Source organism: Molothrus aeneus, chromosome Z, assembly GCF_037042795.1.
Source record: "Molothrus aeneus isolate 106 chromosome Z, BPBGC_Maene_1.0, whole genome shotgun sequence".
NCBI classification, from domain to species: domain Eukaryota; kingdom Metazoa; phylum Chordata; class Aves; order Passeriformes; family Icteridae; genus Molothrus; species Molothrus aeneus.
This window is the reverse complement of record NC_089680.1, coordinates 13,524,980-13,807,055: the sequence shown is the minus strand read 5'-3', so window position 1 is coordinate 13,807,055 and position 282,076 is coordinate 13,524,980. Positions and strand designations below refer to the sequence as shown.

The window sequence follows — 282,076 nt, the reverse complement described above, 5'->3', positions numbered from 1 at the left end:
CAAATCTGGCCTATTTGCTGCATCTTCCCACTTGTAGGGCTGCACCATCAACTGACATGAAGGGACTTTTTCTCTTTTGGCTGTCTGGATCTGGTTGTCTGTTTTTAGATTGACTTGTCTCAGAAATGCCACTTGGTGGTGTAGGCCTACAGATGATTGTCAGGACAGAGTTAAGGGGTAGAAAACTGCAGCATGCAGTTAGGGAGGCTGGTGGAAAAGAAGGACTAGGTGATAACATGCTAAGAGGGCTTTCTTTTCACTGGAAGAAAACTCTGTATTTACACACTTAGTTAGGGCTCAAATTTACAAAATTATGGAGTATGATTTTGAAGTATGGGAAGCACGTGGCCTTTTCCATAAAGACACACCCAAACATCCTAAAAGCCTTGATCTAGCCTGTCCTTGCTTCTAACACTGTGCAAAAACGGGGCTTTTAATCAGACAGTGAGGAACCCATAATTTTCACCCATTAAATCAGCACAGTCAACCCTGCCAGTTTGCCAAAGAACCCATCTGCAAGCAGCCTGGCCTGCACAGCCAGGTCATGCACCAAGGCAACGGGGTGTCCTCACCAAAGTCCTGCCAGGAGGTGGCAATGCCTGAACACAGTTGCAGTGAAGCACTTGTCTGGCCATTTCTGGCACCCTCTACTCTGCCCTGGCTGCTGTTGTGGCTGCATGTTACAGAGGACACACTCTCTTTGCTCCTTGCTGTGAAGCAATGCTGCGTGTGAGGACGAATCATCATTTATTTATATGGTGAATAGTCAGCTGTGGATGATTAACCAAGACTTCTGAGACTCAGTGTCCCCTTGTCTTTTAAATGATCACAGCAATGAGGGATTGCACGCAGACTACGCCCCACATGTGCCTAGAAGGGAGTGAGGGTGACATATGGATTGAATAACATAGGGAAGCATTAAGCAAGCAGTTGTAATTACCAGCCCTAAGTTTAGTGAGGACAGACTCAAGAAGACTTGAAGACTGTAAGGCATGCAGAAAAAGAGAAAAAAAATAGATTCCTGTTAAAAAAACAGTCAGAGAGATGTAAGGCAAATCCTGAGAACAGTCCTCCAGTCACTCAGAGTTCCCTGAAGCCAAGCTAGCACTGTGCATCTATGTCCAAGTAGGTATTTTATTATTTTCTGTCACGTATGTAATAATTGAGACAAAGACCCACTGGGTTCCTTGGCATGTAATTAACTCTGCATGGAGTATAATGACTGCTTCCCTGAGGCAATGGACGTGTGTGCATTTCTTGATAACCAGAGAAGAGAGAAAACAAGGCAGCTGGGGAAAGCATTACACTACTGTCCATTAAAATTCATTACTTCAAATGTAAATAGCCCCTGGATGACCAGTCCAGTGTAAGTGTGCGGAGATGATTAACTCCTCTTGTCTATCCACTGCTGCAAATGCCTTAAAATGTCACCAAGAAACTGTTAGGTCTGGCTTAACTGTATCAAAGTGCTTGTGGGGGAATGCCACTGCCCTGCACCTGCAGCTACACTGCCCATGCAGCACACTCCACGTGTCAGAGGTTCAGTCAGCTGAGTGCCAGGCTCCCTGTGCCTCTGCCATGTTAGAAATGCAACACATTTCTGCAGTGACAGAAAAAGAGAAAAAATTTTGCAAATAACCATTCAATGAAATTGTGCTGTTCTATTGTCACCTGCCAGTGGCTGCATTAACATCAACATCTGTTCTTCCTACTTCCTGCTTTAATAAAGAGAAATTGTGCCAGTTTCAGCAACAAGACTATAATTGCATGACTGAGCAGCAGAACATGTAGCAGAGAACTTTAATAGCTGTCTCTTGAACAGCTTGAAGACTTTCCTTTAAAAATATTACACACTTATGCCCATATGCAAATATTTCTTGTCATTATTTCATACTTGAGTTCAATAATGACTTGTTCCTCAGTTGTTACTGAACAACCATTGTGGCTGCATCTTCATGTCTTGTCCTAATTTATGTGCAGATTTCACCAGTGTTACCACAAGATTTCTCTCTGACTGGTGTATCAGGTCCCACCTCCAGTAATCTGGCAAGAATTAATGTTGGTTTTCAGTGATAGTTCTAGAAGATAACACGAAAATTTGTTATCCTGTTAGATAACAAAGAAATGGCTTCAGGGTGCATGAATACATCAAGAAATGCATGAGAGGTACAAGCTCACTGAGCTTGTCAAAGAGCAGCACTTCGGGGTGTTTTTCCCACTCTACTTTGGAGCATATATAAATTGACTGCTTGGCTAAGTTTGATGTTTCTTTTCCCAAAAGATACATATTTAGAGTCAATGTTTCCTTAATTTTCCCCAGTAATGTCGCATCTTTATACCCATAGTTGGGTATAAAAACCTAGATTATCAATATCATTTTGTTTCAGCAAGATTTCCTCTGGTGCCAGTAAATGCCCCAAACTGGGCTGTTTCTATGCATACAGCTACACACCTTGCACTCAGGACCCACCTCATTTTTTGCACACTTCTAATGCACTTGAGCACAAAACCTTCTTTTTTTTTCTTTTTCTTCTGTAAATACTTTGTTGAGTCTGTCATGGATACACATATCTTTGGGTATTTTAAAATTGTATATTCACTGGTTTTACTGCTTCCCCAGGGGCATGCAGCAATGAGGTACTATTTTTAAACTCCTCAGTCAGCCATGACTTCCTTTTTGTCTGTCCACTCTGTAGCTGCCATGGGGAATGAGCATGGCATTCCTCATCATTTTGTGGTTTCTACTTATAAGGAATAAGCAGAACAAGTAGTGGTTCTTGTTGGTGCTGGAGTACTACACAAGTCAGATTACAGGAAAAAGCAAAGACTGAATCATGTCTCAGAAATTCTCCCTCCAGTGTCACATTGTACCCGAGTTAATGCAAACCAGAACTCCTGCTATACAAGCACAAGTACAAAGCTCACAGTTTGTTCCCAAAACTCCCACAGCTTTTTCCATACCAGCTATATAAAAGAAAAAAACAAAAACCTAACCAAACACCAAAACCCAACAACATTTAATAATATGACACATTCCTGTGTTTGTTTGCAGAACTGTATGTGACCAATTTTATGAGTCATTTAATTACAAGGAAGCCAAGGCCTGGACAAAGAAATACACTCAAGGTTTGCTTGGGTTGAGGACAGTCTCTGTCTTTCCCCCAAAATGAAAAGGTCCCAGTGTGTTTGAAATACAGCTAGAAGGAATAAAGATATCAGATGTCACACCAAAACTGGACTTTGAGACAGCTGTGAGACTGGTGGTACCTACACCTTTTGCTTGAAAAGTCCCTTATTTGGTGGTGGTGCCAGGCCCACAAAGCCAGCATGTCCCATTGCTTGGCCCCCAGGCCTCAGTAGGAGCCTGCTGATTACTACACATTAACAAACATTTGTGGAAAAAACACACAAGTACTGCACCCTCTTCACCTAACGTAAACAACATACACTGAAAATGTCATACATACATACATGGGACATGGACTTGAAAGGGAAGGAGCCTTTAAAGGCCTTTAAATTTATTTATCCTAGTAAATGCAGCCAGTCTCTGCTCCTTATCCAAGGAGCTCACCTGCTGCCAGCATGTCCTGGCTAGATGTTATTGCATACCTTTTGGAGGTCACCAGGAAATCAGTAACTTCAACAGGTGGGAAGGGATGCAAAGGGAAGGGAAGGGCGACAGACACTATACTCATCTCTTGCAAAAAACCTATGAAGCACACTTTCACTCATAAGCTAAGAAATTTAAAGTAGCTGGAGATTGGGTCTGGAACATTCAGGTCACCAATAGGGCTCACCTTTCAGCCTAGCAAGCAGTAGTGCCATGTTTGTGGAGGCAATGTGATAGAGCACAATTTTACAAAGGTCTTTCATTTTTGTAAAAACAATGCCCGTGTAAGATTAAAATCTTTGGCTGATTTATTTTCCTTTAACTGTGCTTAGCAACATGCAACCGTGTATAAATATGCCTTACTTCAGAAATATTTTATTCTCACCACTAATTAGCAGGCAAGTACCTTCCAGTATTGCTCTTGGTTGGAGGAAGCCCACAGCAGCAGGACAAACTTGGTTCAGACCTACTCATTTCAAGAAAGAAAACTTGCAGATCCTGCTGCATGCTTACTGCTCCCCTGCTTCTGCATGGCCATTTGTATTCCCCATTAGGCTGACCATAACCATAATTCCCCTGCCACCCAGAGAAATGGCTTTGACCCAAAGTAAGTTGTGTAAAGGGCACTGCACAGCTGCCAGCCATAAGACACTTCTGTGGGAAAATGCTCCAGACAATGGTGAAATGGCAAAGAACACCTGGTACCACCTTCTGCCACTGCTGGGGAACAGGATCTGGGATCCTGTTCCACTGAGGTGGCAACAGTCCCGGCACAGCCCTGCAGCACAGCTGTTCTGCAGTACCACTTGCTGCTGATGAGCCAGGGGCAGAGTCTGAGGATGCCAGTGCAAACCTCAGGTGAAGGAGTGGTAGGGGTGCTGCTTCTTTCTTTTAGACAAGTGCTGATCAGCTGAATCAATTGTTTCCTCTTCCCATATTTCAGACAGCCACTTTTGTGGCTCTCCCAGTAGGAATGCCAGTCTACCTGTCTGAGTAAAGAAAGCAAGGGGAGAAATAAGGCTCTAGATGTCATCACAGGTATGATGATGTGCAGAGCAAGTTTTCATGTTGGTGGGGATCTTATGTTATATTCTGGGAAGGTGTCTCTTTTCTGTGTCAGAGCATGGGTTTTGAGCTGAGCTTTTCCCCCCTTTTAGTTTAGATTGAAAAACACACACCTAGCTTTAGGTGACAAAGTGAAGCTACAGGACACAGAAAGAAGTCTTGTACAGTAAGTAGCCAAGTGCCCATACATTTCAAGGTCTATTTTTATTATTATTATTTGACTTGCAACTCAAAACCACTTCAAATTGGTTCTATGATGCTTATTTGTTTCTGTTCCTCACACTCTGCATGTGACAATGAATAAACCAAAAGGTCACTTCCTTCAAAGCTCTCCAGGAAATGCTCTGCAGCCATAAACTCTGCAAGGCCACAGAGAAAACCAGCTCAAACCAATCAAGTTTCCAAAACTGCCAAGATTGAGAAGAGAATGGCCTCAACAGGTCATCCAATGTTTCTCTGACCAAAAGGACAAAACTTCCTTTCAGCCAAAGAGCTCTAGGGTGAAATGAGAGTGCAAGAAGCTCACCAGAGGTCACCAAAGTTTAACAAAAAAGGGAACTGTTATTTCTATCTTTGTGCACATATGCACACACATACACAGAGGCATCACTGGTCAGGGATACTTACCAGCCAACATGCCTTATTAATAAAAGGCAAATAGCAAGACCTGATTCTGAAATTCCCTGCCTTCCCTATACTCATATTTCTCTAGCAAATCTCTCTTTCTGTTGTCATCTGCAAATTTTATTACAAGCAATTTTTCCTATATTTTCAACTCCACGGTAAAATAATGAAAAGGTGCTGAGCCTAGCATGAAATTCATCAGATTCCCCTGACAAAGATGGAAAGGAAAAGCATCTCCTGTCATATGCCACTTTGCAATCACAAAACTCATTTAACCTAGAGGAAAGGGTTTTAAAGACCCTCAAATAATAGCACAGAACTGACAGATCACACAACAAAATTGTTTTAATACATTCCAGATGTATTGCTTCACTGAATTTAATACAAAGACTAATCTGAATCACTGCTCCTATGGTTGTCACTTTTCAATTCTCTCAGGGCTACATGCCAAATTTTTTTCTGCTTTCAACTGCATGGCTTTCAACAAAGTCAGGCCAAGGGAGTACACAATTTGGGTCCCAAGTAACTAGTTAAGTATTTGAAACTGTTTCCAGCCTTTTATGAGCTCAGTTCAAAATGACATTTAGGGAGGCTTGAAGCATCTTAGATAAGAAAGATGCTGAAGAAATAGAGGAGGATGATCAGCAGAGGAAGAAAAAAAAAGGAAAATCACTGCTACTGAAATAATAGAAATTACAAATATAAACCAATATTTACACATGTTATTCCCCTATTTCCTAAGTAAGCATGCACCATTAACAGGAATTTTCAAATTATGAAAGCATATGCAAAGTTGTTTAAATCCAAAACCTTCAGTTGTAGGGGAGTGATTTATTCTGTATAATTAAAATGTTTAGCTGCAAAACAGAGAACAGAATTGAATGTTCTGTTCAAATACTTACGTAAATCCACAGTAAAGCTGAAAGAGAGCTCTGATACCATCTCAATGGAAGCAGTTTTATTTGCTTAAGGAAAAGCTGGATTTTGAAAAGACTAAAAAGGACCAAAACCAAAAGAAAATAAAAAGAAGTTTGGGTTATGGTAATGGTGAAGCAATCCAAACAACCTCTGCAAAAATAGCAGAAATTCTGAAGAAAATATTGATGTCAGAAAATCTTTTGTAGGAAAGAATATTAACTTCTGCTATTATGAATAAATGAATTCTAAATTATTCTTTGTCTGATGGATTTTAAGAAGTATTACCATAATCACATGAACTTCCTTTCATATAAAGCTATGTATAACATAAGACTTCCCTTTCAGTGCCATGATCAGAGAAACTGTTTGAATGAAGACACTAAAGCAGTGAGATTCCAATTAGAGTATGAAACACTCTAAATCTGTCAAAGTGAGCTGCTTGGATTACTGATGGAAACCCAGAAAACCCCAAATGATGGAAGATAAAGGTGAACAGAAACTCAAATGTGGATCTGTACCCATTCCACAAGCCCCTCTCCCCCACCCTGTTTGATCCCAGAGCATGTCTTTTTGCAGCCAAATTGTCCTTTTCCCAGTCTACAGGTAGATGAAGAACAAAGTTTTATTCAAAATGAGAGTCAGGGAGAATATGTTACATAGCACAGGTTTGAAAGGCAGTGACTATCTGTCTTGCTGAACGAGTATAATCTGTCTGATATAGATGGATGTGGAAAGAAGAGAAAAGAGAGCAACGTTGATGCCTGGGCTTAAAAGAGAAGTTTTACATAATAGCTGAAAGAGGAAGATTCTTGCACTGAAAAATTTGGAGCTTCTTGTCAGAAATTAGCATAAAGCTAAAGAGACCTGACAAACAGCTGTTTTGTGTAAAGATGTTCTATGGGATTTCTTTTCATTATTTTCAGTTCTTTACTGCATCTTTTATGTATGTCAGGCATGCACACACATATACACAATCAGGAAACCTTTTATGGATATATAGATCAAATTGTTGTGCAAAGGAGTAAATTAAGACAAATTTGCCAAGCCTGCACTGAAGTGATGCTCTTCATGCCTCAGTGCATCCCAAGCAAACTCAACGGTTTTATCCTTTACTTAAAAACAAACATATGGAAAACTATGTTTCCACACTGTCCTGGGGTCTCTGGTGAACCACAGACCACTCAGTGAGCCCATAGAAAAAATGAAGAAATTATCCACTCTTACCCCTATTCTGAACCACTGACCTTAGTGAGAATATCCTTCTAGTAAAAACAAATATTTACAAAAACCAGATTTCTTCTCTGTCTGTGAAAATCACTTGTCTCCCTTTTCAGAGGCCAAGAACCGACGGTGTTGATGATTTCTTGTTTGACCTGTCCAGAAAATATGTGCTGTGGGGGGGCAGACATGAAAATGTCCTTCTCCTGGGAATTTTTCTAGGCTGGGTGAAGTTTTGTGGTGGTTGCAGTGGGAAAGGCCTGGTCCTGGCAGAGCAAGGCTCTGTGCTGATGAGGGCAGGAGCCAAGGTGTCCCCAGCAGTGACAGGATGGATGGCAGAGGACAGGCGACAAAGCCCACAGCACCTGTGCCAGGAACGATGTGGGAAATATGCCTGTCAGGGCAAGTTGTCCATGTGGCTGCTGGAGGCCCTCTTTGCCTTCCTTGGCTGACCAACAGGTGACACTGCAGCTGCTGCAGCCCCTTCAGCCACAGCAAGGCCAAAAAGGAGGAAGGCCTAGTATGGAGGGAAGGTAATGCTGCCCAAAGCAGTATTAGACTGCATTTCTTCCACACTTTCATCCAAGTATTATTTCCTTGATAGAAACATGTACTCTACTCTTTATATGTTTAGAGGGGGCTAAAAAAATGTGAAATAAGCAATTTTCACTATCCTCCCTTCTGAGTACTTTATATATATTTCATATTTTCTCAATGTTGTTGCTAGTCTGCCTAGTAGTCACACTGTGGGCCTGACAGCTCTTGGCAGCAATAAGCAAGATCACAAGATCATAAGCAGTACTTGGTACAGACAAATGGTAAGCATGACCTGTGTCATCAGTACCCTCCAGGCCTTCCTTGTACCGTTCCTTATAGTATCCAGATTGTATCCTAGTTTCACTTCAGTACACTCCTCAAGCTGTGTGTAAGAGGAAGAGGACTAAAAAAGGGACAAACATAAACATAATCATAAACACAAACATAAACATAAACAGAAGGGTAAGCCAGTTGTCTTAGTAAGTTTCAGCCACCACTCTCATGTCTTCTTAGGTACCTTTTGGATCAATGTGTTGACTGCAACAGACCTTAGGTGGATAGAAAAAGAAAATTTGCTCCCCAAGAGCAATTCCCACATGAGGGATCTGGCACAACCTCCTCGCCTGATTATTGATCTTAACATGTTTCCCTCCTTTGGTTTTCTCTGACAGTAAAACCAGTGTGAAATCTTCTGACAGATGCTCATAATCTTTACCTCTGTGAAGCTGTTTATTGGTTTAGATTGAGTAGTTTTACACGATTAGTAGTTCTCCACTTTATTTCAGGAATCGCTGTTAAGCCTAGACAATGTATTCTGGTCAGAGCACAGATCTTAGTTTTAGGGACACTACAGCTGTATTTTGAAGCTGTTGCTTGTTATTGGGATATTAGCAGAATAATTATCCTCTCTCAAATTAATTCAGAACCTACAGAATAGTCTATGGTATTACTTCAAAATGCTGTAGTAATAAGCAGGTATGTCACTTTGCTGTACCTCTCCCAAGACTTTAAAAAAATTCTTAGATAAATGCTTTTACAACACACTAGCTAACTTATTAGGATAATGATATTTTATAATAGCATTATTGAAAGTGATTACTAACATATGAAAAAGGTCCTTTTCATATAGATTGAAAAGGTTGCAGTCATATATAATTTCTGTATGATAAGTTGAGTCATATTCATTGCAGGGTAATAGGTACCAATTGCACTGAAGCTACACTAGGATTTAATTTTGCTCATGACGTCTTGTGTTCCTATTCTATATTAGCTACATTATATTATCTCCCTCCACAGGCACAATTGCATGTACGTCAAACTTGATTTGATGTAATTATCTAGGAATAAATTATCTTGTTTTGGCTTGTTTCAACAACTTGGGCCATTTCCACCCTGTTCCCACAAGATTTTTCTGCCTGCAGAACTCTCTTGGCAGTTCTTCAAGTCTGATCTAAAACTCAGTTTGAAAAGGTACAAATCCTTTATGTGTACCTACTGTACAAAAACAGTTGTTGCCTTTTTTTCCCTACAGCATGTCACAGCTTTTGCTGGTGGCTTATGAGAAACATTGATTTAAAGCATTTTTTAGGACTAATACACTTGCATGTGAAAAGCAAGAGTATCAGTGACACTTCCGGTTCTTATAAGAAACACACCTTTAGATATCCATTGCAGCTTAAGCTTCTATATCACTTCCATCCTTATAGAAAATTATCCATATTTGTAAACTATCATTTGTGTGTGGTTGTTCAGACATATTCTGGTCTACTGACAGAAAAAAAAAAGGTTAGGTTTCTATCACTAGTAGGGAAATTGGCAACCTACTTCAAAACACCCTGCAGTTAACAGAGGAAGAAGCTGTTTTCTTCACTGTCAGGCAATGGTTCAGACTTGAAACATCTCAGAGAAGGCAAAGAACAAAGACAGTGATCTGGGCACCCTCCCCTTTAAACTCCTCCACCAGGAAGCTCTGTGCTGGCTAGCATGCAGATACACACTTCTGTTGCCTTTCTGAGAATCTATTGCTCGCAAGAAAAGTCTCAGTTTTGACTGAACTAACACCTTCTGAGCATATCAGGAGCAGAAATTAATTTGGCAGATACATCAGACAAAGCTCTGTGCTTCGTCTCAGGCCAGAGGCCAGATGCTTCAAAGTGCATCTAAGTTGCTGAGAATGCAACTGGTAGTCCTCATTTCTCTGGTTATTGTCTAACAGGTGTTTGTGAAACCTGCATGGTTTAGCACCAAATCAGGCATCCAGCAAATAAAGAAAAGGTAAAGAATTGCAGGGGCTATCTACAGCACCCACTGAAATCCTCCTGCTTATTTTCACCAAGTGCTCTGGTAGCCAGCTCTGGTGAGTTGATCTGCCTTTTTGCTGCATTTGAACAAGGCAGATCAAATCCAAGGCCTTTAGGTACTGCTGAACTAAAACTGATCAATATTCCTGATCTCCTAGAAGTCAGGAACTCACCTAGGACCAGGACCTGGCGCCAGCCCTCTGTACCTGGAAGGAAGCTAGAAAGAACATCTATTTAGTATTAGATGCCCCTGCTCCATGGCACAAGACAAATCCCACTCCACCTTACGTCTCTCATTTTCACATCAGTGCTTGGTGCTGATGTGCAGTGTGGTTCCCTGTGCTCTCTGTGCTTCCATCCTATTGCAGCAGGCTGAGGAATGCTATCCCCTCACTCTGTCATCATTTTGTGAAATGGAGAAACTCACCACCACAAGATGCTTTATGTATCAGAATTATAAAGTTGCAGAAAGCAATTAGGGAAAGCCATAGATGGAAGGTCCTTAAAAGGTCTACTAAGAAAGAGAGGCAACAATCTCCAGCATGGCAAGTCTCAGAGCCTGGCTGGTCGTTAGGAAGTCTTATACTGGAGAATTCTCTAGGAGCATGTGTTTTTTCTGGTCTAAGCTTATGTCAGAGACAGGACATGTGAGTGGATGAGTTTTTCTTCTGAACTCATGTGATGTTGGTTCTGTAGTGTCAGTTCAGTTTTTCTGCTTTTCAGTGAGATATTGCAGGAAGAAAATAAGAAGGGCCAAAGGCCAAATAGCATTCTATCTGGCTGCAGATGTAAAAGGGAATGAAAATGGTTTCTATGAATACATCAACAACACAAGGAGAGCTAAGGAGAATCTCCATCCTTTAGTGGATGCAGGGCAAAAACATAGAGACTAATGATGTGGAAAAGACTGAGATACTTAATGCCTTCTTTGCCTCAGTCTTTAATAGAAAGGCCAGTGCTCCAAGTACCCAGCCCTCTGAACTGGAAGAAAGGGATGGGGAGCAGAATGAAGCTCTATAATACAAAGAACAGTGCTCAGCAATCTGCTACATGGTTTTCATATGCAAGACTGTGGGACCAGAAGGAATTCACCAAATAATAGTGGGTGAAGCTTTCACTGAGCCACTGCCAATCAGTCCTGGTCAACCAAGGAGATCCAAGGTCACTGGAGATTATAAAATGTGATGCCCATCTATAAGAAATGTAGGAAGGGGCACTCAAGGAGCAATAGGCTTGTCAGCATGATCTCAGTGCCAGGGAAGGTCATTAAACAGATAATTTTGAGTACCATCATGCAATAAGAACAGGACAACCAGGTGAGGAGACACAGTCAGGATGGACTTAGGAAACACAGATCCTCATTGACCAACATGACCTCCTTCTGTGACAGGGTGACCTACCTAGTGGATGATGGAAAGTCTGTGCATGTTGTCCACATGGACATTAGCTAAACATTTTACACCATTTCATACCATTTCCCAGATATTATCCTGGAGGAACTGGCTTCCTTTTACTTGGGCAGGTGCTCTCCTTGGTGAGTTAAGAACTGTCGGGATGGCCAGACCCAGGGACTGGTGAGTGGAGTTACATCCACCTGATGCATGGTCATTAGTGCTGTTCTCCAGGGCTCACAATCAGAGCCAGTCCTGGTCTGGGTGAGGGGATCCCCCTTAGTAAGTTCTCAGATGACACCAAGTTGGATGGGAATGTTGATCTGTTGGAGGCTAGAAAGCATCTGCAAAAGGATGAGGACAGGCCAGATCAATGGGCCAAGGCCAACAAGGTTCAACAAGGCCAAGTGCCAGGTTCCACACATGAGTCACAGCAACCCCAGGCAGTGCCACAGACTTCAGGCAGCATCTGGAAATCTTCCCAGTGGAAAAGGACCTGGGGTGCTGCTCAACAGTGTCTGAACATGAGCCAGCCGTGCCCAGGTGGCCAAGAAGGCCAATGGCATCCTGGTCTGTGGCAGCAATAGTGTGGCCAGCAGGACAGGGCAGAGATTTTTCTCCTGACCCTGGCACTGGTGAGGCTGCAGCTTGAATCCTGTGTTCAGTTCTGGGCCTCTCATTACAAGAAAGACATTGAGAAAGGAAACAGAGCCAGTGAAGGGTCTGGAGAGTAAGTCCTGTGAGGACCAGCTGAGGGAGCTGGGGTTGTTTAGCCTGGAGAAGAGGAGGTTCAGGGCTGACTTTATTGCTCTCTACAACTCCCTGAAAGGAGGATGTGGTGAGGTGTGTCAGTCTCTTCTCCCAGGTAATGAGACAGGGCAAGAGGAAATGGCCCCTATTTCCACTAGGGAAAGTTTAGATTCGATATTAGTAACAATGTCTTCAGCAGACAGGATCACTCCACATGTCAAGCAGTGGAACAGGCTGCTGGGGAAGTGGTTGAGTCACCTTCCCTGGAGATATTTAGAAGATGTAGTGCTTAGAAACATGGTCTAGTAGCACACTTGGCAATGTTAGGTTAATGGTTTTACTCAATAATCTTAAAGGTCTTTTCTGACCTAAATGATTCTACCACTCTATTAGTTTTTCCTGTCATTGCTCATACTCTCACTCTTGTCCTGTAGTGCTTCTTGTAGAAAATGGAAAAATCTGCTGTGATTAAAGATTCTTCTGAAAGGAATAAACAAACAAACAAACCCCTAGCCTCTTGTAGGCTGTGAAGATTATGAAAGCCATGGGCATGTGGCTGCAGCACATTTGAACTTCAGAAGGGGAAGTTCAGTCTGCCTGAAAATCAGGTGACAAAGGTCTTGTCACACGCAGAACAACAAGGGGGCTGTGATGCCATCACTTTGCTGATGAAGGTGCCCAGTTATTGCTTTTCTGGGTGTGGTGCTTGGCCCATTTTCACAGCTCAGTTTGACAGTACACATCCCATAAAGCCAAGAACAACAAAAACACCAGAGCCAGATTTCAGTCAGGTTTGAAACTCCCTGAACAAAACATATGGCCTCTTCTGCCTAAGAACATTTTGTTTTCAAAAGCAGCATTTTTGCATGATTTCACTGATTTGAATGAAATTGGGAGAATTTGTGGCATGATTTTTATGGTGAGATTAGCTGAAAAGTATGTGTATATGGTGGTCAGTAGTGGTCACCATCTTCAAATTCTGCAAAGCACAGCTCTGCCCCTGGCAAGGCCAGGAAAGGCCACAGGTGGGAAACACATCACACCAAAAAGAGAAGAATGACCAACAGCTATCTTGACACTAAACATACTCTTGAGTGTGCAGGCTCCAAATTATCTCATATTCTGCAGTGCAAAACACTCCTCTTCTGCAGGGCCAGATGCCCAGACAGTGTAAATCATCTTCCCAGTGCTGCCATCATTGATGTCTGCCAGCTGGCATCAGCTGTGGGTTTGACTACAGGTCCTTCCTTTCCTGAAGCCAAACAACATCCCTAAAAGTAGTCAGAAGCCTTAAACCTTGCTGTTTTCCTTCTCCTAGCCCTTCTGATGGCAAACCTAGATGTCAGCAGCCTGCTAGGAAATTGCATGTCAGTTTCTAAATGTGCAAGTGCAAAAAATGAAGGGAAAACTTCCACATACCTCTTTCCTTTCTCATTCCCACACAGAGGAACCTTGCCAACCCATAGAAGAAGAATCCTTGCTGGACAGAAGCCCCAACCCAAGTGGGATATTTCAAGCCACTCAGTGAAGGGGAACAGTCCCACTGCTGCCAGGCCAGAACCAATGCACAAACGTTTTACACAACTGTTTTTGTGGTGGGATCTAATGGCTTGGTATCTGAGACATCTACTGAGAATCAAACCCCCCTTGCACACAGCTCAGCCAGCCTCACACTGCTGGTTGCTGAAGCCACAGCTCTGGACTGCTTCTCAGGTTTTGTTAACAGCAGAACAAAGCAACAAACCAGCTTGCTTTAAACTGCTATCAGTCATGCTTAGTGTTACTGTGTCGGGTACACCTTGTGCAATTCCAAAAACCTGCAACATCCACCACATGTCTCTCTGTATTTCCCCAAATCCTATTTCTGAGAGAAGAGACAAAATAAGAGCATGGTTATGGCAGGACATCATGACTTGCAGCCTGTATTTATAAGGGAATCCTGATCTGTGCTAACAGAAAGACACCCTCCTCCCCTGCCCCCCATCCCCTCCTCCACACACACACACACACACACATTCACACTCACTTTCTCATATACTGTCATTTAAGTGCCAGTTTCGGTGCTCGTTCTTTCATGGGAACACAATACAAATACACAGCAATAGCCTCAATGTATTCTTTTTCTTCAGTTTAACCATTGCATTATTTTCACAAGTGATTCTTAAGATCAGTTCTGTGATGTGAAATCCATTACTTAGGTCCTCTGTCCTAAACCAAGGTACCCATGCTCTTAAAACAGTATCTTTCAGCATCAATGGGTGCTCTGAGCACAAAGGAAGCAGTAGATGGTTTTTCGGATTGCCCACTCTAGTTTTGATATGAGAAGGAAAACCTTGTCACAATCTAATTGCTCCACTTCTTGCAGAAATAGCACTTGTCACTTGTGCTCACAGTGAGATAAAATACACAGACAATTTGTATTCAGAAGTAACGCTGTTTGAGGCTTTGAGAAGATAGTGTGCAGGCAAGATCTGTAAGTCCTCCTGAGGCATTTTGCTTTATCTGTGGCACCTATTCTAAATGAAGTCAGGGTATTATCTCTATAAGAGCTGCAGCACCCAGCCTGGCCTATAGGCCTACTTAGCCAAAGACATAGTCCCATATATGTATGTATGTGTGCACTAAAGAGACAATAACATTAAAATTCTGCTCTGGAAATTTTGTAAAATTCTTCAAGAAAGGGCATCCCAATGTGTCTGCAAAATTATATTTTTAGAAAATGTGATTTAACTTTTCAACATCACAGGGGAACAGAGTGGTTCCTTTGGCTTCATGACTTAACTACTTGGCTTCAAGTGACATGATTGAAGGGCAGACTGCAATATATTGCTTATCTAACATGAAAAGAAGTAGTCTTCCATTTTTTCACTTGTTCATCTGCTGAGCAAAGATTTGCATAGTCTGCGAATCAACCAGGCTGAGGCATGAAGACCACCCAGATCACTCCATGGTTGGAACAGCCTCCCTATGATCCAACCCATATACTTTGTGGCTGAGGAGATGGCTCACTGGCCTCTGAGCAGCTTCTGAGGGCCCTCAGTGCAAATATACCACATCTTTCCTTGGCAGGACAAGTGGCATGAGATTGGTTTGTTCTTTGTTGAACTCTGAATCCTAATCCACATCCTTCATTCCAAACTATGGTTTACTGAAGTGCAGTTTAAGGTCATATGCTATTTTGGATATGTAACTACAAAAATGTAGCTGGAAAATCAAAGAAAATGAAAAACAGCTTGTGACACTCAAATATTCAACAACTACATGTGGGTCCTCCATAATACATATAAAATAGGAGAGGGTAGGCAGAAACCCCGAAAAAACATAAATCACAGGGAATATACAGGGACAGATGGCAAGACTCTGGAAGAGATTTCAAGAAGCCATCCACTCTTTTTCTTAAGACAAAAATCACTATCTCTGTCATTGCCTACAAATGCTTTTTCCTATTTTAGATGAGATAAGGCAACCATCAAACACCAATAGTGGGGATTCCACAGCCTCTCCAGGCAATCTGTCCCTGCACTTCACTATCTCTGCTTTAATGCTTTGCTTAAGTCTTTCAACACTTACTTTGATTCTGTTCCTTCATGTCATAACCAACAGGGACAAGAAAATGAGTAGAAATCAATTTAGAGAAATTACACTGTATTTTGAACAAGGGACAGCAAATGGTTTTCCTTTACAAGTTCATTGTAAGCAGTTCTGGTTTACAGCTATGGGTTTTTTCTTTTTTTTTTGGGCCAAATTAATTTCCACATGCTGGCAAAATGATCAGCTTCAGAAAACCCTTTAGTAACAGTAAATCCCAATAAAGACATGAAGATGAGTACTGAAATCTTTCCTGAACCTATTTAATAGTGTTCCTGTTAGAGGTCTGAATCAGTAAGACCTAGAGGCATGCTGGGGTCTTCAGTGGCAACACCTTGAAAGTTGATTTTATATTCTTATCTGTAAGGACATATACTGAAATTTTTAGATGTATTCTGGTTTGGCCAGATAGTTCTCAGGCAGTAGGAGTTTTACCACTGATACAATTTGAGAGCTTTTAAGAAGCAACTGGTAAGAAATAGAGTATAAATGCAGGCTGTGGCATCATTGTATTGCATTGCCAAAAAGAAACCAGCTCCTGTGCAGCGCACAGTAACTTTGCAAAAGTTATGGTTTTGACAGCAGTGTTCTATTCCCATGGGAGGACATTAGTCACTGTGGATGGGCACATTCAGTTTGTGCCACATTACCCATACAAAGACACATTTGTAGAAGCCAAAAGGCAAATCTGCTGCAGGGAATGAGTTGTCATAGCTTCACCAACTTCCACTGGGCAGCAATGAGTTCCATAAATTAAGAAACTTGTTCCCAAACATCTGCATGCTTGATTTCCTTCTCTGTTTACAGAAATACTCTCCACTAAATATGCAGGCTGGTGTTAGCTCTTTTTGGATGTGTTCCTGAGCATCTTATGGCTGTTCAGCTTGGCATGATTATAAACATTTCAGTACTGCTAGTAGGTACAGAACTGCCAGATCTTTAGCAACTGAACTAGAAAGAAAAAAAAAAACAACAAAAACAATGCCTTACAGTCATATTTGTTCTGCATTGAAAAGAATATATTTAAAGTGCAATTTCTACAGTTTGTATGGGATAGTTATAGCAAGTTAATAGTGTGATGTAAGTTTTGGCATGGGTTTGACAGTTTGAAGTGGGCAGAATATCTTCAGCTTTAATATATACATTACATATCCAATGAAGACTAACAATGCTTATACAAAGACTTCACATTTGTCTTTTATTGAGATCCTACTTAAAGATTTGAACTATGGCATAAAGGTAAGGCTGCAAGATAAGACTGCCAGTCTGTGTGCAAACCTGAACAGTTCAAATTTTGTAGATCAAAAATCTGCCTGTCACAAACACTCAGGTTGATGCTGCAAGGCTCAGAGCGGTTGGAGACTCTGCTTGCCAAAGCCTCCTGACAGAAATAATCTCACACCACCTAACTCCACTAACTGCATGAAAGTTGGATGGGGCAGGACACAATCTGCTACTAGTCCCTGATCTATAGAAACATGGAAGTACATGTACAACTTACCACTCATGATCAGATCATGTGCAATGTCAAGTCTGTTCTCTTACACAATCCAACCTGAGTTTGAGTTTTGCAAGAACTGACTTTTCATCATTTGATATTGTAAAGGCAACATATCTATCACCTGTACTGCACAATATTTTCCCTGGACTGATACAAAGAAAACCAGACACTAAACAAGCCCTTTTTCAGAAGCCTATGTGTCTTCCTTTCTCTTATCCATGACTTAATGCGAGTACTTTCCTAAGTACTTTCCTAAGTATGTGTCTAGGGGCACATACATATATATACATATCCAAAATCCCACAGCCCTGAGAGACTTTTCTAAGCAAACTGCTCCACTTTATTGCTCTTCAGCATATTGTCTCTGCACAGCTGGAGTAAAATGTGGCCTTGAGTCTCTTACCTCCCATTTCTGTGTATGATTCCTCATCAGTGTTGAAAGGTAGTGTCAACGCAGCTTTGATTCCTTTTCATTCGCTGCCTGACACATTTAGAATAGCAAAACCTCTAGATGCAAGATCAATTTGGCAAAAAGCCAATAATTGCCAACACAGACAAAAGAAAATACTTTAGACCAAAATAAACCTTCCCTGTTTTATTAACAGAGGTCCTATTTTTCTTTTTTCCTTTTTCTTTACAGAAAGAAAAACGTTTCTTTTTTCCTTCTTTTCACTACAGAACCACTGTTTGACCACTTAAGGCAGCCAGAGTGGTCAACCTCCCAGTTCCATGGAGAATCCCAGGCCTTGTGCCCATGCCCTGCTGCATGTTGCAGTGGCAAGGGACAGCATATGCCCAGGAGACCATGCTCCCCCAACCTGTGCTGCCAGAACCCAGACTGGGCTTGGCAGCTAAGGGAAGGAATGCCCCAAAAACCTCAGAGGGACTTCTCAACATTGGTGAACCCATAGGAAGCTCTGCCAGCCTCGCAGGCATTTATAGCAACAGGCAATAGAAAGCCAGATCTAACAGTGTATTTATTACATTAACATGCAAGGTTTAGTAAATGTGTTATAAGGAAGGAGATGTTGCAAAATAAAAAGCACATGTTTAGCTCAGTTTAGCTCAATAGGGCTTCTCTTTAAATTCAGATAGTAGTTCCCAAGCCAGACTAATCTTTGAGACCACCGCAGCTCTGAGCAATATTAAAGATATAGACTTTCTTTATATTGCTCTTTTCTTTGGTAGTTTCACCAATGTGCCTGTTCACACATCCCTAGGGATTTCCTGTAAGCTCCAGCTCCAACAGCTGATTCAACCAAGGAATCAGTTTGTATCTATCTGCCTAACTAACGACATCCTATAGATCACAGCTCAGATGCTGGTGGAAAAATGGCTTTGAAACACATCCTGACAAAGGACAGGTGTGGATGTGTGGCTGAAAGTCATAGAAACTTAGAGCTCATGTAAGTTTATGTGCATAACATCTCTGACAAAATAGTTATTTTGTAGTTATTTATAAACCCACAGACAGAATTAAGAAAGAAGTTTATTAATAGTGTGTGTAATAGAGCTCAGACAAAGGACAAATAGCTAAGGTTTGATGAATAGTATCATTGGAAAGCTGATTTCTAGATAATTTTCATAGTAAAAATAGAGAACAGTCAGTGAGTCTTTTTCCATGGCAACATTCTCTTTTACTACCTGAAATCATCAGGACTTCCTCCCAGGAAACCAGAACAAGGCAATTTCTGACCCATGGACATTCTGTGCTGCTCCCTCTGCCCATGTCTTAGTCACTCCTCTTACTCAAAAGGCAGCAAAACATGCAGTTGCCATGTAACCATAAACTTGAGTGGTCTTGTATCAAATTACCCATAATTTGCTTTCAGGCTTTTCTTTTCCAGGTGTAATCAGGACTCTCTTCTAAAGTAATCAAATTAATTAGATTCGCCAATAATGTGAGAAGTTTTCTAATTAACCTTCTCCACAGCACAAATAAAAACACCTTTCTCATTCTGTCCCCATAATCCCTGCCCAAGAGGACTTGAGAAGCATCCTGAGCAGGTACACCTGGGGAGAGACATTGAATGCCTTATTATAATTAATATTTTATGACACTTTATCTGGAGGTCTCTGACTAATGGCATTAACTGCCACGAGCTAAGTGCTATGGAGAGCTAGAGGAAAGCTACATTTGTCCCAGAGAATATTGTTTATTTCTGCTGAGCAGCAGGGGTTATCCCACAGGAATCCTTGCTTATAAGGTAGAGAAATAAGAAGAGCAGGCACATAATATCTTGTCATTTGTCAATTAACAAATCACACTTGGATGTTGTTCCTTAAGTCAGAAACAAATTACAAATGTGCAAGACAACTAGTAGTGCCCTAGGGCACCTGTCCATCTCTCCCAGTCTGTCATCCTCTCCCCCAAGTGACGCACCACCCTTTTTTGATCTCGCCTCTACTTTGGAAATCCTTGCATCACATCTCTTCAAGAAGGGCCCAGAATGGGAAGAGAAGTACAGGCATATCACTTCTGCTGTGAAGGTGCTTCCAGACATGAAGGAATTTCTAGGCCCTGTCTCTTAGCTTAAGTTTGGGAGAGGTTAAGGTTCTGGCAGATGCCCAAGTGTAGCTGGTACACAGTTGCTCCAGGTACTCCACAGCTGCTGCCAGCTTTATCCAATCATTGGCACACAGATATATAGATTCCAGTTAACATTTCCACACTTAGCAACACAGGAATAAAATTATTTTACTTCCATGCTCACTGATCTTCACTTTCAGCTGGGTGTGTCTGTGGTATAGACTCCTTTGTAGTCCATTGTGGAAGACCCTGTCTACCTCAGCCCTTCTACAGAAAACGCTGTAAGTCCAGTCAGATCCCAGGTACCAACTCTCCTTGAAGCTTTGTGTCAGCTTGCATGTAAGCAAAACTGACTTCATCACCATAACCCCACTAAGCTAAATTTGCCCAAGCTTGGAGCATCTCCAATCCCTAAGCAGGGGCAACACTTGGAGCCTTTGATCTAACAGCTGCCTAAGTTCCCATGTTAACATGACCATGAAGGCCAGGGAGTTTTCTCCAACACAGGTATTCTACAGAAGATTTCTATGCAGTGAGTCATTAGCACTGTAAGCTGTAACCATAACTAGGAAATAAACTCATCTGTTGAACTATTTCAAGAGCATGCTTCCCCCCTTGCCACCCCTTACCTGTAAGGCCAAAGTAAACTAGCTAGAAATACTGTTAATACTTCACAGTAAAGAGAGGTACAATTTTGCAAGGAAGTAATGGCAGCTTTCCCTGTGGCTGAATGAAAAAATAATGCTACTTGCCCGGGGAACAACCTTGAAAGAATCAGTGTCTTACACGCAAAGATGAAAAAATATTGTGTAAGATGCAGCTGTTCATCACAGCCTTGTAAAATTTAATGATGTCGTGTAGAGTGTGGCTGCTAATGTAAACTGTAAATAATTCATTGGAAGCAATTTATGTGAAGGGACCTTCCAAAAGTTTTGTGTGTTTTTTTCCCCTAGTCAGTGACACTGACTTAGACCAGAACAGCTGTGCACAGGCTCAGAGTTTACTGAGCTGAGGAATTTAGACCCAGAAAGAAGAACACTGAGCTACTGATTTTCAGGGGTTTTAAGGGTAGGGCTATTGGTGCATCACAATGCCCAACACCTCCTGGTGTCAGTAACTCTATTTGATTTTGGGTTTTTTTCCACTTCTCTTCTAGCAGGGAGAAAAGTGCCAGAAGTCCTGCCAATTAGCCAGCTGCTTCATGCACACACATGCAGCAGTGCCATCTCCTATTTATCCACCCGTTTGCCACAGCAGACAAAGCCAAACCACGGCCATGCTGGCAGCCCTGATAGCCCCAGGGCTGCACTGAGGTCACCACAGAGTGGCTTCAATTTAGAGTTCCTCCTTGCTGTTGATTACAAATAACTCTTTCTCTCACAAACCTACCAGGTGTGGCTATGCTTGCCCTCCATCACCAATGAAAGAAGCTGCATGCTGGTTTTAGTTCTCCTTCCTGCTGCCATGTTCATAACTGATGGCAATTAATGCCCCTCTGGAGCACGCTTTATTCATATTTCTGTAGCTGTAAATGCCCAGCATGCAGGCAGGGCAGCTCTCACCTCATCATTGCCTACAAACCTCTCAGAGTTTGCATTTTGGGTCTGAGGAGAAGTAGAAAGTGGGATTAGCTGTCTGTGCTACCACGGTTAGCCTAAACCTTCCTTGTGGTGACCATTAAAGCTTTGTTCCTAAAACTGGAGGTTTTAACAGGAAAAAGAGGCATATTTCAGACTGAGGTGGATATTTTAACTTCCTCTCTTCTCCGGAGAAATATGGCCTTAAGATCTACCTTCCCCTCTCCCCAGCTTTTTAACCAACAGAACAAGCACAGAGCAGAAGTCAGCATTATTTATCTCTGAGACCGTGGTTACTTTGTGGGGAGACACCTCATTTTTCCTCTGTGCCTCAGCCTCCTCATAATGGCTGTTCAGGTTTCTCAAAGGCTTTCCTGGGAAAGCACTCTCTGTGTGTTAAATATTATGGTAAAGGCTCTTTGCTCACAATCACTGGAGAGCAGTGCCTTGACCTTGGTCACTCTCCTTTAGCTTAAGTCCTAGGCCTGAGTCCTTTTGTTTCCCCAAGAGGCCTTATTTCATATGCAGTCTTTATTTCTTCATGACCAAAGACTCAAGCATACCAAGGTTAAAAATGACATTTTGAAAGCAAAAATAATGATTTTTCCCAGCCACGATTTAGCCCTGTAGGTAACTAAGTACCACACAGCCACTCACTGCACCCTAAACACCAATGGGGGAGTGGAGGTGGGCTTACATAAAAACACTTTCATAATTAAAATAATAACATAAACATAACACTAACTGTACTTAAAAGGGAGCTGACAGAAACAGAAAGAGAAATAAAACCCAAGAAATACAAGCGATGTACAACTCAGTTGCTTACCACCTGCTGACTGACACCCAGCCCATCTCCCAGAGGAGATCAGCAGCTCCCAGACAACTCCCCCAGTTTACACTGGGCATGCCATTCTATCAGTTCAGGACAGCTGTCCTTGACTTAGGATTAGCACTACCTAGCAACAACCAAAACATAGGTACCTTATCAACATTAGTATCGTAATGAATTCAAACCACAGCTAGTAAGAAGAAAATTAACTGTATCCCAGGTGAAACCAAAACATTCACGCATCATTTTAAGCCTCCTGCCTGTGAATAATGCATAGATTTATATTTTTTTCCTTTCAAAAGGATAGCAAATGGATATTCCATCCATTTTCAACCCGGTGAAACTTAATCATGAACACCTTAAAAGCCCCCTTATACCCCAGTCTAAGGCTCATCAGTCACACCTACTTTGACCATTTCGGCAGGTCTGTCCCAGATGCTCTCAAAAGGATGAACTGCACATCCCACCTGCCTCTGAACTGGCTTGTTTATAGGGTAAAGTCTCTGCAGTCCTCTCCTTCCTTCCACATTACATCCTCCTCCTTCTCTGATGCTCTTCTGTGCCCCAGTCTGGAAAGTGGCTGCTCAGATCCCCTGGGCTGTGGCCTCATCCAGGATCCCCATCTGCCCAGGCTACGCCAGCACCTCTGTAGTAACAGTGAGGGAGGCAGCTGTGGGGTAATGTCATTTACTTGACATCTAGGATCATTCAGGAACGGGGGAGAATTTTTTAAATTATGTATATTTATATCTACTGAAAGCAACATAAGAAGGATTCTGGCTGGAGGATTAGGTATGTAGAAGTAGGCTGAGAGCCAGCAGGAAGAAATAGAAGGAACCTACAGAGAGGCAGGACAGTAAAGACTTTTCTATTCACTGTAATGAGCATCCTCAATGCTTTTCCGTCTTATTTTTTGTGTATGTCTTAATTTCTAAAGCTAGAATTTTGGAAGGAACAGTAATAAACACTGTTAATGTTGGTGTACATTTAAATTTTCATATTTAATATATGCAAGAGATATGTAAAAACAAGGTGGAAGTGTATAAATGTAATCTCATTTGATAAGACTCAAATCATCAGATCATCCTCAAAATTTAAGTATTTTCACTTTATCAACACTGCTGAGCTATGTCACAGACTGAACATTTCCACCAGCAGAAAATGTAATTCTTTTCATTTGTTAGGAAGCATATCAAGAGAGCTTCAACTACAAATTCCTGGCATCTAAGGAGATATTCCCAAGTGTGCCCAGAAAAAAAACAGTAATAATTTCCATTAATATTACAGAGCTCTATTATAACACTTGAACCTACTGCATGTGGTACTGACATTACCAGCAGAAAATAACCCGTTCAAGCCCAGATATTGCACTCCTTACCCAGGCACCCTTTCTTTGCTTTTCAGTGGTTTTAAAGGCCTTAACTCAGGTTACATGAAGTGCTGATGAAGCTCAGTACAACAAACCAGACCACATTTTGCATAAAATGAAGTACTGAACCCAATGGTGAGCAGAGGAAGAAAAGAAAGAGCAGGAGAAGGAGGGACACTCACAGCCTTCAGACAATGGGTTTGCAAGGAGAAACAAATGCTCTCCATATGCCTGTTCAGAAAGCTGCCAGACTTCCTGCAACATGGGATTGATGGGAGGATGGCAAAAACCAGCCAAATACCAAGAAGGGGTCTAGAGGAGGGAGTCTGTCCTGGTGTATGGCTCATTAACCACCAGATACATCAGCTGTACTGGGGTTAGACAACATGCAGGAGAAGCAGTACCCAGCACTGCCCTTATTCTGTTCCCTTCACAGACCTGATACTCCTTGCACTAGTACGAGGTTATTTCTTTGCCAGCATGGCTATGTCATGAAATGCTGGTGCTCACCAGGGGAGGAAGCCTGGTGCAGAATAGCAAAACTATTCTGGGAGGCAGGGGAAGCAGCAGAAATCAAAGCACCAGCTGATGGGTACAGCACCTATGAAGAAAAAAGTCCATTACAAGTATAGGCAAGGGAATAATTACAAAAGCGAAACGATTTAACATGTATAACTTAACACTTAATTCATAGCATTAGTGACAATGTTTAGAAATGCCAGATTTCTAAATGTTTAGAAATGGGCTTGTAGTCACATAAAAAATCTTTCTCCATGAGCAGCCCAATTAATTATTAACAGTGGAATGGGGTCAGTAGTTGTGATTTTATTCCAATGGTCAGTGACTGACATTCATTGCTGTCTAGCCTGAATCTCAGTTGCAGATAGCCATGCACCAAACTTATAAAAAGCTGAACAACTCTAGCAGACCCAGGAATGAAGGGGAAAGAGGACATGCTTTTCACACAAATGCAGGGATCTCATTTCCACTCTCTTTTCAGAAGGTCACCCTGTGTGGCTCTGGGACGAAGGCCTGCAGGGCTCCCTTTCCAGGAGGCCATGCAGTGGAGAAGGAGAGGGATGTGAGGCCTGAGTTACTTGGCCATTAGCTGAACCCTTGCTGTCGCTGGCCACACAGAGCTCCAAGCAGGTGCCAGACAGCTCCCACAGAGGCTGAGCAGGGCCCAGGGCTGCCTCCAGCCACAGCCCTGCTCTGCCCTTTCCCTTGCACTGCCAGGAGCAAGATCAGCAACACGAGCGGCTTCCACAGGCAAAATGAGCAACTCCTAAGAGCACAGCAAACAAACCTGTCTACAGTTCATGTGGAGACATTCACACTCCCTACGCTGATTATCTATGCTGTTTAAAAAACACACACACATATTCACAAAATCCTTGTTTTTCCCAAGTACTGTATTCAAATTAAATATTCATCTCCCTTAAAAACCAATTAAATTTTACTCTCTAGCAATTTGCAAATCTAAACAGCAAATGTAGAAAAATAATTAGCATAGTAAGAAATAAGTTATTTCTCTGATAAGCTCATAAACTCTTTTAATTAAAGTCGCAATATTTTTAATTGCTAAAGGGAATATTTTGTTTATCATAGCAAACATTTCTAAGTTTTAATTTAAGTTCCAATCTAATATTTTGATAACCGAGAAATGGCCTCCAGGGGGCAACAGTATCCACCAAACAAAATAACAAAGTGCATTTCAACTTTATCGGAGGATTTCCATGCATCTATCTTCTTGGGATACAGGAAAGTTAAGTTAGCCTATGCAAACTCAGACTAGCCTCCTGTGAGAAGACGCTGAAGGAAACAATTGCCATTCATTCAAAACTCCATTTGTTAAAAAAAGATATTATTAATCAAACTACATGAGCATGCTTCCAGTAACTTTATGCATGCAACATAAAATTCCTAATAAATGTAAAAATGGGCATTATTTGGTTTTTAAGCTTTTAGACATGCCATTTTGAAGACATCTGAAATATCTTGGAATTGCTGCATTGTGTCACTTTCCCTGTGGACAGCAACCATTGAGACGCAAAGGATTTATGAAACTTCGGTGCTGACAGAGCTGGTGGCATGACAGAGGTCAGGGTGACACCGCCTCTTCTGCCCCAGCAGAGCCAGAGCGAGGGCACGGCCAAGCACACACGCAGGCATGCTCAGCCTCACACAAACACAAGTGCTGCAGGGGACCCTGTCCCGTTCCCTCCGGGCTAGCTGGGATGACCGTCCCTCCGTGAGAAACAGATCCATGCGCACACACAGCATGGATCCCTCCAGCAGCCCTGGGGACATGGAGCAGGGTCTCTCACACAGTCCCTGGGGCTCCCCCCCACTCCAGCAGCACACTGGCCTGCCCAGTCAGGCTGAGGAGTCACACATTAGCACAAAATTAACCATGTCATCTAACAAGGAGCACGTCCAAGTAGTACCTGTTGGATGGCAAGAAGCATGTGCTAGGCCACCAACATTCATCAACCAGAAGATGGATTCTAAAAAATGAAAAATGTCATTGAGATTCTGCCAGGGGTACCTTGGAAACTGCCACCCTTGGGGAATTGATCACAAGGTGTTGCTATCAGGCCACTACTTACTGGCAGCTTCCTGACAGTAACTTTGTAAAATGTTGTCATCCTTATTTCAAGTAACAGTCACATTAAAATCCAACTTTTCTATTACAGATGAAAAAGAAGTTCTTCATTATTCATTATTTACTGTGCTGTTATGTTTAAGCACTTAGTTAAGATCATGCTGCTCAGCTTTTTGGGAAAGGAATTATCCCAGAAAGCCTATAGTCTAAAACTGCAAGAACACACATAGGACTGAAGGTAAATGCAGGTGTCACCTTGTGAAGCAGTATGAGACATGAGGCTAGTAGCTGGGAAAAAAAGAAATGCAACTAAAGTAAGAAGAATATTGTGATATCTCCAGGTGCCATTTCTTAAAAAAAATAAGAAAAATATAATTAAACCAGAAGACTGACTATACAAGGAAGTCACAGTAATCGAAAGCCTCACATTCAGGGAGGGAGAACTCCCATCTTCCTTCTGCACAGTATCCAGAGAGATCTGGACTAGAGGTACATGATAGGAGGAGAAACAGGAGACTCACTTTAGTCCAGGAATGTGGCCAAATACTGTCACTTTTCTTTTGACTTTTCAAGATGCTTGAGCAATGATGAGATCCAAAGGTAACATTGCTTGGTCTACTTGTTGATCTGTCTTGTTCTGTTTGATTTTTCTCTTCAAGGTCTACATGGCAGAATACAATCTTAAATTAACTTTTCATGTTTAACTTGGCAGTTTTATTTTGGATCTGAGGTGCTCATGGAATATTTTCTCTCATTTTGATCATAAAGAAGGAACTCTATTTTGAAACACAATTTAAATTCCATTCATCATGTTGCTTTTGTAGTTTACCATGTCCAGGCTCGACAAAGTGTTGATCAATCACCCATTGAGAACACGACTCAGATAGGAGAAAGCACAATGAAAGCTGTGTTTCTCTGACTGCAGTTTTAATAAAAGGAAACTGCTCTTTGAAGGAAGCCAACTTTTTTCACCCTATAGCCAAAGGGATGTCCAATAAACCTTAGGAAAAAAAGTCAGAATAACTATCTTCCTCCATATGAACCAGTATTTCAGAGTCCATTCCAAATGCCTTTAGCAGAAATAATTCAAATGAAGTTGGATTAAGCATCAATTAGGATGGTGTTAATAAAGCATCCTCAACAAAATAAACACACTATTTGTCTTGGGAAAAAAATATTTTACAAAGACATAAAAAGGTATAATTGCATTAAGAGAAACTTTTGAGAATAGTCATAAAATCAATATATTCCTATGTTATTTAATCAAATAAAACCTAAGGTAACCATAGTTTTTTTCCAAGACCAAAAACATACTAGCCATTTCATTTTGGGAGGTATTCCACAGATTTTTGCTCTGGTAAATTGTACCAAGTAATCTGTATTTTGGCCATTCACTTGTTCACAGGAAACATTTCTTGTAGCAAGTTTTCATGAATACAAGATTTCACATTAAAAAAAAAAATATTACTTCTTTGGGTATCAGCTATTCATGAACTGTATAACTTCTGATCTTCTGTAGCCAGATATTAAAATACACTAACATAGTCCTTAATACATGCAATGAGAAAACCCACACTGTTGGAAGACTAAGAATCAAAGGAAAAGTGAGCCTGGTCAACCAGCTAAGCTCAGTAGGAACACCAAGAAGTGCTGATAGGTAACACAGAAAACCAAACACCTGAAGCTGTGTGCATTAAGGAGGAACTTATCTGGGAACAGCTACAGCTGTGAGGTCATTCTCCTAAAACTATTTAAAAGCTGGAAAGTGGAAGCTGAGAACATGTTTTGCTAGGGTGAGTGGCTGGGAGTGTGGGATGGCCTTGCAGGGCATGTCTGCACATATCACACATTAGTTGTCACAGCAACACGGACCTTCCTTGCGTCAAAATACACCATTGCTGTGGGTTTTCCACCTGATCCTTGCCAACTCAACATGTTCAATCAACTGTGCAACTTGTTTAAGTGATTTTCCATGGATGTTATTAAAGTAGAATGTTTACTATAAATTCCGGTCTTGTGCAAATCTTTTCCTCTGGAGAACCTCCTCATTCATGTTTATTAATTATACTGGTTCTCAAAGCTCTTATTTTCTTACTATTTCCCTATTTAGTAAACTAGAACTGTTGGATAATAGAATATCTCTCTGATAATTTCCTTTTGGAAATCATTAGTCCAATTTAGTGGGTGTGTCCTTGTGCTTTTTTTTCCCCTTTTTTTTGTAAGTTCTGGAAGCATCTGGATTTGTTCCTTAGCAACACTTTTTAGTTTGCCATTTGCTTTTATTCATCTCCCCAAAGAATGCTTTTAAAGTTGTAGTAAGGTTGGCCATTTCAGAGAAGAAGCTTTTATTTTTCCTCTTGAATGAATGATGAGATCATGCCCAGATATCACAGCCTGACAGGAACATTCTCCAGTATATTAAAACTGTCCATGAAACAATGAAATTCTTTTAAACTGAGATAATAGGTGAATTACTGGCAAGAATACTGATAATTTTGTCTATTGTGCTTGGGAAGGGCACAAGAGGAAAAGGACAACTAATTACTTCATATTCTGAGTAAAAAGTTAATTTTGACTAAACAAAAGCTTAGACATTTATCTGAGCCTCCAAAGGTACTCCTCACCATGTTAGTATACATCTAGCACCTAGCTTTGCCATCCAGCACACAGAGGGCAGTCTAGTTACCCAGCACACCACACAGTGGTGCTTAGATATCCCTGCATACCGGAAAATACCAAATCAGCAGCACAAATTTTACAGGTAGTGAGAGCAAATCCCTTGAGAGTTGCCCCCTTTGGACACAATAGGTCCACAAAATATACATCACCCATACAAATAGTGGAAGTCCTTCCAAATAATTCAAGGTCAATATATTGATGCCCGTCTCTGTACTTTGCGGTTCCACCCTTCATCACACAAAGAAGAGTTATACACTGTTTCAAAGGTGAGTTTTTTCACAGCATGCTCAGACAATGGTAAACCTGACCCTTTTAAGTTAATTTATAGTGAAATAATAAAATAGAACAGAACAAAGAGTGCTACATTGGAAAAATTGTGCCAGCAGAAGACTGTTCACCCATTAACTTCTGTGGAAAGGCCTTGAGACATACAATGGGCTGCTGATTAAACAGAGACTCTGTGCTGCTCACTGCCCAGAGTCCCCAAAATATACGGTGCTCTCTTTGCTCCCTGGCACCCCTCCAAGTTTAATGGGTGCCATGTACTACAGACCGATCAGTTTATCTATAAATAAATATACTCCAGGGAAAAAAAAGTTCAATTTCTGTACGCAGGCTTCAGCACATTTCATGACCTAAACTATTTCTGTCCAAATAAGTACATTACCAAAACCCTGCAATAAACAGTCTCTTTGGCTAGACCCTTGTCCTAGTGCACTCCCCCTCAGCTGTTTAACCAGAACAAAAGGCACTTCACATTTCTGAGGAGAGATACTAAGTTTGCTGCCCACCACAACTCTGTGTAGCTGCTTTGGACATGGTTTCTGGCTGCAGTGTGGAAATTCAGGCAATGAACTCCAGCACGACAAAGAGCAGCTATTCTTGTGTGCAATGTAAAATGGCTTTTTGGCATCAATCTTTTACCTCAACATACAGCATGGAAAAATGCAACTGGAGTTTCAGCACACTAGGGTATCTATTTCTTGAATCAAACCAAAATTCAGAAAGTTATAAGGCTGATACAAATCTTCCTCCTTTAGACCCACTCTTGTGTATGAAAGGCATATCTAAAGATCCTTCGGGAACTTTTAATCTACAGGGAATTCAGGATGAAACCACCTTGCAGGGTATTTGACAACACCTACCTTGTTTCTTCTGTTCAACCTCTGATGTTCTTACACACAAGTCTCAGCCTTGCCCCCATGTCAGCTATTAATATGGTCAGCATTGGGATCAATAGTAGCAGAAGAAGGGCCAAAATTGAATTGTTAATAGCCAGATCTGTAACATATTTTACCTGTCAGGGGGTCCTGTGGCACGTACCAGCCTTGCTACAGATAAGGGGTATCATGCCATCACCTGACACAGCACAGACACAGACAGTCCAGTGTCAACGCCGAGCACTCACTCAGAAGATAAAGAAATTGGAACAGAGAGACAGACAGGATGGATACACAGCATTATCTTTTTTTCTGCCCCTATCACAGATATTCACCTTCATCAGCTTTCCAGAGTTTGCTCTTGCACTTCAGTGAAATAATAATTGCAACTACTCTCACTCTAACAGAATTCAAATTCACTGCCTCTGAGATATCTCACTCAAAATTACAGAACTTAATGGTACAGTCTGGCTTTAGCTCCCACTAAAGGCTTGGGCTTTCATATTCTTCAGGAAGACACTTGGTGGCACTCATTCAACATCATTTTTACTTCTATACCACAGATTCTCTGGGTTAACCTAAAAATGTGGAAAAAATTCCCCTTAGTAAGTGTCTCCTATGAACTCTGGAACTAAGACCAACTTTTGCAGTCATTACTTACTTTTGAACTTAATCATTAATAATGTAAAGAAATACTTCATTTTTTGTTAAAAAAAACCTAAAGATCACTTTGTGATAGTAACTGATCACTAAATTTGAGCTGAGATGTTTTTGCCTACCAATTATTTTGCAGACTCTTCATGTTTCTGCTTTCATGGGTACTTAAAATTTACTCCCTGTGTAAAGTGCAAATTACTTGTCCCTTAACATAACTGTTCACTGCAACTTGCATACAGCTCTTTGAAAACAAACAAGAGAAACTAGGCATGACTGAACCATCTGATAACCAGGACAGTTACTCAAAGACAACTGCAAAGGAAGTAGAGTTTCACTGGCAGTACCCTGTAGTCCTTCTAATTTATACTTCTGAGTGACAGCCATTTGCAAATGGATATTCATACTGTGTTTTGAGAAAGACATAGGAGAACCAGCAGCACTCTTCATTTAGATTAACAAATACCAGTAATCCCTCTATAAAATCCAGCTTTTCCAGGAACTACCCCAGTAGTTCCTCATGAACAGTACCCTAAAATGCTGCCAAGGACCACAGCCTTATCAGAGACACCTGGCAGTTATTCTTATCAAGGCTGCTGAAAGATCTGACAGTAGGGGGGATTGATTTATTTATTACCCTTAAGAGGGAGACAGTATGACATTAGCTAACGATAATCCAACACCCTTAGATAGCCTAAAGATTGACTGAAGGTGCCTCCTTTGTGGGAGGGGGAAGATCATGCCCAGATGTCCCTGCAACTCTCCACTTACCACACTCAAAATAAAACTTCTGCGAAACAGACTACAAAAAAGGTCAGTGGCCACTCAGTGGAAATGTGTCAAAGCAATGGAGCACAGCTAAGCACATTCTCAAAACACAGATAATGCTCTCACCCACAATGTAAATGGCCTTCCTCTAGAACAGAAACAAGGTTCATTGCCCATCCCCACCATCCTTCAACAACAGCCAAAAGAGTGACCCACAGCTGTTACTCCACGGTCACAGTGACCACAGAGCTTGATTACTCCATGGACACTCATTGGTCTTGACCCTATGAAATTCACGCTGCTAGGAAACTCCTTTCCCAGCAGTTTTACTTTTGTTCCAAGTTTCACCAGCTGCATCACGGAAACCTCAGCTTTTTCGGACAAGGTGACCATGCTGCTATCTTCGTGTACTTGAATGCAATTTGTTTGTATACTCAGTGGAGTTTACATACTTGAGGAAACACTTTGCTGATAAGTCCCATAGTTGTCTAATAATCTTTACTAAAGCCCAGGAGATACTTTTCAATGCACACAAAAATTTTTGCATGTTAAAAGGTGTGCACCCAATGCAATTTTTTTATTTCACAACATTTTACTTCTGGCCTTTCTAGAAAGAGTATTATATTTACAAATGTGAAAGTATTATCTTCTTCCTTTCCAGACTTTTGTGCAGCTAAAGAGCTTTTCCTCTAATATTCTTCTAAAAAGAACAAAAGACAACCCACTGTTTTAGCAAAAACACAGGGAGGCAAAGTGCAATCCAAAAGTGAGTTACAATTAATCAGCTGAATATCATACTGAGCACTATATGACCACATTAAGCACATCAAATACAAAGCACTTACAATGTGCTCTTCACACCAAGCCAGTATTCAGCGTATGCTGTGTCAGACGTATTTTGTCACCATAATCATACAGCTTTTCCCACACCAGGTGCCAGAGCATGAGCCACAAAGGGCAGAGCCTCTCCAAAACGCTTTGATGTCCTGTCCCTTGCAGGAAGGTGGGGCTGCATTGTACAGAAATGCAAACAGCGCCATTTCTGTGAATTCTAGGTACTTCGTATTTCATTACAGTTTTATTTGTTTTGTTAAAGGTTCGTTAATGGGAGAAACAGTGGCGAATCACGGGGAGCCGAGTGGACTGGACACCAGTCCCGGGGAAGCTCAGGGCAAGAGGCGAGCGGGCAGAAGCGCTGGTTCAGCCCGGTCCGTGTCCGCACGCCGCCCGGTGGGTGGTGCTGCGGGCAAAGGCTGGTCGGGAGCCCAGCCCGAGGAGCCGAGCGCCGCCGCATCCCCGCGGGCCCGCTCCCGGCCCCAGGGCCGGCAGCGCCGGGAGCCGCGCCCGCTGCGCTCCCAAGGGTTAAACGCCGTGCGCGGGAGGGCTCGGGGCAGTGCGGGGAGAAAGGCAGAGAAAGTAGGTCAGCTGCGCCCAGCGGCAGAGCGGAACGGCACGGAACGGCACGGAACGGCACGGAACGGGACGGGTCGGGTCGGGTCGGGGGGGCAGGAGGGGCAGGGGGCTCTCCCTTGCCGGGGTCTGCCGGCGCTCCCGGCCATTAGCAGGTACTCATAGTATTTACAACGCGATAGCTCTGCCGCTCGGCACACATTTGTATTTTGGTAAATACACAGACACATTCAAGGAATTTCGGAGGGGGAGGGGGAAAGAGGGGGAGGGGAGGGATAGGACGGGAGGGGAAGGGCGCTGGAAATTAAAAGTGAAGCATAATTTGAAACTCTGCCTACACCACAGCTTTTATAATCAGCTTGTGACATGCTTGGCACTAAACACTGTTTATGTCCACAATTAATGCAGTTAATACTAGGTTAGTAACTGTGGCAGCCAGCCACGTGCATCACCTGGCACATGGGTGCCTGCTCCCAGCCCAGGAGGCAGGCTCTGCTCTTGGGAGCACACAGCCAGGCCAGTTCAAGCACATCTGGAGCCAGTTTAACCGGGGCCTCTCTCCAAAGCAGTACTCAGCATTGCCAGTGTATTCTTTCACACAAAATGCTATAAAAGGGGGAGAAGGAATTAGGACAAAAATGTGAGTGAGAGAAGATTAAAAAATGGGAGCGCAGGGCTCTTTCCAGTGGAAGCCACCCTGTCGCACTGGGCTTCATAGCCTGCCTGAGCAAGACCCAGCATCGCGGAGCCCCTAACATGGCCTCCAGAACCAGTCTGACCAGTTTCTGTTTCTCCTGTCTCTCCATGCAGTTGGACATCTCAGCGAGCAGTACAAACCTGTAGCTGCTGCTGGGCATCTGTTGTCTCCACCTGATAAGGGGCAGTGGCAAGGCTGTTCTTGATAAAAGGTGGTTCACATAAGGACTGTACACCTATCAGCATGCAATCCCGAAGCAAAGTTTTCCAAAAAAGTCTTTCTCAAGACAGAGTCACCATGTTGCAATGGGAAGATTTTATGAGCTGGTTGCAAAAACCCATTTGTACTTTTTGGGTGGGAGGTGAATTTTGAAACTGAATTTTTACAAAACTCAAAAGCTCTAGCAAGACTTCTGCATCATGTTCAGGGCTTCCTTGGGAAATCCAGTATCTTCAAACACTGCTTCTTTGGCAAGGCATACACCTACGACCTGCTCACTAATACACCAGGCACACCAGTAGCATGACCTGTTTTTCTTTTGTGGCCACTTACAACTCCAGTGAGAGCAGAATATACGTGCAAGTCGGTCACGCGTTAAGTAAGTCACTATCATCTGTCACGTGTTTGTTCACTTATCTGCTCCCCAAGGAGAGGAGTGTTTGTTTTGAGGTTTTACATGCCTCTAAACATTTATTCCAGTAATGTCAAGGTCAAAGAAAGGTGTTCTTCACTTGCAGTAGGAGCTGGTGTAATCTGAGATAAGGTCCCAGGGGAAAGGAAGCCTCCTTCACAGTCATGGCTTGGCCATCGAAAACACATGCATCCTGCACAGACACACATCAGCTTCCATCTGGAGGGCTACCTCATGTTAGAAGAACATCCCTGTCAACCCTCATGCTATAACCCAGTTCTCCATATAGTCTGAAATGGTCTGTCATATCAATTTCCTCTTTCCTTGGCATGGTAGCATTAGAAGCAAACTCTGTTCTGTTCAAAACAAGGCCACAAGTACTAGAGTCATAGCTTCTTCAGTAATATTTTAATCAAAATTATTAGTATTCTCTTATTTTTTGCTGAGCAAAGGGGAAAATTCAGCTTGTTTGTTGTTTTGATTTTGTTTGGGTTTTTTTAATTAAGCTACAAATTCACTAAAGGAAATTAATACTTCACAGGATACAAAAGAATACAAAAGACCACATGTGTTTGCTGTTACTGTTCTCCAGACTTTATTGCATTCTTAGTCACTGCTTTTTCACCTGCTGCAAGCTATAAGCAAGAGGGTAGCAAATACATGGCAACACATGCTTTAAAGTGTGCTATTCTTTCCTGTTTCAAGGTTTTAGAAGTAATTTTAATGCACACGCCTCCAAAATGCAGCAAGAAAACCAAAATAACTGTCTTCTTACCAAAAAAAAAACCCCACTAGAAATGATCTTCAGCTGAGACACTTTTCATTTAGCCATGCTTAAATATCACAGAATTAATACTGCATATAGACAACAAAAGGGTCACACATTTGTCAGGAATTAAAAAATTAACATCTAGCAATGCAAAAATGCAAGTGTTCGAAAAAAGATTGTGTCCAAACAATGCAAGGATTATGAGGAAAGAAACTTCTATGGCCATTGAAGGGAAATGGCGTCCTATGCAGTGTGAAATCATTTGGTACATACTAGAGAGATATCTCCTAAATAATGAAGAAGGGGGGATTAGTTGGAGTCCCTGTTCATTGCTGAGTAAAACTTTCCACTATTTTTTCATCAATGCAAACTTGTGTTTAGGTAGACAGGGTAGTGTATGACAAATATTCCCTCTCCCGCTGTAACAATTCAGGTGGGGAGACTTCCCCTGTTTAAAATGTCTTTTCTATTCATTTGCCTGCTGAGGATAATCAGAATGTTTAAGCATGGTGCATAGCCCCCACTCCTGGGGACAGGGAGGGGCTGACCAAAGCTAATGGAGCTAATATTATTTAGTGGATTTGTAAGTAGGATTCCTTGGACTCACTGCTATTCATGATATATTTAAAACTTCAAAGCTGGAAATGTACAAAGCTGAGAATCGACATGGAGCACGCCCAGTCTTATCATTGAAATCATTGTGTGTCAGTTATCATGTCCATACTAATGAAGTTAGCCAGACAGCTCTTCTACCTGCAGCTGGAGGGCACAGATTGCTGGTGTAGCTCTCTTGGATAAAGTCCTAGTGGGAAGAAATGTGTGGGAAGCCCTGGTTTCAATACAGTATTGAAGACTATGGAAGTCATTACAATCAACTGGCAGAGAGGTCATTTTAATTTATAGTGAAATCTAAGAGGAAGTGTGATGCATTTTCGTACTCACTGGGAGCGTTTTTCTCTGCCCAGGTGGCTGCAGCATGCTTTGTTTCTTAGCAGCATGTTCAGGAAGAATCAGAGAGTGGGAGAGTGAGCTGGAGAACACCTAGGCAATGGTCGGTGGAATTGGAATGTAAATATGGAAGGCAAACAATGCCACCCCTCACAGCCAGATATCAGACCTCAGAATGAGCACTGCCTGAGGTAGTTGATGCACAGTCAAACCACATTTTACCAGCTGAAAGAGGAAGAAAGGAGAATTTTACTCACTTTCTATTTCTTCATCCTGTTTCCTCAGATATGCAGGAGTTACAAGAGAAAGGGATCATTACAAGATAGTCTTTGACCCACAATATAGAATAATTGCCCTGTTAGTTACAGTTGCAACTGGATTCTGCTGTACACTGTGGGGGTAGAGCTGACTAAAATGTGTGCCTTCAGTGATTTGTTGACTAACCCAGTCTTTGTGGCCAACTCATGCACGTTCCACTGTAAATGCTTTTGATAATGCTGCTATAAAGGCTTGTGAATGTCAGTGTAGGAGGGCAAAATATTTTGAGCTGCTCAGCTTCACTTTATAAATATTTTTGGAAGCCACCAGTGTGAAATGCTCCATTCACATTCAGCACTGAAAAAAATAATGGCTTCTTCTAAAACAAAGACACATCTGTCAGTGCAGTAGAGTATATGAATTTACATAATCTGCAGCACAGAAAAAGTACTTTCTCAAACAAATTAAGTCAAAGCAGGCAGAGAAAGAACAGCATGAAGCTCTCTATGCAATGTCAACAATAATTAACAGAGTACTTTATAGTCTGCCAGTGCTTCCCGTGAATAAGGTACTCTCAGGCATTTGGTATGAACAGGCTGCCCTCCTGTTTCTCCGCTGCAATCCAAAGCTGCAAGTCTTCACTTTTACTGGCTAGCCTATCATTAACTTTTAAATGTTGTATGCCACCCAACATTTCCCCTTAGAAGGACAAAGGACAGAGGGCATGAAGTTTCTGTTGCAACTGCTGCAGGGATTCATGGGGTTTGCTTTGCCGCGTCATACTTGGAAATTCGGGGAATTTACTGCTTTCTCAGATGCATCAAAAGAAAATTAAAAAGAAAAAACCAAAAAATAAACAAACAAACCCAAACATGTGTTACCATGCACAGAACTTTTTAATCCCTTTATTCCTCAGTTTCCCTGTTGATACCTTGGGAGAAGGCAGCTTTCTTCTTTCCCTCACATACACATAAAATATTTGGAAGCTTTCTTCAACTCCTACTGATTCTCCAGGGACGTGGAGTGTAGACATTTTGAATCATGGACCCTCTTCTCTTAGTCTGCCCGTGCACAAAATGCAGAACTGATGTGAGGCTGCTTTTGTGCACAGAATAGTATTGTATTGATGCTGTACCTCTGATTTAATCACACTGCCTTTGCATGTACTTACAGATTAGACTTCCAGTATTGCCACAGAGTGGGACACTCCTGACATTTTTCTCTTTTTGCAAATGGTAAAACTGCAGCCTTGCCTAAAGCAGAGGGATTTCCACAAGTTTTTTTTTTCCTTATAGACTAATTTTGACTGATTTCTTCCACGTGTAAGAGTGCTCAGAAGGTTGTCAGGGAGACAACTGTTGACACAGCTTTACCCTGGTATTTGAAGGGCTTGGGCAGTTGAGTGCTTTTCAGCAGATTGTGCATTCGTGCAGATGCAAGCACACTGGCAGACTGCAGACCTGACTTATTCATTTGCTGGTCTGAGCTCACCAGCAAGCACTACCTCCAAACTACAGCTGTAAGAGGAGATCAGCATACCTCAGCTAGTGTTATTTGAACTGGGTTGAGCAACAGAAAAAACCTGGTGACCAAAAGTCAAGTACAGTCAGTGTGAGACACAGGACTTATTTGGAAGGTTGGTCGGCACTGTGTACATTGCTGCTAGTAGCTCAGCTGGTTGTTTAAACTCATCCAGACCAATATAAAGCACTGTAATAATGCTTCTCTGATCCCAGCATCTTTTGTAAAGTACAGCCCTGAGCCCAGAAATTCCCATCAGCCTGCAGTCTGTGTCATTGCCTCCAGCTCCTCTGTGGATCTCAGTGCTTTCTTCCTTTCCTTCCTGCAAGCTGTGACCAAAATGAAATCAAAACCAGCCATCACGTTCCCTAAATTGGTGTAAAGGTTGAAAACAAGTATAATAAACTTTGCACTGACTGTGGCTAATTAGCACACAGGCAATCATTTATGATTAAGCCATATAAAATGTTTGTTATTAGCGAAAGAGCTGAATGCTTCAGTACACAGCAAAGGTCCAGGGCACAGAGAAGTTAAGTAACTTGCTCAGTTTGATGCAGCAATTCAGTGACAGAGGTAGAAATAGGCCACTCAGTTTTCTCTCTCAAAACAGGTCTAATCTCTAGATCATACTTTGATCTCCCTTTAGCAGCAGAAAATAAAAAACCCCTCTGTTCACGGTATAAGTCTTTACAGAAATTACTTTCAAGTTACAGACTCACCATTATCACATCACTGCAAGATCAAACAAAGAGAGGGGCAGTAGGAGAGGAAAAGAAGGGTTACTTTGTGTCATTTACTTCTACAGTCTGCTCAACAAAGCCAAAGAGGAAAAACAATTTTTTTTTTCAGGCAGATGTCTTTTACAGCACATCAAACACTTCTCATGGGCGTATGTCAGAGACATTTTACTACAAAGGCTTTGTCCTTTGCATTCACAGCAGCCCGGATGTTTATCAGGATTTTCCATTCCCTAAATTCAAGATCACATTGGGATCTGTGTTAAGATGGCAGCGGTACATCAACAAAGTCCAAAGTGCAAAATTCTTAGCAAAAAGAAAGCATTAACATAAATTGTTCCTGTACTAAGGCTGTGGTGGGGGAGTTCCTGTCATCTCTAAAGGAATGTCTGGAGCAGGAAACAGCCTATTTTCAATGCACTGGCTTGGAGAAAGTCAGTATGAGGGAATGATTGTCTTTCCTAATGGATTTACATATAGTAAATGTCTAAGTGCTCCATGCAAAGCATGTGGCCACAATATCATGAAGACAACATCCCATTACTTACTATATAACATCTCATACACATCTTGTGCTCTCAGTGTGCCTGCAGCAGTCCTCTGATTTGTTTATTCATAAGGGCAGTCTGTAATTCTTGAAGTTATCTAGCACAACAGAAAGCATTACACACAGAGACAAACTGAATTTAATATTGCTACACACTCTTCCTCTCTTAGGCCAGGACTCAACAGCATCTTGCATTTCCTCTCTCCTCACCCCGTGCTTATAGCGTGCATAATCTCAGTCCACGGATTGCTACAGGATCCTTCCAAAAACTCTTGTATCCTTCCTTGGTGAGGTGTTCTTCTTTCTAGGAACAAAGCAAGTCGCTGAGTGTTGCTCTAAGGCAGTTCTCCCAGCCTCTCTGCCTGTAGAACAGCACAGTAGAGGATGGCACATGCTCCCCCAGCAAGCTGATCTGCTCCACTCCCTGGAAATTTCAATCACCAAGACACATCAGCAACAGTAGAAGCACCCATCCCCAAATCCAATAATTTTTTCACTTGGGATGACACTTTGCTTCTACAAGACATTCTGTTCCCTGGCACCACCATGGATTGAAATGCTTCACTTAAGAGGAAATTTCATTGTAAGCCAGAAGGACAGCATGCTCCTATACTTAGTGCAGAAAAAGAGGATAGGCAGAAATAGCAGAGATGTCTGAGGTCCCTTTTGCTTCTGTTTGAAATATAAACAATCTCACAATTCTTCTCTGTGTCAATTCTCTTGTAGGTTGAAGTAACTGTTTTCCCATTTTAGTGATCTTAGTTTCTCAAGAAGGTAAGACATCAGGTAATCCTATACTTTACTGTCTGCCTACCACCAGTGCTACTGTGTAGTCTCACACAGCATTTGTGCACTGCCCTTGCATTCACCAGCAAGAAATGAACAGATCCATCCATCAGGCTCCAGCAAATGTGTATCTGCAGAGAAGGGAGCTCATGTCTGTTACTGGTAGCAGCAGCTCCTTCCCCAGTGAGTCTGAACAGCCTCTCTCTCCAGGTTAAACCAAATGGCTTTGGTTGTCTCTCAGAGATGTGAGTGAATGGATGTGACGCCGCAAAACCCCCACCTCTCAGATCATATACTACTTATGTGAAAACAGTGGGTAAGCTTCTGGCAGCTCTTCCTGTTTAAAATGGACTGGGGAAAAGCAGCATGTAATTTTCTGGCACCAACACTGGAACACTAAAACTTATGAGTCCCCACAGCTATTCCCACCTGTTCTTACAGCAATATATATGGGATATATACCCACCCATGAGTCTATCTGTGATGTTTTTACAGCTCAAACTGTAAAAAAAACCCCAAAAACCACCCAACCCAACCCAGACCCCAGACTTTCCTGCATAGGAAAAAGGGTGTAAAACAGCAGGTGGAAATTTCACCTGTTTTCACATCTCACTAAAGTTGTGTCTAAACTCCTTCCATAGAAGGGAATAAAAGCAGGACAGATGTGTATTAACTCAAAGGTGATACTGACCAAAGATACTGTAACACCTGAATATGGAGCAAGATGAGGATGAGTCAGCAGAAGATGTTTGTCTTCTATGCAGAGTCCTAAAATTTGGCTGTCTGTTACAGGAAATTACACTAATACTGAATCACAGTTCTGTATGCATCATCATCATGTACAGATGTTTTCCATGGTGAGGAAGTTGCTGTTAGGTAAGTTTTAAAACTTTATGCAATAATTTTATTTCAAAATGTGTCCTAGAGCATCAAGTTTTTCTTGTGCATGAAAGTATCTGCAGTATTTATGACTTCTATTCTCTTCAGTAAAAACTCTGGCCAAGACACTCCAGGGATAGGTGCAACACCCCTTCCATATTCTACCTGGAAAAGACAAATAGTTTGCAACTATTCTCTAACAAAACACACAGGAAAGAAGATGAAAGGACTGAAAAGGATCAGTGGAATGCTCATAAAATGGAAACTTATCTCATGACAAATGCACTAGGATTGCCTAGGATTTTTCTTAGATATCTTTAATTTTTTCCACATGATTTTTTGTTAGTGGATGTATCTTCAGAAGGAATATATTAATTTAAAAATGCTTTCATTGTGATTAGAATAGGCAAGCTTTCTGTGCTCTAGAAACTTTTTTAAAAGTCTTGGGAAATAACTTTAAAAAGTCCCAAAGATTCTAGAGGTTGACAGGGAGTTAATTCAACTCCTCTGCAGCAAAACATGTTTAAAATTTATTTCTTTTAATAGCTATTATGTTGACACTGTAGTAAAGAGATATGCTGATAATAGAAAAATCATCCTATTTGCAAATAATAACAGTAATGAGGCATTACTGTACAAGGGGAAAAAGAAGAAAAGCATTTTATCCTGGATACTCTTTCCCCTCAGATAATACGGCCTTTGGCAAACTGTGATGCTACAGGTCTTTAAATAGTGAAGTTTCCAAACAAAAGATTGTGTAAAAAAGATTTGAAGATATATTTATAATTAATGATGGAGCTTGGAAGAAGTCCAACAATGAAAGCAATTCTTGTTTTCTAACCTGAAGCACAAGCTTTCTATAAACACACAGAGTGAAGATTACTCCCGTAAAGAAGCAAAAGTGATGAAGTAAAACAGGGTACACATACCATACTTTAAAATGTTTCAGACTTTCAGATATCCTCAACCAAGATGTAAGCTATCTATCACAGATGGATTTGGGATGTAACATCAGTGGAAGTCTGTGGAGACAACCTTGCTACTACATCAATACAGCCCCAAAAGGTCCTGCTTCCTTTCATAATTACTTCTGGGTGGAAACAGTTCTACTATCTTTTCAGTAGCCCATAAGTCCGCATTGCATAGAGTGAAGCAGATGAATTGCAGTTGTTCTTTAAGTGTTTAGTGCTTTGTTCTCCTGGTGTGTGCTGTTTTTATACATTCACTGCTAGTTCTCTGATTAAGGCTTTAGCCTAAATATAGGGGAAAAGGGAAGGGGTGGTTTGGTCTTTGCAAAAGCCAAACCAAAGCTGTTTCAGTTCCAGGTCCCATTTTTTCTGAGCCCTGAAAGTTAAAGCTTGGATGGCTTGGGTAAGTGCTTCTAATTCTAGCCTGCTCCTATTTAAAACAAGAGGGAGGATGTGTTTTTAAGAAGCTAAAACTAGTATGGCCTGGAATGAAGTCTCTGAAGACATTTAGGGAGGATTCAGATAAACAATTCCATTCCTCTCCCCACCCCTTATATCTCTCATTAATTTTTACACTATCCTTTCCTTGCTTTCTATCTCTCAGATATTGTTTGCTTCCCCTCAATTTCCAATGGAGCTTGAAATTAGATTTCTTTTGCCACCTTGCTAGTGAACAAAGATCTGAACTGCACATCCTAGTGAAAGTTAACTCCCAGACTGAGTCACTGAGTTATCTTCCACCTCTGTACGTGAACTGGCTGAAACCACACAAAAGAAATTACTGTGTAGTTCTGTGTCCAACTCACACCATCGTTATTTGATTGTTGAAAGGATAACTCTGAGTTTAGTTGGACAGAAATAGAACCACCCAATTGTAATGGATTTAGTCTCCATTTATGACAGCAGAAATTGGGCCACACTGTTACTCAAGATAGAAACAGCACTCATTGTCACAATTTATAACTTCATCAGGAGTTAACTTGGGAGCTGCAAGCTGGCAGCAATAATTCATACATTGCTGCAAACTGTATTTTCATAATTTCTGTTGATACTGGCAAAGTATTTGTTTTGGCTTTCTGCATGTTGCAGTCATTAGTATAATATAACATAGCCACTCAGATATATTTAGGGGAAGGTCATTTTTATACAAATTATTATGTACTGGGAAGTTAAATAAACAAGTAAGTTAAAGATATCAACAATCCCACTCCTTGATCCATGCCAAAGTGAATTTTAAACACTAGTTGGTTCAATTGGAGGAAAAGTCATGCAATGATTATGTCAGTTGGAAGGCAGAGAACATTGGACAGAGGACAAAGGACATCTCCTTTTATTTGAGACTCACCTGGAATGCTACTCCTTGAAATGGGCTGAATACATCTGTAAAGCTAGAAGTGCTCAAAGACAAGCTAGAACACACTTGGTCACTATACCATTAGCAAGATTACTCATCCTGCTCATAATAATGAAAATTCCTATTGAGACTTCACTGAGCAAAAAGTACAGTATCCTGACTTTTTATTAACAGCTCTTTGGAATGTGTTTCCAAGGCACAAAAGGACACTGACCTTGAAAGTACTATTTGGGTGGAAATAAAAGTCCACAGTTTTCATTTTGCAAGTTTGTAACCGTAAAAGTTACAAAACAAGTCACTTTTGAGAAGTACTCATCTTTTACGCTCATTAGATTGCAATCCAGCGATGACTGAACATGATATTTAAACAGTAGTGGTTTTGCCAATGAGTTGCATGATCAACACGAACTGCTAATGTTTTCTATTCTAAACCTTCTCAAAATGTCAAGTGTTCTTGTCAGCTGAGTGGAAGTGGCATAAAAGTAACTTTTGAAGTTGTTGTTGATGAGATACCCTTGGGAAATGCAGTATATATACTGAAATGATATTCACAATATTCTCTAATCTCCCCTGCTGCAAAAGAATTAGGCTCCAAACTCACATTTCCATTGATGGTAATGTAGCACAGTCTGGGTCTTCCTTCCAAAAAAGACACTGAGCATTCTTAAATAACACAGGTCTTGTGTCCTGAATTTTCTTAAGTGGCAAGAAAATAAAAACCTAAATTAAAAAAATTAATTTTGAAAACCTATACCTGATAACTACCTGTTACAACCCTTGTAATTCCAGCACTGTTAATTTTAGGAGTTTTTTACATAGCATACCACCAGGACAGCAGAAAAATTCACAGTTGTCTGAATCACACTGGCTATGGCAGATTCACAGATTTCTTCATTCCCAGTTTCTTCTGTGCCTTGGAACATCAGACAAAGGTAAGGAAACTGGTGCATTACCTAAGAAGACCTGGGCTCACTCCCTGTTATCACATGGTTAACCATGTTCACACATGGTTATCATGCAGAGCTATTTTGAATAACAAACTGAGGCAGAACTTTGATGTGCCTGTCCACAGGTCTCACAGCCTCAGTCAGGTGCCTCCAGAGCTCTTTTGGCTCTTGTCGGGCACACTTGCCCCTTCTTGTTTTCACCCCATTGCAGCAGGAAGAACAACAGGCTTCTAGGTTTTTGGCCCAAAGCAGTGGTGATGATGGTTTTTACACCATTTACAGCAAAAGCCATGAAATTACTTGCTTCTTAAGTTCCAGTTAAATCAAGATCATCACCAACACTGTATTTCCAGTGTCATGGGTTTCACATGTTGCAGTTCAGGTGTTTCTTGGAGTCCCCTTTTTGACTACCAAACAAAATTTTTTTACTCAATTATTTCCCAAACATTTAGTTAGACAGGTGGAACTTTATGGACTACTAGCACAGGGACTGCACACTTGTGATCGCTGCTTGGTACTTTATTCACACATCAGAGAGTCACAGAATGGGTCAGGTCAGAAAGGATCACAGTGCAACTTCCCTGCTCAAGAAGGGCCATCCTAGAACATGTGGCACAGGATTGTGTCCAGATAGTTCTTGAATATGTCTTTTCCTCAGAAGGTGAAATGCCCTAAAGTCTCTGTTCATTTCTGGAAAGACAGATTGGTATTTTATGCTGCTGTTCCATGCACAAATGTCTGATTGCAATAATAAATAGTATTTTGGATGGGGAAACTCAGTTTTCAGCACACCACAGCAACTACAGTGGTACAAAGCACAAGCGTTTATAAAGATGAGCTTTTGTAAATGGCACTTTATGGGTAAAGTGAAAATAAGCATAAAAATCTAAAAGCCGGGTAGAATTTGGTATGTATTTTTATTATTTGATTTTTGTATCTGCATTTTTTCACTTGACCTGTAGCAAGCATTAGTTAGGATATCAATTCCATTAAATAAACATTTCAGAATTTGAGTGCTTTCAAATTTCTGACTGCTCATTTGTGATCATTTAGTAACACTCAGTGATGATGTCTCTATAATAAGGTATTCATGTCTAAACTGGCTTTCACACTGCTGAAATGTAAAAGTTCAAGCATGCTGGTAGAACAAGTTGGCCTCCTAAGAACATTTTGGGATCATTTCACACGTTTGATCGCATCTGGTCTTGTAACTATGACACTCCTGGATCTAAAAGCCTGTTTTCACCCAGGTAATATACAGTACTGCAGCCTCATTTGCATTGTATTCACAAACTTAGCAAGTGGGTTGAAAAATGCACAGGGATATTCAGCAGATAGGGTAACCCACATCCAGAGATATCCAGAATGTGGGTTATGTACAGGTAGAAGAGGTGGAACAGTACAGCTGCCACATCCAGGTCAATGAGATGCATCTGGGTTCTCAGCCCATCCTTGCCTCAGCTGGCTTCCTCTGTAAACCAGGCAACCGGGCCAGTTGGGGAGGCTGCTTAGCAGCTCACCCTGCAAGGAGGGCACTTTCACTATTAACCCAAACAGCTCACATAGTCCTGACAGTTGTAAAGCCCAGCATTTTGCAATATTGACTCACTGCCATGAAGTATTAAATTAATCTTTAGAACATGAGGTGGGAGCTTTCTTAGTTACTAACAAGGACCACAAACTCCTCAATGAAGTACAGGGACATAAATGCAACAAAAAACATACTACCAGTACGAATTTTTAACCAAAACATCAGAAGCCAGGGGACTGATTAGAAGCAAGAGGCTACTGAATTTTGTATAGAGAAATATGACTTTAATGCTTGTGATTTTCAGGTGATTTATTTAATCTTCACACACATCCACAATGAAGGAAGGCAAAGCAATTCTGTCTGTGCTACATGGGGATGGCAAGGCAGCGAGAATACAGAATCTGCCCAAGGCCAGCATGAAGAGTCTGGAATGCCTGGCTGCCAGCCCCATACTCAAAATACACTCTAGTTCCTTTCTAGAGACAGCAGCTGTTTGTTCTCTGACACTTATACAGCATCTAAGATTATTTCCATTGACGTTAATAATCTCTGCAGTCCAGTGAGAACAAAATTGGGTCATAGGTGTTTAAACTGGCCCAATTTCACTGAAGACTCCTGGTGAACTCATGGTTACACACAACTCTGTAATTATCAGGTTCAGTCTGGGAAGCTGAGTGGCACATGCAGAAGGCTGGGGCAGTAACCAAAAACGGTGCACTCAGCTTTGTTCTGCCACAAGCATGGCCAGTCTTTTGGCCAGGGCAATTCCTGAAGCCTGAAATGAAGCTGAGGGTTGCATGCACTCTTTGTATCCTTCTATGCCATTGCTAGAGGTGTGTACTTTCTGCAAGGAAAATCCAAGCATTTCCCCAGCCTGTGGCCAATGCTGGCACCAGAGATGTGAACGCACAATACCTTGGGCAAAAAGGCTTCCTCTAGGATATATGAGTATCCATCTGCCTTTCAGCTGGGTGATGGGCTTGTCCATCCCATGACAAAGGGAGCATTGTGGGGTTCCAGGGAAAGTGGCTAACAAGGCTGTATAGACAGGAGAATTGTCCCTGCAAAGCAGGATCCAGATTTGAAGCCCATCCCCAGCTAGGATGTCCTTGTTATGCTCTGGTATCTTTGTGAGAGCTTGGGCAAAGCATGGGCATTTAAACTTTTTTCCACAACAAAGCTGAGGATATTATATTTTTGAAAATGCTATGTTCACCAAAATTCGATCATTTTAAAGCAGCAGAATTGCATTGAAGCTGGAGGACAATACCTTGTGACTCAAGAAAGACTTCAGTGCTTCTGACTTCCATCAAGTTTCTGCATAAGCAGGACACAGAAGCCAGGGGCCATGAGCCACTGACATTTGTATATCAGGAACAGTAGCATTTAAATGAACATGCTAATTTCCACTGAAGAAATTTGTCCTTATTACTTTTTTTTTTTTTTTGAGTGGTGGTAGGCAGAGTGAAAACGGATGTCAATCTGACTGCTTATTACAAACTTTCTCCTGCTTTTTATACCAGATTTGGCCCTTACTATATGTCCAGAGGGCAGAGTGAGACACTATAGGCATTTCACTGGGCAATCCTGAGTTGCTGCATAGCACTCTGGACATCCTTACTGTCACTGAAGAAATGCAGGTACTATGAAATGATAATTAAGCCCACCTAAGAATCCCAAACTGTGTCAAACAGCTAACACTGAGTCTTGTGTAATAACCTACAATTAGCATGTAATGCCCAAGGCATTTGCACATTGACAACATGGTTTAATCCAGTAATAAGTAGGCTAAAATGATTATTTTAGCTAATAATATTTTTAACAGAAGTGAAAGTACAGAAAAGAAGCTACAGAAATATATTGATTTCAGTTGTGCCTCCTTGACAAGTCTGTATAGATTTTTTTATTTATGGTCCATTTTTTCAAAAAGGACCCAAGGCAAATGTAGGAAATCCCTGGTTGTATGAAATGGATGGTTGTGCATCAAAATGAGGGATTTGCATGTTTAACTGCCCATATTTGTATCCTTCTATCAAGTTTGCATATGCAAAGGCAAAGATTGTTATATTTATCAGTGCATAAATGAAAGGAGAAGAGATAAATGACCTGGTTTGCAGAGGTGCTGAGCACATGCAGTTTCCATTTATTTCAACTGGAGTGTGAAAAACAGGCCCTAAGTGACTGGCTCAAGCTCACACAATGCATGATTGTCAGTGCCAGGAAGAAAACCCAGAAATCCTTCCAGTCTAATCCTCCCAGTCTAAATCCTCCCCAGTCTAAACTCTAGACACAGTCTCTCCAAGAAATAAAAGAAAAAAAAATAAAAAAAATCTGTCCAGTAGCCTGACACACTCTTATTCCTATCTTAATTTTCTAAGAGAATAAAAAAATGGGACATGAAAAACTCCTGCATAATCTTTAATGACTAGCAAATAATGCCAAGTAGGGCAAGTAAATATGTGTGAAGCATTGCTCACACACCCATCAACTTGCATGTGTGTCACAGATGGTTTTAGTGAAGAGCCAAAAAGAGAAGGAGAGAAAGGAAAAGGAAAACAAGTCCAGATAAAGAGTAAGCTAGAAAGAAAGACAAAGATATTCTCTGTTATTAAAAAAAAAGAGTTAAAAACGCTACAAAAACTAATGATTAAAAAAAATCACTATTCCCTTTCCTTGATAACGTGTAGGCTAATCTCTACATAAATAGAAATAACAGCCCTTTGAAATGGCAATGATTTGCTTGGAAAACATTCATTAAAAACGTCCTGCAATTATTGACTCTATCATTATTTCTTGGCAGCAGCTGAGTCTCACTGCATCTTGTGTTGTTTCTCCAATGAAAAGCGGAGCATTGTTTGGGAAAAAAACTACAAAAATGGAAACAAAAAAAAAATCAGACCAAAAAACCCCACAAGGACATTGTGTTTGAAATATGTGCTTGGTGACATGGAGCTGATTGCCCAAAGGAATCAGGATACATATATTTGTATTATTGTACACGTGAGTAGCTTGAATCATGTACTGCTCGCTCTCTTTGTTTGGATTATGCAGCTTGGCTGGGCAGCCATCCAAAAGATTCACATTAAATTCTAGCTATATTCAGCACAAAAGTCATCTAGCATCAGAGGATCAAAGTTACATCAACCAACAAGCACTAAGGAATTGATAAGCCACTAAAATTAGGTCATCTCCTAGCAGCTGCTTTTGATGGATGAAGTAGAATTTAGCCTCAGGTTTTCTATTTAAAGATCTGTTACAGCATCTTTTCCTGCAGCTACAATGAGAACACAACAAAGTATAATGCTTCTGATTAAATGTTTAATCATTACTCTTTACTCTTCTGATTGTTTCTGCCATGGCACAGATTTACAGCACATACTATTTGCAGCTTTCCTAGCCCTTTTTAAGCTGGCATTAAAACAGTCAGGATTTTTAATTCCTTAGTTGAAAAACCTAATAAATTATTTTTTAAAAATGTAGATAAAAATCTTTCAAAGCTGTTTACTTGCCACCCTTTAAGAGACAGACTGTCTTTTACTGGAACTGAAAATGGATATCTAAGCAATTATTCCACCACTGTGCCCTCTGGAAGAATCACATCACTAGGGACTGTATGAGTACAAAAGTACGTATCTGTGCATAAGTACGGGGCGGGGGGGGGGGTAAGGAAATTCTTATATTTTTACGAATTTTATTTGTGGTTACATTTGATAAATGATCTCATTAATCTAATTAACACATACTTTTAAAAGTACTAGCTAGTGCACTAGGCTATCTTTGGTCATTAGCGACTGGCATTTTAATTGCTAGAGTACAACATATGCCCTACCAAGACATGCTTGTGGTATCAGGGTAATACAAATAGTGCCATCATTATCATCATTAGCATCAAAACCATGAAACAGCTTTAGAAGAGAGTTCAAAAGAAAATAAACAAGAAAAACTGAATTAATTTCAAATGCATAGAACCTGCCCTTGACCTGTTCAGAAGGCTGGATGGCTGCAGCCTGTGTAAAACACTGTTGTGTCATCATTTCACAAATGAAGCTAATGCAGGACCTCATTGTCAGGGACTTCAATATCACATCTCTCATGTCTGTTAAAATCACTAGAATCTCATTTAAATAACCTTGAGAAACAGGAAGGGAAAAGAAACTACCTACATCCATCCAATGTAAAAAATAAAGTAAATAGTCATCTGCCTTTTCAAGTAAAAAAATGACAGGGGAGAAAGACTGAAAAATATAGTACATGACAATGCCACATAAGACACATAACTTTCTACAAATGACAGACACGTGCATGCTGCTCTAAAGTAGTCATCCTCTGTGTTCTTTTCTGCCAGCCTTGTAAGTGGGCTGTTGCTGGGTAAGAGTCGTAAGAGGTTGAAACACGCTGTCGTTTCCATTCCAAATTTGGTGTGCCTGGTCTTTATTGCTTGCGAAAGCAACATTATGCACTGTAATTCAAAGTCTAGATCTAGCTTTTTCCAGCTACATACCTCTTCTTCAACAGAAAGCCTAAACTGGGGTAGGGGGGAAGAAGGGGGGGGATGTGTAATAATATGTCTGGAGTAGACAACACATCTGAAACTTTTTCTTTTCAAGAAAGAATCTTTACAGGAAGAATGTAAATGAGTTTAATTTATCAGTTCTGCTTAGTACTCTATTCTGCTTGGATCTCAAGCTAATCAGCTTTGTCTTTCACTTGGGGCCCCAGAGAAAAAGCCAGCCAGGGAGCCAGCTTGTAGGTGCCTATCTGGCTCATGGAGTAGGACATCTGGTGAGATGGGGATGCTTTGATGCCATATAAATTTCTGACAACCTCAGCTGAAGGCTGTCTGTCATAACATCTGCTGTCTTACCGCACTATGACCATGCTATGCATTGAGCATATCTGATATTGCACTATGTAAATCTTGGGATTTCAGTTTTGACTGGCCTAAGGAGAAGTAGGACAAAAATGCCTCTTCTGTGCTCTAGCTGGCTTCCTTGGCATATTTTAGGATTAACATCCTTTCTGTTCATTTTTCTACTAACAGTTACCTCATCACCTAATAACTGTCTGCTTAAGGCAAAACTGCCCAAAGATGCCAGAAAGCAACAAGAGTTTGCTTGCTTTGTGATACTGCATCTCTGCATTGATCTAAAGAAATAAACACAATGTTTTCTATTGTTAAACAAAATACCCAACCCTTTTTCCACTGAATAAAACCACGTATTTTCACTAGGTCCACAAAGTTTGTTTAACTGAGAGTAGAAAAGAAGAATAACATTTTCAGGAGAAACTGTATTATCCTGTAACTTTTTCTGGCAGTGGATCTCATTTAAAGTTAAACCACTTACTGAATATTTCCTTCTTTCAAATTATTATTATTCTTGATAGTGACAAGCACACATAAATGACAGTGGGAGTTTAGTTTACATAGTATACCGAGTCTGATACTAATCTCAACGCAATGTAACATTACTTAATCCATGACCATATACTAAAACTTGATTGTTCCAAATGGACCTGAGACACTTCTGAAAAATCCAATGGGCCAATTTATCATTTAACAGTTCAAAAATTACTTTTTTTATTGTTGTTTCAAAAAATCTTTCTTTTGCCTGTTTCTTTTCCTAGGGTCACTTGCTTCAACAAATCATGTGATGATCAGAATTTTGGGATAATCTAAGAAGGAAGAATAGCAGCCCTTTTCTTTTGTTCTTTTACCAGCTTTATCCACTGTCAATATTCTTGAAAAGATAAATGGAGATAGAAATAAAACACCAGAAAAAAAAAGGCAGTACAGTAGTTTCTCATATTTAGGGCATTTGTCTGGTATACTACAATTCCTAGTTTTGATAAAATGCTATGTTTTTAAATATCAAATGTGTCATTGTGATTGTGAGAAACTGTACTTTGTTAAAATAATGTGAAGAACTGAAAATAGATCAAATCACATTATTATGAGCTGTAGTTCTTTTCAACAGGTATGAAAGCTCTAATAGTGGTAGGTCTTCTTGCTTTACCACACATGGTTGCTATGCATTATGTTCCAAAACACAAATGCACAAATGTTCCAAAACACAATGCACTCCTGGTAAGAGTCAGTAAGAAGAGGAAAATTGTGGTTACACATCTTATTAGATGAAAATACCTGCTTCTTTTAAGTCTCTTTGCCTCTGCCCATGTCAGAAGAGTTGTACCATCCTATCTGTATCTTCTTGGAAGGGCAATATGTCCTATTTCCACTTAAAGGTTGAGGGTTTGGCAAGGAACGTTCTGATCTTCTACGAGTGAACAAACATTGTGCAAGATCTCATTACAGAGTTCCCAAGTTACCAGCCTAAAATGCTTTACCAGGCAATCACTATTTCCTGGGTATGCTTATGTACCACAAGGAGCTTGATATTTATGCAGCTTGCAGTATGCTGCGCATATAAAAAACAGCTATGAGAGGGAAAAAGTGTTTATGGAAGAAGAGGTTGGTATACGCTGACATATTTTGATGGGTTACTAATATAAACAAGCCAAAGCAAAGATTAAGCTGACAGTATGAGGTTTGGTTTGTGATCATGTGTGCTGAGGAACCAGCTGTGCCAGCTGTCTTTCAGAAAGTGTTCATGTTGTTTTCCATACCCATGAACTGCACTGGAGAAGAAAACTGTGAAAAGAATAATTAGACTCACAAAATCAAGCCCTTGAACCTGTGTAAATTAAGCAACAGGATTAAGGTTTTTCTCTGCCTCTTAATTGACCCCCCCCCACCATGCTCTCCAAGCTCAATTCCCATGGCCAAGTTCAGTTATACACTTCATAACTATAGACAAGTAAATATAAAACATGGTCAGATATTCTGCTGGAACCTTGCCTTTTTTAGGTGAATGGGCAGTTACTCAATATTTATGTTTGTCCTACTCATTCAGCATGAGATCTCAGGTGTCATTTGCTGCATGCTTTTCAAACCCTACAAGCAAAAGAGAATTTTTCTTTTTTTTGGGCTTTTTTCTGGCTTCTACATCATAATATGTTCACATTGTTTCCTGTTTTGGTTTTCATTTTCCCTTTAAATAAGCCTGAATACATTTACTAAAAGTGTGGTGTTATTAGTAGCATTTTTAGATGCACAAAAAGATGAGTTTCAGTGAGAAAAAAGTTAAATTTGTCTATACTGTAAGCTAATTTGTGTGGCCAGTGGAGTTGCCAGCTCAAATTCTCAGTACTCAAAAGTACTGTATATTTGCCAGATATGATTCTCACTGCCATCAGTTTCTGCTGTGAGGGTTTCGTATTTCTGCATATCAGATCAACACTTCTAAACATGGATATTCCTAAATCAAGAACCTACTGTTCTTCCCCAGCCATGTAGGTCCTTCTCTTCACCTGCTACTTCTCACCTTTTCACTGATGCATTGCACCAAAGCTGCCATTTTCCCCTCCTAGCAGGTCAGTAAGATTTGGATTGCAGCAAGAATAGCATCTTTACTCTTGCGCCTAGTATTTAGCTCCAAATAACTGCTGACAGCAGCAATTTCAAGGGAAATTTGCAATGAAAAGTCTCCTCCCATTTGTGTATGTACATGCATGTGTGTGTAGCAGAGGTGACTGAAGTAGAAGATTATAATTTTCCCTTGTCTTTATCTAGCATCTTGTCTAAAAGCCTTTGATCACATCTCTTTCCCTACCCTGCAGCTTGTTGATGGAGGTATAGAACCCAGTTTGGGGTGCTCTGCCACTGCTACCACAGAGATTTGGGCTGGGGTTGCTTATCTTGGGCCAAGACCAGTAATTGTAAGTGCTTTAAAAGGTATAGTGAGAATAACAAGAAAAAAGAAGAATGTTCACTAAATAAAAAGGAAAAAAAATTATCACACTCAGGAATTTATTTAAATCCAGACCAGACTTCTAAGTGCAGTGGTGGAAGACCCATATCTGAGAGCTGTGAAATCAAGTGCATAAAACCCATTTTGTGTGTGTGTTTGTAGGGGATGATTTGAACACATTGTACCCAACCTTTTCCGGTAAGATTCCTAGAATTAAAGCATATTCTTGTGATGCTGCCAGCAGCCCGTGTAAGCTTTGCTTAGCTGAAGTGGTCAAGAAAGGTACATTCACAGCTACATCAAGGCCTTTCCAACTTACTTGCAATAACAGTAATGAGTATACAAAATATTTTACTTCCATTTTCCTTGCCATATATAGCAATTATTCTGTCATTCATCAAATGTACACAAATTTCTTTTCATATGTAAATAGACCATTTGCTTCACAGTTCTAGCCAAACAGTTGTGCAGTTCTTTGTTAAGAAGATAATATATTTAATGACGGAGTGCCTTGTTTCCATTGTATGGAACAGGTGTTGTTTAATGGCACAGGCATTGTAACATTATATTCATTTATTAATGTGAGTGTAACGAACACATTGTAGAGACATGAATGTACTGGTCTCATGGTTAGGGTTAGTGGTTTCTTATGATGTGGTAAGTGTAGGATAGTGACTTAGATTCAGACTGCAGAGAAGCAGGAGTTCATTATAGCAAATCCAAGTGATGTGGCTGGTTTTGGCCCTTGTTCACTTTTGAAAAGCAGAGAATACATGAAAGACTTCATTGAAAATGTGCATGTTATTCAGTGTGGTTAATTCTACATTGGCTTTGCTCCCACCTTCTTTCAAGACTGTGTATGTGAACATGGTTTCTGAAACAGCAAAACTAATCTGCAATGCATTTATGTTGCTTTTGGATACATGCACAATCCTTAGTATCCTATTTCATGAAGTAACCTGTCTTCAAATATGAGGGAAGAAGTCTGTAGGTGATCCACTAAAGTCATGAAACAATACTTGCCTGGATAGTGCAGCTACAGAAAGTCAGTCCTTTGCTCTGTTTCACACATGTTGCCACATTTTAAGAGTTTCTGCTCTGAGTGTTACTTACCGAGAATCACTGCTCAGCCAATTGGCAAGGTAGCTACAGCTGCACAAGCAAATCAGGTGAATGAGTGAAGTAACTAAAGTATCTTATTTTCTTATTGTGTGAAATTACTCATTTAGTATCAGTCAGAGGGCCAGAATTGACAAATTCGAGTAAATGCCAGCAGTGCCCATTTGCTTTATGGAACTCAAATGTCTACTTCAGTTTGTTTGGACACATCTTTTTTCTCTAGTGCCTCATGCTAACTTTGATGCCCTATATCACCATTATGCAGTGCATTAGAAGTATCTTTTTTTAACCTAACCTTTTGGAAACATTGCCTCTAAAAATCAAGGTATGTAGTGAAGTGATTCTGTTAAAGTTAATAAATGTGACTAAATCCTCACCTCTCTACTCTACCTTCTAATATATGACATACCTTAGTTTTTGTTTTACCTGGCAATTTAATAATCTTAATCATGTTATTTAGTATTTCATTTCCATCCATAATGCTAACGGGTCCTTTTAGAGCACTTTGTATACATCAGCCGCAACCACTTTCCTAGTAAAGCAAATGATAGCATCCCATTAATGATTTTCATTGCTACTTTCTGAACTCCATCAGTTCCCCAAGTTTTACTTCTAGTGAAGGATCAGCAAGAGAACAAGGTAGCTATGAAATAAAGTGCTAATGTTATTCAAGTATTTTCTTCACTCTTCTCTTGAATGTTCTTCACATTTTTGAAAGCAACTGAACAAATGACCCCATGAAATTGCCCAGCTTTTCTTTTTGCTAAAACCTAAAAGCCTTATTTTCTTCTCATTAACACAATTTTTGCAATATTCTATCTCCAGTTGCAGCTGAATTTCTTTACGTTTACAATTCAGTAAACAAGAGAAAAAACAGATTCATTATCTGCTTTCCAATTTTCTCCCATGAGGCTTGGGATAAAGGCATGGATTGTTCAATTCCAGCAAGAGAAGAAATCACTTCTGCTGTTCATGGTCAGTCACAAACTGGGGAGAGTGAAAAGTCCCCACACATGATGATCCCTAAGCCCTGGTAGCTCAGCCCAGATAACTGTAATTGAAATTGCTATGGGTATGTAGGACAGGCAAAACATTTGGGACCTTTATGTGAGCCACTTCACAGAATTGCTGCTGTATTTTAAATCAGTCGCAAACACTGTGCCTTTGCTCTCAAACCAGGCTCTGCCCCACATCCCACATCTCACCATATTTCATCCTCTTAACTCAGGCAACAGCATCAACTTTCTTGTCCCTCTCATCTCCCTCTCTCTCCTCTGAAGACTTGATTTCTTCTATGAAAGCTGGTTTTAATGAGCATACCTACTGCAGGTCACAGAGAGCAGGGGAGTCATCATCCAAGGGCACATTGGTTCATTTTGCACTGTAATAGTGACACATGGTACAGATACCCGTACATAATAGGGGTTCCTGCCTTGGCCATGGCCTATCTGGACATCGTAGCCACCCTGAAATAGAGCCTCTTCTCCAAGCAATTTGTCTTCCTAGCAAGCAGGACTAACAATGGATTTTGTTTGAGTGGAGGCATGGGCAATTTGCCGACTGGTACAAAACGTGACAGAAAACTGGGAGCAAATGCATCTTTTGGCTTCCTGACACAATACTGTATCTGACCAGCTATGTCAGGCTGTTCTACTTAAATAGTTTTAAACCAAATTATTAACCAGAATGAATTTTATAACAAGATGGGAAAAGTAGCCAGCAGTCAGCTGTGGCAGACTACACAGCCTTCTTAGAAGCCTGGCTGCCGCTCATCCCTCTGAGGACACAGACCACAGCGCAGGATTGATCACACAGGTTGCATTATCAGCTCTTTTTTTTATTAATACCTCAGTTTTGTCACCTGCCACCAGAGACCTCAGGACAGTCTTTTTAAGTATGCCTGTGATGTAAATCAGACTTCAAAAAATCATGCTCTCCAGGGTGAAACTGACAGCACAGGCAGGTTTACCTACCAAATCACTCTGTAACCTGGACTTCAAAAGGAGAGGCAGCAGGGACAGTTAAATCATACATGGCCCTGAGCGGACATTGCTCAGACACCTTTGCTACACAGACTTCAAGGCTACAATAAGACAGCTTTATACCTGAACTGGATCCAGAGTGAGCAAAGTAGTTCTCCTATCTCTCCCATGGTAAAGAGAGGGTAAAGCTTTCAACAGCATCCTCTAAACTAGCTGTCCTGTGACATACAAACATAACGCCTTACATGCCAGTTAGAGACACATGAGGTATCACACTCAATTTTTCACAGAGTACGCTTCGCTTCTACCCACATCAGGAGATCACACTGTTATCTGCAGCAAGCGTTTTTCTTAACTGATTGAAAAATAACATGATGTTGGCCAAGAGAAACACTATTTCTCTACACAGGAAAATGAAAAGAATATATTCTTAAATGGACAAAAAGAAATCTCTGATTGATAGAAAAAGGCAAACAGATTCTGTTCACAGCTCTGCATCTGTCAGTGATTTTGGCCAACCTACCCTGAATTGTCAGCAATGTAGCTAAGATCAAATTCTGACCAGTACCCACGTTGCATTTCATCTTGCTATAAAAAGAATTACTAGCATCAAAGTGATAGCAAATCACAACAGCATGAAAATAGCAAAGCAGGTAGATAGAGAAGACAGGTGATACAAGCTTTTCCAGAAATAATTGTCCCAGAACAATAGAAGTTCTCTGTGCAAAAGCTTTCTAGTGGGAAGATCAGTATCTTTACTATTATTTTGAAAACACTACTCTTCCTTAACAGAAAAAAACTTTTAATATTGCCCTGGAGCACTTAAGGGACATTAAAGGCCTAACAGTATTTTAAGAAGAAATCTTCTGTCTCCAAATGCTTTTTTTCCACCCTAAAAGGAATAATATTATTAAATATAATCAGTACAGACTGTCTTTTAGGAAACTTCTAATGCTTTTTTTTCAAAGGTATATGAAGACTAAAGAAGGCTCAAGCATGTGTGTAGTGAATCTAGAGCCTATATAGCTGAGGGGGATGCAGTAATCAGTATAATTCCCTCTTTCTACAAATTTGACTGTGCCTGAAGTGATGTGACATATATGGGCACAATGCAGCTGTTGTATGGTTTCGGGCAGAATGCAAGGGAGAGTCAAGTCATATGGGTGCTAATATGATGTCACTAAACATAGCTATCATTAAATTATTTTTAAAGTTTTAACACAGAAACATGATACTACTAGCCAACAGTTACTGGACAGGCCAGCTGAGGGGATCTACTAGAAGCATAATTCAGGACATAGACATTCAAGACATTGCATACAAATCTTAAAATAAGCAAAAAGTGGGGTAGAATTCCAGAATTATTTTTAAAAACTATTTCATAACAACATTCTTCATCATGCCAGCAACTCAGTGCTTCAGGATACTCCCTGGTAACTGCTGTGGTCTTGCTATCATGATCTCATCTTGAATTGTCATTACATAATGAGCTAAAAAAAAAGTATCTTGTTAGTAGTGCAGAAACCCCCTTATATTCTAAACAGAAAATGCACTCACAATTTATTGATTTTAGTCACTGTGTTTTCTTCCATCAACTTCCTAAAAATCAAGTCGCTATTGACCTCATGTGATTTAAATTTTCTTTGCCTGTTGACAGCTGCTGGGTGGCATAGAGGCTAGAATGGGTCAGAATGGAGTAAATGGCACAGCAAGAATTTCTACAGCAGCACCACATGTGGCACATTTAGCAAGGAAACTCAGAGCAGAGGTTGTACTGTGCCAGCATGTAGTATGAGTGTTAGTAGGTGACAGGACTCCAGAGCAGAAGGGTTTCCTCGCAACATCTATCATTACCTGGAGCTACTATGATGTTGTATGGTGAGAACACTACTTAAGAAATACAGCCTTTTTTTTTTCTTTTTTTAATGATAGTAATCATGTTTACCCATTCTCACACTACAGACTTCTAGTTAATGAGCTAATGTACTCCTCAAGCTATGCAACACTCCCTTAAGATTTTTCAGATTACAAACGGATTTTTTCGTAGGCACTATATTGCCACGTAGCCCCAAATTATCAACTGACCTGCATTAATTCAGAACTTCTGAAAAGTCATTATGCAACATAGCAACAGAGGTACAGGAGCAGAGGTTAGTCATTACCGTGCTCCTAATTGAAGTGACAGCGCTAAAAGTGCATTAGGGAAGAATTTCAAAAGGCTACACCTACAGTGTCTAAGTAAAGAACCTAAATGAAGTGTTAATTGAAAGTCAGAGAAGTAGAAAGTTATGAAAATAAGATAGGAAGAGTTACAGAAGAAAGAGAGACTCTGCTGATTGAAGAGAAATTATTTATAAGGCCAGCTGTAATTTTTGATAAAAAACCCTCCAGGAGGGTTATCAAATCAGACAATTTGATATTACCTTATCTATGTTGAATTGACCACCATGAGAGATAATTCCTAAAGATGCTAAATCCATACAGTGGGGAACTCACCAGGGAAGGCTGACCATGCCTGACATTTAGGATAAATGCCATGAGGCTGCACTGTTCTTTTCATTTGCCCTCTGTACTCCTCCATTACTGCCTGCTGGTGATATGCTCAGAAGGAAACCTGAGCTGCCCTCAACAGTAATGAAGTGCCATTGTGTTTTAACAGCATGCTTAACTTACATGTTTCAGTGTTATTTTTGGCAGCCATGTGATAAAACCCAAAAACTCTGTGTGTGTGCATGCGCAAGTACGTTAAATTCAATTCACATGAGCAGCAGGCATAATTCTGTCCCAGAAATGAATGCAGTATCAAGGCTCAAGTTTTCTAAAAGTGTTTTATCCTATCTGATGCTTATTTGGGCAAAGAGAAATCTGCTTGTCCTGCTGGGAGACACAGCAGCAATTTGCAGTAGTACATCTGCCTTCCCTCCCACCCCAGCCTTTAGCATTTTCCCAGTACTGCTTCACTCCCATATACAAATTACCCACAGTAGTGGAAGCAAATCTAGTCCTTGCCTCATGCCTCCTCGACCCCAGGACCCAGCATAGTCTACAATGAATCGCTGGGCTTTAACACAGAGCTTCAGTGGTGCAGCAGGACTGAAGCAGTGCTCTGTAGGTAAGGGTAATGCCATTTCTAATGCAAATAGAAGGCGTTTGCAAACCCATCTCTATTAATGCCGAGAAACCCAAGCTGTCGATAAGCTTTCATCCAGGCAGGGTAGCATCTGAAGAAAAAACATGGAGTGTCTCCCATGATTACTCCTCCCCATGGTCTCAGAGTGCCCTTCACATGATTGATAGGTCAGGAAAGAAGAGCAGTATGAAAAAGCATTAACTATCAGCTGCCATATCTAAGGCAGGTGAACAGAGCAGGATACTATGGACAAACCCAAATTAACTTCAAACAAAGCCAACTCAGGTAGCAAGCTGCTTTGGTCCATACCACCTGGACCTCTCTGCAGGCTACTTTGCAATCCTTCTTCAGCAGCATGGCCTCATTTCTGGCAAAACCAAAGCAACCAGTGGCATTTGGAAGATGTTTTCCTTGTCACAGCAATACATACAACAGCTTTTGTGGATGGCAAGAGATTGCTGGGCTTGAACAGGCAAGGCTCTCCTCTTGCAATAGTAACAGATGAAAATTTAAGGGCCCAAAGAGCAACATAAAAAGCAGGAATGGGGAGCAGTGATGAGGTCGAGAGCCTTGAGAAACGAGAATATTTGGCATGACTAGACATATGGTGGGTGAATATTTGTGTAAGCTGCTGGCCACATTGGCCTGGACCAGGGCAGTGATTGTCCTCTTGTACTCAGCACTGATGAGGCCACACCTTGATTCCTGTGTTCAGTTTTGGACCACTCACTACAAGAAGAACATTGAGATGCTGAAGATTGTCCAGAAGGACAACTGAGTTGGTGCAGGGTCTGGAGCACAAGTCCTGTGAGCTGAGAGAGCTCTGTTGTTTAGCCAGGAGAAAAGGAAACTCAGGGGAGATTTTATGCTGTCTACATCTGCCTAAAAGGAGGTTGTGGCAAGGTGGGGGTTGGCCTTTTTCATAGATTTTAAGTGGCAGGTTGAGAGGAAATAGCTTCAACTTGCACCTCAGTTTGGGGAGGGATTGGATATGGGAAAAAATGTCTACAGCAGAAGGGCTATCAAAGTTGGAACTGGCTGTCCAGAAGTGGTTAAATCACCACCATCCCTGCAGGTATTTAAAAGATGTGTAGATGTGGTGCATAGGGGTATGATCTACTGGTGGGCTTAGCAGTGTTAGGGTTATATTTGGGCTTGATGATCTTAAGGGTCTTTTCCAACCTAAATGATTAACAATTCTAAGCTACCTAAACATCTATATGCTGTACCTGGTTGCTGCTAAGTCATTTGGTGCCTTTGTGCAAGGTTGTGAAGAACGTGTCTCAGATTATTCCCTTTGAAAGCAGAATAATGTTTACTTAGCAGAGTAGACCTCAGAAACACCAAAAGACTGTCCTGCACTTTGAAGCTAACAGATAACACTCTACAACAGAGTCATACCCTTTTCTCCAGCTGCTGTTTTCCATATGAAAATGAAATGATTCTATGAACACTGAAATGAAACCTGGTTACTAATGAGGGTCAAACCTCTGTCCCTTCAGATCTCTTTTCCCAGTCACCTGTGCCCAAACCTGCCTTATCAGTCCTCACTGTGTTCCTTTATGCAAAGAACCGTGTGTACTGTTCCACGGAGCCCCATGTTGACTGCTGACAATTTCTTTATCTGCCTTCCCTTCTGCAGAGGTACTGCCTCTCTTCTTCTAGACAGAAAGCAGTTTCCACAAATCTAGTCAAAATATAATTACTGCAAACACTCTTCAAAATCAGCTGAAGGCTGAAAAAGCTCAGAAGCTGCTTGCGAGGGCTAATAGCAGACAGACAGACTGATTATAAAGAAAGATTGCAGCAGCACAATTTTCTTATGAAACCAAGCTACGGTAGAATTAGGAGATTCAACATGATGTTCCACAAGCACTGTAATTTGTTCACCTTATTCAATTTATTATACACTAACATTTTTCATTTCACAGAGCAACACAAAATATTACACAGGAAAAAGAAGAGCTGATCCCTCATTATAGTTGTTCTAGGGGTCATGAACCTATGGGTTTTGCAAGCAAATATAAAAAGATTAATTACTGCATTGAAGAATTTCACTTAGAGTTAAAACCTACAGAAAGGTGAATAAACAGAACTGGGATTTGGATTTATCATCAACTCGCCATAAGGCTAGGCTACACTATTTTAACTAACTAAAATATCAATGAATCACAGGCACCTACAGGAATACTGGTCACCCTTCTAAATTTCAGTAGAGACAGCACAGTCTTCCTCACAGTCATGTCTATATACCTAAATACAGTTCCCACAGCTGAGCTCCATTCTGTGGCTGTGTTGCAGCGGTATACGTGCTTTACATTTTAGTATTATGCACACTTCACTCTATAATGTGTGAGCTTTCTGTTTAATTTAAGTTCCTCATTCCATTTGTGGTTGCCATCAAAGTATTTAACCTTGTTTAAAATTCACAGAACTGAAGAGTTACCTCAACAATATTGAAGTCTATGCCTTCCTCATGACCTGCATCCAGCCATTTTAAATCAACAAACAATGTCTTTTCCCTGACCCTTTTGAGCTTTTGTTCAAAAGTTTGAAGGCTGCTTACTGACAAGTGATTTGTTTCCATTAGAACATGCCTCATTCCAGCCATCCGTGACCATTTTGTACTTAGAGCTTTATAACCAGCACGTCTCAACATTCCTAAAATCCCAGAGAGGATCTGAAAATAGAATAAGAAATGAGCATTTAAATTAAAAGCAACAGCACTTGCATGAAGCTGCCAGGTTTTTATGGTAGATAGTGTCTTTTTGCCCACCCCCACTCTCTCTACTCCCCCTTTTTCTCAGGGTTGTAAGCCATATTTTCCATAATATTTTGCAATGCCACCTAGGGTTACATTCACTCTATTTATAGGGGCCTGTTTTAAAGTGAAACAGGTGTCAGATTGAATGAGGCTGTTGTCAGCATACAAGTCCTCTTGGGGAGGGGATGGGAGGTTTACTACTTTCTGTACTTGGGGAATTTACAGTCTGATCGCTAATCTCTCTGCAGGGCTCAGTACGAGGAGGGGGAAAGGCAGAAGAACGGTGGAAGGAAAGGTTAGCTTTCTGCTGGAGGTATGCACTGCTGCCTCTCCCCCAGATCCATGCAACAAGATCTTTGCTTTTTTCATGTGCTGAAACTGATCTGAGTGTTTGTAAAAGGGGCCAGACAGACAGCCTGTCCTGGGGAATGAAATCCTTCCAACAGACATGAAACAGACAGAGCTCAGCTGAGAATGGGGCAACTGAAGACCCCTGTCCTACCCACCCTTTTCTGTTGATTAGGCACCAGTTCCAGAGAAAAAAGATCAGCAAAATGCTTCCAAGCCTCTCCATCTCATGCCACCTTTGCCATTATTATTTCCTGAACAGCAATCCATTAACATCACAATCAGGAACGCTGCAAGGACACAAGCTACGGAACACTGTGCTAATAGTGTGTAGCAGTAAATACCAGCATGAACAGTCCCTGGGACACTCTGAGCTCAGAGTCAGACCAAGAAGGCAATGAGTATGTGAATACCTGAAGGGGGTGGCATGGGAAGATGAGGTAACACTTAAAAAATAGTTTAGAGAAAAGAAGTCACAGCTCGTTGCTCACCTTCACTTTGTTTGCAGGATGACCATGCTTATTGCCAAGCTAGTGATTTGTAGGACTTAAATAGAGACCACTAAGACATCTGACACAGACCAGTAGCAGTTCATGAATTGTTGAAACTATTAATCACTACCTATATCAAAACTAAGGCTCCAGAACATGCCAGACATGCTACAGTGGCAAGGAAGAGTTGCTACTTATTCATCCAAACTGCAGAAGTCAACTTGACACATAGAGGGAGGACAAAGGTAATGTGATAAAAGTCATCTGACATGAGGAAGGAGAATGGAACAAGAGAAAGCATGACTGGCTTTTCTTGCTGAGAACTTTTAATGCAGCAATGAGTATCTTTTCAGCACAGTGTAGAAAGCAGGTCTTTAGGAAGTGTAGGAATGAGAATCTCACAAATGGCATCAATGTGTAGGGAGAACCTGACATATGTGCAGTATCAATGCCAGAGGCATCGTGTGCACCATGAAGACTGGAAGCAGAGTTGTGAGGGTGAAGATAGTGTGGAAAGGCAACAACAGAGACTATTTGATAAGCAAGATGACACTGGTGATAATGATTTAGAGGTATCTTGGATTTATCTGGCATCACCAGCGTACCAGTCTGGCCATATGATGTACATTTTTTTTAAAGTATTCACAGGTATTCATCAGTAATTGGAAGCTAACAGCTTCCATAACACCTGAAACTGAGAGGATCTTTAAATATTCCTCTCTTCCAGATTTTTCTTGAATGTGGGTATACTGATTTCCATTGCAAGAAAGTCATCTGTAGTTCTTGGAAAGTTGTAAGTCACATAAAACTGCCATATTTATCCAAGGAACAAGGCGTTAAGGCAAATGGATTTACACGTGCAAAAATCCCAGTTCAGCATGTGTTTGTGGATTTACTGTGATTCATCAGTCATTCATGTTAATTGGCTACACAAATAACAACTTACATTTTAAATTTAGTATTTGTACTTGGAGTTATCACTACTGTATAACTAACTCATCATAGTATTTGTGGTTTCTTTTGTGTACTTCTTTATGAATACATGGGGTTTAAATATAATGAAAATCACAAAAATATGAAAAAGTAATCACAAAAATATGAAAATCCCACTGCACAGAAATGCAGTGGGACTCTTGCAGAACTATTTAGTTTTGTTTATTAAGCAAGGGAAAAAACTCTGAAAATAACAAAGAAAAAATATGACGTAGCTTCATGGAAAATGGGATTGGGAGAAAACACACAAATATTTAAGTACAAAAGGTTACATTTTCAGAAGAGCTCACCAGCTTCCATTCCTGAAAATGAACACCAGACTCACTGGATGCTGAGCGCTGTCAAAAATCTAACCACTTCACTGAAGAGCCTAACTGGGAGCTGAACTGTCTTTGTAATCTGATCCCATTTGGGAGATCTGGCATACCAAATTCTTTGGAAAGAACTAGATCTTATCACTGCCATTCCTGAATTAATAGAACGCAGTTGATAAAGCACTATGTGCAATATAAAAAAATTCAATAACAAATTTGCATACAGCAAAAACAAACAAGCAAAAAAATCTCTGAAGAATTGAAGTGGTTTTAGCAGGTTGCTCTTACCTTTGATAGTCAACTTGAAAAAAGGCAGCTGGATAAATCCCCATGTCTCAGAGACCCTGAACACAACTTCACTGGACTTTGCCCTTCCCTAACCTCCAGGGCCTCTGTTTTTTCTTACGCACAAGAGCAGAGGGATAGTACTGGGGACTATAAAAACTGCCATGGCTCTCTTGCCTGCTGCACTATCTTCCAAAGGATGGTGCAACCATTACTTCCATTCCACCATCTCTTGTGCCCAACCCCTCCCTCACAGTAGGGTTCAGTGTGCAGCACGTCCATATGCATATATGTTTATGTATATATACAGATGAAAATACAAAAGTTGAGACTTTGCAGACAGGTTATCCAGAGGAGATTACAAAACCATTGCTTCCACTCCCTGAAAAGTGTTTGGATCTTGAATTCAGCTATATCAATGGAAATGCTTTCCAGACAAGGTCTGCTACCAGTCCCCTGCATCCCCTCAGCTTTTGTCAGACCTCATACCTCTAAGGAAATGCTCATATCTTGAGTTACAGGAAACAGAGATGACAATCACTGTAGTCTTTCTTGTCATTCTTAGTTCTTATCCCTAATATTCTTGGCAACTGATCACTTCAAAATTATCACTATCTCTATCAATCTCAGTAAATCTGCTACCTGCTAGCTGTAGTTCTTTGTTTTGCTCTACTCTCCTACAGATTCAGTTTGTTTTGCATTTTTTCTCAGACCACAGTTCTTTCAATTATTTCTGCAAAACATCCTTCCTGTCTACAGCATCACACGGTTCTGCATTATATTTTCATTGTGTGACAGGCCTGCATTCTTGAGGGTCACCAAATCTGCATTTGAAAATTCCTTGATGGCTAGAGCAGAAGCTTGTATACCAGTCCTTGTGCTGTAAAAGTAACAAAATAATAAAAGCGTCACTGTGCAGCAGGAACATCACATTCACCTTTCAAAGGGTTTGCCACGCTTATGGAGTTAATTTACATTAACATAAATATTCCATTAGTAGAAATGTTTATAACATACTTCTCTCTCAAGAGCATTCTGCAACAAGATTCTTCAACCACTTATGTTTAACTAATGTGTATCATATTTGAATAATATAAAAAGACAACTGAGCTAAGTGATTGAATGCCTGGAGAAAACCAGTGTTAATTTCCACTAAAAGCAAAGCATATTCCTTCATTTTGCTGCTTAATTACTGCAGTATTTGGCCCACGAATAAAAAAAATTGTTCAAGAAGTCTCCAATAATAGCCTGCTGAAGCTTATTTTTGCCCTCACACATATGTCTAAAAAGGATTTTCCATATGCATTATTTCAAGCCTATTACTGTGACCCAGAGCAAGGCTGGTAAAGTTGAATACCTGCTTTCCAATATGCTGTTGATTTAATCTGATAACCTTGTAGGAGCTTGGCATGGGGTGGCTTCTGCATCCCAGGCTACATTAGTGACAAAAATCCACCCAAAGAATATGGAAAACAATCCTCTTCTCCTCAATTCTGATAGGATATTCTTCATGGTTCTCTGGAATTTTTCCACAGAAGCTTTATAAGTAAACTTTAATAATGAACTGATCCCCATGCTATTGTGCTACTGTGACTTGTTAGCCATGTACTTAAAAACAGTAGCAATAACTTCTCAAGGTAGTTGGTTAAGATGAAGGACACACTGTTTCATATAAATTTCAACTCACTGATATCCAAAATAGATTAGGTTAGTTTTCCAGCTATATAAAAGGCAGTATTAAAAAAAATTTCATTAAGATGAAGAGAAGGCAAAGGCAAGTCAGTAATTAAAGAATGTATTAAAAAGCTTAACCAGCCTTCTAGTTTATGCAGAGAAAACATATCACTGACAAAGTTCAGGCAAGCTCAGAACAAACTCATGGCCATGAGCAAGATTGCTCCTTTGACTTCAGTAAGATGAAGGCAATTTACTTTATCTGGAATAAAGCAGTGTACGGATGGCTTACATCATTGCTCAGTGAAGCTGTAACACAGATTTCTACTCCAGGCACCTGGAAATTTATCATAAGAGTCACTTAAAGTGTAATTATTGCTACTTTATCATGGTTACAGAAAGTTAACTTGTTTTGTATGAACTTCTGTGAAATTTCTAAAACCCTGTTGCTAAAAATTTAGTTCTAGAGACTGGTTTTTAGAGCATGCAAGAGAAAAACTGAGAAAGATTAATTTGAGCCTTGTAAAGTTTTAATTCTTTCCTTTAATGCTCTGGCTGTTAATTATTTCTTTCTGTAAGTAATAAAATATTTGATTCTTCACTAAAGTATGCAAAAAAATCTGCAAAATGGTATTAGCAGGAAGTAAATGTTTAATTTCAACTCAAGCTTCAATGACTTTTAAGAAAGAGGATATATTTCCCTGAATAGATCATACGATCTTGTGTGCTCAGCCCACCCCAATTCTCTAGTCTCTTATCTTTGTGTTTAGAGTGCACACAAGTGCACTCTACAAAGAATTTACAGGACCACCCTTTAATGCAAGTGGACATTCACCTTCTGGCAAGACTTTTTAAATTCCTGGTACTGTATGTGGTACATTGAGATGGGTGGCTTAGATTATTGACTTCTATCGACAATGTATCTTGAGAAACAGCTGAATGGCAGTTCTCAGAGGGTTGTAATCAGTGGCACATTGTCTAGCTGAAGGCCTGCCATTAGTGGTGTCCTCCAAGGTTCCATACTGGGCCCAGTATTATTTAGTCATCAATGACTTGGATGAAGGGGCAGATGCCTCCTCAGCAAGTTCACTGATGACACAGAGCTGGGAGCAGTGGCTGATAATCCAGAGGGATGTGCAGCCCTTCAGAGGGACCTTGACAGGCTGGAGGGATGGGAGGAGAAGAAACTTCTGAAATTCAACGAAGGTAAATGCAGGGTCCTGCACCTGGGGAGGAACAACCCCAGGCACCAGCAGAGGCTGGGGGTGACCTGCTGGGAAGCAGCTCTGTGGAGAAGGACCTGGGGGTCCTGGTGGGCAACAAGCTGTCCATGAGCCAGCAGTGTGCCCTGGGGGCCAAGAAGGCCAATGGGACCCTGGGGTGCATTAGGATGATCTTTGCCAGCAGGTCAAGAGAGGTGACCCTGCCCTTCTGCTGTGCCCTGGTGAGGCACATCTGGAGTGCTGTGCCCAGTTCTGGGCTACTCAGTACAAGAGAGACATGGAGGTCCTGGAGGGGGTCCAGTACAGGGCCAGGAGGATAAATTATTGGACTAGGGAGCATCTCTCTTATGAGGAAAGACTGAGGGAGCTGGGCCTGTTCAGCCTTGAGAAGAGATGACTGAGATGGGAGCTGATCAATATCTACCAGTATCTGAAAGAAAAGTGCTGGAGGATGGATCCAGGCTCTTCTCAATGGTGCCCAGCAACAGAACAAGGGACAGAAACTGATGCATGAGAAGCTCCACCTGAACTTGGGGAAGAACTTCTTTACTGTGCAGTTGACCAATCACTGGTATAGTTTGCCCAGAGAGGGTGTGAAGTCTTCCTTACTGAAGATATTCAAGAACTGTCTGGACACAACCCTCATGCCATGTGCTCTAGAATGGCCGTGCTCGAGCAGGGAGGTTGGACCAGATGACCCACCGTGGTCCCTTCCAACCTGACCCATCCTGTGACTTTGTAACTGACTGAATGCAGCATGGGTAAAAAAATGCACAAGGATAACATCCATTAGGGACAAAGGACTGATGAGAAACAAAGGAATAAATGTTCAAAAAATAGATGTAATTTATTTTTAAGAGCCTCCCATTTCTCACATCTAACATTTGAGGTCAGTTTAATACAAAGGCACAGGCAATTTAGTTATTTGCCTGCTCATACAGGGGGTTATTTGAAGCAATCAAGCAGTGCTGAGAATAACTACAACGCCCATGTAGAGATTGTCCACAACCATGTGCAAAAGTGTATTTATGCAGTTACTTTCAATTATAGCTTTTGTGTGTGTGAGTAGGAATTTTTTCTAATTTGTAGAGGGTTCCACAAGTTCAGAGAGCCTTCTTATCTCCAGATGTCGTGCCAATTATTATCTGCTGATTGAAGCAGAGGTCTTATTTCAAGAGCTGTTGAAGGAAACAGGAGTTATATCTCTATGACTCCTACCCAGTATTTTTGTCTTTGGGCATGTTAATTAGATTAAAGACCAAACTAGTTTTGCTGTTCTTCTGAACATCAATCAAACAAGGAATCTAAGTGTATGGCTGATTTTACACATATAAGTATATTGATGAAATCTGCTCATATTCTTGAAGCTAGACAAGTACTACAATTCTTTAGATGAAACCAATTTCTTAATGATGGTGGACTGAGACTAGACCTTGGAAGAAAAACTTGAGGGTGTTTGGATGAAAAGCTCGATGTGATTCAGCACTCACAGCCCAGAACACCATCTGCATCCTGGGCAGCACCCAAAGCAGAGTGGCTAAAAAGACAAGGGAGGAGGTTCTGCCCCTCTGCTTTACTCCACCTGGAGCTCTGCACCCAGATCTGGGGTCCCCTACAGAAAAAAGACATTAATAGATCTAGACAAGAGCCACTAATTTGTTCAGAGGTCTGGAGCACCTCTCCTATCATAGAGAAGAAAACACTCTGGGAAGACCTTAGAACAGCCTTCAAGTACTTAAAGGGGGCCTACAGGAAGGCTGGAGAGGGACTTTTCACGAAGACATTTAGGAAAAGGACAATGGGGAATGATGGCCTAAGGGTGAAGGAGGGTTGGCTGAGATTAGATATTAGGAAGAAATTCTTTACTGTGAAAGTGGTGAGGTACTGGAACAGGTTACCCACACAAGTTGTGGGTTATCCATCCCTAGAAATATTCAAGATCAGGCTGGATTGGGCTCTGAGCAATCTAGTCTAGTGGAGAGGGTCCCTGCCCTTGGAAGGTGTAATTGGAACCAGATGATCTTATCATCCCTTCCAACTCTAACCATTCTATGATTCTAATTAAATTTTTATTCTCGTGTATAATGATCATTTAAGTACACTACCAAAGACATTTCCAAAGAGTAGCTGCATGTTTCATGGCACTTCTGCAGACCCCAGATACTTCTTATCTGCCAGCTAGGTAGTAGAAGAATACTTATTGTGCAACTGCCTTATTTTGCAGCTGCAAACATCTCTGTATTGGACAGCACACACAGTTTCTCTGTTTCAGTGATTACTGGAATCATTAAAATGTTGCCATTGAGAATGAACAATGCTACTTGCATCAAATGTTGGATAGCACTGAAATCAAATAAAAACTGTGATGAGTGTTAATGGAAATAAGAATTGGGTTATAAAAGGAAAGAAGTCCTCAATCTGATTTGGTAGAACAGGGCAATAGAGAAGAGTGGAGGGATTTCTGAGTGTGCATGGAAGTAATCAGCATGAAGCTGTTGTGGAGAACTTTCGATGCCAGCAGGGCATTCTAGGATGGACGGAGAGGATGCACATCAGATCAGGAAAAATGATGGTACAGCAGAGAGCTGGGGAGAAATGTGGCAAGACTCAGAAGAGCCAAGGGGCAAAAAGACCTATGCACCCACCTCTGCACCATGAACCACATTCTTCCTTTTGGGGAAAACAAACAGTGAGCTCCATGCCACAGTCACAGCATCATCCATCAGACATCAAAGAAAAATACAACTGAAACATATAACCACAAAATAAAATGAAACAGCAATTCTAGCACTTAAAGAGTACTGACACTTAATACCTGTAACTGCCTTCCAAACAATAGACTCTGTGCAGCCAGATGTTCACGGTACACTTGATCATAAAGAGCAGAGAAGCAATGTCAAAAAAAATGAAGCCTTCCAGCTCCTTTGTAAGCAAGCCTCATGAAGGATAGCTATGTGAAGGATTTAAGCCTCAAATTTATTCCAGCAATGCACAGATGTATGCTGCTCTGGAAGCTCCACTCTTCCCTAGGTGGTGGGAAGCAGAAGCTACAGTTGTTGAAAGGACTACAGACACTTGAAACTCACATATATATATTTGTATTTGTGTGTGTGTGTGTGTGTGTGTACACACACATGTATGTACATACATGTAAAACCACCATTATCATGTGCAGTTACTCTCAGCTCTGCTCACAAAAAAGGGAAGCATAGAGCTACCTGGCCTTCTCTTTACACATAAACTCTGCCACTGGAGAACCACAGCTTTAGGAAGAATCACCAAAGTGCCCTCCTGGAGAAAAGTATCTATGAGGAGATATCACCCAGAAGAAGCTACCTTCCTAACAGGCATATTTCTTTTTTTATATTATAGGAGAAATATATTCTTAGTATTCACAGTAGTACTTTCTTAAAGACAGGTTATATAAAGCGATACAACACACACACACACACAGAAGCACGCAAAAATAAAATATGAATGACTCACTGCACTTATGCAAACTAAGTTGCGTAAGCCTGTTTTTCTCAACTCTTAAAAAAACCCAAAACAGCACATACACAACCCTACAAAATGAACTGAAATGCTCAGTTATGAAAGCTAAAATTGTTGAATAAAAGCAGAACTCCCTCAGCTTCTCTGGGTCCTTCACACCCACATCTGGTATAGTGTTTATTAATGGATAAAAATAGAAAGTTGAAACTTAACAGACCTAACATTTATCACAGTATTTAGGAATCAAAACAGAAAACATCTGAGAAGTGGCATTCATTTCTCAGGCAAAAGAAACCTAAAGAGGGAAAGATCAACAGCTGCATGTTGAAAGGTATCCAGTTAACTCTCACTGAAATACTAATCTCTAGGTACTTAGCAAGGACAAACTAGAAAGAAAATAATCAACTATACTTCTTCATTTCAACAGGTAAGTAATTTTAATGTAACCTGAAAATAATTTAATCTTTTTTAAAAATGGTGCAGAATTTCCTCTAAACCATTACATTCGATCCATTGTTGGCAGATTACATCACAAGACCTGATTTCTTTAGACATGCACAAAATGCTTTTTTCTTGCAAAAGCGCAAGTTATTTTCTTATCTGCCAGAACCAGCAGATGATAGCATGAATGGTAGAGGTGGGACATGAGCACATGGGTCACTGTTCAGGGGTTCAACAATCATTATCTCTCTCATGAGCAAGGTATCCCTGATCAGCTCATAAAGCAATATTCACTTCACTTGCAGATTTGGAAAAGTTTGGCACACCAACTTTGAGAACTGCCAAATCATGCTTTTGAACAGATAGGCCACAACATTTAGATGAAATAAGCCCTGAACTAAGGAAGGTGTAGCATGAAATGAACCTTCTAATCTATTCGCAGAACTGTGATCCAAAATAATCTGAGAGCTTTTGCAAATAATCCTTTTAAATTGCAGTAGTAGCATTACTTTGGTGAATTATTCAAACCTACTGCTGATGAGAAGATGTCAGGCTAGAAAATTGTATGAGTCAGCTAACTTACTCACAGGATCCTGCTCTCTCTGTCTCCCAGACACAGTACACAGACACATAGCACAGAGGTGGAGCATGCCATTGATTAGCCATTGGATCATATGAGCACCTGACTGTCATAGAATCACAGAATGGCTTGGGTTGGAAGGGACCTTAAAGAACATCTTGTTCCATCTTTCTGATATGAGCAGGGTTGCCTCTTATTAGACCAGGTTGCTCAACCAGGCTGTGAACACTTCCAGGGATGGGGCATCCACAGCTTCCATCCCTGGACAACCACCATCACAGTAAAGACTTTTTTCCTAACATCTAATCTAAACCAACTCTCTTTCAGTTAGAAACCACTCCACCTTGTCCAGTCACTACCGTTCCTGAAGAAGGATCCTTCATTGGCTTTCTTCAGTAGGCCCCTTCAGATCCTGGAATGTTGCTATGATGTCTCCATGCAACCTTCTCTTGTCCAAGGGGAACAGCCCCAGCTTCCTCAGCCTGTCTTCATATGGAAGGTGCCATTATCAACTTTGTGGCCTCCACTAGACTTGCTCCAGCAGTTCCATGTCCTTCTTATCTTGGTGGCACCAGAACTGCATAGGTGGGGTCTCACGAGAGCAGAGGGGAAGAATCACCTCCCTTGACCAGCTGGACACATCTCTTCTGACACAGTGCAGAATGTAGTTGGCTTCATCAATCAATAACCACAAGTCCCTCTCCTCCAGGCTGCTCTCAATCACTTTGTCCAACCTGAAGCTGTGCCTGGTACTGCCACAACCCAGGCATAGGACCTTGCGCTTTGCTTTGTTAAACTTCATGATGTTCAGGCAGGTCCAGCTCTGAAGCATGTCCAGGTCCTTGTGGATGACATTCCTTCTCTCCCATGTGACTGCATCACACAGCTTGGTGTCAAACTGGAAAACTAGCTGAGGGAGCACTCAATGCCTCAAAGTGTGTGCGAGTGCTCAGAGGCTGAAGCGCTGCCCAGAGAAAGGGCAGGCAGCAGACCTGAGTGCAGCAGTGTCCGTGCTAGTGCTGAGAAGAGCTGTAGCGCCAGGACAGGCAGACCAGGAGGAGCCTGGACATGATGGGAAAGAATGCTGGTCAAGGACAGCAAAGAAGGGAACAGAGAAGGGAGACTGTAGGATGGCTCAGGAGGAACCTGAGGCAGTGCAGCAAGAATTTTTAAAGGTGAGGCTGCTTTACAGAGAATACTGAGCAGGCACTAGAATAGTACATATTATATGTAGGAAGAAAACTCTTAGCATATCTTGTGTTAGGGGTTGCAGCTCTATCTTAGAATTCCAGCATCTCCATTCCAGCTCTGTGACTGCAGAAAAAGCCCCTGATGGCATCTTAGCCTCACAATTGAAAAAGCTGCCTCTTTTGTTTCACATGATACATGGGACACAAGGCCTGGTTCTGTGCCCACTGCCTGTTACTGATTCAACATGACACTCACAGAAAACAGAACAGAGTATATTTAGAGGAAATAAAAGCTTAGACTTTACAGCCACAAGCCACAGCTCATTGGTTTTGTAAGATATCTTTAGAAAAATACAATTTTCTATGTTGTGGCAAATTAAGAGTTTCTACTCAAAGAAAATATTGAATTTTTGAACTACAGAGTTGGCAATAAAAAAAATATCTTGCTCTCTGTCACAAGAGCAATCAAAGCAACCCTGATTTTTCAGAGAGCTCATAGATGGCCAGACTTCAGTTTTAAAATGTTGCCTGTACATCGGCTTTGAAGTACAGGTTTCCAGCACACTAGTAACCCAAAAATCTGCCTGCACTACTGCCTCAGCCACTGAGACAGACAGCATTCAGGAACCAGTTCTGTCTGCTCTGTAAGACAGCCTAAGGCAGAATCAGGCAGTTCCTCTGCCTTCAAATTAATCTCATTTAGCACTAGGAAGGCAAAGAATAACTACATTCATGGACTCCACTGTTTCCAAGATGCTCCTGGTGCTAGAGCAAAATGTCCAACAAAACTAAAAACTAGCCTAGCTTTGGTTTCAGAAAAGAGTCCCAGGTATCACACAGTGTCAGCTGCTGCATGACTCTGCCTTCCACTTCAAGACACTTTGGGTCACTTCAGGGTCAGGTGGAGCCAAGGCCAGCACACCATGCTAGGAAGCAGCAACACCAAGACAGTGTCTTCCTAAAGATCTATCAGTAAAACCCTGATGAACCATATTTCAATAATAAAAACCACTGCAAAATGGTTTTATTATTGAAATAAGGTTCATCGGGGGGACCAGATGAAGGCCAGTTTGTACTGCTGACTGCTTTAACATGTTTTAAGCAAGTTGTTACAGGTACCAGAAACTTCTAGCACTGCAACACAGAGTTTTGCATGGGTCATTTATGATACACTGTGCCACAGAGACCAGGTCCAGAAATTATATAATCTTGTCAGCTACAACAAACAACCAAACAAAAAAATCCTTCTATTAATGGAACTTAGGTGCATAATCACAGATAAATCCAGCTTGACTGATATGAACAATTCTATGCTTGAGAAAGACTCAAGGAGGAGCTGAAAGAAACAAGGTGACACAAATCTAAGACCTACCCTCTAATCTTAACTCTACCCATTCTGTCCTGTCAGAAACCATATGAACTAACTTTCAGATCTTAAGATGCTTTTTAATTCTGGGGAATTAAACAAAGCAGAAGAAAATTCTAGTCCTACCAAGTGGGTGGTTAATTTTGTTTCCAGTTTGTCAAGTCACAAAAAGTCAAATCATGCATAAGTTTTTGCAAATCACAAATTTTTCAGTGTTAGCCTTTTCAGAGAAGGAAACATTTTGAATAACTAACACAAGCCAGAATATTGTGCATGTATAATTAATACTATTTCAGTATATTTGGATTTTCATTCAACTTTTGTCTTTCAATAGTGTCACAAATAATCAAACCAGTTTATTTCCTTCATTCTGTCTTTCAAACAACATGATAGAGGACAAAGACAAAATGCCCTATCAGACAGGGCAAAATTCAGTTTTATAAGAATCTATTTTACTGAAATCTGCTAAAAATATCCACTTGGGTTTCACAACTTCATCCTGTCCAATGACAAGGAGTTCTGAATTCCAGTGGAGATTGAGAAGATTACATGCCGGTACTCCATAGTGCTTACACTGATAAATTAACTTTATTTTTAGGAAGTACAGACTCTACTTTCAGAAAGTACCACCACCACTACCCCCAGGTTCTATTTTTGGAGACAGGCAAGAATCTATAAATTCAAGACAGATAATTATGCCACTGATTCAAGCCAAAGGTAGGGATTTTTCCCTGTGTTCTTTACCAGTTCTTCCCAACTTCCTGATCTTCCTTCCTTCTGAGCAGGAGGATAAAGGAGTATAATTTTATTCATTGTGAGACTACATGAGTGCAAAGAAGCAATGATGACTGAAAAAGGAAACTGACAACTCGGAAATTTTGTATTCTGTATTTACCGTGGACAAAAGGATGCTTTCTCTGAAAATGACAGTCCAGCTTCCAGAGTATGCACTGGGTTTTGCTGAGGCTGTAATTTGAGTAAAAATAAGCTGACATCACAATTACAAATGCTAAATGATTGGCCCAAGTCAGAAGGCAGACACCCTAACCCTGAGAAATGTCAGTCTAAGTGAAGCCCAATAGCTGGAACTTAGTAACTCACACACACAAGGTCTCTGCTGTTCCATTCCAGCCAAATTAGGTAAATCAGTTCCTGATTGAAAAGCATCACTGCTGGGCACCCTTCTCAAGCAGACAAGCCCAAAAGAATAATGATGAGAATTAAACTGTTCTTCTAGCCCCAGAGGCAGGGCTGTGCCACAATGGCAGAGCTGGCTCTTCAAAGCTAGAATGACTCTGGTATTGCCAGTCTTGGTGTTGATGGAAGATGTTGGGCTCAGCAATTACACTAAACATGTCACACATGATATCCAAATTCACTTCCTGCTCCTAATGAGATAGTTGAAAAGTCTGATACAGAGGCTGTTTTCTTTTCATAAAAAACATTTATAGTATGCTCCACACATGAGGGTATGATAAGCACACAGGTATATATCTGACTACATTAATTATATATTAGTGTCTATATATGAGACATTCTAAACATATGGAAGTGTAGTAGGTTTTGCACATATATTTCACAGAATTACACATCACTCCTTTCTGTAATCATCACCTCAGTACACACTCAGTTGATGCTCACCTAAAGAATGCTTGTACCTGTTCTTTTGAAATTTTTAGTGCTAAATTTAAGGTATACTTAATTTTTAATGTTAATGAAGCCATTGCAGATATTAAAGCCACTTATATCTGCTGAAACTATCAAGCACTATGTCCCACAGAGCATTTATACTGTTTAAACAGACCCTTTATCTAAGAGGAAGAGATACAAATGAGACCCATGTACCTAAGTACCCAAGTGCACTGCAGAGGATACTCTTCTTCAGAGTACTGCTAGCAGCTTAAGCAATGCCACACAGAACATTTCTTGTGGCATTGCAAGTTGTGCAGAGAGGCTGCAACTGAGGAACAATGACAACAGAGAACCCATCTATAGTTTAATAAATTTTTTTTGTGAAACAGTGTTTGCTTAGCATATGAGCACAGATGGGTCTATTTTTTGCTGTGCTACCCTAAACCAGTAATAGGAGCCTAGTAACATACAGCTACAAACTGGCACAAGAACTATTTTCACCCTTTTTATTATCTGGGCAGTAAACTTTAGCTGTGAGTTCATCGTAATTCCAATATAAAAGGACTTGGGTAACAAAGGAACAGTAACAGTTTGTGTGAATTCTGAGTTTACAGGTACTAAATAGACAGAGGCAGTGCCCCACAGACAACCGATATATTATGTGACATTTTTAATATACACACCTATTATATTCTCATTTTCAGGGATGAAAACTGATAATATAAACAGTTGTATGAAAAGGTGTCATCTATTTGAATATTGAAACAGTTTAAAAGTGCAGCCCTACAAGTCAGTTCAAATACTGTAAGGGAAGCCTACTCAGAGGAATGGTAATGAAGTGGGTATGTGCTGGCACATTATATGTGCTATGTAAGCAAGACCCCCTCTCAGCTGCTGCATCTCTAGCTCTCTTCAATCACTCACAAAGTAAGTCCAGCTGACTACCAGCTGCAGTTGCAATTGTAAGTTCTTTATAAAGACTTCTCGGTTAGTAGCTCTGGGTAACTTGACCAATCCTGGAGTTTCATCTTCTCTCGTATCTGCAGAGGTATGCTTGTGTTTAGGGAAAGCAAAGAGAGAAAGATGTGATAGACCAGGTTTGAATGACAAACAAGTAAGACATGGTACACCAAGTTACAACTTTGATCCACCTCTACCAAGTGAAAATATGTCCTCCATGGTCAGACAGATAGAAGTCTTCTGAGTGGACAGTCAGTCAAATATTGTCTTGCAGCTAGCTGAGATGTGAGCTCCTGGAAGGAGCTTTGGGAGGATGGGTATATTGGGACCCACAAGGTAACAATTGTTTTAAGATATACATCAGAGGTGTGGGAAATATTCAGACGATGCTAGGTGCCACAAAATCATGCAGAACTTTTAGCTGTGCATTTCTATAACAACATCTTCTGATGTGTTTCACAAGAAGCCTGTGTTATGTGGAAACAGGTAAATGAGCACAAGCACAAACTACTTCCCAGCACAGCCCTGCTAAAGCAGTACCTGCTACTTTTCTTTGAATTAGAAAGCCTTAAGATGGCACACAGGAATTAAGTCCTGACATCCTGGGGTGACGTATTACTTTTTTTTTGCGTATGCAATGCAACAGCAAGCTCAGAAACATCTTGTGTCTCCTGACTGCTAGTGTCAGTCGTTAAGCTCTAGGCTGAATCTACATACCATAAAGACCCCTCTCTCAACAGACAATTCAGCTGGAGGAGAAAGATGTCAGCAGAGCACACATTTGCTCCCAAGTTGCCTTATGACACTTGACCAAGAAGGGACTTCCTGACCTGTGAGGGGAATTCCTCTGACTAACAGTAAACTTTCCATTCCATCAAGCTAACTCCCCCGTTCCAGCTCAGCAGGTGAGAATTTAAGGCAGTGGAACCATGAAAAGGAGATTGCGGACAGTGTTCTCTTGGCTGCCATCCAGAGCCTGGTTTGCCCTCTGAGAACACTCCCTCATGCTGGTGTTCCATGAAAGGGATAGAAGGTCCCAAGAATGGCAGAGGATAAAGGGTGTCAAGGATAGAGGGATAGAAGATCCCAAGTATCACTCGTAGGGGTTACTTAGTTTGGTTTTTGGGGGTTTATTTTTTAGTTTCACTTGTATTAATGTAGAATTCTGAAGAGAAGAATAAAAAGCCCTAAAAGGCACTTAAAAAAAATTTATCAGATCAGATGCATGTTTCAACTTAAAAATCTTGAGAGTCCATTGCCACAGTGTGCTGTATCTCCCTCCACTACACCAACCATCACTATTGTCTTCTAGCAGAGTTCCTTGCACTTTGCATAGTCTTTTGTATCTCATATTTCATCCCATTAGGATCACAGAATCACAAAATATGCTGAGTTGGAAGGGACCCATCAGGGCCATCGAGTCCAACTCCTGGCGCTGTGTAGGACAACTCAAGAATATATCACACCATGTACCTGAAAGCATTGTCCAAAAACTTTCTGAACTCAGATAGCCTTGATATGCTGTGACCACTTCTCTGGGGAAACAGGAAATTGAGAAATAAGCCCTATTCTATAAAAGAATTAGGCCTAAGTGTGTATAAAACCCAGTATTTTGCAAATCCCATTTGTTCAAGCAAAGTCTGACTCTCAGAGACAACAAAAGAACTATGTATCCATGCTACAATCCTCAGAACTAAAAACCCCAAAATGCTTCATCGACCCTAGTCCATGAAAACACCTGAAGCCTTACAGGATTGTGTTGGATTATGCAATCCAGGATAATTTAAAACTGTCTCGATCAAGCTGATTAGACACCTCGTTCATGCTCAAGCCCTTATCTTAATACATAGAATCCAGATGTTCCTCCTGTCAACCCCTGAAGAGGTTGAGTCTGACACATGTCAGTGTACATCTACTCCACTCATTGGGTCAGGCTGATGTAAAAAAAATTATAGTCACCACTTTCTTCACTTTCTTTTTCAGCACAGCTGCAATTGATAAATGTTTTACCCTGGATGTGGGATAATCATAAGTCACTGCATCTTTTCCTGAAGTGCTATAGGTCTTCATTTCACAGGAAAGCATCCTGAGTGGTGCCTCAGCCTAGAGGGCCGAATTTTCAAAACCACTGAAGTTGCATTAGTGACTAGCAAATCACTGGTGTGGTTATGGGATATGCGTGAACACGTGGAAAAAGATGAGCCTAGATGGGTAGCACACCCACCTGAGGGTGATGAGTTCTCCATTTTGGTCACTAAATGAAGTATGGAAGCAATCATATGAGCAGGAACAAGAATGCAGGTCTTCTTCTCACCGGTCATGGAAAAAAAAAAAAACCCACCAAAATTCTATACACTGAAGAAAATCTCCAACAAGGAAAGGCAGAGGCAGAAGCCAAGTAATTGTACTATTGCCATATAACAAGAAATAAATATGGATTTGAACAGAGGAGACAGGTAACTGAATTCATTTGTATCAGAAGCCAGCAATCTACTTGCATTTCAGAGAACGCAAGTTTAACACCAGTGTCTGGATTCCGCTTGGAGACCCAAATATCTGCTCTTCACCAAAGTCTGACTATGACTATGATAAACTTTCACACAGCTGCTTTCCTTTCAAAAGAGCTGCTTTCCCCTCAACTAAAGTGGCCAACATCACCCCAATAATCTCATTATAATATATGGCTTCTGACATTCTTGTCTATTGAAACTCCTCTGACCTCAAGGCTGTATCCCATGGATCCTGCTTTAATCCACCCCTATGGTTTTCCATAATAAGGTTCATATAGCCCCACAACAAATACAAGCACACATACAGACAATGTTTTAAATAATTAGTAGTTTTCCCTTAAGGGTAAAAATGTTCTGTAATAGTATTTCTTTTTGTTATGAAATATTGTAAACGATCTTGGTGTGGTAATATTTTGTAATATGTCTGTGTTATGCAATTAAGGCTGTAGGATTTAGATGACTTACATGCACCTGGAGATACTGACAGATAGTGGAGACTTGGAGCTGTTGAAAAGCACTTACATATCCTTGTGCTTATATAGATACACAGATAAACACACAAAACAACATACCCATGATCAGTCTACATCCTTTTACAAAAAAAAATACTTGGTCTGTGTAGTTTAATTTCTGCTCATTTCCTGTTTTCTTCAAATTAAGACCCCTTTGTAAATCTTAAAACCCAATATTTGTGCCTCTTTTTTAGGGAGGTAGATCTCTTGCCTTCTCTTCTGCTAAGACATGTAAATCTTGTTGACTTCAGCTAGGCCAGGGCAACTCAATATCCAACTTTGATTTTGATTCTTTCTGTCAGCTTTCAAATCAGCTTGAAGAGAAAAATGTAGAAACTTGCCAAATGTTCATGTTTGCAAAGCAAATTGTACTGGCCAAGAACATAATGGTTTGTTTGTTTAGTGACTTCTTTCCTTCTAAGACCGGTTAAGGTGATCTGAATGACAATATTAGCATGAAAACCAGTTTCACACTTCATCTTCCTCCTTTCTTTAATTCCAGCAAAGACAGTGGCTGACTGCCTAACCAAAAGTTTATCTCAAAAATCATCACAGACCATGTGGTCGTGCCTAGGGAAGTTAACCCTTAAGCACCAGTCTGCTTCTTGCCTCAACACAAGCATCACAGTTAATCACATGCCTGTCGTGGCAGCATCAGGCATTTTTTCACACTTTCCATCCTCCCACGGATTCTCTCATCTCAGGATTGTGGAATAGCAAATCTCTGTAGGAAAGGTAGGCTTTTAATACTCACCAAAAAGTTGGTGTGAGAAAGGAATTAATTTGTTACTGCAGGGAAAGGCAATAGAAATATCAGTGTTTGGAGGATAAGGAAGATGATAAGAAGGTTCAGGAACAGTTTTAGTAGATAATATTGAGACAATGATAATTGTGGTCGAAAAGTGTCAAGACGATGCAGATTAGAAGGCAGAGAAAGGTCTTTTTAGAACAAAATTTTATTAGTTCACCACTCTAAAAAGAAGTCAGACTGTTTCCATGTGGTTTGTGTTTTCCTCCTCTAACTCACAATCTGTCCCAATCAGTCCTAGGGTTTTGCGCAGGGCCAGATCCAGGTCAGGCCACAGTGTGATTCCACAACATAAACAAACACACAGATGTGTGTGGCACCAATTACTGCACAGTTATAAATCTGAAACACAGAGCAACAAACTGACACCAGAGTTTTTATATATATGTACCTCACCAGATATGACCATTCCTTGAAATGGTCTGTAATCTAGAGCACTTCCATGACCCTAGCACCCATGACCTAGCACTTTGCTGATGTCATGCACATACAATCTACCTGTCCTTGTAGCAAGCAGCATCAGGTTCTTCTGGGTAGGATCTCATACTGCACTGTACTCTCAGTGCTGGGAAGTGTGAGATGGATCTGAAAGCTGAAGCCACAGGTCAGGGCAGAGTTCAGGGTCATCAGCACAGCACCTACACAGAAGTGTACCCTTCAGTGCATTACAACAGAGTGCTACGAGTGTATCAGAGGCTCTTCTCCCACCTTTCCTTTACATGACAGCCTGCATGCTCTAGAGCTTCTTCCCAGGAGTACTTCAGTCAATTTGGTTTCCAGGCCCATGGATTCCACCTTGCCGTGCCACAGATGCCAACATTACTGATAATATACCTACAGAGAGAGCTTTTCCAACTGAAACATTGCAGCTGAAGTTCCTTGAGGAAAGGCCTGTGACAGAGCATATGCTGAACTCTGACAAGATGTGCCACATTGCTTGCTATAAGCATGTAACTTATGTGTGAATGAGGACCAAACTATGGGGCCTCCTCAGGAGTCAATGGAAAGGAGTTGATACTGTCAGCAGGGATGATGCACGATTACATCTATCTGAGCACCTCCAGATAGGAAGTTTGAACATTCACAGCACTGAATTAGTAAGATAAAGTATTGATCTGGGGAATTATTGATATTGTCAATCTCCAAAAGATAATAAGAACGCTTAATACTTCACAGGATTTGGCTCTAAGGAGCTGTACCTCAGAAACAAATGCTGCCAGCCAAAATATTTTGCACTGAGATCACTAAAATGAAATACCTACCTTAGAGAGCTGGCTTTAGTTTTCTGCATCCATCTTTTCAGAATACATTCATGTGATCTAGAGAAAGCAGAAACTGCATTCTTGTACCTGTACCCTTATATTTCATCCTTATGCCAAGAGTTATGCCAAAATCATCTAATACTGAAAATACTTCTGAAAATACTGTACTGTCAGTCCCTTGTTATGTCAATCACCTGCACTGGGAATCCAAAAGTCTTATTCATTTCCCATTCAGTAACTTTGTCAAACCACACTTTTAATACAAGAAATGTATCAAATTATAAGGTAAACATAAGAGCCCTATTTGACTCAGATGCATTACCAGTGGCTTTTTTTTCCTGCATGAATAACTGTCACTCTCATTTTCAATTTGGTAATTACAGAAAATGGGCTGATTGTTAATGTCTGTTCCAGCAGAGCTGAAGATGTTGATTTCAGACTGATTCAGACTTTAAAGTCTAATTCATGCAGTTGATCCACAAAATTAAGCGGAGTATAGGTTTCATCAATTTCGTAGAGTGTCTTTTATAACAACAGATGGTAATTTTTTGATATGTAAAGCATTAAATGTACCCTGTTACAAAACCACTTTAAATTATTTCTTTTTAAAAAACCACCAACCAACTAAACCAAAATCCACCAGGAAACTACAAAAATTGCTCCCCCCACAGTGCTCAGATACTTTAACCCAAAGAAATTGCTGACAGATTTGTTTGCAGCACAGCAAAGAGCTGACAACGTTGGTTTTTTTTTTTTTTTTCTGGATATGGTAACCTAGGTCTATTTTTAAGGCTTCTTTTCTTTTTTTAAAGTACACCAAAATAGCAGTGGGCTTAAAAATCACCATCTGCTTCTAGGAATTAAATAATTCTCTGAAGAATAGATAATAGGCATAAAGAGCCTACTCCCAACTCTCAGATCTTTCACACGTGAAAGTCACGTTACTTGTAAACATCATTTATTTCATCAAACAATACTGCAGGGTCACAACACCCCTGTAAATGTTCAATATACCTATTTATCAGTCATCACCAGCATAAACTGTTTACATTCTAGTCATGAATGACTGACTAGCAAGTGCTATTGCAATGGGTTTTATGACTTAGAATAATGCTGCTGATATTTACAGCACAATAAAGACTCTCCACATTTCTTTCTTTAACTTTGATTTAGTTAAGGAGGAAAAGATTCTAATTTGTAGGGAGATTTTTTTTTTGTAAATGCCCATTACAGCTATTCTGCAATTAGCATGATAGCATTATTTGCAAACGTGTGTAAAGAAATCCGAGCTTGTTTGCATCCAGCTAGTTTGGATCCTGCTAACAATGAATCACTATGGCAGTTCAAGATGGCTCAGGACCTGGACACTTGCTCACTGGCTGAAGCCTGTCAGCAGTTTCCCCATCCTCAGCACTTGTGCCTCTGACAGCTTGGATGACTTACTGCTCAACAAGAGAAAACCTGGCCCCTATCTCTTATGCTCTACCCATGCATCAATAGTCTAAGAAAATAACATGGTACCATCGCTATCTGTCAGTCCTGACCCTTCTATCTTTTGAACCTTACACTATGTAAACTGAGCTTGGAAAAGGTGGAAAAGGAGGATCCATTAGTTTTCCATAAAAAGTGGTTTGATGAAAGAAAAAAGGCTCACGCTAAAGTGCCTGTTCCACTTCCTTTCTGAATTAAAACTCTAGCAACTTGGTCATCACACTTTCTGTGAAGGCTCCAGACACGAACAGCACATACCCAAGATTACATGGCACATATCCCCTCTCTTTAGCAGGGAATACTGGGGAAGTGGGAGCAGGGATTGTATGAAAGAACGGTCAGAAGGTGGCAAAGGCTAAAGAGGAGAAAACCAGTTTCACTAGTATGTGTGCTGGTGGGATGGTTTTCCCTAGTCCTGTGATTTCAGTAAAGATGACAAATTTTCAATTGCAGTAATTTTAGTTTAAAATATTTTCATGTTTTGAACCACAGAAGAGCATTTATCGTTTTAGTATCATTTTCAAGAAATGTAGTTCATAGTTTGGTTTTTTTTCCCCATGATATCCATTAAAAAAACAATGTCTTTTTCAGAGAATAAGACTAAATCTTCTAAAATAGAAAATGAGGTAAGACACTGCAAGATACTTTAAGTGACACATACAATGAGTAATAAACAAGTTTACAAAATGAAAACATTTTGGAAGTAGTAGTATTTAACATCATTTTTTAACAGGTTTGTCTTATTGTAGTTATTTAAAATCAAAGTTCACAACAGAAACAGTTCAAAAAAGGAGATGTCCATTATTCATATTTATACTTGCCAGATTAGAATTCTTGTGAAATGAGTTGTCTAACATTTAAAAGGCCTCCTAGTGACCACTGTAGCAACAGTATTTAGACTTTGACAAAAAGAGAGCAGAAAAATAATGGAGAAGAATATGCTTTGTTGGTATACCCTGCTTTGGCAGGGAAAGGAAGTCTTCGAAGTAATGTGCAAGAATCATCTATTTCTAGTAAACAATTAAGAAATATGTTATTTGTGAGGGAAATTCATTCTTATTTTTTTCTGAGTCATTAGTAACTAACTAAAGAAAGGAAATTTTCCAAAAAAGGGAAGAAGAAAGTAATTAATGCAAGCAGTGGGTTTGAAAACTTTAGTGTTCTTCGGACATTTTCAAAGGGGACCCTCTTTACTGAAGAATGGTTGCAGAAAAAAAGAAAGAACAGATTACAAATAGCCAAGATTCCTAGTGATCTCACTGGGAATTACACATTTATTTGGAAAGCATTAAAGGAATAAGATTACAGAAGCAAAACCTGTTCCAAATTCCATTATGTAAATGGAAAAAGAAAATTTTGTTGTCTTAAAAGGAAATTGAATTGAGCCTTCAGTTCCCAGTTAATGAGATACTAGTAAATGTTGAGAATTGCAGGGGAAGTGATAAAGGAGAGATGCCATTTTGGGTTGGGTTAGTTTTTTTTCATATTAAATACTTATTTAGGTTGCAATTTACACAAGACTTATCATCATAAGACTCTTCCTCCTCCTGACTATATCTATCTAAAGTGCTATTCAGATACAGTGGAAAATGGGGCATACCACAGATTCTAAATGTTTCATTAGAGTCTATGGGTGAGCAAAGAAAGCTATTTAACCTGTATAGGATCCATTCCTTATTCCAGACAATTTATTCCTTTCTTCAACTGCACACAGTTATTGCTGGTTCTAATGGTATTACCTGGTTTGAAACAAACACTGCAGAGATTCCTCCTTCTTTTACAGTTGAGACACTTTTGTGATTTGTTTGATTCCACTAAAGTTGCTTTTGTTAGTGCATGGAATCACCTGAATGAGTGATTTAGGCTGTAAGATCTCACAAACGGGTTTTCCCACCACTGCTAAGTAACACTTAGGCCAATTGGGTTCATACTCTGCACACATGTCCTAGAATCTGAATGCAACTTCAGGATAAAGTATTAACCTTTTGTGCTGCAAGGTTGACAAAACTCTCAGCTTTTGCTGGACCTAGAGTAAGTTCAAAGCACTCAGCAACGAGTCTGCACAGCAGGATTGTTCTAGCAGCATATCAGAGGGGTGAGACTTTTTGTTTCTTCTCTGAAGTTATAGGTTCACATGGGGGACTACAAATAATGTGAATTTCAAGAGAGAAACAGAGACATTTTGATAGATTTTTCTTTAAAATTAATAAATTCAGGCCATGTATAAACTATCCAGTCATATCCTGTAAAAGTTTAAGCAGTGAAACCACAAGGGAAAATAAACTAACATCTCTTCCCTTTTTATCTTAAAAGTGTCTGAAATGAATTGGTTGCTAAAGAAACCTGATATAATTGTGACAGAGTGTTTTGAAACCCTTAGTGGAGTTCATCTGAAACCTCAGCATAACAAGTGGCCTCTTATCTGCGTACTATTCCAGGAAGAAATGCATGGCATTTCGTCATCACAGCTGAAAGAGTAGCTGGCTCTGCACGTAGGCTAAGTGAGAATAAGAGCCCTCAGCTATAATGAGGGCACGCTGGTAGCTAATGCTTAGTCAGAGGCCATTTCCTTTAGCCTTTGCTACTGCTTGCAGGAGTTGGAATGCAGGAAAAGGCAAAAACTGAAGTGAACATACTGAAGGTCAATGTTTACCTTCTGTACTTTTTCTCAATGAAGATTAATTCTGAAGACATGGCACATATGCATTAATGTGGTGACATCCTAAACCATCCCGCCCATTACAAGAACTTTAAGTAGCTTTATTTAATGTGGCAGTTCATGAGCAGAATTACTTAAAGGAGAGAGAATCATAAAAAAGCATATGTCCCTTTTTTTTAAGTCTGACATTTAAAGGCAAATTAGTAAGTGGGAGTTTAATATAGATATTTCCTTGTGAACATTGATCATGAATTTCCAAGAAGGCAAACTGACTTTCTCCTTAATAAAGCTCTTGAAACATAGATAACTTGTAGCAATTACTTCAAAATCAGGGATGAATCTTCATATGTGAGGGAATATGGTAAGGAACATTTCTTTTTATAGGCTTTTCCTCTTCTGTACATCCTGAAGATGATAATATGAGTGATGTACTGTCATGATGCTTTTTAACATAGGAATCTGCATAATTTGAACATGGAATGATTAATCATTAGAATATGAAAACGTTAAATATGAATGTGTAGCAATGTTCAGGCTGTAAGTTTGCAAGACACTTCATTTGGGACCACATTTTGTTTTGTTACTCTGCCTGCAGGAACATCAGCAATTATTGTGAATTCAATGAGCTATCACTATGCTGATTTAAGCACACAACTGTATGTATTGTACTACTGAACACAGTGGACTGAGTCATTTTACATACATGCAGTTGCTGGCCCAAATAAGGGCTAGATTTGACTTGTTCTGTTTAACTCACTGGCTGAACTGAAAATAGTTGGCACAGATTTTTCTCAGGAAATTCAAACTTACACAAGCAGAGGAAAAACATTGCAAATGAGATGCTGCTGTGTGCAAAAATTCATCTTGGGTAAAACTTTAAACCCTAGAAATAAATCTTGTTTTCAGTTCTCACAAATAGGCTTTTCTATTCAACTCTGAAGGTTTAAAGCAGTTGTTAATCAAATACTGTACACAGTACTAAGCAGCAAAGTGTTCGGTTATTTCTGAAACACGTTATTTTGAGGCTATGTTTGAATCTTCCATATTTATGTGATGAGAGTTATGTCACAAAGTTAATCATTCCCAGGATGCTAGCATTCGGGGTAATGAAAAACTTCTTGTGCAAGCAGTCATTAATCAGTGAGTCTAACATTGCATAATGCTTTCTGAAGCATGTGTTATGTGATCAGAGTACAAGGCTGCATAATACAGCAAAGTGTTTATGCCATATGCTGACCTTTTCTAAAGTAGAAATGGAGCCATGTGATGTGCTGCTCCTGCCAGCATTTGCTTATTGCCAATAATTAAGTTTGATGATATGAAGAAACACAAACTTGTATTGCTTTAGAGTTCTAAAAGGAAGAAGCTTTGAAGTTTTTGGCACTGTAAAGCACAAAGATAGCCAACTTGGCTTGGATACACTACCGTTGTCCATTATAGGCACCGCCCATCAAAACTGGAATCAAGTGCCCTGCTCAAGTGGTTACTGGCATTTGTGTAAAGGAAAACATGTGCATCGTTACAGGACTGCTGTACTAACCAGAAGAGCATAAAGGTCATAGGAGCAAAGCAGCCAAAAGCATGCTTGGTACCTCAAATCTCAGAACATCATTATTACATTTGATGTTCTTGTGCAATAATAGCGCTAGTAAGCAGCTATTACTTAATCTCCTACCAGTATTACACAAAACTATACTTGCGAAATACTTCAGATAAATATGCTGTAATTATACGAAATAGAAAAACATGTATAGGGCAAAATGTTTTTGTAACTCTCAGCACACATACCTGTGGGGATGTGGTTTGAGTGAACTATTTTAAAAATTGAATCCATGCTTTAAAAGCTTCTATGAATAACCTTAAAGCTATGTGCTGGAAGGAGAGTGGATACATGGACATATATTTTATATCCTAGGCATACACACACCCGCACACACACACACACACACACACACACACACACACACAGTGTGATCAAAAGCTCTGTCCTGTATACAGCTACTTTGTGTCTGTTGGCAGAATCAGGCTACTCAGCTGGAATAACCAGCTTCATACAACTATTTTAGCACAGCCAATGTAGCTATGCCACTGTTGCGCCAACATCACTTCTCCTTTCACTTGCCAGTGTTTCCTTCTCTCTCACTGATGACTGTCTTTTCTACTTAGGAGAGCTGGTAGACAGGGGTAGTCAGTATCTGTGAGTATTACTTGCTAACAGCAACTCAGTTCCACCATGTAATCTATGATATAGTACTAATGTGTGAAAAGTGATTTCTTATATCCCTTGCTTACACTGAGGAAGTATTTTAAAGCTTAACTAAGAATTCTGAAGAGTAAAGCACAATCACAAAACTAAGACATCTCTATACAGAGACATAGGTGTCCTAGTCCAAAATTCAGATTCTCAAAATTCCTGATGAGATTTTGCATCAGGAAGTGATGATATTAGGCAACTGCACTTAAAAAGTATTGTATCCAAGGCCTTTTGGGATTATTGAATTAAACCTTCCACATCTAAGGGGTCTGACTCATTAAGGATCTTCATGTTTAGCAGACAGTCTGTACAAAGAAGATGCTGGGAACAAGAGCAAAGTGAGCAGGTCTCCCATTGTTGCTACAGCATCTATTATAAAACCAGTGGGGTACTTGCTGCATGAGGGAACTGCAAGACAGGCCTTACCTCTATAAACTATTTAGGTGGATGTCATTATCTTTACATCCCAATAAATTAACTTGTAGAATAAATAATTAAAGCAGAGAAATTTCTTCATGGGTAAAGAATCCAGTGAACAGGTCACTACTGTAGGAAATGTTGGCTCAGGCAGTTAAGTGAAAGGAGAGAGCAGAAACTGAGTTCATTCAGTGTTTCATGAGTCCTTCAACTACTTAGCAGTTATACAGATGGAAGCACGATAGCATATTCTCTTCAGTTTTTCAAAAAAGGACTGATGTCAGCTAAGATTTGTAAAATCCAAAATGGAGACAGGAATTTCATTCCTCCCAAAGTGGAAAAAACCCATGTCCATGTGTTATTTATGAACTAGTAACTTAAACAGAATCCTTTTTGTTATGCTGGTTTTGTGGCTCCAGTCTCCTTTCATACTTATACAGACACTCTAGGAATCATGTCTGGAGGTTACAATCTCTGCTAGTCTTTTGGGTACAGAACTTGGGAGTTGTAACCAACCAATACAGAAAGATCTACTTTGTAGCACTCTTCATGAAGATATTAGAAATTACTGTGTTGAAATTAACTGTGACCTAAGAATGCAGCCTGAACCCACCCTGCAAAACCTCTTTCATATACACTCTTCCAAGACCCATTGCTTCTTAGAACCATGCTCCCTGGCTCTCTTCTCCTTACACCTCTACTTGGACAGAGTGGCCAAAAGATGATAACTATGGGACAACATGAACCATTCCCTTGAGGGGTCACGAGCTGGGGATACTCACATGCATTTATAAAAATATTTCAGCTTTGAAGACAACAGTCCCAGCAGTAAAAACTTATTACACAAAAGATGGAGAGTCAGACTCTTTTCACAAGCCTACAGATGTATTATTAACATTTATAAGTTGTGAAAACACAACCTTCACAACTCCATCCTCACAATTATATTTTTCAACTTTGTCTTTCTAAGCTGCATGGAAGAGACACATTTAAAAAAATTTGTACAACTGGCATCAGAATTTTTAACATACTAAAAAGAATTGAGCCAAAGATGATATCACAAAGTCCCTTATGCTTAAGGGAAAATGTTAAATCAATTAGCAGTTGCCAGAATAAAGAAGCAACAATTTGATGTATAAGTTCCTTACAAAAATAACAAACTTTCCATGTTCTTCTGAAAGTGGTTATATTATGCAACAAGAAAACTTCACCATATTCTCAGTTCTTTAATGTTACAAAAGCTTTATTAGCATACGCTTCAGAAATTAAAATCAAAGGATTGTACTCACTAGCCAGAACTTTGAAGAGTTTATAAACACAAATGTACAGACTATGCCTTAGAGGGTTAATGTACTATTTTGAACTCAAGTATTGCAAATGGGAGTTAGCTTTGACACAGAATGTTCACACCCTCTGTAATAAATTCTTTTAACATACTTCATATTTCTTCCCATGTGAATGAGTGTCCTTGGAAGAATTATCTACTAGATAAAAGCTGAAGATGAAATCTAAGTCTAGACTTATTTAAAGGGGGTAGACACTGATCTTATAATCTGTGACAGTGGCTGATTAATGAGCTGCTCATGATTGCTGCAGGCCTCTCCAAACTGCAGGAGCAAATGATATTATAGCACTGGAAGGAATGTGCTATCTGGGTGCCACACCTTTGTTGAAACTTAAGAACTCATGTTGGCTCCTACTACATTTATTCTAGCTTTGAACTACCATAAGTACACGACCAGATACACGGTAACACATGTGCATGCCCTCACTCCTTGCCTGCTGCAGAAGCAGCAGAACTGCTGTGCCACAGAACACACGGTAACCATGCCCACTTGTAGCAGTCATGGTACATGCTGTGTGGGGCCCACTGTTCTGCTGGTTGTGCTCTTGTATAAACAAATTCAAAACTTCTGAAGCAGAATAGTAGTATCACATCCTTAGGGCTTGATTTGGTCTTGCCTGACAACCTGGATAATTTTATTTACATGTACACACATACACAGGCACATACACATACACATGCATGCACAAGACACGCCAGTATACACACACATATATTATAAAGAATAACAAATACACTGTAAACATAGCACATTCTGCATAACTAGAGAAACTTCTATTCAACTGTGTTCCAAGGTCAAAACAGAGCATGATTTAAATCTATAATAAAAAAGGCATATTACCTAATATTTAGTGATAACACAGTAATTTCTGATTACATCTTTCAAACAACTTTCAGGAAAAATTTTTAACCTCTACTAACTTGGTTTATAAAATACCAATGCTCTTAACGTGAAAACAACCCATACAAACTTTTAAAACTGTTCCCTGCACATTCATGTCTGAGACTTAGAGAAAAGAAAAGCCAACAGGAGAAAAGGGCAGAAATAGAAAAAAAAGTCATTGTAATCCCAAAAAGTAGACAAGAGAAATTTTATTACCTTTAGCTGAAAACAACTCTTCCTTTGGTTTATCTGCTTGCCATTTTTCTTCTTCTCATTTTTGGAGATAGTTCTCTTTCTAGAAGTATGCAGAAAATAACATCTTAACCACATCATCATGAACTTTATCACACCTTGAGTACACAGACTGTATCAGCCTCAGAAGACAATGAAGCCCTATAGCTTCTCAGCAGTGCCATTACATTCAATAACAAGGCTAAAATTCCACAAGTGAGACATGAAAGCACATTGAAAGCTCAATGCACACCACTCAGATGAACAATGATTTTTTTAAAGTACATTTTTTTGTACTTTAAATTGTAAATTGTAAATAAATTGTAAATAAATCCCCTCTCTAATCACAGCAGATATCTTTTCAGGGATTTTCTTGCATGAAAAAGGTTTAAGTAAAGACTATGCAGTGATAAATTAAGATTTCAACTACTCTTTTCACTTTGCTATGAGCTGGGTTTGGTATGTGAAGTGACACTATTGCCAAAACCCCTTACTTTACTCCCTAAGTTTCCCAAAACCAGATTCCAAGCAGTATGATAGTTTGCTCTTTCCTGTGGTGATCTCTTCAACAAATATGACTATGATTGAATGCATCAAAGAGCAATGACTGAGTAAAATATGAAGCAGTTGAGAATAATCCTGATGTTTACTATTCTAAATGCAGCTGGTTAAAAGAAGTTCTAGAAAAGCATTGACATGAACACTGATGTAGGATTATGAATAATTTAACATAGACTGACAGAATTTCAACAGTAACTGGGCACCAATGACTGCAAAAGTCACAAAAAGGTTCCACAGAAAACATCTCCAAAAGCACTTAACTGTATCATTACATATTATTAGAATAAATAAAACACAACTTTTTTTTTCATTACAGGTGATCTACTTAAAAGCATTGAACTGGCTAGAGGCATGGAGACTATCATGAAAACTTTATCTAGAAATTCAGTTAAACAACTAAGAATGTGAGTTACTTCAAAATAAACAGTTTACTACATTAAAGGCTAAAATTATATGTGTCATATAAAGTCACACAATTTCTGCATGAAACAGAGAATTTCTAGGCAATTCAGCAAATTGACTTACAAATGCTGAGAAGTTATTAGCTGATAACTAATAATGGGTAATGGACCTACCTGTGTTATAACTTTTCAATATCCAACTCAGTGAAGTGCAGAAGAACTCACTATCCACTTGAACTCAGCAGAAGCAGGAGAAAAAGGTGCTTATGTCTAGGGACCATGAGATAACCTTTCAGAACACCAGTGGAGACCAGGGCTCACTCATCCATGAGGTATTATAGAGAAAAGCATGGCTTTACCAGGAACTTGAAGGAGGATTTGCCAGATTACACCTTTCATAAGGAAAAGTCAGTCTTTATATGAGCATTTTTGTAACAAATAACCCTCTCGTGGAAGCTGAGTTCTAATACTACTATTAATTATGAGCACTGCACCCATCATAACATGTCACTTAATAAATGAGATAGTAAGTGATTAACACATCTTTTGCTGAAATATTGTTCCTCTAGAACTACTTCAACATCATTCCAAAGTACCTTTAAAAACTGTTGTACTGATACTCACTTTGTAATAATATTCAAACTGTTCACTTCAAAGAAGGAACTCAAATTGCTATGATATGGCACTGTCTTCTCTTGAGAAAAGGAATGCAGAGACCACTGTGACAGTAAAATTATTTTCTGAGATCAAAACTCCTAGTTAAAGGCATGAATGTAAAGACATGTAAAGACAGTCACATGCCCCAGTATTTAAAGTTATTAGATGTTTTTAAATAGACATTCACAGAAGCTACTTAATCAGTGCTTGGTAGAAACAGAGGCAGCTCAATAAGCAGAATGTATATCAAAGTTATGCAACAGAAACTCATCAGCAAATGCTTAATATTTTTTTTCCTATTAACATAATTATTTTGTAGTCAGTAAAAATGAAAATGACATGTTAGCATTTCAAAAACATGAGAAAATAACCCTCTAGGCTTTATATAACTATCAAAACAAGTACCAATACTTTATTTGCAAATTATTGTGCAAGAAATGATCGACTCAGCAAGTTTACCAGTCAACAAAGTGTGAGTTCTACCAGTTATAATCAATTTACATGTAATGATATGTCTAAATATGAATTTAAATGAGTTCTTGTCATTTCATGTTGATGAGCTGCTTTATCATCATAGATATGGACAGTGACCATAACTAATGTTGCAGAAACAGCAAAGCATGCACAAGTTTCATGAGCCAATGGTAACCCAGCAGGAATAAATTTGTTTTCATATAAAAAGACAGCCTTGGACTGCTAAGCCATGTTTATTTTCCAGTCAAATTAACAAAAATACTTTCTACAAGGTTATTTCTAGACATTTGCTATATATGCTGCATCCGCTGCAAATACACAGTATGAATCACAAGTTTTCTCACCTTGAAACCTACTGCATTTCTCTTGCAATGCATGAAAAGAACTCTGAGGCCAACACAAAATAAAGAACCTTTCACCATTATCTCTGTTGTATATAAATATACATTCATAAAACTTGCAAAAGAAATATTCTGGAGATTAAGGTAATTCTAGGTTCTATTACAGCACATTGGTCATATCCCCGCACAACCATCTTTAATACAATCATTAAAAATTTAAAACAACTGGGGCAAATGAAATAAAGTTCCACTGCAGTGTTGATCAAATGATATGTTGGAAAAATGCAAGACAAAGACAGGTTTAACATACAAGAATGTGTAATTATAGGCTGGCCTCAAAAATGTCTTCATTTAATACAATTAAATTAATATAATGGCACCAACTTTATCAAAAGGACACCATTAAGTCCTAAAGTGATTTTCATTTTGCTCATGATAGAGGAAGTAAGATCAACAAAGCTTAACATTTTCTAAATTATAATCCTTTTCATTTCCCCTAGCTTTATTACTAATATAGATATTCTGATAGAATACTCAAATATAATTTTTACTGATATACAGAATCATTTAAATGCATATTTGGTACAATTTCTTATTTTTGGTGTTCAGTAGTTGCTTTTGTTTTGATAAAATGATATAGCAGATTTATGCTTAACATCACAGATACATTTTTTCTATGTAAAGAATTACAGAGCTTTTTCAATTGTGGAATGGTATGTTTCTACACGTGAAATTTTAAAAATGCTGCATGAACCTGTGACTTTGTCATTACACAGATCAACCATCAGGAACTGTAATGAGCATGAGGTGACACACATTTCTATCTTGGCTTCGTACAAGTATGGACACATTCAAAATGTTGTAACATCTGTATGATTTGCTGTTACTTTGGTGATTGTGATATTCCAGGTGCAGATGCAAAGTGCACCTTAATGGTCCTCATAGAAGTACTTTTATCCCCCTGTATTTTAAAGGCATCAGATTCTTTTATTCTCCCTTGTAGCGAGGAGGTCTCTTCTCCTTAAATGCAAGAAGGCCTTCAATTCTATCTTTTGTTGGGATAGTCTGCAATGAGCAGAGTAACAATTCATTATTGACACCAAAAACAATACCAAGAAAAATATTTTCATACAAATCCTAGTTCTTCAATGCATCCAAGATGCATCAGAAAAACTATAGTAACTATAATACAACAGAAAAAATAAAACTATATAGTCAGATATAGGAATGTATCAGACTCTTCAAGGGCATGACAAAAGGCTGATGAACAATTTGGATGGAGAAAGGAGTACCTTTTCTCCAAACAGATGAGTTAAAATAATTCTGTAGGATTTGAGGTTTGTTGTGGTTTTGTTTTTCTTTTGGGGGTGGGAGGTGGGGGAAAGAGAGGAAAGTGGGGTTTGGGTTTCTTGGAGGTTTTATTGTTGGGTTAATTTTGGGTTTTTGGGAGGGGGGAGAAGGTTAATAACCTGACTACCACATCTTAAATAAGCATATCATGCTGATGCTTCTATTTCCATCATAAAAATCTTGTCTCAAAGTTTAAGAACATATAATCTCAAACACATCATTCCCATGTTTCACTGGCAAAGAGGTTTGTCTCAAATTTTTATTGGCTAGCACATATGCCACTAGCGCATGTGTTAGTGAAGTGTCCTTTGTATTCTTTCATGTTAAACCAAAACAAAGCAAAAGCAAGGCAGTTCTTGGACTGGCATGGTAGTATATGACTGGCTAGGTGTATGGCTGGTATGCTTCACTACCTTCACCCTAACAGTACTGGTACCGATGTGTCCTGAACTACACTTCCTCCCTTAAATTCCTTACAAAATCAGACCAAGTAGATGGAAGTTTAAATAAAATGCCCAGAAGTTTGCAGAAGAAATCACAAAGCAATATCCAGTTAAATTTCTGCATGTTTCATAAAAGGCATCACAAAGCCTGTTTTCTGTGTTTTCTTCATGTAATCGTATTTACATACCTGAGCATAACAAGCTTCTTCAATTGCTAAACCTGTTACTAAGTCGACCTGAGGAAAAGAATACAACGGTTTTTACAAGAATTTTTATTTATTATATATTATTCATAATAGCTAAATTACAACTCACAGCTAACATAAATATTGTGTTTTTATATGCCACATACTAAAATACTTGTGCAAAGTTCTCCTACTACTTTAAATGCTACACTGACATGTGGTAAGAGTGGTTAGTATTTCTGTAAAAGACTCCTGATTTAGCCATACAACTAGCATGTGCTACACTCAAAAAATGTCTGCTCTTTACTACAAGTCATCTGGTTGGGTAAAAACCATTAGCTACTTGTACATTTATAATAGTTTCATTTACTACAGAAGAAAAGATGCACTGTATGATTACTTTTTTTTTTCTGAAACAATGTACCTTCAAAATATCATATAAGAATAGGATAGCATACCACAAAATAAACACAAATTCAAGTTCAAAAGTATTTAAAACAGAAAAATAAAGAGGACCATGGCTGTCCTGCATCATCATCATCATCATCATCATCATCATCATCATCATCATCATCATCATCATCTATTTTTAATACATTTAGTTTCTTTGTGAGATGTCCTGAACAGTTGAAAAGGCTGAATTTTGGCCTTGTGATTTCTCTGTCTTAAGCACCACATGCTACAGAATTCACTAGCTCTCCCCGTGACCACCAGAAGGACTAGGGCTATGCACCACAATCAGTTTTCAAGGGGAGATAAGTTAGAGTGTAAGTTATCAAATGAAGCCATGAAATCTGTGCCATGGTAGTTTTGTAACAACAGCTTGAACAACCATTTGGCTTGATTGGTTTTGATATAGTAGATCTTGTCTTGGGCCTCAAGATTGAACTAGAGATGATCATTCAGAGACCATCTAACCCTATCATCCCTAATTCTCTAAACATCATTATTTTGACCTTTCAATCCACTGTATCTGGCAGTCAGATAACTTAGCTTGTAGCATTTTGAACCTTGGGTATTGAAATCAATCTCAAATTCCACCATTCCTTGCTGTGGAAAACTAACATACTCTGTGCAATGGCATCTGAGTTTGATTCTCAGGCCACCACTTACTGGTATTACGCTTTGCTGAGCTCACTGGTTGTTTTTGTGACTTTTAAGAAAAAAGGACAAATTCATCTTCTTGGACTCATATGCTGCACATGGTATGATCCTCTTTCCCTTGTAACAGGTTGAGCTACAAAGTGTTTTGGTGCAGAGCCTAACTTTAAAAATTAACAGACCTGCTGAACTCAGCATTAGGATATGTAAAACTAAAGTAAAACACATGTCCAGATGGGATTTTAAATGAGCTTTAGAGCTAGTTCAATAGTGTGGCAATGGAGTGGTAATCAGAATCAAATATGAAATCAGGTTCCAGGTACAATTTTAACACTAACTGCTATTAAACTATTTTTAAAAAATAATATGCCCTTCAGCCTTTAACTTTATTAGTTACTAAACACTGAGAGCTTGACAGACTTAACAGAGTATGACTTGATCATTTTTCCCACCTGAGATTTGAAACACAATTTGTTCACAGTAGTTTATGTTTACTTTCTACTATTAATAATTAGCAGATTACACTACTCTTGAGGTTACTAAGCCTTTTTACAGAAATCAGCCTGAGATTTAAAAAATTACATTTCACTCTTTAGAAAGTTTTGACCAAACAGACTTTGAAAGACTACACAACGATGAAATAAAAACAATTCTAGAAAAAGAATTTCACCTCAGTACAACTGTTGCCAACCTGACTTCCAGCCTACTCTCATGGAAAGTACAGATCCTTACCTCCATTCCCTGATTGATAGCCAGTTTTGCAACTCTCATTGCTACTGGTCCCTAAAATGAGAGAAAAAGTTTATTTACATGTTATCAAAACCTGCAAGATTTGTAACAAAAGAGTCTGCACATAATCCTAATCTTATATTAGGATCATCTAGACTTTGGACTATTGTTAAATTTACAATATATAAGTCATATATCCTAGATTTGATCACTATAGTAGACACTTGTTTCTAAACTGATAGTTTGAATATTAAGAAAAAGTAAAAGTATACTATTTTCAAAAGAACCTAATTATTGTGTTTGGTTTATGCTTCAAAGGTGCTGAGTGTGTCCACATTTGTCAAGCTTTATCAATTTCCTTCAAAACAAGGCTCAGAATGGCCACTTTTAGATACATCATTATAGGTCTTTGCAAGGTCAGTCCTATATCCCTACTACTACACAATGGAGACATGTGAAAATAAGTAATCATGAAATAAAATTAACTGATGCAAGCTTCAAACCTACAGTATGCTATTGCAAAGCCTGCTCTGGTCAAGTGATGATACTCTCCCATGAGCAGCTGAGATCCCCTATAAGCAGAGGGATTCTCACATTTGCCTCCAATGTGCTGCAGAACTGCAAGACATCTTTGGGAATCATGTCAGTCCTGTGCATATCCATCAGCATCAGGTTCTATATATTCAGGCCTGTTGATTTGGGAAAAGCCAAATGCTTATGAGACAGTACTGATAAAAAGTTGTAACCATCAATCAACTTTCCAGAACCACTGTATGTTAAAATTTTTACTGTATTTTAAATTTTAATTGTCTTTCTATCAAGGTGCTTAAGACACAAATAACCACCAATAAATGCCATACCTAAGCTGTAACATTTTACTTTTCAATGAAAAATTTTAGCTGTTACACTTGTGATCCAATAAAGTCGTCCACTAATTATTTTCTTTTTCTGCCTTCTATAAATTTTCTACTGGGGACATTTTGCCTCTCTTCTGAGGAGCTCCACAGCAACAAAGTAATCCATTAAAATAACTGCTATACTAAAAATTAAACCTGTATATTTTTTTTTTCTTGTTTAAAAGTTGAAAGCCAGAATATATAATGAAAACACAGACCAGATCATGGCAAGATAAGGAGTGATGGAGGTTTTTTCCTTCACTATGAAATAATTACCATATAACACCATTCAATACAAGAGAGAAAACTTCAAATTACTTGTTACATAATTAGCACAGCTTTTCGATACATAATTCTGTGACAGTTCTCTTTAATAAAGCTGTTTCTTTTTCAGCGTTATTATTTGGTAAAAACTAAAAAACAAAATAAAAATAATTTGTAATACCTGAGGTAAGAATTCTCTCGCCAGAGCTAATGCTCTTCTGTATGCAGCATCCCCTGCTTCATTCTGTTCTACCACATGGCTAATCAATCCTATTGATTTTGCTTCCTCACCATCTACAACGCGTGCAGAGAAGATTAGTTCTTTTGCCAATGACACTCCAATTGTGCGAGGTAATCTTTGTGTCCCCCCTAGGGTTTGTAAAAAGACAAAATGCAACTATTAGTTTCCCATGTATCTATACCACAAATGTAGATGCCTTACTCATCTCAAGTATTTTCATTTTAAATTCCATAAACAACTACATAGACATACAGAAATTCAACTAGTACAACGGCAATATTAAGTACCTTCTTCTGTTTTTCAGAGTACATCTAAATTGAAATCAATTGCCCTGTTTCTTAGAAAGACATGTAAATAACTGAAAATAGGTACTATTACTAGAGATTCTGTTCTATTACAGACAAGTTACCTTACTTGTATCAGCCAAAAGCTGAAGAAAAACTACTTGACAGTAATTAACAAATCCAAACCCTCTGTTTCTTTTGAAAACTACGTATTTTTATTATATAAATCACCACTTTCAAAGAACTATACTTAGAAAGAAAATATACCTTAATAAGTCCATTCTAGAATTTGCACCTTAGGGACAATATTTACAGGTAAACTAAACTAAAAGCATTACTAGACAAAGTCTCTAAGAAGCCGTGGTTTTGACTCATCTCTTACTCCTGCATAATTGTTACAAACTTGAAGTGTGATTACAAAAACTAGGGAAGAACAATGACAGGTGCAGATCAGCAGAGAAAAGCATCCAACTTTATAAGAGTTAGCATTTCTTAGCACATTTAAAACTTCTTTGACTTATCAGCAATTTCACGAAGTCAATAAGCAGTAACTACATTAACCAGAAATTAAGATTGCTTAGCTGGGCTAACAATTAACTTTTGAGAACTAACAAACAGTGAGAATGTGGGAATAACCATTATCAAAATGGAAGATGTAGATTCAAATCACTGAAGCACATGTTTATGAATTAAGACAGCAGAAATAGCCTTTATCCAGGAAAAAGGATTTTGAAAATCACAAGGTCTACCATTTTGACATGGATCTGAAAAAAATACTCAATTTACAAAAACAATCTGTAAGCAAAAATTTCTTTCCAAAAACTTATTTCTGCAAGATCATGCTAATATATTTAAATGTAAATATATGTATATATGCAAGAGGACTATTTATAGGAGTTGTTCAAAGCTGGGCAGTATAACACTGTGCAAATGTGTGTTCAACTAACAAAATATTTTAATTTCTACTACATAATGTGGACTAAACCACCAGTATTTTATTCAAGCCATTCAGTTCTCAGTGATGTTTCCTGAAAATACTTTCAATACATTATGAGATAAACAAACTGACTGGAAACAAACTAAATTTTTTGTGATGTAATAATTCAGCTTTCAACTACTATTTTTCTGAACAATAAGCTTCAGTACTACTGTATTTTTTTCCATAAAATCAGATCTGCCTTTGAACATCTTACAAAATACAAAATTGTAGTTTGGAGGATTTCTGTCTTTCTAGAATAGTAGAAGATGATGGTCTATAACAAAAACTGAGTTACATTTTCCAGTCAAAAACTGGAGGAATGAAAAAAATTATTATAACTATTAAAATAAAATTTGTAGAACAAAAGCATTAGTAAATACAAATAATGTGATATTCTCTATGATCCTGCAGTGCTTGAGAGGATTTTAGCAAGTCAGTCCTAATGGTCAAGGGCAACAGATATTCAATAAATTCTGCTAATTCTGCTAATTTCTAAAGCTACGTGATAGTGCTAGGGTAAAATTTTGCTACCAGCACAATTTAGGGACATCTTTAAGAAAGGGGCAAGGGATGCACATACATGAAAGTAATCCCACACTGGATCCCAAAAAACACTACAAACTCCGAAGCATAAGCCTTCCCTTCGGCCTTGGCTTGCCTCACTGGTGACATTCATGGAGAATGACTAAAGCTGTATCTATCAAATTTATACCAGACCTACATGCCAGAAAAATGTGATCTGTGTTTCCAAGAAACTCACTGTTTCTGATACTGAGCTGTTCCACCACCACCATCCCCACCAAACATTTATTGGGTTTTTTATTTAAACACTGAATGTCTTAATTTCTCACCCAAATAAGCTGTCACACAAATCAACATATATTCTTATACACATTTTAAGGACACATTGGAACATAGCAAATGTCTAAATTATTCTCCTTAAGAATATTTTAGTCACAAATTATTCCTTTCATGGCAGCGATGGAATCTAGAAAAGCATCCAGTTTGGCTTTTGATTAAAGAAAATTGTTTGTCCAAATCATAAGACCTGAAACCATATGAGGCTGTATTTACTGACTCTGCATCTTCTGCTGCTTTCTTGCACGTATTCCTAGTATTTTTCTTTACTTAATTATCTGCCCCTTTACTGTTTTATCTCTTCTATTACTGCTTTACCAGGAAATGCTGAAAACAAAGTTTCATTGAGCAACAATATTTCATAACTTTGACCAAACAATGGATATGTTGAAGCATGAAAGAGTGTTTATAGATTAAAAAAAACTGTTCTTGCCAGTGTCTTACACAATAATGATTAAAGAGAAAAAAAAAAAAAAAAGCAGACTATAGTTGTTTTGCTGCCTCCTACACTGAAAAGCCATTTAGCAGAGGAGCATACTCTTTGATTAATATTTACAGAACAGGAACCAACAATTCACTGCATCAATCATATATATTCAGTAGTAGGGGTAACAAACTTGCACATACAAAAGCTGTAAGACCAAATTAATCAAATGCAAACAACACACTATAATACATCCACCACACTGAAGCTGCATCTATTTATGAAGAAAAGATGGAGTATGCCACAGATAGATGTTCTGTTTTGGTAATACACAAAGAACACATAGTGTCTGCCAACTATAATCAGAGCTAAAGGAAGTAACACCCAGTCTTCAAAGACGTTACTTAACCAAGGCATTTCATCTAAATGTAGTGCAGAATTTGATGGGAGAAGTTGTTTCATCTTCACAAATTTAATGACATGTTATTTCAAGGACTAGTGATCTGGTATTACTCACTGTGCTGATAAAAGTATTTAACATGCAGTTGCAAAGTAAATGTGTTCTTACCTGAAATGGTATACAGTCAATGTTGTAATAATTGCAACTAGCATTTTTAGATACATTATTACGTATTTAAAGTTTGTTTACTGTGAAAAGACACAGTAAACAAAAGACTGCTAATTTCTGGTACAAAAACTATTAAACGGTATTTTAAAAAATTTAACAAATAGTTGATTTTGTATGAATATTTATTTACTGTGAGTAATTCATCATTTACAAAATATTTACACAACTGGTTTGAATTAAGGGAATTACGTGATAAATGCCCAAGAGTATATCCAACAAGATGAAGCAACCAGCTTACTGGAAATAGATTCATCATTCTGGCAGAGAATATCTACAGTCAGTAGTTTCTCATAGCTGACGGCACTGTCAAAACATATTGGAAAAAATCGTGTTCTGACAAAAAAAAAAAATCCAAAATTTAATTCAGTAATAATCATGTTTACTAAATCAAGTAAAAACCAGTCTTCCTATCCTATCCTATCCTATCCTATCCTATCCTATCCTATCCTATCCTATCCTATCCTATCCTATCCTATCCTATCCTATCCTATCCCATCCCATCCCATCCCATCCCATCCTATCCTTATCCTATCCTTTGTTTGAGTCACAGCAAATGAATTAAACTGACAGGTTTCTAGCTTTCTTCTTTTAAAGAGTGCACATCTTATATTTTATTAATAATCAGTGGTAATAATGAGTGGTGAAACCAAAACCAGTCATCCACAAACCTTCTAATTAGAAGTAAAATGTATCCTTGTGATTTTTTTTGCAGAAAACTCTAAGTAGATTTTTTAGTCTTCCATTGAAGCTCATAAAAATATGGAAGCAGAAAACTACTATTTATAATAGTTAATCCTCAACAATGTAAATCCACAAAAAAACCCTAATATGGATAAAGTTATTATTTTATATAACACTTTTCAGTCATGTTATGTCCTATTTTAAAAGTCTGTAAGAAAAAAATATGTAACAAACATAGCTTCCACTTTAAAAGTACCTGCCATCTGTTGCTGAGTTAAGAAGTTTTCAAAATACAAAACATGCTAAATTCTAAACACTGTACCAAGATAACATTCAACACCAATTTTCCAACAGACTATTTCCAAGATTAGGTCTTGATCCTGAGAAGTTGTGTATGTTTTAGTTAATTTAAATCCAGGTATAAATCTTTATGGGCTCAGGCATTCCCAGTTTTGTCTCAGAAGAAAACATCAAGAACCCTTCTCCAGCACAAACCAGAGACCCAACTAACAACCAAAACCAGCTTAGACTGGGAAAGACACCCATAAAGATGCAAAAAGATGACAGGGTGAAAACGTGATGGAGAAGAAAAGAAACAAAACACTATTTCTGTAAGAGGAAGAAAAGCACTGAGATGACAAAGAGCAGGCGGTAGGTAAGGCCACTCTTATACACGGCCGCTAAAGTTATTTGGAAAAAGACTGGAGATCTGAGGCAAGACTGAGACAGTGGCCTGAAGCTGACTCAGAGGTTGCTCCAGGGTTTGTAGGGACTGAGGAAAGAAGTTTTTTTAGCAAAATTTCATAGTAGGTTGCCCAAAGGGCTCACACAAGTCTGGCTTGTCAGTAAAGCCAAAGGAAGCTCTACAGGCATGCCAGACATAATCTCCCTAGTCGAGGTCCAAGAGGCAGGACAACTTGCTGTATATGCCAGCCTGGCTGTGGCAAACCCCATCTCCAAAACAGCCCACTTAATTTGCAAGTCAGTCCTTAACTTTCACAATCCATTCTATTCATCTGCATCTGTGGATTGGTTTATTTAAAAACTGATCTGAAAAATACCTACAGCAAACCGCCATGTGTGGGTGGCTTGAAGATGACAGCTTAAATCAGAAGAATGCAGTACTTGGCTTGAAGATGTATGAATGCTTAAGATGCATGAGAGGAAGTGTAAATACACTTTAAGAATTCACTAGCAGTTAAATAATTACAGCTTTTGTACTGAAAGATGAAATGGTCATGTAAATTAGAAAAACTAATTTATTTCCAAAATAAGTAATTGTCTTGTAGATTGAGAAAATAGAAGATGGTTTCCTAGCACATGGCTGAATATGTGAAATGGATGGAACCAAAGAAATGCATCTGGAACCAAAGTTTATAAAATGGACTCCACTTCAAAAGGGATTCTGCACCTGGCGTAAGGAGCTCACTTCACATTTCACTCAAAAACACGGTACAAACAACTCCACTGTCAGACAAAACACTGTTTGAGAAGCACAGATCTGTTATTCCCCATAGACACCCAGGACTTGCAACTCCAGGCAAAGCTAATGCACACGCTGACAATATTATATTTGTTTTTAAACTGAAATTATTTGAGGGAAAAAAAACCCAAAACAAACCAGAAATGCCAAAGACTGTTCATCTACTTATTAATGTCTACTTAAGTGTACATAAGTGCAACAAGCATGAGCACACAGAGATACTCAGCAAGACCATGTGCCTTCCTGTTACTCCATATAGGAGCTTGGTATTTTATTTGATGATGCAATCAGTCACCTTAAACAAAATTCAGAAGTAGATACACATTAAGACATAAGTCTTCTTGCTGCAGATAGATATTAATGGCCCACAAGAAGGCATTTTCCAGTTTCAAAATTACACCCACAGATTTATGAAGTCATTACTCAGCTGTAACAACAGGTAGGAGGTTTAGATCAGTGCTGCACTGTATGATCATACTTCACAAATCATGTGGGATTCATGTGTAATATTAAGTAAGAACTTTTATTTAACTTGAATTTAAACAAATAATTTTTCTAGTCCATATTCTTATACTTTTCAATCTACTATGACAGCTAAACTTCATTTAATATGAAAATCAAGACAAGAAAGAAACAGACATGAGAAAAACTTTTATCACTACCTACGGCAAGTGAAAGAGAAAAATTAATTACCATGGTAGTATCCTATTTTACTTATATTTTTAATGAGATCACAGTCTGAAATTGGATCAATTACTATAGTTTTCAATGGACAGAATTGAAATGAATAAACAATAAGCAAAGCAAAAAAACAGACTAATAAATCTGTAGTCTTCACTGCTTAAAAGCAAGTGACTTGAATGTTTTCCTCACTTGAGTGCTCTTCTTACAGAAATCTACCATTTTATTCTTCCACATAGCAAAGAAATCTGCTAAACCCCTCAACCAATTCCTGTTCCTTAACTCTATTCTTTCTCCCATCCTGACTACTATCAAATTAATCTGCTTTCAACTCTTCCAGAGTAATGGGTTTTTAAGAATTGATGTCTGAAATTATTCATCCCTGAAATTCTGTGACTTGAGCAGCACTAAAGAAAGGAGAATTGGTAGTTAATACGATGGAAGCTCAGGGAAAACGGCAAAGTCAATGCAACAGCAGGAGGACACAATCTCACCTGGTTCAGCTACCAAATCCCAAGAAGGCAGAGCACTCTCTCTACTGATAAATATATGCCAAATTAAGTTGTACACGCCAAGCACAGTTTTCATCGTAAGTATAATGTACTCCCAGCAGAAGATGCATACACTACAGCTACACTGCAGCTTACCTAGTACTTAGGCTATAACATAACATCTACAACAATTTGGGGGGGATTTTTGAAAACACAGATTCTACAAAAAACCTGGCCAAATCTTTCAATACTGGCATGCATTAATATAGCAATATGCAATGCAAAAAGAAAAATGTTCCATAAATTGGAACATGAAATACATTAGTATCAACATTTCAGTTTAAAGCCAGTTCCTGTGCAACGGTGGACATACTCCAATAAGCACAAACTGGTATTTTAACACTTTATTGTCTGGGACTCCTCAAACATTTTTCCTTAACTTCAGCTCTTCCATCACCTTCTTCATATTTTTTAATTCTTGGAAAAAAAACCCAGAAATCAATATGTGAGAGGAAATCAACAAAGAGACTAAATAAGCAATTATTCCCAGTAGTCATCTGACAGATGGTTACAACACTACAGGAATAAAATACATTAAGAAAATACCTTTTATGTTCCTCTTGCCTGCTGCTGTGACATAGCAATACAGGACAGAAGTCACTGTTTTTAGCATGCAATGCAACATGTATTGTATGCAATGGCAAGTCTTTCCCCCACAGATGAAGAAACTAGTGCTAATTATATTCTTCTGTCACCTAATCGAGCACACGTGAGTTGGAATTAATGGACCTTTACAGTTTTAAGGATCAAGAAATTAGACACTAATTTTGTTTTTCTTACATCCTACATCCAAATTCCAGGAAGAAAGACATTAGGGGCTATGTAGGCATGAGGTAATGAAGAAATGAACCTGTATCAACAGCAAGAGCTAGAATAGCTGCCCTGCATCTGTGGGGCCCTTCACTGCACTTATTAAAAAAACTTACAAATATATTTTAATTAATATAAGTCATTAAGAATAGTTTGTATAAAAACCACTAAGCCTCAACAAGATAGGGAACACCACTCATTTCTGACTAGCTGGCTTCATCCTGCTCTTCAGGCAGGACTATTCTGAAGTGAGCAGAGTCCACCACTGAACACTTTGTGCTTCTACTTGTGGCTACAGCCCACCTGCTGGCTCCTAGTTTCTATAAGGGCACTCCTACATGCAGATCCTCTGACCCTTCTCTGGCAGCAACCCATCTGGCTTGACTAAAGATTCAGTGCTTGAGCTCTCCCAAATCCTCAGCAGGTTAGAAACATTTTACTGGAGCCTGGAGACATCAAAAGTTCTATTACTGCCTAACTCCTTCAGAGAACACATGGCATTTGAGCAAGAAACTAAAATTTAAAAAAAAAATCTTTAAATAAAGGAAACTTTTCACTTGAAATCTGAAGAGAATAATGGAATCTTTAAGGAAAAAAAAGGTTAAATGACAAACCTTGTAAGAGTCCATTAGCCTGCACAGCCAGAAATTTGATGAGCAAGCATGAACCTACATCACCTTCTTGGCCTCAGTCTCTTTTTTTTCTTAGATAAAATGGTATTTTTAAAAAGACTGACTACTTTTGTTTCATTTTAAGCCTGTGATGTGTTTCACCCTAGTTACTGCCAGCCTTCTTCCCTATCCAGATTCAGTTGTAACATTTATTATTCTTGGAAGTAGACCACTGAAACAGCTCAAAAATTGAAAGCATTTATCACACCTCCATTTTTAATCCTAGACAAACAGGGTTGTATCTTACCATGCACATGTAATTGAAGGTCACACAGAGTGCTGTAGGTGTTCTGGGGACCTATCTGGTGAAATACCAAAAGCAAGATAAGCTTGCAATGTGTTAGCATGGCCCTTTATGCCTTTTTATGTTACAAAACATAAACATGATTTTGAGACAGTCTACTTTGTTCTGTCAGTCTCTCTCATCTATTTCCTTGTCATACATCTTTATTTCTTTAGGTGTTTTTAAGATTCTAAACCAACATTTTTAGTGAAGCAAAAAAAAAAAAAAAAAAAAAAAAAAAAAAAAAAAGTAAAAAAATTCTGAAACAAAACAAACATTACAGTTTTACAACTTGTTTTCGGTTGATAATTAAGTTCAGGTATTAAACTGAACCCTCCTAATGTTAATAGTCCTATGTACACCTGGAAAAAACTTATTAAAGTGAATTTATCCCTCCCTTCTAACCTGTTGCTTGTACTTAAGCCACATACTAATTCATACCAGTGAGACTTGTGTGAAAGGAAACCCTGGTTGTTTGGACAGACAAAAATAAAATATAACTAATAAAAATGAGACCATTAATGCAACAGTGATCATACATGGCAGTCACACTGAATGTGTGGAGTATCCTTGAAGAGAAGCAATTTTAATTGTTTTGCATGGATAATTCCCCAGTCCTAGTAATAAGTACAACCTTATTGGTTCATAACAGAACAGAGGGCTAGGTGCAGCTGTGAGCGCAGGCTGCTAGGTTTGAATCCCACAATCCCACCCTCCTTTGAATAAACACAGTCATGATCCCCTACAATACTCTGGCTTGGGTCCCTAAATATGAGAGCAATGGTGTTTTCTTGCAAACATGCTGAATGGGAAAGAAACAACTACTTCCCCCTCAAGAATGAAGAAATGTTTTCTGCAAATATAAACTATATACAGAAAGGAAGGCAGGGTATGGGGAGAAAGACATTTTTCAAGTAAAAACACTGGGAAATTGAGGGTAGGGAGTAAGCCTGAAATTGTAGGGAGTTAGAACAGATGACTCTAATTGGAAGAAAAATTTTCAGTGACCCTGTACAGAGCTTCTAAATGTCTCCTTTTTGTGCAAGATCGTCACTCTACTTCCTAGAAACAGCAAATAAGGGCTTCCTTTAGCTTAGTTGTTTTCTAGAAATGTCCAGAAAAAAATCTTAGAACCATCCAAATTTCCTCTGGCCAATAAATATATTTCATCATTTTGCACAGTCAAGGAAGCCAAGATGCTATGAGGACTACATAAGGCCCAAGATAAGAGGAGAATTTCAATCTATCCATAATAAACTACAGAGCTCCTTCTATCAGGAATTTTTCATATTAGAATATTGAACTAAAAAATCAAAATTAAACTAACTTTCTTCATCCTTTTTATTTAGATAAATCAAGTTTCAATGTAGTTATTCATATTTCTTGATGCTCAGATGCAAAATAATGTCAAAATATGCACCATTCTTAAAACTATGTCAAGTAGATTGCACTCTGTTCCAGTTTTCTTTACAGTTTCACAAAACTGCAAGAGCAAGAATTAGCTTAGAATTACTCAAGAGAAAACTTAGATTAACTCAGTCATCTGATTAACACTGTCTTCCCAGATCTAAATCTCTTATTAAAATATAAATAATATTAATATAGAGTTATTAGCATGAAGTTACAAAGGATTGTAACAGCTTTTGTTTTCATGATGAAAAATGGAGGTAAAAAGGAAGACAGGAATCTACTATTTCTGGAATTCAGAGATTTGCAATAGTTGGCTCAAACAAATCTCCAGAGCCAGAAAGGTTCTGTGAAATAATTAAGGAAACATTACTCCATAAATCATTTTGTTCAGCTTGTTTTGTGGTGAACTAACTTGTGCAGCTGTTCTTCTGAGGCAGACTACACAATTGCCATTTCATTTGTTGAATTTTCTGTAGGCTGAAGAAAAATGCCAGACATAAGAGTGAATTCATTAGGAGTTTGGAAACTATTTTTCTTTCTCATATAATACAGTCATAAATGAATGGAAATAATTAGATTCTGTACGCTTATTCAGTAATGACAGATCTCCAAATAAGTAAACTACTCAATTAAAACAGAGCTACACAATTCATACTGATATAAAAGATGTATTTTTAATTTCCTTCAGATTTAACATTGACCATAAGTAGACCAAATTTAGTGCTCTGTCTTATGTTGGCCTGACATATTGATGTGACTTACTTCACAGTTGTCAACCCCATGGCAGCTGAAAATGGGGCCAAAACAAACTACCAAGCTGTGCTCCAGTATCAGAGATGTCAGATGTTTCATATATCTTTACATTTCCTAGCTGAGAGATCAGGAGATGGCTATCAGGAGATGCTCAGTTGTGTTTTCCAAGTACCCTTCAGTGTCCTATAATGCCATGATGGCAACTATACAATATAATTCAAATATTTTTGAACAATTGCATTTTATCTGTTACAGGATAAATGACACATAACTGTATTTTGTATAAGTATCCCACTGTACCTCTGAAACAAGTAAGTTTGATTATCTTTTAAGCTTAATCATGTGGTTTTGGTCTTGTTTATCCTTTTTAGTAGAAACAAAAGATGATAACTTTTGATCTTCTGTTCCTCAAAATCCTTAAGTACTTTATAATGTAGCAAAACCAAAAGTTTAGGCTAATATTTTCTATCTTCTATGCCTCAAAACTCTTTAGTAGTAATGGTTCTTAAACATAGAAAATGTCCTCTTGTAATATTCATAAATGAATAGTTGGGAGGGTTGCTATTTTCAGGTATTAATTGACACAAAAAACTGCTAAAACTTGTATACACTGACAAAACCTTTTTTCCTCTCCATTTCCTCCCCCTCAGTAACAGCTCATACTCTTACAGCCCCCTACATGCAAAGACATGGATTTCTTTTGCTTGAAGGCTAAATTTTCGAATTCAAACCAACTGCTCTAGAAGTATAAAATAGGTTTAATATTTTCAGTTTGCTCTAACAAACTGAAATATCTGTGAACAAGGGAAGTGAGACACATCAGAATCTGTTTCACAGCCTCTGTGATCATGACTAATCCAAGTCCGGTAATCACTGTGTAAAGGCTAAATTGGCTTTTCTAAAAGCTGAGGGGTGGAATCTAATATGATATGTTACAGAAGATGTGGAAGTTTCAAGCTTACAAATCTGATTATACCTGTTAAAATTTACAAACTATCCAGGAAAATACCTCAGTGTATCACAAATGGACTAATGTGAGTTTATTTAGAAAAAGTAGAGATTAGTATTTTTGTTGCCCGCTTAAAATTGTATCTAAAAAGTCAGGACAATTAGGGGATAAAGGAAGCTGTTTGCTGGATTTTCACCTTGTTAACAAAACAAAGCTGTTTATACTTCTTCACTATACAGAAGTTTTGGAAAAAGAAAACTACTTATCATCACCACAACACAGTTTCCTCATAGATACTACTGAAATCTGTTTCCATAACATTCCTGTTATTCTGTTATTCCTACATCGCCTTCATGTACTTTTTATATGGAGAAATGAATAATTGTTTTCCCAGGCCTAGGCTAAAAAGTGTAAAGGAAAGAGGGAATGACGTTAATTTTACATAAGCAGAAAACAAAATATACAAAATATTGAGTATTAGATAATCAAAGGAGAAAGATCTACTTTATGAAGGAGGGGGTCAGTGAAAAAATGTATCATGTTTCATAATGCTTATGCACAAAGGAGAAAATTTCAGTCAAAAGGCACTGTAGTGACAGCTGAACTTGTTACAGTTTCACTGACTATCATTAGAAAATGTGAATTTATCAGTAAGTGGAGTATTCAGGCATACTTTTCTTAGAGCAGAACAGAGGTGCGTTTTCTGTAAAAGCAGGTCTGCTTCCCATCAGTTAATGTGTGTAACTCATTTAAGTTCATCAGACTCTTCACTCTGACGAAGCTTAGCCAAGATGATGGTCCAGTCCCACACTGAAGTATTGGCAAGATTATAGCTCTGCAGTGGACTGACCAAGATAAATATGTTAGGTTTAAGAAGAAAGAAGAACTAGGCTACCTGGACAGTTGACTGCAGTACACCAAGCTCTGGCCGAAGTGAATGCCCAAGGCCATTAGCTAAAGGAGAAAGTTGGCCAAGAAGCCTGGCAGCTCTTCAAGGTTCTCCCAATGAAGGGCCCAGGATCAATGGCTGCTACCTCAGCAGCTCCAAGGCCCCATTTAAGATAATTCTCAGTCTTTGGATGTGGCATGGAAAATCTGTGTATGAGATAGAAAGGTTGCATAAACAGCTAGCCAAAAGTCTAGCAAAAGTCTAGAAACCTGCAGACTTCATACAATTAATTTCTTACCCTTTTATTTCATTTGTGTCTTACTAATTCCTGTCTTAGCTTAATGTGTCAAAAATTTTCCTACTTCCTTCTGCCATACCAGCTATCATTCTTAGGCTCATCAGTTGTCTTTATCATTCACCACAAAAAAAAAGGTTTCAGTGCATTATACACAGCTTTGTTTTCCTCCTGGAATTACTGTCAATTTTGTCTCATCAATCTGATTTAATTATGAGATTAGGTTTCCCTTGTAAGTTTAGCAGGTTAAAGTTGAAGGTTAATACCTTTTCTGAGTTCTGCCGATTTGTAAGAAATGGGCTGAGGCAGCATTTCACACCCTACTGCTCAAACTCTGGAAGTGAATATGAAACCTGTATATGGGGATCAGGTAACAGTAAGAGAGTCTGCAAAAGAGTAATGTTAATTATCTCTGGCAGGAGGAGAAACAGCTAAATGCTACTTGGTTCAATTTTCTAGTACCCCCCGCAGGTTAATACAAAGGAATAGCATTTGGCTTCAAAGTGAATGGCATATATATCCTGCCTAATTAAAATGAAAATAAGACCAAAGGTCTTTTATGTTGTTATTAATATTTAATAAAATATTTCTAGGCTTCTGTGTGAAGAGAATACCAAAGGGAGTTCTGACTGTATTTCACCCATCTCCTCAATTTCAGGAAATGATAGTATCATTTGCACAATACCATGGTACCTACTATTATTGTTGGGATTATAGTTAATAGTCTTCCTTGTTTTCAGTTTCCTTGCATACATATCAAGTTATCCAGACTACTCACACTCCTCTGGTCAAAGAGATAACATCGATAGTTCATTTAATTTAGCTACTTTAAGTGCAAACTAATTTTCCTAAGAGAAATTCAGGTTTCAAAAATAAATATGGAATTTTGTGAGCTCTTTGAATTAAGGTGCTATATTTTTAATTTCTTATTGCATTGTCCAACAATCTTGAGCTTTCTACTATTGTGCAGTTTTCATTTCATGCCCATATTAATTTCCTTTGTATGAAACAATAGTGTAAGCAGATTATTACAGATCTCATTTTTCTAAAATGCTAAAAAAGTTAAAATCCATTTAAAAGTCAACAGTTAATATAAAGAACCTTAGCAATATGATGCATTTATATTTCTACTTCAGGCAGTGCTTGTAACATCATCTTTATTATTATAATGTAAAATTTCCCAATACAAAATGTTATTTTTATTTGAGCATAGTCTCTCAAGTTTTTAAAAAGTTCTTCCCTTTATAAGTATTATAAAGAGTCCAGCAATCAGTTCATATTGAACACATTTTCCTAATTCAGCCAAAAAAGTTCAGCTGTACCTAAGAATGAAGCTCATAGGAAAATGTGACTTGCTCAAAAAAGAAAGGAGAGTAAAGAAAAGGAAAGGGAAGGGAAGGAAAAGAAAAGAAAAGGGAGGAGGAAGGGAGAGGAAGAAAAATAAAGCCTTGTTTTGAGTCACTCTAAATTTTGACATTGGAATACAGAGTTAAATTTGGCCTGATTTTGGTAGCAGTGTCATTTGCAAGTGGCACAATATATTTGGGGAACTTTCAGTCTTCAAAAATTTCTCATTAAGAACTGCACCAGTACATATGCCCATGAAATGAAAGAATATACAGAATAAAGAATGAATAGCTGGCTTAAAACTTTACAAGCTATATTGTACAGTTTTGTGCAAAATTGCATCTAAGTAGCTAATTTTTGGGTGCTTCAATTTTCAGTCTTTGCCAAAATGCATTTTACATATGTCTGTATAATCTTCAAGGCGTTGTCCCTGTTTCTGTTTTTTCAGAATCTGTATGAGGAACCATATAAAGTAGACTTTTTGAGGAACCATATAAGGCATATTATCTTCAGCTGCAAGGTTCTGGATTTCCCTGCTGCTAAAAGAGAACAGTAAAATTTTCCTACAGTAATACTGAATGCCATGTAGAGCACAGTACATACTGCAGTTGGGACTGCTGATGACAGAAGAGTAATATAACCTGCAGGATGACTGGATGGGAGGATTCAAAAATATCAGACTGATTTATATTGAACTAAGGAAACTCAAAGTTAATTAAATAAAGCAAGTTAAGTACATTCTAACTGAGAATCATTTGTGTTCACTCCACACAGCTTAAGTAATACTTAAAACAAATAAATTTTGAAGTAACTCCTCTATTCCAGCATAGTGTCTTAAAAAAAAACTAGCTCCATTCCCAGCTCTGTAAGGGACTGTGTTTTAGCAAGCACAATCATCTCTGATTTATATTCATTCAAATGTTTTGATGGACCATCTGTCCATCTGGACACTCTGTGCCCTGCCCTTTTTCTCATTTCCTCGCTGAGTTATCAGCCCCAATCCCCTCCTCAGTGTTGCAGCTGTTTAACTCCCTCAGTTTTCCTCTCCCTCAGCTCCTAGTTCCTTAAAACCTTATCCTTCAAGTTCCAGGATCACCTACCTATTTCCTCCTCCTAAAAAAGCTAATGTAACTCCTCCCAAAACCCCATTTCTTCTCCAATTTTGCTTCCTGTTGAAGTACAGTTTCCTCCTAAAAAGGTCCTGAGCTGTGTGTTCCTTCCATACAGTCCCTATGAGCTGTGAATATCCATCCACTGGAGTGCTCTGCATCCATCCATACGCTGTAATATGGTGTGCATTGCAAAAGGGTAACCAAGAGCACAGGCAAACGCCTAAGATTTCTGCCCTGGCACCTGACTTCAGCCTCTCAATACAAGGAGAATAATGCTTAGGCCTGGACAGAAACAAGTAAATGTCATTGGGAAGCAGCAGACAAGTGAGTAGTACATGAAGACTAAATTGCTTTGCTTCAGTCTTTAGTGGCAGCCTCTCTTCCAACAGCTCTGAAGTGGTCACACCACAAGACAAGGATGGAGGACCAAAGTTCGTCCACTGTAAGAGATCGGTTCATCACCACCTGAGGAACCTGAACGTACATATAAGTCTGTGGGACCTTATGAAATGCTTTACAGAGTCCTGAGGCAACTGGCTGATGAGACCCTGAGATGAGATCAGTTGATCAGAGTGTGGTGCTAGTAACACCAAGATTGTGGGTTCAATTCTCATATGGGCCATTTCACTTAAAAGTGGGTTTTGATGATCCTAGTGGGTCCTTCCAACTCCAAATATTCTGTAATTCTCTAATTATGTAGCTGCCAAACCACTCGCCATGATATTCGAAGTCATGTCATTCAGGTGAAGTCCCAGGTAGGTGAGAAAAGGGGAAACAGTGTACCTATCTGGGAACTAGTGACCCAATAGCCTCACTTCTACTTCTGGGAAGATAATAGAATGGATCCTTCTAAAAGCTCTGAAGTATATGTGGAACAGGGAGTTAATTCGAGGGAGCCAGTACAGCTTCATCAGAGGCAAGTCCTGCCTGACCAACCCAGTGACCTTGAATGATGGAATTACTCCATCAGTGAACAAAGAAAGCTATGATTTATCTGGACTTCTGTAAAGAATTTGACACACTCCCCTTTAACACCCTTCTACCTAAACTGAAGAGATAGATTTCATGGGTGGACTGTTTGGTGGATAAGGAATTTGTTGGACAGTCACATCCTGAGGACACTGGTTAACAGTTCAATGTCCAGATCGACATCCTTGACAAGTGGTCTCCCTCAGGGGGTTTGTACTGAGACCAGCGCTGTTTATCATCTTCAGCAATGACACAGGCATCAGGATCAAGTGCACCCTCAGCAAATATGCAGATGACACCAAGCTGAGTGGTGGTGTTGACACACCTGAAGGATAGGATGGGGACCTAGACCAGCTCAAGAACTGGACTCATGCGAATCTCATGAGGTTTAACAAGATCAAGTACAAGGAGCTACACCTGGGCTATGGAGACCCCCAGTATCAGCACAGGCTGGGACAGATGGAGAGCAGACCTGGGGAGGATTTGGGTGTGCTGGTGGGTGAGAGGCTGGACATGACCCAGCCATGGGCACTCCCAGCCCAGAGAGCCAAACGTGTCCTGGGCTGCATCCAAAGCAGCGTGGGCAGCAGGGGAGGGAGGGGATTCTGCCCCTCTGCTCTGCTCTGGTGAGAGCCCACCTGGAACCCTGCATGCAGCTCTGGGGTCCCAGCACAGGGAGGATATAGACATGTTGGATTGAGACCAGAGGAGAGACACAGGAATGATCCAGGGTTGGAGTATCCCTCTTATGAGAAAAGGCTGACAGAGTTGGGGTTGGAAGGCTCCAGGGGAATTTTACTGTGGCCTTTAAATACTTCAAGGGAGCTTATCAGAAAGAGAGATTTAGTAGGGCCTGTTGCAGTGGAACAATATTTAATGGCTTTAAACAAAAAGAGAGTAGATTTATACTAGATATAAGGAAGAATTTTTTTTTTTACAGTGAGGGTGGTGAGGTACTGGAACAGGTTGCTCACAGAAGCTGTCAACACCCTACCACTGAAAGTGTCCAAAGCCAGGCAAGATGAAGCTTTGATCTCCCTGTTTTAGTGGAAGGTGTCCTTGCAACCTTTCCAAGGAATCTCATGTCCTCTTCTGAATATCTTAAAGCTTTCAGAGAGAGGTAACATCCACTAAAGCTATTCTTTGTGGGTTTTTTTTCCTTATGGAGTAGTTCTCTATCACATACACAGTGTTGTTTCTTGGAATAATCTGACTTCTTTAGAGATGAAACTGAACTACAACAATCTCTCCTCATCACACAGCACTACAACCAGAATCAGTGCCACAGACATTATTCTGTCAAACAACTCAACTCATATATATATTTATTTCATCATACCCTTTTAATTGTTTCAGATAGAAGAAGTTAAAACAGAGCGAGTAATAACTATCTTTAATTTATTTAATTTAAATAGATTAGTCAATTTGTAGTGTACTTTTCAAATGCAATTTTGAAACACCAAAGCCATTGAAACATTAGAAAATCGACTTTGTTTTCTAACTGCATGTGTCTGTCTTTCCAAATCTAGAAAATCACAGCTGCAACAAATATATAATATATACACATTATGTATATACACATATTTGAGTCACTTTGAGATAGCATTACCAATTAGGTTTGTACAGAGCTCCTTCTGGCTTTCTGAAACTCTTTGTGCCAAGAAGAAATTATAATTTTTATTGACATTCATAAACAAACAATGCCTTGTGTTTAAAGCAAATTAGTGAACACTACACAGAGAAATGTAACATATTTGCACTTGTTAAGAGCGATTACCCTTTGCATTTGCAAAGTACATCAGTGTTTGACATGAGATGTTGGAGATGCATAGATCTACATCTCTAGGAAATCAGTTGGTACCTTATATTCAAAACAATCGCTTGCCTTAGCAATTTGTTGAATTGAAGCTTTACAACTTTTCACCCTCAAGAGCACCACAGTGAAAGTGATGAACTGCTTCAAAATATGAACCTTTTAGACCACAAAAGTTCTCAGATGCAAAATGAGGAAATTCCAACTGGAAAACTAAAAATATGGCATGAAATCCTGAATATAATCAGCAATTCCTTTTCCCTCCTGAGCAGTCACTCAGACAGTTTCCTCAAAAACCTTACTTAAGAAAGGTTTGCTCTTCACCACATAGAGAGTTGTATTCACCGAAGTGTTTCACTTTCATTTCTGAAGCTGAGATATAGCAATATTCTCCAAAGTTTTGCTCTCTCAGTCAGGACAAAAATAACACATGCTAACGTCATACTTAAATATATCATGTCCCTAGTACAATCTTGACATACATTTATGTAAAAAACCCATGTACCTACTGGTATGATAACCTTTCATGCTTGCATTCTGCATGTGTCACAGAATTTGTCAGCACTGGGGGCTTTCCAGTTATTTTCTTATTAAAGTGAATGGAAACGGAAACTTAAAAGGGCAAGCTCGACATAACTGTGGGCATAGTGATGCATACATTAACAGGAGATACTAAATATCTTCCAGAACAAGCTATACAAAGTGCATTTTCCTATTCAGTACAATCTGCAGCAACACAGTTTGATGATAAAATGTCATCCATCTGCATGCTTCTCTAAATGCTCCAATACCCTCCTGCATGTCAAACACCTTCTCTTCAAACTTTTAGCTTCTGTTGACACTTCATTAGGGAACATTTTGAAAATCCCCTTGATTTTAAATAGATGCATTTTGAAACATAGAATCTCTGTAAGGCTTTTAGCAATTCTCTCTTGGTTTTGGATATGAAGTTTATTTTCCTTCTTTTAACTCTAGTTTTTGTACACTCGAATAACACAAAAGCCCTCAAATGGCAACTCAAGGAGCACTCTAGAACCCTTCTAGCAATTCATATATTGATGACAGGGCTGAACTAAGGACCTTAAAGCCTCCAAAATCCATTCCTCTGAAAAGCCTTGGCATATGATTTTTAAGTTGAGACATCAAATTCATTCAAACTCCCTGATGCAGAGCTAAGAAATTTTACAGACTCTACTATGAATTTAAAAACCATGTAGACTTCAGAAGGAAAAGATCTTAGTCAAGCAGGTAGGACACCTAAACATATAATGGTGTGTATAAGCTCTGACCAGAAAAAAAGAAAAAGAAAAAATTTTAAAAAGAACCAGCATCTTTGATGGTCTGCTAAGTTTCAATCCAATTCTGATTAGGATTTCATTATTTTTACTCACATCAGCCTTGCATGTCATTGGTCATCTCAGAGCTCAGTGAAGTTGTACAGGAGCGCTCCCCTAGCAGCACAGTGTAGGTCAGGATGCTCATGCTACACAACCGGGACCCTGTTTGCCCTGATGTTCAGGTCAGGAATTGTCAGAATCCAGAACTCAGAGTTGTGCTAAGATGTCTAAAATTTTGATGCATCTGTTCCAGTAGTAGTTTTCAATTCTCTGATAAATTTGCTGCAGTTTTTTCGAATGCCACAGATAATTTCTGAAATTCTAATTTTAGTTCTGACACATTATTACTTTCCTCACAATCATTTAAGATTTTTAACAGATATACTGCACATGTTCATCCATTGCAGACATAAAGGTAGTTCCTATAGAAAATCAACAACTGAAAGGATATTTTAGATAGCTGTATAATATTTGCATTTTCTATCTGTCCAAGATTTTTCTTCTGGTCATTACTATCCTAGCTGTAATGTATTTTATATGTCTGAATATAACTTCTGAAACTACTCCTATAACTCACAGATGAAACTGAAATGAAAAAGGATACACTTTTCAAAAGTGACAGGACTAAAAGTATACAAACACCAATTGGAATTCCATTGCAGCAGATGACAGTATTTTTCATTCATTTACTTCTAATTCAGAAATCCTTGACCAGGTGACTGAACAGTAATATTTTCATCATCAGTTTCTTTCTTATTTCATCTCTAAAATTAACTTTCCAAAAAGAGATTTTTGTAGTACTTAAAAAAAACCTAGTAGATGAGGCTTTTGGCCTACATACAAGTAATTACATCTTAGGATCAACTAGAAGCTGAAGAATGAAACAACATACTGAAATTCTTCCTGTGTTCCTGTTACATGTCAAATGCAATTTTTTACAATAGTTACACTCAGACAGTATTTTGTTCCTCTATCACTTAAAGATCATCAGGAAGGGATTTTGATAATTAGGCGAACACACCTGTGCTTTAAGTAGATTACAGAAGGAACAAGTAATTTAAAAGCTTTGAAATATAATGTATCTGCTTCTTAATTAAAAAACAGTATTATTTTTCAATTTTGGCTGATTATGAGGGTAAGGTTAACCATTAAAACACTAATTATTTGAACTGCGAATACAGTACAAAAGTTGTTTCACTTATTCCTACAGACTTCCCTACATGTAGCACCATTCAACAAGTTACTAAAACCATCATATTCTGAACCACAAGTGAGTCATCGTACACATTCCATCCCGGAGGATCAAAGCTGAAATTTTACTTTGTTCAACATGAAGTCACCAGAGTTTAAAACTCATTTTAATTCAACACATAAAGCTTGAAGCTGTCATTGAACATCCTACATGTCTGTAAACTATTAAATCAAACCATTTGAAAAATATGATCTGTGCCTTCTAAACTGCTTTACACCAACAGTGCAATTTGCCTTTCCAGACAAGTCATCATCTCATAAGACAATATTAAAAAACATGTTCTTTTTAGGAAGGGCATAATTAAATGGCTTTGGATGCAGTTAAACTCCTAGTTTAAAAACCAGTAGAGTTGCCCAATTTAAGACATTGACAAAAAAAGCTCTGTACTTCTTCATACATCATACAAAATGTAAATACACAATTATTGTACATGATAAGTGCTGCAAACACAATAACATTACAAGAAAATTATGATGAGCCCATTAAACTGGTTAGTGAGCCCTGAACTCTGTTAAACACATATACATTACATCTACAGATTGCAGTAATTAAGCGTTCTGCATTTTACTGCCATAACTCTTCAAGAACAGTACAAAATTTTATAAATTTCTTTCAGTGAAATAAAATTAAATATACATTTGCTAATAAAGCCACTATAATAAAGATATTAAAAGCTATCTTTCTAATTCTCTGAATTGCTGTTAAAAATAAATTTACTCATCACAGAATGACTGACTGATTCTTTAAAAAAAAGCTACCAAGCTGGTATTCAGGGCTGCTTATTATTTAAAGGAATGATGGAATGTCTCAAATACTGAAAAAAAGAAAAGAGACAGAAAAGTGCTTAAATACACACTTGAAACACCTGAATGCCACTCCTAAGGTTTGAACAAGAAGACTTACCTTACAGTTGCCTTTGTCCATTTTATGAGCAGACTAAACAGAAACAACCACTCTAAAAATCAGATTTTACTCTTCTATGTAAATTGATAATTCTTATATGGTTTTGGACTGCACCCTAGCTCTCACATGTCAGAACATTTAGCATCACATTCCCACATGAGTTAGCAGGAGCTGCAATTCAATTAGGGAACACAGTCAATTACTCATGAGAAGAGACTTCAGGTTATTGAACTATTTGTTCAAAGATAAGTATTCCTCCAACTGAATGTAATGAAATTTCAGCAGCAGTCATTAAGTAGAAAAACTGGTCATGCAAAAAGCCTCATGATAAATTCCCTCTGCAAATATAAATGCAGCAAATACAACAACTCAAAGGAAAATGAGGAAAAGCTCCAGAATGTCAGAAAGTGTATGTAAAGTGAAAGTGGGAACAGCCCACTTAAGAACAATACAGAAACACCAACCATATGAGCACAAGTGGAAGTAAGAGTCAGAGCTAGATCTTCTCTAAGCATGTTAGCACCTTAAAAAATTTAAAAAAGTAAATGTATGTGTCTCTGGTGAATAAGATATGAGACAAAGCAAAAAATGACAGGGGAAAAGTACAGCAAAGGTCACAGAAAGGCTTCAATATTATTCAGTGCTTTCTTTGCCCTGTTTTTCATTGATCTGCTCCCTGGCCCACCAGAGTTCCTCCTGAGCATCACAGTCTGTGGGACTGAAGTACTGCACACAGTAGCAGATGACCGGATCATGAGCAGATACAGAATTGGGCACTTCCAAGTCTCCAGGGACAAGATGGAATGCATCCAAGGGTGCTAAGGAAGTTAACTAATGTCACTGTGATAGGAATCTCTTCCAAAGATCACAGCAGTCAAGCAAAGTATCCTGGAAGTCATTTGTTTTAAACAGGAGAGGAAGTGTCTAACCAACCTGACAGTGAGATGGTTGACTCAAAAGGGGAGAGCAAAGGGGAGAGCAAAGACTGTAATTTACGACAAATTTAGGGAGTTTTTGGCAATCTATCACAGTGTCCTTGTTATCCTCAGCCACCTAAATTATAGTTATAGAAAAAACAGAGATCATCTCACCTCAGAGATACACAGCAAAAGACTCAGATGGAAAAAGCACAAATTGCAACAAATTAAATTCTAATAAAATAGAAGGAAAAAGGTCTTCACAAGGAGGGGGATTAAACCATTAGACCACTGGTTGGCCAGAGAGGCTGAGAAATTGTCGATCTTTATGATATACCAAATGGCAACACAAGGCCCTGACTAACCTGATTTAACTTCAGGGAACTGATCTAACAGGCAACTGAAGCATATATCCTCAAAAGTACCTGCCCAACCAAAGTTACTCTATCATTCTAGAATACACAAGAGAAATTTATCTCACATGGCATCAACCTTAGTCAACCTGACAGGTCCAGCTGTTCCAACAAAAGTTTCTTGCTTCTCTAAACGCCCATGAGGTTGCTTCTACAACTGATCCCTGGACTCAGAATCAGATTCTCCAAGTCTGCTGTAGTCAAAATTAGCCCGGACATCTTAAATTGTAGCTCTTTTGTAGACCTTTTTTTCTTACTATCATAAAGAATTTGAACAGGGTGTTCTACAAGTAGATCTAAATGGGTGATGACTTCTGGCAGAAAGGCAAGACACGCAGCTGAGGGTATGACAGCAAACAGTAATCTCTTGACACAGCTGCTTGTAATATGCTGACACCCTTCCAAGTAACTATTCAAATTGTTTAACCAACCACATAAGGAAAAATGCATCATGACTAGGTCGCCAGAGCTAGCATTCAACAAAGCAACTGTTCTTTGTCAGGTAACACAGAGACTCAAATAAGCTAGTGTGAGTGAGGTAAGGAGCAAGGACTAAGAGCAGAAAATCAAAAAAATGCATGAGTTTTGTCAGCACTTCCCTTACTGTTCAGAGAATCCACAGTTGCAGGCACTGGCAATGATGTAATGGTCACTTTGAAAAAAGTGGTACTTAGATCATTCAATCACTTAACTATCAGGTCACTGTTACATTAGAATCTAGAGATCCCTCTGTGCAAAATCAGCTCAGTGGTACAAGTTCTGAACAAAGCTTGTAACAAAGCAGGGGCTTAAGGGGAAGAAAGATCAGACAAATTCATGGAAGCAAAATCCCACAAGAGTTATTAAATATATATAAAACTCATCCAGCTCAGAAAAGCCTGAATCAAAAAAACAGAGACTGGGAAAGTAATAAAGTGAAGTTTCATTTATAGACGCTTGCCCTGTGGGAGACAAGACACGAGACTAGTCAGACCTTTGGGGTATGCAATACAAGCTCTTTGGTTCTAAGGTCCCACTTGCTCAAATAAGCCCCATCCGTAAGTGGAGAATCATATGTGGAAAACTATAACCTCTATTCATCCTTGTACTTGAAAGTTTAAATCTGAGCTTATAGACTTCAACCAGTTCTTAAACTTCTCTGTGGACCAATCAACTGTTGAGGAATGTTAGACTGTGTGTACAGCAGGAGACAAAATAATTAACTCAAAAACATTTAGTCTACTGCAGTTTCTTTAGCAACGCATTTTAAATTTTGTTTGATTTATTTTTGCAATATAAAGAAAACAAGACAAGTGTACAAAATTGTAAATCTGTGTCAGAAACAAAAGTTCTAATAACATCTTCATCTGTGCCCTAAGGGACTCATTAAGGGATCAGGCAGAAAAAGGAGGCCATGAAATGGTTTGCACAATCACCTCAACCAATGGAGATTCATAGCTCAAGCTGTATTTATTCAATCAAATGTTCTCTAATTTCCTTCAGTAGTTTCCTATAAGTCCTTTGTGAGTTCAAAACCTTTTTTCCCTATTTCCACTGAGCTTCATTTGCATCATCAAAAAACTATTCTTCAGGTCAAAAAGGTTTGTCATAAAGTAATGTATTGTAAAGTTTGTCATTGTAAGTAATGTATAGAGAGAGTATTGAAAACAGCTTATTTTTTCTCCACCTAGAATATCTTGGGAGTGTCAGAGGCATTCTTTCCTGGTCCCATTGAAAGATACAATGGGTTTAGATTACAGTATATACAATTATCTTTAACACCTTTGCTGATCAGTGTAGGAGGATGAAACTTCAGCAAATTCTTCATTCTCTAAATGTCAAAGACAGTCCGTCTCTGCTCTGTTTTTGGTCCCGACATTCCTCTCTTTGCACTTCTTGTTGACTCTACACTGCTTCTATTCAGTAAAAATATCAGCATAAGGCTCTTAGGTTTTTGTTTTATCTATCCATGAAGTCTCACTCTGTACTGTGAGCTTTAATCTGCTCTTTGAACTACAGGAGTAATTCCAGCCTCCACCATTCACTTCTCGTGTTATGAAACAAGAACCATTGTGCCTTCTTCCTTCACACCCCTTATGCTGGAGAATAGACAGTCTTGTGGACACAGTAACTATCCTCTTCAAACTGGGCCTTAAATTTTCTTTACTCCAATGTCTAAAGAAATCTGAAAACTGAAGAGACTCAAAACATTACCTATCACGCATATTACAGTCTCATGGTTTCCTTATATTTTGATACAATATATTGCATTTTTTCTACATTTATACTCATAAATATTTTCTATCAGGAGCAACCTCCTTCCTCCACTTTGAAGCTTGCCTTAAAATACAGGCTTCTCATCTTTAACCAGGGTATTATTGTGCTACAATAGTAAAAATTAACGATACCAAGTAATTCTAAAAGTATTCTTTGATATTACAGATTTTAGAAAATATTCAAAATTATTTAGTTCTATTCTTAGTGTGTTGGATTTACATTTATGAGAAGAAAATCTATATTCTTTAAAATATAAAAACAATTGGAAAGTTCATTTAAATCCCCCATCTAAATACCATTGAGATAAAGTAGGACATAAAAATTATTTGGGTTTGGGTAGGATCAATTTTTAAAAAAATCATATTAAAAATCATAATTAAAAAATAATATTAAATCATGTTGAAGTAGTTCAATAAACTTAAAAGTAAATGGCAAATTAACAGACTGCTGCCATTACATCATTGCAGAACAATTGTCCAGGTACAAATACATAATATTTTTCCAACATGTAACACAACAGCCTAATTCTACTGCACTGGCTTCATGGTACAAATAATATAATATCCAAACACTAATTCATATGACTATAAAACAAGAGTCTGCTGTGGATCACAGTTCAATGAGCTTTTATTCCACTGAGACAAAGTGATTCATATAATAGACATTTTCTAAACTTCTGAGAAACTATGCCACATTAACTCTTCCATAAATGAAGGATTAAAGTACGATACAAAGCCTTAACTGTGCAGAAGACTTGATATACAGACGTTTGCTAGGGTCAAAGAAGTGCTCTAACACAAAAGGTATTTAGTAAAATCTAAACACTTTATCACGTTTTGTTCTGCCAGTCAGAATTTTTTTTTTTAATGTGAACATAAAAAGAAACTGGGATTGTAGTAATAACAGTTATTTGGGTTACACAGTCACATTTGCTATGTTTCACTGATGGCCACATCACTGACAAGGTTTCACTTTTCACAAGTTTTACAGCTCCTCTATTTCAATATACAAGGTTCCATCTATAAGGTCTACTAAAATATAAAAAAAAATTTCTGTTGTTTATGAGATTACTATAAATCCCTTTGAACTTCTTCCTTGATGGTCTTCAAAAATTCATGGTTTATCTTTCAAGTGTGACAACAGTAGTAAGGCAACTGCTGTTGAGACAAGGCAATTGCTCTCCCCCTTATAAAACCAAACATTGAATAAAATGTCTCAATCCTGAAGCTAGTGCAAAAATGTAACATCACTGGCTTAGAATGATCAGTAATAAATGTGATCAGTGATCACATTTATTACAGCTCAAATGAAAACAAACAAGATACATGTCATAACAACGGAAATACCACTACTAACATCCTGCATGCAATGAAAGCAAATACTTCTACTATGATTAGTAGTCAAAAAAATGTAGAAAAAAAGAAAAAACCCCAATGTTTCATGAACACCAGTATCACTTTTGCACCTATTTTAGGTTTGAAATTTTCACCGGTAAACTTTTAAAGAAATACAAATATCACATAGCACTAGTCAAAACCAGACATTTTTCTAATATTTTTGAATGTTTAATTGTCAAGAATTTAACAAAGCCATTATTAATACTTCTTCAATGTCAGCAGAAGTTGATAATACTCACCACAAGCCTCTCCTGCATTAATCGATTTTCTTTCCTAGCAAACAGATACTTTGGTAGCTTACTCTTTCCCAAAGCACTTATAAGAATTTTGAAATCATTTTCATTTAGATTTATAAAAATAGTTCCATAAACTGTTTCTAAAACAAAAAATTCAAGCTGGAATTAAGTTAAATTCATCTACAAAAATAACAGTTAAGAAAGAAAAAGAAAATTGTAGCTAGTGAATTAACTAGCTAAATTCACCAAAAAACATGACTCTATGGATGCATGCATGGGTGTACAACAAGGTGAATACAGAAATTATTTTACTGTTAATTCTTATATTTACAATTAATTAAAATGTTTTGGATATAGTACCAATCCCTTCAACAGGATCCTTTCTTCACATTTAGAAAATTGCATGAGCTGTTGCAGAATACTAAGTGCAAGGGGCTAGCAAGACATAACTTTATTCAGAGGCATTACAAATTTAAACTTCCATATTAAAAAAAAAAACCTTTTTATATAATCTGTCCTTCAAAGTGAATACTATTTCTAACTAAATCACAATATATTACACTTTCTTTTCTTCACATATTACTTTTATATGTCTGTAATAATAATATTAATATTAATAGATCACTCAATAGTAAATAACTACTAGACTTGATCTTAAAAATCTCTTCCAACCTGAAGGATACTGTATTGCAGCACTCACCAAGCATTCACTGAAATACTTTTCATCACCTCTACTTAAAGTAATTTAAAAGAGCAAGTACAATAAGCAGTAGTCTGTAAAATGAGCTAGGCATCCTACAGCATAACCCTAAGATAGGGAACACTTGAAATTAGAGTAAACTTCAGTATCCAACAACTAAAATCACTTAGATACAGTGTAATGTTATGTATATATATCTTCTTTAGTAAGTTATCTTGTAAATCTACATTTAGTTAGACTCATGAAAATACAACAACTATGGTATCAGCTTCTACAATATTAACCTAGGTTAAACAGTTCATTAGAACCTCAGTTCCAGGTAAATTATAGAGTCCTTAGTTATGTGAAATTCCATTCTAACTACTTGGAATCATTTGCATTTGCCTAGCATCACAAGGCAAGGCCAGTGATACCAGGCACAAATAAACATTATGGACTTTATAGTAGATATATATATTCTTGTTTATCTTACCTGCAAAGTTCTATTGACAAGTTTTAATGAGGCTTCAGATGTCTGGTTTCTAAGCAGACTGGAAGTAAAAGACCAAAAGTACACTGAAGACTAAAAGTATATTTTTAATGTTGTAAATATAAACTGGAGCAAGAATAATTAAATAAGTAGATGACTTCTAGCAAAAGCTTCTCTATTTTCTGCAAGTTGTAGGATTTTCAAACTGACAAACTATTTCATTGGTTACTTTCTGCTTCTGCAGTATTAAACTACAGGTATGATGGCAAGGAATGAAATAGCCTTTGCAACCACTGAACATTACCTACTGAATGAAGCCAGATTCCATCTAGTTTCATATTCAGTATCATATTTTTTCACCAGAAAGACACAAAAAGGAGTGTGGTGCATTATTGAATCAATGTGGATTTTCCTTTATCACACATTGTAAAAGACTCGCTTAGTTAGCCAGAGAGGTTTGTAACTTTTTCTAAGTATTTGAGAGTCTACAATACAACAAATATTTTTTTAAAAATCTTCCTAACATTTTAAGAAAATAATTTTGTAGAAGTAAGTACCTTGCTTAATTCTGATTGTGTTTAGAAGTGGTAAATTTTAAGATTTTGACTTAATCAGACAAATTCTTGATTATGAGCCTAAGAAATGTACAAATCAGCCTTTTTTACCAACCATTAAAAGAACTCAGTAAATCACAGTGAAAGACGGCAGAGAAAACTGCCAGACTGACCATGGAAATAACTAACAAGGAAGTGCTAAAAATATTTGACTCATCATATGATGCATTGAAAATCAGAATAAGGCTTTTTTTTTTGTGTAGAGGCTAATATGAATTCAAGATATGGAATCAAAATCAACTTCTAACAAAGAATGTCAATGATTACTAGAAATGAAAATATCAGTCATACGGTGGTGTGTTCTATTTAGATTAAATGATATTCAAATGCAGTTAATTCTTGGGGAAAAATTTCCTTCCACACACATTCTTAAAGCTGACTTTTTCATTGTGAAAATGATTACAACTATTTTATCACTTCCATAGTTGTACACTGCCATCTCAGTGATTGATGTACTTTACTTTAATCAGACATTCAAAAATCAATAAGCTACACTGTGAGCAGTTCATGTTCCAATATCCTAAGTCTGTAGCAGTGCAGGTTAGTCTGGAGTTATTTTACATTTTCAAGAATAGGCAAAAAAATTCCTACTCATACTTTACTTTACACATATCTGAAGATCAAAAATGAATCAGTAACATTTTTTGATGCCAAAAAAATTCAAGTTATTAAAAGATACAATATTTTTCATGACTACAATAATTTAAAACAAAATAACTATGTCATTATACTTTGTTAAAGCTGATCTTTCATGACCTTAATTCTTCAAAGATATTATGTTCACCTGCTTAAATCTCTATAGAGAAGGGAAGTACCAGAATGAAAAATCAACGTCATCTAAACTTTTCCCCCGAAATTACTTCCATTTTAGTGGGCATCACCATATTGCAGAGGAAAGGGACAGTAAAGACCATGTATACAGCTGCAGAAAATGCCAGACCTGTCTCAGTAAATGTCAAGTATTGTTTGGTCATGTAGAGTCAGCCAACCAAACTCCACACTTGGTCTGTGCTTACAATATTATTCTCTAGTCTACTAAAAATATATCCCTAATGTAACCTTACCATCTATTCAGCTGTACACTAAAGATTAACTGTAAAATATTATCTACCACTCATCCTTTCAGAAACCTGTGATCTGATAATAATGTTACTGGAATAACAGAAATATTCATTATATTATTAAGCATTCATTTCTCTCAGTGACAAAAAAATCTACATCATCGCACAGAGAAATGATGGATCTATGATTTTGAAAATGCACTTCCCCTAAGCTAAGTGCTTATTGATCTGTTTATGTAAATGCCTCACAGTAACACTGTCCCTGACAGAATTAGACTATGTACAAATAAATAAGAGATTATTCCTTTAAGCAAGGAAAATTTGACACTTGCATTAGTTGTGGGTTTTTTCATATTTGACTGGATTTCAGTCACAATTCTTTAGCAATGCAGAACCTTACCTCTATCAATAGCTACTTCAGAGAATGATGAAAATTGCAACAGCTAAACTACATCCCTGATAAGAATAAACAAATAAAACCAAAAAACCTCTCATTTTTCTCTTGAATATCAAAACAAAGCAATTATCCCAGTATTATTTTCAAAAGATAACCTTTTAGTTTAGATCATTCCATATACTCTTTGCATCTGCAGAGGCACTAGACATATGCTAAAAGAAAGATTCTTACTTGGTGTTTGGTCTTAGAAACAAATGCTAGAACAACCAACCCAACATGACCCAGCAAAACCTGGAACAAACATTCCAAGGCAACTCAATCAGTAATGTCAGACATGCTAGAGTACAATAATGTTAAGTTCAGATAAACACTTCTTCAGCCACATAAAAGACCTATTACTCCAGAAATTCACCACCTCAGAGTCCTTCTTAGCAGGCTCTCTACAGTCTCATGATACTTTGAAATCAACTACTACAGTTTGATCCTCACATCTATATCCTCAGAGACACTCAAATCAGAATTGGATAAGGTACTGTACCAGGTTGTCTCCTCATTCCTTTTTATATCTTCTGTCCTGCAGTCCTTTGGGTCAAGAATCACTGGACCTTGTGGATCTCTTGTTCCTTAAATGTGACCTTTCACAATAATCACATTTTCAGTAAGATACAGACATGCTTAGGATAATCTCAGACATATATTAATTTTAGAGCAGGAAAAGATCTTCAGCTAAACAGCCAAATTCCACCCAACCTTAGCTGTGGCAGTACTATTACTTCACTACTCTGAATTTATTTGTAAGGATAACTTCATTTTCCTTCCTGTTACTCAAGTTGGCTTCCTGATGTGACAGCATAAGCCAAACTCCCTTTGGCAGCAACTCAGTAACTGCACTCATCTTACATACCTTATCCTTGGTTACATAAGAGTACACTCAAGATCTGCAGCAAGCCTATTACAATCAATAGAAGAACATGAAAGTGAGTTTATTGTCCACACCACACAGAGTAAGAAGAAAGAAGGCAGAAATCAAAAAACACCATTGTTTCAAAGACTAAAACTCCTTTCTTTTAAAGACTAAAGTATGAATCATACATGCAATAAAACCTTTGGAGTAGGGTTTTTATCAGAAGTGATAATATGAAGTTCTATTACATCAGGAAGCAAGAAAATGAAAAAAATAACTAATCAGAAAAATAGCATGAGACTGCAAGAATATTTTGTTCTTTGAATGATGTTTTCAGGAAATTCAATGATTTTTCCATTGACACATCATACTTCACCACTGTGGAGCACTACTTCCCTTTTCAATGCAAGGAGCAGGGGAAAGGAAAAAAAAAAAACAGATTTAGACTCACATACATATTTAACATGTTACTTTATGTTGTGCTGAGAAGGAAAGATGTTTCTGAGAAATAAAAAAATCAAAACCCGAAAGGACATGTTTTTCACTGTCTTTTGATACTTCATTGAACTGCTAAACTCATAGAATCACTGAATGCTAAGTTGGAAGGAATCTCTGGTGATCACCTTGTCCAATATTCATGAAAGGACACCTAGAAAAGGTTCAGGACTATGTCCAGATAAAGGAATTCTGAAGATCTATTTTTTCTAATGCAGTAGCTAGCTCCTGGATGACAGGATAAGCTAATAGACATCTACATAAATCTGCTAAAATATATAGCACATGGAACACCTGAAACATATACTAGGGTATACTAGTCCAACAATTAGTTTACTTGGGCCACCAGGACAAGAAATGCAAAAAATAGCTTTCACTGATTTTTTTTGTCCTTGTTTTTTAAATAAACACTTATTTTCCTGGAGGAATAAACACTGGGGCTTGGGGGGCTTTTTTTCAGGGCAGTTGGGGTGGGTTTTTTCAAAAGAAAACAATTGAGAAATTTTGTCACTATCATTGGTTCCATTATGTATAATCACTTCTTCTCAAGGAATAGAAAAGTATGTGTCTTTGTAAATATTCAACTATACCAAAATAAATTCAGGTTTTAAAAATTAAAAAAAAGGTATTGTTAAGATAAACATTTAGTAAAGGCCAAAGTAGAATAGACCTCTCTGACCTGGAAAAAAGGTGCTGTCTAGAGAAATTACATATGTATTGCAGGGAATTTCAGAGTATCAGAAAATCTTTAGCTACAATACAATCTGTAGTTACATTCCACAGTTTAATTTAGGACACCATTTTTATAGAACATGGAAACAATTTACTTGGGGTTTAACCCCTTTTAAAATTGAGAAGCAACAGAACTGACAACATATCAGCTTTTTTCACTATTTGGAACTTTGACATTTCCAAGACTACCTTAAATCCCTCTTAATTCACAGAGGTTTATTTTTTTCATATGAACAATGAGTAAGAACAACAATAGCTGCTTCCTATGCTGCATGTACTATTATTTTTGTACTCCCAGTGTTTCTTTCTTCCTCTGTATTTCTCACTTCAAGACTGAAGAGAAGAAAGCTTTTTAACGGCAATAGCATTATGCTCTGGGTGACCTCCTATTCTGTTGAAGAGACGGATATCCAGAAATCTGGCGCCTCTAAAGTGTTCAGCATGAAGACTTTTGATCATCTGTAGTAGTTATAAAGCCAGCTAGGCATAACATCTTTTTGAGCAACTTAACTATCAAAATTCAGACACTCATTTCTGCCTCTAATCTTAGAGAAGCAGTAAGAAATCTTTCACTACTATGGGTTCAGTCCTGTAGGAAGTAATGGCCCAATATAACTGGGTTAAAACTGTCTATTAATTTCCTAAGATGAAAGAACTTTAAAGTACATGTTATATATTGCCTTGCTCAAAATCATGGCAATTAGTACACAAACCTAGCATCACACTTAGGAATTTCAATAAAAGATCAATAGCTACTTTTCAGGCAGCTAATTTTCAGGCAGAATTATCATAGCAGAGAGCATTTGGTCTTCAAATGATCCCATTTCTCTTCCATATTGGAAGCAGTCAATTCTGTATCAACTCTTTTCTTTCTGACCCTTTTTAAATTTTATGTAAAATGAAGACTGAAATGGAAAACAAAATAATAAAAATATGAAAATTTACTCTATTTTTATGGCTTATTACTTATAAAAGAGTTGTTGAAATCTTTTATGTGAGCTTTTATATACCAAAATTCAAAGGAAGTAACTGGCTATGGCCATGCAACATACACTTACTAAGTATTTATTCTGAAGCACACTTTTTCCTCTCGGATTTTATCTGGCATATTTATAGTGGCTATGTGCAGACCTATGGTATACTCCTGTAACTGCATGAATTTGTTATCAGAAAAAATCATACACACAAAATTGTATACTGCCTATCCCTTTTACGTATAGAAGGAAATTTAAAAAAAAATAAAATCCAAACACAGACACATCCATTTGAAAAAACATAAAATCAATTTGCTCTTACGTTCTGTATTTTACAAGAAACTCCCCTTAAAGCCTTCTGTGCTTGAAGCCTTGTAACATTGAGATCATGCATGGGATTCAACTTAATACACCTAGAAGTGCTTAAAAAAGTGCTTTTAGATGTCACAGTATCTGTAAGCTCCTGCACTGACAGCAAGACCACAGAAATAACCAGAGGCCCAGCCAGGCACTCCAAGGCATAGGGACTCCATGCTTAGGGAACTGAGTTCCACAGGCTATTTTCTGCTGGTGAGAACAACCTTTTAGGAACTGCCTGAAAGGAAAGGCTAGCTTCTGCTTCAAGGCATGAAAACTCAGAAACACTTAAGTCCTTTTGCAATTGTGTACCTTTCAATCTCAATTGTCCTGACAATTCAGATTGACCTAGTTACCAGATATCTGAATTGAGAATTGTCCAACGAGGTAGTAGGGTACACAGAAAGAAGCTTTAACTTTGGCTTGCCTATGTTTGACTCCAGGTGTGGTAACACTCTAATATTCATCCAGAAAGAGGACATTATACAGAAAATATCAGCTTTCCAATCAAAGTAGCAACTGTTCATTGATCTTTTCTAAAAGGACAACTTCTCCAATGTATATTGCTACACTGAGACAGACTTCCACTATAGAAAAATGGCGGGGAAGTCTGTGATCTAAGATGAATTTACCATAATTTTTTTCTTCTAATTCTGCTAATATCCACCTAGCATCTCACTAATTCATATAGGCTAGAAGAAGTGACTTGAAAGATGTTTTAATTTTTCCTTCTGTTTAGAAGACATGTGAATTCACTAAAATTTTAGATTCAGGGCTACTGAGAATGGCTTGATGATTTTGAAGGCAGAGTTACAACAATAAAATCTTATAGAATACAGTGAAAATTCAACACATAAAATATTCAAACCTATGAAAACTTCCAGTATTTTTAATAGGTTCTAATTCATCTGCTTTCTGCAAGACTTACTTTTACTCCAGCTTTGCTGGGAGAAGTATCACTTGCTGACTCTTTACAAGAAAACAGAGTAAAGAGAGAGATTTTCCAGAGAACTTTCCCCATTAAAAAAGGTGAAAAAAGTGACCTTATGACAGAAGAGGGAAAACTGCATTTAGCTTGTGGTCTTAGTAAATGCAGACATTTGGCAAAAGTGTAATAGAAACACAGCTGAAACAGTCAATAAAGCAGATGCCAAGCTCAACAAAATGAAAAAAGTTCTGTCACAATAACAACAAAAAAAACCACCAAACCCTTAGCATACTGATATTTTCAAGAACAACATTCAGACATATGTTTAGATGATTAAAATGTGCTATTTTATGTGTCTTACAATACAGGTGGACTAATAATTCAGGCTGAGGGATTTTTCAAACATACCAGTTTCAACATGCCAAAACAACTGCAAGTTTAGAAACATTAACGTATTTCTCTAGTTCTTGCTGAAACATAAAACTAAACAACCCCTCCCCCAAAAAACAATCATGTGAATCATGACCACACTATGTATTAATAATGTAATAGCATATGAACATTATAAACTACCAAAAGAATTTTCCTAAAAGTAATTTAAAAATTAATACAACTAAAAAGATTTCAATGATATGTTTTCAAGAAAAGCACAGGTCTCAAAAGCAGGAAGATGCGTCCAAATAATTTTCATTTGATCTACTTAGCATAAAAAACCAAGTAAGTATGTTCTGCATCTATGTGATTTACTAGATCAGAATGTTCTTTCACATTGTTCATCTCCAGTTTTTGTTTTATGTTTTATCACATTAGAAAATGAATCACTTATAATTTACTTTGTTTTTACTCTTTTTTATTACAAAGGCTTTGGGGAGCAGTCAGCAGATGCAGGGAATAGAGAACAGCTTAATTTACTGTCACTTGAAAGAATCTGAAAACAAAGGAGACATCAAAAGATGCATTGGACCAAGTCATCAAAATTTGCTAGTATTCTATACACTAAAAGACTGGATATTATGCAAAGCAGCCAGACCTTTCTTTGTTCCATTCAAGGAAATCTTATAGCTAGCAGTCTGATAAGATAAAGATCACAAAACAGAGGAGTTTGCAATAGCTACTGCCCTTTATACAAGTCTCCGGTGAAAATACTGGCTTTAGCAGGAATCAGTGAGAAAGCTATTTTTCCCCCATTTTGTCATCTTTTTAAATTAAAAAATACATTTCCTATTAAATTACAGAAAAACAACTAGCCTTCAAATTGGATTTCATAAATTCTCTTCCAGTACTACAGAGGTGTAGGGTAATACTTCAGTGGATATAAGAACACGATGTTTGGCCCCTCAACAGAGTTCAGGTACACCATATAAAGCTGGAATTTTAAAAGGTACTCCATTTAACAGAAAATTACTGTTCAAAAAGACCTCTAGTGTTTTTCTGTCCTCAAATATGTTAAGACATTTAAGCAAGACTTGGAGAAAATCAGATTAGAAATAAAAATTGCTATTCACTTAGACCAAATTCACTTATGAAGAAGGGACATATTTTCAACTATCATTGCTCAGCCATGGAAGTTCAAGCCACAAGTTTCATCTCAAAGTAAAACTTCAGAAGAAAACCACTACTGATTATGAAACCCAAGACCAAAAAATTGGCCACTCTTTCCATGCTTGCAATGGCAGTGATAGCAGATCAGCACTATGCTCTGCCGTATGTTCCATCAGAAATTTAATATCTCAAATATCACTAGAAGTACCCTGAGAAGCTCCTCAGCTGTATTAAATTACACCTCAAAATCCCTCAAAACCACAACCCTCCCATAACAAAATAAACCAAAGAAACAAAAAATCAAAAAAATCCTATAAAAACCTTTTTCATTATTAAGCTTTAATCTGTGCCCAAAGATCAGTTTTGCAAAAGTCTAGAAAAGCTTGTCCCCAAGAGTAGGGTTTACTATTTGTACTACTTGCAATGATGATGCCTGATACTTTAATCAGAGCCATCTTACTGCTATAGGCAAAATTTAATTTTTCAAGACGGCGGATTAAGGGCCAGGATGCTGTGCTGCTTTTACCATGGGGAATGGTAAATGAGGAACAGGAGAAATACTCAGATCTAAAGTAAAGTAAAAGGCTCAGAGCTAGGATGCACAGAACTGGAGGGGGGGGGTGGAAGGGGGGGGGGGATCCCTATAGAACTAGGTTTGATGCTTCTCTACAGCAGAAACAGAAAAATAGAAGATAGCAGCAGCATTGCTAGGAATTGCTAGCCAGCTGTGTCACTGCACAGTAAGAACTGTTTTCTGACCATTGAACCCTTCTCCCTCACTGGCAGCATCAAGCTTGCCTCTTCAGGGCTCTGGCTCATGTGAGGTAGAAAAGGGCTAACAGCTATTTTGCTCTGCAGAGTAATCCACTGTGATCGCCTGCCCTACCTGTGGCAAAAGACAATCCTGATTTCAACAAAAACATTGTAGAGATGGGGATGAGAACAAACCTGAAACAGCAGCAAACTCAAATTACTAAGCTTCTTTTTATTTGGCAATACTGCTACAATGTACTTTTCCAAATAATTATATATCATCTACAGATGCTAAATTTCTGTACTTTTTCAAAGGTAACCAGTATCGTTCTCAGATACACTGTAGTTTAATGCAGGGTAAACCCAGTACTTCAATCTCTCTCCCATATTTACTAATTACATGTATTTTCCTTTTGATTAAGTTGCTGGTTTGTTTTCATTAACAGTCAGACTCTTCTGCATGATCAAACCCAAAAAATGTTACATTGAACAGCAGTCCTGTAACTGATCACCTGGTAGGGTGACCATGACTATTTCCAGACACTTCCTCAGCCTCTGTTAAGCCAGTGACAGATTGCAGTTATTAACAGGTCAGTGAATAAATTAATTCCAGGGCACTGAAAATGATGTTCACAAAATGAAAAGTGGCCTTGCTGACATTGCATCACTATTTCTAGACAGTGTGCTTGAACACCAAATAAATCTCACAACTTGGATGAGTGCCAAAAACTAGTGACCTAGTTCCATTAGTGTGGGAAAAGACTAGCAATTGGTCCTAAGAGAGCAGATTACCAAAATAACTTCGCACAAAAACATTCCATAAAGAATTTTCTTTAAATCAGATATTTTCCAATCTAACAAGTCACTGAAAATCCTGTCTCCCTTGAAATGTCAGTCTAAGATCCATTAAATTCTAAAGTTAAAATGCCTTCATATTACTCATGCTGACATTCCTATACAACACTTCGATTAAACAGAATAAATATTATCTTCTTTCCATCTCATTATCTCTTTCCATCTCATTCATAATAATTTAATACTGTTTTAAATCAAAACAGCTTTTGCATTTTCAGTGAAAAATGTAACACTTCAGGCTTAAACAAAAAGTTTTACTAATAAAAGTAAGTCTATTTTTAAGCAACAGTAATCTGCTCAGTAATCTTCCTTGATTAAAAATTCCTTGGCTCCTCTTCAAAAAACACACTGAGCATAGATGAGCTCAACAGCTGTCAACATAATTTTTAGGAACTTACCAAGTATTGTTGCGTCTATACTAGCCCCCATTTATACACTCCAGCTGGTCCACCAGAGCCCCACTCCCAATCCTTCGCCTCCAGTAACATCTATATTGAGATGAAGACATTTTGAAGAGGGGAATCTTAATAACACACAAAGTAAAAAGATATTTTCTCTCTTTTCATCTTTCCAAAGCCTGTTTCTTTCTGTAAATTGCTTTCCATTCACTAATACAGCAAAGTGCAGAAGATAAACTGAAATACTGTAAGAAAACTATTATAGCACTGGTAGAAATCCCAGAACATTCTTTCCTAAGTCAGACTTGAACATGACATAAGTAATGCAATGTAGTTAATTTCACCCAGCAATCCCTGCTTACAAGTTCTTACTAACACATGCCAATGACAAAACCGCAACTGTTCTCTGCGTGCCATGCGCAGTGAGGATCACTTGTGCAATGACTTACACAAGAGGTCTAGAATTTATTAAAAGGCTGAAAAAAAATCCATGATCATTTAATCCCCTCAAAATGTTTGGTTTTCTTTTATCCTCCGGATTCCCTCTGGATTCATGGCTACTGAAAAAATCCTAAAGGATGATCATAGCTTTTGCAAGATTTACTGTGGCAAGCACTCATGTCAATGGAAACTTTGAGCAAATAATGTATGAAGACTGGTGACTAAGTTTTGGAAGGACATACCCATCACTTAAATTTTAAAAATGCTGTGGGAGCATCTGAGGAAAAAATAAACAGAATGAAACCCCATACTAATAACTTTCTTCTTAATAAACCATTTATGTAAGAGTATCAATAAGAAAGTTTCAGCATCTTACTTCTTTCTCCTCAGTTATTAAAAACTTTCAAAATCCTCATGTTTGTATCTCCAACTCATTTTGTTTTTCTGCCAATAACTTCCTGATCAGTGTGCACATTTTTTTACTGCTTTTTCTCTCCTACACCTTCTGTCTCTGTGTCTGTGAACAATGTCTTTGTAGGCTATGATCCCAGCTATGCGTACAGGCTTTGGCAGTATCGTAACTAGGTGCTGTCAGCTGTAGACTTAAAAATAATAAAGGGAAGGCATGGGGACAGGGGCATGCACCACGGCAGTTGAGTCACTTTAAACCACTTAAAAGTGGCTAATAAGCTGTTTGATGCCAATTTATGAAGCTTCCTTATCTCAGCCATAAAAATCATGCAAGTCTTCTACAGATACTTTTTATCTCACAACTAAAATGCACATTTGGTCACAGAATACTGAAAATGACCAAGCGATATGTAATACGATAAGCTACACAGTTTGCAGCCAATGTGACATCTTCAGCATCTTGTACTAAATTGTGTCTATCATGGTACAGATTAACCAGCTTCTTAACACTACAAGGAGTATTTTCATCAATGCGTTTACACATCTCATTTAGTGACATACCAAGAACTAAAATAAAGAGTCTGTTTCTAGGGCTGTCAATGCAGAGAGACAGGATAGGCACTAAGCCTCTCAAAATTACCTAGATGAATAATTTTCTTTACTCCTTTTATTTTGCTGTATTCTACTGCCCTGGTATGTTTTACATGCATATATACTGGTAATTTGGTAATAATATATATCTGCTTGATTCTATACTAAAAGATAAAACGAGATTTTTCCCCCACCACCTCGAGTTTTTAGAAAACAAATTCCAAACCCAGACTGAGTTGCTTACGCATTTTCATCTTCATTCTTCATTGATTCTTTAAGGTTAATAATTTTCTGTACTTCATTTACCCATTTCCTCTACCTCTCTTTAAACTCATAAGGAGTTCTTTCTCCTTACCACTTTTGCTACTGTAGAGATAAGAAAAATAGAGAAAGAGATGCTTTAGTTTGTAAAATAGAGTGAGTTAGTGCAGCTGCAGGAAGAAAGGACACTATTGAGACAATATTTAATCTCTGACAATAAGCTGAAGCAGCAATGAGGCTCTTTATACAGGAACTTAGAAACGTAGTCAGAAAAGATAGAGAACCTTAAAATTCAGAATTGCTGACTATAGAAGAGGCTGAGCCTAAAAATCTAAGCTGAAGATTTTTGGTTTAGCCTCTAGGCCACCAGAAGGAGTCAAGTCCTTAATTTGTCCAATATTTACTTCCAAAATGCAGTATTTTTTTTTTAATTTAAAAAGAGACCAAACAACCAAACCATCAATTTTTAATAGAAAATTTCATGCAATTCTGTCTTCCATATCCAGCAAATTTTAATTTTTCCCATGCCCCATTTTTCCCAAGAAACACCAGCTACTATCACTTGGTCTTCCTTTTGTTTTTGCATAAGCTTAGAAATGAGATATTGAAAGAAAATAATAAAAAAACTTCACATGAAAGTGTGCCATTGGAAGTTTCTAGTATGATTTTCAGTGGACAAGAGAGCTTGAGACAGACACTAGGTTCTGGTTTTAGGACATGTTTGGGGAACAAAAGGGTGGTCTTCTACAAAGTAAAAAACGGTGGTCTTGTACAAAGGCCTTGTACAACTTTTAAAATTAAGTCCAAGCTTAATGCAAAGGGCAAATTATTTCATCAAATGCATTCATGAACTCTGATAGATTTGTATGAGTCAACAGAAAACTCATTTAACTGATTACGTGCAAGTCTGTACACAGGTATTTTATATTTTAACTGGCTTTGAAAAAATATTAAGTTCCTTACCTAGCAGCATTTTAGATCATTCTTTTCTCTATTTACTTTATTCTTTCCATGTCCTCTTCATATGAGCACCCCAAGTGAATATGACCTACTTTGCACCTATGTTATGAAACCTAGCGTGAATTTCATTCATATTGTTACACTTGGCCCAGACCATAATTTCTATTCTGTGTCATACTATTTTAATATATGTGGTGAGAAAAACCAAGCTGCAAAAGCAAAGTTTGGGTTTTCTTTGTTTTCAAAGCTTTACTGCATAGTTCCCTGCAGTACGGAGATGGTCTGGAAAAGATACAAATGTGACAGTACAACCCATGCTCAGTGAAAGAGTACCTGAATGGGGCTTCAGTCTACATTATTTAAGGAGGACAGAAGAAAACAAGTAAATTGTTTCACTTTTTCATTTTTCTGGCTGTCATTCAAAAATGAATGACAATCCATGAATCCATGAATCTCACAAAACAATTTTCCAACTCATGAAAGCTTTCTTATATACCTATGATAATTAGGAAAGTAATTGATACATTGCTCAGGTTGTAACAACAAATTTTAGTAAAAACAGTACTCCAAAATTCAATCTTGATACACCAAAAATAGTAACCCTTTAATTTTTCAGCATTTATCAAATGCTATTCCTATTATTGATGAAACGGAAATAGAAATCTAAAGAATATCTTAGCAGTTCATCGTAATGTGCATTGGATTTCAACTTGAAATTGACATTCAATTTAACCTTTACACTTGGCTGAATTGGACAACTACTTCTGTTAGCAAGAACATGTTCTGTGTGAGTTTTTCCCATGCAGAAATTCCCTTGACATCTTTCTCATCCAAAACACAATTATTTTTTTTAGCTTTCAAGTAAGTACTGCAACAGAGACAATAAAGATGTTTTTGAATGCAAAGAATTAAGGAAAATATACTATGATAACCTAAATTTACTTTTCATTCTACACTGGTTTTCTTCCTATGCAAAAAAGCCTAACATTTCAATGTTCCTATCTCTTATTTTATAGTCTTATAATCTGCAAGCTCTATAAGTCTCCAAATACAATTTGAAGTCTAGAAAAACAGCCAAAACACTATTGTTACCAAAGTACAGGGAGAACAGAGAAATGCTGTAATTTAATCTCCCTGGTTCTATATTTTAAAGACAAAACCAGTCCCATCTCCTACAGTTTGAAGCTTCAGTTTCACCTTTGGAAAATAAGGTTTAAAGCAACTTTTAGATAGAAAGAACATATAGTTTATTTACAAAGACCTTCTTAGAGAGTTAGTAGAGGTTTTTTTTGTTTCCTTCCTTTTTTTTAAAAAAAGTCTTCTTAATAAGATATGCTTTTCATCTGAATGCTCTCAAGGAAAGCACGATCCCAGGGCTACGTGCTTGGTTTTTATTTTAATATTAAACAGTGGAAGACAGCTTGGTAATGAAGTAGTGGGATTTCTGGGAGGAGCATGGAAGAATAAAAGCAAAATTATGATAAAATGAATGAAGCCTTGCTAATTAAAATGCCTTTATAAACACAACAAAAAAAAAAGAGTGACAGCTGTAAGCATGCAGGCCAATAGCCGGTTTTTATCTAGCAATGTCAAATTACCTGCTTCCACAAGTATCAATTTCAATGAAGGTATTCTTTTTTTTTTGATGGAAACATAATTGTTGATGTACTTCAATACATCATTTAGCTTACACAGAAATCTTTTGTATAAATAAATTGCATAAAGAAAACACAAATTATATTTTATATATATGACTGTCTTTTCTACTTCTTGCTATCACAGAATACTTCGCTGTGTGAAACCAATGTATCTTGTTCTATTATTAGAGTGGGAAGTTTATGTATGTTCTTTGCAAGTACTTTTATCTTCACCATAACAGATCTAATACTGAGTGGTATATAAATACAATTCTAATAAACAAACGCAGACCCGCCTGAAAGGCATCATCTATCAATTGCAGGCTTAGTATGACATTCACCATGAGAATCTAGAGATAAACAACCAAATTACAACACAAATTGAGACAGTTTTAAAAAGTAACAAAGCAGAAAAACAAAGGACTTCAACAAAAAAAATGCTCCAAAAGAAAAATTTTGGCTGAGGAGAAAGTTGTCACTGAAAAATACTTCCTTTGCAAGCTGAGAGACATCAAAAACTACATTCAATTAATGACAAATATTTGCACTTTTTAAAATGTCAGTTTGGGAAACAAAACAAAGAGAATGAACACAATTTTCTTGTGTAAAAAGACTCTGCCCACACTACTTTGAGTTCTGTACAGACACAGGATTACACAGAAAATAAGTTGTTTAAACAGCTTTTAACTAAAAGATCAAAAAATAGTAACTCCTTTTAGCAATGAATAGCTTTGAGAAAAGTCACTCTGACTGATAACAAGCATCTCCTTAAACTGCAAAGCTAATGGAGTGTGGTTTCTCATGAAATTCTGTCTCATACAAACTACTTGCTGTCCACTGCAATGAGTATTCTGGGTGAAACATTATCCACAGCTAAGACACACACAACAACTTCCTCCTGTGCCCTTTCTTGCATTCCAAAGAACAGGTTAGTTCATGCTGAAACCTTTTCATCTGAGGCCAGTACAATTTTCCCTTCATCTGTCCACCTATTTTTAATAAAATTCTGAGGAATGTTTGTTTTTGCAACCTCTACCCTGTAAACCACAAATTCTACCACAACAGGCTAACAGACACTGAGTTCACAGTGAAGAAATCTGAGGAAGAAAGGGGATGAACAAACCCATACACACTCTGAAATACAATACAGCACAGAAGAAACAGTCTAAGAGATCTTGGACTACATGGAAGATAACTTCCTGACAGAGTTGGTGAGTGAGCCAAGAGGCCAGGTGCCCTACTGCTATTTATGAACAGAGAAGGATGATTTGCTGCTCGGAAGCCATCTAGGGCACAGGCAACTATGAAATGATAGTTTTCAGTTCTCAGAGAAGTAAGGAATGGAGTCAGTAGACTTGTCACCTCAGACTTACGGAAGACAGACTTTTGCTTGTTTAGGAGACTATTTGATAGGGTCCCTTGGGAGGCAGTCCAGAAGGGCTAAGGCTTTCAGGAAGGCTGGAAATTCTTCAAGAAGAAAATCCTAAAGCCAGAGGAGCAGATCATCCCTATGTGGCAAAGAAGAGTCAGTGGGAAGGAAGACGAGCCTGACTGAACAGAAAGTTTTGCTGGAACTCCACAAAAAAAGAAAACACTTGGGAGACAACCCCTTGCAATGCTTCAGGCTTGAGGCAAAGTGGCTAGAAAGCTGCCTAACAGAAAAGGACCTGGGCTGGTTGTCAGCAGCTGAACATGAGCCAGTTGTGCCCAGGTGGCCAAGAAGACCAATGGCATCCTGGCCTGTGGCAGCGAAAGTGTGGCCAGTAGTACCAATGCAGTGATTGTCACCCTGAACTTGGCAACGGTGAGGTCACCCCTTGAATCATGTGTCCAGTTCTGGATCCCTACAGAAAAAATATTAAGGTGCTGGAGCATGTCAAGAGAAGGGCAGTAGAGCCAGTGAAGGGAGCACAAGTCTCACGAGGAAGTGCTGACGATTGTTAAGCCTGGAGTAAATGAGGCTTAAGGGAGACCTTATCGCTCTCTACAATAATCTGAAAGGAGGTTGGGGTCAATCTCTTTTACCAAGTAACAAATGCTTCAAGTTGTACCAAGGGAGGTTTACACTGGATATCAGGAAAAATTTCTTCTCTGAAGGGTTGTCAAGCACTGGACAGGCTATCCAGGGAAGTGGTTGAGTCACTTGAGCGGTGTAGATGTGGCACTTAGCAACATGGTGTAGTGGTGAATTTGGCAGTACTTATTTGGCAGTTGGACTTCCTAAGCTTAAAGATCTTTTCCAACCTAAATGATTCTATGACACGTTTTTTGTGTTGGCATAAGACCACTTTTACAATGATGATTGGCAGACTCTCCTTAGGAAACAAAAACCTTCAATACTCATTCTCAGGTAAGTTTCCCATCACCAAGTTAACAAGCTTTTCTCTGTGTTACATATTTCAACTAGTTTCAAGATTCTTTGAATCTTTCCTTCCTTACTAGAAAGTGGGATGTACTCAAGACGAAAAACAGAAAGTTTTTCTACTTTTCCTAGTTCATGTTCTGGCAGTTTAAGCTTTTCCCATAGTGCAGAAAAACTGGGTTTAGATTTCCAAATGCAAAAGGATAATCCTGTTCCCTCACAAAGTGAACAGCAGGTCTGTGAACATAGCTATTGTATAAAAGGAGGCACTGCTGTCATCCCACTTGGTCTTGATATGTTGTCTGTCATGGATGAATTTTCTGAGGAGATTCAACCTGCTATAATACAGCATACTCTATAAATGCCTACTTGGTCAACACCCTCAGCAGACTTAGAAGGAACACTTTGGTTAACTCAACTCCTGCTCAAACTTAGCCTTTAGAAAGTTACAGTACATCTGCGCATATTTAAAAGAAAAATTTCTTGCACCTGGGAAATCTGTGTTTGTCAATAGACAGCACCTTACTGTGTCTTTTTGACAACCACATTTTATTAAGAATGGAATAAACCATAATATACAACAAGGTCCAAAACTTAACAGCTGATATGCCCTGGATCTATATTTTAATTCTATTGAATTCTAGTAACAATCTTCTAACACAGCTCTTTCATTATAAATTACTGGGATATTAAAAAAGCAAACCCTCACAGTATAAATATGTTTTCCACATAGCTTCAAACACCTATATTAATAATCACCCTATTTAAAGTTACATCTATCACATACACCTGGCAGCTGACAGACAAGAATAAAAACAGTAGCTTGCCACGGTACAGAGACCTAGCTCAAAGAAGCAACTCAGTTTGCCAGCAGATTTCAGGTATACTAGATGGCAGCAGAAATCTATGTAGGCCTCTTAAGAGCTACAGCTCACTCTTCAGCTCCACTCTGCAGTTCTGTTTTGGCTCAGAACAGCTTGAAATAAACACTCTCAGAAAATATTCCATTAACCCGTGAAACCTACAGTTCAAGTGTGTATATCTGGCTTCTCTACCTAAATGATATATCCAAAATTCCTCCACTCATTATTCACTTTCTTTCTGGTGCCTTTTACAAAAGGCACAATCAGTTACTATTTGGATGATAAGAAGCAAAAAGGACTGAAACACTGTCATTGCTGAACAGGACTGATGTAAGCGCAGGCTGATCAGGAAAAAGTTGTGATTACCTCAAATATATTCAACAAAAATAGTTGTCAGAAAGGCTGATAGGAATAGGGGAAAAAATTCATCACTGAACATACCCCAAAATGTTGTAAGTTGGAAAGTCAATGTAACAAGATTAAATCTGTGACATTTTGAAGGACATGCACCTGAAGACATACACCCGAATCATTATTTTAGGATGAGGGAAAAAAATATTTCAAACCTCAGTCTTTGAATAGCAGTAAAATATTCTGAATGAAACTTATAATGAATCAGTTAACTAGCATTTTAAGGTAAGAGCACAGAAGTCTGAAACATCTATAATTAACTGAAGACAAGGAAATGAGACAACCTCAAAAAGCTGAATACAGAGAATATATAGAGAATTTGAGCTGAATTTCTTGAGCTCGAGAGTATGTTTTCAATACTGTCCTACAGAATTACTTAGGAAAGGAAGGAGTGGGAGGACAAAAAGCAAAAACTGACAACAAAGATAAACAGCATAAACTTCTGTCTTTTTATTTACTGGAACTTATTTCCAAATTTCCATTATTTCATGATAACACCACTACCAGTAAATACATCTTTAAAATCATCTGCGTTATTATCTTTATCCTCTACAAAAAAGAAACCAGACATCAATCATAACTGTTTTCCTTATGTAAAATGCAGCTCTGACCAGAGAAAGTTTTGACTGAAATCACATCTCAACAATAACCAAAATCATACAGCAATTGAAATCGTACAATAATTCCAGATTAGTCATAGGATGGGACAGTTTTATACACAAAGTTCATACCACTACTGCTATTATGGTTGATTTTACTGTTTTTTTACATGACCTGCAATGGTATCCACTAGAACTGAATATAATGCTTTCAAAATAGGTTCCACCGATTAGAAAGAAAACAGGAGCAAAGAAACATTATAAAGTTCCCAAGAACTCCCAGAAATGAAGGTAAAAAATCACAGGGATGCACCTTTTTCCCAGCTACTGCCATTTTCCCAGAGCAGCAAATATCTTAATTCAAGTAGCAATAATTAATACATAAAATAAAAACATAAGGTTTTGTAATAACTCCTTGAAAATTATTAATTACATAACATTCATTCATCTTGAGTATGTGAAAAGCAGGTCAACTGGCCTTCGAAATAAAAAGAAGTTTTTGACTCAAAAAATCTTGGCAAGGTAACAGATTTATCCAGAGCTACACTTCCAATTCTTAAACTCTTTACAACCAATATACAAGCAGCTTGAAAGCAGAATTTGAATCCTAAAGTACCAAATGTTATGTAAAAGTGGATCTTAATTCAAATAATTGGTTTTGTACACTGACAGCTAATCCTTCTTCCTTGCTTGATCCTTTGTAAAATTATTCAGTCTCCAGATCAAGACATTAAATGTCATTTACAGAATCACTCAATGTTGACTTAGTTAATGAAGACTTTGCTTAAAAACATAGTATACAGGTGACTGTCTCTGAAGATAAGAAACACACTTTTTAATTTTGGTAAATATTACAAGCAATAAGGTGTAACACATGCTATAATACTTAAAAGAAATATAAGAATAAGCACCATAAACAATTCAAAATCTAACACTAAGTATGTGTGTTATTTAGTTATCTGTGGTAGCAAAAGCAAAACATTCATACCTGCACCTGGAATGATCGCCAACTTTGTTTCAACTAGGCCCATTTTAGCAGAAGATGCTAAAAAACAGAATGTAAAGAAGTTCTTATTCTAATGTAGAAGGAAAAAAATCTATGGAAAATACATCATGATGACCTAGAAGTTTGCTAATATATTAAGTTTTCTTCAAAAAGAAAAATAAATCACTTTTTAAAGAATTTGTTTATTAAAAAAAACAACTTCAAATAGATTCAACTGATCTGCTTTTAGTGAAAGATCCAACTACTTCCATCAAGGTAAATTCAGTACTTTAGTCATTTTCACATAGCAAGTAAGCAATAACAGTGAGTAATGAGACTTGCATTCAAATGGAAAGTACTAAAAGAAAATGGATGTTATTGCTTAACATCTTAGAATGGGGTAGAATGCTGTATCTGATTATTTGAATTCTTTAGGTGACAGAATATTCTCTAAAGTCAAACAACATTATAAATCCTAACTTACTGGCTCAGAATGAAGTATCCATTTACTTTCCATCAACAGGCTTTACAGTTCTGACAGCTCATTAGCTCAAGATTCCTCTTTTCAAGAGTGTCTGTCACTTTTACAATTTAATTTCTTATGTAATAATACACTTACTAGCAACTTTTGTTTTTTCCCTGCACCCTGTTTCAATAAAATCAAGTCTCCATCTAGAGCACTTCAAACACACAAGAATTAAAAAAAAAAAAAAGAAAAAAAAGAAAGTAATTGCATGACCCTTTAGGCAAGACTGATAAAATTAGGGTCAGAAGAATCACATAAATGTTTAAAAAATCAATCCAACTAACAGAGTTAAGTTGTTATAAATGAAATATTAGCAAGTATTTAGACAGGTTTCTGCTAAAGCACTTTCAAATAATGGGTTATGAACAATGTCAAATATCAAGTAAGTTTTGTAAGACTGTTGCCAACAGACAGATTAGTCAAGCCAGCTATAACACTAATAACCCTACATTCCATAGTAGTATTCAGACCTACCTGCCACCCGTATATCACAGGCTAACGCAAGTTCTAGGCCACCACCTAAGGCAGTTCCATCTATTGCAGCAATAGTAGGTACAGGCAGATTAGCTGAAAAAGAAAGTACCAATTAACACCAACCTCATAAAGAACACTTCTGGAAAGTAATTTCAGTAGTTTTGTTCATTCTACAGTCATACATTTCAAAGCTAGAAATTGTGTCTTGACATTCTCAGACCACCACTGGCAATGATGGCCACCACCATTGCCCCTTTTCTCCTGTAAAGCAGCTGCTAACAGCTTAATAGAGGTGGGAAACTCTTCAGTTTGACAAACAAATGCAGATACTGCCAGCACACATGACAGGTAGCAGGGCTCCAGAGGCCTGTGCGACCATGGCATGGTCTATATGTAATTTATCACCAGTGTTCTGATATAAGCAAGTCATTTAAACAATCAGCCTGAAGTACTGCTTTTCACCTTCTGCAAATTCACGTTCTCTTCATCCCTATTCACCACAAACTCAAAGTTTGATGAAAAATGCATTTTGATTTTGGAAATACATTTATATATTACAGCTTTAATTATATTTAATGTAAGAGTTAACACAAGCTACCCATTTTAAAATATACTCAAACAGTAGTCCAGTAGTACATTGTTGCTACTAAAGTTTCAAAGATAGTGAAAAGCAACTCATTAGCCAGACACTTGGGTGTACAGCTTTTTTAAATGTTAAATCAGCTCTTGACAACAGTTTTTTTTTTGCAGATGTTAAAAAATATTTTCTTTGTTTTAATGTTTCAGCTAATTTAATTCAATGACCAGTTCATTCAGTTTCATAAGCCAAAAATAGAAGAGGAAAAAATTATTCTACCAAGATATAAATTAAAATGATGTATGAAAGACTTTAAAAGACTTATTTCCTTTTAAAATCTAGAAGGGTAATATGAAAAAATAGTAATTTAAAATAATTAAAAATATAAAGAGTAAAATCTAGAAGGGTAATAAAAATTATTACTTCAATGTATTAATTAGAACTTTTCCTAGTCAACTAGCTAGTTCTAAATTTAGAAATTGTGCTACCTAGCTTACCTTTTTCCTGTCTGACAAATAAACTTCAGATAACTTCATTCAACAAAAGAATCAATTAAATATTGGTATACATCAGCATGACAATTATTATACAAGCCAGTAGTCTCTCACTGGGTAACAAACAAAATACGTCATTAAACAAAGGTTATTTTAGCTGCAAATTGACCTGCATTAATGATTAACAGCTAATGAAAATCCAATTGTCTTTAAAAAAAGAACAAAAATTTAGCAATGCTTTTCAAGATTCTAACAGATGCCTTAAAACAAAGTCCCTGGGTTACTGGTTTAGATCATTATTAATAGTGATTATCTGAATCAATTTCAGTGCCAAAAGAGGCTACTGATTACTGCTTGCAAGAGCTCTTTCAGTGACTTAAAAGAGCTCAAGGTATCCATTATACCTGCCATCTGCCACAGAAGGCATAGGAGACAGAGGAATAGTAGAAAAATCTGCTCTTCCTCTATTTACTTCTTCTTAGTTATATGGAAAGGCAACTCTCATTTCCAACAGGCCAGGGCTCCTGACAGAAACTTATAACCCTGTCAACACAACCAATTTGCCAAACAGTCTTGCAATTTTGCTAGCTGACACAGCTAGCCTTTCTCTCAAAGAAATATGCCTTTGCCTTGGGTAAATAAAAAATAGTTTGCCTGAACATGAAGGCAGGGTCATTGTTAACTGCAGTTTCCAGCAGTTATTGCCTATATGAATGTTCCATTTATCAGAGACTAGCAAATACTATCTTGAGCACTGTTTGCATGGCTTTTGCAGTACTCCAAGGCAGAATACTTTCCTAAGATAAGCAACTTCTGGAATTAGCTATGGTGCAATTCAAGTAGACTATTACATATGGAAATGGAAGTTACAAAATGAGCATTACAAAACAGCTTGGTTTCAAGAATTAGAGCCAGCTCCTATCACAAAATAATAAAAAAATCATAATTCAAGGGGATAAAAAGCAGTTTGACAATGTTAGAATCATCACTTCCCAAGGATATTAATTTGAAAGGATCACCTGATATAAGAGTTGACAATGAATGAAAGGCAAAAGACAAATCCCCTGTAACAGCCTTATGTGTATCTATTAAATGAATTTAAGAAATTAATCCTTTTAACAGGTTCTTGTGAAGCATCAGAAAAACTAGCATCGAAAAAAGTTAGTAATCACTTGGGATTGTAAACTGAGTTTCCAGGCCACAAGAACTTTTTAACAAGGGTGAAGTTTCCTGGAGTATTAGTATTTTGTAGCATAAGAAACACGAGATCACATTTATCTGCATGATTTTAATGTACAGCTGCCAAAACTGTTGAGCCCATAACAAAAGCAGAGATGATGTTTGACAAATAATGCCCTGTAGGCTTAATTGAGTTGTATGCACTCAAACTTTAGGAACAATAAATTACACATATAGACAGGTCAATCTCCACATGATTCTACATGATAAGGCTCATTTGCTATGAGTGATAAAAAATATTTAAAGCTTTGCCAAGAGGCCTAGTGGTTTTATGCTTTAACATTCCAGATTTTTGTAACAGTTCAAATAACAAGATACAAATTTTGGGCAATTGCTGTACTGCTACTCATACATCCTAAATTCTAGATGTGATTCGGATTTATCAGGGTGCCATCATGAGCTGCACAGTAAAATAAAAAAGGAGTTTAAGATATATATAAAAGAAACAGATTAGCTAAACTAAATGAGAGAGTACAACACAGAGACAAGAGTAGACCATGTATACATAAAGATTTAAGTTGTCAGAAGTAATTAAAAAGACTAAGTAATGAGCAGCATTAAACTTTAGTTAGAGAATTTCACTGAGTTACCATAGCACATCAAAGTGTGGACTGTGAGCTACTAAATAATAAGGTAGTTCACAAAATTAATTCAAAAAGGATTACTTCACACTTCTATTCTAATGTAAAACATGCTGCTTATTCTGTAAATACAAGTCTATTCTGCACATAAAATACATCCCAAGCAAATGCCAAAAGTCACATCCTAATGTAACATCAATGCTTAATTATATTACAGAAAAGTAAAGTTCTAAGTACAGTAAAGAAATAGAAGGGTCCAATTCAGTTTATGTAATGTCAGCACCAGAGCCAGACATAAGACAAAAACACATCCCTATATTTGAGATCACAAGAGCAGAGACTTCTAGCTGAAGAGAAGACAAATGTGAACAAGCAAATTAAAATAAATTTAATGCATAAGTTGTCTAAAGAATAATCTCTTAGCACAGAAGCTGACAAAGCCTGTAAAAAAGGATGTTTACTGGTCATTCAAGACATGACACAGGTAGAGTGACCATCAGGTAAACTGAAGAACTTCAGTAAGAGAAAATAAACTTAGTTACATTAGATACCTCAACTAAATCCATAAACAGCTCAAACAAAATAGAAAATATGGCATACAGCAATATAAAGAAATGAACATGCTTCCTTTCTGCACTAACTGTGAACTTTCAGCTCAACTTCAGAAATACATCCCTGATAAACATACACGTCACATGTAGTTTTAGATTAGGTGGACTGGCAGCATCTTGTAGTCTTGAGATACTCCCAGCTTTCCTGTGACTCTTCATTACTGAAAGGTGTAGAATAGAGTAAGTAAACCCATGGTTTTGTCATGAGTACAGAATGTCACGGGGGAGCACTTTGCAATTAAGCATATAAAAACACATGTAATGTGTTGGAAGTAATTTCAAACAATCACAGTTGCTCTGAGGCAGGTAATTGTTATTTCACCTTCAAGTGACTTTCCACATGATGTCTACTGCTGCTGACTAACAAGGGATTTCCTTCCTGCTTAGAGACCATGATATGACAAACAACAGACCAGCATATAAATACAGGCACCTGGTCTGGAGGATTTGACCACTAAATAGTTTCTCAGATGTGTGCCATAACACCCACACAGCTGAGTCATACTACTGCAGATACTGGCATTCCCCAAATAGAAAGTAGAAAATGCCTGGATTCTACTGATCTGAATCATAAATGACTGTTTAGTCTTTGCACTAATTTATTAAGGAAGTTCTTATAAAATTACAGATATGTAAGATAATAGCTGGGCGGAAACAGGATTACATGTGACACTTTCTTAGTAACTGTCATGTAGCCTTTTTTTATTCCTACACAACATCAGTTTCTCATTACTGACAAAAAAAAATAAATGGTCTGATCAACAAGGAAAACCTACGTTCCAAGTTAGTAAGGATGAAGGAAGCATGAAGAATGAGTACATACAGTAAAACCAAAATGGCAACAATTCACATATGAAAGTAGCCTCGTTCTTATGAAACATTATATACAGTAGATTTCATATAATAGGCAAGAAACCACATTCTTTAGCTGGTGTCCCATTACTCAAAGGAAGACCTACTGCTAATGCTGATCCCTTACTGTGAGTTCCTGAAACAGGCAGAGGAAGAATAATATGGTTATTCAGAATTCCAGACTTTGTGATTTGTGTTCCTAGTCAACCTGCATGAACCTGTCCCAGCTGATTAACTTAAAATATTTAAAATGCAGGAAAAATAATTACAAATTCAGAATATATCAAATTCAAAAAGACCAACCTCCTTGGAGTGTCCTCCTTGCTTGCTAAACAAATTTATATATGTAAGATTTTCTGTAAGCAACTGTACTACATATTCATATAAATGGAAAAAAAATTCCCATTCCTGAGCTAGAAACAAGATTTTGAGATTCAGACTGTTCACGTGCCAATGAGGTGTATGAGAATCACTCAATTGTAGCCTGGCAGCTGTTGCAATTAACCTGAAGAATGCCCGCAGTACTCCCTTCCTTTAGCTAAGACATAGGAGCCATCATTAAAGAAATAAACTCTAATTGACATATAATTCTGCTTCCCTTAAAGTAAAAGGTCTGCACTGTTACTGCAGTACCACTTGCAGTAACAGAATCAGAAAATTCCATGAAAGTCCACTCAAGCCCTAACAATGCAAAAATTCTATTATAATTAGATACAATTAGATATAATGAGATATAGATATAGATATAATTAACTTCTTATACCTTAGCTAACTTAGATATAATTAGTTTCTATTTTTTAAGTACTTTTTACAGATTAGGGCAAATATTTTCAACTCAACTAATTATAGCAGTCAGAATTTGGTATCTACAAACATTCAAATGGAGCCCTAGTTTAAAGCTTGCCTTTTTATGCATTTGATACAAAATATTAATGAAACGAAAGACAGTCACCTTATCTTCCCTTGCTATTATTCCTGTGTTGTCCTGTACCTGGAAAATGTTAAAAAAAGGTCCTTATTGTGTCTTTCTCATCTTAATTCAGTGACCTCTGGCAACCAACCTTCAGAAAGAACAGCTATTCAGATATAAACCAGAAGCTTGTCACTACCTCTAGTACCTACCGAACCAGAGTCAAAACCCTTTTCTTTAATTATGAGCAGAAGAATTCTTGTTATCCAGAATGAAACTGAAAGTAGTGAGCATACTCTACTTGCCTCAAAAACTGTGAGTATCCATCTAAGACAGAAGTAGCTACAAAATTCAATTTTAAATAACAACACAACTGAATTGCCACAGAACAAAGAAAAAGATTGTCCAAGCTATTTATTCCACATGTGCATTTCTGATTATTTGACAAATAAGGTTGATTAGTGAACAGCTTACTAGGACAAACAACTTCAGGGGGCATTTCCAGCAAGTAATTTTTCCTTTTGAATAATGGATTTCATAAATCATAAAGCCAAGAGGATGAATTGTATCAAAGTATCTTGCATACTGTCAGTATTACAGTATGTAATTTTCCATTTATAGAGGAAAGTATGCTATAAATTGAGGGAGATTAACAGTTCCAAAATTTGTTATTTAACTCTAGCAAACTAAGAAAGTGTGGCAAACATCTGCCTACGTATGTCTGCAGCACGTGGGAAACCCTTAAATCACAGAATAGCCAAGGCTGAAGAGAGTTCTGCAGCTCACCTTGTCCAGCCTGTCTGCTCAACCAGCCTCACCTTGAACAGGCTGCTCAAGCTCATGTCCAGGTGATTTTGGAAGATCTCTAAAGAGGGAGACTTCAGAACCACCTGGGTAACCTTTATCAATGTTCAGTCCCTTCACACTGAATAAGGACTTCCTGATCTCAGGGAGAATCTTTTCTGTTCCGGTTTGTGCTCACTGCCTCTGGTTGTGTCAACAGACACCATCAGAGATGGCCCAGCTCCATCTTCCAATACCTTCATATATTGCTGAGATCACCTCATTAGCCATCTCTTCTCTGGTCCTAGCTTGCTCAACCTTTTCTCACTGAAGAGAAAAGGCCCTTTCAGGGCCTTTCACTGGACTTTGCAGTAGCTCTGCCTTTTACTTAGGAGCCTAGAACTGGCCATAGTACTCCAGCAGTGGCCTCACCTGTGCTAATGAGAGCAAAAGGATCACCTCCCTCCACTCTTGGTAACACTGATCCTAATACAGCCCAGGATACCACCATCCTTCCTGGCCACAATGGATGGCACAGTGCTACCTCACATTCAACTTGCTGTCCCACCCAGACCTGCAGGGTTTTTTGTGCTGCTGCTTTTCCTATCATTACCCCCATAACGTATCTGGTGCATGAGATTGTCTGCATTTTCCTTTGTAGAAATTATTGAGGTTCCTGTTAGTCTGTTTCTCCAGCTTGCTGAATTCCCTCTGAATGGTAACACAACCCACTCCTTAGGATTTTACAGCATCAGCAAATTTGCTGAGTCTACATTCTATCCCATCATCCAGACCATACAAGATGTTGAACAGGACTGAATCTGGTGCTGCCCCTGGGATACAGACTGCCTAGGGGCCTCCAAGCAGACTTCATGCTGCAGATGCATTCTGTAGTCTGTACCCATTCATTTAGCCAATTTTCAATCAATTTCACCACCTTTTCATCCAGTCCATACTCACCAGTTACTCAACAAAAATTTTACAAGAGGTACTGTCAAAAGCCTTACTGAAGTCAAGGTAGACAATATCCATGTTTCTCAATCTAACAAACAATGAGAAACAATGTTTCTCATCTAACAAACTCTCGTTTCATCATAGGTTGTCAGACTGGTTAAGCAACATTACCCTCCTGTGACTCCACCTTATGACTTCACCTTATGACTTTCTTGTCCCTTGTGTGCCCAGCAGTAGTTTAGTTTCCACGTTTAGTTGTTCCAGAACCTCACCAAGGACAAATATTAATCTACACATAAGAAAGCTCCCTCCCCATTTCTTAGTACATTTATTTAAATGTAGTAACAATGGAGACTTCAAATTAATAAACAGAATGGTCACATGATCCCAAAATGTTTAAATACCACTAAGTGCATATGTATAGATAGATTCTATGATTGAAGGTCACCCATTAGGAAAGCAAGAAAGAGGGAAAAAGAGTCATATCTTAAGAGTGAGAATGTCAAATAAAGAATTACAAATTTTAGTCTTGCTATTACAAAGAAATGCACTTATTTACAAACCATTTATCTTTAGTGTATATTTCAACTAAAAATAGCTTAAACTCCTATAATACTGCAAGTCTATGGGCTGATTCCTACACTAGCATTGAAAGGTTTGAGATCTGTTACTTTACAGAGTTTCTTTATGAACCCAAAATCTTCAAGTTGTCTGGTTACAAGTCATAAAAGAATTTTCAAAAGGTCACAGACATAAATAGGAATTTTGAACTAGCAGTAATGATTATTTGAAACTACATCCTAGCTTGCATAATAACTGGGAATGGATTTTTACTTTGTTTTTTAAATAATTAAGTTTATTCCTAAATATTCTTATTTTGTAACTCAGAATAAATTTCTCTTCCATCTCTTCACTACCCAGGTTCATGATGTCTCTTGGTAATGTGGCTCTTGATTATAAAAACTAAGATCTTTTAACTTAAAAAAAATAAAGGGGAAGGGGGGCATAAAGGGCATAAGCTATGCCCCTTGACTGGCAATTAGAGGCGGTGCAGTTCTGATAACTGGAATATTCTTTATACTAGAAACATGAGGATGACAAAATTACATTTAATATACTAAATAATTTATGTCACAGGAAATCAGAAAAAAAATTACAACACAGCACAGTATCTTGATTTCATTTTGGGGACCTTTTCCTGAAGAACAATATTGTGATGGCATATAACCTTTGCAATGAGTTTTGTTTCAGGCAGTTACCTAGCTTTGCAAAATCTGTAATCTAGTCAGTGACTACAAGAGTTTCCTTTCATTTTCAGTTGCAAGCACTACTGTCAAAAAAAGATTCTTCAATGAGGAAAAAAGCTAACAGAAACAAAATACTTCAAAAAGTACTTTCATCCATTCTGTAACACTAAGAAATCCAACCAGGGTATGCAGCAACATTTGAAAGTGGCTGAGAGAGACTGTCAGGGTAAAGACGATTGGTCAAACCATTCTTCCACAGGGCAAGTAATCAAATGTTACAAATCTTTACCTCACATAAGTGCAAAAACAATGATAAAGTGATTATTCAATTTATTTCTATATCTCTGTATGTTTCAAAAATATATTCACCTGCAAAAACGACCACACTTTAAACTGAATACAGAATTCTGTGCCATACATTTGCTTGTCACAACTGTGAAAGGCTTTTAGGTACCCTCTAATTCCTGCGCTTTTGATAAGAAGCTTAATAAACTACAATTGTTGATAGACTTGAACATTACTGTCTTTGCTTTAATACCTTCAAAGTTCAGGAAACAATCAACAACAGTAAAGAGCTGCACAAGAATACACCATATTTTTTAGTATTTGTAAAGAAATTTTGCTTTTTAATGAAAATGGTTACTGCACATTACAGCTGATTATTAAGCAAAAGATATTAATAAAGTTTTTCTTCCATTTATTTTGACAGAGGCTAAAGCATCTCACTCAATCCTATTAATTTCCTAGTTTCCACCATTAATCATTCACTCTCATATATGACATAGAAACACTGGTTTTTTGAATTGAAAAAAGTTTCAACTTTAATAGAGGAATATTATATTCTTTATTTTAAAATTTTATATTTAGTACTTTATTATGGACAGGTAAGAGAGACAGTATGTTCTACATTCTTGATAAAAGAAACAGAAACTGGGAAACTAATGGGAATGAAAGAGGGGGTTAAATTAAACCCCTGAGCTGTTTTCTGTATCCAACTCTTCCATGATTTTTTTGTACTATAGAAAATAATTTGGGCATTTCAATGATCTCTCAGTCTGATAAACAGATTCTTCAGTTTCTTCATATTTACCAACATTTCATCTTGTAGTCTCATTCTGCCCTCAAGAAGACAATAATGAAGTAAAACCTAGATAACAGAATTCACTTTCTGTAAAAAAAAGCAAAAACTTTGGATAAAAGAAAAATGAAAATTATTTCTTTTAGTTTTGCTCTTACTAAATACATTTAAGAACTTATTACTCACACAAAAACAGCATAGCATATAATCAAGCAGTGGATTTATGAAATACAGAGAAGATAAATGAATTCAGTTATATTTATACATTCTACTTCTATGCAAGTTTTTTTTTCTTTCTTAAAGAGCACACAAAATAAAACTCCAAACTATTGTCTATATAATATACACACACAACTATAGTCTCTAATATAATCTCTGGCTGTTAGGAGAATCAAATTAGATACGGTTTTATTTTTTTTTATTGCCTATTTGTCTGATTTACAGTATGAAGAAAACACATACTCTATTATTACTACTATTCTTGTTTGACACAATACATTCCCTAGTCTACTGCTAAAATATTTTATTTCTAAATTAGCATAATTTACCAAGTAATAGTTTCAAGCCAGTTCATTTACAGAACACTGCAGAAGAAACACTTCCTAACATTTCACAGTAAGCGTTTTTTGTTTGGGGTTTTTTTTTTTTTAACAAGCTAGCTTAGTAATATTAAGTCAGAGCCTACTCAGGCAAAAGGTGCACTCACTACAATACTTGACAATTCTGAAGTCAAAGCCTCATGCTTGGCCCTATCAGTGAGCTCAGGATTTCTTCAATAGAAGAGCAACATTATGCTTTCAGTACCATGTCAGGAGTTGTTACCCCTTGAATATCAATTCCTTCAAGGAACAGAGCCACAGACCAAGACAGGCTAACAAACTTTTCTTTCTCATTCAGTGATTGAAACATGTAATTTCAAACCTGAAAGGGGTGAAGAAAGGATAGTGTTACCAACACATCAAACATGCAAAGTGTGGCTCCTGGGGGAGGGAATGGAAGCCCTGAACAGCAAGTGATACTGGGGCCTGTTTTAACACAGTGCAAACTGTCTATGCTGATCTCAATAAATCATCTGAGTGAGCAGCATCCTACTTTTGGTATATTTACCTTTGTGGAAGAAAACTTAAAGAGCCATGTCCAGTCCATGTTCTCTTGTCCTTCAGAACCCTAGGAATTACTAGCAGAAGAAAAACTAAACTACTGCTGAGGTTATGTTGATTTTTGTCATGGCTGTACAGCAGCACCAGGATCAGACAACACTTAGTCAAAGGCTATCTTAAATTAATTCAATATCAAGAGAAGAAATAAATCTACCATTGGAAAACAAGCAAGAGCCTAGCAACACACTCAGAAAGCTGGCACTCAAGGACTGTATTAGTTATGTTGTACACTTAATCAAACAGGTAACATCATAGCACAGCAAGCGAAATACTGTGCTAAAATCTGTATTTCACAGTGTCAGCAACACAGAAAGAGCATGATGACTGAGGTCAGCTGTTCAGCATGGCTCTGAACGGTAGCACAACCCACCTATAATTTGTCCTTTTTCAAATTTGATAGCTACCTGAAACTTTATTCAGCTTTCCTGTAAACACAACTCATAGCCTGTATCTCTCTTCCCTAAGAGAGAAATCCACAGTTCTTATCACAGGATTTCCAAACTAGAGTACTACATTTTTGATGGCCAGATCTACTTCCAGCAAACACAGATAGATTTGGTGGATTTGGTGAATTTGGTAAATTTTGAGTGTTCACTCCTAAACCAGGATTTAAAATGCTAACTAAACCTCCACAGAAGCCTCACAGATTCAAACAGTAAAACAAGACACAGCATCAACCTCATCAATGATAATTCTTGATTATTTTTAAGCCTTCACAATGGGAAGGTGGAGTAAAAGCAGACCAGCAATCAAGCAAAATTTTTTATAATCCTGATACCATTCTTGGGACCTCTGAAATAAATTTTTACAGCCTGCAACAAACCCAAAATGTAGCATATAACGTGGCATCATAAAATGCATGTTTGCACAATCTTCAATAGTCAAACTAGGAACTTTTTCAAAAAGAGGATGCTTGTCCAAAGGATGAACAAATGCTTTCTTTTAGGTAAATTAAAACTTGGCAATGACTGAAAGGCAGAAGGACAGAAGAAATGCTAAAGAAGATAAAAAAAAAATCTGTAAATATAGAACTGTATCTGCTCTGAATTAAAGAAAAAGCACATAATAAAAAACACAAATGCAAGCAATTGACCACAAGGTGCTTTCATTCCAGATATCTCATTCAAAGTGGAGTATGTTAAAACTAACCATATCTGATAGAATTATGTATAAATAAAGTTACTAAATATCACCATTTATTTAAGTTGTATCACAGCATATGCATAAAAACGAATCAAATGTTTTCAACAAAGACCTGTAAGATTTGTTATAATGCAACAAAACCAACAGAAAGCCAGTAACCTTAGTATTTTATTAAAAAATTCATTCTTAACTTAGTTCAGATCTAAGTTCCATTAGGCCACGAGTAAGGTGTTTTGTCTCCAAATGTGAAAAAAAAATCCAGCCTAACTACATGTTAATTTTAAGAAGCAACCAAGAAAGTCATTTTCCAATTTTTATTCCCTGGTTCTGGGATTTGGGAACTTACATCTACATTCTTTGGAAAAGCTTTGTAGTCAATGACATTTCTCACTTAATAGAGATTGGAGCTAGATGTCAATTTGAGTAATTGCATGTATTTGCTGAATTAAAATTCTTTCCACAGCTTCAGTTTTTATTTTTATTTAATATGGTGTTTTTATTGAGGAGTGTGTTTATTGCATTCAGCTCCATACATAGCCTCAGTCTGTTTTGTGACTGAAATCTCGAAAGATAACATATACACACTATCACAGTTCTGACCCCACAGCCAGTATAAAGAACAACATGGATTTAACAAGAGGCATACCATAAAACACATATTGAAGATCTGACCCACAATGATGGGGTTTTTGTCCTCCCCAAAGCCTCAAAAACAAAGCTTCTGGAAATCACTGTCATTTGATTTAATTTACCCAGGCCTGTCTTGTTGTGCATAGTTACAAGAGATCTATTAAGGCTTTTCTCTCCCAATTTCTTTAGGGTAAAGACAGCCTTACATCAGTAACAAAGTGCTTCAAGGCAGAATAGTAATGGGCAAGTAATCTTATAATTCTTACTATTAAAAGAAACAACAACAAAGAAAAAAGTAGAAAAACCCCAGACACACACATACAAACCCAAACCCCAAACCTCCACAATTCTGGTATAATTTTAGCAATAGCAACCACTGCTAAAAATAGAGGCTGTTTTCATTTCCCCCTCCCCAGCTTAAAGCTCCAAGTGCCGCAACTTATGGGGATCCTTTCAAAATTTTAAGCTCCTTTTTTAAGCATTTATTTATAAACAAAATCACATTTATTACAGCCTTACTTCTTCACCCAAATTTAGTAAGAAGTTACAAATTATTCCCATATAAATAAGTGCAGTATGCTTTTAATTTTCAGAAAATTCCCTTCTGCAGCTGTATTCCAAAATGATACTACAGCTTTTTACAGAACAACCAGTGTAAGGATTTTCAATGTAATGACATCGACAGAAACTAAAGAAAGCCAAAGGATGTCAATTCTAAAAAGTTAAGTTTATCTAGTTGTTCAAGACATAATTAACTTTTACTGTAATTTGTCTATAAAGGTAACTTAATGGTCTTCTTTCTGAAAATATAGCTAAACAGACATAACTCTTTACTAGGTCACACATCTGAATACAAATGCAATTACCAAACATGACCTAATTCTGAAAAGCAATAAGTAGAATACATTTTCAATGAGATTATAGTATTAAACTCGGATAGAAAAAAGAACAAAATAGGAGATTGGAAATATTGTTCCCTAGCTACATAACATTCTGTAGTGGTAAATATTAATTTGAAAATTGTTTCCCCTCTTTAACTCTCTCACAGCATCCTAGTTGTTGCTGGACAAGAAAAATACCATTATTATTTTCAACTTACAGATTAATTGCAGTGACCAAACACAAATACAATGTCCCTATATTTTGTAATGACTTGATGTAAAATTAATATTCACTTCTATTCATCAAGGCATTGGACATCATATGCACTCAACCAATCTAACCTCCTGTATATATTTTTCTGATACTGACTACCATTTCCTGATGTATAGAATGGCATAGTAAGACCCCACCTGGGGTAATGCATTCAGCTCTGGGGTCCTCATCATAGGATGGACATTGACCTGCTGGTGTGAGTGTACTCTGGAATGAGCCCAGAGGAGGGACACCAAGTTGATCAGAGGGATGGAGCACCTCTCCTATGAAGGCTGAGAGAATTGGGATTTTTCAGCCTGGAAAAGAGAAGGCTTTGGAGTGACACAAATGCAGCCTTCCAGTACCTGAAGGGAGCCTAGAAGAAAGATGGAGAGGGACTTTTTACAAGAGTCTGTAGCAACAGGACAAGATGAATGGATTCAAACTGGAATAGAGCAAGTTTTAGGAAGAAATTCTTCTCTGTGAGGGTGGTGAGCTACTGGAACAGGTTGCCCAGAGAAGCTGTGGATACCCCATCCCAGAAAGATTCAAGGCTAGGCTGGATGGGGCTCTGATAGTGGTCTAGTGGAACTGACTGAGGCATGTAATTCGCTGCAAGCCTTTAAGACTGAAAATTTACTTACATATTCAGTAGTTAAATACTTTCACATGAACTTTAATGAAGATGAAAACAATCAAACATTTTTCTCAGGGTTTTTTCAATCCTGGGGCAAAACAAAGCATCAAATAACTGAACATTTTCCAGTCATTCAGTGAAGAATGCCAAATCCAAATATTTCTTCAGACTTTAGAAATATTCTCACTTAAAAATTTGAAAATAATTGATTAAAAAAAACTATTTACCAATCATAGGAAAAGCTTGAAACCAGCTCATATTTAAACACTAATAGCAGCCTAAAGTATTTCCAGTAACTTCAAGCCAAGGAAGGCTGAAAAATTACTACTTAATGATAAGAAAGACTCCCAAAATTCTTACAAAGAGAATGAATGGAAGAACTTGTTGCCACTTGCTTGGCATTCCCAATAAAAGGACAAGTACTAGCATGACATATAGTATCAGCTGCAGGAAATTAATGATCTGCTCATGTCATCTAGGTATTTTACAGATTTCACTTATTTAAACAGCCTTGAGTGTCTACTTCACTTCAAAGACATGACAGTCATTTCAGGACATAAGTATCTGCATGAATTACCTAATCAAAGTCTCATTCTTCAGCAGGTTGTCATTTACCTAAAAAAAACCTACTATCCATTCATAACATTCTGCCAAATCAAAACGTTACATAGCGTTCTTAAGGAAATGCATCTAAATAAATTTTAGAAGTTAAATGTAGAAAATTAATTCCTTAAAACATGGAACACTTCTCTTTTCAACAGATCATATTGCCAATAATCCTTTGAAAAGTAATTATATTTAAACTGATCGGTAGAGATGTAGAAATATAATTATTTGTCAGTGAATTCCTAAACTAAAATGTACAGAGAAATTACTATCCTTAAGAATTGGTACAAGTTGATTAAAATACAAAACTATTAACAGGTTTTACTACACCAAAACATATTAAACAAAATTTTTAAAGACCTTAGTAGCTAAATTTGTATTAGTAGCTGATGTTTAACATATATTAGACTGTACTAATTATAGAAACCACAAGAATGCAACAGTAAAAATTGAATTCTAAAGTACTTTGATGTCACTGAACAATCTGTCCTTTATGGAAACAGCAGGGCAAATCACCTCTATTTCAGCTGAGATTTAGCTTCTCTAGCATTCTTTCAAAAAGTCTAATTCAACTTGGAACATTTTAAAGGAATAAATGCACCATGATTCATATTCATCAATATACTCCATAATCCTTATGGATTCTTTCCAATTCAAGATCGTGATGTGATAACACATAGTTAGGGATACTCTACTACTAACTATGCATGTTTATGTCATTTTTCTGATCTAACATTCTCAGGTTAAAGTTGCAATAACATTTTTCAAGGGAGAGGTTACTTACCCAATTCATTAATAGTTGCTCTTGCTCTTGAAACAAAAGAACTAACTTCACTTGAGTGCATTTTTGCCCTTTCCTTAAGGTCAGCACCTGTAAGTAACATTTCATACATCTTTAGCAAACTATAAACAGCATTGTATATGCATTTTAAAAAGTAAAATATTTCTTCACTTATAAAAAATTTTAAGTCTACTTCTAAACAAGAAGTTTAAATTGGTCATATAATTTTTCCACAGATTTCAAGGAAAATATGAACTATTTATCAAGGAAAGACAAAAACAACACCAAAAAGCCCAAAACAAACAAACAAAAATAAATTATGAAACAAACAAAAATTAAATTATTATAAAAATATTTTCAGTATGTGTATTCTTCCCAGTGACATTTCTTTTTCTTTTATTAAAATAGTTTATGAACAGTAGCATTTATGCTTATAGTTCATCTGTTATACTATTTATTTTCCCAACTATGTCTCAAAGTCTGATAAATACATGTTTTTCATATTGTACTCTTGTTATTCTCTTATTGGTAGATTATGCAGTACATACATTGCATGGTTTTACATCAACAGACTATATATCTAAATAAAAATGCTATGGTGGACCAATTTTTCAGTTCACTTTCCACTCATTTACTTAAATTTATTTTGGAATAAGTTACATACCATCATTTTTTGTCAAAAAATGCTGCACCTTGAAAATTTTTACCTATTTTTTCAGGAGTATATAAAAATGAAGTTTGTTTAATAAGCATAGATATGGACACAAATGTGTTTTCAAAATCCCACTTATAGAAAAAGCTGACATTTTCTCTCATGAGTGTGTAAAAAAAAAGAAAACTATCAGTAATAGTCATAATAATAGCTAAATATAAAAGTCTATCTTTCTTATAGATGAACAATATATTAAAAAGGCAAAACCTGCACAGACACATTTATTCTCTAAAAAAGTGAAACAGTCACAAGGCAACTTAGTGTGCATTTGTTCCATTTGGTAAAAAATAACCTATTGAGCTAGTCTCTCTGCATGCCTGAAAAGGCTAAAAAAAGACAATAAAAAAAAAAAAAGGTTTATGTTTCTCTACCCTGAGAATACTATCCATTCAGGAAAATGCACTGAACCCAGATTAAGTGAAGACTGTAGCTCAGAATTTTAAATTATGCAGTCATAGGTTTCATTTCACCTTTTAACTTTCTGGACTTAACTCATGAGAGGCCATCCTGACCCTCTTCATCAAACTTAGTCTTAGACACACTTTTGTTGACAGCATTAGTTGTAATGCTAAAAAACCCTAGGCTAGTTCTATGAAAACCGGTATCTCAATCTGACATTTTCTGATGGACATTCAGTTGTTGCTTTAAAGTACCATGTCTCATAATGCAGCTCTACATCTTTCCTTTTTCTTCTGCCATAGCAAAGCTTCTCATTTAACCATGACTTTTGCTCTCCTTCTATATTTGTCAATATAAAAACAATGGAGCATCAGTCCTGGCTGCATTTGCATATTTCCTGCTAATTAATGTTAAGCCTAATTTACAGTACCAGGCACTTTGCCGAAAACTTCCAAACAACGTTCTAGAATGTGCCCCAACTGAGCCAGTAGGACAGGTCAGTTGACCAGACAGTACAAAACAGGAATTATTACAGTCAAGCCCGCACTGCAGAAAAATTGCAACTGTTAACTTAGTAATTCACAATCAATGCATAAAGAAATCTTGCCAGGAACCCAAAAATCAAACAAAATTTGCACCTATAAATCTGGATAGAACTCCAAATCAAATAAAACTGCAAGCAACTTTCACAAATCCATTTACATATAGAGTTCTGGAGCTAAAAGGAGCTTTTGAAATGTCATGTTTAAGAAGCTAAATGGTAAATTGCTTTAGAAGTCACATCAGCAAGGATGCAAATGAAGTAGTATCATTTACTTGATATCAGTTAAAGTCTGGATCTAGCTTCTTCAACTTTCTTCAAATCACTGCCTATGTAAGAAACTGTATGCTTTATGTACAAAAACCTCTTTGGCTGTGCAATCTGACTCAAAACTTCCACACACTGAAATCCTAGTCACTGGGCATTCCCTTGAAAAACATATTAAAGATATTAAAGAAAATATCTAGCATTTCTTTAATATCTAGATATTAAAGAAAATATCTAGCATTACTGCAAAGAAAATCTTCTGTCATTATAAGATTAAAGCCATTTCTAGGGTTTGATTTATTCAGACTAGAATATATGCATAGAAAAATGGATTCAACCAAAAGAAACCAACTCTTCTAAAACAAAAAATACACTGTAGACTTCTTCCGTCAGTTAGAATATACATTTCCTTGAAAACATTTACATAAATTGATTAAATATTTAACAAAAAACTTGTTTAGGAATGGATTAAAATACAGCTGCTAATTTAAAATTAACAATATGGACTACTGTAAAGAAATTTCAAGTACATAGCTGATCTTAGTGCCCTAATCAACTTTTGTAAACTAACATTTCCTTTTTTTATGTGTTTCTCCCTCACAAATGTCAAGGAAATAGAAAGTGCCCTTTTGGTAGCCCTTTTTCTATTTTAGCTCTCCAAAGAATAGTAATAGCAACTGAAGCTTTTTCAGAGGGAAGAATTTTAGTCAGAAGCCATTCAGTGCACTCCAAAAGAACATATGCCTTGGCATCCTCTGGGTCACAGGAGATGGAACTGTCACCAACTTAACACTTTTGCTCCTGTTATAAGATTTGACTGCTCAAAGAATTATTGATGAATTCTGACCCACATAGCAAAGAACTGTTCACATATTTCTTCAAAATCTGTTTTTAAGTCAGTAGAAAGTGTTTTGTTTCTGAAGCTAGCCATGAAGGAGAACCCAAGTTGAACCAGAGAGTTCTTCTGTCTTAGCTACTAAAACCAAAGACCCCCTCTCACCCCAGGTTTTCTACTTCAAAGTAGCTGAAAATAGTCTTTGCTTAACTGCTGAGAGCAACAAAGTAGCTAAGGTTTTCAAACCACAAAAGGTCTGACACAACAAAACTGTGATTTTTCTATGGGCCACAGCTGAAAGCTGTGGACAGTATGACCTATCCACTCCCCCACATCCACTCCCAAATGACTCCAGCAACTCTACAGTGTGTCCATTCCTTCATGCCACACTGAACACAGAACTCTAAGACTTCCTACCCGAGAAGGAAAAGAGCAAACCCAAGCTATCAGGGAGCGGAGGCATATGAACTGTTGCAGTTTTGATGGTACACTGTAATTATGTCCACACATCCATCCGGTTTGTACTGGAGCATGAATCATTGTTTTGCCCATATTAAGGTTCCTGGTATCTCGATGCTTTGTCCCACTAATTGATTTTCATCCACTCAGAACAATAACAGAAGCTGTGATTTTAGGAGTTATGCTCCCCAGTTCTCACCTCACTGCTCCCAGCATTTTATGAACTGCATTTTAAAGATTGTGAAATGCCATTTTCAAATTACGAGCTGCTATTGCAGGACAAAAGAGAAGTGCCACAGTGAAAGGCTACATTGACAGTACCATCAACCACTCCCTCCTACAGCTATATTAGCATTCGTTCAGGTACTTGCCACTTGTGAATAAACACTTCTTGAATCAATTTAATTCACAGAAGTATCACTTCAAAATTTACACAGCAAACTGGTAGAAGAGAACCTTCCTGATGACCTCCAATGAAAAGCTATGATTGAAAAATACCAGTACAAACAGCAGTTCTTTAGCAGTCAGCTGTGATTTGGTCTTTCCAGATCAATTCTTGAAACTGATGTAAGGAAGATGCACTCTGTTTTAAATACTACCTACACTTGTATTAAAGTTGGTCAATCCAAAAGAAAAATCTCTGCTGGAATTTGATCCATCACTTTCTCACTTTCCTCCTCCTATATTGGAAGAAAATAGGAAGGTTAGTTTGTTTGCCTTTTTTACCTTACTTTCCCTAAATATGAAAACCCTGTCATAGTAACTCTCTTTTGCATGGTTTCAAATATTTGGCTATTCAATGGTTGGCTGTAATACACTCTCATTTGAGAGAATTATTGCAGCATGTGCCTGACTTCCACTTCACAATGATGCCAGAGAAAATGTTTATTTGAGAAAGCCAAGGGCAGTCCAGCAAGATAGGGATATTGTTGTTATTCACCAGAATTTTCCACATACACATATGTATGACAAGGATGGATTTTAACTCAGAGAACACACCAAAGGAAACTAAGTTTTATAGTGATTACGCTGACCCCATGCGTCCTGCCTTATATGGATATTTTTACAAACTTACTAATCAGAATTTATATACTGTTGAAAATCTATATGTTATGTTTGTAAAATACATTCCAACTATAAGCCTCACTTTCCAAATACAAACGCCTAGAAATCTTCTTGTACAGACTATTCTATGCAACTTACAGAACACACCCCAAAATCTCTGAATGAAAATGGCATAAAATGTAATGGTTTATATGTGAAACTTAAAGAATTTACCTTTATTCAATAAATAATTTGTACTAAAGTAGGTCTTTTAGAAAGCTGGCACACCAAAATTAAACAGTGAAGTTATTCTATCAAGTGTCTAAAAGGTGCTTGAATTGTCTTTTGTCTGGGAAGAGGAAAGGAAGTGACACATACATAGGCATTTTCAGTAGAATAAAGCATTAAATTCTTAGCACAGCAGTGTTATTGTGAGTTTGACCTTTGATCTTACCAAAGACAGATCAACTAATTCTGTCAATACAACAAAATTTCAATAAGGAGGTGACACTGGGGAATATCAGAAGATACTGTCTTGCATACTATAACCTATTATTCTGTATCTTGTCAGCAAGCTAAGAACACTGCAAACAGCAAAACACAAAGGCATCACCAATCCACTCAAACAAGTTAAGGACTTTATGAAGGAAACTTACAATGCTTTCAGCTAGAAGTACAAAACATGCACTACCTCACTGATTAAAATGCTATGAATTCCTATGAACCCACATCTTATTCCCACACAATGTATTTAAGCAGACTGTGAATAAATATTCATCCTTCTCCACACATACTGAACTAAATAAAATACTGAGGGCAAAGGGTCAACTTTGACATACATTATAGATTAACTTTAAACCACAAAAAACAAATCCATTAAGGTACATGGAAATATCTTTATTTAAAAGCAGATGTGTGCAACTTCCAGAGAAGCCATCCCAAGAAATCCAAGAAATCATTAGCAGAACGCCAATAAACTTCTATGAGGTTAAAAACACCTCAAGAGGAAGCTGTACATACATTTGTGAGGACATTATAGTCAACATATATGCAAAGCCAGAAAGAATTATCCACATTTCTTTTTCTCCAAATTTCACAGAACTTCAGAAATAAAGGTTTTAAGCCCTGAAGTCTATTTAGGACAACTTAGCTCCCAATTTTAAAACCAAAGTACTTCATGAAATGTCGCAGTTGAGACGGACACACAACACGACACTCAAGGTTCATGCAACAACAGTCAACTTTTATTGAGTTCCCTTTATACAGTTTTTGTAAACCTGCACAGTTGCCCCTGATTGGCTGAATTTAGCTGCCACCTGCCATATTGGCCAATAATAGCTGTCTGCATCCCCAATGGTCTAAACTGGCTCCCTAATGGCCTAGACTGGTCAAGTTATATAATTAGGGTTATCTATAACTGTGAGGCCTCCAGGCCAGCTGCCAACCACCACAGTTCCCCCTTTTTGTTTTTAAATACAAAGGAAGCATCTGTCTTCCTCTGCAGGGCCCTTGCAGACTGGATGACAAACATGGCACAATGTACAGAATAATGATGTACCCAACACGACAAGTCTAACCTTACCAGCCACTGGTTTATGCCAGATACCTTCAAGAGATTTTACAAGCATGTCCGGGAGCCATCAAGCACAGCTTTGCAGTGTAGTATGCCCCAGGATATTTACATCTATGGCCTAATTCCACACACTTAAGTTACAAACAAGTCAACTCAAACAACTGTCAGAGAAAACATTCAAAAAACTGTCAGGGGTAATGCATTGCTGTCTTGTTTCCCCTATAAAATACGTATCCTTCTACACAGTCCTGTCTTTTAAATGCCTGATTCTTGAAGTCGTAGAAGTTAGAGGCAAATTGTTGTATCAAGGTTATATATCCTTCTACTTAGTCTTGTCCTTAAACAGTTTGACTCTTCAGATTCAAGTGAAGCAATAGGCAAACTTTTCAACAATTGCTGACAACATCCTGCACCTGACAACAGTCAGTTTGTTAGGCCATGATTGAGAATTTTAAGAACAAGGCTCTCATGGGAGTATATACCATCCCCACACATCCCCTTCTTTGTTTTTTAAACATGCATTTTGAACTGCCATGGGCATGCTCAACAATGTCTTCCTTTTAGCTACTACTGTAATCACATTTTCTTGTATTCTTTCCAGGAGCTCATACAAGAAATCACTAGATGTTCCCATCCTACTCCATTTTTTATATAAATAATTCCGTAACCACTGTTTAGCAAAGCCTGGTTTCTTTTAAACATGCATTGTTGTAGAGAGCTTTTTGGATAATTGGCTAGCTGAGAAAGGCCATTTCGATGTGATACCGTTGGATAAGGATAGGGGAAACAAGCTGGGGATTATGTAACCGGTGTCCAATCACTGACAAAGGTCATAGTGACCTTCGCTGAAACGGGAAGACGGGGGAGAAAATTGCTTGCCAGAAAATGTAGATATCCTAGGTAGAGAAGCTGGAAGAATGCAAACATAGAAACAAAATAATCATTGGAGCATAGAAGTAGGTGTGGTTGATCTAAGTGTGCTTTAACCAATAATGAGCTCAGCTTTTGCAATATGTATAAGCTTCATTAACACCAATATAAATATGTGTGAGCTTTCAATAAACTTGGGGATTTGCCATCCACGAACATTGTGTGAGGCATTTCTTCCGCCGTTCATGACACACTGTGACATTGTTCAGCTGTCTTTAGCACTCATTTGTGGTACATAAATCTGGTTGGACTGAATTAAGTTCAGGTAAAAGACCCTATCTGTAGTGGTAAGACACACTAATTTACTGGCATATTTTTCCCAATAAAATTTGTAGCTCTCACCAAAAAAAAGGGAGTTATATGTTAAGAACATTAGGGCAGATCCTGAAATGAATTTAAATTCAGTGACAATTTTGTTACTTTCTCAATTACCTTTTGCAGATGCATTTAATAGATGCTCTGCAACTGCACATCTGATACATGGAGACCATTAGTGCATGTTCAAATTTAACCAGAATTATTATAATTTAATGGTTTTCAGTGAACCTCCTCTAACTGAGTTTGAGGAGCTGCCCACTGTAAACTTTGCCAATTAATTTATCTGACATTTGGTTCTTACTGATCTGAACTTGCTGAGGCTGAGAGATTCACTGCTGATGGCATAGATTGTGATGGACAATCTACCAAAGAGAAGAAATAGTTAATGATGTCCATTGCAATCAAGGAGAAAATAGTTCACATATCAGAACTCCACTGATGTTTTAGTTCTTTGACAATTAAGGCAATTACTGTAAAAATTCAGTTCAGCTTTAGTGTTATAGGTAAGGAGATTCTCCTCACAGGTAACAGTGTCAAGGCAGCTGTTTCATGCATGTTCAGCTGCACAGTCTGGTCCAGGTGAGTTCATGATAGCAGCTTACAATAAATAGTTTGGGCTACCAAGATTAATACATGTGACTTTTGGGTAAAATTTTGTTAGTCAGCCTCACTGATAAAAAAATTCACTGGATTATGGTATCTTTTGATAAACCTTTAAGAAGTATTAGACTTACATCCAGGATGAATGCTGGCTGTCAGGCTGGAGTACAATAGGTTTTTTAATAGAGTCACTTAAAAGGTTTCAATGCTCATGCAGGCCTTGACCTGGTGAGCACTAGTCAATCACAATACATATTCGTATACAGTGCCACTTAAATGTTTTTAGGTTATCAGTATCCACTTTTGTTCTCAGCCTTATTAATTTAATATTATTAATAATTCTAATATAATGATTATCATATTGTTGAGAATGATGTTATTAATAATAAATATTAATAATATCAACATAATTCAACCTATGAAATTCAGAAGCATGTTCAGGACAATAGGCACCTATCCCATTATGAACCGTAAAACAAACTTTCAGCAAAATAATAAGCACCACTGAACAAAAATACCTACAACTGCCTAAATGCTTACCATCACCCAGGGTCTGCCATAGCTGGGGAGCCCCTTTTCCTAGCAAGGACTTAGAAATCCCCTCCTGGGAAAGGTCTCCAAGCCAACCTTGAAAAAGTTTTTATAAGCCCAAATTTACAATTCAAAATGACTTCATTTCATTTTTAGGACAGAAACTCCTGGGTTTGATGGCATACTTCCCCTGCCAGCCAGGGCCATGGCTTGGCCAGAGCCAAGACCTTGGCTGGGAGGTTTTCCCTAACATATCTTAAAAACAAACCTCTATTAATATCTACTGAAAAAGTTTCTTAACATAAATAACTTATGAATGTTCAAAGGAATGCACACAATTAATATTAAATAATATGTTATGGCTGGATCCCTGTGTGTGCCAGGCATTGAGCTTAAAGCTCAGTAAGAATACACACTTAAGAGACAAGGTGACAGATTTTAATTTCAATTTTGTCAGATGTTACTAAATTTTGCAAATGCATCATCAGTATACTTAACAACATCCCTCTCTGGAATCTGTAGTGACAAGATCTCACACCAATTCCAAAAAGGCAGCCTTAAAAACCTTTAGCTTATTTCTAAGTGGGTAAATATTAAAACTAGTTAGCAGAATGAAACACCAGAATCTTCAGAAGTTATTCCCATGCATAGTTAAATGCTGCAAGATAATTTCACATTTAATAAATTAGATTTTCATTAGAGTTGTGTAGGTCATAATCAAATCTAGGTAGTTTTTGTTAATTCAAACTTTATACCAATACCAAAGAAGACTTGGCAAATGTCAATAGTAGTTAACAACTCAAAGACATGGTCCTTAAATTCCGTAATGGCAGGCATTTCAAAATTTAGCTGAGCAAGCTGTTGGTTGTTGCTGTGTGTTTCTAATGCTGGAAACTTCCTGGCTATGAATTTTATGGTAATCACTTGCCTTGCCATGTCCGATTATCAATTCTTTGGAAGACCTCACCAAAGGAGCCTTCCTCAATGTGTCCCAACTCAGTAAATAATTCCAGGCCCACCCTGCGCATCAGGCACCTGCACCACCACAGGTGAGCAGGCCACAGCAGGCTGGGAAGGCACCACCTGCAGCTCCCACAGCTTGGCTATGCCCCACTCCCCTGTCCCAGCATGGGACTGGCTTCTTGGGCGCTCCCAGGATGGTGGCTCTCAGCGCAGACATGGTTGGTTCAGAGCTCTGTGCTGGGCTCCAGCTGTAGACAGTGTTTGCTAGGCAATTTGACTCACTGCCTGCTCAGGGGTGGCTCTTGGTGGCACATGGCTCCACTCCAGGGTGACTCTTGGTGGCAGGCGGCTCCACTCTGCTGGTCCCTGGGGCTGCCCGCAGCCAGCAGGGTCTCCCAGCCCCTCGGGCACTGACAGCGGTGCTGGCTGCCTCAGTGTTCTCTAGGCTTCCCAAGCCCTGACTGTGGGCACGGCAGAATGCGGTGTTCCATGGTTCTGGGTGCCAGCAACCTCCCGCCAGCACTTCAGGGTTTGGGCACATGTACCTCCACATCAGCACTTCCACTGCTTGGTGCCGCTTCATTTCCAGGTTCCACCAGCACGCCAAAGCTGCAGGTGGGTGTACCAAGCAGTGGCTGGGGTACCCAATCCGCCTCAGGCAGGGACATGCCGAGCAGATTGATGGTGACATGGGGTGTAAAACAAGGCTCATATGGCTCCAGCGGCCACATCACAGGTGAGCTTGGGCATGGTGCCTGCATGCTTGATGCCAATGGTAGCAGTTGGGCAGTCACAGCCTGGGCGAACCCGTGCCCGATGCAGATGTTGCTGATAGCGGCACTGGTGGGAGAGCTTCAGCGGCACAGAAGGCAGAGCCACAGGGAGACAGAGCTTGGATAACAGTAGCTTCCCCCTCGGCTTTGGGCCCTTCCTCTCTGCCAGCACACCCAAGATGGCATTCACTCCTGCCGCCATTCCACCCCTGCTGGATGTTCCGGCAGGCAGTGCCTGCAGCACCTCCGCTGCGGCTCCTATCTGTTTTAAGGTGTCCAGCACCAGCCAACAGGCTGTTAAAAAGTCTTTATCAGTTGTGTCTACTCCATGGCTCACGACAGCAAGGCTTGTAGAGCCTGTTCATATATGTATCTTATCCTCTGTCCACATAAAAAGAGGGTCCATACCTGTACAACAGCATTTTCTTCAGTAGAAACTTGTCCCCATGTCCCCAGCAGCTTTTTCTGTTTACACGGTCTGGACCTTTGCTGCTGCTGGCAGCTCTCCCTGGCTGCCCTCCTCTGCCGGGCTTCCATCTCCACTGCCATCCCCACGGCCTGGCTATTACTGATCATGTCAGGATCACCACTTGGTGCAGTAGAGATGGACACATGACACGACACTCGAGGTTCACATGACAACCTTGATTGAGTGCAGTTCCCTTTATGTATTTTTCAAAAGCCCACACAAGTTATCCCTGATAGGCTGAATTTAGTGGCCACTCGGCTTACTGGCCAATAGCTGTCTTCATTCCCATCGGCCTAAATTGGCTCCTAACGGCCCAGACTGGTCAAGTTATATAATTAGGGTTATCTATAACTGTGAGGCCTCCAGGCCAGCTGCTAGCCACCACAATGAGACAAATATATTTATTTAAAGATAGCGTCAAGTCTAACACAAGTTGAACTTTGTTAACACAGTAGTAAGTCATGACTATTATTCTATTGATATATACTTCCAATTTACATCCTTAAAATCCTTTTAAAAACACATAAATGCATAATTTAAAATTGATCATAATAATGTTGCCATATAGATTAATGAATTTTACTTTGCTTTCAACTAACATTTTTCTACATGTAAAGCTACGTGCTTGACAAATCACAGGCAAAATAATGTCAGTCACTACTGAAATTTTTTTCCCACATAAAAGTAAAACATTTTATGCTTTGCTGACAATATATGCATGCATACCAGTAGTAATTCCACTGTACCTCTGTAGTAAACCCCCTAAGTTTGAGAAAAGCACCATGGAGAATATGAACAATAGGAATGCTGAAACAGCAAAAGAAAATTCCTGTTTCCCTGACCTCCGCCCCATAACCTATCTCTGTAACCTTATAAGGCCATGTTACTTTAACCCTTACTATTGGTCAATTATGGATACCCCTAAACCCTTACCATTGGTTAAGTTTGGATTCTATCCAACCCTATAAAAGAAGCATACTGTACCCCATTAGTTAGAAGAAGAAGAGCAGAGACCCTTCACGGACCTCCCCAAATAAAGCCATCTCCGTGGAACAGCCTGCGCCTTCTCCTTCTCCTCCCTCTCCATCTGCTGCAGCCTCAAGCCTGTGACACCACTACCTAGCAAGCAAAGCTGAAATCCTGAGAGCTTGCTAATCACTATAGAGCTGATAATCACCATGCTTGCTGGATGGTAGCCCCATGGTGATTCAGCCTGAGCTAAGCCTGGCTCTCGGGCACCCGGTCCCCACTCGGGGACTGAGTTCCTGAGCCGTATATTGCTCTGCTTTATAATAGGGCCAAATCGGAGGCTTTATTATACCTCCAGCTCAGCCAAACTCAGGATACTCAGACCATTAATCTGTAACTATTAGAGCTATTACTGACTGCAACCCTGAACACAAAAGAGTTCAGGCTGCTCAATTAAGGACAGGAGGAATGCATCATAACTGCTGACATTCTGGAACACATTCCACGAAATAACAAAAAAAATTCACCCATTTCACAGAATAATAGACAAGTCTTACCTGGAGATTTTATTTTTATCTTCTCCCATAAAATCTCTACAAGTGACCTGGCCCAAACTTCTATCAAACATCTATCAAATGCACAGCCCTAGATTAGGTTGTCCAGGGTCCTTCCAAGTTTTTAATACTCTTGGCAAGGGAGATTCCACCATTTCTCTGGGAAAGCTATTCATATGATTAACTCTTAATTAATCTTCTTACACTGATTTTTTTTCTTTTTTATTTGCACGATATCCCCTAGAGCCCACTGCCTTTTCTGTCATTGTATAAACCCTTGTAAATACAGTATTTTTCTCTGAATCTACCTGGCACAGGAAGACCAATCATCTCTCCCCTCTCAGTAACCTCCAAACCTCCAATCATGTTATGCTGGCCTATGAAGTGCTGAGTAGAATAAGCACATGCCTTAATCCACTGATGATTGGACTTCCTAATGCAGTCCATGACACTGTTTGCCTTCTTTATGCCGTATTATACTACTAGTTCATATTAGGTTTGCTGTCCCCTAGAACCCACAAGTGCTTTGCAGCAGAGCTATACCTCAGCCAGTGTGTTCCTAGCCTGTTCTGCTACTTAAGCCTATTCCTTTCCAGATGTAGTTCCTATTTATTTTTGTTAAAATTCATGCAATTCTTGTTGGTCCAATTTTTTAGCCTCTTAAGGTTTCTCAGAATGAATGGTTCCTCTCCCTTCCCAGACATCTCCTCTCCTCCCACTCTGAAGTCATCTGCAAACTCAGGGATGGTTCAGTCCTATCATTAAAGTATTTACAAATAGCACTATGAGACCCAGCATCAATTTTCAAGGAACTCCACTCCAAGGACCACTAATAGTTTGACTTTGAGCCACTAACATCACATTGCCCTTTGATCTCTAGAGATGAGACACCTTTCACAGTCCATATAACTAAATTGCATGTTACCAACTTGTCTACAGGAATAACAGGGACAAACATGTCAAGTGCCTTTTTAAAGTCAAGGTACAGAGCATCTATAACTCTTCTTTCATCTACAGAATAAGTGGTTTCATCACAGAAAGCATCATGTTGGTAAAGCACAATTCACCCTTGGTAAATCTGAGCTGGGTTTTCCCCACCATTTTCTTTCTTGCCTTTCACATTCTTGGAAAAAACTTCCATAAACACTTGTTCTACAACTTCCCCCAAAAATGTAGTGAGACCGACAGCTCTGTATTTTCCCAAATTTTCATTTCTGTAGATGGGTATAATATTTGACTTTCCAGTCACTTAAGCCTTCAATGACCTCTCAAATAAGATAGATGGTGGACAAATTCAGATGCATCCCACCAAATCCTGTTCATGTGAATGGGTCCAACTGCTACAGCTGGATCTTAATTCAGTTTTACTCAAACAGTGTTTTGCTTCTTCTTGGCATAGAAGCTTGGGACCTGAACTTTCCCATGCAGACCAAGGCAAAGAGAAAATGGAATTACTTCTACCTTTACTGTGCTGTCCATAATTAAGCAGACCTGTGCAGCAGCAGACCTACATTTTCCTTAACCTTATGTTTGGTACTAGCATACCAACAGGAGTTTTTTTTGTTACTCTTGCCACCTGTTACTAACATACCTACAGGAGTTTTTTTGGGTACTCTTTGAACTGGCAGCTGAACTTCTTCCATCCTAAACATATTTCTGGACGACTGAGCGCTTTGAAAGTCTGTCCCATTTTCCAAGGGATAAACAACTTCTCCAAAAATACAAAAAGGCTATTCAAGAGATTAAAAGACAGGATTTTTTTTTCCCCATTAAAAATGAATATTCAAATCTAAATGTTTAAAAGGTAAAGAATACACAAAATAAACTTACAGTGTACCAAATATTCTATATTGTATTTCTAAATATTTTCAAGATTTTAGATTCAAACTGACTCTACCAATACTCCTAAATCAGTTACAAACTCAGAACATTATGAAATGAAACATTGTTTCAGAGAGAAATCTGAAAGTTAAGGACGAAAAGTGAAAAAATATACCAAAATATCTATTAAACAAAGAACTGCTAACAACTTGCTTCTGATGATCAGCTTCTTTTAGGAGTACTACTGAAAAGGAAGATCTTACAAAGTAGTACAACTTACTCTACATTTTCTGTGCTCTGAAATTTTATATTTAGATTTGAAATCAAATGTGCATGTAACAGGTAAAATTTATATCAAAAGATCATTTTCTCAAAGACCAATCTGTAAAAGAATAATGTATTGTTGTTAAGACCGGGCTTCGCGTAACTTTTTGTTTGTTTTTGGTTTGTTTTCTAATTCCTTAAGGATTGATAAAAAAATAAGATTCACATTAAGTTTGCCCATGCTGCAGAGTACCTTGAAACTTTGCAATGAGGAAAGAATCTCACAACATTTATTCTAAGTTTCTTCAAACTCTCACATGTTTTCGTGCTTAATTTTTCCTTTATATTTATTTCTTAATTTGAAGTTAAACAGACATGAACACCACTTCTATGTAGCAAACATGACTTGGATCTTAGTGCATTTCTCTTGTGGTTTAACTCAAGTTAGCACCTAAGTATACCACACAGCCACTCACACACTCCACCTCCCTTGCCAGTGGGATGGGAATGAGAATCAGGAAAAGAGTTGAGATAAGGACAATTAAATAATGAGAGTAAAATAAGAATAATTGTTTTTATAATGATAACAACAATAACAACTGATATAACTAAAAAGAGAGAGAAAAATGAAGGCCAAGGAGAAAAGCCACATGATGTACGGTGGCTCACCACTTGCCCCGCCTGTATCCCAACAGCAGTCAGCAGCTCTCAGCCAACTGCCCCTCAGTTTATAAACTGGGCATGAAATCCCATGGTAGGAAATATCCCTTTGGCCAGTTTGGGTCAGCTGTCCTGGCTGTGATCCCTCTCAGCTTCTTGTGCACCTGCAAAGCCTTTGGCTTAGGGTAAGCACTACTTAGCAACAACCAAAACATCAGTGTGTTGTCAACATTATTCTCATACTGAATCCAAACAACAGCGCTGCAACAGCTACTAAGAAGAAAATTAACTCTGTCCCATCCAAAACAAAAACCATGTAATGATTTCAACAAAGGTAGGAAACAAAAAATACAACGGTAAAAAAATCATTAATATACCACAAAATACTAAGCAAGTCCTTAAAATCTCATATAAAATGGAATGGAGAACTTCAAAAGTTACATAAATGTATGTGGAACTCAATGTTTCACATGCACAAAATTCTTAGAAAGTCAGCAACTTGCAAAGATCCAAAATTATTTGAAACTAATATAAGTCAGGGCACATATGTTCATGGGCATTAGGAAGATATTTGAGTATGCAACACATAAGGACCCAAAAAAGTAAAACCATAGCGCTAACATGAAATTCAGCTTTAACAGTGAATTAATATACTAAGATCAGGCTCTGAAGTGCCAAAGAGCTATAAACAAACAGTCACTGGCTGAAAACATAGACCTTGGCCCTATGCCTATCTAACTGGGTTATCTCTCAGCCTTTGGTACTGTTACACACACATACTAAGGAGATTATAACATATTTTTCATAATTGCCTGTTAAGTATCACTTTTTCTAAGAAATTAGTTCACAATATATAGTTAAAGCATTTTTCATAATTGAAGAGTAACCATCCGCTTTCAGTTGTAGCCATTTGCTTTACTTAAGAGCAACCACCAATCCTGCTGCACACTTGTACAGACACAAATCTTTGCAAACACACTTGAACTGAGTACAGAGGAAAATGCATTTACATATAATGATAATATAAAGCAAGCTGTATTCTAAATTTCAAAACAAAATGGGAAAGATGCTCACTGCAGTATTTTAGTGGATGGAAAAACAATTTGGCATGAAGGCTGCCATGTATATTTCCTACATAAGAAAGTAATTTCAATTCATAAAGCCAATTTTTTTCATGTGTATTCCTGAAGTTATCTAAATGCGGATATATGATTTTTAAGCCAAAATGGATATTGATATTCTTCCATGTAAGATTGACTATCATAATTTATTAGCATGACTTGATATCTGCAGTTTTTGCATATATGCCCTCTGTGTCACAGAAACATTCCTGAGAACCATTCAACTGTGAAAAACAAACAAAATGTCTGCAATTCCTATATATTTAAGCCTGTGGCAAGATGCCAGTCCTAAACATTCCCTGTGGTAAAATGGCAGCACTATAGCTCCATTTATGTAAGTTATCTTATATATCTTGCAATAATTTACACGCAGATCAGCATATTTAAAGCACTATCTGCTGCTATATCAGTTCTCCTAAATAGGATATTTCAAAGGTACAACTTCAGGGATAGAGGGGGAGTGGTTGCCTAATTTTTTTTTTCCTTTAAGCTTTTGAATTTTGAGACTTTCTGAAAGGCCCAGGTGCTATTTCACACAGGTTTCCACCTAAAATCCAGGAGTCCTTAATATAAACAACTAACTTCATATTTAAAGGGCTGACAATCTTCTTCCAACCATGAAAATTCAGAACAGCCTATGAAAATTCAGACCAGCCATAGATTAAAGTCAGACGGCTCTTTTTCCATCCTGTGTGTCCAGCTCTAAATTTAGACACACAGCAATATTCCTCCTGCTAACCTCTTCAGCTGCAAAAATAAGAAAGACAGTTTACACCTCACATGTGTTTCCTGAACTCATCTTCACTTGCAGAAGCAGGGGGGAAAAAAAGAATCATTATAAAGATACAGAACTCATCTCTTAAAAATAAAGTCAACTTTTCCCCAAACACCAACTAGCTCTCTCTGTAAAACTTCCAACATCCAGTCACTCCCCAGTCCCTATTCTCTTACAGCTCCTTTTACAGCAGGACTTCCTAAAGTTTCCTACATGAAACATGAAATAGACCACTTGTGCTGGTTTTGGCTGGGGTAGAGTTAATTTTTTTTTCTTTTCAGCTGGAATGGGGCTGTGTTTCAGATTTGCGCTGAGCACAGAGTTGATAATATAGAGATGTTCTTTTTATTGCTGAGTAGGACTTACACAGACCCAAGGCCTTTTCTTACTGCTATGCTGGTAAGGAGACTGAGGGTGCATCAGGAATTGGGATGGGATACAGACAGGGCAGGTGACTACAACTGACCAAGGGGATATTCCAGACCATATGACATAATGCTCAGGATATACAATGTGGTGGAAGAAGGAGGAAAGGAAGAACATTTGCAGCGATGCCATTTTTCTTTCCAAGTCACTGTCACACTTGATGTGGCCCTGTTCTCCAGTCGAAGGCTGAACGCCTGCCTGTCCATGGGAAGTGGCGAATGAATGCCTTGTTTTCGCTTTCTTGTGATTCTTTTGATTTCCCACTTAAACTGTCTTTATTTCAGTCCATAGGTTTTCTAGCTTTTACTCTTCCAACTCACTCTAATTCCACTGGTGAGGACATGAGCAAGCAGTTGTGTGTGCTAAGCTCACAGCTGGGGTTAAACCACAACACCAGTCCTCATGGAAAAGTACAATTATAGGACAGTTACATGTTTCCAAATAGCAAATTAAGACATTCTTTTTGATTCTGTACTATGTCTCAGTTCTACTGATTTCTGTCAGGCTAACAAATCAGGACTACCAGAAGAACAGCACAAAGGCTGCATAATTTTTTACTCTCAGATGGATAAAGAATCAATGGAGAAGATCCACAAAGAGAAAATGTGGCAGCAGTAGTGAACATCAGTTGTTAAGTTGCTAGGACTCCCAACCATGGACCTTTAAAAGAATCAAATCATGACAAGCTTGTGTGCTCCAAGCTTAGAGTAATATCTTATAAAATATCCCAGCTACAGGAAAAGATCATGAGTTTACAACTCAGCTCATAGTAAAGATAAATATCAGCATTTAATAAAAAACAATGCATGTGGCAATCATTGTTCAACACAGAGCTTTTTCTTAAAAAAAAAAAAGTAAAGCTTTTTCCTTTAACATTTGTATTTCTACGTTATTTCCACAACAAGCATTACAGAAGTACTGAGTACTTCTTTAGTCATTGTGGTAGTATGAAAACTCAACTTTAACTTCCCCAAAAAACTTTTCATTTTCAAATTCAACCTTTACTAGGTGAACTTCTACATTAAACATAACTGAATTTTTATATAGAATAGCAAAGTTCAAGCTAGACAACCACAACAGCTGTATTTTTACCCTACTATTTACCTCCAAACTAATGGTGCAATTATTACTCATGATTTTTATTAATACTACATCTTCCAAAACAAAATCCTCTGAAGTGATCAGCACCAAAGTTGTTTTTTTAAACAAAATATTTGAACTAATTTACTTAATAGAATAATTATATATGGCTATTCTGACAAGACTACCACTGAAAAAAATAGCGTTAATGTAGTACCATATCTCATTTGTAAAAATTGCAACAGCTTTGCAGTAAAGTCTGCTAACATCTAATCCCTTTAATAACAACTGACACACAGTTTTCTATCTTCTGACTCACAAGAAAACATTCCCAAAACTTGCAAATGGTGAGGCTCTTCATCTTTCTTTTCAGACTTTAAATGAATATTCAGACCAAATATTCTTAGTAAATACTACTAAGCCTTTCAACTCAAAAACAAAACTACGAACACACCGAAAATTCTCAGCAACCTGTTTGCAACTTTGATTTCTAGTAAATTCAAAAAGACATTTCATCACACTATCACAGATGACTGACTCAAATATTTTGCATATACTGTACATCTGAGCATGGCAGATAAGGGGTTTTAACATTAAAAGGAATTGATACTGATGGGTTTATCTTTTTTTGATTAGCAATACCTACAAAAATAGTTTACTGACAGCACACCCAGTTTTATGAGCTGTAAACAGAAAAGGAGGAAGTGTGCCGTGTGGAAGAGAAAGAATTTCTTCTAAAGAAGTCCTGAAGTCAGTATTCTAGCATAAATGCTATTTAAAAAAGAAGGAATTTTTCCTGAAAAAAACCATGGTTTGAACTGCTAGATCACTTGAATGCAGACAATGACATGAGTTAAATTCTTTTTCTTCTTTTACACTACTTTTCATTCCTTCTCTTGATTTTGCAGGCTTGACCCTGTATCTCTTTTTTTTTTTTTTTCCCCGCAATGATCTGTATTAGTCATGATGGTATATTAGCTGTAAACTTCCCACAGGTCACGATTCAATGACAATGAATTCTGTGCTGCTATGCAGCAAGTGATACTTTCAGTGGAACATTTAAAGAAGCTGGTAAATAATACATACAGTTTATGAAAATACAGACACCTTGTAAAGAATATCTGCAACAATAATCACATTCTGTTGTCTCCAAACTGTTGTCCCCAAATTACCAAGTAACTGTTCTCTGCATACATCAGACTGCAAACAAACTTGAAGACTTGAAGTAATGGCCTTAGACTGCATGAGGTGAAAACTGAGTTTGACTAGAAATCTTTTCAAGCTAAACTAGGTAAGAAGAACACAGATTTTTGTGAGAAAACCAAAATGGGAGAAGAAGCATCTTCTGGGTTAAAGATATAGAGCTCAGTTTTGGCACTCCAGGTCTATTCAGAAAACTTAAATCTTGGACTTTAAAAAAAACCCAAAAAACATTAGAATGGCTGGCATTCCTGCAGAAACATCTCTGGCTCAAATTAATACTGGGACAGCACTTAAGGACAAAGTCTTCCCATTCTACACAGTAAAACATGTTCTTCTGTGTGAAACTAAGGACAAGTAAGTATTTGAGCCATGAACAGGAACATCTCTTAATTATCCTTTGTTCACACAAAACTCAGACATGAAAACAGCAGCTGCAATTCTATTTGTCAGTACACCAAGTTAAGCAGTTCACAATCAGTACTTCCCCTTACTCCCAGTGTCCCCAAAGGCTTTAAGTTGACTCAGAAAAATAAATCAAAGAGCTTGTAAATAGCAAAATTTCCCATCCACTGAATATATTTTCAGCACCAATATTGCAAACTGAATTCTATTTTCTAAGGACTTGTTATTTTAAAGTACTTCAGAGATATTTGCTCTCTTCTATTTATGAAAGACCATCCAACAGACTTGTGAGCAAATTACTCTAGAGAAAGAAAGGAAAAGAAAAGGAGATCCAACATGGGAGTATTACCTGCTATCTGAAGGGATTTAAGAAATTATACAGATGGGTGATATTTGCACCCAGAGCTCAATCACTTAAAAACTATGTCCATCCATATGCATTCACTAAGTTCCAGCTGGTGACAAGAACCCCACAAAGAAATCTTAAAAACGCAAAAAAAATACTGTTTTAGATCTAATTTTCTTATATCCTACAAAACGCTGATGCTTCGCTATTAATATGAACTATGACATTAGATTGGAAGATGCTGAAAGAAATTCTAGACTACTAATTATCTACCTGCTGACAGACAACAGAAAATAGAAATTTTCAGTTCCTGGAAGCTGCAAAATAAAGCTCAAAATTCTAACTAGGAAATTAGATAAAAGAATATAAAAGCAGACATACAGGATGCTAACTGAGTAGCTGAAACCCAGTGGATAAACAGATAATGAGGAACAGAAGTGGTTTTTGTGGCAAAGTTATGTAACATGAAACAACTGCGCATGACCTAAGAGAAGTTCAAAGCAAAGTCATTACAACATTGGGGGCACCCAGTGACTACGAGAACCAGAGACCCCTCTGGATGAGCCTCTAAGATCATAAAAGAACTTCCAGTAGGAGGCAGATGCATGCAAATTAGTTCTAGGAAAAGTGATGTTTATGTATTACCTAGGAAGTATGCTGTAATGAATATGTATGATCACGATGGAATAAATACCCCGTTGTAAAGTTTCATGTCACACATTCAGAGGAAAAATCCTCCGAATGTGTCCAGACCTGCAATAACAAATGCCTGCTTTCTAATACCTCAAATTGTGTTAGAAGTCCATTCTTAGCCAACTTCAGTATCAATGCAGCTTTTTATCATTAAATATATTTGGGGGAACTGCATTTTGTTGCAACAGGCAGGATCTGACTAGAAGTCACAGCATTTCTCTAACTTGTCTTATAAATTTGGTGCAAGACAACAAAAGAGTCACCGATCTCTGTATAAAGAGAAGCACTCATGTACTCCTATTAATTAATCACACACAGGGAATCAGTGCTTAACTAGGAAAAAATGTAAAAATTTTAGAAGGAGAAAATCAAAATAGAAATTTCAGAATTTCTTCATTTTCATACTACCTGTACTACTTTTAAAAATATTTTTGAATGTTTATTAAATTTTTAAATGTTCAAAACAAATGTCCACAGATTGCACATTAAAATAAAAATCTACATACAAAATTCAAACCATTTTCAGTATGGACAGGTCTCTACTTTTCTTTTACTCTAATTTTCTTGCATCACTCCATGAACATATTATAATGGTGATGTTACACTTGCATATATATTTAAGCAACTCCATTTTCCATTTATGTAAATCCAGTTGCTTTTTTCTCCTTCAGCTTTCAAGAGCTACACATTCAATTAAGATGCTACAAAAAAAAATCTTTTACTGCAGTAAATATATAACAAAGGTATTCTTAAAATAAACAAGTGTCAGTTGCAGGCCAAGACAAGAGAAGAGAGTAAAACAATTTAATTATTGGAAGTTTTCTTCATATTTTGTGGCAATTAACGCACACATATATAGCTGCATTGTGTCCAATTCTATGTCATTTATAAAAGCAGATGTGAAACTGACTGTTGCAAACTGCCTTAAGATGAAAATTTATAGATTCAGATATGTCTAAGTACCTCTGCTACATGCCACTTTTATTCACTCTTTTCAAAAGAAAATGGGAAAGAATTCTTTACCATGTAATAACTATTTTTGCCATGTGTTGCGCACATGTATTCTATTTCCAGCACACTACCACCAAGCACATGAGATCAGATTATTTTTGCCAGCGGGTTTTCTCTGCCAACGATATAAATGTCTAAGCAGGCTCAGTTCCCTCACCAGTGAAGAAATCAGGTGCCACAGGCACTTAGTACTCCAGAAAAAAGGCATTACTTCACTCATACAATGCACTGTGACAATCTGCCTCAGAAAACTGTGAAGAAAACTAGCATCCTTTCCTCACAAATCAACATGACAAATACCCGCAGATGTGAAATGAGCATTTCAGATGGAAGTGACTACTTGATTTGACTTAATATCTATGGAACAGATTTGGACCTTAGACACTGCAGTGAAAAGTCAAATACTCAGAAGTACATAATGGAAATAAAGAGGAGCTAAGTTCCCATGTAAGAACAAATGCATTTACCAGAACCTTGCCAAATTTATCTTATCAATTTAGTATGATCAGGGCTAATCAATAATCTGTAACTTCCGGTTAAAATGACTTTCACATGGTTTTAGTCCCTTTAAAACCACAAAGTATTAAACCATTGTATATGGATCATAGATAAGTGAGTTTAAGATCTGAAAAAAATTGATCCATGAGCATGTCATTGTTCTCTTTTCAACTAAGATTTGAACAGTGAAAATTACATTAACTAAAGTAGTTAGCCTCCACCATAATCATGTCAAAATGGCTCTTGTATCATGAAATCAGAGCATTGTTTAGGCTGAAAAAGACCTTCAAGATCATCAAGTCCAATCATTTACCTTGCCCATGTCCCTAAGTACCATATCTACACATCTTTTAAGTATCTCCAGGGATCTTGCTGGACTCAGCCAATCATTCAACAGCTCTACTAACCTGTTACAATCATCATCAAACCATGAACAACATGCTATTACAAAAAGACAGAATTCTACCTAACACAGTCCTCTTGTGTTTTCCAGGCAATTATATAAAACTCTATTTCAAAATATAAAAAGTTGTCTTGGAAATCTAAAAATGTATTTATTACAGAAAGTGCAAGTAATTTGAAAAGATAAAGTTCCTGGATTGTCTTAATGCCAGTTATGATATTAACCCAGCTCTCAAGAGATCTGATAAAAAGGAAAAAAAAGTGAAAAATTAAATGTTTTGTATCTTAAATATAGACAACTTTTTCTCTATTCCAAGATTTGAAATGAAGGGCTTAAAGCAAAACCACATTGCTGATGAAAGTCTACTAAGAAAGACAGTCAAACAATATTTTGTGATTCAGGAATATATTTCAAATACATAATCCAGTGTCTAATATTCTAAGGTGCTACAATTTCAGACTCCAAGAAAAAAAATGCAATATGTGAAGCAGTGAGAATAACAATACCCACAAATCATCTCAGAATTTCTCTAACTGCTAACCATGAAGGGCTAGAAGTACAGAAATAATCTTTTTCCAAAACCCGTGTTTCTACCAGAAGAGTGCTAATGGTACTTTTAGATTAAAAATAGCTAAAGAGCACCTCCCTAAATACTAAGTTCTTAATTAAGAATTCACCACTGTATTCTGAAAATAGAATGGAGAAAAAGAATAACCCTCTTGGGCTGTAACACCTGTCAGAACAGGCTTAAAGTGACTTCAAGCATCCCTCTAGCAAAACTAAAATGAGTACAGTAGCATGATAGCAATGTTGGTATTCATAACCATACAGGACATTTTTGGAACTAACCCAGCTAATGTCTCCAGATTTCATTTTTCATGTGATACAAATCCATAGTTTTCTACTGCTTGACTCTGGATAGCAGGTAAGCCCACATTCAGTTGCTTTCCCATTACACAGCAGGATGGAGAAATGAAAAGAATGGCAAAAGCAGTGGGGAGGGAGAGGGGGACCTACCCTGCAGGTTGAGATAAAGGCAGTTTAATAAGCACAAGGGGAAAAAAGAAATAAACAAATTAGGCAAAAGCAGCCATTCCCCACCAGCAGACCAATGTCTCTCCAGTCCTGAACAAGGTCTACTTTGGAAAAACAACTACCCAATTTTACTGCTGAGTATGATCTCGTATGTTACGGACTACCCTCTGCTCTGCTCACTTCACATCATCTGTGCCAGCTGTGCCCCGCCCCAGCCTCCTGCTTACCCTCAGCTGACTGACTGGCACAGTGAGAAGCATAGGGGACCTTGATGTCATGCATTCAGTGACAACTATAAAACACTGGCATCTTTTCAACACTGTTCTGGTCACCAATCTATAACACAGCACCATATGGACTGCTGTGTGGGAAGTGAACTCTAAACCACACATGCCCAGTACAAGTTTTAAAGATAAGACCACTAGCAATTAATGCATTTGTTAGTACACACATCAACCACAGAGGAAAAACTCATATACTTCAAAATAGCTACAGAGAGATACAGAAATCTGAAAGTTGATATATACAAGGATATCAGAGGACTCATCTGAACTGCCCTGTGACTTCAAAGATCTTAAAGATACCAACAATGACTACACAGTTAGTCCTGTAGGTTTAGATATCAAATCAACAATATTTAATACACCTGCAGGACACCAACTATAGCTTGCTTAAAGATGACAAATTATACCATACTAAGAATTTTTCTGGACAGGAGAATCTCAAGAAGACTTTACTCACTTTCCTGGAAACAAAACTGTTCAGATACAGTATCCTGTCCACTAGTCTAACCTATCAAACCAAGGACTTCAGCAGCACTGAATCCCACAGTCCTCTCTTTGATCCACACACAAACATCAGAAGCAGTCTTGTGATAGTTATGCAGGTTTCCAGATAAGTCTTTCTTTAAGATGGTCAAGTCCATCTACACATCTCTAACATGTAAGCAATTACAGGAATTTCTTACATGGTGTCATGTATGCCAATAGTCTTCTAATTACATGCTTCAATGATACAGGATAAAAAAGGAGGGTAAAAAAAAAAGTGTGATGCATGTGAGTACTTATTCATGAAATTCAATACGACTCCCAAGCAGTCCTAAGCAGTTCCACAAGGACTATATTCCAAAAGTCAATCCTAACTATAACAACTATATGAAATATAGGAATTCATTAACTCATGCAACCTAAGAAATATGGGTTTGGATAAACCTTACAGAAAAAGTACAGAACAACTTTTTAAAGTCAAAAATGAAAGGCACTGCACTTGCAGTACATACATAGCCACTAAAGATACATTCCCAAGCAGCCAAAACTGCAACAAGCCAGTGACATCACCAAAGACATCAGAGGAGCAAACCCTTGAGAAGCATCTTTAAAAAAAAAACACAAACAAAGGAAAGTATTTTCTGATTATTCTCAAAATATTTACATAAAATATCCAGAAAGCACAGCCTCTTTATAAGAGCAAATGGGAAAACAAGTTGTCCAACCATCTAGGGACACTGCACAACACAGTTTTCCCAATATAAAATCTTCCGCATCATCTGGTATTTTTTCAATTTTAATTTAGTCTGTTCTGGTATATCCACTCCAGAAAATATTTCACTGTTTGAAAACTCATTATAGCATTATAAGTAAGATCTCTATGTGTGTTTCTCTGTTCTAGGTAGTCAGGTGAGGTACTCCAGTGAGGTACCTTTCATTGCTTCATAATCATCAAGATGTCACCAAGTCACTACAAATTTCTACTCTGGAAACTTCTTTATTACTTCTGTAACAATCCAAAAGATCTAGAGCATTGCACCAATTTCAAGCATCTCCAGAAACTTTTGAAGTTCTCCAGCTGTTCGGGATGATACTTGATTTACCTATTTGTAAGCTATATGGTTATACTTATTTTCATTCATTAAATGACTTTCAGTCATTTGGTTATTAAAGTCTTAGCTCTAAAGTTAGACTCAAATCCTCAATTTACTATTATAAAAAGCAAGCTTCACCTCCAAAATTTTTACTCAACATAATATAAACAAGGTGTAGGAAGGCAATCCAAAAACAGCCAACTGTTTCTTTCAGACATTTGTCTCCCTAGGTTTTCTGTACAGCTACCTAGAGGATATCCTGAGCATGATTCTGATTGCCATAGACAGAGTCCAATCAAATAAACTTCTCTTATCATCAGTATATTCATTTGTAACTACTTCACCAGACATAACAAATTACTTTGTACCAAATATTTCAATTTGACAATTTTAGGCATTCAATTTGATCATTTTTTCCCATGCTTTTATAATTTTTCATAGCTTTAGGAAAATCACTCCCTTTCTTGTTACCCTCCTCTGGAAAAAGAACTAACCAAATACCACTACCTCAGTAATAGATCTTTTACCTAGAACTTAATATTTTAAGGATTTTAGGTGGCTTTCACTGGAAAAAATATTTCCATAAAATACACACATTAATTGTGTGCGTTTGCTGTAATGGACTAAAAGCCAGGGCAACTTGTTAAAATACTAAAACAGAATTTTTAAAAAATATATTTTTAAATCAGCAGGTAAAACACCATGGACTCCAACAGCCAAAGATACACTTTAATCCTGCTTGTATACTTCCCAGAACACATTAAGCCAGCTGAATGATACCAAATATAGTATAGCCTTCTGTTGCTCAAAATGAGTCCTAAAGACAGATATCCATCACACAAAATAATCTCACATTTCCAGTGACTGAAGTAGGTGCTGTGTTTCCACATAACTGTATTGCAGAGTCCAGCGTTTGGTAAATATTATACCAGTAAAGCACTAGCTTGATCAATCAAATTAGGTAACTCTACAAAATGTTGATTCAGTTTGGCAAAGCTCACCATACAACCAGAGAACCAAATCAGACAGATTTGGATCTTTTTAGTCAATTTTAAGTAATAGCATGGATCTCAAGTTCAAGATGGCTTCAATCCTACTGATGAAGGAAAAAGAATGCTTGTATCACTGGAATAAATAAACTTTTACAGTTCCATTTTTTATCAGATGTCACAAGCCACAGAAGAGAAGGAATGGTCAGATGTTGTTTCACCATATTGAAAAAGCAAATCTCAAAATTGCATCAATCAAGGAAAAATACTGCTGAAAAGATGACTCTAGCTAGAGCTCACAATTTATCTTTCACTAATGGCCTGAACTTAATTTTTTTTTTTATTTGTATGCACAAATCATAGTAAGCTATGGTCCACAGCTCATTCAAGACCAAAAAAGGAAGAAAAATGGCATAGAAATATCCACAACTAGCATTACAGCTGAATATATATATATCCAATTGCCAGAAGCTTTTTTTAAAATAAAAAGCTTTATGTTATGGTAATATTAGCTATGAATTAAGTTGTCTTTACTTTCACTAGACCCTTAGAAATCTTTGACACAGGAGACAAGTATACACTGGCTGAAAGTACCTTCAATTCAAACCATCTGTATTCAGTGAAACGATGGAATCCCTTCTCAGACAGAAATACAATATTTTTATAAATTGCTCCTGATACTAAAGGAGTAACTAAACTGAAGTTGTCATTAGAGCACTTCCAAACTGGAAAAGGACACACAATATATTTCATACACAAGTCTTCAGAGCACACAAGGTAGGAAGATTGAGTCATCTAAACAGAAGCCATACACAAGCCTTAAGAAAAAAAATCCTGCCCCTCAAGTAAGGAACAGAAAAGAGAACCAAGTAGTTACAGATTTAGTCTTTCCTGCTGAAGATATTCCACTTTAACTTTTATAGCATACTTATTACACAGCTCTGGTCACTACTCACTCAACTGGAGAAAAATCTTCCTGATTACTTTTATTTTAGACTATTTTTTAACACCATTTCCTCTGAGACTTTACATAACTAATCCAACCTCAATTCATAGCTCTTCAAGAATAAAGGTCTTCCCTCAATCTTACTTTGAAAAATCTGGACAATAAAAAAAAATCTGGAAAATAAATGGATGTGTAGGTTAACTTAGGCTCTCTGCCAGTTCCTCTCCTCAGTAAGATAGGGAAGAAAATACAATTAAAAGCTCGTGAATCAAGGGAGATCACTCATTTGCTACCATCATGCCCAAAACAGATTGGACTTAGGAAAGATAAATTTAATTTAGTGGCAATAAAAGGTACACAGTGAGAAACAAAAACAAAACCTTCTCCCCACCATTCTTTCTTCCTTTTTTCCTGGCTTAACTTTGTTATTAATTCCCCCACCCCTCCCTGCCACTGTGCAGAGCAAAAGGGAGGAGGAGTGGGGCTTGCAATTCAACCATAACACTTCATCCCTGCTACTCTTTCCTCCTCAGTCTTTTTTCCTGCTCCAGCACAGAATCTCTCCCACACAATACAGTCTTTCCCAGGACTTCCCACGGGAGACACAGTCCTTCAAGATCTGCTTCACATGGTCCTTTCCACAGGGCACAGTCCTTCTCCAGCATTGGTCCCCCATGGGCCACAACTGCCAGAGCATCTGGTCCTGTATAGGCTGCTCTCCCACAGGTCACAGCTCTGCCAGGACCCTGCTCCTGACTGGGCTCTTCAGGAGCTGCAGCTTCCATTAGGGTGTGTCTACCTGCTTTAGCCTGGGGTTCCTCATGGCCTGCAGTGTGGATATCTGCTCCAGATTCGTCCTCCATAAGCTCCAGGATGACAACCTGCTATGACATGGTCTTGTCTTTGGGCTGCAAGGGAATCTCTCCTTTGGCACTTAAGCACCTCCTCCCCTTCCTTGCTTCTGATCTGGGGGTCTGCAGGGCTGTTCCTCTTCCATGTTTTTCTCACTCCTCTCTCATGGCTGCTGCACATGGCTCTTCACAATTTTTAATATATATGTTATCATAGAGATGCCAGCAGCATCTCTTAAAGATTCAGCATCGGGCAGTCACGGGTCTGTTTTGGAACTGGATGCAGCTTGCTCTGTCAAGTACCAGGACAGCTCCTGGACTTTTCTCAGAGAGGCTCATGTGAACTATATATATTAGTTTAAAAGCTGTATTCCCATCTGGAGAATAACTTTCAGAAATCTTAACAAATGGAAACCAAATTCTATCATTTTCTCAAGTAAGGCATTGCACCAACCAATGAGAAGACAGACAAGTGATTCTTAACATAAAATTTCCTAGTTGATTAGATGCTGATTTGAAGACTGCACTGTTGAGTACAGTCTCACCCAATTTCCTATCATATTCTTTGTGCCTGCTTCCTCATCAGGAATGGGTCAGTCTTCTGCAAATCAAAAAAAATGAACCTTGTTAGATTTTCATATTCTTACTGAAAAACCTCCTGGAAAACTCCTCTCTGCATTTTTCAGCTCTGAAAAATCCACTGTCATTCTAATTACTTCTGAAATTTAGTACGTGTTGTCAGGTAGTAGAGGAGCATTTGGAGTTAGATGACTAAGGTACTTCCAAAAGAAAGATATTTAAACCAGTTTTTCTTACTGGGATTTTTTTCTGTATATAGACTAGAGGATCAAACCTCAATCCTAACTGCACTCTCTATTGGCTCAGTTGTTCAACATGCACTCTAGAAAATAATGATGGGAATTAATCATCCAGAAACACGACATCAAAATTAAGAAGCAAAATCATCTACATCGGACAAAGCAAGCCGTAGAACCCAAATGTAACAGATGACTGTGCACACTCACAAGACAGAGCTGCCACATGGCTGACCTGACCAACCTAACGTATTTCATGTCACTGATGTTGATCTAGGAGAAATGCAACTGTTGTTGAGTCTAATTGTCTACAGCGCTTGGCATCTGAACACTGGTGAAAGCTTGGAATGAGAAAGAGGAAAGAACCCAGCTACAGTCTACATCATAAGGCATTTATCTGGGGAAATGAAAGGTACATGCAGCAACAGAAATATTCAGAAGACACTAAAACATCTTCATGTGTGATCTGAATGCTTAAGAGGGAAGAGTGGAGTAATACACAAAATCTTTTCTCAGTTTCTGGTGCAGGAGCTGAAATCTGGAGAACCAAATATGGTCTGGGAAAGTATACACTTCTTCTTGCTTGCATAACAGAGACTGCAAGAAAAAAGGAGATTACACCCACAATAATGCCTCCCTACTACTCCTGCTAGTTCTATAAAAATAAGAGTAGGTCAAGTATTTGAGAGCTATTATGAAACTCCTCTACTCCTCCATATTAAAACCTCATAAACAAAGAAGGCTGCAAGGATCTGCTCTACCAGGCTTGTCTGCTTCATAAACTTCTGCCAGAAAAACTGCACCAGCTGGAAGTGGCAGCCAGGAATTAAACTCCATATAGCCAATTCAGCTCTGATGGAAACAAAATTTTGATGCAGACAAATTATGCCAACAGGAAAAGCATTTGGGTTGGCTTTACTCATACCACAGATTCAAATGGTGATTTTTTTTCTGGCACAGAGATTTCTTCTGCTTTTCCAAGAAGGGACGTTATTGGCCGAGCTGCAGTAACTTTTAGGTCAAAATGGTCTAAAGACCTCAAATACCAAAATTTTTCAAACTGTCTTGAAAGCCTGCTACAAAAACAGCAAAAAGTTAACTGTCTATATTCTGATATCTCTCAAAGATTTTTGAACTAAGGTCTCTAAAGAACAGTAAAAATTGTTTCAAAGCTTGCTCTCTTCGTATGCACACATATACAAATCAAATAACCCATCAACCTCAAAATATCTATCATACAGTCCAGCTCACTTTGAAAAAACAATCCTGAAGAGAGACAGTTCTAAACACTTACCCTCTAAACACAGTCACCACAAAAGTCTCAAGAAGTCACAAGTTAAAACAGAAAGCTCTCCTAACTCTCCCAGGCAAATCAAAATCCAGAAGCAGTGTGTTCCTCTAGTCCTTTTCTCCTAAAGGAGATAGTAGGCTTTTTTTCTGCATATCAATAGAGAACAGATGGATGCAGGGAAACTGAGAACAACTCACATGTGGATTTTTAAGAGAAATGATCTGTGACTGGACTTGGACAGTAAGAGTTAAGCAACTGTCCTGGTTAAGCAGCTGTACCTGGTTCAGGCACCAAAGGTACTACTCTGAATGGTAAAACAGTAGCAAGGGGATTTATTTATCAGCATGAGCTGTAAATTGAACCAACGGACAATGGGCCAGTAAGTTACTACCTGAAACAAATACATGAAGAATATGGTTTTTTATGCTTTCTTGACCGGACATGAAGAGGGATGGAGGAACATGACATAACCAAGAAAAACAACAATACAAGGAACAGCAAGCAAAAAGGTAGAAGGAAAAGAATATAATCAGAATCTGTTTCTTTAATCACTATAACCATCAACACATAAAACTGTTTAAAAGGAAAGATTATTACTTGATCCCATAGTTTTCAATTGCAAAATATAGCATAATCTCTATTTCAGGTCATAAAACATACTGACAAGAGTGGGTGAGATAGGAAAAAACAGAAGAAAGCAGGAGACCTAGAACCATGCAGCAGTCTTCAGCTTCAGCCAAAACATATCCAAATGTAAAATTCTATAATAACTAGAAGTTTTATAAATATTATCTCAGCTTCTATTCAAAGCCTTAAAAAATTGAACAACAAAAGCTTTAAGGTGCAATATTAGCTTGTTCAATTCTCTTCAGACGAAAGCCATTCTCAAATACTCTCTGAAAACTGAAAAAACTGCTCTTAAACAAGTATTTTATTTGTACTTTTTTTTGACCTCATGTAGTTAAAATCAGAAGAAGCCCTAAGACTGTGTCCAGAATAACTCTGATTGAGTAGTGAGGTCGGACCAGATGACATCACTGAAGTCTCTTCAAACCTTATCTACTCTGCAAACACACCAACACAAAATTAGATTTTGAAACAACATGAGGATACTGCTTCCTCTCTTCCTCGCAGTACTGTATCATCCAACACTGTTACGCAGACTTATCTCAACAAATATTTTGAAGATGAAAAAAGCCTAAAAATTTGCTCACAAAAAGCACCTCAGCAGTATCACTAATATACATATGTCAAAATCATGTTAATAATGAAAAATCAAGCTATTCAAATTGCCTATGTGAATGTAATTTTCCACCTTGTGTGAATACAGCACAGCCCATCATTACTTGATCACAGATGTTTTACACATGGGACATCTGCCTTATTCCATGCATAAGCCTATGCCTTCCTCAAGAATGGAACACTGTCAGGAAATAAAAAGACTCCTTTACAGACTCACCTATTATGGCTGCAGAATGGTGCGAGTACATAGCTTCAGCTTACATATGCCAGGACTGGTCATACATGTTCACTCCAGAAAGACCAATACTTAACTTATTTGATTTCAGATGTAGAAAGAAAGGAGCCAAGAAGTGACTCCGTGCCAGAGCATTTCTAATGGAAGCACAAGAAGCCCTTACAGACATAATTACTCAAAGACATAGCCTATGCATAATCACAGACACCCTTAACCCCAGACATTCAAGGCTTTGACTTCTGGGCGTCCCTTTTGATCAGTGCTAGAGCATTAATGAGGAGCTTTCTGCACCCAAGGATGTATGAAGTATTAAAAAAGAGACACAAAGAAAAGAGTAGGTAAAGACTCAAAGTGAATTTTTATGCAGAAATGAAAGGATATGATTTCTGGCACATCTCTACATTCTTTTATACAATTCCATTTTGTCCCCCTCCTATTTCACCGTGTGAAAATATCATAATTTGAAATCATACTCAAATCTACATCAATCATCAAAAGAGTTTAAATATTTTAATCATCCACACTGCTACTTTCAGAAAAATGGCTGGATGTCATGTTTTGTGGACTAGGCCTTAGAAGGAAACAAGACACTTGGCTTGTGGCTTTCACAGATATGTGTTGATAGCTAAGGAATGGCAGGATTTAATGATCTTGGACTTCATTTCACACATAAAAGGGAACTACATTCTAGGACAAAGTTTCCCAATATGCGGTCTGTAAAACATCAGATAGTGGTCCAAAAAATAATCATAAAAGTGTATTTTTAAAAACATACATTCCCACACATGTTAGCAAGAAAACATTATTGAGGAAATACAAAAAATAAAAACATTCCAGGTTTAGCCTAACTAAATAGCACTATAAGGCATAAGAAAATGTGACATTTCACAGGATGATCCTTGCATTTTTTAAGGAAATTAAATGTTCTTGAAGTAACATATTCTCCTTTAACATTTAATTTTGAAAACACTTTCTTCTGTTCTACTGAATTTCCTGAGTTCCCTCCAGAAACTGCCTTCTTACATCCAGTATGTTCCTCTCCTCATCTTACTTCCCTAAGCTGTTAACCTGTTTTTTCCAGATCTCACTATGCTTCCTTTATTCTCATTCTCTTTAGAGACACCCATTAAAGTCACCTACTGAAGCAATCCATCCATCCACTGTGCAATTTTCATCAACAAACTCTGCCTCAAGTATTCTGTTTCATTCTAAATTTCAGTTACCACTGTTAGAACACCATTTATTTCACTTGTTCAGCTACAGGAATCTCCTTTCTTAGGACACTTGTTTCACCCATCACTTTTTTAAAATTAGAGCCACCTAGTTCACACCCCGTCTCTACTCCCCGGGTTAAGATCCCAATATAGCTACCCAGCCTTTGTCTTTCACAATCTTCTTTTCAGGACTAATTTTCCTTCCTAATGTCCTGGTATGTTCTCTGTTGTTATGTCTTAATACATACTCTGAATTGCTTGGCTTTCTAAGCCAGATAAACAAGCAGCAATGAGTATGTTAAATCTTTATCCCAAAACAGCTCGGAAAAGGCAGCTAACAAAGAATACTGGAAGCATACTTGGAGCTCATAAGAACAATAATAGAAGCATACCTGAGATATTCTCCCTTAAAATCAGTATTTCTGCCCTCCTATTTCCAACACACCACTACTACAAAATTCAAGAATGTCAAATAAAAAACATTTTTAAAAAACCCCAACAGCCATGTTTTATTTCAAGCACATAACATTTAACTTGAAACATCATTTGCATGTGTTGCTCTGATGCTTCATTCTTCAACAGTTTAAAAACTAGAGGTTTTTTTCTGAGATGACTAAAACTTAAAACTTCTTGATTTAAAACAAGATACAACCTTTAAATTAAATATGCTGATTAATACACACACATTTAAGCTATTTATATGTATTACTAAGCACTGAATTGATTATTCCCTTTTTTCCAAGACAATTATTTTCACAAGTCTTGTAAGTGAAAACTGTATCAGCATGAGTACAGGCCTACTGAAAGCCAGAAGAAGAATTTTAAACTTAACTAAAAGTGCTTAGGTACGCTACATATTTAAAAACTGGAAAGACTATTTTGCATTTAAAACTAAACTAATTATGTTATTTGGGCTATCAAGAATAACAACTACAAAAAGGATCAGAAAAATAAAATTTCAGAACTGATCTCTTTCTTGACAGTTATATTAATGCATTAGAAAGAACAAACTGCTCTTCTAGTTCTGTTCTCTTGAAAGAACAAACTGTTCTTTTACGTCTGTTTTCCGTTTCAAATGGATGTAAATTAAATTTGAATAAAGTAAGATCTGGTTGAAACATTTTTAAATAAGAAGACTATTCGCTTGATATTCATAAAAGATACTGCTGTATGAATTGATCTTGACTTGTCAGCGAATTCTGTTTCCCAGCATCTGGTAGCTGAGAGCTCTTGCTTTTCTGAGCACTTTGGCAAGATTTATATACTGTTGGATTTGTGGGCTGGGATGTGTGCTTTTTGTTTTGATTTGTTTTTATTTTGAGAATACATTCAGCCTGCAGTAACATGCATATTCATCATGAAATTTTAAGTTTAGATATGTTTCTTTAATTAAAAGTTCAAGTTAATGCATTTAAAAGAAAGGTTTGACACAGCTTTCTACAAAGCCTCTTTATATGGCCTCAAATTATTTGCACCTCATTTTGACATACTGGCAAGAGTTTCTAGATCAATTAAATGATTTTTCACTATCATGGTTAAACTATTATATATTTTGAAATACTTTATGACACAGAAGGAATAAACCCAATATTTGATTTGTGTTAGCAATTGAGGAAAATAATTTAAAAATGTTTTGTTTGTTACTGAGATTAATATATGAAAAAGACATGTTTCCTTGGAATCTGGGCCTTTGGTTTTTGTTTTGTTTTTTTTTTTTTAGTGCAATAAGAGAATACAGATTTCCAGCTTTTTAGGAAAATTAAGTTTGCATACCAGCACAGAATATCCCCGGGACTTCACTCCGGAATACAACAGTTCGTACTTTCTTATCAGATTTCAAAGCATCCACAGCTTTTGACATCTACAGAGAAAAGGAGGAAGGGGAATCACCAAACACTTTTTAAAGTGCTTCATTCCAATACTTCACCTTTATAGTAAAAACTATTCTTTTTACTTACCATTTTTACAAGATTTTTGCTAAGTGCATTCTTGGCATGAGATCTGTTTAATCCAAGCACCACAATTCCTGGAGAGGAAGAAAGATCACATCACTGTTACAATGGAGTGAAATATGTATCATCTATGTAAATTATTATTATTTTGAAATTATACAAAAGGCATTGAGGATTGAAAAAAAATGCTAGTGTAATCACTACTGAGTTTCTGAAAGAAAATAAAATTATTTATTCTTTTCAATACTCAACAGAAATTACACTTACTTTAATAACAAAAAGAGGGCCATAACATCATTGTGTGGAAACAGTGCTTACAAAGGTTGAATGTAGAACTACACAACTGCATGCACAAATTTCATGTTTCTGCACGAAGTGCTGACACGCCATCAGGAAAGATGCTTAATTGTAAAGCACATATTTCCATATTTAGAGAGACTATCTCCAGAGACTTTTTAAAGCATGAAGTGCTATCAGAGCAAAGACCAGCAACTCTGATACAGGTAAAAGGAAGTCATAAACATAGAAAGAATGCCACCAATGGGAAAAATTGGTATTTTTGTTTAAAAAGGAACAAAATCAAACAAAAAATTCTCTCTGAAACACGAAAATCAAGCTCAGTGCTTGGTACTTGGCTCCAAAGACACAGTCACAGCTCCCTTAGCCCAGTTACAGATCAATTGTCTAACTGATTACCTGTGCATTGGTTTGAATGTTGCAGCAGAAACAAAAATTTTCTTTATTATGCCCCACTCACCTTAACAGGCATGAATATCAAAGAGGAAAATTCTGAAAAGTCTATTTTGGCAATGCCTAAGTTTATCACAATTATAGCAATCTTTTAGACAATTACTGCCTGAACCCACACAACTGCCTGAGTTCAAAACACCAGCACACAGTCCCGATCCTGCCCAGGTAACATTTTATCAGTCAGGACCTTTTATGCAGAAAATGCAAGGATAAGGGGGAAAATAGGACTAGGGCAGGACCAGGAATGAAAGGCAGAAAGGAAGCTCTGTCTCAAACAAAAATGCCCACAGTATTGCCACCAACCTATGATATGAAAAAACAGAATTCCAGAAACTCATTGTTTGCCCACGTGATTACTACTTCACCACTCAGCTTTGAATGTACAATCTATACATAATTATGCTCCTGTAGCCTTCCTTGTCATCTCAGTGCATACTGTTTCTTCTATTTCTGGAAGACCTGTCCTCCCTTAGGACTGACCCATTAGTGTCTGAGCTCCCTTCCTCTCCTTCTTCCTGCATGTACGTTGCACACACATGACAAGATTTAAAAGAGCTCCTGCTCCTTCTGCAGTTACCAATTTGAAGACAAAGTCTTCCATTTGTCAGCTACCGCTGTCAAGATTCAAATAAAAATAGTGTCAAATGCAGTAATAAAGCACACATGCCTTTCCTGCTCTTAAGGTAGTCAATTGTTAAGTATAGATCCCTCCTAAAAGGGGAGTGGAGCCAGGTCAACCCAAATGACCTTTGTTCCTTGTTCTACAAGGCTGAATTCCCACACTTATACCTGTGGCTGGAGATACTCATACAGGAGCACCCACAAAGGTCACTACTCAGCACTTGCATAGGAATCTGTTTACATGCTGTTAAGCAAAAAGGAGTGGTAGTGTAGCATTTTTCTTCAGCTGTTACAACTTCTTCTCCAGGAGAAGGATCACTCCAAATTCAAATATTCCATATGTTCAACACAAGTAGATTAGGCAAAAGCATCATCCTACATTAAAGCAACAAAAAGACCCTTCACCCTGACTTCACTTTGATTTTCAGGCACTACAAATCCCATGCCTGAATTAACTAGAGACGCTACTACTCCAAACCATACTTCAGTCAGAAAATAGCATCCTTTTCAGAAGCATGTTATACTCAATGGCAATAACACTTAATGACACTTGAATTTTTCTTCTCCCTACTGGAACCGAAAGACTGCTACTCCACGACCAACAATAGTGTATTCAGAAGGAACCTCCACTTAACACTAAAGCACTTTAAAAGATTTTTTCCTACAAAGGAATTATCCTTGAAGACAAATCATACAAATCAATTTTTGCCTAGCAGTGTTATATCAAGTCATAAAACTATCACTTCTGCTTTCTTCTACAGAAGAAAAAGATAAAGATGGCCCCCACCTAGTTGTTTTCATTTAAGTACGAAAAAAATATGAAGCAAGAAGTGCAAGAGGAAAAGTATAAAAGGTTTGCAAGGGATACCTACATATTGCAGTGATATATATACAAAAGACCATGCCTTACAGTCACATTTGAATCATTATTGTTCTGATATGCCATTACTACAAGATCTGAGCATCCTGAGGATGGAAGGGACCTTGAAGATCATTTAGTTCCTGCCTCCTTCAGGGACACCTTGCACTAGACCAGGTTGTCCACAGGCCCATCCAACACTGCCTTGAACATCTCCAGGGATGGGGTATCCACAGCTTCTCTGGGCAATCACTTTCAGTCCCAAAAAGTAAATAATTTATTTCTAATATCTAAACTAAACCTGCTCTCTTTCAGTTTTAAGTCCGTCTCTATGTTTCTTACAGGCTCCCTTCAGAAAGTTGAATGTCACAGTAGGCCATCCTAAAGGATGAACAGTTCTAATTCCCTCAGACTTTTTTTATAGGAAAGGTACTCCATCCCTCAAATCATATTCATGGCTCTTCTGGACCAACTCTAACAGTTCCATGTCCTCCCTGTGCTGGGACCCCAGAGCTGGATGCAGGGTTCCAGGTGGGCTCTCACTAGAGCAGAGCAGAGGGGCAGAATCCCCTCCCTGGCCCTGCTGCCCACGCTGCTCTGGATGCAGCCCAGGACACGTTTGGCTCTCTGGGCTGGGAGTGCCCATGCCCACGTCCTTCTCACAGGGCTGCTCTCCATCTGCTCAACCCCAGCCTGTGCTGATACAAGGGGTTGCTCTGACCCAGGTGCAGCACCTTGCACTTGGTCTTTTTAAATTTCACGAGATTCTCATGGACCCACTTACCAAGTTTGTCCAGCTCCCTCTGGATAGCATCCCATCCTTCAGGTGTGTCAACGGCACCACTCATCTTGTTATCATCTAAAAGTTTGCTGAAGGTGAACTCAATCCCCTCATCTATGTCATCAATGAAGATACTAAATCACAGTGGTCCCAGAAGAGACCCCTGAGGCACACTGCTTGTCACTGACATCCATCAGGACCCTGAGCCATTGACCACTACACTCTGGATGCCACCATCCAACCAACTTCTCATCCACTGAAAAGTCCATCCATCAAATCCATCTCTCTCCACTTTAGAAACAAAGGTGTTGTGGGGAACTCTGCAAAAGGCTTTCCAGAAGTCCAGATAAATGAAATGTGTAGCTATTCCCTTGACCACTGACGGAGTCAATTCCATCATTCAAGGCCAGTGGGCTGGTCAGGCAGGACGTGCCTTTGATGAAGCCATGCTGGCTGTCTTGAATCACCTCCCTGTCCTCCATGTGCCTCAGCACAGCTTCTAGAAGGATCTGTTCCTCACAGAGGGGAGGCACAGAAGTGAGGCTCAGAGGTGAGGCTCATGGGCCACTAGTGCCCAGACTTCAGCTTTCTGTCCCTTTTCAACATGGGTACAATGTTTCCCTTTTTCCAGTCATGGGGGACTTGACCTGAGGGCGATGACTCTTCAATAACACCTATTACATTGACATTTAAAGCATTTAATCATGGTTCATTTTTCCTAAACCACACACATATGATGTGGTTTCTGAAATCCGTTAAAATAAACTGCTTGAAAACTCTACCTGTAAAAGAAAATATATTAAAAAGTAATCGTTAATAAATAGAAGTAGAAATTAGTAGTAGTACTATAGCAGTAGTAGTCTTTGCTTTGTTGGTGTATCTGTATGGTATCAAAAATGTGACAGATTTACTAAGAAGGAATAAGCATTCACATAATGCTGAACCAAATATTAATGTCATAGTTTTTCCTTGGAGTCATCCCCACATTATTTCTGGGACACACTTCAGCACACAATGTGCATCTATTAAAAATACATCTGCATACTGAAAACTAACTTCATCTTAACTGGCTAGGCTTTCCAAGAGACAATGATTCCCAGTGCTGTCTAATATAAGCAGCAATATTCCTGTATACTACTTTCCTAGCCAACCATTAGAGGCAAAACATACATAAATGTACAATATATTCTCTACTTACAAGAGTGGTATAATTATCAGTGTTCAAGAGAAAAAGAAAATGCAACTTATATTATAAAAGTTATATCATAAAAAAGAAAGTTATATTATAAAATGAAAGCATAGTAAAAGTAAGAAATGTCTTTCACTGAAATAAGAATACATATGTATCTGGAAGATAGTTTTAAAATATTCATAAATTTCCAGAAACATCCTGGTTTCAAAGCACACACTAAATTTAATACTTGAATAAAGTGAAGAGATTAGATCCTGGTTTAACTACTGTTTGTATCAGCACACAGGAGATCTTACTTTTAATAATTTTTTGTATCTCTTTTATCTTGCACATTTTAGAGATCAAAAGATCATTCTCAGTGTTTGGTAGAAACACATTTAAATGGTTACTTAAAAATTAATCTTGTCTTTAAACCAATATTAGACATTTTGCCAGAGTTTGAAAGATTCACTACATCTGCATATAAAGTACTTGCAGAATTCTTTTTATTTGTATTAATTTTATTATTTATTTGCATTAAATACACACACAAGTCATTTTCCATAATTAAAAAAAATATTTTAAAAAGTCTGAATTGTGCTTTGAAAAGTGGAAGGGGGATCAAAGTAAGTTATTTTTAAGCTTGTTTCACTTAACTACTCAGATACACCAAGGCATACAAATAGACTTAGATGTTTATTATTCTGAAGTAGTTTCTTAAGCAAAACAGGAACATATGGTGAATATATCATGCACAATTCTGGTGGCTTTCATTAATTACCTTATCAAGAAGTATTTAAGTGAAAAATCACACAGATGTGTACGAACCAGCACTTTTTAAAAGCACCAAACACTCTTCAGAATCCCCTATCTGAGCCTGTTTCATCTCTAAATTCTGATCTAACTCTTTTTTGCACTTCTTAAGTTAGTAGATCTCACCTGCTCAGCCTTGCTTTAAACACGGCAAAGGGATGGGGAGTTTTTCCAATTTATCAGCTAGCTATCGCACCAACCTCTGAGCAAACATCTTCAACCAAGACTGTATTTGTTTTTGCCCATTCCATGTATATTAAAATTCCAACTGATGAAGACCAAAAGCTGTCTTAGTCTAAACTGAACCAAAACCAGCTGGGAAATTTGACCATAAGAAGTCATTCTAGTGTAAAATCTAAATTTTAAAAATATTTATATCACATTCCAGCAAGTGTCACTGTCACACTGGAGTCAAGACTAAAAAGATATTTCTCCCCATGGCACCTATAACTTAAAAATCCAAAGCACTAGGGTCATTTAAATTTGTAATGGGATCACTAATGTAATTTGGCTAAGTTCTGAAATGTCAATAACTGTAATACATTTCAGCCCTAGTGATGATCAAATAGAATCTCAAGTAAAGTAAAAGATATATGCTTAATTTAAAAAAAATTAATACACTGACAGTCATCTTTACTCACAGAAAACTGACACTAAGAGCCTCACAAGTTGCAACAAGGGCAGAATATACAGGTATTTTTCAATCACATTCTTCAAAAATCCCCCACCTTTTGTATTCTAGTTCTGGTCAGATTTCAAATTTGGAAGCTGGAATGCCTTGAGTTAAAATTCCAATAACTAGCCTTTGCAAACATAGTCTCATTTTACTTCATGTTTAACAACTTCCCAAGACCTGGGGTACGCAAATCCCATGGAAGTGATATGAAGCAGAACAGTTTGCTACTTTGCCTACAGGCAAAGATTTGTCTAGCACTACAAGACACATGCCTGTACATGAGGCAGGTACAGCCAGTTTTCCTTCCTCCCAAGTATCCAGTCCTCTCTGAGCAACATGGAAATGCTCGGCATGTGCAAGAGCACAACCACAGCATCAACAAGCATGTATGTGCCATAGAAGGTAGTCAGAGAGCAGGGTCTGAGTGTGCATGCACCAAGTCAAGAAGTATGTAATGGGATGGTGTGATGAGGCCACAGGGGCATCAGAGTACCATGTGGGGATGTCAAGAACACGAATGGTAGATCAAGGAATGTCAGGGTAGAGAAGAGCAAGAAAGACCAGAGGGGTGTTTACAGAGCTGGTGTCCTCATTAAGCAGAGATATTACATGCCGTAAGCAGAAAAATACAGATGAACTTGGTGTACAAGGTGAGGAGGAGAGTGTGTGCTAGCACTACAGGGAGGAAGTAGAGCCATGTTTCTTTTGTAGAAATGCTGCCTGCTCTTTGTGCTGCTGAAGAAGGCATATGAAGTTATTGTCTCCTTCTGGCCTAATTCTACATCCTTGTTCTTATCTTTTTTCTAAGAAACAGTGTGTGTTTCTATGTCCTGAAAGACAATACCAAAGAAAATTCCTTCCACTTAAGAGAATTCATAAATTAAAAATATACTGATTGAATCCTTTCTTATGATAGCAAGAGCTGCTTTAACATCTCCAAGTTTTGGGCTTTAGGCTACATATTCAGTATGAAACATCTTCATAACATTATAAAAACAATGATTCCTAGCCAATTCAACAGCTGAAACACACTGCCTAATTCTATGTTTGTTGTGTAATAGAAATAAAAGTTGATTACTATGTAAGATCGTGGTATTTTCTACCACTTCTTGGTAAAGCACAAAATAAACAAAGAAAAACACTCTTCTAACATTTTACAAACTCTTCTTTGCTCCTGTCTTGTCTCTTCCTTAACTCAAAATAATAAAAAAAAATCTGAATAGATATTTTAAACTAATTCCAAGTTTCAGAGTCAGCTGGAAAAACAGGACTAAAGTAGTAAATTTTAAAGGAAGTGGAAAGAGTTGGAAACAGAACTACAAGACAGAAGATAATTTCAGGACCAGATGATATCATCTTTACTATCAATCCTAAATAATGACAAAAACCTGCCCTCAGATGAAAGCACAACATCAGTTTTCCCTTGAAAAAGAAAGAATAATCATCTAAGCTCATACTAAAATTCAAAGTTTTAAAGTTACCTCTCTGTATATGTATACAAATCTATGTACAGGCATACTCAACTCACAGGTATTTGCCTTAATTGGCAGCAGGTGTGAAAAAGCTCAGTTAATGTGCTCAAAGACCTAAACTAAACTGTACATCTCAACACATGGTGGTTCCAATATATATTCTCCATGTAAAGAGATTCACATGCTGCAGATACCAAAACCCTATACTATGGCCCTCTCCCTAAAAGCAGGTATAATTATCATGGCTAGAGAAATAAATCCTCAGGAACAGAGTTTGCACTTACTTCTCCTCCACCATTCCTAGCCCTGCTGCATCCATAGGGGAGGGAAGTGACAAACACCAAAGGAAGTGGAACACTTTCAAAATCCAGAGAGCATCACATCAGAAAAGGAAGTACAAAGTGTCTGTGCTGTGATGCAGTGGCTGCACGTCATTAAGGAGCACAGATTTTCTTTTTTTTTTTTTAACCAGTTAAAATAAGACTCTTGGTATAGCTGAGTAGAAAAAAAGTGAGTAGTACTTGACAACACTAAAAGCAAGGAGGATGAGATGATTACTAGGAGAATGGCATGAGATAAGAGAATACTGAAGCCATACCTTCCACCACAGAAAACATGGATATCAGTTTTATGCCCTCTCTGCCACCTGCACACAAGCACAAAACTGATGTCTGAAGCAGCATGACTCCAGACATTTGCTGATAAACTTCATTTTCTCACAAGTAGAGTGGCAAACACATGCCAGTTCACAGAGGTGTACCTCCCAAACATGGTACGCATGCTGCAGTACTCTGGAAAAGAGGAGTGATGCTGTTGACACACCTCAAGGACATGACATCCACAGCAATCTAGACAGGCTCATGGAGTGGGCCCATGGGAATCTCATGAGGTTTAACAAGACCAAGTGTTAAGGACAAACCCCAGTATCATCACCGACAGATGGAGAGCAGCCCTGTGAGAAGGACTTGGGGGTGCTGGTGGCTGAGAGGCTGCGCATGACCCAGCCATGGGCACTCCCAGCCCAGAGAGCCAAACGTGTCCTGGGCTGCATCCAGAGCAGCGTGGGCAGCAGGGGAGGGAGGGGATTCTGCCCCTCTGCTCTGCTCTGGTGAGAGCCCACCTGGAACCCTGCATCCAGCTCTGGGGTCCCAGCACAGGGAGGACATGGAACTGCTGGAGTGAGTACAGAGGAGGCCACCAAGATGATAAGAATCGGACACCTCTCCTATAAAGAAAGGCTGACAGAATTGGAACTGTTCAGTGTAGAAATGAGAAGGCTTGGAAGTGACCTAGTCGCAGCCTTCCAGTACCTGAAGGGAGCCTACATGAAAGATGAGGCAAGACTATTTATAATGACATGTAGCAACAGAACAAGGTGGAATTGGTTCAAACTGGAAGAATATAGGTCTAGATTAGTTAATAGGAGGAAAATCTATACTATGAGGGTGATGAACCACTGGAATAGGTTGCCCACCGAAGCTGTGGATGCCCCATTCCTGGAGGTGTTCAAGGCCCGGCTGGATGGGGCTCTAAGCACATCTGGTCCAGTACGGGGTGTCCCTGCCCATGGCGGAGGAGTTAGAACCAGATAATATTTAATGTTCTTTCTAACCCGAGCCGTTCTACGCGAAGAGCCAAGAAGGACCAAGCTGACCCAGTTCTGCCACTGCCATATCGGCAGCTCCCAGCACCCTGCGACGCAACCCCGGCCGCGGTGACGAGGAGGAGGAGCCACCGCTCTCTTCCCGCCCCTCGCCGCCGGGCAGCTCCCCCAGGGCCGCCCTCTCTCTGCCCCGCAGGGGTCACCCCGGCCAGGCCGGGACGGCAGGTGCAGAGCCGCCTTTCCCTCCTTACCTTTGTGCTCATCATCCAGGTACCGGACGCGCAGCTCCTCCTCTTCCTTCGCCTGGGAGCCGTAGCTCCTCCCGGCCGAGGGGAGAGCGGCGGCGGCGGCAACGCCTCCGCGCAGCGGGGGCGCGCGGTGGCCGGTTCGGCCGAGGGGGGCGGAGGTCGCGGCGGCTGCGGCTGCGAGCCTGAGCCGGGCGCGCAGGAGGCCGAGCCCGCCCAGCGCCGCCGCCGCCGCCATCGCTGCTGCCGGCGCCGCCTCAGCCTCTCGCGGCCCCGGCCCCGGTCCCGCCGCCCACGTGACCGGCTGCGGCACGCACGGGGCGCCGCTCCCCCCTCCCCTCCCCTCGAGCCGCCGCCGCCGCCGCCGCCGCCGCCGCCCGGGGTCGCGAGGAGGGGGCGGCTCGGCCCGGCCGGGCCCGGCTCCTGCGTCGGCCCTTTCCCGGCTGGGGAAAAGGCTTGTCAGTCAGGGGAGATCTGAAACTTGACAGAAAACCAGCCCCATCCTGGGCCGCGTCAAAATCAGCGCGGGCAGCAGGGCGGTGTTCTGCCCCTCTGCTCCGCCCTGGTGAGACCCCACCTGGAGCACTGCATCCAGGTCTGGGATCCCCAGCAGAAGAAGGAGAAGAAACTGATGAAGTCCAGAGGAGGCCATGACGGTGATGAGGGGTCTGGAACACCTCCTCTACAAAGACAGGGGGAGGGAGCTGTGGCTGGTGAAGCCTGGTGAAGAGATGGGGAAGAGAAGGCTGTGTGGACACCCCATAGCAACCTTCCTGTATCTGAAGGGAAGTTCATCAGGTTCTGTAGTGATAGGACCAGCAGTAATGGGTACAAATGAAGAGAGGAAATTTAAGTGAGATTTTGGGAAGAAGTCCTTCACTGTGACAGTGGATGAGACACTGGAATAGGTTGCCCAGAGGAGCTGTGGGTGCCTCAGCCCTCGCAGCATTGAAGTTGAATAAGGCTTTGAGCAACATGGTCTAGTGGGAGATTTCTCTGCCTATGGCATGGGAAGGGGGTTGGGACAGGATGATCTTTAAAGTCCATTCCAACCTCTTGACATTCTGTGATTCTCACACAGACTTTGAAATATGCAGGTCCATAGACAAATTTCTCATCAGTAAAAGCAGATGTTTAGTTTCATCAGGGCTTTATGATACTGCTGGAAGTTGTGCAGCACATTTATTTGCAGTGAACTTGAGAACATCCCACCTTAAAGGTAACATGTTCAGGCTTTGTTGTGCTATGTGTGGTGGCACCACAATGAGCACTCATGAACTCTGCAGCACTTGCTTCTTCCCCCACATCAGACATGCCAAGGCCTGGTTGTGGCATCAGGACTGAACAAAGAAAAGAGCTATGGTTAATAACAGAAATCAGGTAGCACATGGTTCTGTATGCTGCAATAAAAGACTGCTTGAATTGGCCATCCTCCTGTTTTGGGGCTCTCAGAATCACCACTGTGTTGCAAAACTAAGGATCAAATTAATATGCCTTGGTGTTTAGAGTTGAGTTTAGGTCTCTAAGCAACGCTGCCATGGTGTCTGCTTTGCCTTCCATTCACACCAGCAGATATACCAGCATGAAACAAGTCAAACAATAAAAGCAGTAACAATGGAGGTTGAAGGTAATTGCTATGTTTTGTTGTGACTTCACATGATTCAAGACTGCTATGACCTGTTTCAAAATGGTTGAGATTTCAGCAATCCATGTGTTAATAACATAACAATTTAGTTGAGCCAGAACATGCATTAGATATAAAAGAAGTTGACTTGTTTCCTTACACAGGGCCTGGCAAAGGTTGTTATATCTGTAGTTAATGCAGGTCAGTGATGAGGCTCTTAAAAGTTGTGAAGTTTGTCTTCTTCGAGTTTATTTCCTTCAAATTAGCCCTTGAGAGGTGAAATCATGCCTTTGAGCTACGCAGTGCCATTTTCATCATTCAGTATTACCTAATCAGGGGAATAAAGCTGTACTGCATCAGAGCAGAGGTTCAGGTGGAGCCATTTTGGTGGCTGTTTTGGAGAACTAGCAACTGCATTCCTTCATGTGGTTGCTCAGCAGCTCCTCCATGCCTTCCTTCTGGAGAAGTGAAAGTCTAAAAATAATGTCCTATTTGTTCGTGTGGAGCACCATGAAGGGCAAATGTGCATGTGGGGGGAGGAATAGGCATTTATTACATTTTACTGTTTAAACAGGGTGATAGCTTGTGATTCACAGCCCTTTCCACTGTAGAGCCCGCAGTATGCCAAAGACTTCCAGTAGAAAGAAATAAAAAAAATTTGTTTGCAGTTAAAGAACATTTTAGTTTATGGGAAGGAATTTTGAAACATCATCGAATTACATCAATAGAAACAGAGAGACAGCACTATTCTAAAAGATGCAGAAGATAAAAAGGCATTAAAAGCAGAACTAAATTCACTGCCACGTCGTAATGTTGTCTTGAAGCTGAAGGCAGACATTTAGTCATATGCAGTGGCTCCCAGACTGAAGAACTAGTGAACACGTTTCTGAACAAAGGTCAATAAGTGCAGTCAAGCCAACAGATTCATCTCCATTGTAGAAACACCCAGTCATTTTTAAAACAAAGAATTTTGGAAATGCAATTTTCTTTTACATGCTACTGTCTGATTTTACTTTCTTTGTGTGAGAAGTGAAAGGAAAATTTAATTTCTGTTTATTTTTTCTCTATTAATGTGAAAAACTGCATGATATGATAGGCATATGTGTGGTTTATTGCAGTCATTTAATACTACACTGCATTTTGTAATACTGTGTATTCCTCCCACTCCCTGACATGCAAGCATAATTCAGGACTCAAAGTTTTCCATATTCTCTTGTTCCCTGATTTTTTCACTGTAGTTTACTTCTAAAACACAGATTTGGGGTCATAGCAGTACATGAAAGGTAAAGTATGCTGACATGGAGATTATTATTTAAAGATATATCCTAATTTTAAAAAATGGAACAACTGGACAACAATTGTAAGTAACTACCTAAATAACATATCACACTTGGTAGCCCGATTGCTGCTGCTACACACAGATATCCAAGTGTTGATACTTGGTGATGGGTGAAATAAACTGATTATAATAAATCTTGTTTCAGCCTCCCTTATGTCCACAGAAGCAGGGAATGAAAGTAGAACCAGTGTAGATGGAGACTAGCTCACCAAATTCTCTGTACTCAGCTCAGCTTCTAGTACGGTCCCTCAGTCATCGTCTAATCCAAGGGGAAAACTTGAAGGTCCTTCACCCTAATTAATGTTACATTTGAAGTTACCTTGAAAAGCTTATTTACATCAGGTTACAGGTTCTCACAGTGTACAGGACTGAAACTGGCAGGTGAAATGTGCAGCCCCTTTGGTAGCCTGATAATGGCCTTTGTTTGATAATATAATCTGGAGGGGGGTGGTTGAGGCTTGTGGTCAGGACAGTGCTGTTGCAGTTTACACAGCACGGGGCAGAGATACAGAAATTGGGAGACTGTTTATGTGGTTTGTGGAGAGAAGTTTCTTCAAAATACTATTCTGCATGTGTTGGTGCATGGCACCTGCCATGGTTCATTTTCTAGAGGAACAATCTCACTCCTGATTAGGTGTGACAGAAGCATGTGATCTCTAAACTTCAGATCTAAATTAAGTGCCTAAAACCAAAGAGTGTGAAACTACTTGTAGATGTTCAGTTAGGGATCTAGTGCTATTAAAAATGCTAATAAATTATTTGAAATGAGAGAGAAAAATAATTGAATGTGTATTTATATAATATGCAGCTTTAATGTGAACAATTAAAGGGTTCAGATGGTATGTACAATGAAGCAGTAATATGGGAAAGGAGTCTCACCTAGTTCTAAGATCTTCTAATTTCCTTACATTGATGTATGTAGATGCGGTATAACAAATGCTTTCATTTTCTCTGGATGAGCCTATCAGTGTCAATGGGTAAAGTAAAAAGGGAGCAATTTTTAGAGGAAAATGTAGCACCCAATTTTGGCTTTTCAAACTAAGTCCTTTGTCTTCTGAATTGAAAAGTAATCATCTCTGTAAAGGGATTGTGATATTTGAGAATGAGATCCGTCAGCTATCCGTCCTCTAAAGTTGGTTTGCAAAGGTTGTTTCAATTTCACACCACCCACCAGAAGCATTTGTCTCTTCTAGTTTTCACATATTTGGTTTTTATCAACAGCAGGATTTTTCTGATTATTGTGTTATACAGTTAGTACCCTTGCCTTACCAATCTTGATTTTTAACTTTTTGTAAAACCTTTTTGATATTTTCAAACTGATAATGAGAAAGACATAACCCTTGTTATGTATTTATTATTAGTAAGCATATAGCACACACAGCATGTTCCCTTTTTGGCACTAAGCCTATTCAATATGTTTTGCAGGCAGCTGTTTCCTTAGATTGTCTGTTTTCTTTCTTCTCAGTGCAGCTTTAAGACTGTAATGCCAAGATATTAAGATGTTCTTACAACTTATTTTTTCTCTTCAGGAATTACTCCTACTAAACTTAATTTACTTGGGTATCCTTACAAGCTTGCTTACTTGGAACTAGTTACCCAGCTCCAGCACATGTTATTAAGAGCTCTACCGTGTGTCGCTCATGTCTTGGAGCACAGAGCAGATTTTGGCTTTGAATAGTGTCGGCCCCATTTATTTGTGCATATACTCCTTCATCTTGAAAATAGAGACAACTGCATTGGATTAATATAATGGAAAAGTGCATGGCATATGTGAGCCAATTACAGGGACTTCTTAAAATCCTACTTCCCAAAATTGTCGGGCCATTCTCTTCAGATCGCAAACAAGACGTAATGCTAAAACAATTACAGGAACACAAACATGCTGAGCAAGGCCTCTTCCATGAGTAAATTGGCACTAGCAGTCACAGGGCTACAGCTCTGTAATAGTGGAAGATCAAAGCCTAGGGAGGCCCTTAGGTACTTGAAACTGGAATTGAGCAGATATTTATTAAATAAAATTTGTAGAATGCTTTACTTTGAGACAGAGTGCACAATTTATCCCTAAAGGACATTAAATGTTTTTATGAAGTTAGACATAAACACAGATACTGAAAACAGAGAATTTACAGACAATGAAGATTCTTAAAAACATATATATTTATATGTAGGTACAACTCTTAAATATGTGCATGCTGATACATCTCCTTCCACCAAAGTTTTTAAAAAGCTTTCTCGTGTTTTTAAAGTAGCTCAACACATCAGAAGATTTACTGAGCCAGCTAAATAACTATGCATTCAGGCAAACTGCAAACCAATCTAACATTATTTAGTACTTTTCTTACAGTGGATGTACCCCGTTCTATTAAGATTGTTAAAATAATTTCTTTTCTTCGTGATCAGGCAAACCTTTGTCTGAAGCAATACTTCATTTTCTTATTTATATCCTTCTGAAGAACTCCAGAGCCAACAGTGATACTAACTGTGCTGAGAGAATCTTTGCTTTGGCAACAGGCAGGGCAAGCTCTCCTGTAGTATATAGATGGGTCAGTGGAAGCTGCACAAGAAGCACCGATACCAGGGAGAACACGACTAATATAATCAGCATTTGATTTAAGGTATTTGACATGAAATTCTAGTAGAAAATGGATTTCCCAATTTTATCAGGGTACTTTTATCTGTGGTGAAAGGCTATCAGGGCTGCTGCTAAGGAGACAGTCAATATTGTCAAATCTGTGATGTCAAGAAGGATAAAATAGAGCTAGGTGTTAGCCCACAGAAAGAACCATTTCGCAACAAACAAATACTATCTTCATCAAAACAGAACCATCAACATTATCTAAATGCAGAGAGTGAGGTTTTCAACTACGCAAACATTTGGTGAAATAAAAAGGGAAATTAATTTGAAGTATATTTTTTAAACACTTTTTAATTAAAGTAATAAGGGACATTCAAGTACAACTCTCAATGAAACAAATTAAAAATTTCTATCACCTTTACAATGAGGAGATGAAAAATATTTTAATACTTCTGTCCTCATGTAATGTGATTTCTAGTGAAGAGAAGTTACCAAGAACCTCTGTTCTGTTTGAAAGCAATACATTTGTCATAAAGCCAGCTCACTATGAGGAGCTAAGAGAAGCCTGGTGTTTTATGCTCAAGTAATGTAAAAAAATGTAACAGAAAAATGAAAAACACTACATAGCCTGTTTTTATAAGCTGTAATTCTTTATTACTCTCCATGAGCAGGCCAAGAGTTAAGATGTATGCTACATCATAGTATTTCCTTACATCATATAATTTCTGCATATGATGTAAGTATACCTTACATCATAGTATTTCTGAATACCATAATTACATTTCCTTTCTGTTTAGCTAATTCTTTTATTTTAAATTTTTTTGGGGGCGTGTCTAAAAACAAAACTCAGCTTGCAGTCATTGTACTATAGATAATACATGAAGTTTAAGGTATTGTTCACTTTTTTGCTAAAAACTGCAGCATTTTTAAAGAAGATAATTGCATAGTTACTGCTTGAAAAATATTATGCATTATGCACAAATCACTCTAAAAAATGTAAGCTTACATTTTACGATAAAAAATGCATTTGTGTTCATTACCTTTCCCTTTTAGTCTTTTATGATTAACAGTATGCTGTGCAGAGTTTTACTGAATACATTGCATTCTTTCTAGAGAATGCCTCACATTGATTTTCACATTGTATGGGGAAAACATTGGAATCTTTTTTGATCTTCTCTTCATTTTCATTAGACTAAATTATGTTTTACACTCTACCCTTAACTATATTTTTCTGCATTCTTTATTCTTTACATACTGATACAATTAAGATACTCTGATAAGCTGAATAAGCATTTTCAGTGAAAGCAAATTCAGTCCCATATAGAATTCTTCTATTGTCACAAAGAATCTGCATGACTTTATGACCCAAATTTGCAGGAGAGGGCAAAGGTTAAACAATCACATTCTTCACATCTCACATGAATTCTAGATGAGTTGGGAAACTATGTAAGCAAAGGACTCTGTCAAAATGGATTCATCATAACATTTCTTCTATTTAATCATCCCATTGTAAATCACTTGCCTATGTAAGAAAGCAGGGTCCTTAAGATCAAGAGCAATGAACCTAGCAATTGGTATATGAAAAACAAAGCATATGAAAAACAAAGAAAAATATGCACTAGCTGGCTAGCATGCACTTATGTGCCTGGTCACAGAATCAGTGCAGAGTTATTCACCAACAGCCAGTGAACTTCCAACAAAGCATTTTTCAGATTTCTAATTTCTTAGCATTCTGTTCCATGTAGGTAAAGCCTTGTAAGGGCTATATAAAATAAGGACCTTGTTACCTTTGTAAAATCATGGCTCAGCCTGTTACTTAGGCTAAGTGGAAGGGAGCTATGGGAGAGTGACTAAGCTGGAATAGGGGTAGAGAGACGAGCTGCGTCACTGCCCTGTGTCCACATCATAGGGGTGATTGGTTGTGCCTTAGAACTATGTAAACTGATAACCAGCTAACTGCTTAAAAAGGCCTGGTTTTTGCAATAAAGCAGTTCTCCTTTGCACCTGCTTGGGGACTCTGTGTCACTTTGCTTAATACAGTATTCCATAAGGAATTTGTTTTTGTAGTTCTGTAAATAATAGGATCTCATATATGAATCAATTTTTGCAATTTTTTAAAGCTAAACATCAATTAAAGAAAACATAAAAAAAAACAAAAACCAAAAAACACACCACTTGTTTGCAAACTCATAGCATGTTATTTCTAGATGATGTATCTTTTTGTGTATATCATTTTATGTCGGAGGTGAAATTACAATCCTGTTCCTTTGTGCATGATGAAGTATGTTTTACCTGCTAAGCAGAATACAGTATACCATATATAAGACTTAAAAAAATGTAAACCAAATTTTCTAGACTGAGTCAGTATGTTAAACTAATATTGCCCACAGCCTTCTGCTTCAAAAATGGCCCCTAACATTCAGAAACTTTGCAGCATAGGTGCTGTTTCAACAGTGTACCTGGGAAAAAAGTTAAGAATATGATTTTCCTCTTCATTGGAGTCTTTCAGACATGCCATTATCCTGTGGAAGATGCAGTCTACCAACAGGTGAAAGAAGTAGAAGTATAAACAAGAATGGGGCATTTCTATTTTATGAAACAGTATTTTAAAACTACTTAGTGAAAAAAAGGTTCCCAAGATGTTCGGAAGAGCTAGTAAACACTGAAAACTGAAATATATATTTAATACGATTGGGTATATTGGGACAGTTCTACATATTATTCTTAATACATGTATTAATCGGGCTCTAATCATGACAATATTGATATTTTTTGCAATGGAGGTGTTGAATATCCTCAGCATCTTTCTACTATCTCATCTGGGCTCCCTCTGCCAGCGAAACTCACAAGGAATATGTTATACTTCTCTGAATTCATGCATCTTGAGCAGAGCAAGACTACACAATCCTCCCAGTAGCCACAGCACAGAAACTTAAAATTCACCACAGAATAAAACTTTTGTCGTTTTCTTTGTAGTTTTGATATCAGCACAGCTTCTGGTTCCTCAGTGTTACTGTGAATCTTGTCAGTATAGTTTCAATTGTATGCACTGTAGGATCAGATTGGAATGAGGTGGAACCACTGAAGTCTGCTTTGATCCTGAAATGAGATTTTTACTTAAATTTCTTATGTCACTTGTAGCTCTTTAGTCTGGAAAACAAAGAGTAGGAATTTGACCCAACAGAAATCTACATCCATGTGTTTATCTGCATTATACTCAAGGTCCTTCATAACAACAGAATTCAGCTACAGAGAGTGCTATTTACAGAAGACAGACCTCATTATGTAAATTGGATTTTGCTGAACTAAAAAGATTTTTTAAAATAAGTGCTTTTTTTGATTCATTATATTAAGCATGTAACAAAAACAAAACCTGTATGTAACCTGCATGTAACAAAAACTTACTAAGACAAATTAATCTACAGCCATATTTCTAAACAGTTGCCTGTGTTCCAGTTTTTCAAAGTTAAGCCTGAAATGTTCCCAGCATGATTTTTCAGGAGATGGTGAGGGCCTACTACCTCTACTGAGCCTATAGAGCACTGTGACAAGTCATGAAAACCACCATGTTTTGAGTTAAGTACACATGAATAAGACTAATGAATGTGTCTGGAATTTTTGGCAATGTCTAAGTTCCACAGAGGTTACATCAAATATTGTAAACATCTGAAATAAATAAGCACTATATGGTCCGTCACACAGAATTTTAATGCTAAAAAGTGGAAGTGTACTCAGCATTTATATTCCTTTCTCCACTTTTTTAACAGTCTAATGAAATCTAATGAAATCTAGACCCTAATGAGTCTAATAAAATCTTGCTTGCTCATGATCTTGTTTCCCTTTTACTCAATCCTGTGCTGGATTCATCATAACCCTGTGTTTAAAGCATCAGTCTGTTGTCATGGAAGTGATTGATTTTACAAATTCACTTAGAACTTCATAAAACTATCAAATATTTTTTTAAAAACTGACTGGAGAAGAAGAAAATTGTTCAGATACTAAACCTTGGATAACAACATAAAAGGAAAAATGTATAGGGATATACAAAGAGTAAGTGTTTTATTACTGAATCTATTGGACGAAATTTCTGTTTCACTAAATATAGTGTTGTTTTTAGAGTTGCATGTAAAATACATGTACAAGTGTATCATATAACCAACATGGAACTATTACATATACCAAAACAAAAGTACACAAAATAGACACAATAGTCAACAAGAAGTGAAGATTATAAGTGGGTTTTTTAATGTTAATGATTAGAAAAAAATACATTTTAATTAAGAGTTGGTACATATACTCTTTATTCATTACTGGAAAAGTTAATTGAAGTACCATTTAAAGATATATTTAAATTAATGTTGGTATGTTCACAAAATGACATTTCTCTAAGATCAGATTTTGCATGTCTTTTTAGTCATTTTTACTGTATCGAAGTTTTCAATTACATGTGTTGGCTGAAACTTCTTGCTAGCTATATTATGTGGTCTGTCAGACTTGTCAGATACAGTATGTCTTCGAGTAAAAATGCACTTACAAGATGCTCAGTGGCACCAAGTGAGCTACATTCTCATTCCCACCATAGAATGTAACCAGCTGTTACACTTTTACTAATAGAAAACTAACAACAAAGGTAATAAACAGATAATTGCAACAATTTGAAGACAGCAGTTTTGGAAAAAAAAAAAATTAAGGAGCTGCTGCAGCCTTCCGAATATATTTGTTCAAATCCCATCAAGTGGCAAAGCAATTTGTTTCATCATAACAAGACTTTGTGGATGGGATAAAGTATTTAAAATATATTTTGTCAGTATTTCCCTATTGTCTAGCTTAGATTGTTTGCTGCTTACATTGCTTTTTTGGCTATCCCAGTTTTAAAATTCCCACTTTTCCTCGTGGAGGTTCCAAAAACCTGTGGAGCCCAGCAGTGCACCTCGGTGTCCTAAAAATTGTGTGTTGAAATATTCTTTATCATGATACCTCTATCATATTTGTACAGAGTAACAAAGGCCAAAGTGCTTACATTAAAGATATGTCATACAGGCAGGCCTCACAAAGGGTGCAGGTGGACATGTAGAATGTAGAGTGTAGACCCTTTTTGTTCTGTACCTTTTCTAAAAAAGGTACAAATGCCCAGATCTTGCCTAATCTTGGAGCCAGGAGATCAGTGGAATGTGCAATTTGATCTGAAGAGATGGAGAACCACCAGCTACATATGACCTGGGAGATCTAAGAAAAAGGACTAGATGTCCTCTTGTTTCCATTCTACCTCCAGGTTAGATTTTTGTACAAGATAAATTTATAAACCACTTCCAGTACTGGTTTTGTGTGGTATTTGAATACTTACCCTGTAGTAGTAACAGCTGCACATATAAGACACTAATCCAAACCTCATTGGAATCAGTGGAGAGTCCCACTGAAAAAAAAATACTGGCAGTGTTTTAAAGTTGGGAGGTCAGAGGTTGCTGATAGCTAACATAATCCATCTTCATAATAACAAGGAGTTTATGCTGCTTGAACTTATCTTATTAGTATTTAATTGGAAGCCAGGCATAAACTTCTTTCAGTCAGCACTTCATTAAATTCACAAGCATTCCCACACACACTTGTGTGTGGGATGCAGAGTAGATGAGAGACATTTGACTACTTGGAGGCTGACTTTGGCACAGAGCTATTCATACAGACACACTGTTTCTTTTCCATATTTGAAGAGAAAAAGCAGAAAACTATTTCATGCTATACAACAATGCTGCCTATATTTGTCCCCCTGTACACACTATGAAACAGTTTACTCTTGTAATAAATGTCGCCATTTAAACTAAGATTTGGTATGATGAATACCTGCCACAGGCTTTGTCTAATTTTAAACCCAAATGGCAGAGTAATTTCTGAGATTTTTGCAGGAAATTAATTATCTTGAGAGATATGCCAGCTAGCCCTTTTATCATCTCCTTGTCTTGTTACAGAGTACTATGCTTCATCAGTGACATCACTGGAGTGCCAAGGATGTGCCTTTAGCTGACTTTTCATCCTTCTGTCAAAAGTCATGCAAACAGGCTAAGTTGTAGTATTTCAATCTTGAAGGACCTAAAATTTAGAAAGCCATGTTGAAACATGGCAAGTGTGTCTTAAAGAAAAGTAGTGCCATATGGTAATATAGAGGCAGTATCATAGAGGTAATTAAATCCATGCAAATATCTGCTAAATATGTTTGAAAGCACTTTTAAAGCTACATTTTCTATATATTGACTATAAGGACCAAAACAAGGTACAGACTATGCCCATTTGGTTTTTTTTCCCCTTGGAGGAACAAAGAACTGCTCTAAGGTAAGAAGTTATTAATTCATGCAAGATTATCAAAATAATATGAATAACATTGTATGATCTATTAGCATCAGTTCAGGCCATGTTCTCACATAGAAAGGTAGCCTGCCCTTAGACATAAAAGGGGGAAAAACCGTTTGCTTCAAGGTGGCATAAACACCTGTATGAGAGGCATCAAAGATGAAGGAAAAATAGTTAGCAAACTCACCCTGACTCCCAATTTTTGTTGTCTAAACGCACCTGTAAAAGTTTTCAAGTAAAATGGTGTAAGATCAATTAATTTTCTGGGGCACTGGGCTAGTCAGTCATAAAGGACCTGTAAAATTTCTCAGGTAATTTTTAGATGACCTTTCTTTATTCTGCCTCTCTAAGGATACCTTGTATGCAAGAATCACAGTTGCAAGGTTTCCATGAGGTCAAATGGAAAGTAAATGCAGTCTTGATCTCAACAGCTGCTGAAAGATGCTTGCTACAAAGGGAGAGGAAATTTCTCACCCTCTCCCAGGAAAATGCCAAAACTGACTGTAAGACCTGCAGTTTTCCCTCCTAATAAGCACTAAAGATACGGGAACAATTCTACATAAAATTGAACTTTCACCTCTGACGTATTTGTTTTTCTCTTCTTAATGACAAATTACACAAGCAAAATTATATGCATTTTGCTAATGCTCTTTTACCCTAAATGGTTTCATAGAGTGCTCAGATTCAATTCCCCAGTTATGCCCTGACATTGCTGGCTATAATTTTTGTTATGCTATAATGCTACTGAATTATTTTCTTTTATACATGTAGGAGTTTTCAAAGATTTCCAAAGAAAGTAATTCCTTTTACAAGACTTGGCAGACAAACAACAAAACATTGGAAGAGAAGGGAAAAAAAATTAAAAAGAAAAAAAAGAGAGTGTTGTCTTTTAACTGAAAGAATATAAACAGAAAGAATATATGTTCAGCTTTTATATACATCAGAAAATTTTAGTACAAAACACTTTTTTTTTTAAATTTGGGTGTTTAAATTAAATCAGACAACTGGAATTGGATTATTGTTGTGTAATTCATAAAAGGTAACATTTTTATTCATTCAGCTATCTGAAAAATAATTGTAGAAAACCTCTGCAGTGTTTTCAGCTGAAATTAAAAGTATTTAATATGTTTCAAGTATTAACACAGTAAAAATCCAGGTACCACTGAACTGAATGGCTGTATTCCTTATGACTACATTAGGGACAAGATTTTACTTTATTTCACCCTGGAAAAAAGTTTTCTCAATTTTTTATGTATCCTTTTAATCTGAATTATGAATATTTCTTCTGTGTCCCGTGGCTTGAAGTTAATGTAGATGTATTTTCTCATTAACTGTGTTACTAGAAAGACATAATGCAATACCAATCACCTACATTTGGAAGTGACTATGGGTTTTAACTGTTTTAATCTGAGTACATAAAAAGGTCTTAATTTTAGAAATTTTTAGTTCCTCACTCTGAGAAGCCCATGTTCCATAAAAAATAAGTTAACTGAGAAGGGGTGACTCATAAAAGCAAGGAAGGATACTGAGTCTTGCTAGATCTGTGTTTACAGTGGTACATGGCACAGTCAGAAATAGAAAATTTGTATTTAAATTGTGTTAGGAGAAATCAGATTAATGCAATGAAAACAAGGACATTTCTACAATATAAACAGTGAAATAATTTGACAATTTTTAGGTTATCCTAAAAATAGTGAAGGGTATGTCCTGTTGCATTGGTGGCAGATGTGACTTCACTGGATTTTTCCAATGCTGGTGTCTGTGATTCATTATCTGAAATCAAAGTAAGGAAAAGTGTTGGAAATAAAAAATTGATGTCTAGTCAAAGGTATTACAAATACCTTGTCTTAACAATGCTATTTTCCAAAGTAATTCCTATGTATTTCTACTACTAAAGCCTAACTTATGTTTCAAAAACACCTTCATTGGGCTGTACAGATTTTTCACATCATAAATATGAGTTATCACAGCTTTCTGTTTATCTGCATTTTTTAAGTAATCAACTTCCTTCTTAGATTTGTAGGCAAATTTCTAGCCAATGAGCTAAAGTTTTTTTAAAGAGATTGGGTTTTCTTACAAATATAATTCTTATTGTTATGCAATTTAAAAATCGCAATGATTTGACCTTTCAAACAGGAATTGATGAGGTGAGATAAGTGTTTCATTAGGTAGGAGTCAGATACAGTGTAATAACAAGTCTTAAAGATAATGAAAATAATTTATAAATCAAATATTCCTTTCAAAAAGTGTGATTATGAAAAACATGTATTTCTAGAATAGAGCCACAATTCAAAAAGCATTCAGAGAGCAGAGGTAGCCGAACTACTGTTTTGACATTTCCTTGTATTACAAGGGAAGAGTAAATTTTCAGTAGTGCCCAAAATCAGACCCAGAACAAATCAAAATGGCTCTATATGTATTTTTACATGCTATGAAAAAATAACATGCCATCCAATTACACTAAATTTCACTCTGTAAGTTTTTATTTGTAACAGTAGTGATAAACTGAAAAAAAAATTGATGAACAGGAGGTGGAGATAAAAGTAAAACGCTAACACTTAGTGTAAGACAGTGAACAATACCACCATCTTGCCCCTCTTTGTAAGGACTGGGAATATTCCTTTTTCTATGTACCACTGACTTCTATGGCCTCTCCACTACTACATATAATTTGGTCGTACATTTATTTTTATGTAATTCTATGTTGAACAGGGAGTTGGGCTCCATGATCCTTATGTGTCTCTTCCAGCTTGAGATGTCCAGTGATTCTGTGATTCTATGACATTACTGGCAGTGGTAAATCCAAGTACAGCTGAGCCTAGTTTCCCAAGTAGGGTCCCTCATAGTTTGTATAACTGCATGAGTTCCTTGAAAATTATCTAAACAATGATTCTTTATTATACTTATAAAATAGCAATCTGATTAGCACTGTTCCCAAGTACATTGCAAATACTGATTTTTATACATTCATTCGGAGGCAGAGAAGGTTAGTTGAGATAAGCAGCTAGGGCAAAGACAGATTACAGGACTGCACAAAGGTTGATCTAAAGGAGCTTCAAGAAACAGACTATTTATCCCCTTTTCCAAAAAACTAACATCCGGACAAATCCTTATCTAAGGTGCCTTTAAATATATCCAGCAAGGGAGACTTCATAGCCTTCACAAATAATCTGGTCCAGCACTTTTCAACACATTCTTTATGTGAGTTGTTCTTATTGAGCGGTTCTAACTTTCCTTGCTTTTGTTTTTGCCCATTGCTTCCCATCTTATCACCATTGAACAGACACTGATTATCTTTATCTTTGCAGCAACATTTTAATGTTGTATTACTCCTTAGTCTTTTTTTTCTTTTCCCCCAGGTTAAGTAACCTTAGTTTTCCCAGCTTTTTTGTGTGGGCCCTGCATTTGGTGAGCTTTTCATGGCTCTATTCTGGGTTCTCCACTGTTTGGATTTTGTTTTGTATTCTTCTTGAAAGTAGAAGCTGAAAAAACCCAGAGCCATAATAATGCAGAATTTTTTTCCACATCTTTTAAACTGTTCCTCTGTTCATATGTCTCAATATGTTTTTCTTCCAACATCATAAATTAATAACTCATGATCAATTGGTAAGCCACGTCACAGGTCACAGCCATGGAGGCTTGTTGTGAGGCAGTTTATGCTCATCACAGAATTATGCAAAAGAACATACTCATTTCAATAAAGTGTCTTGTGTTTACTGTTGAGTATCATCCATTCACTTGCATATCTTTTTTCCAATTTGGCAACTTCATTTTCAGTCTTAAATCTCTTTCACTTTACACAGTCTCTTACAGCTTCAGATTGTCTCCAAATTTTATAAGCACATTATTACAATTTGAAATTTTACTGAAAATCTTTGACATAGGAAACTAGGTGCAGGCTACTGAAAAATACCATATACTCCAGGTTTTGTTGAGATTAAAAAACTGTTAACTCACCCTGAGTTTTCATGTACATGCTTTTACCGTCCCCATCTTAGCAGTTTCATCTTGAGCACACATCCCTAGCCTAGTATACATCTGTCATGTGAGAAAAAAGACCTTTACAATAGTCAAGATATATACCATCTATTTATTCTTCCCTTCTCCATAGCCAGCAGGGGCTGTAGTAGAGTAAGAGGGATTCACGTGTTCATCATGAACTCCTGTGTATTTTCACCCATTTCCTCACTAACTTGGATGTGTTGGCAAGTAGATTGATTCATAATTTTTCAGTGTGCCACCCATTTTTAAAAGAAGCAATCTATTTTTTTTTCTCCCTAGGGTTTCACCCCATTACTCAAGAATAGCTACTACAAATTCTGTGATACCTTCAGATGATTGTTTGAGCAAGGATTTCATCAATCATTAGTTTGAAGTTGTATTAATGGGTTGTATTAACAGGTGAAATACTTGGTAGCTGCCAATTTGGAAGTATCAAGCTCAGTGAATTATTCTCATGCTGTCCTGTACAGATATTGTCTTGGCCTCATGCTTATCATAATGTTGTTAGAGAATACTAATCAAAAAATATGAAACCCATTAATTTTGTGCATTATCTCTCATTATTTTCTCTTCTTTTCTTGCAATTCTCAGCCTTACAGTGCTGATGTTCTTGTTCCCAGTGATGTTTTTCACTCATTTTCTACTTCAGATCTCCATATGTGTTTACAAACCTGAACCTACTTTCCACCTTTGGTATGCTTTGCTTATGTTTGATGCCAGTGAAATCCATCATTAAGTAAATTGCTCCCTTCCTAAATTTTCGTACTTTCTGTTCTTAGTATCGCTGCTTTACCAGTTTTACTAAAACTTCTACTTTGACTTGATACCCTGATTTCTGCATTTTTTTCCAGTTTGCTGATATCGTGTTACATTGCACCATCTTTTTTAAAAGTAAATCAGCCCTCATGTCACAGTCCATAGTTCCTTTACTTTGCACTCTCGACATTCTCAAACTCCTTGGTGAGAATGAAACTTTAAATCTCTTTCACTACTGCATACATCACTCTCTGCACAAAAGATTATTACTAATGCATTCCAAGAACTTGCTGAGCAATCTGCATACTGTTCTGTAACTTCCCCAAAGTCACACCAAATTTCTGCAGAATTTAGCTGACGTTACCTCTGTTAACCACAGAACATCTTTGTTGTGTGAAAACCCAAATAAAGATAACTGTGCATTCCTTGATCTAATATGCACCACACACACCTACATTGCCAGATCCACCCTCCCCTCCCCACAATTCGGAGGGTTACAAGTAGAACCATTCTTCACATGTTTGGAATTATTTTTGCTTCTTCTATACTATCAGCTTTCAAGATGAAAGGTAAGGGAATGTGAGAAAGAGAACTTTTGTCAAGCCTAGAAGGCACAGAGGTTGTTTGGGCTCACTTCCTTCCTGAGACATTTTGAATACAAAAAGGAGAGTACAGTGCAAAGTTTATAAAACAAAACCCTTAGCTCTACATCCATATCATATCTTTGGTAACAGCAATATGAGACAGAATACAGTGTTCAGTGTACTTTCATAGGTTTGATCCACATGTTATAAAGATGGCACAGAAAATTAGACCAGTTGGTTTTCCTTACAGCTGGAATGTGCCTTACCTTGTAATTTTCACAATGAAAATAATGAGATGATTGATCCTACAATTATTTTCTTAATTATACATCTCATTTTATCTCATTTTATTCAGTAAGACAAGACTTTAACCTAGGGTCTGAAAGATTATTAAGTGGGCAAACTCCTCTAGTTAAAATGTACTCTTATTTATAAAGTACTCTTAATGTTCCCTAATCCTTTAGCTGATGATTGAAATGTTTTTTAGATAATAATATATGCTATTTTATCTAGTTTAGGGTCTTTTTCTCGGTAAACATCTGTGGAACAGAAGGGATGAGTCTTCTCTTAAAAATTGTGGGAACACATAAAATATACAGTACACTTCCTGTTATAGAAGGCTATTTATTAGTCTAAATACTTGTGCAATATTTGGCAAATGATCAAAACTAGTTTCCCCTAGTGTGTTTACAGTGTTCTAAATTAAAAGCAAAGCCCATGTTCAAGTGGCATTTGTCATAGAAACTGAAATGTTTCTCTCATGCTGCATGTCATTGTACTTTCTACTTGACAGGATAAGCTCCAAATGTTGAGCACAGAAATTGCAGCAAAGTTTGTAACAAAGTTCTTGAGAGAATTAGACTTGCCATCTAGCAATTCTTTTTGTAAGAACCAAAGGAGCCTTTTCCCCAGTGTAGGGTCTTTTTTTTTCTCAGACTGTATGTTTACTTAACTTTCTGCCTGATGCTGTACTTAATCAGCTATACTGAGGGAAATTCTTTTGATTTCATTGCAAATTCAGTTGCTCTTTATCCCATTTTAATGTTCTTTCCCATAACCTTTGAGTGGTAAAATGGTCACAGACAAGAACATCAGGCTCCCATTTCTCTAGTGAATGCTTCAGAAATGTACTAAGACATAAATTTAGCAAAAGTTTTGAGTAGATATTGCTTCTGCATCAAACTCTGAAAAAATAGCTTGGAGAGCTACAGAAATGCACTTTCAGTGAAACAAAAATTACTCCCCGCCATTCTCTTTTCAACTCAGGTTCAAAACCTGATGGAACAATAAACTGGTTTATTATAATTATTGTTATCAAAGGGGTTTTGACAAGTTTGAGAGAAAACTGGGTCAGTTCATAATAGCAGCTTTTGAGTACATTTCACCATCACCAAAGTATTCAAAAGCAATGCAACACTTAATAAAATGTTGCACAGGAAAAATGTGCTTGGGTCATGTTTCATTTATAAATAGACAGGCAAACACATAGACTGTACCATTTCCAAGAAAAACACCTCCTATTCCAGTAACCTGTCTCTCTTTTCATATCTCAGATTTAGTAATCTTTTTACTGAATTGCAGACTGCCCTTGGACTTTCAGTCATCCTTGAATTTAAATAAAAACTATTGGCATCTGTAGTTATATTTCTTTTTTCCTTTACCTAAGTACCTTAATAACCATGAATAGTCCTGACTGAAATTCTGATGGGACACTCTACTGCACTTCAGGAAAACTACCATTTGCCATATGCAGTCAACTGGTCTATGAATATTTTAGGACTGCAACTTCAGCTGAATAAGGGATACAAACAAGGAGGTCAGCTTTCTTTAGGATCACTCTAAACATTTTAATTTTTAAATTTAACTGGGATTATTCATTTATGCTTAGAACCTATAAATGCTTTTTGAGGAGAGGCTGATAAGGACCATAAAGATAGCTGAAGAAAGAAACATTTCAAAGTGAGCAAGGATGCTGAAATCAAGACAATAGGCTTTGGCTAAACTGAGATTTTAATCAGTAGTTACTCGTGGGGCTGGACTAATGACTGTGATTTCCTTATTTCAGGAGATAGCTTCAGCAACCTGTAGAAAAATTGAGCAAATAACTACCTGCAATGGATGGGAAAGTGAAATATCTTCAGGTAGTTCATTACTACTACAGATAGAAACTCTGAGATCTGCCCGTGGGAGTTGACAGGAGAGAAACACCTCTTAGTCAACAATTGTGGGACATGTGGAAATCACTCTGGAGTGGCAGCAGTGTTTCTAAGTCCATTGTTACCCAGATAGACTCCAATGCTCTTCTAAGAAAAAAGGCCACTTCCAGTCAAGTTTGAAGACATAGTATGTACAACTGAAGAAAGAGAAGACTGGTGTGTAGTCTCTGAAGGGTTTCTGTAATCTCTTAAGGCCACAATTGAACAAGAAGAGAATATTTTCCTTAAGAAATATTATCACATGGATTTAAGGTGAGATGGATTATCAGAAGAAAAAATTAACAAAAGCATGAAGCAAGCGAGTAAGTGAAAACATCAGATTCACAAATGTCACATCGACAGATCGAAACAGATAGTGATAACATGGAACCAGGAGACTCTCAGGCTTTTGTAACTACTTGGATTCATTATATGACATCATATTTATAATCTTCTGAGAGCAACCTGACTTTTTGTACAATCTGACGTGGTAGTTAACTGTTTATTCACATCAAACATAACACATGAAAGTGAGAAGTTTGTAGCGTTTTTAGCAAGGGCATTTTCCTTCTCAACCTGCATTGTTAAGAAGATGAGAGACATGAAAAAAACCAGAGTGGTTTCTAAAGAATTCAGACTGCAGAAGTGGTTTTCCTCCCTCTGAATGTCACCTACAGGCCATGCTTTTGGTTTTTTTATATGTGGAGAGACTAGCGCAGAGATATTATATGAATCATATTCAAGTATAGATCATAATCTCAGTATAGAAAGAGAAAATTCCCTAGTGGACTCTGAGATACAAACTATTCTTTTTTGATTTCTGTGTATATATCACTGTGTTGCTAGGACTTACAGTAAAATTTATTGTTGATACAGAAATTGTACTGGATTAATATATAAACCAAAAGACTGTATCTCCCTTCCATACCCTTTTTAACACTAGCACTGAGTTATTCTATAGGCAATTAAGAGAAATCTCTGGAGTGTTATCCCTTGTCCTTGTGGGAAATTTCAAATTCACAGACATTTACTGCAAATACCATACTGATGTTACAAGCAAGTCTGGGCAATTCCTGGAGCTGCTTCAAGATAATTTCTTGCCACAAATCCTCCAACTAGAAAAGATGACTTCCTATATATGTTATTTGTTTATAGAGAGGTACTCATGCATATGATGGTAGGTGTTTGTCTTGACCACAGTGATGTTGAAATGGTTTGAGTTCAAAATTCTTAAGGTAATAAGAAAAAAGTTCAACAGTGTTTCTACTGGGAATTTCAAGAGAGCAAATTCTCAGCTACCCAAGGGGCTACTTTGCAGTGTCCCCTAGGAATATGCTTTGGAGGCCTCTATGGGTGCTGGTCAGCCTTAAAGAACCACTGTTGATAAGTGTGGAAGCAGGCCATCCTATTGTGTCACAGGTCAAGCAAGAGGGACAGAAGATCATCTTGGCTTAACAGGGAACTCCTCTTGGAACTCAAGAAGAAAAAAGATTGGATGATATCTAGAAGATCAGAACTTGCAGGAAGTTCATATATGTTCACAAACATAGGAGATGGCATGCAAGACCAAAACTCAATAAAAGTTGAATGTGGCCAGTGTTGCACTCAACAGCAAGAAAGAACTTGTAAAACATGTTAGTAGCAAGAGGAGGCTCAAGGAAAACAATGGATCAATTCTTGTTGAAGATGGTCCTGTGACAAATAGAACTAAAGAAAAACTGAAGGTATTCGGGGGTTTTTTTTTTCCCCTCAGCCCTTAGTAAGGTAAAACCTCAGAGTCAAAGGACCACAACTGCAGGAACAGTGACTCTCCATTTGTGCACAGAAATTGTAAGGGGCCAGCTATATCACCTGACTGTTCATAACATCGTGAGACCTGGTGAGGTTCATCCCAGAGTACTGCAGGAGCTGTTGGATGTGACAGCAGGACCCCACTCAAAAGTCATGGGTGTCCAGAGAGGTCCCCACTGACTGGAAGTTGGCCAGTCATTTCAATTTAGAAAGGTATGCTGGAAGACACAGGAAACTACAGATCTGTGAGTCTAACCTCAGGGCCTGGAAAAATTGTGGAGAAGATACTACTGGTCATGAAAGCCATTTCAAGGAAACATAAGCATCAGGCATAGCACGGGTTCACAAAGGGAGGCCCTGTATGACTAATGTGTGACATTTCTACAGTTAAGTCACCTGCCTAGTGGGTAAAGAGACAGAGGTGGATGTGGTTGTCCTGAATTTTCATAATACTTTTGATACTGTCCCTTAGAGCATCCTTTTGGACAAGCTGTCCTGCTGTGAGATGAACGGGTGAACACTGTGCTGAGTGAAGAACTGGCCTGTTGACATTCAAAAGCATTTCCTTACTGAGAGGGTGGTTGTATACCAGAAAAGACACCCTAAAAAGATGGTTGATGTCCCATACCTGGTGATGCTTTAAAAGGAGGCATTTGGACAACACCCTCAATAACAGACTTTAACTTTTTGTCAGCTGTGATCAGGCAATGGGACTAGATGAGTCTCTAATTAAAAATTAGGAGATAATAGAATGCTCAACCAAAATGCAACTAGAAAGTAAAAAACTTCTCAAAGCTGTTGCTCCTTTGCTGTGTTTCCTACTGTCAGTGCTCTCTCCTCCAGGACTTCAGCCAGCATCCATTCACAGGCTTGTGACTGTTGTGTTCTGGGTTATGGCCACTCAGGATTTGAAGACCTGGGCAACTCACTTCAGTGCTTCATAATTCTTACAGCAATTTTGTTTTTACTCCTTTTTCCTTTGTTTTTATTCCAGTTTGAAACTCTCTAGTTTCAGTAGATGCCACCATCTCTCACCCTCCCATGAATCTGTTCCCACTCTTTTGGTATGGGATGTCTCCATCCTTAGAAACACTGGGTTGTGCTGTGAGATATCCCAACACCTTGTCTGCTCCATGTTGAACCAGCCGTGGCTTCACAGAGCATCCTTACTTTAAAGGATGGAGCCTATCTTATTTGTCAATCTGCCTCCAGGACCCCGAAGAGGACGCAGTGCCTGGATGAGGTCTGACGCATACTGAGCAGAGGGAATCACCCTAGTTCCTTCCAGCTAGAGAACAAAGGTAGAAGAACAAATGCCAGAGCAAGGCGAATGCTGCCTGTGATGCATCATGGGAGAAAGCAGGGGAGACCAAAGGGGTGGCCAGCACTGTGGAGTGTGTGGAGAGCCCGTGGGACTTTGTCCTGCAGCCTCCCAGGAAGGCACAAGTTGTTGCTGACTAAGCCCTCGTGCTTCATGTGCCTGGATATGTTTGTCATGGCCAGAGCAAACTGGCAGGACTCTGGGGAGGCACAGCCAAGGTCTCAGTGTAACTGTCTGTCTTGTAGCACCAGTGTGAGAATAAGATGACAAGATGGGGAATGAAGTTCCCATCTTGGTGTAGAGGTAACCCCAGATGCATGTTCTGAGACGGTGTACCATGGTGTTGATGACCCATTGTGATATCACCCGGAGATGGATTGTGATGCTCTTGATGGATGGATTGTGACCCAGCATCCCTCACTGCTTACAGCTGGGCATCAAGTTTCACCCAGCCAGCTCATGCCCAGACACATCTGAAGGACAGGATGCTATCCAGGGAGACCTAGACAGGCTCATGGAGTGGGCCCACGGGAAACTCATGAGGTTTAACAAGATCAAGTACAAGGTGCTGCAACTGGGTCAGGACAAACCCCAATATCAACACAGGCTGAGGACGAACAGATGGAGAGCAGCCCTGCCCAGAAGGACTTGGGGGTGCTGGTGGGTGAGAGGCTGCACATGACCCAGCCATGGGCACTCCCAGCCCAGAGAGCCAAACGTGTCCTGGGCTGCATCCAGAGCAGCGTGGGCAGCAGGGGAGGGAGGGGATTCTGCCCCTCTGCTCTGCTCTGGTGAGAGCCCACCTGGAACCCTGCATCCAGCTCTGGGGTCCCAGCACAGGGAGGACATGGAACTGTTGGAGTGATTCCAGAGGAGGCCACCAGGATGATTTGAGGGATGGAGCACTTCACCTATGAGGAAAAGCTGAGGGAATTGGGATAGATTAGCCTGGAAAAGATGTGGCTTTGAAGTGACTATCACAGCCTTTCAGTACCTGAAGGCAGCCTACACCAAAGATGAGGCAAGACTATTTACAAGGGCATTTAGCAACAGGACAAGGTGGAATGGGTTCAAATTGAAAGAGAGTAGGTTTAGATTAGATATTAGGAAGGAATTATTTACTGTGAGGGTGATGAGGCACTGGAACAAGTTGCCTAGGGAAGTTGTGAATGCTGTGGATATTGTCCCTGGAGCTGCTCAAGACCAGGTTGGATGGGGCTCTGGGTAAGCTGTTCTAGCTGAAGGTGCCCTGACTATGGCAGGAGGGTTGGTGATGATCATGAAGATGATCATGAAGGTCCCTGTCCATCCCAAATCATTCTATCGATCTGTTACTCCTCCTGTGCATTTTGCAAGGTTTGGAGTGCTGAGTGAGGTCTTTGATGTTGTCATTGTGCAAGGAGAGTTGTTTGTTGCAGCTCTCTGTGTTCAACTCCAGAGCCATTGAAGGATTTTCCCCCTCACTGCCAGGTTTAGGCATCTGGGACATCTGCACCCAGAAGGTGCACTTGCAGCAGCAGAGGTGAGCTGGGAGGTGAAACCTACTGGGGAGCTGAGATGTTTTCCTTCCCGAGGACCAGGGCATTTCTATCACTCTTTCTGGGTCCAGGCAATAGCCATAGTTCTTCTTCCCCATCTAGAGTGAAACTTGCCGATACGATGCTGGTGAAAGGGACAACTCATAACCCCAGCTCCTCTCAGGCCACTGCAGAGAAGAGCATGGCCACAGAGATGGACAGCTGCTGTCCCATCTGCCTGGACAGCTTGAAGGAGATCAGCTACATATTTCCCTGCCTTCACCAGTTCTGTTACATCTGCATCCTGCAGTGGGCAGAGAACACACCCAAGTGCCCCCTCTGCAAGAGGAGGATTCTATCCATCCTGCACTCCATGGAGACAGAAAATGACTACATGGAGCATGTAATTACATTATCTGAGACACCATCCATCATTGTCCACCAGGCAAGAGGAGACTCCAGATACCCTGACATCCATTTCTCTGGAGCATCCCAAACATGGTCTGCAGAAGGAGTGCCCAGGCATCCCGTGGGCAGCCTCCAGCCTGGGGAATGGATGGTACTTTTCCGGGACCATCCATGCCTCCTAGAAACCCTAGTGCTCTGGGTCCGACTGAGGCTGAGGCAGATCTTCAGGAACAACTGGATGGAGGCAGACCTCGTGGAGGACAGTGTCCTGGACATCCTGACCAGCCATGGAATTGATGAAGACCAGCTGGTCCAGATGCTGGGGGTCTCCCTCCAAAACCATGCGGCGACATTTGTGCGACAGCTTATCCGTGTGGCTGTGCGACAGTGCAGCAGGGAGGCCTGTCGTCTGCTCACACACCAGCCCTACCTCCCTGCCCAGGTCCCAGCCCTTCTGACAGCCCTGCAAGATGCACCATGGATGAGGTGCCCAACACCGCCTCCTCTGCCATGGATGCGGATTTCAGAAGCTACCCCTCTGTACCCATTACCATCACTGTTGGAGCAAGAAGAGCCACAGGAGGAGCCAGAGGAGTCTGTTCCTGGGTCTCCACTTCCAGACAGGGCCGTGACCCCTCTCCTGAGGGGCCATGGTGACCTCTGAAGAGGCAGGCAAGTGGCCCTGGGGACTCTTCAGCCACCCCTGCATCTGTGACTTTGGAGGATGCCTCAGGGGTTAGCCACCAGCTGGGGCATGCACCAACCCTCTAGGGCTCCCAGTCCCTCATATCCAGCTATCCAAATAAAATCAATGCATGGAAACTCAAAAAAAGTCTTGACGTTACAAACAGTACAGGTGCCATTTCTCTCCTTTTTATTCTCCCATCAGACATGTAATGAATGGCCAGCTACAGGCCCATTGCTGCAGCCAGCCCCAGGGCAGATATTTCCAGCAGGGGGGTCTCCAGGTTTGTGCCCCACAGCCCATCACCCCAGGCCACTCATGAGACCTTGGTGCTGCTCTCTGTGTCACCCAGGGGCATACCCTGCCAAGGCAGGAGCCCCCAGAAGTTCATGAAGGGGAAATGTAAAGTCCAGCCCCTGGGAAGGGACAATGCCAGACTGGCACATGCATCAGGCTGCACAGCAGGGGAGCAGCCAGGACAAGGCACTGCTGACAAGACACCCTTTTCCTCCGCTGGTCCAGATCTAGCCTCGGTGCTGGTATTTCTGCTCTGCTCAGAGAGAGCCTACCTGTGCCAGATGGATGCCAAGCAGCTTTGTTTGAAAGCTTTGTTTTTGTCTAGTTTGGAGAGAAAGAGGCTGAGGGGTGACTTCACTGCTCTCTACAGCTTCCCGAGAGGGAAAGTGGAGAGGGTTTGCTAATCTCTTCTCCCTGCAATCCAGTGACAGGACATGTGGGAATACTTCAAAGCTACATCAAGAGAGGTTCGGACTGGACTTAAGAAAATATTTCTTTAGAGAGTGTGGTCAGACACTGAAACAAGCTCCCTGCCTGCCAGTGCCTTAAAAGGAGGCATTTGGACAATGCCCTACATGAAGGGCTTTAACTTCTGGTTAGCCCTGAAATGGTGAGGGAGTGGGACTAGATTATCATTGTAGGTCCCTGACTAACTTGAAATATCCCATTCTGATACCTGTCAATACCATCAAATAAGTGGTGTTTTTCCTCTACATTTATTTTCAGTGACATAAATATTCTTTAAAGAAAAAGCTAAGAATTTACTGCTTAAGTAATCTCATTACAGAAAATGAGAAAATGTAACAATTCCTTCTAGTCCCATGCAATACTGATAGTTCATATATGTTGTCTGTTATTGTCACTTGTCCAATATAGTTTTGCTTACACAAATATTTATGTTTGCTTGTTCACATTTTTAACCATGAGGCTTTTATAGAACATATGCCACCAAGTCTTTTACAGAGCACATGTATTATCTATTCATGTCTATACTGTCAAGAACACAGAGAAAAGAAAACAGTGTTCTGCTACAATGAAGGTCATTGCATTTTACCATATTTGGTACGGTAAATGCTTTGATATTTTCTGATTTTTATACAAAGCATTAATGTCTCATCTTTCAGGGTTTCATAACAGAACTGCCATGGAAATGAATGCATTATGTTCTCAGTAAATTTATATACCAAATTAAAGAGAATTTTTGGAAGTCCAGATTGTTAGAAGCTTGTTTAGCATCATACTATAATGGATACCAACACTGGCATGTACAGATAGCAGGGTAGCCTGATTGTTTTATATGTCTAAGTCATTAAGTGAGATGCCCACTTGCACATCTAAGAATCTGAAGAACATGAAAAGGTCTAACAGCTGGCTAATGTTTTGAGTTGTGCATTGACTTGTCAGGGGACTGAGGGATGGTGGAGGAAATATTGACCTTGTTATCTGAATGTTGGTAGTATTAGACAGCCATTTAGCTTCCTCAGAATGTTTGGACTGATGCAGGCTTTTTCAGATAAGGTCTCTTTCAGATGCACTAGAAGCGGGGAGGATGCTTGCATGCAGGAGACAAACCCACATCAAATCATGGCAAAGTCCCATGCCCTGTGCTCTTCCCAGGCACTTCTGTTTGTAATCCTGTGGACCTCGATAGTGTTTCAGAGGGAATTACTATAACTCTAGTGACAGCATTGTGATCAGTGCTTGGGTAATAGCTGGTCAACTAATAAATAGCATAGAAGCATTCCCACTATTTTTTGGAGTCTTGAAACCAAATGTCTTTTGACATTTTCTCTTCCAAGCAAATAAATACTGTGCCTCTTCTCTGACCTTTTGCTCCTAATTCACCAAGACCTTCTAGAGCTGTCATTGAATAAATAATAGTTGAGTATCTGGGTACCTTCTGTTTTGTAGTGAGGAATTTCTCTACAGTTCCAGTAATATGTATTAAGTGACTTATATATCACTATTTTGTCATGAGAGGTAGACTTACAGATAGAACAATCACTAGTTTGTGCCAGGAGGAAACTATAAAGTGTGTATCCTGGCAGTGTTGCTTCTCTTGAGTGAGTCCCTTATTGTACACAGAAAAAGTCTATTTCATCAAGGGAAGTAGAATTTAACACTGAATTAAAAGTCCTAAGATTCTGCCTGGTGTTTTTAACTTTTGATCTGGCACTGAAACGGAACAATATGTTACTTGTTCTTATGCAAGAAATACCAAAAATTCTTTTGTTGCATTCTTGTAGTTACTAATCTTGTATTGTGCAATAAGCTATCAAAGTATTTTTCAAACAATATGGTAATAATAAAGGCCATATTAATTGTATTCTCAGAGTTCCTTGCTAAATTCACTGTATACAATTTTCAACAGCATATTCATGTACTAGCAAGTAGAAAAGATTTTTAGCAGTTGTTTTAACTAAACTTCAAGAATGTGTTTATTGCACAATTTTGCATTTAAGTTGCACAGATGTGGTTTTGGTCTCATAAACTACTCAAATAGACATTAGGGAGAAAATAACAAGAGAAGAATAATCAGCAATTGTCAGTTACCTGTCTCCTAGTCTTGAACAAGGGCATATTGGGCTGTACAGAATATTATTAAAGTTTAAATATATCCCAAGCAATACGCAAGTTTTACTGAAGATAGAAATTTGAGAGTACTCGGAAAATCATATTTGGACTCAGTTCATGTATGGGCATATATTGGCCTTGATAGATAGAACATGGGGCTATATTACTGTGTTTATACCCAATTAAGGCAAATTTAATGAACGAGCTGTATTCACACTTTGCTTTGGTAATTAGCCACCAGTCAATATCACTAGGAAAAAGTTTACCTTGCTAATCAAGTCATGTTTCAGACTTTCTTACTTTTCATGAAGCCCTTCACACTAACAATTATCATTAAAGAGAATTTATCCTGAGAAGTCTCAGGATTACCAGTTTCTGTATGTGGCCTTCCTTAACATTTGTAATTGAAGACAGTAAAATGAGAAAGATTCCCCTTTTGCCATGTTTCATGTTGTTTTGTCAATTGCTGAGTTTACAACAATTTTTGCAAGTTAGAGGATGCTTTGCCAGTTTATTCACACTTAGATAAAGTCCATTTTGTGCTCAAAACCAACCTTCTGATGTCCCATTGAGAGACTAGATGGCCGGCCAGGGATACTTTTTCCATGGAAGCTGATCATGCTCCCTGCAGTGCAAGGAAGGCAGGTTGGAAGAGCACAGCTGTCAGGTCATACACTTAGATAACTGTGTACCAGCTGAAGGCTGGAGCAGGGCAGTCCCATTGCACTCTCTCCCTCCCCACCCCCACAGGGCGACTGACACTCCATCTCTCCCATTTCACATCCCGAGGGGAAGCAGGCTAAAGATGGGCAAGCAGGGTGAGGGCTCTGCACGAGGAGGCCACCTACACAACAGCTACTGCAACTGAGCAGCTGAGAGTCAGCAGCTGTAGCCAATAATGGGGCTTTGCATGTACCACCCACACTCTTGCAGTTTGTACCTTTAATAGGTATGTGAAAGATATTCCAAGTATTAGATGGAAAAACAGCAACTTCAGCTCAGGAAGATCGGTCATCAACCAAAATTAATGCCTCTGTGTTGGACTATGATGATGAACATAATAGAAAAGCATATAGTAGGTTAGATTTGGTTTTGAACAAAAGACAAATTATTTATTTCTTTCTTCAAATGAAGCATAACACTAAGGTATAAAGGGAGTATAAATAACATCTGATTGTGCTCCTAAGCTCCATGCTATAACTTTCTTGCAATGACATCCTTCAACAAATTAACTACATCATTACTGTTAAGTATTAATTGCACAAAACAGATACACAAAATATATAATGAGCTAGAAAGAGGACAACATTCTTCCATTATGACAAACAATTCTAACAAGAAATGGAAAAAAACCCAATAGATCTAGGCTTACACTGATGGCAACACTGAGAGTTTTTAAGTCCTCTCCTTGAACACATTACATGTGATAAATAATATGCAAAATATTTAAAGAATTTTATTGTTGCTTACAGAAGATACTTAGCAAGCAAGGAGACAGTAGCCATAACTGCCTCATGTTTCATATCCCCATCATTCAATGCAAATTTTTACATTTCATGCAATAATCCTGAGCTTATTTTCAGTAACATTGAAATGTCATCTATGTTAATTACCAAATACATACAGAGCCCAGCTATGGGGTCTATTGTATTATTAAGGCATGAAAAAAGAATAGCAGTTTATCAACTCTGAATGCCACAAATACAGCACAGCAGTTAGAAGGCTCAAAAAAGCTCAGAAAGTACCAGTGATTTCTGTGCGAAGGTCCTCCCAGAACACAACTGAATCATCAGTTCCTGAAAAGGCACAGAATCAAATCCTGTCCTCACTGACATCAGGGAGTTCTGCCATTGCCTTGACTGCTGGACCAAGCTTCAGAGCTATCAGGAGTGACTCAGACTCCTCTTCATATCCCCAAAAAATTGACAAACTTCCTCTCACTCAAGTCAAGTATTAATTTAAAAAAACAATACCTACATATTGTTTTGTTAATTAGTATTTTAAGCCTATGGAAAGGTTCAATTCATTATACAGTATGGCAATTAATAAAAAGCCTTTTCAGAAAAAGCTTATTTGTTAGTCTGATTTATTAGTACATTAAAAGAAGGGGGAAGTATCATGAAAAGAACCTCTGCCAAGTTTATGCTCTGTTTATGAATTAATTTTAGTTTTAAAATGAAAGATTTTGGTAAGCCGAACCAAGGATATGTGATACAATTCTAGACTTCATGGTTCAATGGCTCTTCTGAAAGACAAAGAGCACGACAGCCCTGTCCAGTCATCAAGTGAAGAACTCATCACCTGCATAAGTTGTAAGGGGCTAGCAGTGTCTAGATTGTGCAGTTCTTCACGCAGCCTCTATTTTACATCTGAGAAGCTCTTGCAAAATGCCCTTTAGCAAGCCAAGGTATTCCAGTTCAGTTAATTAAGCCATTGAAACCAGGAACAAATTGCTGGCAAGACTTACTTCATGCATAATTGCATTATGTCCCATTCTGGGAACGAAAATAGCAGATGATCTTTAACTCTGCAACTGCTATTGCCTAGCCTTTGTCTAAGTATTTACCTAGCTGAGCTCAGAGTTTACAAATCCAGTAGCCTTATACTTCATGTACAGGTGGCCCATGGTCTGCCATGGACAGAATGCTGGTATGCAAGAGGGATTGACTTTCCATGCCTGCACCCCTTGCTGATGCAAGCCACCCCTTGGCAGAGATGGTGCTGTCCAATTGTGTCACTGCAAGGCTCTGAAAACTTTGCAGATGCACAAAACTGACTTAACTAATTTCACCTAAAACACTAAGTTATAATATTGAAAAATTGTTTGTCACACTAAAACATTCAGGAAACTCATTACTGTCTCATTTGAGATTGAAGGAGAAAAAAAAATGGTTGTTGATATTAGTTACTGGGTTAGAATTTGCAGGGCTTTTGGTTAATTTCTACTAAGAAATAAGTTAAAGAAGGCTAAGGCTATAAATCGGTACTGTTTCATTTATAAATATTCACTTTACTTCTCTTCTAAAAAACATGTTAAGGAAAAAGGTGGCCAGAAGGATTACACATGTTGTAAATTGTAATTTGGTTGTTAGGCTGCAAAAACCAAAAATGTAAGTGAAGTTGAGCACAGTGTAAGAAAAAACCCAGTTTTTAATTAACAACTTATTTACAAGTTCATAAAATCAACTGAACTGGAGTAGATGTTCTATGTTTGTCACCAATATTTTATTGTAACTGGTAACTTGTACGCTTTGTAGTAGAACAAAAAGAAATTAAAGTCCACTATATACAGCCTTTGTACAGGCTACTTGACTATACTCAAGGCATAGTGATCATAGCACAACCTAGTCTTCATAATAATTTGTGCACAAAAAGACACCAATCAGACATTATGTGAACATTACAGTGAAATGACATCACAAGTCCAGTGAAAATTCAGCATCATACAAAACATATTGTTCTACTGCAAATGACATCCTTTGAAACAATAAGCCTTTTTTCAGTAGTAAATTAACCAGAGTCTGATGCAGAGATTTGTGTAGTTATAAGTCTTTTAAGTGAAGCAACCTCTGCAGATAAGTTTGCTATGCCCTGCTTCAAATAGAGATTCTCTGACTCAGAGACATTGTAGATATTGTCTTTTATTTCAACAACTCCAGTTTTGCAACCACTCTGAATTTTAACGTTGAGTTCCTTCTGATGCCAGAGTTCTGGTTTAAGTGACCAGTCTTGGATATTAGTCACTTGAACTGAGAAAGGAGTGTGAGAAGAATGCACCAAGTTTTGCGCACCATGTTTTTCAAGCTCAAAATGTCTTTTTGAGGACATGTCAATGGGTGATGACAACTTCTGTGTTGCATCATAGTCATTATCCATTGCTTCCACTTTAACTTGCATGGCTTTGGCTTTGATTCGAAGCTTGTGAGGCAAAGCTGAAGAATTCACTTCTGGAACTTTAACTGTTGCATGAACATTTTTATGTTCAACTGGGGAATGAATTGGACCCTTAGGAACCTGCTGTTCATCTTCTCCATCAGATGACTTTCCAACTACACCATCATCAGTTTCTGACGTTCTCGGGGAATTACTGGAGGACCTATTAACTTGCAAGAGAGGAGGAGAATGTGAGTACACATTAAAGGTAGCTCCCATGTAGTTTGGATATATGGATGCTTTATATGAACCTCTGTCATCTCTTGGTTCTCTCTCTAATTCCATGGGCTCCTGCTTTATAATCTGGAACTTATTTTCGGGACTTCTACAGTTGTTTTGTATACGATTTGGTTGGGTATGCTCTACAGTTGATGTTTCAGATACATCAGACATTGAACTTTGAGGAGAATGTTTAATGACAGAAATACAACTGCTACCAACTATAGATGGTTCATGTTCATCTACAAATGAGTTAATATTTGATTTGGAACTCTGATAATCTTGAAAATACACAGTTGTTGAGCTACTGAGTTTCTGTATCTCTTGGGCATAGGCTGCAGAACTAATTAAACCAAACTTTAACTTCAATGAAAGCAGCTCTGCCTTTAAAGTGGCATTCTCTTCTCCCAGTGCAATTAGTTTGTTCTCTAAGACAAGGTCATTCAGTCGTCGCTTTTCACGAGATCTTTTGGCAGCTTCATTATTTTTCCGCCTTTTCTCCCAATACATAGCATCTTTCTTTTCATCTGGAATGAATTCTCGCTTTCTCCGGCAAGCTGAAGATTTGCTCTTTCCACTACTTGCTTCAGTAAGTAGTATATCTTCATTTGTAGACAATTCTTCAGATACTTCTGCTAAGGTCGACTTAAGTACCATGATTTTGTCCACATTGCTACTTGTGTCAACAGGTCCATGCTCCTTTTTAAGGGTCTGCATTTTTCTCAGCTGCATCAGAAACAATTTGTAGAAGATCTACAATAAGCAACAGAGCAAGCTATCTCCCCAGTACTTCTCACTCCACAACTTGATTGATAAAGAAATTTTAAATCCACACACATTCTTCCTTTTCTTTCATAATCTCAGAGAGAAATGTCTGTCTAGAACCAATTTTCTTAGCAGATTCAATGGGAATCTTCTTAAAAGCCTGAAATAAATAGAGAATTTTATTACTATTTAGGAATTGCTGTATCAAAACACACAGAAGTAGCTATTGACAAATATTTTATACAAGAATTTAGTTCATCAAACCTGCTGTGATATGAACACAGCTCAACACTGAAACTACTGATATTCTAAATTTCATGACACCTAGAGGTAGCAGATTTGTTTCCAAAACAAATATTATATGATCCAAGGAAGAATCAATTAAAAAACATTTGAGTTTTGACCCTACAGTAATGCTGTCACAGAACCTTCCATGGCATCATTGGCCAAACTAAAACCTTACAACACTTTAAACTGCAGGACACGAAGCATGCTGATGATGAGCAGCATTGCAAAGTATCCTGCTCCACATTAAAGCAACTCTTCTGAAAACAGCTGTGGTGTATGACTTAGAAATGCTATATATTTGGGTCCTTCAAGGATTAAAAATAGCATAAGCTGATTTAGAGAAGAAGGAGTGCTTTCTATTGTCTTAAAATACCACCATTATCCATCATCCAATGCTTATCTATTATGCATTTAATTGCTGCTTTTGAATCCTATAAATATATATATATATATATATATATTTATAAGTGTTTGTATCCATCATATTAGTTCTAACTAGCAAGTTCACGCTCATAATTTGGGAAGGTACCTAACTAAAAATATTTTTAAAAAATTATGTAATTTTTTAGTATCTTACAAAGAAAATGTTAAAATCCATATTGAAAAATACATTAGAAAAATAACATTTAATTAAAAATTTGCATTTGACAAATAGTTGTAATATGTCGAAGTTAAGTTTAATACCATTGAGGCATGTACACCTCCAGGAAACAGTATTCACATTGAAGTAAAAGTTAAGACCCAGAAGTGTTACCATTAACAAATAAAAATTAGCTTAACCCTTAGCTCCAGACATTCTAATCATTAAATTTGAACTTAAAGAGTTTATATTGGTTTTTGTTTTATTTAGTGCCTTTTAATGCAAAAATGCTAAGATCACTTGGTCTTGATCTTAGACACAGCTTCTCAGTATATAATTTTCTACAGTCAATCATGTTCCTGGTCAAAAGAATGTAGTATGCCAAGTGCTTTTGTAGAACTGACTATCAAGTCAGCTATCATTCTTGCCTGTATGACCAGAAAACAAACAAAAAAAAATTAAATAATCAACAACTTCGGATTAATGTCTCTATTTACTGGGAATGTTTTTATAATGACTGATGAAACTAATTTTAACATTATCAGTCAAGAAAGTTATAAAAGAATTAATTAATTGTATTCTGCCAGTTTTTCTTGTCTTTTCCAGAAGGCAAAGTGGAATGAGACTAAGGTTTCAAGCTGGGTTCTGTTCCATCAAACCATGCCAATTCTCCTGTCATGAAAAAATTAACACATTTAATAGAACAACTAAGTAGAATTTCCTAAAATCTGTGGTTAATTACTGACATGTAACTATTTGTCTTTGATAATACAGCCCTAATGAAAAAAAGTTAGACACCTACCACACCAAAGACATCATCTAATATTTAACTGCAAAAGCAGCACCACATATTGTCATGTTTGAAAAGAAATGTACCTCTAATAGACAAACAGTTACATAGTTAGACCCTGATCCAAAATTTCAAGTGGAGTCAAAAGGGAGCTTTCTGTCAAGACTAAAGGAGCTGGATCAGGTTTAAAAATAAAAATGAACCCTACAGCAAAGCAACATCTGTTTCTCCAAATTTTCAGTACAGTTTGATTTGCTGAAGTAGGTGTATAGACATTTTGTCCACTTCACTGATTCAGGGAATCAATTATTTAATTAATATGTATATAATTTTAAACGTAGTGTAACTCAGCACTTAAAAAAAATCATCGCTGAAACTTTAAAACAACAAAAAAAGAGAGAAGACAAGGCCACTTGACCTTTTGTCACATTTGTAGAATATTCAGTCTCTGTAGCATCATTTTACACTAATAGAATACTGGGATTTAATTTCATTATCCTGTAGAACTGGGATTACACAGTAACTGATCTGTAATTGTCCTGATCCACTACTATCACTGCATTCACCTGTACCAGTAGCACACACATTCCACAGCACACAGCAGGAAATTGTATCATGTACTCAATACCTATGAAATCATTACTTGTCTCTTAGTATATATTTAAGCCAACTCTCACCTAAGCAAAAAGTGCTCAAAACTTTTGTGAAATTTCATGTCCTTATCAGTTCATAGCTCTTACTGAATTTAACAATACCAGAGAGCTACACTCAAAATATTTGTTCTCCCAGAAAACACACAGTAATATGCATATGTCATCATTACTATTACCACACACATATATATATGTGCTATATAGCCTAAAACATCTACACTTACTTGAAATGGTAGCATAAGCAAGAAAGTACTTATAGAATCACTGGATATTTTAGAAGAACAAAACCATACCTACACTGATTAAATACTTTTTTTTTTTCACTTATAATATTCCCATCTTTTATTTCCATGGGATATAAAAGCAATGTTTAGTCTTGAACAAGACTGTATCAGGGTAAGAATTTGGACCGTGTTTATCAGTATGGTCTCCAGCTCAAAGCTGTTCCACTTCAGTGTTGGTCCAACACTGTGGTCTAGGAAAAATACTAATAATAGTAATAATAATTGGCAAAAGAGTTTCTGGATTGTGGGTTGTTTTTTCCCTAAGCAAATGTAGACTAATGACATAGTTCATCAATATGACCATATTGATAGATAAAAACTCAACTGCATGTCCGAATATCCTCCTGCAAGCCTAAGACTGGCACTGAGTTGAACTTAGCCCAACCAGCTGCAGAGTTTACGTCCCTTGTTCCATGGGACATCTGCAGACTGTACTCTGGAATGGCCCAATCTGCTCACTGTAGCACTGTTAACTCCTGTTTTGGCCAGTCTCCCTCCTGTACACATTGTTCCTGGCACAAACAGACAGAATGTAAGTAGCATGCAATCCACAGCAAATATTAAGCATGTATCAAAATGACCATGTTTTTGCATGCAATATTCAACTTTGCTCTCTGCCAGAGTCCATCAGTAAAGCTGTCAAGACAGACATGTAACCCACTGACACAGTCATACAGGTTTGCTATTTATGCAGTTACACCTAATGCCATGACTTTTGTGAATAAACCAAGCAACAAAAGATCTTTAACTCTTTCTGTATTTCTTGAGCACTTTTATTATGGTGACTGGAACTGTGGTTTTACAAACAGGAGTCAAAACCCTTGTTTAATAATACTTCTTCATGTGGATCGGCCCAATGCTGAAATCTGTAAACAAATTAAATTCCATCTGATGATAACGGCAACATGCCTTCAATGGAACCAGCCATTTCCCTTCACTTCACTTGCATTTTATAATTCCATTGGAAAACATGAGTATTTAAACATAAATTAATGAACTGTAATGATTCCTCTGACTACATTTCAAATTCCAATATTTTCCCTTATGATTAATTTTTCAATTGCTTTATCACTCCCTCATAAAGTGTTATAAAACCAACATTTGGTTGGTTGATGTTAATGGCATTGAGTGCCAATTCTACAACATAATAACACTCGACCCTATTAACTTAATTACAAAGCCAGTTTTGCTCCCCCAGCAATTTTGCCATTGACTTCAGTAGAAGCAGAATACAATCACAGATCCAAGAATTAATGAGACTGTTGTATAGGACTCATGCTATTGAAGCAAAAAATTATGCACGCAGAAATCACAAAAATTATGGGACTTAAAAAAATACTGAAGTGACAACATGGCACATTCAAGATCTGATCCTGGGGATTTACATATTCACACTGTAATAATGGAAAGGTTTCAAAGTTTGGAGGACAAGGCCACAAGCTTGCTCTCTTCTGTGTTATTTAGTTACATAAATAATTTCTGTTTTAAAGAATGTATGGCGGCCTCCTCATGTACCTAACCTTCACCATAGAGTAACTGCATGCTTTCATTTATATTTAGCAAAATAATTCAAGCTATTTCCAAGCATAATTTTTCAAACATACCCTGGGATAAAATGACTGTTTACTTGTACAGCTCTAGCATTTCGATAGTGATTCTATCACACTAAATGAAATCCCATTTGTAGCATTGGACACTCAAACACAATTCAGTTTTGTATCATTGTGTCCACAAAAGGAATATGTATCAGTCCGTAAAAATGGAAGAAAATAACATTTACGTATAGCTTCTTTTGTTTTAGGAAAAAAACCACGCCTCTAACATGCCTCTATCATCACCGCCACTATATGGCACACTCTAGAAAAACAATTATGCTCATCTTAATGTCCCTGCTTATTTTTAGCTGATGTTTTCCATGTTTTGCATAGGTATCTTTAATTAATTACTGCCACCTTTCTGCCCCAGTCTATCAATTTAGAAAATCTGGCTGCATACCAGATAAATTACTACAGCAATTGTTCATAGATTCAAAAGTTACCAGTTTGCCATCCAAATTTTGGAAAATTGAAAGATATATTTTGCACTTTATCTTCAAAGTATTCCAAAACCAGATGCTATCTATCTCAATACTTTTATGAGGTATAGAAAAAATATCATTCTCATCACACACATGGGACAGGAAGCTGAATTTAAGCTCAGGTGGTGCATGCACAGCCTCCTTAAACACTGCTGAAAAATTCTGGAGATACTCTACCTCTACTGCTTTCCATGGACAAAAATTATGCCATGAAACTCTGCACCTATCATTATCACTATCATAATTCAGAAATCCAGGGTATTTCCAATCTCCACTGAACTCCGTCAACATACTTCTTCTTGCCCATTACCTGTAACAGTTTGTGAGTTCATGGTCCTGTTGAAGAAAAGCTTTAATGCTGGATACACTGAAATAGTCATATCCCTGGGACAGATTTGTGGGCCAGAGGGTCTAGACAATGATGAACAAATGACGTTTTTTGAGAAAACCTAGGTGACTGCATTTTATGCTATGATGGACAGGTTATCCACAGTCACAAAGGGGAAGAGCATTTACAATAGGAATATCGCCACCAATTTCTGCTGTTATGTAGCAATATGCATAAGGACCATGAATATGTGGCAACAGCATGAAGAAATGCAGAAGTATTGCTCCTGTATGCAGTTTCCTTTTCCTTTATGGACATCCTAAGTGCTTACTGTTTCAGGACCAGTGTGTAATTAGGTCAGTGGAACACTGATGATGATAACTTTGTACAAGATGACCCACTTTTGCTAAAATGTTGATCGCGTCATTGAAGGAAAAAAAATTGAATATATCCACAAAATATATTCCATCGGACACATCAGAAATCATTTATTATGACACTGTTAAATCAAACTTAAGGAAAAAGTAAGTAAGATTATCATGGAACTTGTAATACTATTGCAAATTCATATTACCCAACTCCACGTTGTACACAGAAAGCTGATGTCATATGTAATTTTTACAAAAGGCTTTCTTTGTTAGAAAAATTACTTAAGTTACAATTTATCTTAAGAACCACAAATTAACTCATTAAAGTATGGCCTGCTTACTGAAGGTAAAATACAGAAATAAAATTTCTACTTGGAGAGCACAAAACATACATTAAGGGTAGCTGTTATTCAGAAAAGGTCAGTGAAGCTTAATAAATGCCAATCTGCCGCACATTTTCTTTTATTTCCTTGTGAAGACAGTATGATTCTCCCAGATCTGTTCACATTTCCCAAAACAAGCTATTTATTGCTCTGGTTCAAATGGTGAAAAACAAGATCTAAGAATATTACTGATGGCACCAGGTAAAAATTTAAAACTGAGGAGAAAATAAATATATCTTGCGTAAATATTTAATTCCATATATATATAATATATAGTACACACATGTAAATATGCAATTTAATAATACTATATCACTTTCCAGTATTTTAATAAAGCCTCAGTAGAAACAACTGTTACTGAAGTTACAGTACTATGACAGTATGTTTCTCATTTCAATAGCTACTTGACAGCAGGAAGAACTAGACTGTGAAAATCTATAACTTAATAGCAACCGTCTTCTGGAAATACTATCTCAGGTTTCCCTTAGTTACAAACCATTAAAAAATAAAGCCCACAAAATCAAATATTAATTATTCTGACAACAAATAGCTTTCTATTATTGAACTGTGTTCTTAAAATGCCGACCATGGACCAGACCTTCAGCTGACCTAAATTTATATGGCTCTATTTAAAGGCAGCAGAATTATGTCAATTAATCCCAGCTGATGCTCTAAACATGCATCTTGTTATATAACTGAAGCAAATATATAAAATAAACACTGGCTGGAAATTGCTGTTATCTACCACTCACAGCAGACAGAACAGAGAAATAGCAATCTTTAGAGCTCCAATTCTGTGAGATGGTCCAGACCACTGCCCATGCTGAGCATTATTTTCTTTGTTGGATTGCATTCCACTTGCAAAGAGAAGTCTTGCAGCACTGGCATCTATATTGTCAGCTATTGTGCAGACACCTCTATAGCAAAAATTGGTTAATTATTCAAATACTGCAGGACACACTGAAAATTACACCAAGGTGGAGCAACTCAAGAAAGGGAAAAAAGCCATGTCTAAATAAGGCATTTTTCCTAATAGAATATATATTTAATATATGTCACAAAATTCAATCTCATAGTATGCTATTTTGGACAAGGACCAATTCAACAAGTGAATTAGGAAAAACCACAAGGTATCTAAGATCGCTTTAGATTTATTTCAGATCTACCTTATAATATAATTTTTTAATAATACTGCTTCTACCACATTTTTAGTCAAGACTAAGCATTCCCTTGTTTACACAATCTTGTTTTTGACAGTCATACTTATCATGAGTATTAGACAGTTACATTGTCTTATAGCTACCAAAAAAAATGTTTTCAAATACTGTAAGGTAAGGCTTTAATACTGTAAAATACTAAGACAGAAATCAATTGTCATTTTCTTTTAGATTGGACTGCAGGAATTGGCCATCTCTTTGCATTTTTTTTCTATTACATAGCCTAAGCATATTTATATCTCATAACTGGCTGTAATGATCATGGCAAGGTCACCTAGAAGAGTCAATTAAGCTGATGAGTCAGATACATTGCTTAACAGTGTGTAATAAGACTCAAACAGAGGATTTTATTGTTCATATTATTGCATCACAGTGATGTTATAACAGCAGTGAGATTGCCGTCTGGAAAAAAACTATTGCATAAGCCTAGTTTGCATAACTATTTGTTAAAATAAGTCAATTTAAAATGAGTTAAAGGTTTATTTTATTTAAGAGTTTTATTCCAAGATAAAGGATTGGAAAAAAACAGCATGGTGCTGAGATCTTTCTCAGGCTCTCTTTTGACTCTATTGCAATAGATAGAATGTCTGTATGTTCTATAAATTTCATCCAAAGCAAGGCAAATACTATTCCTTCTTAAGGAAGGAGATAAGCTGTTTGGAGGTCATGTAAGTTCATATTGCCCATGGGAAGATTCTTAGCTTCTTGACACCTTCACATCAGTTTCTCAAAAACAAACAAGAAAAAAAATTCCCACCCCAAACCTCAAAACAAAATGCAAAACAACCCCCACCAAAACAGCAGAGACTTGAGACTCTGGATGCAAATTCAGGAAGCTGGATATTTTGAAAGCTAGTTAAGGGTCCTCTGGAGCACTATTTAAAAATATAAAGTAAATTAAGGTGGAAGCAGAATATTCTAAAACTTATTAGCATTTTAACAGTCAAAGACATCTACAAAGTGAGAACTTTTATAACAGCAACTGTTAGTGCCAATGTTATTAACAATCCTTATTCAGTAGTCCTTGAACTTGTCGGTTTAAATCAGGTTTTTGGGCCAAAACACCAAATCCTTATTCATTCGAGTTTCCCATCAAAGTCAACATGTTGATTGAATAAGGACCATAAAATCAATGCACATAGCAATATTTCAAGCAAGGCTCGGGATTTAATTAATTACTGAAGAGGGCAAAGATAACTCAAAGTAGGTTACATACACACTGGAGCAAACATAACGAAACTAAGTGCAATCATTCAAGTTACAAGGACAACAAAAAAAAAGGGGGTTGTTTTTAACACAACAGTAACTCCAAAAGAGCCTCACTGTCAAGGCTGTACTTGGCCCCGACAATCAAGTAGCAAGCAGAAAAGTTTATGCAGTTACCGAGGATATTACATTTTTAAATACTTTGCTGCTACTTCATATAGCAGGTTCAATGGACAGAAAGTCTGTGGCTGGGGTACTCAGTCTGGAAGTTTTGGTCAGAAGCACAGTGATGTTAGTTTCACGTATTGGAGAACCGTTTTAGTAATTAAAAATGAAAAAAATAAAAATAAAAAAAAATATCGCCTCATCTTGAAAGGCAAGTTTTCGCCAGCAACTTTCAAGCTATGCTCCTATCGAGGACACAGCACAAGCTGGTCCCAGAGTACAAAACATACAGCCACTGCGACGCCAAACTGACTTGGGAAAAAAATTACAGAATTGGGCAATGACGATTTTTTTTTTCCCCTTTATGATGTTGTTGTCGTTCATTACGTAAGAAACGACAGAAAACGCTCAGCTCGTGCCTACCTGCGAGGGCCTTTGTCTGGCGATCCCTGCCTGCAGGCGACGGTGGGACTGGGGGGGTGATGGGCAGCGGGGTGGGGACGCTCCGCGGGGCGCGGTGCGGGCCGAGCTGCGGAGACACGGCGCCCGCCGCCGGCCGCGCACCGCGCCCTCCACAAAGGCTGCCCGGCTCGGCCCCGCGGCCCCCTACGTGACCGGCGGCGCATGGCCCCGGCCCGCTCGGCCCCGTGCTGCCAGCCCGCCGCCCCCCCGCCGCCGCCGCCGCCCCAGCCCAGAACAAAGGGCTGAGGGGGAGCGCCAGCGCCCCCAGCCCTCGCTCGCCCGCCGCCGCCGCGCCCCGTCGGCCGCCGGGGAAGGGAGGCAGCGGCGACCCCCGCCAGCCTCAGGGAGGAGAAGGCGGAGGGACTCGTCGGGCTCCGCGCACCCGCTCCGCTCCACCGCCCATCGGGTCTGTCACACTGACCTACTACCGGCGGCCGCCCCCGGAGCCCGGCTCCGCTGCTGCCCCGCGGGGGCCGGTGGCACCTGGCCCCCAGCCCGCCGCGGCCGTCAAGGCACGGCCGGGACGGCTCTGCCTCTCCCCTCCAGCGCGGCTGAGATCTCCCGTAAGCGCCTTTCTTCCTTAAATTAAGCTGTTCCCGTTTGGTTTGTTTTGGTCTGTTGTTTTGTTCGGTTGGTTTTTTAAAAATTATTTTTCTTTTTTTTTCCCACTGAAATTCCGTACCGGAGAGATGCCACGGCGTCTAGGCGAAACGCCTTCCCTAAAAATATAAATACAGCCTGATCTAAAACGCCTCCGAAGGCGTAGAGTTAAAAATCCGAGCAAATGCCTCGAACGTCTTACACACGCACGGCTCTGGAGAAAAGACCAGAAATAGCACATGAAGCCACAATTGCTAAAACGCGAAGGGGCTAAATATAGACCCAACACAAATCTCGTTTTAAGGCACCCGGCACGCAGCCGGCGAGCGCGCCTCGCCTCCCCACTTACCCAGTTGTCTACTTCCCTTAATAAACACACTTTAACAAAACCTGTTACAGTTATGAGTTTGGGGGGGCTTTTATTTCGGGGCGAATTGTCCTAGTTTCTTTGTAGGGAGATTATAAAATCGCATAATTAGCTCCCTCTTCCCAGCCCCACTGCCAGCATATTTTGTGGTTACATAATGCAACATTTCCAGGAACTATTATGCGATCGGTCCCGCAGCGCCTAAAAAACAGCGACAAAAGTGACGGAAAGGGCTGGCTGAGACAAGCACAGCCCCAGTCCCGGGCCGCTACCATTGATGCCGACTGCCCGCGGGCAACATGCCCCTACACCACCCGAGAGAGTACTGGCTCTGGCCGGCGGGCTCCGGCAGCAGCTCCCGGTGGTTTCGTGGCCGAGGCACGGCGGGCGCTGCCCGGGACCCAGCCCTCCGCCCAGCACGGCGTCCGCCGCGGCAGCTCCGCTCCCCACCGGCACATTATGCAACGCGGGAGAACCGCTCCGGCGGCGCTGCCCGGGGCTCGCTACGAGGACATGGCGGTGGCAGCGCGGCACGCCAGGAACGAGCACGCCCCGACAGCGAGAGCCGTCGGCCGGCAGCTCCCGGGCTGCCTCCCGCGCCACCACCCCTCCGCCGAGCCGCCCGCCGCCGCGCAGAACGGGGCTGCCGACAGACCCTTCCCCGCGCGGCGGCGGCCGGAGCCGGCTGGGCTCCCCATAAGCAGCAGCCGACTCCCGCCCGAAGCTAGAGCGAAGCACCGGGCGGGCGCCTCAACTTTGTACGAGCGCCTTCCTTCCTACCTGCAGCGCACCGCGGAGCGCAGAGCATTCCTCGCCCCGCGCCGGTCCTCGGGTTAGGCGGGCGGGCGGCGGAGCGGAGCGGGCGCGGTGCGGTGCGGTGCCGCGCCGTGCGGGCGGCGGCGGAGCGGCGGGCGGGAGCGCGCGGCGGCGGCGCGGAGGGATGTGTGTTAGTAGGTCAGGGCTGCGCGGCGCGGGGCTCATAGCCCGCATGCCGGCCGCGCCGCGCCGTGACTGGCGGCCACGACCGGCCAATCGGCGCCGGGCGCCGCCGGGAGCGGACCAATGGGAGCGGTGGAGGGCGGGTCGGGGCGGTGCGCGGGGCGGTGCGCGGTACAGTAGGTCTGTGTGCTGCGATTGCATAACCGCCGGCGGGGGCGGGGGGCGGTGCGGGGGTGCCCGCGCTTACGTAACCGGCGCGGCTGCAGCGCGCTGGGGGGCGCTCGCTCCGCGCAGCCTCCGCCCGCTGGGGCGCGGCGCCTCCGCTCCGGCGCGGCGGGGCCCGAGCGCCGCCTCCCCGCCCGGCGCTGCTGCTGCTGCTGCTGCTGCTGCTGCCGCCGCTGCCGCCGCTGCTGCTGCCGCCGCCGCCGCCGCCGCCGCCGCCGCCTCGGCTCCCGCCGCGGTGCCGGGGTGCCCGGCGTTATGGGGGTGTGGCTGCTCGGCGTGCGGGAACCGAGCCCTCGCACCCGCCGTCTCCGCGCCATCGAACAAGGACGCGGGAGCCGCGCTCCCGAGGCGCGTACTCGCCGCCTCGCCACGCGCACGGGCGATCCGCCGGCGGGTCGCGCTGCGGCTGCTGTCACTCGCGGAAAGTAAGGGTGATAATCGTAAAAGGACGACGAGGAGAGAAATGGCAAGGGGGAAGGAGCCCGTGGTGGCCTTGCTGGGGCACCGCCTGGCCCTGGGCTCCGTGGGCGCCAAGGTTTGTCCGCCGGCCTTCGTGGCCGTCAAGGCTGAAGGATTTCGGTGGCGTTGCTTCATCTCCGCCCTCGCCTGTGAGCCGGCAGCGCTGAAGTGCTGCGCAGAAGCGGGGACGCACTTCAGAGAAGCTGGGTCCCGCTGTCCCTGCCCAGGCGATCCCCGCCAGCAGCCCCCCGTCCGCGCAGCCCGAGCCTTGCCTCCCGGTGAGCGGAGATGCCGTGGAGAGCCTGCTGCTGCTTTGCCCCCTGTAACCTCCGTTTTAGAAAGTGACACATGGCCAGCAAGAAATCCAGTTGTCATCCCAGAATGGGTTTGAAAGCACACGTTTGATTAGGTGTGAGATACGTATCTTCCTCTTTTTGTCCTCACGGAAGGTTTGTATCTCCATCTCTTTTTTTTTTTTTTTCTTTCAGAAGTAAAATTTATGGAGACAACAGAAAAATTTCTTTATTAAATCCTAGTTGCAGAACGTGAATGATTCCTGATTTCATTCTGTTAAACACTTACCGAAATAGTATGGTCCTCACCAGCATTATCCTGGTACATTACTCTCTCATCCTGTATTTATATGTCAACAGAGATAGCTCTCTGGAGTAAAGCAAACCTAACAGAAAGCAAATTTAGTCTATTTTTTTGTTTATCTCAGCCCTCAGTGTTTTAACCCATAATATCCCTCCACAATAAAATCTAAGTACCTTGAATCCATTTCTGGATTATTTCATGGGTTATTTAATATGAAAGGTCTAAATACCCTTTGCTCACATCGGTTTACCCCTCTTCCTTTCCTACTTCTAATATCTAGCATATGCAGCCTTGTTAAAGGTAACAGACTATGGAGCCCACTGTAACAGAAATGGGGACTCAAAAGCAGCTCGAGTCCAAAATCAACCACTGCCTCCACCTGGAGGCTGCACAATCAGGGGTTTTTTTCCCGTGCTTCCACTTGCCAGTGGATAACAGACATGCAGAGACAGTTGGCATGCTACTGGAAATGTCAGACATGAGATCCAGCAATAAGCTTGAAGACCTGCTTGCTCATAAATATTGATGGCTTACTTAAGGTCTTAGGCACACTGAAGAACCTGTGTGAGGAGTCTTGTGCAGCACACATTATGTCCCTCACATATTGTACCAATCCAGTGCACTTAGTTTTCAGGATTGTCAAAAGCCAAAGTAAATCCTGAAACTTCAGCAGCTTTTTTAATTAAATGGTAGATATTGTTTTCACTGTGATAAGTGGTTTCTTATGAATCCTGGGCATACACTTTTAACAACATTAACTCTCATATCTAGAAGGAAAAAAAATAAAAGCAGTAGTTCAAATTTGCCTTCATGACTCAGGTTCTTGAAATTCTAGAATTCTAGAAAGAAGTCTCCAAGGCAAATAATATCCTTCCTATGTGGGTGGACAGTCTTGGAAATAATATTCCAGATGGAGTTTGGTCACCTATTTGCTTATGTGTTTGTCTCTAATTATAATCAGCCATAAAAACAGACCTGATCTTTCTCCCAGATTAGTAGCAAAGATATATTCTATCTTTTACATTACCTCTATTTGGTGAAGGTCAGGAAAGTCTAAACCTTTTACAGCAAAATCTGGTCTTACTCTTCAGATCTTACAGTGGGCACTTGACAGATTCAGGGATAAGGTGGGATGCAGGGCTGAATGCTTATGTGGTTAAAGGAACATATTCACCACTTTTCCACCTCTCCTGAGATACAGAAAAAATAGCATGGATGAAAGACATAGCTTTGTGTATTCTGCACAAAAGGAGTCTAAGGCTTTTGGGAAAACTAAAAAAGAGAATCATTCTGTGATTATCCACCTCTGCTGATTTTCCTATTGGAGAGATGAAGTAGGTCATGAAGATCTTCAGCTAAATTCTCAGCTGACTCTAGAATGGTATGATTTATACTTGCTTTTGGACCACACAATATTAACTTCAACTCCTTTAGAATTCATAGGTATTTATTGCTACATGACTTAAACTCTCTTAACACTACCTCTGATTTTGGCTTAATGAGAATTTCTAAGGCTACACTGAGTCATAGTACTACATGCAAGTCTAGAAAGGCATTTGAGAAGCAACTAACAAAAATGTAACAGAAGTAATGCCTGTCATCTGAAACATTGGTTAACACCTCGGCATTCAGTTGTGTCCATACCTCTTGGGCTTTCCATAATATCAGCTTTGAATATGACCCAACTTGAAATTTAGAATCAGATGAAAATAAAAGTTCCAATGTGTCCAAAGAAAAAAGGCTTTCATTCCTCACTTTTATTATAGTCCACATACAGTACAATGTAGTAATTGAAATAAATATGGAGCAATATAAGAATAAAATGTTTCTTAAGATTATGCTCTACTAAACACATTTTCATGATTTATTTATATGTGTAGACACACACACACTCTCTGAAATTAACTGAAGAGATGGTGACTTCTGCTGTCACCCTTGGTTCTCTTGTATTGGTTTCTTTATATCTGTAGGAGGTTTATTACATAGCAATGCAATTACAGAAAACTATATTCACCAATCTTTTTATATATTTAATGTGATCAGTGCTCAAAAATGTTTGAAACTAACTGACTCCTCCAGGGCTTTCTGCTCAAGAAGAGCAGTAGTGAAAATTCCATAAAATAGATGAGATTGTGATTTTCTAAAGATCAAAGACAGAAATAAAATGCACTAAAGAAAAAGGCAAGTCATTTGACTACAGTTGAAAGTATTAATCAAAATATTTCCATGCATCTGGGAACATTTGTGGAAACTGTTCTGGAAAAATATTTGTGCTGTAATGTACTCTTGCTAAAAGCAAACCCGAGAGAAATAGACGTTCACATTGTAACTTAGGCAGACATAAGTGAGGCAATGTTTACTGGAACTGTTAAGTGTGAAGAAACACCAAAAATTTCACAATAAGAGCATGGACTAATAAAGAAAATTTACATGATACTTTTGCTCTGCAACAGCCTACTTAAGGCTTCATGGCTATTCATATGACAAACTAAGGTTATGGGGTTCAAGTATTTTAGATGAGTCTAAGAGCAAACAAAAATATCCTGTTTCTTATGTCACTAATGCCAGTTCTGCTCATAGAGCATGTTGCCCACTTAGATTGAGAGACAATATCAGGAACAGCAATATCTCCAGGACTGATGGAAGTATCTGATTTTACCTAACTACTTTAAACACAAAGAGAAGTATTTTCAAATGTTCTTTTCATTAATGAACACGTATACTACTAATGTGTGTAACACTCTCCTTACTGAGGCTCTCAAGATAATGCTGCCAGTGTTGTGGAAAGTAGAAACATGTAGCACCATTCATTTTCAATATTGGACTGGAAAAAAAATCACTGGAAAGCCCTCAAGAATGTGAAAATATGCCATTTTATGAAGTGTATACTATGCATCTAGAAAGTGGGAAATGCTAAGAATATCACTGAAGAGAAAAATAATCAAAAAAAAGAAAGATAAGTCCTAGCTTCCCTCTTCCCATGACTGAGTAGCAGATATGATCAGTAGGAAATCTGGAGCGCAGCACATAAAAACACAGGAGAAGGAAAGCCAGTAGGTGCTCTGAGTGACTGAGATGGCAAGGCACACCTTACACCCACATTAATTTGAAAGGAAGGTGGAGATGACACAGAGATAGGAAAGATCAGCAATTTCTTATGGCCAACAGCACAGGAAGGAGAAAAGTGACAGGTCGTTGCCATTGGGAACTGCTTCAGGATGGTGAAACAAGCTCTCCACACTAGGTTCTACTTTGTGGCATCTTGCTCAGAAATTGCCAAGGACCAGTGGGGTTTCACATGTGTACTTACTCAGAGCGGTTGACTTTTTAATCACTCTGATTAAATGAGACAACCCAATAATTTGGAGGATTTTGCTGTGAAATGAGGATTTCTTGAGAATTAAGATCAGTTCTACTAGAAGGGACCAAAGATTCTTCATGTCCAGAGGCTCTCCTGGTCTGCAGCAACTGAAGCAACTGCTGGTAGGATCTTGTCTAAAGCCCCAGCAGATGAAATTTTATGACAGAAGCAGGCAAACTACTCCCTCCAACACCTTTTCACACTTTCCCTTTAAACAGTTTTCTGTCCATGTGGATATGAGCAATCTTACCTCCAAAACAAAATAAAAGTGTCTTGCGTAAAAGTTTCCCAAATGACAGAATTAACACAAACCTCATTCAGTTAGTCATCTAAATGCAATTACTCAAAAAATGATAATAAAAGTCACAAAATTCACTGCCTGGTCTCCAGCAGAGCCAAGACAAGGGAAAGTCAAAATTCTTAGTCAGAATCTTTTCAATATGACCTAACACTATTCACTGCTACTTTTCTAGTCATCTATTTTTTCTGCTTCATTTGTCATACTCCAAGGTGAGAAATGTGTAAAGAAACCAGTGGGATGGGGGTTTTTGGCAGTCATTTCTTAAACACAGTTGCAACTTGGTCTTGCCATTTAATCTTTGTTCACATTAGTCATCCCACTGACTTTGATGATTTACATGTGTGATTAATCCTGACTTCAATTACAGCACTAAATCTTTAAGAAATATACCTCGCTTGGTTTACCAAGATGTTTGGAAATCAGTGTGCTTGACCACTGCAGGCAGAAAGACACTGGGGACAGATATTTTTCTATGACGTTGTGTTTTGAGATAGGACACTGAGAGCAAACATCTCACCATGGGTTTTTACAGCCACCATAACAACTAAGAATAGTAAAATGCATATTAACATACTGAGCAGTTGGCTCTCCTATCACAGTAATTATCAGTGAATCATTTGGTGAAACCGCTACACTTTGCAAAATAATTGGAAATGTGTTCTGCTGAATAAAAATTTGAATAGTAAACTTAAAGACAAGAAGAACTGTAAAAAGTTTGTCCCACAGCTATGATTATCAGAAGGACAAGAAGAAGCCTTTGTTCTGTGCAGGGAATGATTCTACTACTGTTTTATGGTTATTGTACACTAAAGCTGTGCAGGCACTGAACAGGTTAATTATAGCCTTATTGAGAGAATGAAGTGTAATTCTTAGTCCTAGACCCTTTCCCTCAAGAACTGTAAAGAGTCTGCAAAACACCCTTAGCAGAGATCACTGAGAAGCATGCTCTTGGCTGTTCAACAGCTGTTGTTGCATGGTCTTTACCATTTAAAGGTTAGCAGATAGCTTAATTCAAAGTTTTGTTCCTGAAATTCTCTGCTCTGCTGCTTGGTAACAGGAGAATGAGACATTACATTGCTGTAATTCCTTTTCATCCTCAACATGCTCAGGTGACTAAAGTTTTTCCTTCTACAAATGCAGAAGGGAAGTATCTTTCTTGCCAATGAGTCCAACTGGGACCTAGAGGTGTGAGAAACTGGGACTGCTACAACTCAAGTCCAGAGCAGGACTTTGTCTGACAGACGTTTGGAGAAACATCTACCAACCACTGCTGGTATAAACTTCTTTTGCACCAGTTACTTCCTACCTTTTGAGCTGCAGAGCTGTAAATCTGGCATCCAGAATGGTGGGTAGAAAGTGGCCTAATATGCAAGAAAAGACACAAAGAGCAAAAGTGAGCTTGCCTTTTGTGGCATAGCCATTAAGACACTCACCATGGGAGAAGGGTATCAGTGTTTATTACTTACAGGGCAGTTTACGTGTTCAGCTGGATGGACCCTAACCTGAAGAATGTCCTGTGTTAACAAATGTATCTGTGGTAATAAACAGTCAGTCATCATGGATCTTGAACCATGGATTCATACAATGGCATGTGGGTAACCCTGGATGGATGCCAAGCACCCACTGAAGCCCCCTCTGCCTCTATCGCTCCCCTCTACAACTGGGCATGGGAAAGAAAGTATAGCAAAGGATTCTTGGGGTTAGATAAGGATCACCATCATGCACAAAACTCAAAATTCTCATTGGGGATAGTAATTTAATTTAATGCTAACAAAGAGCAGGATAAGTAAAATATAGCTTAAAGACACCTTCCCTCCACTCCTCCTCATTCCCACCTCTACCTCCTCCCCCCCAGTGAGAGAAAGGACAGAGTGATGGGAAAGAGGAGTTACAGTCAGTACATCACATGATGTTCTTACTGCTGTTCAGGGAGAAGTCTTCCTCCTGCTCTTGTGTGGGATCCCTCCCACAGGAGATAGTCCTCCATCAGCATCTCCTGTGTGAGTCCATCCCATGGAAACAGTTCTCCATAAACTGCTCCAACCTGGGTCACTGTTCCACACAGTGCAGTCCTTCAGGCACAGCCTGCTCCACCGTGGGTCCCCAACAGGGTCACAAATCCTGCCAGGACACCTGCTCCAGCATGGGCTGCTCTCTCCATGGGTCTGCAGGTCCCCGCCAGGAGCCTCCCAAGGGCTCACAGCCTCCTCTCAGGCATCCGCCTGCTCCAGCCTGGGGCTCCTCCATGGGCTGTGGGTGGATCTCAGCATCCCCATGGACCTCCATGGGCTGCAGGGGCACAGCTGCTTCACCATGGGCTGCACCAGAGACTGCAGGGGAATCCGAGCTCTGGCACCTGGAACACCCCCTGCCCTCATTTTCCAGTGACCTCAGTGTCTGCAAAGTTGTTCCTTGCATGTATTCTTTGGCACCAGTTACAATCTGCCCATTAAGGGTTTTTTTTTACATATTAAATATGTTATCACAGAGGCCTTACCATCACTCCTGACTGGCTTGGCCCAGAGCAGCAGCTGGTCTGTCCTGGAGCTGGCTGGCACAGGCTCTATCTGACATGGGGGAAGCTTCTGGCAGCATCTCACCGAAATCACCTCTGAAGCCCCAAAACCTGGCCACACAAACCCAACACAAATGGTTTAAGTTGGAAGGCCCAAAACCTGGCCACACAAACCCAACACAAATGGTTTGAGTTGGCAGGGGCCTTAAGGATCATCTAGGTCCAACCCTCAAACATTTGTCCAAACATGTCCTGAACCACTGTTATTCCTTCATAAAGCACCACATGGAAAAGCCTAATTACTAGTGGGCTAAAAATTAGTTCTCAAAAAATAAGTATGATAGAGACTTACATAATAACGTGTACACAGTTTTCTTCATTGTATTTCATGCAAGAAACAAATGTTAAATGCAAAAAATAGTTAAATGTAGTAACAGAGCAGGGTTGGAGAATATGTGGTCCAATGAAGCCATTCAGGCTCAGAAGTCTTTAAACAAAGCTATTTCAGGGGTACCTTATGTCTCAATGCCTCTGTATGCCTTTACATAGGAAATGGAAATATAGTTTTTTATCTATTTTGACAATCATACTCTCATTCTTCAAGCTTAAACACCAGTACATCAAGAATATTCATTAGACATCTCTTATGTTAGAACAGATAGACATGGATAAAATTTATTACAAAATTAAGCTGGAACTAGAGAAAAGGAAATCCTGATTTAGTGTTGCATATAACTATGTGGCTGCAAACTTCAAAGCTAAAAGTATCTTCTCTATAGAAAAAATTAATTCATTTATGAATTCATACCTGCTGCTAACAAGAGTAATATGGGAAAGAAAACACACAAGAAAACATTAAACTTGACCGTAATCTTGCTTTTACATTGAGCTATCATCAACACAGGACAAAGGTTGGAAATAGTATACTCATTTGAGTAATGGTTCAAAATGTCCGTAGTGTTAGTGGCAAGCTAGGCTTACCTCGTATTGTTGGTGAAATATTTTTATGTTAAGCAATTAGAAAAGTCCTTTGAATTAGCTCTAAAAGCTGAGCTGTGGCACACCAAGAAGGAATGAGGCAACAAACTGAAGGGATGGAGGTTTTTTCCCTGCTATCCCATTACTGTTGCCTGCACATGGCACACACCCTTGCAATCCACCCAACCTCCCCTCAGAACTTGGCAGAATCTGTTCCTTATGTCTGCTAGTGATGACACATCCTGGAGGAAAATTTTCTTGAGATTTGTTAAGTTAACTTCTGAGGTGCCTTTCCTCATGTTCAAACAGAGGAGAAACCAGAAGGGGAGATGACAGAGCTGGGAAGTGTTGATGTTTGTCCAGGGGCAAAAGCAGTTGTAGCCACATTAGTTTGAGCTGAAGTGTGAAATATTATCTGTGAACTTCTTACTGAGCAGCGAGAGAGCCACGGTCCAGAATTAAGTCAAGGGAACCAGACTTCCACTGCTCATGGTGATGAGTACAAAAAGATCCATAAACTAAATATTCTCTCAAATATCCCCAGAAAACAGTCTAAGGAAAATAAGGGATCAGCAAAGCAAGACTTCCTGAAAATATTTAACACCGAGCAAACATGGAAAGAGTAAGAGATTATTCCTTTATCTAGGCCATGTCTCAAGTGCTGTCCATGCAATTTGTGTAAATAAGCATAGAATTTGCCTCCATAGTCTACAAGTTCTATGGACAATGATTCTACTGGTGTTTGGTTCCAAACATATTTGAGAAGTAAAATGTTATTTCCTTGATATTAATAGCCTTCTCAAATATGAGCCTTTTCTCTTTTAAAATGAGTATATTTCTAGAAGGAACAACACAGACCACCTTAATCTGTGGGAGCTTAGAAACACGGTTTCATTACAAATGTCAACTAAATGGTAGTTGATGCAGCTGTACTCCTGCCCTATGTACCTGAGCTAAATTCTGCTTGGGCTAATTAGCCATGAAAGAACATCGTCAAGTCTCAGAAGAACAAACATGGACAATTCCTTCCAGACTGACATATTATTCTCTAACACAAAGCTGTTTTAGTTTTCTGACAACAATTCTCATGGAGATGAATTGGTGTTAGTTAAGCCCAGTGCCCAGTAACAGCAATGCAATAAAATGGTCAAGAACACTTGTCATCCAAAACCTCAATTTGCTATTTTGTTTACTGTTCCTTAGCTATTATTCTTAGAATAGAATGTATTGCCTCATAAACAGAAGGAAAACAATAACACCTACTAAAAAGGATCATTTAAAGAAGTGTTTAGCAAGACCATTTTCTCAGCTGCAGGGTGTCAGCCTTCATTCCTATCCCAGGCTATAGGTAACATGCTTACGAAGTTTGTGAACTGGTTTGCTACAGAAAACTTGAGATCAAGCAAGCAGCAGATGATGGGGAAATGTGTAGTTTGAGACCTGATGGAAGTGCACTGGTACTCGCCAGCCTTTGTAGAGGTCCTTCACGCTCTTTTCCATTACAGAACAAGAGCACATCCTTTAAAGGATGAAGAGAACAGTGAGACACTCCAAAGCTGCCAGTAAAGATAGACTACCGCTATGATTACCACTATCAGACTGCCTTACCAAATGTATTTCCTATTCCCTGTTGCATTTCTGAGTTCTTATTGAGAAAAAAGAATACAGAACAAAAAACACAATATAAAAAAAACAAACCAAACTCTGAAGAACAAAAATACCAAACAAGCAAAAGAAAACAACCTACCCAAAACCACTACAACAACAACCAAAAAACCAAATAAAAAACCCTCACAGAACAAAATAAAACAAGGCAATTAGGACAGCTTGCTTGAATTTTCACTGACCTTCTGGATGGTTCCTGTGGCAATCACAGATCTGTGAACACGGTGAATTCTCTGTGCTGGAAAGAACTTGGTCTACCATCCAGATGTATGAAGTCACTCTGCAGTAAACATCAGTCAGCTGGGCTCGGTACAAGCGCACCATACAACAAAAAAGGGACTCTGCTGCTCCATCCACCCCAACAAAGGAAAGAGTTAAACTGAACCTGGAGAGAAAAAAAGGTCAAAACACTTCTTTACATGCACAGACAGTTTAATTGATGGGGGTCTTCTAATAATTGAGCCAATTTATTGCTCACCATCTCAATGGGTGTTGGATCCAGAACAGAAACTCCCCTAAAATGGGGTCAGTTGCAGGTCTGATACTAATTAGAGTAGAAGGAAGTGGATGTTGCACTGTCCTTCATGCAGCCTGACTCCTCCTCACCCTTCATTTACTTCTCCCATTACAGAACTGCTAGTCAAACATCTTTCTTCCCTTCTCGAGGCAGGCAGCTCTGGTCTTGCCTGCCTTTAAGGTTGATGACCATTGTAGCTTTGTGATGAACAGCCTGCAAGCCCAGGGTCGCCCAGCACTGAGGTACTTAATTCAACAGCCTGCCCTAGCACTGGAAAATCTGAAGGCCTGGCATTTTTTCTCCCCAGCAGACTGCTGAGCAGACTGCTAAGGAGCTGGGTTGGCAAGCTGGCATGAAACTGGGCAGGCTTTTGACTGAAACCTGCCTGGCAGGCGAGTTTGGAAATGTGCCTGTGTTTTGTCAGAAGATTTGTTAAAACAGACACATTCCCACAGAATGTTCTGATTTTGATTAATCAGCATTTCAGGGTGGGTAAAGTGTTCCCCTGGAAGATTTCTGACTATCTTTGTCTACAATAAGCTGCACATTTGCAACATTCCCAATTGCAATGATCCTTCAGTGTCTTCCACTCAAAATGCTCATGCTGATGATAGTGTAAGTGCTTCCCTCCAGGAATGCTAAGCTCCACCATGTCTGTCATGAGCAAGGGCAGAGTGCGACACAGGCAAGTACTCCAGGCCTGGGCTGTTTGGTATTAGAGAAATACTTTGCAGGCAAACAGAGACAAAAGGTCCTTCGCATAACTAAAGTACCTCACAAATATTCATACATATGAATTGCATTGCTCAGGTTAGTTCATCTCACACATACCTGCTCCCAGTTTACAATTTAATATTATGAATTACAGGCACTAAAACTGCTGAATTAGAAAAACAAAGCAAGCATGCAGGTTAAAGAAAAGAAACTCATACCATTCTCTGCTCTTCTTCCTGTGTCCTTGCTTCACATTACCACTCTGCCTTCCCACCCACCCCCTGCCTCCCTCACCCTCAGTGTGCCTGGTAAACATTTTAAAAGCCAATGTTACTTGTTTTCATCCCTGTCTTTTTGAGAATAACAACAAGGTTCTGCTTGCTCCGACAAACTGAACTTATTCCCAGGCCCTTCATTTCAAATTTCCTGGGATTTTACACACAGGAAACCCAGAGGAGCATAAGCCTGTCACACTTGTTTTTTGTTTTGGTTTAACTGATTCATTTATTTTAAGATATTATAGAACATGTACTGCCCTTTTGTGCATCTGTGATCATGAGATAGACTGGGTTTAAGGGAGGGCCAAGTCACAAAATTCACATACAGATTTTGTTTTACTGAAATCTGAGGAATTGCAGATTTGAGTGTTTGGGTTTGGACAATCTGAGGAACATTCAAGGATTCAAGGATTCCTATCAAATTAGCTGTGGAACATTTATTTTTCCTTTCTCTTCCATTCCTACCACTTTGGATTTTACTTCAGTGATTGTGTTTGCCATGATTGGAAAAATTAACAAAAAAGTCATCATTATTACATTATCCTTCTGCTGGGATTAGAAGGAAGAAGGAACAGAAATGTCCCACTGAATGGTAATAATACTTCCCACATTTACAGTCACCTATGGCTAACTAGTTGTCAGTAATATCTGAATTACTCAGAGGTAATATCAATAGCAGTGACAAACTCCCTACTGGATTTTATGACCAAGGATTTTCAGGCTCTTATTTTTGAGGTCAAGTATCTCTTTCTCGGGAAAGTGAGGAAGCTATTAGTTTGAAAATTAAAATATATATCTGAAAGAAGACATTTATGTTATAAAGGCTTTCTTAAGGTAGTGAGTTTCTCCTGTTTCTGAAGACTCAGAGCTTTCTCATCTTCTCTACTGATATTAATTAACAGGTGATATTTTGTCCCTTGTCCATCAGTGCTTATCTTGTACTTCAAATTCATCAAATTTTTTGATGAAGGGATAATTTTTCTCTGGTTGTCTCTTGTTTTTGCTTTCTTCAGCTCTTGCTAATCTCTTGTTGCAGAATCCAAATTTACCCTACAATGTGAAAGTGTTGCTAGCTCTTTGACCTTTCTATTTCATTTCCTGCGTGTTGCTATATAATACTCTCTGCAGTCTTTTCTCTTAAAAATCACACATTTGCATGCATACTTTTAAAAAATGGAATTAACATCTTCAGGTGCAAAACCTTCTTCATTTTTTCTTTCACAAGTTGGTGGAAAATACATTTTCAAGCAATATAAATCTTGCCACTACTACATAAGAAGAAAAACAGTGGTAAATGGAAGTCTAAGTGAGAAGAAGTGGAACTGTGTGAAATAACATTTTGAAAGATACTTGGATGTTCAAATCAAGAGAATAGTTGATTCTGATAACTCAAAAGAAATTTAGTTTACTAAAGGGCTAAAGAACATATTATGCTTGATATTTAGCATTAATAGAAAAATACAAACTTGCTTTTTTGACTAATGGTAGCAGCATAAGGTTGCTAGATATATGAGAAACTGCAAGTGTAAAGATTGATGCATCTAGTAAATGCATGTATCAATGTGCAGATTGTGACTCTAACAGAAACATACTTTCAAATAAACAATCATGCTATGGACTAATATGATCAGGGGTTGATGGCCTACACCAAGAACCTAATGGGAAAAGGAGTCAGGAAATCCTGCACATAGATGACAGCCAAGAGGTAATCTTACAAAAATAAAAATAAAAATATAGGGAAATAAAAGTGAAAATAAAATTAAAATTAAAATTAAAACTAAAATAATAAAATAATAAATTACAGGAAGTAGGAAAGTGATTGTAGTAAAACAAGGAAGGAGGCATAACAGGAGAATGAGTAAACAGAGGTTAGGATGGTCAGTAAAGATGTCAGAAGCAAACTGGATGCACAGATTAATGGGGCTGGACTGAATGACATTGACTAATTCCGCTATTTTGGGTAAGCTACAGAAGACAGAATCTGACTGTGAGAACCCGTCCAGTCTTCAGAGTGCAGGAGGCATAAAAATATCAAAAACATGGTACAGAAGAACCATATGCCACCAAACAGTGGCCAAGCATGAACTGCAGGTGTTTTTTGTTATCACCTAACCTCAGATAATGGGACACAATAATCTAGTTTTCAGTTAAAGTTTCTTAGTATGGAACTGATATATTCTTTACATGTTCTCTCTTACAGATGTGTTTCATGACTTAAATTGACCCAGTTTATTCCAATCATAACTGCTGCCTAAATATCCTTCTGTAATTTGAAAATAATTAGGCACAGTCTTTCTGAAAAAAATAAAAACCCCAAACTTTAGTAATAAACCACATCACTGGATGTAGAAATACCATTTGTTATATTATTATTTTATTTCAACTTGGAGATTAACGGAAGCATAGAATCACTTTTTCTGCTGTTCTGTTCAACCTTCTTCCTTCTTACTCTATTTACAAATAGAAATATTTATTTATATTTATATTTATGAGTAGAAATAAATCTATTTTCATCAATAAGCCTCAGATGTTTCTCACACAACAGTTTTCTGCAACAAACCAAAAAAACTACCAGTGTTGACACTTCTGCCCTTGCTGACTCTACCAACCAAGCGAATATTTAACTGACTGTTCCTATGGAGCCTTTTCTCTGAACCTTATTCTACACAGGATGCAGCAGCAAGAGAGGAAGAAATGTCTTATGCTCCTCTTGCAGAATCTGATGGCTCAGAACTACACATTAGAGAAATCTTCCTTTTTGCAGAAGATACAAATCTTTTTGACAAGGGTATGCCCAGGTACCCCAGATGTCATCTGTTTCCAGGAACATGCTCTGCTAGTCTTCAGTTCACTATCACCGTTTCTGAGTGCAGAAGAGCACCTCCCATGTTTGTCAGTAGTTTTTCTTTGATTCCTGGCCTCTACAGGGCAACAACCTCACCTTCTCAGTGGAAGAAATGAGGGCAGGCTCCTCTTTACAGCAGCATATTTAAAGGTTTAACTCCAAGAACACCTCACACCTAAAGAGTCAAAATGTGGTTTTTTTGAGATTTGCACACTTCTTGGCAGATAATGGTGAAATAAAACCCATGAAAGCTAATTTTTTGTTAATTGGATGGGGCTTTAACCGCACTCTACATGCCTACCTTCAGACACACTTTTTCGGTGTAATACTGCCAGTTTTCATGCTTTTACTGCAAAAGGGGATTTATGCAGTGGCCACTGCACCAGCACAGAGTGTTTTCTACTCCCCCAAACTTGGCTAAAAGCAAGCAGTAGTGCTCCATGTTACTGCTTGAAATGGCTACACTCTGCACACAGGATCATGTCTCTCCCAGCCGAAAATTATGTGTGTTCACTGCTGGCTATGTGCTGAGCAGGTAGGTGTTTAACAGCAGAGCAGAGTGAGCTCAAATTTCCCATTGTGAACTACCAAGGCTTTTATATTACAGGTATCCAGCTTCCTATCAGGTTCACATCAAACTTTGCAGTGTCTGGAAATCCAGTCCTTGGTTTGAGGAGTGAAGCAGATTAGTCTCTGAATTGCAGCTAGAAAAACCTTCATAGCACCTAGGGACAGCAATGTTCCCTGGCACATTCTTTGTCTGCCATACTTCTATATCCTGTCTCTTCATAGAGCACATGCATGGTTTTGAATAACATGGGTTTAAGACCATTTTTTTATTTGCTCTCTAGAGCAGTATCAGGTGCATATTTCCATTTCCAGGCTCTGTTTAAGTATCTGATCATCACCCGTGCACAGATGCCAACAGTTTCTATTTCCTTTTGCAAGATGCTTAAAAAAATCAGGTCATTACCAGCCGTCTGCTGAAGGTGGAGTAACACGAATGAACATTACTGGCAAAAAATCTCCAAGAAAAAGGTTTATCTTTGTCAAGGACTGACATATGTTTCTTAAAATCATACAGGATTCACTTTCAAAGCATTTTGCTGCTGTTACTGATTTTGTTGTTGTTATTGCACTGACAAAGCTCAACATTGTTCTGGGCTCAGTTTTGTGAGGATGCCTCCATTGGCATGTGCAAGGAAAGCTAGCCAAAAGACTTTTATTTCCTGAACCCCAAGGTGCATGCAGAGCCTGAGTGGTGTGCAGGGCTGGAGTCAAATGGCTTCCTGCCCAGTGCCACACTGTGGGTAGGATGTGGCACCTCAGGCACCCAGCAAGATGGGATGTCGCAAGCAGCTGCCTCAGCACAAATCTGTATTTTAATATGGCCCATTCCAGGCAGTATTAGGCACCGCAAGGAGATGCCCAGCTAGGAAAAGCCAGTCTGTGGTCCTCATCACTGAGATGGAGTTACTGAATCCTGAAGGGTCACTTAGGCCACTCTCTCCAGTTTGCCTCTTCATCAGCTCAGCTTCTTCACTCTTCCAGTTATATTTCGTCCTTGACCTTCAGCAAGGTGTTTGAAGAATAAGAATTATTACACTGGTTTTACATTAAAAACTTTATTTTACATTGCAAAAATTGTGTGTTTGATATAAGTTTAAATAAAAGGTCTAATTAAATTGTTGAAAAAACTGAAAAGCAGTGGCATGATGGAGAGAAAAATAAAGAAAAAGGTGGAGTCAAAAACAACTGTGAGGGTGTAAAGATATCTCTACATCTGGTTGCACAGGTGACACACCCTGCCCAAACCAAGCCTTTCTTAGGCCAAGCATGCATACACAAACTTCACTGGTTCTGTTTGGCCTACAACAAACCTGCAAAGTAATTGATATCTGTACAGAGGAGCTCCAAGCGTATGCAGCCTGTTGCAGCTGAGTGTGCTTTCTACAAACCTAACCTGGCTGGTGAGTAGTATCCTAGAGCCAGTTTCAGTGGGAGGACACTGGTGTAAGGGTGTGCATGTTTCAGAAACCCCCTGCAGTGACAAACTGACATTTTTACACACTGCTGTTTCAACTCTAGTGGGGGAAAGCACCATGAGATGACAGAGGTTAGGTTTGAAACTCGAAAAATATTTGTATAAAGTTGTGTTTTGTGATAGCCCAATATCACAACATACCAGACACAGTGTGTTTTCCCGCCTCTGTAACAAGGGGTCTGCTAGTAGCTTTGACCTTCACACCACAAGCAGTTTAATATTTCTAGATGTCTGTGTCTCAAATGTAGCTATATTGATGATAGTGATTTTTGTGGACCAAGTGGTGTTAGTTTTAGTTCTGAGGCTAGATTAGATGCAAAGGGCTGTTGAAGTGGCTTAAGATAGTGACAGCTAAGCAAGTAACTCCTACTCTTCTCTTTAGACCAAACAAAAGCTTCAAGTAGTCTTGCAAGTTCTCTAGTTTTAAACACATATAAAGTGCAGCCCTCAGAAATTACTTCAAAAGAGAAGTAAATTTAAGGAAATAAATTGGATTTTCTTTTACCATTTTCTGTGTTCATAAAAATAAAATTGCCATAATATGAACAGCAGGGGGAAAATAAGCAGTGAAAGAACATCACCATTAAAGCACTCATCGTGAAGCTGACAAATGTATTTTCATAGTATTATTTGAGTTCCAAAGATAGCTCTGGAAAAGGAGGTCAGCCTGGAATTGGGGCATTAAAAAAATGTTGGCTAAAGACAGGAAAGGTCATGACTGTTTGCACAGTGCTCTACTTTCTCCAGTAAAAAAAAAAAACCCAACAATAAAAAACAGTTAAGGAGAGATGATGATTCAGTGCTGGAGGAAAAAAAAAGCAGTGTGTGTGATTGGTGAGCACACTCGCCCCATCTATGAAATCATCTACATGCGTGGCTAGATGAACATCTGCTGCATAAAGTCAGCACTGGTTTCAGTATGCCACAAAACAATTTGGCTTTTGCTTATTTTCTGAGGAATGGTACAGGAAGAATATATACTATACCCGAGTAGCTAATAATGTAGCATTTAATAATGACATCAGTGAGCAAGCAATGCTAATAAAATTCAGCATCTTTGTCTCAAATGTGTTGTTAATCCAACATGATTCAGAAATGGATGAACGGGGGTGGGAAAGTAATCAAGCATACTTGTTTATGTTATTTCCTCTATTCTTTATCAAGAAAACTAAATGCCAGCATGTGATCAGCTCTGATTCCAGCACACAGTCATTTGCAATGAGTGTTTTAATGGACTGCTCGAACTGACGGCAGAAATGAGAAAGATCATGTCACAGATTCAGCATATACATAACAATATAAATCTGGCCTGTATTTATCAGTGATTAAGTATGACAGGGAGTAGTAGCTTATCCAGGAAATTCCATATGCTATGTGGGCCAGATCCTCAGCTGGTACAAACCAGTTTAGCACCAGTGAAGTACTAGCAGTACAGTAGGGATGATTGTAGCTGCCAAGTTTGATGCTGCACGATGTGTGATATTCTATGCCAATTATTTAACAAGCTTATTAGGTATTTGCATGTAATTTGCATATAACCAACTTCCTTTTTTGAAAGCCTGCACTCTAGTACTGTGGGGGTGGAAAGCAGCCTTGCTGCACAAAACCCTCTGCTTAACTACTGAGCATGTAAAAATTGGTGGAGGTTTTTATAGCCACTCATGTTCTGTAGTTCCTTACATATGACTGACAAACTTATATGGCCTCTTCTAGTAACTAAAACTGGTGGCAAGAAACTTGTTTCTAGGAACTGCCCCTGAGAGTCTTGGCCTCTCAAATCCTGCCCCAAAATCATGTGCCTTAGAGCAGTCACAAAACATTGATTACATATGAGCACGTTTAATTCTACAGATCCAACTGAGATTTGTGCTGGTAAATTTCAGTCAAAAGATTATAATCAACCATGCTTCCAGGTATTTAGTCTTCTAATACAATGCTAGTAACTTTCACTAGAGAATTACTAGGAGATGCTTGGGAAGTTCCCTCTGTGGAAATGATGGCTGAGATTTGGTAGCCACCAGTAGGCAGGCACACATTATTTCATTTGCTCCACCCCACCCAGTTCCTAAAAAGTCAGCTCTCATGAACTCAGTGTTAGTAGACTTCACATGCAAATTCACTTCTCTAATGCAATATTTACATCAGAGGAGCGTATGTCATGATGCTGCCATTTACACTTTTTTCTTTGACGTGGCTTTGGAATGGTAAACTAAGAAGGCGTTGCACAGTCCTCTTGTATTCTTTCTGCAGAGGAAAGGGTGGAGAAAGTCATGCCACCGTCTGGTGGAGAATGGCCTTCTAAGTGCAACAATGTTCAGGAGTGCAAAACTTGGACTTCGGGATTTTCTGGGTTCTTCCCTTAGTCCCAGAGCACATTGTAAGGAGTTAAGAGTCAGAGATTCTTTGAGGTTTGGGTTGACTGCAAGAAACTAAATTCAGGACAATTCTCTTCAATCCATAGATTTCATCGCTTGGGAAGATCATGCACATTAAAATGGAGCCTTACAAAAAGCTGTGCATCATATAACCTGCTCAAGGATGAAGTCATGTCCTGCACCATGAGCTTGATTCCTTACTCTGAGAGGCAGCATGACAAAGCAGGGCAGAATGAAGCCTAGAATGCTTGAAAAGTAACTTTTTAAGCCCCTCTGTAATCTAACTGTAAAATAGATGAACAGCTGCTGGTTTTCTGTTTTGGAGCAGGATCTACTGATTGGCAAGATCATTAAGTGTCCAGGAACACAAGAAGCTCCTTAAAAAGCTGCAGTTTCCTGACTTGTATTTCATTACACTTTCTCCCTTAAGTTAGAGAAAGGACAGAAAAGTACAGGTCAGCTGAAGTGAGTGGCTGAGCACCTGTTGCAGATGAGCTAAGGCACACTAGTAAAATGGGAATGTCATATTGGACTTCCAACTGCTAGCAGGTTTGATGAGGGACCAGGCTCTGATTCACTCCTCAGTGAGCAAGGGCATCACACTCTGACCTAGATGGGAAGCTTGTTTGAGAGGATACCAGAGTGACGATAACACCCCAGTACAAATTATTACTGGCAGCATGAACTTCATGTCTTACAAAACATTCTCTACAATAATGAAATAAAGTAAGATGAATGCAGCGCAGATTTTCTTCCACTAGTACAGAGACTGTCTGCTACTTCAGTTGCTCCCCTTGGTACTCTCTAGAACATCCTCCAAAGCCTAGGTCTCAGGCAATGTTCTTTCTCTTCATCTTAATACTTTTTCCTTTGCTGCAATAATTTTCACTGTGCTCCTTCTTCTGGCTCTTCATTAATTTGAAAGGCCAATATCAACACGTTTTGGCACTTGCTGTGCAAATACATACCCAAGGTGAGCTCAGTGTGGTATTAACAATTCCAGCTCCAGTGCTGCCATTAGTTCTCTCAGTGCAGACATCAAACAACAATATATTATCTTAACGCAAAGCTGTCAACTGCTTACTACGTTATACCTACTGTATAGTATTCCCAAGCCAAGACTATATTAACAGCAGAGTTAGGACAGAGAGCATAGATTAAAAATGTGGAGAAAATAACCATTGCAAGAATACTGCAATTATCCCCAAAACAAACATTAAAACCCCTTACAATTCAAAGTTCAATTTATACTAATAGAAATTCACAGTAAGGTCATCAAAACTACCTCAACCGTGACAAGTAGTGACAGCCTGCAATAAATAAGCATGTTAGTCTTATGATACCAACAGCTGCTGTAGTATCAAATATTTCTACAGTTTAAAAGTAATTCTTTCTTATTCATATGCTGTCTTTTCAGTGAACTCATATATGGACAGCAAATACATGCCTTTTTTTTGTAGCATGTGGAATGGCCTTCTTCTAGAATAGAGTGGAAAATACAGGAAAAATGTATTTATGTTGGACATAGAAACACATGGGTTTTATCAAAACCCATGTGTCTTAATGCTCCAGAGTCTCCAGAAAGAGCCGTAGCTCTAATGTAAATTGGATCACCTGCTTTTATAATGTATATTTTGACTTGCATCCACAGAGTTCATGACAACAAAATAGCACACACCCCTAGCATGTAATTACGTGTTCAACTGCCTACAGTGTAAATCATATGCCCTTTAAAAAAAGTTACTGGCATATAATTAATTAATGAAATTATTCGGGGTTATTGCCCACATGCCAGCAATATTTGCTAGAGAAAGTTTACATTCAGGTTTAACCAGTTTGCAGCCCTGCTGGCTTACCACATTATTTTCCATGATAATGGTTTTATAAAAACCACATTTTAGAGGAAAAAAGCTGTGGTATAAAATAAGGCTGGAAATAAACAGCATTTGAGGGCAGTGGCATCATGCAGCAGCACAGAGCTGCAAGGGAAGAGCCTGTAGCCCATCAAACTCAGGCAGAAAGGGTGAGAGCAGCTATTTAGGGAGAAGGAGGCCTAGAGGTCACTTACGCTTGGCAGCATGTTTTGAGAAGTTGTGTATGATCACCCTTCTGGCTCCTACTGGGAAAGGAAGCATCAGATGAAAGGAACCAGGAGCTTCCCCCATAACCTGGCACTTGAGGGGCAACTTTGGCTTGAAAAAGGGCCCCATTCCACATTGTGTGTGTCGCTCTGACCTTTCTTTCTTGTTTGGAGTCTAGCCTGTCAAATTTTGTCCCTTAACACCCCAGACCCAGCAATGTGAGGTAAAGTTATGCCGCTGGCCCTAGAACTGTATTTCCTTTGTTTGCAACTGTTTAAGCAAATTCCTCTTAATCACTTAATGTAATTTATACATATAATTGTGGACACATGAGTATAAAGAGGTAGCCATGGCACAAGAAATGTTCTTGGAACTGCCTTTGCTTACACCAAGGGCTGAATTTCGTCCAGTATTTTTGCACAGAAAGGCAATGTGTAATGTTACCACAACACATTTGCTCTGGCACTGTCTCACTGCTGCTGGCACAGGCACAACTCTTTGATATTGAGTAGGTAAATGATTTTCCTTGCCAGCTTTCTATCTGTAACTTTGACTACCAGTAATATTTGCTAGCTACCATCAGTATGGCAGCTTTTAAGTTTCAGTTGTAGCTCAGACATTAAAACAGAGCTAGAGGCAACGCCTGTCCTAACAAGTCACGATATTCTGTGATGATGCACTTCTGCGTCATCTCAAAATGACAGTATGTTCCATGAAAAAGAAAAGGAAGGGGGTGTAGGCTTATGTCTGCATTTATCAGAAAGCATAAAAACACATTTCTGTCTTCATTCCTGTGAACAAAATTCATCCACAGCTCTCCATCAAAGAACAGACTGCAACATTGTAAAACAGTCAGTAAAAGCTGGGTGAGGTTGGGTTTTGGGATGGGAAAGGAAAAAGGTGAACAGCTATATTAATACCAGATTTTAACTCCTAAATCTTAAGATTTTAAGATGTTAATGTAGGATAGTTTCTTACCAATAGCTACCCAGAAACCACAGGGACCAACTTGTACTTTAATGATACTTTAATTTGTATTTTAACTTTATATCAAAACACCAAAAAATGTGATTCAATTTTTAGGGCTGACTGGACAAATCCTACATAATCTATTGTCTCCTTTCTTCCATGCTGGCATATTAGTCTACTAACAGAACAGCACAGCAAAAACAACGCCTTTTTGAGTGTATAATAACAAAAATAACAATCTCAAACAATTAGAAATAATATTCTACTCAAAATATGGGACCTAGATTAGAAAGGTGCAGTGCTCCTACCTATAGATAAAGAGTATGCCTCACAAACAGGAAGGGGTTTGTGCAGGAGAAACAGGGAGGATATTTGGCTCCACATGCTTTGCTCGATGTGCAAAGCTGAATGCAATGGGGAGATTACTTCTGATGATCTCCTACTTCTTGTCCTCTCTCCAGCATTTCTCACTTGCTCCTGCTCATAACCCATTTTGCTCTCAGGAGCTGCAGGGCTGGCCAGTGAGCAGCTCAGACGGATGGTGGATCAGCCCCTGTGCTGGTTCAGTGAGCTGATCCAATGCTGCCTTTGGCAGAAAGATCATTGGATCTGCTGTACTTACACCAGTGTTTGCACCAGAGTTGTTAGCCATCTCTGGCTGTATCTCAGATCCAGGATATGAAGCACCTCATAATCCTGTGACTTGAATCTGTGGGGCTGACAATCAATCAGCTATTCCCAGTCTCTGCTAAATTAAGTTAAACAATGACAGCTAATTTTGTAATTTAAAGTGACGGCACTGACGTTACACCCAGTGCATATTTCTTTGAATGCTGCCCATCAGACTGCCCTACTTTCTGAATGTTGTGAGGGTGCTGTAATGAAAGGGATGCAAATGTTTCATAATACCAGGAGAACTTCATAAAGACACTGTTTCTGAAAATTACCAATCATCAGCTGGGGCCTGTTATTGCTAGCAGCACTTGGGGCTCACAGCCTGAGGAACACCACTGCTGTCTCTGCTCCTTTGCATGACTTGTTTGTCTCGTATCCTCCACTGACAGGTCAGATTGTAATCTCGGGTGAATTGTAAGCAGCACCATGTATCTGGAAATGTCTGCTGAGATACATGTTTATGTATGCTGTGTGCCCAAGATTAGTGCTTGGCCCAGCACCAGGAGTTAGGAAACCAGACCCTACCCAGGAGTTAAGAAACTTGCTTACATTTGTTGTGTACTATTTAAAACATAAGAACAAAGAGGAAAACACTCTGCACTGATCCTTGCTGATGTGGAAAGTCAGACTAAGACACCTATTTAAGTTTCACAACATTGAGGAATATCTATTACTTCAGGATGACAGTCGTGCTGAGCTTGTTGTGCAATAGGGATTTACAAGAACTTCTGCAAACTTACCCTCTTAGGTACCAAACGAACTTAAGCCTCCCCGTGTTTGCTACACAAAGTTCATTTTAGTGCTGAAATAGTTCATGGCACTCTCTGTCCCATACTTGCTTCACACCCTTCAGCAAGCAGCATGTCATGCAGACCTGGAGGCTGATCCCTGCTGACACATAGGGAATGGTCTTGCAGTCAAGAACAGGGTCCTTTTCTGCAGAATTTTTCCACTTTTTTTTTTTTTTTAACTTTTCTAAAGGGAACAGAATAAAGCCAGTAAAGACTTTGAATTTCCAGGACTAATCTTTAAATGAGGCAGACCTGTAAAGGGTCCCCTCTCTCATGTCAGAGGTTCAGTAGGACTCTGGAACTGAAATCTGGTGGTCCCTGCTCTCTCAGAGGCAGTCAGTGAGGTTTAGGTAGCTTGCCTAGGTTCAGGCGGCTCTCACTGCAGCCTGGAGGAGCCACTGCCTCCAAATCACAGCGAGCAGATGCAAATCCACAGCCCCAGATTGCTCACCCCCCTGAGACACGTTAAAAAGGCAGAAGAGGCGAACCCCAGCCTGCCGGAGGGCCTTTGCTGGTAATTAAACAGCAGATAGGGCTCCATTCAGGTCAGCAGAGAGTGCAAGACAGATTCCCAGTTTTGAAAGGTGTCTAGGCAAAGCAACATTGAGCCCTTGTAAAATTAGGTGCTGAAGTTGGGTTCTTACCACAACAATTAGTTGCTTACATAAGTGACCTGATTTTTCAAATGTGCTGAACATCCAACAGTTCCCATGGACTCCAATTAGGGCTGCTGGCTGCTCAGCAGTTTTGGAAATCAGACCATTTCTTTGAATGCCTTAATATGGGCTTGGGGATGCTGGCTCTTGCCACGCCAACTTACAAATTCTGCTCATGCTATTTCTGCAACACAGGCAACCCCAATTAAGCAGAGCAGAGCTAGAAGTCATTCTAGAAAAGGAACATGACAGCACTTGGAAAATCTTTCTGGTCTGCTGACATGAAGAAATGATGCTGAAAATCCTGTGTTATTTATTGATAATCATCTGTAAGATAAAATAAGGATGCACATGTCCTTCATACTTCAATATTTGCCATTTTGCTTGCACTTGAGAGAAGTTGCAGAACACCAGGAAGTGATTTTGAAAAACTGTTAATTTAGTAGACATTCCACTTGCCCATCCCAAAACGCAATGTACTTTACCACAGGGAAAGACTTGGACTTCTTTTCATAACAAAGAAAAGAAAACAGCAATAAATAAAAGAACTAGGAGGCAATGGTCAGTGTTGAAACTTGTTCTCAGGTTGTTCTGCAAGACTTCCTTCAGTCTACCCCCTCCTTCTAACCCTCCACAGGGAGAAATGCTTGGGGTGACCAGTAGCAACGAGCTTCAGAAACATCTGATAATAATGAAAATTTTGCATTCTCCTTCAAATTCCATGTAATTGAATGGAAGCTCTTGTTAGCCATTGATAACACTTAACAGTTGTCCAACAGTCAGAAGTGATAATCCAATAGTCAGCAGTGAAAGTGTACAGCACAACCTGAGTTTGCTCAGGTTTCTTGTAGCACTGGTATGAATGAGACAAGCTCTGTTAGAGATATTCATAACTTTGTACCTTAAGCAAGCTCTTTCTAAATGCCTCCTGACATCCCAGTCACTCTGCAATCTCTTTCACCACCGTCTGTTTAATGTGCATCCATGCTAATCTGGAAATGTGAAAACAATGTTGAGAGCCAGCAGAGGTTGTCTGAGCAGTGACGAAAAGGTGCTTTTGTTAGGTATTCAGCTTAAGCTTCTGTATTTGGCTCCCCAAAATAGGCATGCTTGGCAAATCTGATGTTAAATGAATTACTAATACTGGCTTTCAGCAAATTTTCTGTAAGTTTTTGCACTGATTTATTCTCCTGGCAAGCATTTTCTAAGTTCTGAAAACATATTTAGATATTATCACTAACTTATGTAACACTTACAGAAAGCATGGCAAGTAGTATGGAAAGAGAGCTAATTTTCATTTGTATAGCTGATAGAATCATGTAATCATATGTTTGCCTGTGGCCTGTTTGCATGCTGATTCCTGTCCCTGTAATGTTAATGTAATTATGTAAAGTCTTCACCATGAGTCACATAGGAAACTTCAAAGACAATGAAGTTCATTCATTTGTACACTATGTATTTCCCAAATTTAAACAGGAAAGTTATCATCACAGCATTCCCCAAGGGGTCAGCCCAAGTGATAACACTTCCCTTCCCTTTCCCTTGTAAGTATTGCTCAGAGTATTAAGTAACTTTCTCATGGACATTCCAGAAAGGGTAATGTGTAATCTATGACTTCACATAAGACAAAGAAACCCTTCTCATCTCCTATAATGGATCTCCACTGAATAAAGACAATTCATTCTTAAACATATTACTTTGATGTAACCGGGGCATTTCACAGCCTGTGATAGCTGTTTCATAAAAGTGTCCATTTACTTAGGAGAGCTTTGGCTGCAGTACGGAGGTAATGATGCTTGTAACACCATTTCTCTTTCTCTTCTGTTTTCACTCCACCCTAAATGCCTAAACACTGATTGCCATCTTTGGAAGGTGTTTCTTCTAAATAAATAAAAGAAGGAATATTAGTCTGGGGTTGGCTGGCATAAGGCTGTGTCCTTAGAGAAAAATCCTGGCATGCATTTTTAAGATGCAATAGTTGAAGGGATCTGGACATACCATAGAAAAACTATCTGTATGGGCTGTCCAGGAGCTCCATTGCTAGAGTTTCAAATCAATCTCTGCCTGAACACTTTGAAAAAAAAAAAGGTAAGAGTTTTGTTACAGTGCTGAGTGAATCTTACTATTCAGAACAAGAGAATTCATGTATTTTTTCCTTTCTGTTGCATCAGAGCACTACAGAGTTGTATTTAGGATTTGATTTGTCATTCATCATTAGTGACAGGAAGGGAAATTTTCATTTGTTAGTCATAAGAAGAATAGAGAATGCTGGACTTCACAAGATATCAAAAAATTTGGTTGCAAATCCAGAGGGTTCTATCAATGCTACAGAAATACTCATAAGTCATCAGTGATATGATTTTCTCAGATGGGTGTCAAACTTTAGAGACTGAGCCACTGATTCTTGAATTTAAAAGGCACCTCCACTTCCTGGACTACCCTTGCCTCTTTCTCATCTGTATGCCTCAACCCTGAATTCCACTGCAGTTTTGTGGGTTCAAAGCAAGCCACAACTGGTGAGAATTTTCAGCAAGCAGGTAATAGACAGTCATTCTAGCCAGGTAAGGACTATGTTTGTGTATAAGAAAGATCTTAACTTGATTGGGGACCTGGAAAACATATCAATTAAAAATTACTGTTCTCCAACTCCTGCATAGATCAATGTACTTAACTTCAATACGCATCAATAACTCATCCCAATAAAATATTTCGGTCAAACATTTGCTATGTGTTTTCTCTATGGATTATATATCCGACATATTAAAGCCCACCTTAATACTGTTATTCTAAAAGACAAAAATGTTAAGCATTTGGGATTTAGGAAATCCTGGCAATTAAGGCTCCCTGTGCAACCTTAACTCAACCTCTGTGACACATATGTATTGTCATCATGTATGGTGAGACGGTCACATAGTGGTTTCTTCTTACAAGACCTCTGCCTCTTTCAATTACTTAGGAAGGAAGTGCCCTGTAGGTTTTTAATATTTAATTCTTTCCTCATGCAGTACACTGTTGCCTAATGCGTTATTTATTTAACACTATTCAAGCCTACTCTGAAAAAAAACACATAAAATTTCCTCAAGGGCTTTTATGTGGTGTTTACCATAACAGTGCTGCACACAATGATACACAAATGTAATGAATCATTTCACAGGTTAAGAAGTGAGGCAGAGACATTAAAACTTGGTAAGCAATTTCAAATGTCTGCAAGCTTTCCAATGATTATTTAGCATTGTATTTTCAAAGCTCATCTTCCACCAAATACCGCTGCAGCTGTGAGCATTCAGCATTTCTACAGCACAGTCTTACAGACTTCAAGTCAGAAGATCAAGAAATATGAGGGAAAAAAATAATGGCCAGGCCTGGGAAGTCACTTAGATGTTGCCTAGGTAGGGCTTCCTTCTGGAACAATCCAAGTTTACAAAACTGGTCTGAACCAACCATAAATTGAATTTCTAATTGTAAAGCTTCCAGTCTGGACTTCAGAAAAGTTATGTCAAAACTGGAATGTGTCCATGAGTGTCTTTGTTTTGATAGATGGGAGTTTTGTGACAAAAACTTTGTGTAGAAAAATTCCCAAACAGCTCCCTTTGCAGTAAGGACACATCAAGAAACCAAATTAAGATTGGTACAACATTCATTTTCTGGTATTTCTTAGCTTTTTAAGTGCTTTAGAGTGTATCCATAATAATAATATAAATCATTTACCAGTGTGTGTGGGCATTCTGGATCCATATCAGTGAATGCAGACGTTCATATTGACAACTGCACATAGACACAGATGTGCTGGAGTATTGGACTGCACTAACTGTCACCATTCTTACTTTCATTTGTGTACTGTAATTAAGCAAGATAGAAACAGTATATAAACCAAAGATAATCTGTTGCTGCTTCTGACATTTTTTATAAGCAATGGCAGACACATCACTTAGAATATGATTTAGTGGTGGACTTGGCTGTGCTGGGTTAATAATTGCACTCAATGATCTGAAAGGTCTTTCCCAACTTAAATAATTCTATGTATCCATGAAGGTGACTCAAGCATTAGCTTACACTGTAGAATCAGGTTGTTAGCAATTTTCACAGCTACAAACAACTATACCTAGAAAATAAATAGATTTTCAAAATATTGCTGTATTCATTGTTGTTGTATTATTTGCTTCTCTAGACAGGTTTCTAATTCATTCAGGAAGGATATTAAGGGAAGGGTTAGGAGATGGAGAAGACTTTGTAATGGGAATAGGCTATACTTTTATGCTAGATGTTATACAGAAAGAATTTTAATAAAACCACCAATTGTATTACATCAGTGCATCCTCTTAAATCCCGTTGAGATTTTCCTAAAGAGATCTAAGCCATTTGCTTCAAACATCTTATCTATTTCTGTCACTACACAAATCCCCTAAATATTTCAGTCACTGCAAGGCCACTGAAATGGTAAATTACCTTGTATACTAAAGGGAAAAGTGTTGAATAGCACTAGGTTTGGATCCTGCTGAAAATGAGGCTGCTGGGATTGAAGACAACTGCAGGAAAATCAGAATTATAAGCAGTATCATCCCTGTCCAACTATTACGCTAGTGCCTATTGGTAACATTCCTTTATACTTCTCCTTGCTTTTATTTTGTCTGATGTGACATTGCTATTTTTCTAAGCGCATGTTGAAAGAGAATGGACAAAGGATGGCCTCACCTATTATTCTTTGCAGTGGAACTGTTTGCAGACAGGTCATCAGAGGCTATTGCAGCTTTGGAAAAGCTGACGATAATACAATGAAAGCATTTCTTAAACCTAAGGCTGCCTCTGCTATACTTTTTCTTCTTTATTTTACAGTGTCAAATGCTTTTCTTAGTGCCCTTTAGCTAATTTTAGAAGCAGGGACTTTTATTAGATGGATGGTTTTAACCTGGGAATAAAGCTAGCAACACCAGGGCACAAACCCAAGTGACTCAGATAAGGTTCAAATTCACTTGCAAACTTATTCATAAAATTCTACAATGAAGGACAAATCCAAAGAACAATTAGCTTCTGCCACTACATGAATTATCTTTCTAACAAAACCACCAGAGCGTTAACTGTAATCCCAGGAACTGACAATTCATAATGATGACATCAGCCTACAAAGGGAAAGCAGAAAGAAATGCGTGGAAAGTATTATTATCCTCCCTTATTCTCTAGGATTATTATTTGTGGTTTGTGGTACCATCTCACTTAGGATGCAGCCTTTCAATTGTGAGCTTTGACACTGAATTTTTTTAAGATGTTCTTATCAGGAAAGACATAAGGATTCTATTTTCAGCAAAGATCATGAGTTTTGAGGCTTTTCCACCCTTTATAAATGATTCTGAAGTTTAAAGGTAAATCAGGAAGTAAATGACATCTGTGCTAATGGGGAGCAAACTCCAGAACACATGCTTGTAGTTCTCATGTACTATTAAAGCACCTATAGTTGGATATTATTAAATAGAGCAGGGATAATTGAGCCACAGAATTTCGATTGATCCTTCAAAATTTGATCTTATTTACACTGGTAAACAACTTGCGAGCAACTCTGGTGTAAAATGAGCTCTGCTCTCAAATCATGGAGGAGACCTTCAGGAATGGGCTGGTCATACAATTTGCTGTATGCCAGCAGATACACTTTATCAGTACAACCCCATCCCAAGGCCATGGAGGAGGTCCCAATGTTTTGGATTCTGCCTCAATACCAGACTATTTCTGGCATGGACATCTTTTGTCTCTGACCACCTTTCAAGACAGCAGCAAGTTACATTGGACACATAGCATCGGTGTGAAGATGGAACTCCACAGCAACAAACTGTTTCCCCTTAAAGAATTCCTGCTCTCCTTCTCGTTTCTCTAGCCTGCTCTTTGCCCCACTAGTGCTGGCTTCTGCATTGGCTTTCTCCTCTATAACTTAGGAAATTTGGCATCTTCATGTTAGATGCCAGAGGCATCTCCTCCTGTCCCAAACAGCCCCTTTCACCTGAGTTGCTGCACTGCCCCTCCAGGAGACAAATGCATGATTTAGAGCTGTTCTGCTTGGTCTTGTAACAAAACTGGTCTCTGTTTGCCAGGGACTGGCCTTAAAATCTTGGAGTGTTGCCATCCTGCTGTCAATCCCACCCCCCTGTCCCCACCGCCACCCCGTCTTAGTTTCACTAATGTCTAGTAGTTTAAAGCATTAAGTCTGCCTGGGTATGTATCAGATGCCAAGTGGGATGACAATGTAGCAGTGTTGTCACAAAGGAAAATTAACAGCATATTTCTATTTTGGCAGAAACCAGTTGCTCATGTGGGACTGGAATCTCATTGAGTTGTGGCTTGTGCCACTTGTACCTTAAGAGCAAGCAGCACAGACAAGATGTTCCTGGTGGAACACTCATGCCTGCTTAACATCTAGATTTTAAAATACATCTATGGGTGCATTAGAAGAAATACATGTTTTCCTGCAAACTAACTATGGTGTTTGGATTCAGAAAATTCCCTGCTGGGCTTTTTAAAATAGGCTGTCATGTTTACATGCCTCCAAGAAGAAACTTCAAAAAATTAAAAATAGTTCTTTCTTCTATGATGATGACACAATGATACCAGCTTTCTTTTCCTGTTCTGAATTCAAACTCATGCTTACAGAGAAGTGGAAGGGAATCTTCAACTCTCTTTTTTTAAAACTTTCTTAAGGACTGAGACCAAAATGTATTTATATGGGTTGGGCACATTTTTTCCTTGAAAGAGGTCAGAGGGGTGAAATCCCAGTTTCCTCTGACTTCACTGTAGAAAGAGGCCACAGCATATTTCTGGTGAATGTTTATACTTTTCTTGTGAAATTTCTTTCTTTTTCTTCTTTAAACAATTTATGACATTTTCTGGAAATCAAGGGCAACAGCAGCGTATTCAGACCAACTTAAAAAGCCAGCAGATTCACACAGATGTTGGGACAAAACTTTCCAGTTCATTATTTTGAGACAAAATCAAAGAGAGGTCTAATGCCACATAGTGGCAGCCTCTCCTGAAGTGGAAATTGACTAGAAAATGAGGATGAGGAAAGATTGTAATTTCCATATGATCTCTGTGCACCTGCATGCATGCACACGCAAGCTGTGTTTACAGATGCGTGGCTCCAACTGCAGTGCCCCAGGTAGAGCACCCAAGGACTGTTCCTGATCTGTGCAG

At 38.6% G+C, this 282,076-nt stretch overlaps 3 protein-coding genes and 1 long non-coding RNA gene across 4 annotated transcripts; 1 reads left to right on the top strand and 3 right to left on the bottom strand.

Annotated features, from left to right (window-relative positions):
• Positions 1 to 94,127: 94,127 nt before the first annotated feature.
• On the bottom strand, positions 94,128 to 207,270 carry AUH (AU RNA binding methylglutaconyl-CoA hydratase). Its single transcript, XM_066568877.1, has 10 exons — positions 207,230 to 207,270; positions 198,239 to 198,306; positions 198,054 to 198,141; positions 163,165 to 163,251; positions 147,745 to 147,837; positions 146,748 to 146,804; positions 99,404 to 99,591; positions 98,066 to 98,116; positions 96,236 to 96,283; positions 94,128 to 95,319 (listed from the first exon to the last, which is right to left on the bottom strand). Exons 2-10 carry the CDS (start codon positions 198,239 to 198,241, stop codon positions 95,242 to 95,244), a joined length of 693 nt encoding a protein of 230 aa, XP_066424974.1. The 5' UTR covers positions 198,242 to 198,306; positions 207,230 to 207,270; the 3' UTR covers positions 94,128 to 95,241.
• Positions 207,271 to 236,318: 29,048 nt separating this feature from the next.
• Positions 236,319 to 250,812, bottom strand: NFIL3 (nuclear factor, interleukin 3 regulated). The gene is made up of 2 exons (XM_066569462.1): positions 250,699 to 250,812; positions 236,319 to 240,310 (listed from the first exon to the last, which is right to left on the bottom strand). Exon 2 carries the CDS (start codon positions 240,115 to 240,117, stop codon positions 238,744 to 238,746), a length of 1,374 nt encoding a protein of 457 aa, XP_066425559.1. The 5' UTR covers positions 240,118 to 240,310; positions 250,699 to 250,812; the 3' UTR covers positions 236,319 to 238,743.
• A 94-nt stretch (positions 250,813 to 250,906) lies between these two features.
• LOC136569004 (myristoylated alanine-rich C-kinase substrate-like) lies at positions 250,907 to 251,932 on the top strand. The gene has a single exon (XM_066569270.1). The coding sequence runs from the start codon at positions 250,907 to 250,909 to the stop codon at positions 251,930 to 251,932; it is 1,026 nt and encodes a 341-aa protein (XP_066425367.1).
• A 6,101-nt stretch (positions 251,933 to 258,033) lies between these two features.
• LOC136569421 (uncharacterized) lies at positions 258,034 to 261,653 on the bottom strand. The gene is made up of 3 exons (XR_010785343.1): positions 261,437 to 261,653; positions 261,141 to 261,343; positions 258,034 to 258,426 (listed from the first exon to the last, which is right to left on the bottom strand). It is a non-coding gene; the product is annotated as an uncharacterized lncRNA (long non-coding RNA).
• Positions 261,654 to 282,076: the final 20,423 nt, after the last annotated feature.

Coding starts and splice junctions, on each gene's coding strand:
- LOC136569004 (XM_066569270.1), top strand. CDS start 250,907: ATGCCGGCCGCGCCGCGCCGTGACTGGCGGCCACGACCGGCCAATCGG.
- NFIL3 (XM_066569462.1), bottom strand. CDS start 240,117: ATGCAGCTGAGAAAAATGCAGACCCTTAAAAAGGAGCATGGACCTGTT.
- AUH (XM_066568877.1), bottom strand. Junction 98,117..99,403: donor CGAGAGAATTCTTACCTCAG/GTATTACAAATT, acceptor CTCTCATTTTAG/GGACCAGTAGCAATGAGAGT. Junction 96,284..98,065: donor CTATCAATCAGGGAATGGAG/GTAAGGATCTGT, acceptor TCTTTTCCTCAG/GTCGACTTAGTAACAGGTTT.